Below are 288,358 nucleotides of genomic sequence, written 5' to 3' on the forward strand. Positions count from 1 at the left end.
GGAGCTGATCATTCAATACAATCAGAACATCATATCAAAAGGTCATTGAAAGCCATCAAAAGCCCCCCAAGGACATGTGGGTAGGGACATTGGATGTTTTACTGTAAATAGATGGGGACTCTTGGTTTAAATATTAAATGAGAGGTGACCAATAGGGTTTCATTGAAAACGTGGGCTCCCACCACCTTTACACCATCAAGTCTGCTGACATCTTCATTATACCATTTTCTCCCTTTTCATCACTGGCTTTTCATTGGACATACATATACCACATGATTCTTACTGGATAAAGTGAAATACTTGATATCACAGCAAAGTTAGAACTTTGATGTTCATAGACTCTTAAAATCTTGAAACTAAAAGACCTTCTGGGGATAACCTAGTTCAAGCTATTAACAACTAGGAAACCAGCCAGGAAAATGACTTGTCCGGTTCTCATGCAGGTTCCCAGCAGCACGTGGACTTGAGTTTTCAGCCAAGGGCAACCATTCCCTTCCTCTTCATAGGGTAGCTGTTTCATACCAGAAAAGGAATAAAAATAAGCCTAAGTAGGAAAGATGGCTCACAAAACTAGGGAACTATTACTAGTTGTCTGTACATGTTGAGTTGAGACATTAGTTCATCTATTTCAGTAATGGATAATCTCTTTATTTCAGCTATGCCAATCAACAATATCAATATATCATTATACCACATAACTTTCTAATATATCAGCAGAATAAAATATCAGGTTAAAACTCATTTTTGACATATGAAAGTGAAATAAGTATGAAAACATGCCCATTTGATTATCAGAACTTTGCTCTCCTATGCTTGAGCTGATTTTAGAAAACCCAATACTGTTACAAAAGATAAGATTTTAAATAATGTTTTGTTGTTGTCTAATTATTGAATAAGTGATTAAACTCATTCTCACTGAATTCATGAAATAAAAATCAACTAAACATTTTAATTAACTTAATCTGGAGAACTGAAACCTATGTTTTATTTTAAATGGCTGAATAATAGTCATAGTTCTATAACAATTCAATGTGTTTATAAGTAATAATTTCACTTTTAAGATATACAAAAAGATAGATGAGCTACTGTATAGAAATGGAAGTTAATAGACCATGTCTTAGGAGTATAAGTATTGTTCTTTTATAATAGTTATAGTATAAGCCTAATTAGATTCAAGAGAGAATTTGACTTTGTCAACTACAAGATTTTATCAGAAAAAAAATACAAAGACTATTGTATCTTTGGATATTGGAGGAGGAGTGGAGGTCTGGAGATGAGTTCCTGAGGTGTTGTCACAAGGCACTTGGGGAATGGAACATGAATACATAAAGCAGCTATACGGGAGTATCAGCTAGGGGTACATTTTCAACTCCCCAAGGACGTCAGAATTCAAAAAACATCAAAGATAAAAGAGCTTCTCTGGTCCAAGTAGTTACACAATACCCAGCCTTCTCCTATTTCACCTTTAATTTAAGAATTTTCTATAATTCCAGTTATAGAGTAAAAACACTGCTAGCTTTAAAGAAGCAGCACTTTTCAGAGTTCCATTCACTTTAATTAAGGAGTCTACTTTAAGGCAGATCGTATTATCCTTAAAAGATAGGGATGGAGAGACATGTTTAGAAGTTCTACTTAGAAGCATAGTGGATGAAACACCAACAAGGACTTGAGACCTAGTTTCTTGGTCTGACTCAAACCTCTCCCATGTGACCTGGGACAACTCACTGGGAGTTTCACTGCCATCTGCCGAGTGGGTTTCTTTTTTATCAACTCTAAAGAATAGAACTGATGACTCACATCTGGGGAAATACATATTTCTTAAACAACCCATTGGAAAACGTTAATTCTCTAATTAATGAAAAATACTGTAGCAATTTGAAAACCAAGCTCATAGATACAAAGGACGGATTGATGACTGACAGAGGTTGGGGTGGAGAATGGAGGGTGTGAGAAATGGATAACCTTTTTATTTTAGGTTAAAAGTTCAAATAAAAATTTTTTAAATGCAATTTAAGTCACACTTCAGAGAACATGAATATCTGCTACTGAATTTCTTTAAATAACAGCACTTTTAAGAAGTAACAATAAAATTAGATTCACTCATCCAATGTAATAAGCTGCTTGAAGTTAGCTATTTTCTCTTCCTTATTCACATCTAAATCTTCAATGCCCCATATACAGTAGGAGTTCAGTAAATACTTAACTGACTATCCATTGGTGGTCTTGAAAATTGTTATTTGGGAATCGATGTGGTTATATGTAACAAAAGCCATATTTCTGGAACAGCTCCCATATTAAGCTGAAAGGTGAAGAGTAAGGGGAAATGACATTTGTTCCAATCTGTCCTAACTCATCTCCACAGGCCAAAAAAATTGAGTAATCTTAACCAGGCAGAGGAAAAATAAGAGAGGCCTATTTTTATAGGGGATAGTTGGCCGGAAGGTAGTGGTACCAAACACCACTCTAATTCCCCAATCTGAACTCTAAGGTAAAATACTCTCACTGTCCAGGCGCCCTCCGTTGGGAAATGGGCAAAGGTAGTGGCTCACTTTGGACTGAGGCTTGGTTCTCAACTTCAGTTGGTTATTCAAAAAGGCCAAAGATTCAAATCATTTTAATGCACGGAGTTCCCCACCTTATGATAGGTCCTGTGGTGTGACCATTCCCAATCAGAAGCAGGGCCCGCGCCTCCGGTCCATCATTACACACCTGGTAGCGTGCACACTTCTAATTTACTCCTACAACCACCTCATTTGAGTCACAGACCTAAGTCTTATTGCTTCCATTGCTTTTCTTGCTTGGTGATACAAATTCAGTAACACCAGGAACCGAAGCACTGTGAGTCAGCCTGCATTGACTTACAGAGGCTGTCACTTTTGTTTTCTGTGTCAGAGCTCACCATTCCTAAAGATACCCACGCTTGCTCTCCTTTCCTCACCTCCCCAAGTGGGATGATAGGCACAGGGGGGACTTGGAGGCTGTAAAGGATGTCATGAAGCTCCCCTTACATTTTTACCCAGTAATTCCACTTCCTAACAGTTTTAATGTGAGGAAACCATTCAGAAGACATGAAATGTCTACAACAGTATTGTAGAGGGTGGTGGTTCATGAATGTTGATGGGGATGAAAAGGTGATACCTGAGTTGCTGGTTTGAAAACGAGTGGATGTTGGGACCATGGTCTAGTTAGACTCTAGTACACGTTACCTCCACAGAATGCATGTGTGGGCTGGGAGGAGCAGGGCCAGGGATGTGCTGTGCAGTGGGAGAGAGCCTCTCATATTCCCATAATTCAGGTGAGTTCATACTTTCATAATTATTCAAAGCAAACAAAAATGACACTTTAAAGTTTTGTTTTCTCAACCAGAGCTCTCAACACCTTAATTCTGGTCCTACCTTGCAGGCCAAATCTAGCCCCTGGCCTGTTTTTGTACAGGTTTTTTATATTTGTAAAAAACTATTTAAAAAATAAATATGCAACAGAGACCATATGTGGACTGCAAAGCCTAAAATATCTGCTATCTGGCCCTTTACAGAAAATGTTTGTTGAGCCCTGATTTAATCAGTCATTATCCTTTACTGATGGAACTTCCGGATACTAAGGAATAGAGAGCTATTCGACCTCCCTTCACAGGATTCTTACTGGAAGTAATACATTTCAGTCTGGGTTTTCTGGCTGAATTTTCTGTCTTATTCCACGCTGCCTTCAAAAACTTCCCCAGCCACTGCTCCCAGCAACATGCAGCTCTTTCTACTTCTCTATTTTTTTTATACTTGTCAGCTGTGAACTCAAAAGTTATTCAGCCAAGCTTCTTAAAACTGTGCTCTGGGTGAGGCTATAAACGCTCTGTGCCTCAACATTTTCCCACCTCGGGTTTATCTTTATTTTTTAAGCTAAGTTAAACCCTGACATCTAGATGTTACCTACCAGGTAACTTCAGCAGATACAGTTCATACACATAAACCTAGATTCATTTTTAACTTAGGCTTGCAATTTTTCTCTTTTGCCTACCTATAGGTTTTTAAATATGTTCTTTTTTTTTCCTTTCCCCTCTTAAATAGCTTAGTCCACACTGACCTAATAAAATCTTCTGCTCTTCAGAAAAAATCACTTTCTATCACTCTCAGCTTTTGAGGCTTCTCAACTTCAGAATTTCAGTGGATTGGATTATCATTTAGTTTTGCTGCAATATTTGCTAAAGAACAAAATTAATGTTAGGGTAATAGTATTGTTAAATGGATTGTCTCTCATATCTATTTCTCTCCAATATAAAAATCAGCTTTCTCAGGTTATTTGCTTTAAAATACAGATCAAAAGTTCTGTGAGAAGTCAGAGGTTTCCCTACCAGTGTTGGTAAAAAACAGCTGTGCACAGCGGCACACTGGGAGGCTTAAGGAGATAGGGCTGTTGACCAGGCGAGGAGGTAAAAAGCAGTTTAGGAGAGCGAATGAGCCTTTGGGGCAGGTATTTCTGCCTTGGATCCCTTGTACCCTAAACTCCCTGATATCACCTGATTCTCTCTCTGCCCATGTAGTTTGGGTGTGGCTGATCCTATCAGGGCAGAAAAGTTAAGGTGGCAGGTCTGAGACTGCTGTCCTTAGAAAGGTTTGCGTGCAAGGTTGGCCCTTGGCTGGCACCTGGGAACTTATAGATTTCAGGAAGGTTCCCACCGTGCCCTCACTGAGAATAGGGGGAACCTGTGCCCAAACTGTACAAACAATGTGGCTTACATTAAAGTACCTGCTTTCCTTCTAGGAGTCTAGAATTTTGGTAGATGCTCTGGAGAAGCCTATGTGACCAAGCTCCCAGTTAAAGCCTTGGACGCTGAGTCTTGGTAGACGTGTCATACCTACTGCCACAGTTTGATGCTGGGGAAGTAAGCAGGTCCTCTGTAACTCCATGGGGAGAGAACTCTCAAAGCCTCTACCTGATCTCCTCTGGACTTCCACCCCGTGACGCCTTTTCCCTTTTCTGATTTTAGTTTGTGTTAACTTAATAAATTATAATCTTGAGTATGACTAAATGCTGAGTCCTCTGAGTCCTCCCAGCAAACCACCCAAACTGGGGGAAGTCTTGGGGCTCCCCAACACTTCATCCTTAGCTACATACAATGGTCAATCAGTACATCCAACATCTCTGGCTACAGTGATGGGCTCAGGGGTTGGCTTTTAACCCAGCACAGCCAGTGAAACCAGGTGAGAACTTCACTGGGCTTCTGAGATAACCCAGTGCTGTCCTTCTGCAGGTTGACTTGGGATGGGACTGTGACGCTGTACCTGGTGGCTGCCTTCTTGTAACCACAACAGGAATAACCTGGAGCTTCCAGGAGTACCACGTGGAGCTGGCGGATAGAGCAGGCAGAGATGGCAAAGAATTGCGCCTAGATAACACTGAATTGCTGGGTCAAGCCCCTTCAAAGCCAGCCCTACCCTTCAGTTATGTGCATAAATTCTGTTATGCCTATTTGAACTGGTTTTATTACTTCCAACTGAAAGAATACCAACTGATGCAACCATCAACCATGTTAAGAGGCTGACAGTAAGATGACCATCACAGATTTCTCAGTGGAGAAGCCACATGTTCAGAAGGCCCCTCTGATGGGTGGTGAGGGTAGGCAGTAAAAGACTGGAAAGCTATTAAAATGAGCTGTCACATATAAGGGCACACTTGGGAAGTGGTATCAGAGAATAAAATCCATAAATATTCAGGAAGTAGAAAAGACAAAAGCTGGTGATGGATTAAATATGGGGTATGAGGAAGAGAGAAGTAAAAAATGACTGGTTTCTTCATTTAGGCAAAAGGTGATGCTTTTAACTAAGACAAAAACAGAAAAAGACACAGATTTAGGGGTAAAGAAGAAGATCACATTTACTTTGGACATTTGTCTGCAGTAACTATGACAGCAGTCTAGTAATGATTTGAAACTGTGGATGGAACTGTGGAATTATGGAAAGATCAAAGCTAAAGATACAGATTGGGCGTTATGAGCACTTAGGTAATGGCTGAAGATATGAGTAGATTGAATGATCCAGGAAGAAAATGTCTCCTGAAAAGAGGAGGCTGAAACCTTGATCAAAAATCATGAAAAAATAGGTAGACAGAGAAAATTACAAGAGACAAGAGAGATTAACTCACAAGCTCCTTAAGAAGTTAATATATTTCTCATTAGAAGATAGAAAGTAACAAATTAAGAAGGATGGTGAATTCAATATTAACTATTATAGAAAGGTTAAGGAGTAGGAGGACCAATAACAAAGCTGCTGCTAAATCTAGATACCAGTGTCTCTCTGACCTTTGAAGATTAACAGAGAGGTTAGTACGATAATTAAAACATCGCTTTCTTGCCCTGCCAATGTGCTCAGTGGTTAGACTGTTGACCCACTCACTGAAAGGTTGCAGGTTTGATTCCCAGTCAAGGGCATGTACCTGCTTTGCAGGTTTGATCCTTAGCCCTGGGTTGGGGTGCGTGCGGGAGGCAACCAATCAGTATGTCTCTCTCACATTGATCTCTCTCTCTCTCTCCTCCCCACCACCTTTCTCCCTCCCTTCCACTCTCTTAAAAATCAATGGAAAAATATCCTTATGTGAGGATTAGCAACAACAAAATAAATCACTTTCTTAACATGTCTTAAACACCTAAGGTCTAGATTCAACACATTCATTAATGTGTGGTGGCATCTGACTAATTTTAATATGATTTTTCTATTTAGAAGGACATTAAGCTTTTCCAAGCTCAACGGGGATAATAACTATTATAAAAGACCACCATTAAAATACTGCCATTGTTTTTTTTAAATTTAGTTGGCATAACAATGGATCACTGTGAATTAAAGTTAATTTTAAGACACCATACAAAGTTCAAAAGACCAAAGCATAATTGCCAAATATGTAACTTTTCTTCTATGCCTTCTATATATTGTGCTCATTCATTAAATCAACAATAATACATTGAGGTCCTGTAGTATGTTCTAGCACTGTGCTAAACACTAAAATTCTAAATTTCTGAGACCTTCTCTCTTGATTCCTGAACTCTGATTCCCTCAATCTTATTCCCTGAAGCAAAGTACTGTGCTGAGGGCTCCCAGAAGCCCTATTCAGGACTGAAAACATCCCCTCAGCTGCAGGGAAGATAATCAACTGACTATAAGCACACTCCAGGAACTGCTCTGCTGCTTTGCCCAAGGTCATGGCCCCTCCACAGGGCAGGTTCTAACCAGTAACTTGTTAGCTCAGGACAAGTCTGAAGGCCATCCCAGCTTCTGAGCTCCTTAAAGTATCTGCTGAAGGCATGTGGTACAAGCACCATAGTGTAACTTCTCCCTCTGCCTAGCCCTGCCTCCTTTGTTTACCCCCACCACCTTCTCTATGCGCTGATCCAAAGCACACTTCTAAATAAACTTCCTGCCCCTAAATCTTCGTCTCAGTCCTCTCCCTGGAGAACTCACCCACCCACACATACCCTGCTCAGCTGTGCTCCATGACTGAAACGTACCCTCTCCCTGGCCTGGGCACCCATGCACTTTCTCATTACCTCTGCAGCCACACCATCAGAGAGCATTTTCTCAGCATTCATCATCTGAGCTAAAGGTTGGGGAAATAATGATATGACAGTACTTGCTAGTGAACATCTTACAATTTAAGTTTAACAATTAAGCAAGAAAGCTATATATTTGGTAGACTTACAAGCATTAGATGACAGTAAAGACTTTACAGCTAAAGGGGGAGAGGAAGAAAGAAAACTATTTGAGAACACAAAAGACCTTTCTCTTGCCTTAAAGCAGAATACTATCTACTATAGCAAAGTATGAAAAATGAGTACATGTATGAAAATTCATATTAAAACCAGGGTTTCAATTAATTACAGAAGAGAAAGTAACAAAAAGTGCAAAAGGCATCAATGTGGCCTTTACTCATTTAATTTTCTTTTCAACGTATAAAGCTATTAACAATTCTAAGGATACTAGACTTTAATGAAAAATTTTTATTATGAAGATAAGATCTAGGAAGGATAATTATGTGCTATTTTACAGTCCCTTGTAAAAATAATGATAACATGAAAAATTAGTAGAAAATGAAAATCTGAAAAGTTATCTGAAATCTGAAAATGTTAAGCAATTTCTTCTGCATCTTAGTTTTGATCACTTTTGCTGAATCGGTTTTGTGTATTAGGGTGAAGAGAGTTTTCTTCTACTTTTGTTCACAGTGGAGCATGTCCTTCAGAGCTTGGCATAGTCTTTAAAAATCGTCTGAAGCTTCTGGCTCAGCATGATGTTCCCTCTGGCCTTCAGTTTGCCACTGAAGAATGCCTGGAAAGAAGAGGGAAAAGAGTACCAAACTTTACCACGTTACATTTTATTTGTATTTTTAAAAGATCACTGTTAAAAAAAAAAAAAAAGGTCATTGTTGAGGCTGAATACAATTGAGTTAACTCTTGGCAACAAAGGCAACTTTTATCTAGCAATGATAGTTTAATGATTATAGTTTTAGACAGCTAAGAAAAAAATAGACTCCTGTGTATTTTAGAAAACCACAGACTAATTTATTTGAACTGACAGATCTGGGAGTTCTGCTTCAAACTATGCTTCTAGCTTTAATCTATGCTCTTAAACATGAATTTGAGAATATGTAAATAAAAAAGGCTTTACTGTGTTCCTAACAATTAAAATATTAAATTCAGAACTTTTAAAAGCAGATTAAAAATATACATTACGTCTTCATGAACTAGAAAGCCACATAACGATAAAAGAAGGTAGATAACAAAGTAGTGAGTAGATCCTGGGCTCTAGCATTAGAATGCCTGGGTTAAAATCTAGGCTCTGCCACTTACTAGAAAGCTGAGCTTGGAGAGATTCCATAACCTCTCTGAGCTCCAGCCTCCTCATCTATATGGGCAGGACAGCAGTACCTAAATCATGCAGCCTTGTTGTGTGAGTTAAATGAAATAGTGTGCAAAGTGCCTAGCTGAGAGTTTGACATGTGGTAAGAGCACAGCAAGCCCATTATTATCAAGCGAAAGGCTGTCGTGTTCAAACACTAAGAGCTCCTGTCACCTCTGTATCTGACCTGACAGAGGAAGTTGTGCAAGTGCTTAAGTTTCTCCTCAATGTCAAGTTCCTTATGAGTAAAATAAAAATAATAAATCAGTTTTTATCGCTTATTGAGAAAATAACACAGAATGGGAAATAAAAAGAAGTCCTTAGATTTTTAACTACATTATAAAATACACTTAACATTATGTACACTTAACATTATAAAGCAGCCCTACAAATATAATCTTACTTCAGAAGCACATCCATCAGCTTAAAGTGGGCATAACAGCAATTCTCAGCCCCGGGTGACAGATAAGAAACTGAGGCTCAGACAGCTTAGATAACCTGCTCGAGGCCACAAGCCAACAAGAAGGAAGGCCGACTCTTGAACTCAGGTGTTCTTTGCTCAACAATGTCTCCTGCTTATTAATGTCAGAAGCAAACCCTCATCAGCTGGAGGAAAAGCTAAAACTACTTAAACTTTTTATCCCAGAAAAAATCAGGGAGAACTCGTTCAATCAGGATTAAGTGCTGGATATTCAAACTGGAGACTGGAACTTCTAAACTAAGACTGCTTCACTGTACAGTTACAGGAACGACAGTCTGCGTGCCTGCAGAGGAGGAGTCAGTACTGAGGCCTGTTTACAGGTACTAACATCTGAGAGGACTTACAGCCCAAAATAAGAACACCTAGTTTTTTGAAATAAAAACACCAATATATGGTGGTTCTTACTGAGTGGAAAAAATGTGTACATAAATCTTAGTTCTTATTTATTTTCTTATAATAGATTCCTAGAAGAATTACTAAATCATGATATTTCTTACATAAGGTTCTTAACCACACCTCCATATTGCCATAGTTTCCAAAATATACACTGAGGGACCCCAGAGCATCTCAGCAAACCCACAGGGACACTAAGGAGTATTTAAAAATTGGTCAAATATAAAAAAAACTACAACATGAAAAACTACTCTTGTTTGGACTTAACTTCTTTTTTTTTTAATATATTTTATTGATTTTTCACAGAGAGGAAGAGAGAGGGATAGAGAGTTAGAAACATCGATGAGAGAGAAACATCGATCAGTTGCCTCCTGCACACCTCCTACTGGGGATGTGCCCGCAACCAAGGTACATGCCCTAGACCAGAGTCGAACCTGGGACCCTTGAGTCCGCAGGCCGACGCTCTATCCACTGAGCCAAACCGGTTTCGGCTGGACTTAACTTCTTAATAAACTGAATTATTAGGCATTTCTTTTGGCCTAGGACTGCCATGCAAGAAGCACTAAGACAATGAGTCGCCATAAAGGAAGAACCTCTGAGAAAGACAACACCAAATTAAAACTCTTTCCAGCTACATGGGAATTCTCTTACCCCAACCTTAACAATACTATTTTCTTAATTTTTGAAAATCCAAAGCAAAATGACATACTTTAATTTGTTTTAGATGCTTGGAAAAATCAATAGTTTCTCTTATGTATATTAGTCATTTCTATTTCTTTCATTAATTACTGGTTCACATCTTTTGCCCATTTTTTTCTATTGAGGTCTTACAGCTTTCCAGAATTTTTTATAGGTTATAGATACCACCATACTGTGTATCATCATCTTTATTTTTTCCTAGGTTAAAGGGAATACCTTATGAAGTCTGACATGCAGAAGCTTTTAATTTCTACACAGTCTAAACTACTGCTATTGAATTTTGTTCCTTATTTCTATCTCTGCCTTCACCTACTCAAGTATTAACTGATGACTACAGTATACTAGGCAATATTCTAGGCTTCAACATAGACATATCTCCCTGTTCTTATGGAGCGCATATTATAGTAGGGGAACCAAAAAATAAAATGTAAGCACAGACTTTAAGACTGGGAGCAGTAAGACCAGTTAGGAAGCTCTTTAGTAAGCCAGGTGAGATGATGGATGCTTGGATCCTGGTGATATCCCTTGTGGTGAAGAGAAGATGAATTTAAGGTATATTTTTGAGAGAAAGATCAGGCAGGATTAAGTACAGAAAGGATACAGAGGTATAGAAGGAAGCCAAGACAATTCTTATATTACTGAGCATATAAATTTGGTTAGAGATGATGCTGCCATTTCCTGAAAAGGGAAAGACTATGGAGAAAATTAAATCATTGAGTTCTACACTGGACACAGACATAGTAAGTTTGAGATGCCAGTAGATTTCCTATTCAAGAGGTCAAGTAGGGAGCTGATTCTATCACTATGGAACTCCGAGAAGACAACTGAGTGAGACATTTAAATCTGTGAGCTGTCACCCTAGCTGGTTTGGCTCAATGGATAGAGCATTGGCCTGTGGACTGAAGGGTCCCAGGTTCAATTCTGGTCAAGGGCACATGCCTGTGTGTGGGCTCAATCCCCAGTAGGCAGCCAATCAATGATTCTCTCTTACCATTGATGTTTCTATCTTTCTCTCTCCCTTCCTCTCTGAAATCAATAAAAATAAATAAATAAATCTGTGAGTTGTCAACTTATAAACGGCTTTAAATACTATAGGATGCATAGACTATTTAAGGAGAGTGTTCTTTAGAAAAGAGCTGTGAAATGAACCCTGAAAAACACCAAAATTTAATGGATGGGGTAGAAGGTATCAAAGAAGGTCAGGAATAGCTAAAGATGAAGGAAGCAAAACAGGAGAATATGGTGTCATGAAAGTCAAGGGATGAAATAAATTATTTCAAGCAATTGATGATCAAATGAGTTGAATGTTCCTGGAAAGTTGAGTAAGACATATAGAAATATTCATTGGAATTAGTAAAACAGTGGTCATCAGTGACCTTCACAACAATAGTATCAGATGCAGAAGTCAGATAAGAAAGGGCAGAAGAACAAAGTCAAGACAGAATGTTTAAACCTGTGCTGTACAATAAAGTAGCCACTAGCACATGTGGCTACTGAGCACCTGACATATCGTTAGTCCTGGCTGAGATGTACTATGAGGATAAAATACACACGGGATTTTAAAGAGTTAGTATTTTTAAAAAGGATATAAAATATTTCATCATTATTTTTAATATTGATTCCATGTTGAAATACTTGAATGTACTGAGTTAAATAAAATACATTAGTCCTTGAACAGCATGGGTTTTAACTGTGCAGGTGGACTTATATGCAGGTTTTTTTCAATAAATTTACAGTCAGGCCTCCGCTACCATGGATGTGAAACCTGGGTATAGAGGGCCAACTGTACATTTATAATGATGATAAATAGCATTGAGGTTGGAGAGAAGGCAATAGAACCAAATGAGTTTAGAAAACCCCTGATATTAATTAGCATTTTTCTAAAGATTATCATTAAGAATAAGAAATACCTAGGTTTTCATCAAGTTTTTGCTTCTGCTTTTATTTTTTACACAATTCCATTCAGTATGGTATTGACTTAGATATATGGAATAACATAAAGCACTACCATTTCCTAAGCAGCTGCCCAGTATCATTCACTGAATAATCCATTTTCCCCCAAAGGTCTGTTATTCCTAGCAATTATATAAATGTTTCCTTAATCCTACATTTAATCTTTATATACAGACATCTCAAGTATAATATATCTAAAAAAGAACTCTTAATTACCTATTCTCTCCCCCAAAGGCAATTTCCACTCAGCAGATGCTGTCATTCCACAGCTCAGTGGCTTCCATTCACACATAAGACCTGAACTCCTTACCAAGCTCTATAGAGTCCTGTGTGATCCAGCCTTGGCCTATTCTCCCATCTCACATCCTCCCACTCTCCCCACTGCTCATTTACTATCACTGGCCTCCTCACAGTTACATACACTTATTACGTAATCCTACTCCTGCCTCAAGCCTCTGCACTGGCTGTTTCCTTAACCTTACAGCTCAGCCCTCACTTTGTTCAGGCTGTTTTGGACAACCTTATCTAAAACTAGTAGCCCATTTGCAGGAAGAATCCTGCAAGCGGCCGCTGAGGCCGCGTGTGCTGCCGCTGCTGCTGCTGCCGTTGCGGCCTCCGAGCCTGCATCCGCTCGCCACTGCTGCCCGCCCCGCTTCGCTCCGCCCCGCCCGGACTTTCCCTCTGGCAGCCACCTTGCTTTCCGCTTTTCCTCCCTCTTCCTTCTAAGTTGTCTTCAGTCTTCACTCCTCCCTCCCTCAGAGTATGCAAATTAACCGCCATCTTTGTTGGGTAATTTGCATACTCGCCCTGATTGGCTGGCGGGTGTGGCTTTGGCTGGTGGGCGTGGCTTGGGCATAGCGAAGGTGCAGTCAATTTGCATATTACTATTTTATTAGGTAGGATAGTTCCTCTATCCTGTCACACTGTAATCCAGGGTTGGCAAACTAGAGCCTGTGGGCCAATACTACTCTGCTGTCTGTTGTGTAAGTAAAGTTACACTGGAATACAGCCACATCCATTTGTTCACATATGATCTATGGCTATGTTAATGCTACAACAGCAGAACTGAGTGGGTAAAACAGAGACCATGTGGCCTGCAAAGCCTAAAATATTTACAATGGGACCCTATACAGAAAGTTTGCCAACCATCACCCTAATCCATTACCCAGACTTATTTTTCTTCATACCTGAAATTATATTTCTTTTCCACTCACCTCTAGAACTAAGCTCCGCACAGTTGGGGCACTATCTTATCTTAGCCACCCCTAGAACTTGAATATGAATAGGTACTAAATAAATTCCTGGGAAGGAATAATCTGAGAACTCATTCAGTACCAAGTACTTACTAAGCTCTTCACATATACTATTGGATTTAGTTATCATCACAATGCTTTGGGATTATAATCATTCATTTTACCAATAAGGAAATTGAAGTTTAGAGAGTAAGTGGCAGGGCTAAGATTTAAACTCAGATATATCTGATGACAAAGAACATATACTTTACTGTACTACCTGACAATTCTTTTCAAATTATTTTACAATTCTTTTTAAATTAGTCTTTCTATCCAGAAAAAACGAACATTTTCCATTTATTCAAATTACTCTGTTCCTTGTAAGGTTCTATAGTTTTCTTCAAATAAGCACTGCACTTTCTTATTAGGGTGGTCATTCGTGTTTTTTAGTTTAGGTTGTAATTATAAACTAATTTTTTAAAATTTTATCTTTAGCTGGTTTTGCTGCTATGTGAAAACTATTTTAAATAGTTATTGTGCATTTAACCACTTCTTTGAACTCCTCTATTCTAAGAACCAACTAGTTGACTCTCTTGAGATTTCTAGCTACATAATCATGATTTGAAAATAACAATTTTTTTTATTCTACTCCATTCGAACTGCTACATCAGTTACTTTAATTTTGTGTGTTTGTAGATTGGGCCAAAAGTTTCAAAACAATACTAACTCATCATAGTCAGAAATGGCACTCTTGTCTTAATCATGGTTTTCCACTATAATGTCTGACTCTAACTGTTTCACCTTCAATAAGACACTAGTGCCCGGCCAGTGTGGCTCAGTGGTTGAGCATTGGCCCATGAACCAGGAGGTCATAGTTCAATTCCCAGCCAGGGCACATGCCTGGGTTGCAGGCTTGGTTCCCAGTAGAGGGTGTGCAGGAGGCAGCCAATCAATGATTCAATCTCACAGATGTTTCTATCTCTCTATCTTTTTCCCTTCCTTTCTTTAAAATCAATAAAAATATATATTAAAAAAATAAGACACTAGCTGTTATACTCTATCCTTCTATTTCCAATTTTCAATGATGATTAAGACAAATTCTTAATCATATATCAGGAATAAATGTCTAATTTTATGAAATATCTAATATCATAGGGTTTTTCACCTTTGAATTAATGACCTAATATAATACAAAGTGTAGATGTGGGTTTTATATTATTGATATGCTAAAGAATTCCACCAAAAGTTCAGTTTTAAAATGTGTCAGTTGAAACTCTACCAGAAAAATTCATGATCTGTCAACTCAGATATTGGTATCAACTGTGTCTTCTTCAGAGTTCTATGACTCTGCCTTATAAATCAGAATTTGGAAGTCAGCTAAAAACTGCAATTGTCAAACAGAAAGCAATAATAAAGAGAAAAATGAACATTTTACGAATATTACCTTTTGAGGGTCAAGCTTGCCCAGGACTACACCAATGAAATCATCATCTGAAAGTGTGATTGTTACGTCAGCAGAGCCTTTTGCAGGGCCTTGATATACTTTTCCAGTACCATTTTTTAGGTCAACAGCTACGGAAAATAGTAAAAAAACAATGTGGGTCATATTTTCTTCACAATATAGAGTAAAATAAACCAACTAAAATACAGATATTTTTACAGTTTCCAAGTTAATGTGCTGCCTATTTATTCTAAATTAGATATCACTTGCCATTTGGAAAAAAATGTTTTTAATCCTTTATTTTTTGAGGTGGCCTTTTTATAAAGAATTCTCCAAAAAGTGAAAACAGTATTTTTCCTCAGTGAAGAAGTTTACACAACAGAAACATTTTAATGTGGAATAATATAAGGAAATTAAGTTGGTGAAGTTTATATGGTTACAGCCTTTAGGTTCAAATACTCAACAAAGGAGGAAGCTGAATTTTAAAAGAGTTGAATGTTGGGGAAAGGAATACATACTATAATCTCCTTTCAAATACCTGAATTCATCAAGATAGTCAACATAAATGTTTTAAAAATATTCTAATTAGTTTTGTTTTGATTTTATAAAATATTTATTGCCTTAATTATTGTGAGTAAACATTAAAATTTACTCCTTTTCCATTAAATGTTTTTGACAGAAGAATTAAGTGCCCCAGGCTGGGTAACTAGAAAAACTATTAGACCTTTACCTTCATTGCTCCCTGTATCACATGTATAGAGCTTCATGCCATAGTTCCACTTGAAAAAGTTTTAATTATCATATATATGAGTGATACCAGTGAGCCAGCAACCCGATTCTACTCCAGCTTCAGCCTGCTGAAGGTGATTTATCTTGCTACAGTGAAGGAGCTGCAGTCACATCACTCTCCCTAAGGTGTATAGGGCACTCCCAATTTAGGGTCAAGGAAAAGCTACACATACGTAAGAAAAACCCACAGTGCTTAACTACATTCTGTTTAACCAAGCCTTGCTCCAAAGAGAAAATCAAATCACTCTAACTTTCCACAAAAGAGAACGTTACCAACTAAACTAAAAATATAATTTGATAGTAATGGTTATCTTGGGGAGGGGAAAGGGCTACGGGAAGGGAACCTCTCTGCTTTGTATACTTCATTCACTCACTTCATTGCTTCTACTGTGGGTGTCAGACAATAGGCAAGGTACTACAAGTGAGGCATGAAAAGCATAGACTGTTCTTATTGAAACTTACATGTTATGAATGTATTTTCATGTATATTTGTACTATAGTGAAAAGGAAAGAAAGGGAGGAAAAGAGGGAAGAAGACAGGGAGAATGGGGAATGAAGAAGGGAGAAAGGAAGGACTCTAAAGGGAAGCAAACCCCTAGCATTCAAAAACAACATTCATGGTTTAATTATTCACTAGTATTTCTAAGGCCCACTGTACATACTAGTCTTGCTCAGGAATAAAACTGTACCACACTCATCTCACTACTAAAGAGTGGTAGCAAGCCTCTTAGCTAATGAAGGTTCTTAGCTGTCTGCCTGCCCTCTCACTCACCTGGTTTTACGTGCTACTTCATAGCCATGACCTTTGTAAAGCAATAAAACTGTCTTCGGTGGAAATCTAGAAACTAATATTGATAAAATAAAAGAGCGCTAAGATGGGGAAAGTTCTTAGCAAGATACACAAAGTTGAGGTAAAGGGGTGAAACTTTCAGTTCTGCAGTGGCTCAGGTCACAGTCTACAACTTGCCTCTTGGGGAGAATCATCACCTGCCACCATCACTTTGAGTTTACAGACACCTGTAAGGTAACAGCTAATCTTAAATTAAAATGAAGAAACAGATTGTATATATTTTATCTTAGTTGTACAATTTATTTTAAAAGCTTTATAAAATGATTTTAGCTTTGTATTTATATAGTCATTATGGCTCTAAAGGAGTCCATAAAAAGTTCAGTTATACATTACAGCATTTAACGGGGGAGGGAAAGGTGTTAGATGAGCACACGGCATTTGGAAACTTGGAGATCTTCGAAGGTCTTAGGATATGGACCTTACAAATCACAAAGGGATACCCTGGGAGAAAGAAGTTGTTTTGTGGATACCTTCTCCCCTTAAGATTATAAATTCTTTGCTGAAACAAGAGCATCTAGTCTTTATACCCACTTATGATTCCTTGAATAGAAAGTACTTAGTAACTATCTGTTAAATGGCTGATTAAAAAGCACCTGGAAGAAGCATCTCTATAAAAATAATGACAACAAACAAAAACTTAAGATAAAAGTAAATATTTTTTTTGAATCACACTAAGAAGGACACAACACTTTTTTGCTATTCCTGCCAAAAGTTAATAAATTCTAATAATCATGAAGAAACATCAAATAAATATAAACTGAGGAACATTCTACAACATAAGTGGCCTCTACTCTTCAAATATGTCAATGTCCTAGAAAATAAAAACAGACTGAGGAATTCATCCAGGTTAATGGAGACTATTGTCTCCTAGAAAATAAAAACAGACTGAGGAATTCGTCCACGTTAACGGAGACTAGAGACCTGACAACTAAATGCAATATATGATCCAACATTGGACCCGAGCAGTTCTTACTTTTCCTTTCTTCATTTCTATTTTGTTATTGTTATTACTATTGTTATTCCTTTGCTATAAAGGACATTACTGAGGAAATTTGTGAAATATGAATAAGGTCTGTAGATTAAATAATACTGTATTAATGTTAATTTCCTGATATTGATAATTATTCTATGCATACATATAAGAAAGCATTCTTAGGGGATGCTACCACATTATTTGGGATAAAGAGACATTGTGTCTGCAAGTTACTTTCAAATGCTTCAAAAAAACAATAATATGTACAATAAATAAGAAAATGGAATAAAATGTTAATTTGAAGAAACTGGGTGAAGGACAGATATACATTCTCTATATTATTCCTGCAATTTTTCTGTAAGCCTGAAATTATTTCAAAATAAAAAAAAACTATGAAAAGATATTATTAAAATGAATAACACACACAGAAAAATGAAAATCCATAATAGTTTTAAGTAATCTGTGTGTAAATGCACGTGGCAAACAGTAAGGGGTTGTGATGGTAAGAGAAGAAGCAGCAACTGTTGCTAAGGGAAAGAATAACCTCAAGCAGACGCCTCTCAAACAAGTAGGTCCCCATCCTAGACTGGACAGCATCTTCTTTCCAAAGATCATCTTTCAAATCTTGTCTATAAATACATGAGATGCTCATTTGGATCCCAACCCTAAATATGGAACCAACACCCTTAAGATTTCATTTATATCCACGCTGAGAAACCCTACAGGGGTTTCTGTTTCAACCACTACAACATGAGCAGCAACCCAAGAGCTAACGGTATCCTCAAGCATGAATGTATTCTGATCTTAAATGAATGGCAGGTGCCCAAACTGTACATATTCTACCACATTCTGGCAAATTTCAAAGATCCAAAACAGATGACTTCTAACATGCAAAATAAAACACCTCTAACATCCATTCATTGTTACACAGTGCATAATGGATGCCTGGATTTAGGCCAAATAGGTAGACTTAGCACTACACCATTAGTTACAGTACACATTTTAAAAAAGCCAACTCACTTTATTACTCAGCTAACATTATTTCAGCAATAATGCATAGTATTTCTATAATCTTGCTATATAAATGCAAAATCCAATTATGTTCCTATAATGGAAAAGATTACAAATATGTAAAAGGAAACCAAATTTTCTTTAGGAGAAAAACAACCAAATTGCTCAATGCCAACCAGTTTAAACCTATCATCCTAAGGAACACAAATATATTTTTTACTCCGTAACAGTGTATCATTATTACATGAAAATAAATCTGTCTTTGTCAAAAGTTTCAGTTTTACAACTACTTTACAGCTATTAGATATAATCAAACAATAAACAAATCTTATTTGGGAACACAGGGCAACATTCATGTCTAGAGTTATAACAAATTTTATATTTAAAAATTGTTCGTCAGAGAAACCAAGATGGCGACATAGGTAAACACCTAAACTGCTGCCTCGCACAACAATTTCAAAACTACAACTAAAAGACAAAATGGACATAATCCAGAACCACAGGAAGGTTGGCTGAGTGGAAATTCTACAACTAGATGTAAAGAGAAAAGCACACTGAGACTCACAGGAGCTGCAGGAGGCAGAGGTACTGAGGCGCAAGCTCGGAGAGGGCTGGCAACTGAGTACGCGGCTGGCTTTCTCAAGCGGGAGGGAGAAAAAAGCTCCTGACTGTGCAGAATTCCAGTTCCGGGAAAGAATCTGGGGACCCAGGCTCATTCGGGGAGAAACTGGACTGTCTGGCAGCAGGCAGAACTCGAGGGCGGCTTTCTCTCAGAGGTGCTTACAGTGATTACCACGGGACACTGAGACACAGGGGCCTATTAGGGCAGGGCTGACAGGAAACCAATGCTGTCTGCTCTGACCTGAGACTCCGCCCCATCCAAGCTGAGCACAGAGGCTTTTGCAAGTATTGTCTCATAAGGGTGTCTCCAGCACAGAAGTTCTCCCAGCGAAGACACAGCTGATCCTCACAGCCAATTGGCCTGGAGGTCAATTCCTCCCAGTGATACCAACAACAATCAAGGCTTAACTACAATAAGACTGTGCACATAGCCCACAAAGGGGTGCACCAAGAGTGTCCACCTCAGGTAATTGGGGAGGCTGAGCCACTGGGCCCTATAGGACACCTTGCACACAAAGCCACTCTATCAACACAGGGAAGCAGCCAAAATGCAGAGACAAAGAAACAGGTCACACATGAAAGAAATGGAGGAAAGTAAATTACTGGATATAGAGTTCAAAACCACGGTTATAAGGTTTTCAAAGAATATTCTAGAAACTGCCGATAAATTTAGTGAGACCCTCGAGGATATGAAAAAGGACCAACTAGAAATTAAGCATACACTGACTGAAATAAAGAATAATATACAGAGATCCAACAGCAGACTAGAGGATCGCAAGAATCAAGTCAAAGATTTGAAATACAAAGAAGCAAAAAACACCCAACCAAAGAGCAAAAAGAAAAAAGAATCCAAAAATATGAAGATGGTGTAAGGAGCCTCTGGGACAACTTCAAGCGTACCAACATCTGAATTATGGGGGTGCCAGAAGAAGAGAGAGAGCAAGATACTGAAAACCTATTTGAAGAAATAATGACTGAAAACTTCCCCTACCTGGTGAAAGAAATAGACTTACAAGTCCAGGAAGCGCAGAGAACCCCAAACAAAAAGAATCCAAAGAGGACCACACCAAGACACATCATAATTAAAATGCCAAGAGCAAAAGACAAAGAGAGAATCTTAAAAGCAGCAAGAGAAAAACAGTTAGTTACCTACAAGGGAGCACCCATATGACTGTCAGCTGATTTCTCAACAGAAACTATGCAGGCCAGACACGAGTGGCAAGAAATATTCAAAGTGATGAATAGCAAGAACCTACAACCAAGATTACTCTACCCAGCAAAGCTATCATTCAGAATTGAAGGTCAGATAAAGAGCTTCACAGATAAGAAAAAGCTAAAGGAGTTCATCACCACCAAATCAGTATTATATGAAATGCTGAAAGTATTCTTTAAGAAGAGGAAGAAGAATAAAAAGGTAAAAATAAAAATTATGAACAACAAATACATATCTATCAACAAGTGAATCTAAAAAGCAAGTGAATAAAAAAACCTGATGAACAGAATAAACTGGTGAATATAAAAGAATCATGGGCATAGAAAGGGAGTGGACTGACAATTCTCAGGGGGAAAGGGGTGTAGGGGATGCGGGAAGCGACTGGACAAAAATAGTACACCTATGGATAAGGGCAGTGGGTGGGGGGTAAGAGCAGAGGGTGGGATGGGAACCGGGTGGAGGGGAGCTATGGAGGAAAAGGAGGAACAATTGTAATAATCTGAACAATAAAGATTAAATTAAAAATAAATAAATAAAAATTGTTGGTCAAATTCTAAGATGCTCACTTTATTTAGAGAAAAATGGAAATACTAGAACCATCCTATCTAATAAAAGAGTAATCTAATAAAAGAGTAATATGCAAATTGACAGTCACTCCAACACACAAGATGGCCACCCCCATATGGTCAAAGATGGCCGCCCCCATGTGGACACAAGATGGCCGCCACATGATGGCTGGCACAGGAGGGCAGTTGGGGGTGACCAGGCCTGAAGGGGAGGACAGTTGGGGGGGACCCAGGCCTGCAGGGGAGGGCAGCTGGGGGGGACCAGGCCTGCAAGGGAGGGCAGTTAGGGGTGACCGGGCTGGCAGAGGAGGGCAGTTGGGGGGGACCAGGCCTGCAAGGGAGGGCAGTTGGGGGGGACCAGGCCTGCAGGGGAGGGCAGTTGGGGGGGACCAGGCCTGCCGGGGTAGGCAGCTGGGGGGGACCAGGCCTGCAGGGGAGGGGAGTTGGGGGTGATCAGGCCTGCAGTGGAGGGCAGTTAGGGGTGACCGGGCTGACAGAGGATGGCAGTTTGGGGTGACTGGGCCTGCAGGGGAGGGCAGTTGGGGCGACCAGGCCAGCAGGGGAAGGCAGTTGGGAGCAACCAGGCTGGCAGGGGAGGGCAGTTAGGAGTTACTGGGCCAGCAGGAGAGGGCAGTTGTGGGCAACTAGGCCTGCATGGGGAGGATAGTTAGGGGCGACCAGGATGGCAGGGGAGGGCAGTTAGGTGTAACCAGGCCGGCAGGGGAGGGCAGTTAAGGGCAATCGGGCTGGCAGGGGAGCAGTTAGGCGTCAATCAGGCTGGCAGGGGAGTGATTAGGGGGTGATCAGGCCAGCAGGCAGAAGCAGTTAGGGGCAATCAGGCAGGCAGGCAGGCGAGTGGCTGGGAGCCAGCAGTCCTGGATTGTGAGAGGGATGTCCAACTGCCTGTTTAATAGGCAGTTGGACATCCCTCTAGGGGTCCTAGATTCAAGAGGGTGCAGGCTGGGCTGAGGGACACATTCTCCACCCCCCCCCTGCCCCCATGCACGAATTTCATGCACCAGGCCTCTAGTTATTGTATAAACCATGAACAGCAAATAACCTTGTAGGATCAACAAAGACTTCCTTCTATTCCCTCCTGTGTGCCACAAAGCAGAGTAGCAAAGCTAATGCTCTGAGTTCCAACTAATAGTTCCATGAACATGGTTTCCAGTTCTGTCTCTGGTTGTGAACAGTTCCCACAACCTAGGCCAGATCTTGGGCTGCTACAGTTTGGGTACCACAGCTTTCCATCTTTTCTCATAAACTGCTCTCTCATGTTTCACCTCCTAGTAACACAATCAAAATCCTCAGTCATGCAGCTCAGCACTTCTGCATTAGCTGTCTCTTTCTCATTCCTTTTGTTTTTCTAGCATTATTAGTAGCCCAATCAGTCAATTCTATCTTAGCAATAGATCCACACAGGCCCTTTCCTCTCCATTATTGCCATCGCCTTAATAGAGGTCTTCCTTCCTTTTTATCTGCAGTGTTTCCTTAACTCCAGTATTTTAAACTTTCCTGGTTTCTGTATAGCAAAAAACACATCTGTCTTTTCACATTTGTAATCCACAACCTAGCAGAGAACTTGGCCCATAGTAAATACTCAAATATTTGTTGAATGAACCAATCCTCCCATCTGTGAAAGCCAACAGCACCTTTCCCATGTCTCTGATCACTTCTGCTCTACCAGAATAATTTGTATATATGAATAGGTCCCAATTCCCTATTTAAACTCCTTTGGGCCAGATGTGTTTAAGAATTCAGAATTTTTCAGATTTTAGGAAGAAAATATGGTTCTTAAAACATGTATTACATATTATGTAAGACTTCCAACACTATAAACAAATATGTGGTTTCTATATTTGACTAACCAGATGAGATAAGGACAATCAGCTGCATTGTTAAGTTCTAGTCAGGTGTTGCCACCAATGAGTTATGAGAAAAAAACTCTCCATTTTTAGAGCTTTCAGTTTCTCGAATTGCAGATAAAAAAGTAACTGTGTTCTAATTTTCAGGAGCAGACTATTCTATAGGCCATATAAAGCCTCTGATTCTTTCATCTTCTTTATGCCTTCCTGTCATCTTTCATTTCCTCTGAATTTTTACTGTTGCTTAGGGACCCAAAGTGTTTACAAGGACAACTTTAGGCTGGCTTCAATTAATAGTAATAAAATCATAAAATATACTACTTACTTATAAAATGTTTCAATTATTTCTGAATATTTCCCTCATACTAAACAGAAAATACATATTACTCTCCATACAATAAACTTACTGTTTTAAAAGAAGAAAAGGCACCAATTTCAGCACTTTTTTAAAAAGGCAGGCATCTGATTCCATCCAAAGCTATGCATTTTACATGGCTTTTAGCACTTATTCAACACTTATGGAGTCAGGCTACAATGGGTTATAGATCATATTTGAAGTTAGAAATAAACTGATCCAGAGCTCTTTCTCAGTGTTCAACCCAAGGTCAGGTGGGAGGAGATATAGAATTAGAAATGATCATAACACAGTAAGATAACTGTGGTGAACAACAGGCTCTGTTCAAAGAGAATTCAGAGAATGTTTCTCCACCTGATATCTATTTTTTAAAAATATATATGTATATTTTTATTGATTCAGAGAGGAAGGGAGAGGGAGAGAGAGATTAAAAACATCAATGATGAGAGAGAATCACTGATTGGTTGCCTTCTGCACACCCCACACTGGGGATCGAGCCTGCAAGCCAGACACATGTGCCCTGACTGGGAATTAAACCCTGATCTCCTGGTTCATAGGTTGATGCTCAACCCCTGAGCCACATTGTCTGGGCTGGTATCTATTTTTACCTTTCCAACCTAATCCAAGGATCTCTAGAAAAATAAAATCAAAGGACAGCCTTTATTTAAAAGTGTAAAACACCTGAAGGTATATAGGCTATCTAAAAAAGGTGTTCAGACATGTACAAGCAGTGAATTACATTTTGGAGTAATAAAAAAAAAGAGACAAAAATCACTGTATTCCTGATCCTACCTAATAATAGACAAATATGCAAATTGACCGTACCTTCACTATGCCCGCGATTGGCCAGGAGGTACGGGGGGGCGGGACTCGGGGTGGCCGATTGGGCCAGCGAAACACTGAGCTCGCGTTGCCAGCGGCGGCTCGAGCTCAGCGTCTGCGCCATGGCTGTGCTGCGGCACAGAAGGGGCCTCTGGGGCAGCGAGCTCACGTCCCGCCGCAGACCATCAAAAGCGGGGGAGCTGGGTGCCTGTCCGCTCAGGCACCAGGCCTTTCAGAAGCCTTCGCCATGCCAGAGGCTTCCGAAAGGCCTGGTGCACCAGCGGACAGGCACCCAGCTCCCCCGTGATCGAAAGCGAAAGCGTGTAGGGGACCCTACACGTGCATGATTCAATCATGCACTGGGCCTCTAGTATTATAATAAGTATTAACAGTGAAATAAGTAAGACAGGCTTCTATCTTGATCTTATCTACTTAAAGAAACACTATCTATGGACCATAATGTTTTTAAGACTTCTAAAATAATACTCCATAATCAAACATTGTCTCCAGAGTTAGAAATAAGAAGCTGCAAATGAGTATTGCAAGATACAGCTTCCTTCCCCAAAATACCTCACTGAGGCCATCTGGTTTCTCATGTAGATCAGGGCCTGCATTTCTCCATGACACATACTCTTGGCCCGCAGAAAAAAAAAGGAAGGGCTCTCCAACCTTTCTCAGGTCATCTCAGTGACACAGAGGCCACTGGCTTTCACCCGGCTCCTAGATGACCAGAACGGGCCTCAGGGAGGCCTAACTCCAAAGACACAGCTTATGACTTTTCCTCCTCCACAGCCAAAACCACCCCTAACCCAGTACTGACACAGAACCTTACTAACTCCATATTCAGACTAATTGGGTTTGCAAAGATTCGCCCCCCACATGCATTCAGCCTGGAGATTTGTTGTTGGAGTTGTTTGGATGCTGGGTGAGGGAGTTAACAGGGAAAATGGGCATGATGCAGGATCTTTGGGTTGGAATGTGCCTTTCAGGCCACTGAGCCCAAACCCTTGTTCCTTGACTTGCTCAAGGTCAGTCACTCATGCAGCTCCAGTGACACTTGAGGCCAGCCAAGGTACACTGTAGCCCTGTTCTCTATAACTAGGTTCCAGTCTGCCAACATGTGAAGGCTGGGACAACTAGCAGCAATTTAACATATAAAAATATTTGATAATAAAGTATTTAGTAAAACATTTTAAAAACTGCTTTTTAGGGGGGGGGGGGGAAAGTACCTTAGGTGTTCCCTAAATCAAATCATTCAATCATTTATTTCATGTCATTAGGTGTCAAGATGCAAAACAGAGGTGCCAAATGGAATCACCTTCTAAGAAACCATAAGCCAAAAGACCTAGATAGTTTCTTCTGCTGCCAGCTATTGCTACTTAATTCGGTGACATAAAGACTTTGAGAAAAACAATAAAAAGAACTAAAAATACTTGCACAGCTGAGAATCTAATGAAATAGCAGGAAGGAGATAATCAAAGAAAATGGTGTATCCTTTCAGAGAAAGCTTTAAGATCCAATTTCACTGTTAACTTGAAGAAGAGATGATAAGACCAACATAAGCCACAAGGCATCAATAATAAGTACTTATTAACAAGATTCCAATATTCCCATTTTTTCCAGTGGAAATATAAGGAAAAATCCCTTAGGTTAATTCAAGGTAATTTTTCTATGTAAGCACATTTTCCAATATTGCCTACAAGGAAATTGTCACCAAGATAAGGGGGAAATCTTAGTTGGTAATTGAAACTGTCTGCCAAGAGTGAATCACTTATATACTTTATAAATCCCTTCAGAGTTCTGCCAACAGTGAGACAGACAGTTCCAGCACCTTTTCTCACTCATAGATCTCATTTCTCTTCTTCACCAATATCTTCAAAAGTCCTGTGCTTTACATTACCCAATTTCCAATATACTGTCATCCATTGGGATAAAATTGAATTCCATCATGGATACATAGAAAAAGGGAAGGACAGAAAGACGAAAGAAAGGAAAGTGATGACACCTACATTTACAGTGTTAATCTATGGCGTTATTTAGAAAAATATTAGATACTCTGAAATTTGGGGGACCAAGAACATATTACATTTTTGGCTTCCTTTATACCCTTTCTGGATTAACGGCCTCTAAGTACAAATGTCTTCCAGAAGAACAATCATCAAAATGTTAACTGTGGATAGTAAAAGTACACATCATTTTCTTCTTTAAACCTTTCTATATCAAATATTATACAATGAACATACTCTGCCTAAAAGAAACAGCAACTGTTACATTAAAAAGAAACGTGTTGCCGAAACCGGTTTGGCTCAGTGGCTTGAGCGTCGGCCTGCAGACTGAAAGGTCCCAGGTTCGATTCCGGTCAAGGGCATGTACCTTGGTTGCGGGCACATCCCCGGTAGGGGGTGTGGAGGCAGCTGGTCGATGTTTCTCTCTCATCGATGTTTCTAGCTCTCTATCCCTCTCCCTTTCTCTCTGTAAGAAATCAATAAAATATATATAAAAAAAGAAACGTGTTTATAATGAACCAAAATTAATTGAATAAAAGTTCAAAATGATTTTTAGGAATATGTAATAGATTATTTCAAAAGTTTCAGTTGATTTAGAGATGCACTTTAATTTTTTGGTCTAAATGAGCATTTATAGTGATCTTCAGTTGTAATGAGAAATAATCTGATTTTCAAGGCACTTAAATAGGCACCCTTAAATAAAAATCTGATAATTAGGTAATAATCCAAATTACTAATGCTTTGGGATGAAGAAAACAACTTTAAAATTGTCAAAATATAATGACAAAAATATCTCATTTGACCTGACAAACTTGCTTTATATGTTTAAGAGAAATTTGAAGATTAGTTAGAGAAGCATACTGCTAAGATGACTGTTTAAAAGTAATAATTCATGTGTTACAATAGAATATTTGAAACATATATTTTCGTTTTAATTTATTCCCTACATCTCCAAATAACACATGTCTTTGGATAACATGAAGCCTATTGTTCCCATTAAAAATAACTGACCTAAGAAGGTAGGATTTACCTACTTTCAAAGAGACAGGCTTTAACTATAACAAGGATTTTTATCTCTATTTACTAAGCATTACTTTAAAATATTTTAAAGTCAGGGATATAACTTACTCCACTTAGCTGCAACACTTCCATCTTTAGTGATATGCCACTCAAATATAGCATTTACTTTCTTCACCACCTCGTGCCCAACATCCTTAAGACGACGACCTATTTCCTCAAATACCAAAGCACTCTGAAGCTCCCCACCCTAGGCAAAAGAAAATTTAATTTTAAAAGTTACGTAAAAATGAGTCAAGGAGAAAAAGCATTACAAAATATATGTGCATAAAGGTGATTTTTCTAAAATCTACACCTAAATAAGGCAAACTAGTATGTTTTTTCTTTTTACTCCAGACTTCTTTCACACTTTTCTTAAATTCATTCATTTCAACCAGAAATTCAGCCCTCTTAATAAGAGGTTTTTACTTTTATCAGAATTCAGAAATAATAGTTTAAAAGTAAATTAGGAAATAGACAACCTATATCCTAACTAACTTCAACAGGAAAATACAGGACAAATCAATCAACTTCTGTGGTCTTATTTCTTTATTTGTAAAATGCAATTAAATTATATGAAAACTGAATTTCTAGCTCTAAAACTTCATAAATTTTTTATCTTAGAGACTTCTTGAGAGCTATTAATCGTCAGTTATTTAAGATCATAAGGTAAAGATATGAAAACCTCGACATTGCAAAATTAGTATTTTGGAGACAGAGAATATGAACATTTTTATTAAGTCTCAGCATGCTAACAGAGAATAACAAAAATGTTTTTCCCTGGCTGGTGTGGCTCGGTTGCTTAGAGTGTCATTCTGTACACAGAAAGACTGAAGGTTTGGTTCCAGGCACGAGCCTAGGTTGCAGGTTCAATCCGCAGTCAGGGCACGTATGGTAGGTAACCATTCAATGTTTCTCTCTCACATAAAAAATGTTTTAATAAATAATACTATTGTTTTTATATTTGTATACAAAGCTTTATACAAACATTTAAATCAAGAAAAGTTTTAAGATATTTAATTTTTTCACTTATTTTTCTCCAAAATATTGTTTACTTGACATTTCTCATTAAACAATTGATTTAGGTACTCTAAAACTAGAAAATTAATTATTTTATCTTGAAAGATACCCCAGTATTGCCTCCAAAGAATTTTTTTAAATGTATATGTTGTCAAAATATTCTTTTTATTCTAAGCAGTTTTGAATCGATGTCTTTTAACTCAAGAATTAAGAATCTTTCACAGCTCTTAATTTTCAAAAGTAGGCTGAACATTCTTAAAGTAATTCTAACAGAAATTCATTCAGAAATTAGGAGGTGGATTGAATACCAGTTTTTATAACCTACCTCAGAAGGTGTCTTGGCTAAAACATCAGATGTTGGCACAAGATCCACATATGCATTTGAAATGACGATGTTTCCAGTTTCTTGGGTCTTATAAGGGGTACAAAAAGGAAAAATAAACCAATTTACTCTGATAATTCCAATGCAAACACTTCATGTGAAATAGTATAAAGTTATTTAAAGAAAATTTACTTTTTCCCCCTCATATAAAAAAGAAAATAATCCAAATTAAATAAAAAGTTCATAAATTAAATGTCAAGATGAATAAATATGAAGCCTTACTGATTTAATACTACTGTTATTAACCTAACCGTAAAATCAACTGGAACCCCTTTAAAAATATGTTTGAGTAGGTCCCATCTCCAAAAATTCCAATTTAAATAATCTGAGGTGCAGCCTGGGCACTGGTATTTGGTGGACTTTAAAAAATACACAACTATGTGTCTAATGGGAACCAAAATGAGAATTACTGAATTGTTGAAAGGTAGAAGGCATGGCCCAATATCCACATGAGGTAGTGGTAATCAAAGTTTATTTCTGCTAATACTCATCTTTTTAAAGTATTAATTCTAGTTCTTATTTCAAATAGGCAGTGTACATAGCATAAACTAAATGCTTAAATAGCCCTTTATCAAAATAAAAGTTCATTCATTACAGAAACTCAAATTCTAATTCTTAATAATTTATCTAAAATTATTTCAATGGCTATTCTTTCAAAAAATTATGCTACTGCTACAAATGTACAGGAACGTATCTAAAAATTAAGGAAGCATTTATCAAAACTGATTTTTAACTATCAAGATCATTATCCTTTGACTACTTCATATCATAGTTCAGAAAAAAAGAAATTTCAAATTTGTTCATTTTATTTCAAATTATATCAGTAAAAGGTATGGAAAAAGACAATTTATAAACAAAATACACTTTAATAAATTACTTTCTTGTAACCAAGCCAAGCATATCATTTGGAACATTAGTTTAAGATGTTTCTTAAAATATAATAGGAAGGAAAGAAAAAAGGGAGAGAGGGAGGGAATGAGGGAGGAAGGGAGGGAGAGATGATTCTTATATATAACTAGAGGCCCGATGCATGAAATTTGTGCACGTGGGAGGGGGTGGAGGGGGGGTGTCACTCAGCCCAGCCTGCACCCTCTCCAATTTGGGACCCCTTGAGGGATGTCCGACTGCCCATTTAGGCACGATCCTGGTAGGATAGGGCCTAAATGGGAAGTCGGACATCCCTCTCACAATCCAGGACTGCTGGCTCCCAACTGCTTGCCTACCTGCCTTCCTGATTGCCCCTAACCACTTCTGCATGCCAGCCTGATCACCCCCTAACCACTCCCCTGCCAGTCTGATTGATGTCTAATTGCTCCCCTACCAGCCTGTTTGCCCCTAACTGCTCTCCCCTGCAGGCCTGGGTCCCCCCCAACTGCCCTTCCCTGCAGGCCCGGTCACCCCCACCTTCCCTCCTCTGCTGGCCTGGTCACCCCTAACTGCCCTCCCCTTCAGGTTTGATCGCCCCCAACTGCCCTCCCTTGCAGGCCTGGTCCCTCCCAACTGCCCTCCCCTGCTGGCCTTCTTGTGGTGGCCATCTTGTGTCCACATGGGGGCAGGATCTTTGACCACATGGGGGCAGCCATCTTGTGTGTTGGAGTGATGGTCAATCTGCATATTACTCTTTTATTAGATAGGATAGAGGCCTGGTGCACGGGTGGGGGCCGGCTGGTTTGCCCTGAAGGGTGTGCCGGATCAGGGTGGGGGTTCCCTTGCGGCGTGGGGCAGCCTGGGCGAGGGGCCTGTGTTGGTTTGCACGCTTGCCATGCCCCCTGGTGACCCAAGCGGAGGCCCTGGTATCTGGGATTTATTTATCTTCTACAATTGAAACTTTGTAGCCTGGAGCGGAGCCAAGCCTTCTGCTTGCTTGTGGCTGCCGTCATTTTTGTTGGGATTTATTTATCTTCTATCATTGAAACTTTGTAGCATTGAGTGGAGACCTGAGCCAGCAAGGACAGGCGGAAAGCTTGGCTTCCTCCATTGCCAGGGAAACCCAAGCCTCCATCCTGCTCTTTGTGGCCGCAGCCATCTTGGTTGGGTTTATTTGCATATTTGCTCCTGATTGGCTGGTGGGCATGGCTTGTGGGTGTAGCGGAGGTACAGTCAATTTGCATATTATGCTTTTATTAGATAGGACTAGTAGAAAAAGAGCACATCTAATCACTGCATATTAGAGATAATGGTATAGCCTGCTTATAGGAACTCAATAACTGGAAGTTGTTATTATTATTAGTGGAAGTGTTTAAACTACTCAACACAAACCATCTATGCACTATAGGTACATGATCAGGCCAAACAGTATCAGCCAGTCAACTGTGTTAACAAAAATGACCTTTAAAAAACTTACAAGTAAATGGATGGCTGTATGTCCTTTTAGTATTTTATTGGGGCACTGCTTAACAGCCTCACTCCAATATTACTTAACTCTATAGGGAAATACATTTTGTATGTCTTGTTATTTATAATTAATCTCAAACTTGTGACATAAAATGTTAATTTGTTGATTTTTGTGTGATTAAGATACACGTGTTTTCTGTCCAGTAGAAACCAAAACCATAAAGGATATGGTTTTACTAGAGGCCTGGTGCACGACATCCATGCATTTGGAAGAGGGGATTTCCTCAGCCCAGTCTGCACCCTTTAGCAGTCCAGGAGCCCTTGGGGGATGTCCAACTGATGGCTTAGGCCCTCTCCCCGCGGGGAGCAGGCCTAAGGCATCAGTTGTACATCCTTAGCACTGCAGCCCGGCTTGTAGCTGAGCAGTGCTCTCCCTGTGGGAGCACACTGACCACCAGGGGGCAGCTCCTGCATTGAGCATCTGCCCCTGATGGTCAGTGCACATCATAACAACCAGTTGTTCCACCATTCTGTCAATTTGCATATTACAATTTTATTATATACTAATGGCCCAGTGCATGAAATTCACGCACGGAGGGGAGGGTGTCCCTCAGCCCAGCCTGCACCCTCTCCAATCTGGGACCCCTCAGGGGATGTCCGACTGCCCGTCAGACATCCCTCTCACAATCCGGGACCGCTGGCTCCTAACCACTCACCTGCCTGATCGCCCCTAACCACTCTGCATGCTGGCCTAATCTCCCCCAACTGCCCCACCGCCAGCCTGCTCGCTCCTAACTGCCCCCCCTGCAGGCCTTATGGCCCTCAACTGCCCCCCACTGCCGGCCTGCTCGCTCCCAACTGTCCCCCCACCGGCCTGATCACCCCCAACTGCCTTCCCCTCCGGGCCTGATTGCCCCTAACTGCCTCTGCCTCGGCTCCACCATGGCTTTGTCCGGAAGGGTGTCCAGAAGATATCCCAGAAGGTCTCCTGGTCTAATTAGCATATTACCCTTTTAATAGTATAGACTAGAGACCCGATGCATGAAATTCGTGCAAGAGTAGGCCTTCCTTCTCCCGGCTGCTGGCACCGGCTTCCCTCCAGCACCCAGGACCTGGGCTTCCATCCAGCCGCTGACAGGTACCAAGGACCTGGGCTTCCCACCGGCCACTGGCAGGCACCTGGGACCCGGGCTTCCCTCACAGCCCCGGCTTCTCCCGGAAGGATGTCTCGAAGGATGTCCAGGCTAATTAGCATATTACACTTTTATTATTATAGAGGATTATTCTTTAGTACATTCACTAGTTTTGTCTCTATATCAGTAAAATTATTTTAGAATGCATTTCCTATTGGACAAAACACTTTTGTTCTAATTCTGTTTTGAACCAGTTTTATCATCTTACTTGTTAGTTCCCTCATTAAGTAATTAAATACATTTATGTCATGTTTTCATTTAAATCTCTCTGAGAGCCATGTCTTTAATTTTTTGAAGATTATATTTTGACAACAACCTAACTGCTTGAGCCAAAAAGATAGGGTTGGTTATGTTTTCATAACAGCTCTGTCACTGCTACACATACAGGAACCAGTTATCTATCTACACTAATAAAAGAGAAACATGCAAATTGACCATCACTTCATGACGCCCACCAGCCAATCAGGAGTGAGTATGCAAATTAACCTGACAAAGATGGTGGCAGCCCTGCCCCCCAGCCGCTCAGGGCCTCTGGGCAGCACGCATGCAGGCGCTGAGAGGCCGGACGGGGCAGGATGCCTGCTATGAGGGGGAGGGTGAAGAGCGGAGGGAGCTATAGGAGCGGCGCTCCAGCTAGAGCAAAGACTGAAGGCTCCAGCCGGAGTGAAGACTGAAGGCAGCAGCCAGAGCAAAGGCCTGGATCCCAGATGCCAGAGGAAAACCAGTGCTGGCAGCCAGGGGAAGGAAGGCCTATTGCATGAATCTTCGTGCAACAGGCCTCTAGTATATATATAAAAGCCCAGTGACCGGAAGGGTGGAACAACCAGAACAGGTGGCTATGACACGCACTGTAGCAGCCAACCAGCCTGATCTGGGCCCCGATTGGCCCCCAAAACCCTGACTGGGGGGCGGGGCCAGCAAGCCAACTGCCCGCAGCCCCTCCCCCGCATCAGCCCAGCCCGATGGGCCCCCATTGGGGCTAGCTGGCCAGACCCCACCCATGCACAAATTCATGCACCGGGCCTCTTGTTGAAAATAAAACAAAATAAAAAACAAGGTACATAGGCATTTTATTTCTAAATAAAAGTTACCACTGATTATACAAAGATTATACAGGTTTTTGTGGGGGTTTTTTTGTTTTATAGAACAAAATTATAGGACATAGTGAAGTGGGTAAGAAAACAATATTCATACCTTGGTTTGGAAATGGATTCTATTTCCTTCCTTCCACATCTCAGTTTTTAGAGTTTGTCCTGGATATACTGGTTTTACAAAACGAGCCTTCAAAAAAATGAGTTTTGGGGTTGAAAATGTTTCAAAATGCAACTTTTCTACTTGTGAAAAAAAAATTGTGAGGGAAGTCAAAGAGCATACAAGGAAGAAAAGACAGGTTTAAATATAGTTAAATTTATAAAGCAATAAAAATAATATGATAAAATAAATAGAGAAAGAATATAGTTAATATGAGCCAATTCTTTGTGTTTCAAAGTACAGAGTCAATAAATAGTGTTTAATCCTGGCAAACCAAGAAACAGAAACATAATTATATTAAGTAGTACTACCACCAAAACAGTTAAAATAAAATCAAAATCATGAGAATAACCAGTGCTATCAAAGGCAAGGTATCAAAAAAATGCATTTTCACTGCTACATGGAACACAAACTGATAAAAGCTTTGGGAGCTATTTGATACTGTACTACACTTTTTTAAGATTGTATCTTTTTACTTACGCTTATGCAAAGATATTGTTCAGAGATAGTTTTCTTTGTAATTTATAATGGATGAAAACTTGAAATCACTTAAAAGTAAAAAACTAAATGCTACCATCATGTTGATGTAGGTGTATGTTTTTAGAGTTCAAATGTAGCCATTTAACATTTTCAATTAAATTAATGTCAAATTACAAAACAGTGAAAAAAATTTTAAGGTGAATCTCAAGTTTTTGTTAAAGCATATATTTTATAAAACAATCTAATTAATATGTTAAAATTATAACTGTATATGATACCCTTACATGAAAAATGTGTAATAGAGGTAGTTTTAGCTACAAAAAGAAAACGTGTTAATTGCCAAGTCAATGTAATAAAAATGTTTATTACTTCAGTATAGTACTTACTTTTTAAAAAGTCCCTAAAGCTTGTTTTTTTCTCTAAATGTTCAAATTATGCAATAATATGTGTGTACCTTAATTGCCTTAAATCTTGACACGTCACTGTCTGCAAACTGCTGCAAAACATGCCTGGCAGAAAATCCAAATGTACATAATCCATGTAATATGGGCTTGTTGAAACCTAAAAAGAGAGTTTAGCTAGATATGGACACATTTCATGTTTAAAAACCAAGAATAATTTAAGATTTCAAAAATATAATCTTCAAACTACATTAAAATGAATTATACCTTCTATTTTAAGCAATACGGAAAATATTCTATAAATAATACCTCCTGGATGAAAATTATGAAATAAAGAAGAAAATAAGAAAGGAATGTTAGAGGTATGGGAACACAAAGCATTGCTTTGTTTAGCTTGGTTATAACCACAAAATCATCCAGGATGATTTCAATATCCATGTATATGGATAATCTTCCCTTGACCTTTCCGTTTCTTGCTCTCTCCTCCAATGACCTTGACCTACATGATAACTCAGACACTGACCCACATGATCCTATCCTAGACCTTGCACTAGCAGGAGCTTCCTTCCACCATAATCTCAATTTCAAGTACACCATTTTCGGAACGTTACTTCCTACCTTTCAACATCCTTTGCATAAATGTATTATGAAAGGGCTATTTTTTAAATGTTACTTAAACTACAAGTCATAAGTAGCAATGTCTTTAAGTCTTATTTAGATAACTGAGCTAATATTTTTTCATTGGCATGTAATCTAGCAACTCACCTGCTAAACTAGCAAAGTTAGGATCAATATGTAATGGATTCCAGTCACCACTGAGGCGGTACAGAGCAGCCTGTGCAGAGAAGAATTATAAATGTAACTAGTATCCAGTGCTTTCTTAGAATACATTAAAAGAAAAACAGGAAACAGGGCTGGTTATTGTATCTGAAATGCATTATAATATACCCAATTGCAGCTTTGATTAAAAAATAACTATTTCTAGCCCAAGCTGGTTTGGCTCAGTGGATAGAGCATTGGCCTATTAACTGAAGGGCCCCAGGTTCGATTCCGGTCAAGGACACATGCCCAGGTTGCGGGCTGGATCCCCAGCAGGGGGAGTACAGGAGGCAGCTAATCAATGATTCTCTCTCATCATTGATGTTTCTATCACTCTCACCCTCTCCCTTCCTCTCTGAAATCAATAAAAATATATTTTAAAAAAACAAATAACTATTTCTAACCAAAAAAAAAAAATTAACTGTAAAACAAATTTTTATAACACCTGACATTGAAATCAGTTGAGAAGGATTGTCAAATAATAAGAAGGGGTGTCAAGAACTATATCTATAACACTGGTTACTACTACTTAAGAAGAAATTCACAAAAAGAAATCCATCAACCTACTCCCATTAAAATACAATAGAGATAATGTAAATGTTTACAGCCTTTTCTAACCAAGCAAAATGTATGCAAACTTTCTAAATAGAGTGTTTTAAATCATATACAAAATGGTCAGGAATCTCTGTCAAATGATGAGAGGTCATTATTTATACAAAAAATATTTGTTAACTTAATATTTGTCGTGCAGCAAAATAGACAACGCTGCTAAAAGCTAACAAAAAGTTCTATTCGTCTGAAAAAGTAAAAGAAGAAAAATTCCTCTACTGTGTGTAGAAATTCAAGCTTTGGAAACTATTTAGTTTTTCTTATCTATAGCAGGTACATTTTATTATTTCAGTAACCCACAAATAATAAGAGTATTGGTGTTTTTTTTGCACTGTGAAACCTTAAAACCTTTTCTGTTTAGTGCCCTAAAAAAATTGATTTCACTATGAAGCTTTCATTGAACACACACACACACACACACACACACACACATACACACACACACGTGCATTCTTAAGAAATTGATAAGAAACAGACATTGCAAAAACATTTAAAGGCAAAAACTAATCTGAACAAAAAAATATTGTTCTCTCCATCATCCGATTATATAGTGCAGGAAAAAAAATACACAATATGTACCAACCTTAATTGTTTCTGGCTCATGAAATTACTAGTATATTTATATTTGCCAGAAAACATAAATCCTGCAGAAGTTCTCATATCCAGTATATCAAAATTAGCATAAAAAAGTAGTGAACTTTATAAATAATTTGCTGTCATTACATGCTCGCTCACAGCACAACTTCAGAGCTTTGCCTATTCTATTCTATCTCTGCGTGGTTGTCTCCTGGCCACTTCAGAGAAGAATCTTCAGGTTTCCCAAAAACAAAGTTGTTTTTCTCCTCTTTGTGGCTACTCTTTGTTTCTTAAATAAGTCTTTACATGCTCATAGAATTTGTTACCTGATAGGGCATTTTATATCCTCCATCAGAGAACAAATTATTTATGTCAAACAAAAGAGATTAAATCATCTACCCTTTCTAAGATGCTTTATTTTGCCTGTCTGCTAAAGTTAGCATAATATAATCTGATTCCCACCAATGCAGCTCAGCTTTCCTTCCCAAAAGAGAAAGGGATGACTAAAATTTGCCTTTTTATTCTTTCTATCCTGCCCTCTAAAGCTCTTATGAATTTCTTCACTAGCAAGCATGGCAGTCTCCCTAAGGCAAGCGTTCCATCACCAGCAAAGCACGATGCTCTTTGAAGAGACTATTGAAAAGCCATTTTGTATTATCTTTTGATATCTAGTGAAGAAAAAATTGTTAAGTAAAAATTTAGAAAGAATGAATTCCAATGACACAAGTAATATATATATATATATATATATATTATTATGTTGAAGGACACAAGCACTCCTTTTAGACTTAGAAAATTATAAGGTGTCAAGAGTTATAAATTAAAAAGTGTCAGCAGTCAGGTGGATTTATCACTTTTAAAATATACAATCTGCCCTAACCGGTTTGGCTCAGTGGATAGAGCATCGGCCTGCGGATTGAAGGGTCCCAGGTCCGATTCCGGTCAAGGGCATGTACCTTGGTTGCGGGCACATCCCCAGTAGGGGGTGTGCAAGAGGCAGCTGATCTATGTTTCTCTCTCATTGATGTTTCTAACCCTCTATCCCTCTCTCTTCCACTCTGTAAAAAACGCAATAAAAATTTAAATAATAATAATAAAAAAATAAAATATACAATCTTACCTGATTAAGTGAGGTGGTGTCTGTAAGTACAGCATCAGGATGTCTATTAGGTATGGCTACAGCTTCCTGAAATAAAAAAATATTGTATGTTAAATACCAACAAAGTAACTTTTATTCTCTTTACCCAAACTGGTATTTGATAACCATGTTTTAATATAATAAAATCTGCAAGTTGGATAACAAGTTTTTTTAAATACTTTATGTTCAGGAGATAATGTTGAAAATTTCATAACTGCTAGCTTCCTCTACATTATGATTTCCCTATTTAATGAAAGGAGTTATATAACCAGATCCAGTCTCTAGATCACGGAGAAGAAAAAGGTAAAGATTGTTTTCCAAATGCAAAAGATGAGGACAGATATAAAAATTAAACAATTCACATCTAAATTGATTTAATCTTTAAATGCACTTTACTAAGAGTATAGATCTCTCTGCATTTATAGCCTATTTGGAGTTGGTTGAACTTCTTGAATGTGTAGATTGTTTTTCATCAAAGGCATTATTCCTTCAATTATATTTTTCTACTTCTTTCTCGCCTCTCACTCTGCTCCTCCCGTTACTTGAAGGTATCCCATGTTTCTCTGAGGCTTTTCATTCTTTTTTTTTTTCCTTCACCTTTTTTCTATTCTTCAGACACATACTCATAGATAGGTGGAATAGATATATCTTCAACCTTTTTTATTCTTTCTTTTGCCAGTTCAAATCTACTGTTGAGTTCCTCTAATAAATTCTTCATTGCAATTATTGTACTTTCAGCTGCTAAACTTCTATTTGGTTCTTTTTTATATATTTTCTATTTATTGACTTTTCTCTACTTGATGAGTCATGTCATCATATATTACTTCTATAAGCAGGGTTTACTTTCCTTCTTTAAATAAGTAATAGCTGCTCTGAAGTCTCTATCTGTTATTAGATCCTCTCATAGATGATTTCTGTTGCCAGTTTTATTTTGTTTTGTTTTTCTTATCCATGGGTCACACTCTCCTGTTCCATTCATGTCCTATTTTTCTGCTGATAACTGGACATTTTTAGATAACATATTGTAGTAACTTTGGATACTAATCACCCTTCCCTTCACGGCTTGTTGTTATTAACATGTTAATTTATTTAATGATTTGACTAAACTATTTTAATTAAGTCTATTTCTCCCACAGTGTGCAGCCCTGATGTTGCTTCTCAGAGGGTATAGCTTGCCCTGTGGTTTTATTAGGGCTCTCTATGTTAAACTGTCTGCCTCTTTTGGAATCACACTCAGCTGATGGGCTCCACTAGCTGCCAGATGACTGCTCTATTATTTTCAACAATGCTTTGGGGCATAAATTGCTCCAAGGTCTGATTCAATTAGGGGTAGTTAGTCTTTGGGGCTAGTCTTAGAGATGTGTTATGAACCCATGAGGACTCCACTTAACTGTCTCATTCTGTGGTTCTCTCTAGTACTCTTCCACTTGGGCAGAGGGATCTGGGTTTGGCTGCACCTGCCTGAAGTGAAGCTTCTACCACACTGAACCAGGGAGAGAAAGGAAGGAGAGAATCATGGCTCAAATGCCAGATTCTCACTGTTCTTGCCAAGATATAGATTTTGAATAGATATTTCTTCACTTGCTAATTCCCTTAAAACAATTCCCAGAAACTTTAAACTTTCTTTTTCTCATAATTTTTACCAGTTATGATTGTTTCACTGGGGAAAGGGTCAAAGGAACTCGTACACCATCATTCCGGAAGCAATGTTGCTTTAATAATACTTTATTTACTCCAGAAAAATATTTATTACACTATAACTTTATTACCTCACATAAATTAGAAGTAAAGGCCAGGTTAAATTAGTGTGAAATACAAGTTCTAAAATATTTTTAGAATAAATATGTTTTTACATAGAATTTGAGAACTAAAGAATAACTGGAATTGTCTTACATAACAGAAGTGCTAAAGCCATTTAATGAATGAAGATTTTCATTTCCACAAGAGTCACTTGTATGTGTTAAGCTTTTATAAAGACTTTTGGGTGCTACAAAGTTTGTATAAGAAAGTAAAAGCATACCCATAATTATCTCAGGTACATTATACTTATCTCAGCCAGACTGCTATATGTAACGTATATTATATATTAAACTATACAAACATAAACAGCATTTCAAATCCAAGGAACATATTCTGATTCAAAGAAGTGTGGATTACTGAGCCTTTACTGCATGAAATTACACATGTGGTAAAATAGTAAATTTAAGATACAGATCAGGATCCTTAGCTACATATATACTTTACTTATAAAGCCATAGCCTACCTTGACTTTATCTGAAGTCCGTTTTCCACCAATGCCTCCAGAGCCAATAAGGAATAGGGAGAACTGATTATAACATATAAGTTCCTTCCCAGAATAAGAATAGACTGAAAAGTAAATGAAAAATATGTTTTAAGTTGTCAAAAGACATAACTAATTAACCAATATATGATCAACAATTCCTTTAAAAGTTAAAAAAATAAAATCCAATTACTGAAAGGTTTTATGATTTAAATATGTCTAAGTCTGGTTATGAGCCATTCATTTTAATTCACCAGTTCCTGGAAGGCAGACAGAAGAGGATGTTCACCAACCCTTACTTGACTATGAAATTGCAGGTTCTCTCCCCTCTTTTTAAACCTCCCCAACTTTCATATTTTAATTCTCTCCAAATCAAACATTTCAAGCAATCCCACTATAAAGCACAGGTAACCTCACACGCAAACTTTCAAACATTCCGCTAAAGCACTCAAAAAGAGCCTGGAATATAAAAGAAGAAATAAATGAGAATGCAAGTATAAGCTTCAGGAGGGAGGAATCATGGCTATTTTGCTCATCATCATATTCCCAGCAATTAGAATAGTACCTGGGACCAAAACAGGCACCTGATAATGTTTATTAAATTAATTAACGAATCAATGAATAATGACAAGTTAGCAAGTTAGTAAACAGGTAAGCAAGTAATAAATGAATGTAAGACAGCTGTTCCTTTTTCTACTGACTGATTTCCTATTGAGAGTTTAAGTATTATCTGTGTTTCCAGCTCTAGAAAACTAGGAACATGATTTTGAACTGCATTAGAGAAAAAATCCAATTATAACAAAAAATAAAAAAGGTCATAGTAATTTGTATTTAAAATAAAAATTTTGTATTTATTAAATAAGAAACTGGATATTCTATTTCATTTATACTTTATCTACAAATTCTAATAAATTATTACATATTAGAGGTCCAGTGCATAAAATCGTGCATTGGGGGGGGGGTTGTCCCTCAACCCAGCCTGCACCCTCTCCAACCTGGGACCCCTCAGGGGATGTCTGATTGCCAGCCTAAACCGGCAGTCAGACATCCCTCTCACAACCCGGGACCGCTGGCTCCTAACCACTCGCCTGCCTGCCTGCCTGATTGCCCCTAACCGCTTCTGCCTGCCAGCCTAATAGCCCTCTAACCACTCCCCTGCTGGCCTGATTGACACCTAACTGCTCCCCTGCTAGCCTGATCACCCCAACTGCCCTCCCTTGCTGGCCTGATCACCCACAACTGCCCTCCCCTGCCAGCCTGATTGCCCACAACTGCCCTCCCCTGCCACAACCCGCCTCCTCCACTGGAACCCGCCTCCTCTGTGCGAGGCAGTGGAGATGCTGGGACGGGCCTCGGCACCGCATGGAGCCATGGGACCCCCCCAGGCCTCACCACGCAGAGTGGCCACTGGGCCCCACCTCTGCTGTGCGCATGGCCACCTGTGGTGGCCATCTTGTGGCGGCCATCTTGTGACAACATCATATAGGAGGGCCACCTAGGCTTTTATTAGTATAAATTACCAAGCTATAGTAAAATAAATGGAGTTGATCAAGAGACAATAGTAAAAATTAAAGCTAATTTTTGTGGTATGTTATATTTGGTAGGATGGCGAGAAGACTAAAAGATAACGGGGAGAATTACAGCCAAATACTGGCCAACATCTGGGATGACAATAAAGTATGAAAATCTAAAAAAGAGAAGTAGAGGAAGACAAGAAAGAGAGGGAAGGGGAAAGGAAGAGATAACCAACATATGATGAAATACTGAGTTATCAAAAACAATGTAGTAGAATATTTAAGAGCATCAAAATGTTCTCAATATATTATTAAGTAAAAACAAGGCAAGTCCAAAACAGCAAATACAGTATAAACTCCTATGTGTTTAGAACAAAAATGATAATGCCTATATTCCAAATATCAGATATTATTAAACTTTCCACTGTCTTTTATTTCTAAAATTATTTTATAATAAATATTTATTTCTTTTGTTCTTAAACTTTAAAAATTTTAAGCAGTGTTATCTGTAGCTTCTGTTTAATTACTAGTATTTCAACATTTATTAAACTACTATAATCTTTTTTTCCACTGCAAATAAAATGTGGCTATAATGTTTAAATCACATTATGAGTTCAATAGGCCTGAAGGTGCAAGTTTAGGAACCTAACTACCATTTAGAAGAGTAATTCAGGGGTCAAATATGTTCCAAGTTCCAAAGGGCTAACACAGAAAACAATTTCTACAATACTGCCTAATTACCAACAGAGGGCTGTCTATGTGTTCCTTCCTGTCCAAAACTAACTCAGCAAGTATAATTCTCCTTATGTTCTCCAAACCAGCCACAATTCTTCTGTGCTTTGTTTGTATCGTCTCAAATCCCCTGAAGTGGCCCACTCTCCCTACCCTTATCCTAATCTACTCCTTCTTACCCTCCTTCCTTATTTTCTAAAACAGCTTATAAATATTTAGAGTGCTTATCTTGCTTTCCCACAAACTGGAAAATACAAACTTACTAATCACTTCTATGGTGAAGTACATATAAAACCCATCAATCTAACAATATTATTATAAGAACTAGAGGCCTGGTGCACGAAATTCGTGCATGGAGTGTGGGGGGGGGAGAGACACCTTAGCACTGCCTGCACCCTCTGCAATTCGGCACCCCTACACCTTTTTCTTATCTAGCTAACCTCTTCACATTTAAAAAAATTAACTGAAATATCACCTACTCTATGAAATCCTCTTTGAACAAATGTCTTTTCAATCTGTATTAAGTATTTTCATAGTATACCATTCTTTTTCTTTAACAGCTACTTAGAGTGGATGCAATGTGGTTTTCATTCTTGCATCTGAATTTTTTCTTCTCGCTTATCCAATTTACATTTGCCCTTCAAGGGCTTATATTTGGTTCAGTTTCTAGTTGGCTCCCTGCTTTATTTTTAAGCAATAAATTTGGGTTGTGATAGTAAACCTCACTTGTAATCAAGCTTGTAGGTCTCTCTATCTGAATATTTCTATAATACCTATCACTTTAGCATACCAGAGATTGTCTTCATTTATAGAAAATAACAATAAATGTCACCTGATTATTTGATCTTCTAGTAATATTTTTTAAATATATTTTATTGATTTTTTACAGAGAGGAAGGGAGAGGGATAGAGATTTAGAAACATCGATCAGCTGCCTCCTGCACACCTCCCACTGGGGATGTGCCCACAACCAAGGTACATGCCCTTGACCGAAATCAAACCTGGGACCCTTCAGTCCGCAGACTGACGCTCTATCCACTGAGCCAAACTGGTTTTGGCAATCTTCTAGTAATATTTTATAGCAAGATGTATTATTCTAGTAATTAACTATTACAAAACTGAGGCGTATAGAAATAAATTACATTGAACAATAAAGAATGACTCAAATATCAAAGCATTGTACACTTAGGGCCTTCCTTGTCCTGTGCCTCAGATATCATAGCATAGTTCACAGTTCACATGGAACTCAGCTTCCTTTAAAATAGAAAGGGATGCCATACTCATGAAGCAGCTACTTCCACATATATTTTTTTTAATTTAATTCATAGCACATACTCTTTGTACTAATTATTGGAAAATCATCCTAGCAATTGCCTCTGTTCCTCTCTGAATTGTTGCCTTACATTCTGATGTTATTACTTTGCTTTTATCATCCACTCACTCTAATAAGATAGTGAATTTATTCAAGGGCAGAGATCATGACTTGAGCTTGTGTTTCTCTGTCATGGTGCCTAGATAAATACTCAAATGCCATCCAGTCCAAATGACTTGTGATGAGAGAGGCCCACTGTTGCTGGAGATCTCTGATTTTTATTTAAGGGCCTCACTTGTTCTGTGCCTTTACAGAGGGGTAAGTAGGGGCTGAGAGAATTTGAGGAAACCCAGACAGAATTCTCTTCCTAAAAGGTTTTGCTAAGCTGGCCCCCCCTGGGACCACCGGGCATTTGTCCAATTAAAACCCAAACACACAGCAATAACAAAGGCACTGGTTCGTGGGGATCAAACCTGCAGGAATTCACCCCCGCATTCAGGACCAGGCCGCTGGGTAGACCTGGGCTGGTGCTCCTAACTCTGGGGACAGGGAGAATTCCCTTGGCTGCACCCCGTGATCTTGCGTCAGCTCTGCCTGGTCTGCTCTGCTCCCCCGTGATGTCGATCATGGGTCTTATCTCTGACTGCTCTGCTCACCCCGTGATCTCGATCGTGGGTCTCTTCTCTGCCTGCTCTGCTCGCCCCGTGATGGCGATCGTGGGTCTCATCTCTGCCTGCTCTGTTCACCCCTAATAGGGATTGCGGGTATCGGCTCGGCCTGGCTTGCTCTGCTCGCCCCTGATCGCAATCGTCTTGGCTTGGCCTGGCCTCTTTGCCCTGTGATGGCGGGGCAGGGCAGCTTAGGGCGCTGCCCCCTGCCACCTGCCCAGGTCCCCTTGAATCCAATGGAGGCTTAAGGCGCTGCTCCTACTGCATATACAAATTAACCTCCATCTTTGTTGGGTTAATTTGCATACTCACTCTGACTGGCTGTGGGATAGCAAAGGTACGGTCAATTTACATGTTTCTCTATTATTAGTGTAGATTGGAAATTAGTTACCATCGATAACAATTACTAAACCGGATCCTTTATCTAGGACATCGGCAACAATTGCTTCACTCCTTAATGTTCCTAAAATGAAAAGTAAAATAAATAAATAAATAAATAGACTGTTTTAAAGATCATAAGTAAATAAACAGACTGTGTTAAAAATAGTAAGTTATTATATTAAGACATGAGAGAATTTAACATAATTTCCACTATAAGTTCAGCAAAACTAAAAAGTATGATTTAAATAATTTTCATTATAATGCTAAATAATTCGACATTAGAGGCAGTCAGAACACCTGAGTCACTAAACTTGAATTAGTAATTCTGATAAATTAGGTTTTAAGAAATAATACTTTTCAATCATTCAACAAACATTTGTTAAGGATATGACCAGTGCCATTTACACCATTCCTTCTCAAATCTACTCTACTGGCTTCCATGAGACACTGTTTCTCTCTAATCACTCTGTACTTTTACATACTCTTCCTTCCATCATTTAACTGGTGATGCCTTGATGGATCATCATTGTCTGGGGGTGAACTCATGTTTTTCTCAAACCTGCTTTTCTCTTTTGTTCCCTACGTAAATGAATGGTACTACCCACCGAGCTGCTCAAGCCAGAAACTTGAGCATCACTCGACTCACAGAGTCTAAGTAGTGTCTACACTTGAGTATGCAGAGAATGGTAGAAGATGGATTCTACCAAGGTGTTATACTTCATCCTTAAGTCTGGGGTTTCAATAGGAAAGTGACAAACACATTTGCATTTCAGAAATAACTTTATGGCTGCAATGAGGTGAATAAACCTCAAGGGAACAAGAATGGAGACAGAGAGAATACTTAAGAGAGCAAGAGAAGATGGTAGACTAAACAAAGAAGAAGTGGAGGTGGACAGAAACAGGATTCAGATGTACCAAAGGGAGAGAACCAACGAACTTGGTAAATGTCTGGATGTGAAAGACGGCAAAAGAGACGCCAAGGATGATATCCAGATTTCTCACTTTTCTAAATCTCTCTGATCCACCCACTTGTTTCCATCCTTCTACCACCTTAGTGCAAGCTACCATCATTTCATCTGAAGTACCACTACAGACTTTTAACTAGGTGCCTGCACATCCACTCTGACCAACTTTAGAACATGCTCCATATGTCTGAGGTGATTTTTTCCCAAAGTCAAATCTGACAACGTAATAAAGTGCTTTTCCCAACACCACCACTATCTCTTCCCACCAGTCCCATAAATATAAAATTTGCGATAAATACAAAATTCCCTAACATGATCTATATGATACTATTCCCTGCCACCACTACCAGGCTCTCCAGCCACCCTGGCCTTCCTTTGCTCCTCCTTATCTATGCTTCTCGTATTTCAAGAGCCTTTACACAGGCCCTTGGATGTCTGGAATGCTCTTTCTTTCCTTCTTTGCCTCACTTCATACCTACCTGAAATCTTTCTTTAAAATCTCTCTTCATATCAGTTCTTTAGAGAACACTTTCATTACCAAATCAATAATGTCCAATCCTTCTATTTTAAGTTCTAATGGTATCATGTATGTTTTACCTATAATGTTTATCACAAGTAGTTACAGGTAATGTAATATAATGTAATAACAGGTGATTTTGATATGCAGTCAGATTACAAAATTATCTAAAACCAAATATTGCATCTTACAAGTGGCAGGTATCCAGCAGATATTTGATGAACACAGTCACCACACACTGTGCTTTATAACCAATAAAAAGGACTGTGTGAAACTTAGGCTGTAACACTAACAATGAAACAAAGCTACTCAGCCTTAAGCAATAAGAATCTCACAATTTCTTAGGAAAATAAGAAGATTGAGGAACGAGTTAAAGTAGGTTTCTAGCTACTTGCTGACCTCTACATTATATAATGTGAAATGAACAACTAAGATATTATTGAGAAAAATAGATGATTAAAGATACAAAAAATTCTGTATATTTTAACATGGTTTACTTTATGAAACTCAGCACCAATATAAATACCTGAGAAAAGAATGAAGAACCATGTTAACAGGAATCATAACTGATTGTACACAATCACCAAGTTCAGAACATATGCACAAAAATGCTCCTTTCATTTGTTAATAACACACACATCAATAGAAATAAATTATTAGCATTTTGAAGTAATTTATTAAAGGAAATTATTAAAGGACAAAGTTTAAGATAATCAAAACAGGTACTAGTTAGTAGCAACTTAGTCTCATGGCTGACAAGTGCATAAATAACTTGTGATACGCTTTATTTAGGTCTCTCTATGCCAATTTAACATACTGACACAGTTTGGAAGGTTAGTAAAAAAATAAAATTATGGTGTGGTTACTGGAGTCAGTATATCAAGAACTCACCTGTTCTGGGAAGTGGTTTATACAACTCCAAGTACTGCTCCCCATGAAGCATCTATGTTAGGATAAGTAAAGTTTTATTAGCAGACTTTCTTTTTTCCACGGGTTCTGTCTGTGGATATTACTAATCAAAAGTGACATTTCACTGTCCACATGCTCACATCACTACTTCCCCCAAATTAATTGTCTCAGTTTGGCTTCTACTTCTTAATCACATGATTTAGAAATAATCAGTCCCCCAATCTAAAAACTGTCTTTTGGAACAGAGAAGATATCTTATATTTGTGTTTTCTTGACATTCACAAATCCCTGTTGACTGATGACTATGGATTATTTGCCAATGGAGACACTAAACTAAGCTGTACTTCCAGTGCCTGGAACATAGTGGGTCTCCAACACATATCTATTGAATGAAAATGAATTGGTAACCTCTAGTAATTTCAGGTCACACATACCAAACAAATACAAACAACTCAACCAAAACACACACATAAACCTTCAAAACTATCTATCTATAATAATAAAAGCGTAATATGCTAATTATACTGGACATCCTTCCGGACAACCTTCTGGACGAAGCCGGGGCTGCGAGGGAAGCCCAGGTCCTGGGTGCCAGTGGGAAGCCGGTGCCGGCAGCTGGAAGAAGGAAGGCCTAGTCTTGCACGAATTTTGTGCATCCGGCCTTTAGTGTTCAAAATAAAAGTACTACCAATGCCAATATTTCCTTAGTATAATATCTTATAAATTATCTACAAAGAGTAGACACTGAGGACACTGTGTAACTTCATAGAGACTTAACCTCCATGTATCAAAGCAAGAATACCCAAATATATGTAGGAAAACAATAGGACAGGAAAAACAAAACATGGCCCACATATTCAAAAGACCACACTCCACTGCCATGGGACAGCTTAGTTCCCAGTCTTCCTCAGAACCCAGAAGAGGAAAAGGGTTAGGCGGTTGGCAGTGCTGGGAGGACAAATGAAGGATGCCTCCTGTATCATAAGGCCTAGAAACTCAAGGCTGGGAAGACTGGGATTCAAATGCCAAGACAGCCTAGCTGGTTTGGCTCAGTGGACAGAGCACCGGTGTGCGGACCGAAGGGTCCCAGGTTCAATTCCGGTCAAGGGCATGTATCTCAGTTGCAGGCTTCTCCTCGGCCTGGACCCTGGTCAGGACATGTGGAGGAGAGAAACCAACTGATGTGCTTCTTTCACATCAATGTTTCTCTCTGTCTTTCTCTCTCTCTTCCACTCTCTCTAAAAATCAATGGAAAAATAGCTCTGGGAAGGAATACCAAAAAAATAAAGTTAAAAATAAAATGCCAAGACAGCTATCATTCCGGGCCATAGGTTCTGAACACCATTTCTGATTTCCAATTCCTTTCAACTCTGAGGGACAATTCTGAAACAACTGTTTTGTTTGCTCTTACATTAAGCAAACAGAAGAACTGTTTGTAGCAATTACCACGGGAGAGTGACTAAAACAACAAACTGCTTGGCACAAATTTCTCAACTCCCTCCCAACTTCATGAAATACTCTTAATAAAATACGAGTATTCTCCTAAGTTCAACACAGCAATGGGATAATGGAACCTCCAGTAAATGGGTTCTCCAATCAAGGAGTTGCAGAAATGGTCTCATAGCTCTATGATTCAACAATTATCACTAGGCTCATTCTAAACCTTACTCCAAGAAATAAAATAAACCCCACCTCAAAAGCTTTCTCACAGTTGTTCACTCCTTCCTTCTTGAAACAATTTATTCACTTTGTTTTCCAAATACCATATTCTCTTGATATTCCTCATAACTCATACCTTACCAGCCATTCCTTTGCAGTCTCTCTCACTAATTTCTCATCTTTTCAACCACTAAACACTGCAGGGTCCCTAAACTCAAGATCTTCTCTAAATATACTCACACATGAGGTAATTTCATGTCTTCAAATATCACTTAAATGCTACAAACCCCAATTATACCTTACCCCCAAACTCTAGATTCATATGTTCAACTGTCCACTTTTTAACTCCACCTGTTTGTATGATAGGCATCTCAAATCTGTTGGAAAACAACTAATTATCTCCACCTTAAAGTAACTACATATATCTATTTTATTAGAAACAGTAATGTCATATATTATTAATATACATATTAAATATTCATATATATAAAAGGCTAATATGCAAAGTGTCCCTGCAGGAGTTTGACAGGGAGACCAGGAGTTCAACAGGGAGATCAGTTCTATCGCTCGCTATGACGTGCGCTGACCACCAGAGGGCAGCGTGGAATAAAGGAGGCCCTGGCTGGCAGCTGGCAGCCAGGGAAGGGAAGTCCCAGCCAAAAGCCGAAAGGAAGGTCCCCATTGGCCCTGATTGCCAGTCAGGTCTAGGTACCCTACCCATGCATGAATTTCGTGCACCAGCCTCTAGTGTTGTATATAATTAATTATAAATAATATATTGTTATGTATGCAGGGTGGGGCAAAAGCAGGTGTACAGTTGTAAATGAAATAGTTTATTCTGATATTGTTATTTACTAATTATTGTATTATTTTTCATATGAACAACTGTACACCTACTTTTGCACCACCCTGTATATATCATCCCAGTTGTCCAGACTATAAACCTTTATCCTTGTCTTCTTTTTTCCCCCCTTTTATCCAGCCTTTTGCTTGAATTATTATAGTAGGCTCCTAACTGGTTTCCATGCTTCCATGCTTGGCTCCCATATAACTTACTCTTCACACAGTAGCAAAAATGAGCCTGTGAGTGAACACAGCCAGCTTATATCACCCCTCAGTTCGAAGTGCTACTGATGTCCCTACTCATTACTCAGAGTATAAACTGAAATCCTTACAATGACTACAAGGCTCTCTTCTCCCACCACTGCCCCTTCTCATTCTACAGTGATACTGGCCCCCTTGCTCACTCTAAAACTATACTGACCCTTTTGCTGTTCCAAAAACAAGCCAAGTATGCACCTGCCTCAAGGCCTTTTACATTTGTTTTTTCTGGTTCAAATACTCTTCCACAGGATAATTAATTGCCTGGCTTGCTCCTTCCCCAATATCATCAGGTAATGATGATCATATCCACTTTACAGATAAGAAAACAAGCTTAGAGAAGTAATTTACCCTTGGTCAGACAGCAAGTAAATAGTACAGAGAGAATTAATAACATTATGTCAAGGTTATGGGACTGAACATGATTGCTTCTTCTTTTTGTGTTGCCTTTTCAACTAACCCTTTTCTCTGTTATTCTTAAAAAGGAATATCAAAGGATATGCTAACTTTTTATTCCTGAATCAACCATTATAAACTGTTTTACTAATAAGATGTGATACTTATCAACCATATTTAAAGAAACAGAAAAAAAGCAACATAAAGGTTTCTTATTATGCATACCTTTGCTAAGTCAATTGAAAGCCCAGGAATCTCTAATAATTCTCCACCCATTATAGATTTCTGAGCTATAACAACTCCAAAGGTAGGCAAACAGGAGAAGTCAGAATGTCCTTCATAAATAAACTTCAGATCCTTTGGTTGCTTGACCGATGCTCCCACTCCAAGAGCATACATAATAGTTTCCAGTTCCGTGTAAGCAGCCGAAAATGAAGCAAGTTTGTGGCCAACAGCTTCACCCTAGGGGGCAATAGTAGGAAATGATTTTTGTACTCATTGTTAAAACTCCAATTTTTCAGAACTACTCATTGCTTATGGTACATACCTACTTTTGTTTTTGAAAAGATGTGATTAAAATATTATTTTAGTGAATTTAATGGAGTATTATATGATTTCATTATATTTGATTTTTTAAAATAGAAACCAATTAGATAACGTGTGGAAATGACTGCATTTATAGGTAATTACTTTTTTTATTGCTTGCTAACAGGTAGTATGTCTCATTTTAAACTTTCCTGGGTCTTTGAAGCTGGAAAGCCCTGTTAACTCAGCAACTATTAGCTACCCAAAAATAAAAATTTAAATTAAAAAAACCACATATTTATTGTAAGTAGGAATAGTGAATTGCCCTATAATATTTATTATATAAAAATTCACCATAAACAGATGAGCAAAACACTGCTTAATGCTTGTAAATCAGAATGCCTTACAATGGCTTTACATAAAATGAGATTTTACCTGAAGTTCCTTCCTAGGAATGTACCTTATCTAAATGGATGTTGTATTTTTCTATTTAGTGATGATATGCCTATCTAATATGTAAAGCATATATGAGATTATAAAAGAATGATGCCCAACTTTCAATCACTCATTCTAAAGCAGGAGTCGCCAAACAATGCTAAGAGCTAAAAATGGTTTTTACATTTTTAAGTAGTTAAAAAAAAGAAAATCAAGAAGAAGTGTGTCAGAAATAGTATCTGGTCCAGGAAGTCTAAAATATTTATTATCTTGCCCTTTACCAAAGAAGTTTGCCAACTCCTATCCTGAAGTAAAATCACACTCATTCTCAGGGTTAAAATTAGATGGTTAATTTTATCACTATGTCTGTCCTGAGTCACAAAATACCAAAATCACATGTGTCAAACTATTTACTTCTTACTATTTATGCACAAGTTTTTTTTTTTTAAAGGATAAGTACAAGAGATTATAAATCTGCCAACTTCACAGGCTATAATCACAATTCTATTAGAATTTCTGACATACATTCTATCAATGCTTTCCCTTATAAGAAATGACTCAGAAGAGGCACTATATAAATTAGCCTTTTCTAATAAGTTAGAAAAATAGTGACTAACGTAGGATTATCAATGCTTCTGGGGGGAAAAAAAGACACCTAATTATACTGAAGAAGAGAAAGTATGGGTTACATTTACTATTTTAGCCTTGTGTTCAAATTTTATAAATATTTAGTAAATATTTTATGAAAAGTTTTGTGGTCACTTATCTTTCCTATTAAACAACAGATTAATAGCTTGGAAAATAATGTTTTGTATGAAACAAAAGAAAAAAGGGCAGGAAAAGGTCTCCCAAGAAGGCACAGCTTTCTCCCTACTTACAGATCCTGATGTGGCTTTTGATGATGCCGCATGGCTGGTATGATTTGCTGAAACTCCTCCATCTGAATCTATTTTACTTAGAACTTCGATCATATTGCCAGTTGATTCTAAAAAATAACAACAACAATAATAATGCCTTTGTTAAAGATGTGACTAAAGAAAGCTACAATGTGCTACATCAGCAACTTTCAAACTTTTTCATCTCATGGCACACAAAATCTCATTACTAAAATTCCGCGGCACACCAGAAATATATTTTTTGTCAATCTAACAAAAAATGGGTATAATTTTGATTCATTCACATCGAATGGCTATTGTTGTGCTGGTGGTTGTTATTTTTTTTGAAAGTCTAAGGGAAAAGAGGTCAATGTTTTAAAAATCCTTGAGGAACACCAGTGTGCCTGCTGTGGCACACTGGTTGAAAACCACTGTGCTAGATAATTTTTCTATAGCATTCAGCAAGCCTGCTGCAGACTCTAGATTGGCACTCATGAACTGAATGTGTAATGTCAGGCTATTATGCGAAAAAGTTGTGAAAGACTTTGAAATAGACTACAGGTAACTGGGTGGTTTCAACTGAAAACAAGACACTGTCCAACATGCTCTTCACAGGTTATGAGAGAAACCATCATTCTGATCAGTGACTCCAGACAGGTTTTGGAAACTGCTGTTCTAGGGTCTAAAGGTTAATGAAGAATCATGGAGCAACCACATATGCCATATAATTCCAAAGGCTCTGGGACCTTTCTAACAAACCTTAGAGTTATGGGCCTCCTTCTAAACTCAGAGAAAAACAAAAACCAAACTACACAACGTGAGAGGACCGGGGACATCTGCCCCTCCTGGTGATACTAATGGAGAGGATTTTTCCTACTAGTTCTATCCTTTCCTCCCTAGTCAGACTGCTGCCTAGAGGGGGGCTATTTAACTGAAAGTCACCTTAATGCAGGCTGGAAGTACCACACTCAGAGTAAGACAACCTGAGTTAACTTTTGGCTCAAACACTGAGAAAGCTTGGAATATATATTTAGTTTTTCTGGGATTTAGTTCTTCATCTATAAAATGAGAAGTGGTATAGGTAGGTGCTCTAGATCAGCGGTCGCCAAACATTCAGACCTCATGGGCCATCAGTGGTCCACAGACCACCGGTTGGCAATCACTGTTCTAGACAGTCTCAATTCTATTGAAAATGTGAAATATTTTCTTCTACTTGTACTTCAAATACAAGACATAGTTATATATATATATCTAATATGCAAAGTGCCCTCAGGAGTTCAACCAGGAGACCGGGAAGTTTGATTGCTTGCTATGACGTGTGCTGACCACTATGGGGTGGTGCAGAATGAAGGAAGGCCCCAGCCAGCAGCCAGAAGGCCCCGATTGGCCCTGATCACTGGCCAGGCCTAGGAACCCTACCAATGCACGAATTTCATGCACCAGGCCTCTAGTCTATAATAACATAATTCACTTAGCCTTTTCTTTATATTAGTCCAATACTTTTAAGTCAATAAAGTGGAACTTTGACATCAGAGAAATATATACTTCTTCCTTTTTAATATACTTCTTCCTTTTTCCTTCATTCATTTTCACTGATAGGCAACTGCTATTGATAGACTAAATTTATCTCAAATATCAAAATACAGAATATATCAAATGCTACCATTAATGACATAACAATTATGCGATCATCTGATTGAGGGAAAGCACAATAAAATTTCAGTGTATTTACCTGCAGGCAGCAAAATGTTATTAAGGGGGAAAAAATCAAACTAGTCATTTTTCTGATATATTATTCTATCAAACATTAAATATAAAATTACTAAGAGGGGAAAAAAGCGTTCTTTGTAAAATAACCCTAATTCATGATCTTTCCCAAAATGGTCCTTTAAATTTTATATATTATATGCACATGTGAGTTATAGTAGAAAAAATGTGACTTTTATTGGTTATCTACTTCTGTGGCATATCATAGATGATTCAATAATTCAAGGTAACAAGTATTACTAAACCCTTTCTATGACTTCTGTGCTATGCTAACACCAACTACTAAAGAATTACATACAAGATATAGTCTCTGCTTTTAAAGAAACTTACTATGCAATTAAGAAACCACACTAATTATGAAACAAGAGCAGTGAGAAGCAGTAACAATTAGATGCTCTAGTTGTATAGGTGCACTAGTTAATAATGCAGATTTTTTTCAATAGATGGAGTTACACATATGTTGATTTGATATGATTTGATATGTATGCTGTTTTGTTGTATTGATAGCAAGTTCAAAACTTCATATGTCAAATTTGCTGAAGGTGCCGAAACCGGTTTGGCTCAGTGGATAGAGCGTCGGTCTGCAGACTGAAAGGTCCCAGGTTCGATTCCGGTCAAGGGCATGTACATTGGTTGCGGGCACATCCCCGGTGGGGGGTGTGCAGGAGGCAGCTGGTCGATGTTTCTCTCTCATCGATGTTTCTAACTCTCTATCCCTCTCTCTTCCTCTCTGTAAAAAATCAATAAAATATATTTTAAAAAATTTGCTGAAGGTGTTAACATCATAGATATTTTTACACTTAAAAATGTCGAATTTCGTGTAAAAAAAATAGTATTTGCAGGAACTTTTAATTCATTACTTTATTTTGAAGAAAAGTGCTGCTGAACGTTATTGTATACTTTGGGAAGCTTTTATGGTGAACATGCTCCATCTCAAGATACTTGTGAATGCTGGTTTAAATGCTTTAAAAGTGATGATTTCAATGTGAAAGACAAAGAACGTCCCAGTCAACCGAAAAAGTTTGAAGACCAACAATTACAAGCATTATTGGATGAAGATGTGTGTCAAACTCAAAATCAACTTGCAGAAAGATTAACGTTGCTCAGCAAACAATTTCCGATCATTTACAAGCAATGGAAATGATTTTAAAGGAAGGAAAATGGGTGCCACATCAACTGAACGAAAGACAAACAGAAAACCGCAAAGTCATCAGTAAAATGTTGCTTCAATGGCATGAAAGAAAGTCTTTTTTCATCAAATTATTACTAGTGATGAAAAGTGGGTTGATCCAGGTCAACCATTAACATTGACTGCAAGGCCAAATCGCTTCAGAAAGAAGACAATGCTCTGAGTTTGGTGGTATCAGAAAGGTGTGGTGTATTATGAGCTTCTAAAACCAGGTGAAACCATTAATACCGATCGCTACCAACAACAAATAATCAATTTGAATCATGCTTTGATCGTGAAATGATCAAAATGGGCCAGAAGACATGGCAAAATAATTTTGCTTCATCACACACTTTAAAACCAGTTAAAAACATGTTAAAAGATCTTGCCTGGGAAGTATTAACCCACCGCTGTATTCACCAGACCTTGTTCCTTCAGATTACCATTTGTTCCAATCGATGGCACACTCACTTTCTGAGCAGCACTTCAAAACATACGAAGAAGTGGAAAATGGGGTCTCTGAATGGTTTGCCTCAAAACAAGAAAAGTTCTATTGGGACAGTATCCACAAATTACCTGAAAGATGGGGGAAATGTGTAGCTAGCAATGGACATTATTTTGAATAAAGCACTTTTTATGTTTCTCTTGAAATTATTGTGTTTTCTTTGATTACAAAATCTGCATTATTAATTGGTACACCTTAACAATTCAGCTACAAGAGAGATCAGAGTAGACCAGAATATCTGGGGAGGTTTTGTTGAACATCTAGGGCTTTAGTTTTTCTAAAGAAGTCCTAATAAAAGGAAGAGGCATTTTAGAAAGACAGAGAAACAGTGGCAAAGACAAAGTGCTAGAACAGCAAATCTATGCACCAAACAGAACAGAGCTAACCCTAAATAAAATAGGCTTAAATAAACCTTTTTTATATAATGAAAAATCAGGTCAGGTAAGGAGCAAATGGTTAGATAATGAAGACTGTGAAACTAACCATCAGATGAGTAGATGCATTAAGCACAAATGGATAACTTACCTCATACAAATGGATAACCTTACCTCATACACCAAAAAAAGGGGGGAGACTATAAAAAAAAAACCTGAAAAACTGACAGTGAGAGTGACATACATATCTTAAATTTGAAGAGTTCTAATACATACTAGAGTAAAAAATGTACTCTAAATGATTTATGTGTCTAAGTCATCACAGTTAAAATAGAAAGCAATTCCATAAAAAGAATAAATTGCCTCTGGTTCCCCAGCCAGGACTGGACTGAGTGGGACTCTTTACCTTCAATTCTCTGGGGCTTGATGGCATTTTCAAAGTCACAGATCTTTCTCCAGTTAGCCTTCACTGCCTCAGGAGTCATTGGCTGATTCCTCTGTCTTACAATAGCTCCAAGGCTCCGCTCCCAGCGCACTGTTTATAGAAACAAAAATAAGATACTGAACACATAGTTTAAGTAAAATTCATAAGAGTCCCTTGAATTTTTTTAACTTTAAAAAAAAGGAAATTCAGCCGAAACCGGTTTGGCTCAGTGGATAGAGCGTCAGCCTGCGGACTGAAAGGTCCCGGGTTCGATTCCGGTCAAGGGCATGTACCTTGGTTGCGGGCACATCCCCAGTGGGGGGTGTGCAAGAGGCAGCTGATCGATGTTTCTCTCTCATCGATGTTTCTAACTCTCTATCTCTCTCCCTTTCTCTCTGTAAAAAATCAATAAAATATTTTTAAAAAAAGGAAATTCAGAAAAAGGATTCTAACTTCTAAAGAGTTCTCCTACATGCCTTAAAGTTGATTTTTCTAAAATAACAAATCCATTAAGATAATGTCTATTTTTTAAGAAAATATTTGAAACTGAAGGGAAAAACTTTTCTTCTTACTATACCAAACACTACTAAAAGCAGAATGAAATGCTGAATCAGAAAGAGTTAAATACATATTATCATGCCAAAAAACTCACTTCATGACCACAGATCATTCAGGGAATATTCTTCAAGATAACAGAACTGAGTTTTGTTGGATAGTACACCAAGGACTAGTAGATAAAAAAAGTCCAGACAGCCAAATACTATATCAAAATAATTCTCCCTTTTCCTCCCTTTGTTCTTCCTCCTTTTCCACAGGAAGTCAACTAGCATTCACAGATTCACAAAAATCGTTACTACTGCGTAAGTTCCATGAGAATTAACATTGTTTTCTTTTCAAAAGACAGGGATAAATAACCACTAGTAACTTATTTAAACATAATGGTCAGATTCAGATGAATATTAAACTGAAGATCTATGTGGAGGAACGACAGAAATGACTGCTTCCAGAGCTTTCCTATTAATAAAGTCTCAGATACAGCTCTTATTGCAACAATCGATCTTCCTTTTTAAAATTTATGTCATAAGACACTTAATTGAGTAATATAATTTACTTAAATAACTGGAGAGAAGAGATGGAAATACTGATAATCTACAATGCTCTCCAGTAATGGTAACCTTTTAAATAATTCAATTAATTTTTATACCAATAGCCAACTGAAAACATAAATTGGGATACAGGAATTTTTACAATTTTTTTAAATTGCCTTAGAAAAGCAATAATCCATGCTGGAGCTCACAAGGTTTAAGAGAGGGTTGAAGCCAAATGAATTTATTAGTGGGCTGAAGGGAAATAATTTCCACAGATCAGTTGCAATTTCTGTCCCACAAAACTGTCCATGTGACTGTCTCTTGATGTCTCATGCTCCAAGGAAAAAAAGAACTAAATGAGAGAACTGGAGAACTTGCCTGCTGTGGCTCTTCCCATCTTTTAAAAACCAGCTCCCCCTCCCTCCCACTCTCCTGCTGAAACAGTAAGAACAAGCACTTGGCATGTGAGAGATGTGGGAGGACATCAATATAGAGATTGTGCTGTCTGAAGGAAAAGCCAGTTCTGAATAAGAAGAGGCAAATCCTCAATAAGGACTGCCAACAAGAAGAAAATAAAACAGATTCTTGAAAATGCTACAAGTCCGCAGGACAACTTCCAGATTTTAGAATACCTGGTGGTATAACTATGTTTGAGGTTGAGTGTGTGTGCACTAGATCCAATGGTTAGGCATTTGACAAGATCTTTATCCAGCTCTAATTAGATATGCAGGTTAAAAGATATGGAAATAATGTATAGCAAAAGAGACTTACATTTTCCAATCCATCCTGCTCCAACCTACCAAGAAGAGGGAAAAAAGTTATACCATCTAATGTGCAATCACTAATAATAAAAATTTTAAAATGTAAAAAATAGGCAACTATCTTACTAAGAATATTAGAATACTAGATGACAAAGGATAAAAACAATACAGCTCTACAAATATCACTGGCCCTCGTGACTGCACTGTTCATGTTATCGCAGTAGAAATATAAAGCAGCACAATGCAGTAGAAATCATGTAGTAGAAACAAGACTCTGATGTCAGAAACCAAGGTTTAATACCAGTTCTTCTTACTGACTAGTTATGTGACCCTGGTCAAATTATTTGACTTCCCTAAAGCCAAGTTTCCACTTAGGTAAAATAAGAATAATAATACACTCTTCGTGAGGTTATCATGAAGGTTAAAAATATAAATTATAAAATTGCCTAACACATCACAGACTTGAAATACATGTCCCTCTAGAAAAACTTAGTGGATAAAAATATTAAAAGCAAAGAAAAATAAAACCAGGATCTGAGTTAATGAACTAAGTGTAGTCATTTTAATAAAACATCTTTATGTAAAGGTAAAGTAAATGACCAAATATATTAACTGCCACACATAAGATAAATTTTTTTCTAGAGGACATTCAAAGATATTGTCAAAAGAAAATGTTGGACGTAAAGAAAACCTGTTTGCCATGTCTTCAAATATCACTCAGTGTGCCAGAACTCATCACCAGAATTCCACACACGTGTGGAAAGAAGAAAACTTACCAGAAGACAGTACACATCTTAGTGGCTATAGGCTCAAAGGTGTGACTTTTGTTTTCCATCTTTCTCAAAGGTCTGACTTTTTAATTACCCTTTGCCTTTATATTAACACTAGAGGCCCGATGCACGAAGATTTGTGCAAGAATGGGCCTTCCTTCCCCTGGCTGCCGGCACCGCCTTCACTCCAGCATGGAGCCGCCTTTCTGCCTTCCCACGCTGCCCAGAGGCCCAGAGCAGCTGAATATGCAAATGAACCCACCATCTTTGTTGAGTTAATTTGCATACTCACTCCTGATTGGCTGGTGGGCATCACAAAGGTACAGTCAATTTGCATGTTACTCTTTTATTAGTGTAGATGATCATGCTTTTTATAATAGACCAATCAGTCCTGATGCTGTCAAAGTAGATAAATCAGCAGTGGTTTTGACAATAGTCAAAAGAGATACCATTTTTTATCATATTTTGGAAGTGAAGCAACAAACTACAAGCTCCTCTCAGGTGCTAGAAACAACAGCTTCAACTGAGCTAAAGGAATTGTACCTGCCATCCCAGTTATCTATTAGGACTTTGCAAATAAAGTGGCAATTTACTTTCAAGGTGTAAGCAGGATATCACACACACATATACCTTACTTTATTTTTTTTTTTACCCTTCCTCCCCATACCTTACTTTATTTTATCAATCATACATACCAAATGTTCCTCACTAAAAATGTACACAATATCATAAAAGAAAACACATAAAATTTCATCTACCCAGGATCCTAACTGTGTATATTTATGTGTGTAAAATGCATATCTAAAAAAGACTACTAGTATAAAATGTACATCTAATAAAAGACTGGAAGAGAATACATAAGAATATTAATAGTAGTTATCTCTAAACAGTAGTAATGAGTAATGTGGGTGATTTTTTTCTTCTAAATATTTTCCTGTATATTTGAAGTTGTCTACAAAAAGCACATATTATTTTTGTTCCCAGAAATTAAATAATTGTAAAAGGTAAAAAGATTTTTTTAAATTCCCTAATAAGATAAACAACAAAAAAAAAAACAGGCAGACAAAATTTTGAGCTTGATGTTATTAAATTTTCCTCCTCTGTAAATTTAGCGTGGTAAAGTTCTTTCCCCCTCTAATTGTCCACAATTCACAACCAATGATTGTGATTAAGAAAATAGAGGCACATATCTCCACTTAAACATGTATACACTGCTTTTATTTACTTATCAGCTTTTTATTCAAATGAATCAGGCTAAAATACTGTTCACTTCAAACTGAGTCGTTATTTTGCTACTAAGAAACATTTTTGAATATCATTGTATTCCTCATACAACAGGTTCATTATTACTAGAGAAGGAGGGAGGGTCATAAAATATATCAACAGTTCATGCTAGAAAGGTAAAAAGAGATCAAACTCAAATGAGAAAAAAATGCATAAAGTGGCATAAAGAGATCTAAATGGACTTTGACTATGGGTCTCAATGGATGGTGAAATTATATGTGTGTGTTTTAATTTTACAATAAACATTTAAAGCTTTGCAACAAGGAAACAGGGAAGAGTTTATTTTTAAAGTTAAGATAAATAGTAAGTTGTGTTTAATGATCCATCACACCCAGACTAAATTCCTGCTATACTGATATATTTAAACTAGAGGCCTGGTGCACGAAATTTGGGCACGGGGGTGTGAGTCCCTCAGCCCAGCCTGCACCCTCTCCAATCTGGGACCCCTCGAGGGATGTCCGACTGCCCTTTTAGGCCCGACCTACCGGGATCGGGCCTAAAAAGGCAGTTGGACATCCCTCTCACAATCCAGGACTGCTGACACCCAACTGCTCGCCTGCCTGCCTTCTTGATTGCCCCTAACCGTTTCTGCCTGCCAACCTGATCACTCCCTAACCACTCCCCTGCCAGCCTGATTGATGCCTAACTGCTCCCCTGCAGGCCTGGTCACCCCTAACTGCCCTCCCCTGCAGGCCTGGTCCCCCCCAACTGCTCTCCCCTGCAGGCCTGGGTCCCCCCCAACTGCCCTTCCCTGCAGGCCCGGTCGCCTCCAACTTCCCTCCCTTGCAGTCCTGGTCCCTCCCAACTGCCCTCCCCTGCTGGCCTGATTGCCCACAACTGTCCTCTCTTGCAGGCCCGATCCCTCCCAACTGCCCTCCCCTGCAGACCATCTTGTGGTAGCCATCTTGTGTCCACAGGGGGGCAGCCATCTTTGACCACATGGGGGCAGCCATTTTGTCTGTTGGAGTGATGGTCAATTTGCATATTACTCTTTTATTAGATAGGACAGAGGCCTGGTGCACGGGTGGGGGCCAGCTGGTTTGCCCTGAAGGGTGTCCTGGATCAGGGTGGGGGTTCTCCTGGGGTGTGGGGCAGCCTGGGCGAGGGGCCTGTGGTGGTTTGCAGGCCAGCTATGCCCCCCGGCGACCCAAGTGGAGGCCCTGGTATCTGGGATTTATTTATCTTCTATAATTGAAACTTTGTAGCCTTGAGCGGAGGCCAAGGCAGGCCAGGGCTGTGGAAGCTTGGCTTCCTCCATCGCCAGGGGCAACTCAAGGCTCCTGCTCTCTCCAGCTCCATGGCTGCTGCCATTTTTGTTGGGATTTATTTATCTTCTATCATTGAAACTTTGTAGCCTTAAGTGGAGGCCTGGGCCGGCCAGGGTGTATGGAAAGCTTGGCTTCCTCCATTGCCAGGGAAACCTAAGCCTCCTGCTCCCTCCATGGCCGCAGCCATTTTGGTTGGGTTAATTTGCATACTCGCTCCTGATTGGCTGGTGGGCGTGGCTTGTGGGTATAGCAGAGTGGTGGTTAATTTGCATATTACTCTTTTATTAGATAGGATTGGGGGGTGACTGCTATGTACTATGTACTAGGGTCTATACTAAGAGTTTAAAAGTATGATTTCTGGTTCCACAAAAAAACTAAACTTCAGGGAGGTTAATTTTTACAAAATTCCAGAAAGCTAGCAACTGCCAAAATACAAACTAAAAATCTGACCTGGCTGACTCTAAGCCCTAAGCTCATTCTTCCACTTTACCACTGAACTTCTCAAACTCAATGATACTTTCTATATTTGACTATACACCCCAAACCAGCCCATTTTCATTTAGTAAGAATATCAGAAATGAAGAACAAAGTAAAAAGAGAATTTATGAAGTTCCAGTTACTTTCTCAAAAAGTTCTTTAATTATAAAATGACCATAAGATTTTTTTTAAATCAACTGATGCTGAGTTTTAAAAATGTGAGCAACTGGAAAATACTAATTTTTAAATCATTTTTTATATCTAATTACACAATATTGCTTTGAAAGAAAGCAGGAAGGTACAGAATACCTCAAACAAGCCACCATTTTCCTCACAACTCTCATGGCACAGCCAAAGGACCAGGGGTGCCACGTAATCTGGCTTCAGTGCTTCCACAATATCTGAAATAAATACCCCCCAAAAAAAGTTTATAAACAAGGATATGTACACATTTAAGCAATCATTTTACTTTCTGAAAATTTCTTACTTTTAAAATGATAGGCAATTCAGAGACAATTCAAATAACAAGAACAAATTTAGATGTACATAACTAGACTAACACTCAAGGCTTTTCAAAGAACTTTTTCCATCCCAATGGAGATATTCTTAAAGTTCTCTCAAGCTTTGAATATTAAATACATCAGACATACCTTTTCCAAGATGGATAACACACTATTCAGGAGAAGTCAGTTAGAGCTGCCTAGGCAAACACTGGTGAGCAGAGCTATGTATGACATAAGGAACTTAGCTACCCTTCGTTCCCAAAACTATTTTTCTCTCCCAGCCATTTAACCAGAAGCTAGAAAACTAAAAAAAAAAAACAAAAACAACAACAAAAAAAAAAACAGCCTGCCTTGACAATTGTAATGTCAGTGAGATAATGATGTGAGATGAATCTTGCAACCATGTAAGATAATGATGTGAAATGAACCTTGCAACTGCATAAGATGATGATGTGAAATGAACCTTGCAACCATTACTGATGAGTAACAAAGTGTAAGAAATATTTTCCCATTGCATCCTTTCTGTGAGCAATGTAACCAAGCAGAAAGGTACCACACAAGGAGTACGAAGATCTGGATTTTACTGCTAGCCCTGCCAAGCAGGCAATTTAGGACTGTGAACACATCACTCAACTTCCCTGGACATGTCTTCTCAATAAGATGGTAAGTAAAATGCTTTCCCTGCCTATTCCATCAAGTTGTTCCAAGGCTCAAATGAGATATAATTTGTTAATATACTTTATAGTGTTTCAAGAATAAGCAACACAAACTGATGAACAAAAACAGATCCAGAGATAGAGAAACATCAATCACATTGTCAAATCTCAGAGGGAAGGTAGGGGAGAGTGAGGGTAAGGGGGAGAGATCAACCAAAGGACTTGTATCCATGCATATAGGCCTAACCAATGGACACAGACAACAGGGGAGTGAGGGCATGAGTAGGGGGGATGGGAGGGGCTAATGGGGGCATGAGGACACGTATGTAATAACTTAAACAATAAAGAAATTTTTTAAGAAGAATAAAATAATTGCATATTTTAATTGTGAAATTATGAAATACTAGAGGCCCGGTGCACGAAATTCGTGCACGGAGGGAGGTTGTCCCTCAGCCCAGCCTGTACCCTCTCCAATATGGGACCCCTCAAGGGATGTCCGACTGCCCGTTTAGGCCCGATCCGGGATCGGGCCTAAACGGGCAGTCGGACATCCCTCTCACAATCCAGGACTGCTGGCTCCCAACTGCTTGCCTGCCTGCCTTCCTGATCACCCCGTAACCACTCTGCTGCCAGCCTGTTTGCCCCCACCTTTCCCTCCTCTGCCGGCCTGGTCACCCCTAACTGCCCTCTCCTGCAGAGTTGATCACCTCCAACTGCCCTCCCTTGCAGGCCTGGTCCTTCTCAACTGCCCTCCATTGCAGGCCAGGTGCCTCCCAACTGCCCTCTCCTGCTGGCCATCTTGTGGTGGCCATCCTGTGTCCACATGGGGGCAGGATCTTTGACCACATGGGGGCAGCTATATTGTGTGTTGCAGTGATGAGCAATCTGCATATTACTCTTTTATTAGATAGGATAGAGGCCTGGTGCACGGGTGGGGGCCAGCTGGTTTGCCCTGAAGGGTGTCCTGGATCAGGTGGGGGTTCCCTTGGGGCATGGGGCGGCCTGAGCGAGGGGCCTGTGGTGGTTTGCAGGCTGGCCACGCCCCCTGGTAACCCAAGCGGAGGCCCTGGTATCTGGAATTTATTCTCCTTCTACAACTGAAACTTTGTAGCCTGGAGCGGAGCCCAGCCTGGGGCTCCCTCCAAGGCCGGCAGCCATTTCTGTTGGGGTTATAATTGAAACTTTGTTGCCTTAAGCGGGTGGGCCCGGCCAGGGTGTGCGGAAAGCTTTGCTTCCCCTGTTGCCGGCGGCAACCCTGGCCTGCTCTCTCAAGCTCCATTCTGCCGCCATTTGTTTGAATTTGTTTACCTTCTATAATTGAAACTTTGTAGCTTGAGTGGAGGCTTAGGCCTGGCAAGGGCAGGCGGAAAGCTTGGCTTCCTCTGTTACCTAGGAAACCTTTCTCTCTGTGGCTGTAGCCATCTTGGTTTGGGTTAATTTGCATACTCGCTCTGATTGGATGCTGGGCGTGGCTTGTGGGTGTGTCAGAGGTATGGTCAATTTGCATATTTGTCTATTATTAGGTAGGATAATTTTATATTAATATGCTAAAGTAACAAAGATGACATTTACAGTCCCTATAAATTAAAGAGCAGATCCAAAAACTTTTCATTTCATAGCCTCTAAAAGTTCTCAAGTACATAAAAAATCCAGTTGTACACTGTTCTCCACTCTCTGTTATAAGCACGAGGAGAAAACCAAAGGGAGAATCCAACTTTCTTAAATGACATGACAAAACAAATTCTTAACCTTTTGCACTCAGATGTCGAGTGTGACTCGACACGGTTAGCATTAGAATAAAGGAATCGAGAAAAAAGCAAGTGAGTGCAAAGGGTTAACCTATACAGATGTTTGAGTTGACTAACTTTATAGTATTGAATGCAACAATTAATACATCTATGAAATCCAACTCACCATCTATTATCTTAGGTGATAAAAAAGGAGAAAAGAACATGTCACATAGGAAGAATACTCTGACTTTCATTTTATTTCACATATTGTCACTAATAATGTAAGTAAATATTCTTGCTTTCCAGTACTTAAAATACATTCCAAACTCCAACATTAGCTAGCATCTTAAGCCCAATTTTATGAACAAAAAACAGGATGAAGGAGGTAAGTGAAATTCCTGAGAATATCACAATGAGATACAATTTTATACTCACTAGATTGACACATACAAACAATGCCAAGTTTTGGGAAGGACCAGGCATAGAAAAGGGTTAACTCAGCAGGCCAGGTTGCTTAAACTTTGCACAATCCTAAGAAAGGTCTGTCTTCAGGACTGGAGCTTGGCCAGCTCCTGAGGGGTGAGCTCTGAGCTTTGGAACATGCGGCCTAGTAGGAGTGTTTCTGTATGCCTGAGTCCCTGGGCCATGCTGAACCAGTTTGGTCAGATGGTTTGTGCTAAGGATGTGACTTACAGAGGAGTCTTTTTGCTCTGAGGGGTTGGAGTCTGAGTGGCTGAGGTAAATCACACAGGAGCTGCTTGCTTACATGACTGACTTCCAATAAAAAACCTAGACACCAAGGCTCAGGAGGGCTTCCCTGGCTGGCAACATTTTACAGCATCCATCCTGGTTTCTCATGAATTTCACCCTGTATGCCTTTCCCCCTAGTTCCGTGGTTGGCAAACTGTGGCTCACGAGCCACATGCGGCTCTTTGGCCCCTTGAGTGTGGCTCTTCCACAAAATACCACGGCCTGGGTGAGTCTATTTTGAAGAAGTGGCGTTAGAAGAAGTTTTAAAAATTTGGCTCTCAAAAGAAATTTCAATCATTGTACTGTTGATATTTGGCTCTGTTGACTAATGAGTTTGCCGACCACTGCCCTAGTTGATCTTAACTTATATATTTCACTATAAAAAATCACAACCATGAGCATAACAGCTCTGCTGAGTTCAGTGAATTCTTCTAGAGAATTATGGAGCCTAGGGTGATACTGGAAAACCCCAACCCAACCATAGGTCAGTGAGAACTCTGTAACCACTGATGAATGTTACATTGGCTTAACCCATTTGAAAATTACTTAGCATTATGTAAAGTTTAGCATTAGTATATTCCATAATTCAGCCATTTTACTTCTAAGTACACAACCTAGAAATATCCTTGCTGTGTAACTCTGGATACATGAACAAGAATGGAAACTGGAAACAAACCCAGATGTCTACTAATAAGAATTAGATAAGTTCACATAATGGACTATTACAGAACTATTATAAAAATGAGTGAACTACAGCTATAAATAATATAAATTAATCTTAGAAATATAACATTGTGCAAAAAAACCAGAGCAATCCCCACAAAACACAGTATATTACAATTTTATGAATATCAAAACAAGCAAATAAAATAAAGAGTTTTTAGCCATGTACTTATTATTTTTTAAATTTAATTAATATTTAAATGGTTTAGTATTTTTTAAGGAAAAATGGTACAGAAATGAAAGCCAATCATTTTCTTTCAGTGATTACAACTTGGGGAAGCAAGAGGGTTGGGATGAAAGAATAACAAAGATAGATTTAAGTTATTGGTAATGCCCCGATTTGGAGGTTGCATGACAGCTAGTCTTCAAAATGGCCCCAGTGATTCCCCATCTTCTCTTATTCACCCCTTTTTGTAGTCCCTTCCCACAATGTACCAGGATTGCTCTCTATGACCACTAGAATTTGGACACTTCAGAAATGAAAAGATACTGCAACTTCTGTCTGCTGCCTGTTTCTCTTTTTTAAATTATTAGCTCTGGGGGAAGTCAGCTGCAGTCCTATGGAAAAAAAACAGATTATGAGAAGCGGAGGTCTCCACACACAGCAAGGAGGGAATGGAGGCCTCCTGCTAACTGTCATGTGCATGTATGAGCTTGGAAGTGGATCCTCTGACCCAGACATGATTTCAAATGACCAGAGTCCCAGAAACTATCTTCATTAAATCTCATTACAGAAAACATCTTCATTAAACCCCAAAACTTCCCAGTCAAGCCACTGAAAACTCCTGATCCCAGAAACTGTGTGAGATAATAACTGTTTGTTGTTTTAGTCCACTAAAGTTTAGAATAATTTATCACAGAACAGTAAATAACTAATATAACTTGGGAAGTTGGTTCATGGCTATTCATTCTAGGATTATGTTTTATTTCATGTAAGAAACATATAAGTTACATACATTTCTTTCCATTTATCAAATATATTTTAAATAGAAAAAAGAAACTGCAAATGTCTCCACACATTACTCATAACATCTTGTTTTTTAACAAATAATTCTTATAATAGCCTGTAAGTGGATATTTCAGAGGAAGAGAAGAAATATCTGTGCAAAATTAATTTTCAGCTTTTTCTAAACTATTAAAAAAAGGTAATAAAAACAAAAATAGGGTTGCAAGATAATGACACAGAAAGATCCTAAATCACTTCCTCCCACTAATACACCAAATATACCCTACATACAGAGAAATTTCTCCTGAAGAGAAACTTGAGGCTGACTGAGCAGCTTCTGCAAAACAAATGACATAGGGACCAAGAGAGAGAAGGGTGGGCGATATGGAGATATGGTAATGAGGGGACCCATCTCCAACACAGTGGCCTGCATTTGGAATATCACTGAGGGGCCCGCATGCAGACCACCTGCCCTGGGGCACAGTGAGAAAACAGCAGTCTAAAGGGCACCTAGCCTATATGTGAGGAAATCCATTTACAAACCCTAGAGTGCCTGCCACATGGGTGGAGAACTGCTGGAACTCTCTCCAGGATCAGAGGTAGCAAAAAGCATCATTTTTATGTTACCCCCTCCACCTTAATAGCAGAGGTTGGAGCACAGTGCAGGCACTCTAGCTGGCCTGCCACAGCCATTCCATTTCCCTGAGTCCCTGGCTCACACCAGCACCAACCATCCCCCAAAGGTGGCTCCAGTGAAGAGTGTCCCAGGACCCGCCCCCCCACAACCTGCATGCAATCCAACTGCCCTGCCAGGGTAGATCTGGTGAGTATACCCTAGGTTACCCCCAGCCCATGCCTCCTCCATATCTAGCTGTCCCACCAGACAGCACCAGAAGTACACAACCCAGCTCCAGCCATTCTGCCAAGACAACCAAAACACAGTGCCCCCCAGGACCTCCAGGCCCACACCAACTGCAGCTCCAGCCATCCCACCAAGGCAGCCCCAGCATGGCAGTACCCTAGGACACCCCAACCCACACCTGCTCCAGCTCCAGCCATTCCACCAAAATGGCCTTGACAGAGTGCATCCTGGGACTCCCCAGAACTACGCCCATTCCAGTTCTAGCCAGCCTGCCAAAACCACCTGGCACACACAATCAATACATTCCTATGCAAGACTGCTCCTTCAAGACTGGAAGAAGTAGCGGTGTTGCCTAATTCATAGAAACAAATACAGAAAGTCAAACAAAATGGGGAGATATAGAAATACACTCTAAAACAAAAGAACAAAATAAAACTGAAACACTAATTAAACAAACATACGTAATTTACCTAATAAAAAGTTCAAAGTAATAGTCATAAAGATACTCACTGTACTCAGGAGAAGAATGAAAGAACACAGGGAAAACTTCAACAAAGGAAAAAAACACACACAAGAAAAAAGCAATCAGAGATGAAGAATGTAACTGAAATAAAAAATAAACTAGAGGGAATTAACAGCAGATTGGTTGATACGAAGAACAGATCAGCAATCTGAAAGACATAACAGCGGAAATCATTCCATCAGAGCAGCAAAAAGAAGAAAAAAAGTTAATAAAGATAGTTTAAGGGACCTCCAGAACAACATCAAGCATACTAACACTCACATTATAGGAATCCCAGAAGTGGGCAAGAGAAAGAAAGGGGTAGAAAACTCATTTGAAGAGTCCTTGAAAACTTCCCTAATCTGGAGAAGAAAACAGACATCCAGGTTCAGGAGCACAGAGAGTCCTAAGCAACATGAACCTAATGAAATCTATTCCAAGACATCCTATCTAATAAAAGAGTAATATGCAAATTAACCATCACTCCGCTACACCCACCACCCACACCCACCAGCCAATCAGAGCGAGTATGCAAATTAACCCCAACCAAGAGAGCAGGAGGGAGGCTTGGGTTTCCCTGGCAATGGAGGAAGTCAAGCTTTTCACACACCCTGGCCGGCTGAGGCCTTCACTCAAGGGTACAAAGTTTCAATTATAGAAGGTAAATAAATTCCAACAGAAATGGCGGCAGCCACTGAGCTGGAAGAGCAGGAGGCTAGGGTTGCCCCAGGCGATGGAGGAAGCCAAGCTTCTGCAGCCCTGGCCGGCTCAGGCCTTCACTCCAGGCTACAAAGTTTCAATTATAGAAGATACATAAATTCCAACAGAAATGGCTGCCGCCACGGAGCGAGCAGGAGGCTTGGCTCCGCTCCAGGCTACAAAGTTTCAATTGTAGAAGATAAATAAATTCCAGATACCAGGGCCTCCACTTGGGTCTCCAGGGGGCGTGGCTGGCCTGCAAACCACCACAGGCCCCTCGCCCAGGCCGCCTCACGCTCCAGGGGAACCCCCACCCTGATCCGGGACACCCTTCAGGGCAAACCAGCTGGCCCCCACCCATGCACCAGGCCTCTATCCTATCTAATCCTATCTAATAAAAGAATAATATGCAGATTGACCATCACTCCAACACACAAGATGGCTGCCCCCATATGGTCAAAGATCCTGCCCCCATGTGGACACAAGATGGCCACCACAAGATGGCCAGCAGGGGAGGGCAGTTGGGAGGGACCAGGCCTGCAAGGGAGGGTAGTTGGGGGTGATAAACCCTGCAAGGGAGGGCAGTTAGGGGTGACCAGGCCAGCAGAGGAGGGAAGTTGGGGGCAAACAGGCTGGCAGGGGAGCAGTTAGGCATCAATCAGGCTGGCAGGTGAGTGGTTAGGTGGTGATCAGGCTGGCAGGCAGAAGCAGTTAGGGGCAATCAGGAAGGCAGGCAGGTGAGCAGTTGGGAGTCAGCAGTCCTGGATTGTGAGAGGGATGTCCGACTGCCCGGTGGGATCGGGCCTAAACGGGCAGTCGGACATCCCTCGAGGGGTCCCAGATTGGAGAGGGTGCAGTCTGGGCTGAGGGACACCCCCTCCCCGTGCACAAATTTTGTGCACTGGGCCTCTAGTTTATAATAAAGATGGTAAAAGTTAAAAGAGAGAGAGAGAGAATTTTAGAGGTAGCAAGAGAAAACTGACTTGTCACATTCAAGGGAAACCCCCTAAGACTACCAGATCATTTTTCAGTAGAAACTCTACAGGCCAGAAGGGATATATTTAAAATGATGACAAGGAAAAACTTACATGCCAGAATATGCTATGGGGCAAGGTTACCAATCAGAATTGAAGGAGAGTTTCCCAGAGAAGCTAAAACTACAGAAGTTCATCACCACTAAACCAATAAGGAAGCACTGTCCTTAAACGACATATCAGATGGCCTTAATAGATATTACAGAACCTTTTATCCAAATACTGCAGAATACAGTCTTTTCAAATGCAAATGGAACATTCTCCAGGATACGTCACATTTGGCCACAAAACAAGTCTTAATAGATTAAAGAATATTGAAATCATATCAAGTGCCTTTTCTGACAACAGCATGAAACTAGAACTCAATTACAAGAAAAATCTAGAAAAAATACAAACACATGGAGACTAAACAACATGCTACTAAACAACCAATGGTTCAACAGTCTATTAATTATTTTTTAATTATTATTATAAAACAGTAAGAATGCTATTACCACATTCTTTAAAAAATATATTTATGTATATGTACCTATGCAGAGAAAAAGAATGAAAGTGTATCTCAGTGTGGTAGAATTATGGCTCATTTTTTAATCTTTCCCTTGTGCTTTTCTAAAATTTTTATAATGAACACATATTATACATAATGCTATTTTAAACTGTAGGAAAATAATTTTTTAACTATTCAGAAAATTAAATACTTTTGCAAAGCTCACTTCACACAGATTTGTGGGTAACAGTACTGAAAAATCAAAGCTACTTACCTTCAGGCAAGACAGTCTTGGTCAACCGTGATCCAGCAACAGGGGCAATGGTATTACAATGAATGTTGTTTTTCTGGCCTTCAATTGCAAGAGTATTTGCAAGGCCCAGAAGACCCAGCTTTGCAGCACTATAATTTGCCTGGCCAAAGTTGCCATATATTCCTGAAGCCGATGAAGTCATAATTATCCTAAAAGGAAAATCAGTCCCCCAATATCATATTTGCTATGATTTGATAATGCTGCAACTGTACGTCTTTTGTTCTTTTCAGTACTATTACACCTGTCAAAAACAACTCTGTATATTGCCATTATATTCTTACAGTCATGATTCATATATCTAAAATAATATTAATAATAAAATTAATCTCGGCTCTGAACAGGTTGGTTAGAGCACCATACTAATATGCTAAGGTTGCCCCAGTCAGGGCACATATAAGAAACAACCAATGAATGCATAAATAAGTCAACAGCAAAACAATGTTTCTTTCTCTCTCTCTCTCTCTCTCTCTCTCTCTCTCTCTCTCTCTTCCTCTTACTCTCTCTCTTCTTCCTTCCTTCCCTCTCACTCTCTAAAATCAATAAATAAAAATTAAAAATAAATGATAATAATAATAAACAAGTAATCTCTCAAACTTCAACTATAAGATTTAACTGTTTTAAAAAGGATTCCTGTTTAGAACCAAATAAATTCAAGTATAAGAATGTTCATTCATTATCTATTGAAAACAACAATAAATATTTATAAATATAAAATAAACTGACAATACATATGTTAAATTTTTAGTAAGAAATATTAGATAAAGCAGTTCTAGTTCTTCAATCCTCACCATTTTGACCCTCTCCCTTTCTGGATAACATTAAATACCTCATATAAAACAATGCCATCTTATCATCTCATCCAATCTGACATATTTACTAGCTCTACCACATTCTGAGAACTCACAGAGATGCAACTATGAGAGTTCTATACAGTTCCTAAACAGTTTATAAAGACTATCTCATGTGTCACAAATACCAACTAACAGGAAACAGCCACTCAGCTCTCCTGAATTAGTCACTGGATACACAAAATGACATTTTGGTTAGAGAATAAAGTACAGCTAAGTCCTCCATGTTTACACGGCTAAAATATCAGCACAGGAGAAAAATCATTAATAATGAAAAGTAGGAGGTGAAAAAAATACATAAAGCTGTCCAGCTCAGCTAATCTATAACTAAATGACCAATTTAATGAGAGGTTATGTGCCAAAACTATACCTAAAAAGCCCACACATATATGATGTTTTCCTCAATATCAAAGCAGTTATCATTCCCTCTACACAAGAACCCACACACATTTCTAATCCCCCTGGAAAGCCATATGCAACTCTACCTTCCAAATTTCTGTTTCTTCATGTGATCCCATGCTGCCCGGGTCACTTGGAATGAGCCCCGCAAATGAACTTTATGGATGGTATCTAAAACAAGAAATTATTTTTATTATATGTTTTGTCAAAAATTCCAATAGACATGTCAACATAAGCAATGATTTACTTATAAACAGACGTTCATTATAAACCTAGGATTCAAAATCAACTAAGTAAATATTTTTGCCTTTGTTCCAATTAGGAAAAACCAATCATACCTGTTTTGCCTATCATTTATGATAAAATTATTGAAACCCTGTACATAACTAAATACAATGACATCTTTTTTTCCCAGGGGTAAGCGAGAACACAGTCCTCCACTACCACAAATTATGCAGTCGAATTTCCCACATTTAGGGAAATCGCAGGGGTCAGCATATCCAGAGTGCAATGGATAAGCCTCCCCGGGGGAAAAGCACCTTTGTGATCACGGTATTTCCCATGACAGGTAAGTATGGTATAATGGCATCTTCAATTTATGCCTACTTTATATTAAAAAAATCACTAATTTTACATATATAGTTGGGACTCGACACCAACATTAGTTAAAGCATAATCACAAACCACACAGTTCATCATCAAGAAATGTTTACAAAATGCTCAGTATATCCCTATTTTTCCCAGGGTTTATAAATGAGTTAGAGAGAATTGGGAGTTTGGGGGGTAGAAAATGAGAGAAGCAGGGAGGGTGGAGGAAGTAAGAAAGAATGCTAATCTAATGAATAGACAACCTGGAGAATGATTCAGATAGACAAAAACCTGTAGATTTAATTTTTTAACTCAATTTATTTAGATTTAATTTGATATCTTAATTATTAAGTTTTTAACCATTCTTATTTATTTTTGTTTCAATCTGGGGTCTCATCAAATGTTTTCATGTATATGTTAGAAGAATAATGTAAGAGTGAAAAAAGAAACTTAAAGGGGGTAGGGAGGTACTAGTTAGGGGTGGTGAGCTGAGGATGAAACCAGAGGAGGAAACATCCCAGTCCAACTAGAGCTGAAAAGGAAGTGCCAACATAAACCCCCTTTGCCAACAGATCTTATCTTAGCTCACTTTTTACTCCAATTCCTACAAGGGAAGAGGAAACCAAAAGACCTTCTTAAGTCTAAGTCACAAAGATATTTTGCTTCTTCCAACAGAACTTGTGGCCATATTCCTCAGGAGCACACACTATAAACGATGAGAGAATTCACCTCGGTTATCATGCCTGCCACTGTCCCAGCCACCATTGCTTGTTTTAGTTCTGATGGCCAATGAAAGCAAGGGCAAAGAAGAGCGAACAGAAAAAACACTTTTTCATAACTGTGATCTGTTCATTATCTAAACTCAATCTTTCCAATGTGGCATTCCTAATGGAAAATTGTCCTACTTATTAGAAGCTTCAAAATTACATCTAGGTTTTCCCACCCATTACTAAGATTTCCATCATTTTCAGTGCCCCAGGCTCCCTTCCATATTCTGCTCTTGCTCTTGAAATAAGGATCACACAGCCAGAGAAGCATGCTGCAGGTTGTTAGAAAGAGTTAATACTGCTAGGAAATGCTGACAATCTCCCAAGGGAAAAACAAATCGAAAGGCACAAAATCCTTTGGAATAACTTGACGACTGATTTAAATTTTTTAAATTTTCTCAAATGTTTAAAAAAAATAAGTTATTTCCAAGTGTTCATCATTTTCAGTTATAAAGCTTTTGCATTACTTACATTAGCAGAAGTAGATAAAAGCAAGTTTTTTTCTTAAATATAGAAATTTATCAAATATTAAAAGACTAAATAGACAGGTATATTCCAGAGACATACATTAAAAACAACTTACCCCAGTCTTCATCACTTATTCTACTAAAGGAACGGTCCCTCAGAATTCTAAAAAATTGATATTATATTGGTTAGAGGGGGGAGGGAGTATATAGTTAAAAATAAAAAAACTTTGTATGTACATTACTTTACTAAAAATGAAAAAAAAGAAATACTCACCCAGCATTGTTAACCACAATATCTGCAATATAAAAAGATACAGGTCACAACTATATAAGCAAGCATATTAATTGGTAAAGAGTGCTATCAGAACAAAATTTTATACCTAAAGCAAAAAAAAAAAAAAAATCTATTCACAAAACCACAGCAAGTATCACATTATATCAGGGCTTTGCTCTCAAACTTACATATCTAAATTTTTCCACCTCTACATTCTGCTAAAATTCTATCATCTTGTTTACAGTATATAATTAGCTACTGCACAACTCTTAGGTTCTTAGGATTCAGGGGTAACCACATGCCATTCCTCATTTAACCTCAAAATTCACTTAGTCAAAAACTTAAAAGATTTTTTCCTTGCCACTCAAAAATCAAAACCCCAGAAAGAAAACCAATACTTTAAACAATAAAGAATTTTTTTTAAAAAAGAAACTGATGTCTTAACACATAATTGTATTCCTCTTATGAAAAGAAATTATATATTTTAAGGTGAACCACCATCATGTAACTATTTTCACCTATGACTTCTCACCTTTGTGGTATCGATCCCTCTGTCACTATATGTGAACACATCTCTTATGAGCTCAACCAAATATGACTAGAAAAACAAATATGCTTGACAGTAAAAACGAAGGAATACGTTCAAATTAAAAAAAAAAAAGAATGTTTTCCAGACTGTAAACATACTGGGCTAGTTTGCAATAACGTTTCTCTCTAGAATTTTAAACTCAGAAAAGTTATGGTCTGTTCAGTTGTTGGATGTAGCGGTGCATACTCTCATATACAATAACTGGCCTAGGCTTTCGAACACAAAGCTTTGTTGCAGTCCCAACCTGTCCATTTCTCTGGTGGGTTCGAAAAAAGTATTCCTTGTCTCAAATTAAAAAAAAAAAAAAAGTTGAATTACTTAACATGTATCATAGATTGAGAGCTCTAACTGCGGTTGCCTGCATTTCTAGATAAATGAATCCAGTATAAAGACCATTGTAAACAAAAAAAAATATTCATGAAGCCATCACTGCAGCTACACCAGCAGTCATGAAAACTTTGTGCTTTTTGTGAAATATCTTCTTATCTAGTATTGAAATGCAGCTTTTATGGGGTGCAGGATTGCTGTGAGAAAGACATGGCTACAGATACTAATGTGACTTGAGAAAAAGCAAACTCATTATATGACAACTTAAAGCAAAAGGATGATGAAGGACCTAAATAAAGATCAAGAATTTAGTGGCAAAGGGTGGTCTGAAAAGTTTAGAAAGAGGTTTGGCTTAAAAATGTCAAGATAATATGGAAAGCAGCTTCTGCCGACCAACAGGCAGCAGACAAGTTTCCAGACACAAGTAAGAAAATCGCTGAAAAGAAAGGATATCTGCCTGAACAGGTTTTTAATGCAAATGAAAGTGCTATATTCTGGAAAAAGTAAATGCCACAAATGACATTTATTAGTAAGGAAAAGAGCACCACGATTTGAGGCAGGAAGGGATAGCTAACTCTACTATTTTGTTCAAATGCAGTCAGGCATCAGGACTGCCCTTAACCTATAAAACTGCTAAACCCCATGCATTGTTAGTACCATAAAAGCAAAGAAACATCACCTATTCTTCCAAAAGTATCCAGTGCTGTCTTCACAACCTTCTCTCCTGCTTCCACTGAATCTGAGGAAAGGGAAATTAGTACAAAACTTCAGTAGTATTTCTCAAAATGATTTCTAAATTCTTTTTGTTAATTTTTATTTATTTTAGAGAGAGAAAAGAAAGGGGGAGAGGGGAAAGGAGAGAGGAAAGAGGAAGAAGGAAGGGAGAAAAGAAGGTGCATATTTAAATTGAAAAAGAATGTTCAACACTATATAACTACATATGGAAAATAAACCTGTTTTTGTAATACTAAACACAAGAAATAAAGCTTGGCAAAAATAGTAGTTTCATTGTTTTCTGCTAATCAGCTGAGGGGAAGGGCTCACATCCCCAAGTTGTGTGTCAAATGGTCAGCTGTCAACTCAGCGTCACCACTGCCTCTTTCTACATCCTCTGCAATCACAGGGGCGGACCCAGGAAATAGAGTCCCTTCCCTAGGTCACATATAGTCCTGAGTTAGATATGTCAAAAAGAGATAATCATCTAAAGCATGGAAAAGTAGAAGCCTGCAAATCATGTGAGGAGATGTAAAACCAACAGCACATCTACCTCCTGCTGCAGGCTGAGATGGTCATGGACAGTTTCCCTGACATGCACTTCCTCAACCCTTCCAAAGGCTATGTAAGCCTCTATTTCTCTGTATTGAAACCCCCACACCTGGAAAGCCTAGAGGGGCTTCTGTTTTTCTGACTGAACCCTGATTGACACAGGTTGCATATCAAAACTAGGGCAGGAGTGGGGGAGGGTCTGAAATTTTTATCTTTATAAAAAATAGGTTTTTAAAACACCAAAATTTAAAAAAAAAAAAAAGTGAAGACAGTTTTCTAGATCCTTAATGTGGAAAGAAGATACTAAAATGTCTGTTCCATTATTCCTTTAAACACTCAAAATAAATCATATTTCCTTTCCTCTAAAATTTCCAAATGAAGTCACTGGTAATTAAATTTAATCCTTGGTTCATAAAAGCAATTTAATTTGCAGAAAAATTAGTAAGTGCTAGCTTTTTAAAGTAAATCTATTCAAGAAGGTTCCTTACAAATACTATTAGACTCAATACATCAAATGTAAAGGTTGTATTTGCTGTTTTTCTTGTGGCTTCATTTTAATGCCTAACTTTGACACAAGTATTTATAAAGATAAGAAGTTACATATAGCAAGATTACTTGTGAATAATAAAATATAGAGGTTGAGTACAGAAAGGGGGCATTTCACTTCTTACATGATATTACTGTTTTTAAATTTTTAAACAATTTCAAAAGAAAAATTTAATGATATCTATAGAAATACATGAGACCTTTTAGCTAAACAGGTCTTTTAAGAATAAGAACATATTCATATACACATCTACAATAATTTATTGATTATATCATGTGCTCATTAATAAAAAAAATAACTAAGCAATAGAATAAAAGGTAGACATGAAATAATCTACATCAAAAGGGTTAAAAATTCTCACATATGATAGAAAACATGTAGCCAAATAACTTTGTCTAACTTAGATAAAATCGAATTTCATAATTACACTGGAATGAAGAGATGTTTGCTCAATGATTATCAATGTGTGCAATAGCATTAGCTGAAGGAAACATTGTTAAAATAGCCTAATTCTCTCAAATATCATACCATAGTTGGCCACTGCCTTTCCGCCTTTCCTTCTTATTTCTTCAACAACCTTATCAGCAGCTAAGGATCCTTTACCAGTTCCCTTGAAGTCCACTCCTAAATCATTCACTGCAATGCAAAAATAAACAAACATGCAATCATTTCTAGACCTTCAAAGTATTGAAGTATCAGTATTAAATTATCAGTATATTTCTTTAGTCATCTGCCCAATTACGTCCTTTCTCACCGCCATCTTACTGAACATACTATGAGGTATGTATATTCAAAACATGACTCTCTTTTTGTTTGTAAATACAGACATGAAAAAACAATAAAAATATTTAAACAGGTTTGTCATAAAATTTTAATTGTACAATGCTTTTGTTTTTTAAAAAAGAAAAAGAACATGATTTAATCCACTTTTAGCAAAAAAGAAAGAATAGAAAAAAACTAAAGATCACTTTTAGATTAAACACACGATGACATTTGTTTATTTCTGGGATTTTCCATTTAATAGTTTCGGACGGTGTTTGACAGCATGTAACTGAAACTGTGGGAAGTAAAACCATGAAAAAAGGGGAACCAATGTACACTTAAAATTTTGTTAAGCAGGTATACCTCACATCAAGTGTTCTTACCATAGTTTAAAAAGAAAGGTTAAAAATACATTGTGAAATATCTTCTCTATGTGAAGAAAGCCTTTGTTTACAGGAATGGTGATAAAGAATAAACATGATATTCAACTATTGGAGAGGCAACTTAATAAGTTTTCATATACATACTATGCCATAATCTACAATGAAGCAAATGAAACTATTTAAAAAATCAAAATTACATACAGAACTAATTTATACTATGTTCAGTCACTAATTTATACCATGACTCCATCTTCATATCTTTAACTGACCACACTTACCATATAACATCTGCCTATATCCAATTATATAGATATAAATGTTAATTGAGCATTTATTATTTGCAAGGAAATCTACAGAAGAACAAGAGATGAATAAGAATGGTACATCTTAAAGCGTTTATAATCTATGAATACTATAATGCACAATAAATTTTAGCATAAAGTAAGTAAAGGCCAACATAACTAAATAATAAGGCCAGATAAAGTTAATTTACACAATAATTTAAGATAAACTTTATGAAATAACATGCAAAAACTAACGAAAAGATACACATATCAATGCCAAATATTTTTTAAAAAAGTATTTAAGAAAAATACTTGGGACAAAAAAATTAATGTGCATTGCAAAATGACCTGTAAGATTTCTTAGGAATATAATAAAAAATATTGACCAGTTAACTGCCACAATATTTTGAATTTAATTTTAAAAAGTCTGCCCTTGCCGAAACCGGTTTGGCTCAGTGGATAGAGCGTCGGCCTGCGGACTCAAGGGTCCCAGGTTCGATTCCGGTCAAGGGCATGTACCTTGGTTGCGGGCACATCCCCGGTGGGGGGGTGTATAGGAGGCAGCAGATCGATGTTTCTCTCTCATCGATGTTTCTAGCTCTCTATCCCTCTCTCTTCCTCTCTGTAAAAAATCAATAAAATATATTTTAAAATAAATAAATAAATAAAAAAGTCCGCCGCTTGCATCTATAGACGCTTATGGCGTACAAATGGTTAAATAATAAATGGCATGATGGCATACACTAAATTTTAAAGTATTTTAATATTAGTTGATGATTACCATATCTGGAAAAAAAGAAAATATTTTTTCTTCTGAAGAATGGCTTTGTTTTGTTTGTTTTTTGTAGATTGGAATGAGAGTGGCAAGTAGGATTGGGTAGTAAAGATAATACAGAGAAAAATCAAATGCCTATCCACACTTAAAATTAGATAAATCAATGTGTTTTTAATTAACTTTTTTTTAAGGGAATGTTTTTCAAAATGTGGACTCAGACATATTTTTCCTAACAATATAGACTTATCATTCTTACTGCATGTAAAAAATAATAAAACCACGAACACAAAATAATAAAAAAGAGGCTTACATTATCCCTCAAGAGACTTTTTTAAAAAGCAGTAGTAAGATTTAACACTAAATTCCTATTAATTGTTCATTCCATGCAAATGACAGAAAACAACCAGCAAAAAATATCAATATTTTAAGACATGAAGCTAACAGTCTTTTAAGAGCCTTTTTAACTAAGCAAGGGAAAGTTCAAATGCAAATTGGCAAATGCAATATTTAAATAAAGAATTGTTCAATTGTGCAATGAAACACCACCCCCAAGTGGAAACTGGTCAAAGTGCAACCACACAGGTAAGCACTGAGACCAATAATGTGCAGTGAAACAGTATCAGAACAGATTTATTCAAGATAAGTCTCTATATTTGAGAGCATTAAATTAGCACTGACCTCTTTCAGTCATCCCACTATCACCAGAGCTAAATTACAAGGATTACAACCCTAACTAGAAAAGCTGGTTATATGCTGAAGAGTTTGGATAGAAACAATATTAAGATTTCTTTTGTGCAACTGTACACAAGAGAAATCTATCTATACTGTGTGACACTGTTACCACTTAAATTTATGGCTAAAATTATTATAATAATAATGACTTTTTAAATACCATTACCACCTTATACTGGTATGTGTCTACTTGGCATTTTCAAAGAACCATTATGTACACTGCTGCATTTGATCTCCACACAGCTTTTTAGGAGGTTAGCATGAAGAGTTGTTCCTCCTTTCATGGTGAGGAAAGTTCAGGAAAGGTTAGGCAACTTGACCCAGGCTCCAAGGCTTCATGAAATAGCAATATCCAGACCAGAACTCTGACCTACTATAATGCCACTCTGCTCCTCTAATACTGTAAGCAAGTTTCTTTTATCCTGAAAAGAAGGTAATTATTTCCACTAAAAAAAAAAATCATATTTGTTTGGGGAAGCTATAGAGGAAATGCTAAATCAGCCACCTCACTCAAATAGCTTTAGAATAGGTAGTAAAAATGGTAAGATGATGATAGTTAAGGACAGTCTTTTCAATTGAAACGATCAAAATATCCCAAAATGTGATATATTTATAAATTTTCATTTATATTTCTTACTGTTTTGCTTGTTTAAGTCACATTTTTTGGAGTGTTTATCCTTCTTACAGATTTTTAAGTGTACTTTATAAAATATTTTAATTACATGTCATATGTGTTCCAAATCATAAATTACTTTATTAAAATGTTGAAAAAGAGAGATAATATCTGAACATTAATATTACTTTATGGCTTCACTTTACTGTTTCAATTTATTATAGGTAGCTCCTTCTTTTTGCTGTAGCTCAATGCGGAAAATTGGTCATTAGCAATTTCCAACTTCCCCACTACATTATCGAGAGGAATAATATTATAATGCTTTATATTTGAAAAGTGCTTTATAACTATCTTTACACATATTCACGTTCATATATTTATTTAATTCAAGGGTTTGTCACCAAATGAGTCATATCTATTACCAATGGCATATCTATAAACTATTTTTATTTCCAAAGTAAAATGATGCTTCCAATTCTAGAAATTGGAATAACTTTTATATGTATTGATATGTAAGACAGCCTTTGTACTAGGTAATCCAAGAAGTGTATAAAAAGATAATAAAGGCAATATTATATTATAAATGTGGGTTTTTTTGGAGAAGTTATTTACGTTGTTGTGTTTTTTTTTTTGGCCCACCCCCTCAACCCCCTTCCCCTCTGCCAACTGTTCTCTGTTCTATGAGTATGTTTTGTTTGTTCATTTATTTTCTTTGGATTTCACAGATAAGTGAAACCATATGGTATTTGTCATTTTCAGTCTGATTTCACCTAGCATTAATACCCTCTAGGTCCATCAATGTTGTCAAAAAACGATAAGATTTTGTTCTTTTTATGGCCAACTAATATTCCATTGTATACAGGGGTGAACAAAAGTAGGTTTACAATTGTGAGTATGCAAAGCAGAGGCTATTACTTTGTTTTTTAAAGAAATGCAAACTCAAAAAGTCCCTTTTTACACATCCTCTATCCTCTCCCACAGATAACTGCATTAGGCTGGTCCTTGGATGTCCTTCTAGACCAGTGGTCAGCAAACTGTGGCTCACGAGCCACATGCGGCTCTTTGGCCCCTTGAGTGTGGCTCTTCCACAAAATACCACAGCCTGGGCGTGTCTATTTTGAAGAAGTGGCGTTAGAAGTTTAAAAAAATTGGCTTTCAAAAGAAATTTCAATTGTTGTACTGTTGATATTTGGCTCTGTTGATTAATGAGTTTGCCGACCACTGTTCTAGACATTTCTGTTTGAGGACATTTTCTCACTTTTTAAAGTATGTTTTTATTAATTTTTAGAGAGAGGAAGGGAGGAGGATAAAGAGAAACATCAATGTGAGAGAGAAACATTGATGTGAGAGAGAGGCATCAAACGGCTGCCTCCCACATGCACCCTGACCAGGGACAGAGTTCACAACCTGGGCATGTGCCTTGACTGGGAATCGAACCAGCAACCTTCTGGTGCACAGGACAACACTCCAACCAACTGAGCGACACCAGCCAGGGTGATTTTTCCCCATTTTAATAAAGTTTCCTTTAGCAAACAATAGCATTAACCTTTTGCACTCGGATGTCAAGTGTGACTTGACACGGTTAGCATTAGAATAAAGGAATCGAGAAAAAAGCAAGCGAGTGCAAAGAATTAAGAATAATTTCATAGGTCCTGGTTGTGTAGCTCAGTTGGTTAGAACATCATCCAAAGATACCAAGGTCAAGGGTTCAATTCCTGGTTACGGCACATACAAGAATCAACCAATGAATTCATAAATAAGTGTATTAATAAGTTGATTTTTTTTCTTCTCTCTCTCCATGCCTTCTTCCCTCCCTCTCACTCTAAAATTAATAAAACAAATTTTTTTAAATTTTTTAATTAAAAAGAGAATAATTTAATTGATTTTAAATATATTTTTATTTATTTAAGAGGAAGGGAAAGGGAGATAAAGAAATATCAATAATGAGAATCATTGATTGGCTGCCTCCTGCACGCCCCCCCCTGGGGATCGAGCCTGCAACTTAGGCATGTCCCTGGACAAACCTAAGGGACTGGAATCAAACCTGGGACCCTTCAGTCCACAGGCCGATGCTCTATCCACTGAGCCAAACCGGCTAGGGCTAATTTCATTGATTTTACAACTGCGGGCCCAATGGGGATTTCTTCCTGTATTCTTTTTTGTCCTGTCTGCTACCAAAAGTGACTTAAATATAAAATACATGTGCAAGGACTATTAAAGAACAGAAAAATTAACAAAATGTTATTGCCGGAAGCCAATTCCAGCATGTCATAATTGCAAGAGTTTCATCAAAAGGTTAATTGAAACTTGGGGGCTCAACAAGGGCTGAGTCACATGTGTAATCACCTGTTGGACTGGCTGAAGGGCACTTCCCCCAAACCTGAATAGGATGGCTGTTTGCTGCCAGACAGCTCAGGGCATCTTAATCTACATGTTATTGCCTCCTGTTGTCCAAACACCTGAACAGCTGTAGGCTATTCCCCAATCTGACAATGCTTCTGTGAACCCTACCCTTTGAAGTGTATTATCTCCACCTTGCCTTAGGACAAATTGTGTTAATAAAAAGCAAGGGTCCTGAGACAAGGGAGACTTTTAGCTCCTTTAGCTGAAGCTCCTCTGACCCCCAATGCCTTTCAAAATTATCTTTCATCTCTGGACTCTTACTTAATCTATGCACAGCCTTTCTCCAGATTGCTGAACCCTTCTTAATGCTGGGACAAGAACTCCGGCATGTTATGTCAGGGAAATACAAGCCTACTGAAAGCATAGGCTAATGGAAGCTACTCTAGTTGAAGACAGTGTCAGGTTTACCCTGAAGCTTATTGACAGACAAGGAAAAGGGGGAAACACAGAGTTGCGAAATCTTTTTCACTTTAGGTAGAAAAATACAATCACCCTAGTTCATGAAAAATCCTTTCCAGAATGGCCATAAATATTTGAAGGACTCCAAAATGTGTCAGTAGTTTAGACAGCAGTGTCTTAAATTAGGTCCTTTTCATTGATTTTCTTTTTCTCAATAACAAGAAGGCATCAAAGTTATTCTCAAAGGGAGAAGAAACTGTAAATGAGAGACTGAGTCATCCAGATGAAAGGAGTTTTAGGGGTAAAGTAGAAAGGTTTAGGAAGTTTTAGGAATGAAAATGGTCCATGGGAAGGAATGAGACTTGAAGGCACCAGGATATATATCTTGTACAGAAGATAGAGAAATGCCACAGGCAAATAGAAATACATCCGGCCTAAGCAATGAAGACAGCCATAAACTGAGGACAGACAGGGGTATCTCTGGCCTGAACAATTAAAGTGACCATAAGTAGACCAAAAGTAGACCTGACCTGAGTAGCTGGGGGGCGGGGGGGGAGCTATAAAATAAGGCTTTCTCTGCCTACACAATTGGGAGAGCTATATGTTAAATCAAAAGTGACCCAACCAACAAGACACAGCTGACCAGAAGGTGAAAGGTCACATAAGCATGAAATAATCCTGTTATTGTAAGCCATTTAAATGTGTTTGTTAATCCAGCATAAGCCAGCAAAAGTTGACTTAAAGGATAAACAAGCTACTCTATTTCTTAAGGTCTTGCTTCTTACTGGCCTCAGAGCTAGTCATAGATTTTTCTGAAAACAAGATTCTCTGGTGTCATAATATCCTAGGTTTGCTTATTCCTCTTTAATATATTTTGCTTACTCAGGTTTTAAAAAAATGCTGAGAAGAAAAAAATTTACAGGAGACATGTCCGCACAAGTGATACAATCTAGAAGCAGGGTATCTGTGTTTTAAAAAGCTAAAGTAGAGTGTAGTGTTGGTCAGGAAAGAGCACAACCCATTTGTGCCTAGAGAGTTCACAAGTAAGTCACAGACTTAGAAGTGGAAGAAATCAACAACCAAAAGTTTCACACAGATTGACTTCTCCCCTAAACCAAACTAAATCTGGTTCTCTCAGCCAAGATTGGCAAATATTTTTCCAAGACACACATTTTCTACCTTCTTAGACTTTCACCAGCACCTGCTGCAATACCATCCCTAAGGCAATGACCAAATAAATAGACACACTGTCCCTGTTTACCTTTTAGAACTTAAAAACTCCTAATCAAAATTTAACAAAGGTCATAAATATAGAGAAACTGATCCCCCCAAAAATACACTGCTGTAAACTTTTCATAAAACAAGTTTATAACCTAAAAATGTTATCTCAGTCACAACAAAAAAGAAAATATAAATTTATTCAACCAATCTCAAAGACACACCAGCCCCTGCCCCCCCCCCAAAAAAAAGCCTCTGTCAAACAATAAGAGAACTAATGAAAAAGTACCTTCTTTGCCCAAAGCAATATTCTAGATCCTTTAGAAGATACAGAAGATAAAACGAAGTCCTTGCACTTACAGAATTGAGTGGAACAGGTGAAAATAAAAAGTTATATGGTAAAAATATCAAGAAATAAACTGCAATATAAAAAAAAGAAAAAATGGTAACAATATGTGTCATTATGCCATGACATGAAATATAGTGAGGAAAATCTGGCAAAGAGGACCTAAACTATACACCAACTAGCTAAATAGAGTGTCAAAATGTGTCCTTGCCATAAGAAGCAGATCAGATTAACAGACATTGGCTATGATCTTAAACAAGAAAACCAAAGTGTCTGTGTCCTTTCCATAAACATTGGTTACACATCCCAGTGAGGAAAAATAATATATTTAATGCCCTGCTTAGCTTTTCTTTGTTTAGAAAATCTGGTTGTTGCTTACTCTTTGGTTATGTCACTATAAACAAATGAGGGGAAATTTATCTCCACCTAAGATATAGGAAAACTGGGATTGGGAAGCCAACAATTTTATTCCAGAAAAGATACTATTAAATATTGGGCCATAACATTTGCCCTACCCACCTACACTGCACTGAGCATTTCGTCAGTTATTCCCCACAAAGACTTGGATGTAGACAAATCTGCTCCTGTGTTCACACCATGACCAAGTACATCAGGCCAGTCCAAACCATTTATATTACAAAAACCTCCCACCTTTTGAGATTCTTCAATGCAGCACCTTCCAACTTATCCCTCATAATAAATCTCAAGCTAAATACCCCTTCAATAAAAAATTTAATAACCTGTTGTAAAAAGCTTCCAGGTGAAAATTTTTGATTAAAGATATGTTTAAAAAGAACAACATACTTTGGATTCCCTAATTCTAAACTTCTCATTTTCCAAATGCATTTATTTCTTAGTCTTAGCAATGTATTTACACTTAGAGATTTATCTTGCATGAGCCTTCTATATCAAAAAATGATAGCCCAGCCCTAACCGGTTTGGCTCAGTGGATAGAGCATCGGCCTATGGACTGAAGGGTCCCGGGTTCAATTCTGGTCAAGGGCATGTACCTTGGTTGCAGGCACATCCCCAGTATGTGCAGGAGGCAGCTGATTGATGTTTCTCTCTCATTGATGTTTCTAACTCTCTATCCCTCTCCCTTCCTCTCTGTAAAAATTCAATAAAATATATTTTAAAAAATGATAGCCCACAATATACCAAATGCAATAAATTCCTTTTATACCATGAATGGAATCCCATCCTTATCAATTCTGTTAAGTTGCAAATTCTGTGAAAGTAGTTTACTTTAAAATGTAAGTTATAAAGTCAGCCTCAAGAGGGAGGGGGGGATTTTTGCTGGCAGAAGAAAAAATCAGTAATAAATTTGACCTTGACACATTAATGATAAAAAGACAAACATGGCTGGCTTGTGAAGACTGTCGTACTTTAGCTACCAGCTACTGATTAAAAAGAAAAATAAAAAGTCAACTTACCAACAACTGATGCACCTCTTTCTGCAAAAGCCAGAGCATAGGCTCGGCCCAGTCCTAATGAAAAACAAAATAATCAAAAAGTTGAGCAAATGTTAGGGTAAGTTTTGGTCCACTCAACTCAATCCCTATTTTAAAATAACCAGAGAGCAATTAATTATATTACAATGTCTTCATTAGTACTCTCAACCTGTACTTCACCCTCTTCTACTTGCAGAGGTTAAAAAGCTTAAAACTGTATTTTCTACCTATCATCTCCTACCAGTCTACCTAGCTGCTAGGATGCCAGATGGGAACTGGATGCCACCATTAAATGCATTTGCATGAAATCTGGAAAGTGGAAATGAGGCAGAAGCCACCTTACTGTGACTTCTAGCTGTTGCTGTTGGTTAAGGAGCTGACTTCTTGAAGCTTCCTAGGTATTAAGAAACCATGGATGTAGCGGCAACTTCTTAATCTAGCTCCCTAAATCTGGATGGTAGCTTCCATTGTCTACATCCCTGGTATCCAAGGAGGCTGCAGCAGTTCAAAGGGCAGCCTCTCAGGTTGTGGCTCCTAATGGCCCTGCTCTGTATTGTTCCACAAGTCATTCCAAGAGGAACTGCCTAAAATACAAACGGCTAAGTTAAATCCTTTCCTGCTCCAAATATCTAGCGATTCTTATAGACTGCACTGGACTTTAATTAGACACAATCACCAAACACACAATTAATTCTCAATTAAGTAGTAATTAAATGTTTAATTCCAACTCAAAGATATAAGGTATAAATGTACACATCCAAAAATGAATACAAAACCTGTATAAGTTTTACAGGCATAGAATATCTCGGGAAAAAAGATATAAGAGGCTGACAATGAGTGCTCGCATCCAGAGCTGGACAGAGCCGGACTGCTCAAGATTTCGTCACGCTACTCAGAACAGTGCACAATTTAAAACTCCTGAAGTTTATTTCTAGAACTTTCCACTTAACAATTTTTGGGGTCAACGGTAACTGAAGTCACAGGTTAACTGGGGACGAGTGCAGAGTGCTTGGCTGGATAAGTATGCAAACTTAACGAGAGGACTCTCAGATGCCTCGTTCAAGAAGGCCCTCTGCAGAATAAAAATCAGAGCCGAAAGCCATCGGACAGGGGAAAAGAAACGCTAAATGAGGGACTTTTCAGAGGCAAGGAACTGACAGCTCCTCCCCGGGGAGGCGGCAGCCCCCAGCCGCCTGCCCGCAACTTTAAAAGACGTGAGTGAGGCCTGGAGTCCGAAGGCAGGAGGAGTCGCCCCTGATGCGCAGAGAGGCGCTCAGTGAGGACTTTCACCTCGTCCCGCAGCCCGCAGCCCAGCCCCGCCCCCCGCCCGCGCCACCCTCGGGCCCACGGGCGGCTGCACCGGGAGGGACGGGGAAGAGGGCTGCACCCGACCGTGTGGGTAGGTGTTCGTGGCTCCCCACGCACGGCCGCCAGCCCCACCTCTCCCTCCGCAACAGACTCGGTGTCCCGACAACAGCAGTTCTACGTCCTCACACCCTATCCCACCGCGTCCAGCCCCTCGCTCCCCACGCCGCTTCTTCCCCGACCCCACACCGCCGCCCGCCGCCCGCCGCCCTCAGACTGAGACCCGACCGCAGCCGCTCCCACGCCGCGACCCCCAGGGAGTGCGTGCCCTCCAGCCTTCGCGTGCTCACCTCCCCCTGCGCCGGTGACCAGAACCACCTGCCCGTCGAATCTCAGCGTCGAGGCCATGAGTCCTGCAAGACACACACAGACACTAGCTGAACCTCTGGAGCTCGGACTGCGGGACAGGGAGGAGACCCGGCAAAGAGGGGGCGGGCGCGAGTGACCTGACAGTTTCTGGGAAGGAGACGGACGCCGTAGTTTTCCAAGTGCGCCTGCGCGGAGATCCTGGGCCCTCTGGGAAATGTAGTCCAGCGTGCCTCCAGCAGGGAGGTGGCGGGGAGCCCGCCCAAGAGGCTTAGTTGAAAGCCCATTGCTGTTGCACCAGTTAGTAATAGAAGCTACTGGAACTTTTGTGGTAAAATAGCTGGCGTGGCACCTTGAGTTTATTCTTTCACCCGTTGTTTTGTCGTACACTCAACAAACGTTTTCTGGATTTAGGAGCTAGCCTAGAGATAATAGGACGCGGCCCCTATCCTTAAGTAGCTTTCAAAATAGCCTCTAAGAAGGAATGGCACCCTTACCGATGAGTAAAGATGTCTCAGAATGTAATCTCTGAACCTCCTGCATGAAGTTCATCTGGGAACTGTCAAAAATGCATAGTCGTGGACCCCCACGCTGATCCCCCAAAATAGAATCTCGGGACCAAAAAAAAAAAAAAAGTTAACAAGTGTCCCTAAATGATTTTTGGTTTTGTATGTTGATAACAGTCCTATGATGTAATTCAGTCAACATTCATTAAGCACAAATTTACAGATGAACAGTAAGGTAATCCGGAGTTACCCAATGTCAAATATAAACCTTTAATAACAGTGTAAGACTTGTGGCAAATGTGTACAAGTTAGCTAATGGTGCCAAAATAAACGGACCCTATCCCTGTTGGGGAGAAAGGGGAAAACTTGCCAAAGGAGGTGACTATGCAAAAAAAAAAGAAGAAAAAAAAAAAAACAACAGAGGACATTACAGGCAATGAAAATACTAGCTAGATTGGGGGGAAAGGGAGAGGGTAAGGCCGCAGAAGTAAGCACAGTCTGTCAGATCACATTTAGATGTTTTAATTTAGTGCTAAGAATGACTTTAAGCAGCATTACTCCGGAGAACACATTTATATCATGGAAACATCGCTTTGCACTATTACTGAGGATTGATTGGAGGTTGACAAGGAGAACTGATAGAGATTGGAGGTTGACAAGGAGAACCCACTCGGAAAAATTATGGAGGTCAGAAGTAAGTCAGAAGAAATGTTGAAGAGGGAAAATGTTAAGATATTTTTGGAAATGGAGTGAAGTCTTTGTGATTAATTGGATGTGGATGTGAGGGAGGAACAACTGAAACAACCCCCATATTTCTAGCTTGAGAATCTAAGTTATGGTGGCAGTCATCAGAAAAGGAATAGTGGGAGAAGAACAGCTTTTAGAGGGAACATGCCTGCGACTTGGGACAAACTGCATTTGGGAAGTGAAGGGAAGCTATGGCTGCAGATGCCTAGCAGACATCTGTGGTTTTTAGAGTTCAGAGATTTTGTTGTTGTTGTTTTAATATAATTTTATTGATTTCAGAAAGGAAGGGAGAGGGAGAGATAGAAATATCAATGATGAGAGAGAATCACGGATTGGTGCCTGCATGCCCCCTGACTGGGAATCAAACCATGACCTCCTGGTTCACAGGTCGATGCTCAACCAATGAGCCACATCAGCGGGGCTCTGAGAGTTTGATTTCAGTGTTCAGGCACAGCAAGGGAAGTCTCTCTGTAACTCAAGACTAACTCTCCAAAGAGCAGTCCTTTGGCTGAAAGTTGGCCCTAAAGCAGCAACTTGCTCCCTTAACCATTTGTGCACATCTGCCTTCTGACATTTGACCCCTGAATTCCAGTGCTCATGGAAACCCCAGGAGGCTAACTCTGAGGGCACTGGGCCCAAAGATAAGAAAGCCCTTGTGATATGAAAGAGGTGACTCCTAAAGCTTTGGGCCAAGACCTCGCCCTGTCCCAGTGCCTCCTCCAACCAGTGGGGTGGGTTGCCTGGAGACGGAGCCCTGGAGATGGCGCCCTCCTCTCAGTCCCAGCTGGCACTAGCTCTGCCGCCACCGCACAGGCTGCCCTGTGAAAAGGCCAGTCTACCCTTGGTTCAGACCGGTGACGACCTTCTTTGCAGACTGGCCACGAGGAAGGCCTGGAGATCCAGTCCACGGGCATTACGAATCCAGGCTTGAATCAAGATGCAAAAGTGAGCCTTGGGCACGGCCATGTGGGAATCCGAGGTTCAAGGGTAAGCCTGTGTGACAGCTTGGTAGACTTTGGCCTCCACACCCCTAATTCCTGCAGAGAAAGCTAAAGTAGCCGGGCAGTGCAGCAGAGCCGAATTTCCACAAAGTAGATCCCAGGAGATGCCCTAGTGAACTGTGCACTAGGCCCTCCCTCCAAGCCCCACCTGGTGCAAGTGCCCAGATATCCTTGTCGGGTATCTGTTTTGATTTTGTGTTGTAATGTTTCCTCTTTAACCCAATAATCCTGTTCTTACATTTAAAAAAATTAATTAGAAAACAAAAGGGGGGGATTAGTCTTGGACTGACTTGTTTGGTGTGGGCAACAGGAAATATTTCGCTTTCGGAGAACAACAAAAAACTAGGTTTATTTACGTTACGCTTATTAATTTGTGCAGTTCTTCAGTGTCTGCAGTGTCACCCTTTATACCAGAAAACTGGCGGGCACTATGGGGAAAAAACAAAACAAGAAGAAAGTGGAGGAGGTGCTAGAAGAGGAGGAGAGGAATATGAGGTGGAAAAAGTTCTCGACCGTCGAGTGGTAAAGGGCAAAGTGGAGTACCTCCTCAAGTGGAAGGGGTTTCTCAGATGAGGACAACACGTGGGAGCCAGAAGAGAACTTGGATTGCCCCGACCTCATTGCTGAGTTTTCACACCCACAGAAAACAGCACATGAGACAGATAAGTCAGAAGGAGGCTAGCGCAAAGCTGACTCTGATTCTGAAGATAAGGGAGAGGAGAGCAAACCAGAGAAGAAGAGCCAGAAAAGCCTCGAGGCTTTGCCCGGGGTTTGGAGCCGGAACGCATCATTGGAGCTACAGACTCCAGTAGGGAGCCCATGTTCCTGATGAAATGGAAAGACTCTGATGAGGCTGACCTGGTCCCAGCCAAGGAAGCCAATGTCAAGTGCCCCCAGGTTGTCATATCCTTCTATGAGGAAAGGCTGGCGTGGCATTCCTATCCCTGAGACGATGATCACAAAAAAAGATGACAAGAATTAACTCTCTTGAGTACCAGCCCCTGTCACATCTGACTGTGGATTTCAAGTGGAGAGGGAAAGGAGTTCTACTTGTCTTTTTAAAAAATATATATTTTATTGATTTTTTACAGAGAGGAAGGGAGAGGGATAGAGAGTTAGAAACATCGATGAGAGAGAAACATCGATCAGCTGCCTCCTGCACACCCCCCACTGGGGATGTGCCCGCAACCAAGGTACATGCCCTTGACCGGAATCGAACCCGGAACCCTTCAGTCCGCAGGCCAACGTTCTATCCACCGAGCCAAACCAGTCAGGGGTCTACTTGTCTTGATACCATAGAAGTGGTTTGAGAAATGTCCATTGAAGAGCCAGTATAGTTTCTGTGCCCTACAGCAGCCCAACTGCTTTAAAGGCATTCCATGCTGTATAGTTTGCACATCCATCCATGTGGAGGGGAAGGAGGATAAGTGTTTCAAGGCAATTCATTCTGCACTTTGCTGAGAAAAGTGAAGGACCTTCTTTGAAGGACAAAACTTGCAGAATGGGTATGAGTGAGAGCAAAAAGATACTGTAGATCTTCAAAGAGCATCTCCACAACTCACAGCCTTCTTCCCAGTCGTGTTAACTGCATTTTTACAGCGTAGCATGTGTGTAGTTTTTGGCTATTACTGCTGTATTATTTGGGGGTGGGAGGGATGGGGTAGGAAGGGAGATGAGTAGGATTGTTTTTATTAAAATTTGGGACCTGGTTGGGGAAATGGTGAAACAATGAAAAGAAGAAACTACTAATGATTTGGTTTTGTGTCCAGAATATTTTCTTTTTAAAAAATGTAATTGGCAATCTAATTGAGGACTCTGAGAGACTGTTTAAAAGCTGTGAGTGCCTGAAGTTTACAGGGCAAGGTGTTCCCTGCCTGAGATTAATTCTGTTCCCAACAAAAGACTAAGCCAGTTGATAAGTTACCAAAGCTGCCAAGTGGGGCAGGGATTGGGGGGATGGAAATTAGTTGAGAAGGGAAAGTCTTTTATTGGAGCATATATATAGGCAGATCATTCTGTCTTAGAGGTGCTAACCCTTGAAATTGACAAGACCCTTTCTTTTCTAATTATGAAGCTATAGATATTAGCTTGTCCATCCAAGCTCCTGGCTGAGGTATTTGGGAGGAGGTGAAGAGGATGGTATAGGAGGTGTGAGAGTAAAGAGAGGGGTCCATGTTTTTAGGATGGAAAAACTCTTGGAGCCTCTCTGTTTTTTGAACTTTTAACCCTGAAACCATTGGTGGCAGGGTTCAATCACTGACAGCACAAGTTCATTGAATCACTTCAAGAGTTAGATTATTTCAAAAGCCCTGGTCTCAGGAGAAGATTAATCTTTCACTTTTATACTGGGTCAGTGGTTCACTTTAAGACACAAAACAAACTTTTTTTTTTTTATCCCAAGAATTAACTAATACCCAAAATGCTATCTTGACTCATAAAATCCGTCAGTTCTTGACATCATCCAGACCTACATCTAGAACTTCAATGTAAAATCCTTTTAGGCATGTGTTAGATTTCTGTGAAAACTTTGTTTAAATGTAAACTTCATACAACACTGTCAGTTTTTGTTTTAATAAAACTATAGATTTATATTAAAAAAAGAAAACAAAAGAGGTGGGGAGCAGTGTGTATCCATATTTTCAGGATCAACCCAGTTGTAACCTACAGAGAGGTGTCCCGCCACAGACCTACAAGGGGAGTGAGAATTAAGGCTTCATCAGCCATTGCTGGGAGCCAATACTCCACTTCTCAGACTCACATCGGGGCCCTGGCTAATCCCAGACCAAAGCCAACAAGTGCCTGGTAAGTGCCCAAATAAATATGCCTTAAGTATGAATGAGAGGCAGTACAGATTTAGGTCATGGAAGTACAGTGAGGAATGTAATTTAAAACACTACAGAAAGTGTTCCTATACAGTAGAAGTATAGATTATTTTTTCTAAAGTTCTCACCTTGCTCTCAAGTTCTCGTTCTTGTGGGAGGGGAGGCAGAGAAGGAAACTTAAACTTGTCAGTTAAAAATAATTCGGTCTGTTTGGGGTAAGTGCTATCTTTCAGAATTGCTACTCCTCCCTCTCCTAGCCTATATGTCACCTTAACATAGAGGAAGGGTTTGGCAAAGGTAGGTGTGGTCCATGCTGGCCTCTGCTTCTCCCCCCACCTACTGATAAAGTATGTGGCAGATAAAATGTGTGGTTTATTTTCTCAGCATCATAAAGGGGTCTCAGTGCTCCTCAACCCACCTGTACTGGGGCCCAACTCAAATCTATCTAGCCTCTGAATCATATTTATATCAGTGTGTGGGTTTAGTTATTCCAAGATTCTGCTGTGCATTATATCTTACCCTGTAAACTATTTTAGCAATTTCTATGTAAGTGTAAACATATTTCAAAATAAAAATTTATTCAAATAAAATAAAGAAAAATTATGCCAGCCAGGAGCCAAGGGAGACAGGCATAGGACCTTCAGCTTGCTCATCATATAGACCAGTGGTCGGCAAACTCATTAGTCAACAGAGCCAAATATCAACAGTACAACGATTGAAATTTCTTTTGAGAGCCAAATTTTTTAAACTTAAACTTCTTCTAACGCCACTTCTTCAAAATAGACTCGCCCAGGCCGTGGTATTTTGTGGAAGAGCCACACTCAAGGGGCCAAAGAGCCGCATGTGGCTTGCAAGCCGTAGTTTGCCAACCATGGACATAGACTAACAACAAGGCTATTGCCATTCTGCTATGGTCACCCTATGATGATTCAAGGTCACTTGCTTAGCAGTGTCTTCTGAGTCCAAATCTATCTGGTGCTTCTGTCCTTTTCACTGACCCATCTCTTCAAGCCCAGACCAGGAAGAGGACAAGGTTGTGTTGGGGCCCTAAAGAATGCAGGCCAACCATAGCCCCTATTATCTACCCTCCTAACCCTTTCTATTGCCTTCCCAGTAAGAATTCTGTTCCATCTTTCCTGCTGGTTAGAACTCCTCCTAAGTTTGTCTTCTCTGCTTTGACCTTATGGATGTTTCTTTTCTAAGGGGTCATGCTTCTAAGGGAGAAACCAAGCTTTATGGCTTAGCCCTGATGCTGGAAAAACATGAAGGGATCTTACAGTGAAACAATATTCTTCTCTTTTTTTGCTTCTCAGTCTCTGAACCCAAGGAACACAGCACCTCTATCTTAACCTCAGAGGCTGAAACGCCAGATACCTTTCTGCCTCCCTTGCATCTAGGCATAGCACATGACCTAAGTTCTATCAGTCAGATGCTTCTCCCAAGGCATTGAATTGGGGTGGAATGACCAACTATACCAAATCCACTCTGGTGATAAATGGAAGCAACAATAGCATCAGCTCTAGTGGGAGTGGGCAACATTCAATGGCAGTAGTGTCAGAGGCGCGAATCGCAGCGTCCAGTGTCCAGCTGCAAGGATAATGGTATCCTCATCAGACCGCCTGGGGCATGATTAGGCATGGTTCCTGACCGCAGCGGCTCTGAACCTCACTTCCTGAAAGTTCTGTTCGCTGTCGCTGAGCCGCAGCTGACTGGAGATTGCAGCTGCATCTAGGGCTGATTTAGCACTAGTAAACCACAGAAGCCAAGTTTAATAAAACAAACAAACAAAACAAAACCAAAAAAAGCACAGATTCCTTTGGAAATCAACACAGATCTTCAGGGCCTCATACAGCATGTCAGGATCAGGTCTTGGATGGAGATAGACATTTCTTTCCAGGGGTCACAAAAGCTCTCTAGGGGCCCTATACTGCAAAGGCAGCTTGTACTTAGCATGAACTTCAGACCCATTATTAGCACCTCTAGAATGGAACACTTTCGTCTTGGCTTTTTCTCAAGCTCAGCTTAGTAGGTAGAAAGCTAGTTAATTTTTTACTAAACTTTTCCTCCTTTATCTTGTTTCTTAGCCTTGGATAGATGACCCAGGTTGGACCTTATGCAGAAAAAAAAAAAAGTAATATATACTTTTAATTATATATGTATAATTAACAATTATATATGTGTGTGTGTGTGTGTGTGTAATTAGAGAGAGGAAGGGGGAGAGACAGAGAGAGAGAGAGAGAGACATTGATGTGAGAGAAAAACATTGATCTGTGTTGTGTTCTGACAGGGAATCTAACCAAAACCTTTTATTGTACAGGATGACACTCCAACCGAGACACCCAGCCAGGGATGGGTATATTTCTTAATACCTAACATAAAGGGATTTCCTAATAATCTGTTCTTGATTTTGAGCTTAATGATTTATTATAAGAGAACATATTTTGATTTTAATTATTTTTCAATATATTGAGATTTATAATCAATTTTAGCTAAGAATACAAGTATACTTAAAAAGAATGTGTAATTTGCCCTAACCGGTTTGGCTCAGTGGATAGAGCATTGGCCTGTGGACTGAAAGGTCCCAGGTTCGATTCCGGTCAAGGGCATGTACCTTGGTTGCGGGCACATCCCCAGTAGGAGGTGTGCAGGAGGCAACTGATCGATGTTTCTAACTCTCTATACTTCTCCCTTCCTCTCTGTAAAAAAAATCAATAAAATATATTTAAAAAAAGAAAAAAGAATGTGTAATTTGCATTTTGGGGCTCAGTGTTACATGGCCATTAAGTTAAATTTGCAGATCGTATTATTCAAGTCTTTTACTAGTATATCAGATAAGGGCTTAAGTCAGCAGTAGTTAATTTTAAAGCAGGTCAAACCCAGTTAATATTTCCTAATAATTTTTGGAAGTCATTTAATGTAAGTAAAGTGTCAGTCCGAATTTGAATTTTCTGAGGTTTTATTGTTTTTCCCTCAATAATGCTGCCAAGATAAGAAAAAAGAAATGTCCTTTGAACTTTTTCAGGTGCTATGCATAATCCAGCACAATGCAGAGAATCCTGCATTATAAGAGATATTTAGTTACTTCATTTTTCCCTTCTTAGAGGAAAAAACTTTCATAACATTTAAAATATATTTATTAATTTTTATTTGATAAGGCTTTCCATGCATTTTCAAGTATATTAGATCTGTTAAATTTAAAAGGATTTCCTTTAAGAAAAGAGAATAAATTTCTTGTATTACTCCGGGCGCCCTTGGAGCTTTCCAAGAATCATCTCTGTTAAGACCTTGAAATTTTAACATGGAAAAAAAACCATCAAACAAATATCTATATATGATTTAAATATTATAATACCTTTTATAATTATCTTAAGATATTAATTAGATTTTAAACTAGTTTTTGCATAGAAAAATTTTGGTTGGGATCACAGAATTAATCCTCCTTTTTAATTAGACCAATAATAAGCAACTTATTTTGAATTCCTAATTATTAGAGAAAACACAACATTTTACTTTCTCAAAATAAATTCTTATACTTTAGACATTTACCACAACTATATAATTTCTCCCAATTTAATTTGCACTTTGAACTTTTAAAGCTGGCAAGTCAAATATATTTAGCATTTCCTAGATGAATAACACTTTACATTTTTAAGAAAAATATAAGACATAGATTCAATTCTGTCCTCTAGGTTTTTTATGAGGCAAATTTAAACTTTACTTTTTATTTGCCAGTGGCTCTGGAAAACCAGGTTTGAAGACTAAAATCCAATTCCAATTATTTTAAGGCATTTACTTTGGATAAATTCTATAACAGAGAATTTACTGGTTTTCTTGAAGGCCTTAAAAGTTAACTTTTTAACAAGATTCATTAGCATTTTGAAAATTACTCTTTATTATGGAAATGCGAATACTGTTGCTGGAATTAGTTTGAATTTCTTTGGAGAAGACTTTTTCGCTGTTTTTCTTAGGAAAGAAAAAGAAACAGTTCTGGGTTTTTCATTTTCTATAACTCTTGCAGAGAGATTCCAGCTTAAGACCATCTAAATGTCCAAAATTGGACTATGCGCGCATTCTCTCTTACAGCTAGGTTCTCTCCCCACCAGCACAGAAATTCCAGACACATTTCTAAATTTTTAAGACTTTTTCATGGCAAAAAAGGAAATTTTAAATTAGCATACTGAGTGGGCTTCCATATTGGATAGCCATGTGTTTCCCTTCCCCTACATCCTGCTTACTTTGGGGAAGTTTCAGCAACAGATATATATATATATTTTATTTTTTATTTTATTTTATTTTATTTTATTTTTTCGCTTTCCAAAGTAATAACTAATCACCCAATTTGGCCAAGATTTGCATTTCCCTGCCACATTCCTCCACTCCCCTTCTGGAGTGGGCTCTAGGCAGTCCCGAATCAGGGACCACAGACTGAAAGCAGAGGCAGGCATTTCCTCTGGACCTTCAGCTATATAATGATTGCAAAGTTGTTTTCCTACCTTCTCCTATGCCTCTATATTTAAAACCATGGGCAGGTTTTCCAAAAAATCGAAAAGCTGTTCATACCTCACAGAACAGACCCTTGCTTGGAGCATAGCCTTAAGCATGGATACGCATATATTCTTTCCCTGCGATCCTGAATTTCCCATGTTTTACACCTAGTCTAGTACAGTACCCCTTCCTTACTTACTGCGTGCGCATGCCTTAGGGGCTCCTTTCGAATGACAATTGAAGTTCCCTCACACTCAGGTCCGCATTGAGTGCCACTTGGGCTGAACTCAGCACCGCGTTGGGCGCCACTTGTGCCGCGCCAGCACAGCCAAGGGTTCAGGGATCCTGAGCGGGGGCGATGAAGGATGGAGAAATGATAGACAAAGAGAAAAAGCTGGGTCTAGGTGGATCTTCTGTGCCTGGCTGAGGCCACAGAACAGATCCAGACTGCAAAGCTGGTGCTTTATTTATAATCAGGGACAAACAAGGTAATCTACAATGTTGTTGTAAGTTTCACTTGTTTTGGCAGCACTTGCTGCCCCTCCCACAGCCCACTAGCTACCCAGGAAAGATCTAGGGCAGTGATGGGCAACCTTTTGAGCTTGGTGTGTCAAACTTCGCCAAAAAACTGAGCATAACTCGGGTAGTGTGTCACTTTGAGGAAAAAACTAACTCCAAGACTCTAGTCGCAAATGTTTCATCCTCAGGAGCAGCAAATGTTTCATCCTCGGCATGCGGCCGCATGTCATCAGAAATGGCTATGCATGTCAGTGCTGACACGGGTGTCATAGGTTCGCCATCACTGATCTAGGGAGCAGTTACAAGATCAAGCTTAATTATGCTTAGAGGACTGTGCCCTCCAAGCTGGGACTTGTTTGTGACTTTGCCAGCAGGTCAGTCCGAGGCTTAACCCTATAACCGCTCCCTACATATATCCTTACTGCTATTTTGTCTGTTTGTCTTATCAGCTACTGAGATAAATATATATAAAATATCCCACTTGATTGTGGTCTGTAGAGAAAGGCCTAATTATTCAACACAGATTAGTACCAGGAAAAGTTCTAGAAAGTCATATAAATTACTTCTACCTCTGTCATTAAAGTGACACCACAGTTTTAATCCCTTCTCATTCCCTTTCTATCTATGCAGATTTGCATGAATTATTTAACTACTCTAATCTCCTCTTTAAAAATATCATGTTAAGTGCCTCATAAATAGTAAGTGCTTAGTACATTAATTTTCTTCATTTTATGAGGAGGAATTGATAGTTTACTCTAGAACAGAACAGTGATTATCACTGTATCCTCATAGATGGTTGGATATATTTAAGCTTAACTGTTCATAGAATTTCTAGTATGAACAATAGGTGTAAGCACTTATCATCTAGTTGTTATTATTTTTTTATATTTCTTTATTGATTTCAGAGAGGAAGACAGAAGGAGAAAGAGATAGAAACATCAATGATGAGAGAGAATCATTGATCGGCTGCCTCCTGCACACCCCCTACTGGGGATTAAGCCCACAACCCAGGCATGTGCCCTTGGCTGGAATCGAACCTGAGACCCTTCAGTCTGCAGGCTGTCGCTCTATCCACTGAGCCAAGCCAGCCAGGGCTAGTTGTTATTATTAAAGAATCTGTTTAAAATTTGTATTATGAGAGGTGCTTAACAGGTATCTAAGCTATCTATTGTTACATAACAAATTACTACCAAACTTAGACAGTTTTCAATCACAAACATTTATCACCTCAGTTTCTGTGGGGTGGAAATCTGGGCATGATTTATCTTAGTTCCTTAAGCTCAGAGTCTCTTGAGATGTGTCTTACGAGACTGTGATCAAGGTGTCCATTGTGGCTGCAGGTTCATTTGGGGAGTATCCACTCTGCGCTCACTCCTGTGGCCATTGGAGACCTCTGGTCTTAGCCAGCTGCTGGCTGCAGACATCATGGGTGCCACACGGGCCTCTCCATAAAGCTACTCACAACATGGCAAATGGGAGAGCAAAATAAAGCACCTAAGATAAAAGCCATAGTCTTTTAAAATATATATATATATATATATATATATATATATATATATATATATATTTAAGAGCAGTTTTAGGTTTATAGCAAAATTAAGCAGAAAACAGAGTTCTCATATATATTTTGCCCCCACACATGAACAACCTTCCACATCACTAACATGCCCTCATCCAGAGTGGTCATTTATTACAATTGATAAACCTACATTAACATATCATTATCACTCAAAGGCCATAGTTTACATTAGGATTCACTCTTGGTATTCTACATTCTCTGGTTTTTGACAATGGTATAATAACATCTATCCACTATTGTAGTATCTTCCTATATAATAAAAGTCTAATATGCTAAGTGTCTGGTTGTCAGTTATCCATTCAACCAATCAAAGCGTAATATGCTAAAGATATGCTAAGACCGCTCAACTGCTCACTAAGACGTGTACTGACCACTAGGGGGAAGATGCTCCGACTGGTAGGTTAGCTTGCTGCTGGGGTCTGGTGGATGGGGACTGAGCAAGATGAGCCAGACATGCCCTGGAGCCCTCCCACAGACCCTCCCCGGCTGGCCAACCTCCTGAGTCCTTCCCCAGCCCCAATCGTGCACTGCTGGGGTCCCTCAGCCTGGTTGGTGCCCTCTCACAATCTGGGACCCCTCAGGGGATGTTGGCCCGATCCCGCAGGCTAGGCTGAGGGACCCATATATTCATGTACCAGGTCTCTAGTACTAAATAACTTCACTGCCTTAAAAATCCTCTTCCTCCCATTGATACCTAGCAACCATTAGTCTTTTTACTGTCTCCATAGTTTTGTATTTTCCAGCATGTCATATAGTAGAAATCATCCAGTATGTGACCTTTTACAAATTGGCTTCTTTCACCTAATAGTACACATTTAAGTTTTCTCCATGTCTTTTCATGGCTTGACAGCTCACTTCTTTTTAGCACTAAATAATGTTCCATTGTCTGGATGTAGCAGAGTTTGTGTATCCATTTACTTACTGAAGGACATCTCAGTTGCTTCCAAGTTTTGGCAAGCCATAGTCTTTTTGTAACCTAATCTTGGAAGTAACTTCCCATTCCTCCTGCTGTATTCAGTTCATTGGAAGCAAGTCAAAAAGTCCACCTCACACACAAAGGGGAGAGATTACATAAGGGCATGAATACCCCCTTGGTATTCCCTGGGAATACCCTGGGAGAAGGCTGTCTTAGAAGTTGCCTATCACATCAGGGGAGACAAATGTTTACAGCTACCTTGACCATACCCAAGCAGCCAGCCAGTTAAAGAATGCCCTTTATAAGCCTGTGCCTGAAAAGAATCCACTCTTGTTTAACGTAACATAACTAACCAAAGTTCTAAAAACTGCTGAGCAGAAAAATGGGTGCACTTGACCCTCATGAGAACAATCTTAAGTCGATGCACAGCACTTTAAAATTTGCTGCCAACTCATTTTTCTAGAAAAACAGAATCTATTTCTAGCAGATTGTCTTGGACAGCTGCCCATCCCATTCAGGTTCTTATAAAAGGGACATCCCAGTTATGCTATGTAATTTGTTCCACTCCTCTGCAGAGAGGAGTATATAATAGAGAATAAAATACCCAATAAATAAAATAATTTCAGTGTTATTGCATATGTCATATATAGTAAAATATAACATACAGATGCTACATTTTTTACCTTTTAGAGGAAATTCCCATTATTTTCCCTCAGCTGGAATGGAAAGGTGAAAATCCAGTGCCTTCTTTCCTCCTCAGATCAAAAAATCCCCATACTAGTCCAACATTTGGTGGGGAAAGTGTGAACCCGTCTCTTGGTGAGAACAGTGGATTAATGTGCTTATATACAGCTTTTCTCAGGTGGATTCATTATTAATTCTCCGAAAGATATGTCAAATTTATGCATAGCTCCTCAATGCATCTTTGCCTTATTGGATTGTTATATCCAATCTAAATATGTTCTCGTGTTAAAAAACTTGGTGATTGTGCCTTACGCAGAAACTGAAAGTTGGTACAATAGTTAGAATACAGTGACACCCATCACCACAAGAGGGAGTAGAGAGCCACAGAAGTATTCCATTTAATGTTTTTTAAAGCTACATTCAGCTATTCTGGAGAAAACAAAACTTGTGCTGTTTCTATCTTCCCCATCCCTTTCCCCCTTTGAATAATCTAGAGTGACTCCTCCAAGGAAAACACCCCAGGACTGATTCACAAAGAAGTGGGTTCCTGTCTCATTGCTGAAGGCACCCTGCAGTGCCTGTCTCTGATTTCTGATTTGCCACCAGAGGTCGAGTACAGTTGACCCTTGAGCACCAAGATTTGAACTGCGTAGGTCCACTTATATGTGGATTTTTTTCTATAAATACTGTAAATATATTTTCCTTATGATTTTTTTTTTCAGAGAGAGAGAAACATCAACCTGTTGCTCTATTTGGTTTTTATGCATTCATTGGTTCATTCCTGTATGTGTCCTGACTGGGGGGTTGAACCTGCAACCTCGTTGTATTGGGAGGATGTTCTAACCAACTAAGATACCCAGTCAAGGCTGGTTTTCTTAGCATTTTCTTTTCTCTAGTTTACTTTAAGAATACAGTATATGCCCTAGCCAGTTTTGCTAAGTGGTTAGAGGGTCAGCCCTTGGACTGAAGGGTCTCGGGTTTGATTCAGGTCAAGGACACATAACTCATTTGTAGGCTGGATCCCTGACACTGGTCAAGGCACACGAGGAGGCAACCAATCCATGGATCTCTCTCACATCGATGTTTCTCTCTTTCTCTGTGTCTCTCCCTCTCCCTTCCGCTCTCTCTAAAAATCAACGGAAAAAAATATCCTCAGGTGAGGACTAACAACAAAAAATATAGCACATAATACATATAATATACAAAATGTATCTTTTTAAATATATTTTTATTGATTTCAGAGAGGAAGGGAGAGGGAAAGACGGATTGAAATATCAATGATGAAAAATTTGATAATAAATTACCAAATGTCTGCCACAAGAGCTTATTCTTCTACTAGGGGCCCAGTGCATGAATTCATGCGCCTTGAAAGGAACTGTGGGCCGCGAGGTGCAGTGGACACAGGGACGGGTCTCAGCCCCTCCTGCTGCGACCCCCCAGTGCTGACAGTGCCGGCCCCACTCACACCCGCTGATGGCACAGAATGATTGGGGCCGGCAGCGCCAGCAGCAGGTGCAAGTGGGGGCTGCTGCCCCAATCATTCCTAGGAGCAGGGGGAGGTGGAGAAGCCCTCAGGAACGATTGGGGCCGGCAGCCGCTGCTCGCACCTGCTGACTGTGCTGGGCGATTGGGGCTGGCACCAGGTGCCAGCAGTGGGTGTGAGCAGCGGCTCCGGCGCTGGCAGTGGGTGCGAGTGCCAGGCAGGACCATGGCGTGTGGGGGCAAAGAATTTTCAGTAACCATCAGAGGCTTGCTCAGATGACAGCGACTGGTGCCTCACCTTGGTCTGGCGCCCCTGCTCACCTGCTCCACCATCTGGCCTTGGCCGACGCCTGCCATGTTCTGTGCTCTGCTGCCTGCTGCTGACGCCCACCATGTTCTGTGTGTGTCCCCTGGTGGTCAGTGTATGTTATAGTGACCAATTGTTTGGTTGTTCCACAGTTCAGTCCATTTGCATGTTAGCCTTTTATTGTATAGGATTAGATTTTACAACCTTTCTCCAAAGAGTTCAAAGTGTTGTACTGAATGAAATGCAAATGTCTTTTCAACACTGTCAGAGGCTAGTCATGGCAGTGGGAGAAAAGATGGAAGGGAGGTGGAGAAAACAATAACCAAGATGCCTTAAAGACTGGAGATGACTTCAGATGACTGGAGAAAGAGCGATGGCTCCATCTTTGATTGTGAAAACTCAGATGGCAAAAGGAATGAGCATACAAATAAAGTCCTGCACTACAGCGATCTCGAAAGCTTGGGGAAGCTTATTGCAACTTGGGAGACACATTGTGTCCTAAACCTTGGAATCCTGCAGCAGATTTAGATCCAGAACATCTCATGCTACAATTCCCTGAACTCCTCTCCCTAATGCCCTCCTGCTGTTAACACTGGTCCCTCTTATACAATGCTCATTTATTATGGATAAATATTGGCCTCCAATGCATCACAAACTTGTACTTCTGCCATTGGATCAGCATTCGTTCCTGGCTGTATGTCTGCTCGAGTCAATATGATTTTATTCTCAGGCCCCCAAATCTCAGGAACTTCTCAGAAGCAGGTCAGCCTTGTCCCCAGGCTGAGAAGTCACTACATCAAGGTCTATCTCAGAAGTCTCAGCAAAGAAGCATGGAGTCCAGTGGCTTGTCATTATCCCTTTCTGCAGTCAGGGGTTATGAAGCTGTGGTTGTGCAGACCTGGGTCACATGCCACCTGTAGAGCTGGGGTGAAGTTAGCTCCACCTGCGCTGAGAGAACTAAAAGAGGAGATTCCCAGTGAATGTGGGACTATTAGAAATAGAGTTAAGTGAATTCTGGGCAGCCAAGAAGCAACACATGTCCACCTCAACTACTTTTCAGCCCTTCCCTCTCCATAGTTTCCTAACACAACCTCCTTTGCCTTCCACTGGGATGTCTAAATACAGTGCAAATAAAGCCCTTGGTGTCGTACACTGTGTTGGCCCTGACTATCAGCAACCACACACTGGTCATTGCTGTATGATGAGGATCATTAATATTCATTTCCTTAGTACAGTCATCTGTCGCCTAATGACAGGAATATGGTCTAAGAAATGCAGCATTAGGCGACTTTGTCATTGTGCTAAAACCATAGAGTGCACTTACACAAACTTACGTCACACCTAGTCCACACAGTAGAGCTTACTGCTCCTAGGCTACAAACCGGTATGGCATGCTGCGGTACTGAATGCTGTAGGCAACTATAACACAGTGGGAAGCATTTGTGTATCTGAGCATACCTAAACACAGAAAAGGTACAGTGAAATATGGCATAAGAGATAAAAATGCTACACCAGGAAAGGGCCCTTACCATGAATGGAGCTTGTAGGACTGGAGTGGCTCTGGGTGAGCCAGGGAGTGAGTGGGGAGTGACTGGGAAGGCCCAGGACATGACTGTGCACTACCGTAGACTTTATAGACACTGCGCACTTGGGCTACACTACATGTATTTAACTTTTTTCTTTCTTCAATAATGAATTAAACTTAGCTTACTGTGACATTTTTACTTCACACGCTTTTTAATTTAAAAAAATTTTAGACTTTTAAAATAGCAGATTAAAACACATACATTGCACAGCTACACAAAAATATTTACTTTATTTACCTATTCTATAAGCCTTTTTCTATTAATTTTTTTCTTTTACTTTTTAAAGTGTTTGTTTTTTTTTGTTGTTGTTGTTGTTGTTAAAAACTAAGACACAAACACCAACTTTAGCCTAAGCCTACACAGGATCAGCATCATCGATAGCACCGCCTTCCACCTCCACATCTTGCCCCACTGGCAGGTCTCCAGAGGCAACAATGCATGGAGCTGTCATCTCCTGTGAGGACGATGCCACTAGGTAACGCACCATGAACATTCCTCTCTGTGACATTACAACACCTACGATGTCACTAGGCAATAGGGAATTTTCTGCTCCATTATAACCTTACGGGACCATCATCAAATATGTGGTCCATTCTTTACAGAAACATTATTATGTGGCACATGACTATACTGTTTTAGTCTCTGCTCATATCTTTCATTAATTTCTGTTGCCCCAAGTATTACACACACACACACACACACACACACACACAGGGAGCCAAGCCAAGCTAATGGCAACATCTGACAACAACCACGAAGACCTGAGATAACCATCATGGTGACAGGGAAACGTCAAGGATGGTCAGGGTGGTGGAAGGCATTTATTACCATTTTCAAATTGACCTCAGAACATGGCATGCTATCAATACAAAATTCACATAAAACAAATCATTCTTTCAAGTAAACTTCTCAATCTCTCCCTTTGAGCACGGTATTTCAAAAATAAACAAAAAAGAGTGGACACTTTTTATACACATCTGGTTCCCAGAGTAATCACATGTAATCAAATAAATTATTGAGTGGTTCATTAGGAAGGAGTGATTGCACTTCCACAATGAGACATCTTCTCCAGCTTTTCAGAGCAAGAAACATATATGATGAGAATAGAACAATTTTTCCCGAAAGACAACCTTTTTCCTCAATGTGATTCAGTTCTGCCCACAGTCTGAGCTGGCCACTGGAAAATCCCACTATCAGCCTTTTGGGTGATCCTGGGGGTATTGCCTCGTGGGAACTAGGTCTCCTGGTTCTCTCAGGCCTACAATGAACAATGTGGGCTCAGGAGCTGGAGGGCAAGGACTCCCACCTTGCTAGGCTTGAGAGGACACAGGCAAAAGGGAAGCGCATGGTGACTAAAGGGCGGCTCTGGAGGCCGTCAGCCTGGCTTATCATCCCAGCCACCCCTTACCCCTGTGAGTCCTCCAACAGTCCTCTCCTTCGGGGCCTGTTTTTTTTCTTGTCTATAAAATGGTGATGAGTTCCTAGCTTCCAGAGTTGTGATAGACACAGGTGGTCCACAGAGAGAGTTAGCATAGAGCCAGGCATGTGCTACTAAACAAACATCCGTTTGAATTACGCTTTTTGATTTGTGTTGTACTGTTGTTGCTTTTTATTTTGGTTTATGTTTAAGTGCTCAGGAGGTAAAGCTCAGCATGAACTCTTACTTCCATCAGGAGAAGGGCTGTCATTGACAACTTAAAACAGCCTTGAACTGAGAAAGGCGGCCACCATTGGATAATTTCGTTCTTCCCTGGAAATAGGAAAGCACCAGGTTTAGATTTCCCTTTACCTACCACTTGGAAGGGCTAGCAAACAAATCTTAAGCAGCATACAGAATGTTTAATTACCTAATGTGTGTGTGTTTTCTTGAGTTTGTGCTTCTATTTCAAATTATTTTGACTTTTAACTCTGGCCCAAGGGTATAATATGACTCATCACACAATCCAAAAAAAGAAAAATTCAGAGCATTATTAATAGTGGTAGCTTCTATTTATTGATATCCTGTTCTGAGTGCTCTATGTGCCTTTAATGATTATTTGAGATGGGCACTCTGGATGTGCCCATTTTATAGATGAGGAAACTGAGGCTCAATGAAATGAAATCACTTTCCCAAGCTTCAACTACAAAGCTTGTTTCTTAACCTGCTTTGCAGCCTTCCAAAGTAGTTTAAATAAATGATCACAAATGCTTAAAAATAATAAACCTTAATTTGAACCAATACATTCTCATGATATTTCAGGACAGACTTTAATTCTGAATTCTAGCAGTTTTTTCTCCACTGACCAGGCCAGGTGCTCACTAGTCTGTTTCTTGGCAAAGTTTCCTGGGAATAGAGGTTCCTTGGGTTCCCTCTCCCTTCTCTAAAAGAGCAAGAATTTTTTACAGGAAATGCAAAACCAACCTAGTGATCATCTTCTAGCAATCAGAACTCTCTCCATTATAAGAACAGAAACATGTATTGGCTCTTGACACTGAAGAAGTCCAAGGCAAGGCTGACTGCAGGCGTGGCGGAAAGCACTGCCTCATATGATACACCAGGACTCATTTTCTCTCCACCTCTTGACTCCGCTTTCCAGGTTTGCTTCTTTCTCGGGCTGGCTCTCTCCTCATGGAGGCACATTGGCTGCCAGCAGCTCCAGGCGCACAGCCTCATAGTTTCACATTCAGTGGGAGGAGAGAATGGTTCTTTGCCTGTGTCTCAAGCAGCAGTCATAGGATGATCTATTTAGTTGAGCCTGATTATGTGGCTGCATTCCCTATTCATCCTGGAACCAATCACTGACTCAAAGGGGGTAAAATGCTCTGATTGGCCAGACCCAGGTCATGTGCCCAACTGGCACCAGAAGTGACAGTAGCACCTGGATAGAGAGATGGGGACAGGTGCTAGTCCTAAAGAAAAACCAGAATGTTGTTAACAATTGAAAGAGAATGCGTGTCTAGCTGCAAATGTAAAAGACAAAACATAAGTCATTATAGGCCCTAATTCCCTATGAGCCTAGGTACTCAACTATATATATTACCTCTTTTTTTTTTTTAACCAGGGGCAAAGGTAAATGCAGTCTTCCACTACCACAAATTATGCAGTCGAGTGTCCCGCATTTGGGGAAATCGCAGGGGTCAGCACAGCTGGAATGCAATGCGTGAGACTCACCCTGGGAAAACCACCTTCATGATCTTGATCTCTCTCCTGCCAGGTAAGTAGCGACTATACATGTTCTTAACTAGACTCCAGGCACATGTAATGACAATAAGACATAACATTAGAAATCAGGACAATTCCTAAAATCCAGGCCAGACAACTCCTGACAACACATGGGCAGTATGTTCTGGCAAAGTATAGATTTACTAGTAATCAGTTAATATAAAGCACCTCTTACTCAACAATTAAGTTAGGCCAAAGGCAAAACCTTCAAATCCAGAGCAACATAACAAGTGCCAATCATCCCTTTTCATCCACACTCACTTTGTCATGACCTTGGAAATTCTAGGATTTAAAACAAGGAAGTCCTAATAGAGAATAAAGGAGCCAGAGGCAAGGAGGCTTAGAAGTTTTCAGCTTATCCTTAAGTGCTAACAGAGGAGAAAGGCTCTTCTCAGATGGGGTCCATATGGTTTACATACCATATACATAGCGCTTATGTCAAATCCTCAGCCAGAGACAAGGGTGATGCAGAAGGAACCCACCAATCACTTTTCCCAGAGCTGGAATCCACTGCGAACAGGATCTCAGCCAGGCAGTGGGGAATGAGAGGGGTCATTGTTGGAGGGAGCCACAGATTGGCAAGACGGAATTTGGTTTAGATGGATGAAACTGCTAGCAGAGTTCTGGTGCCTTTGGTTGAATATGTTATTATGTTCCAAACGTAAAAGAAAGGCACCGCATGATAGCTAGTGAGTGCTTTCAAAATGAGGATGAACATTTAACTCTAAATCTGAATCTTCCTCAAATATCAACTGCTAATATAAAATGCCCTAAGGATTAAGCAAGTCTTCTAAATACACTCTCATTTACTTTTTATTGAATTTATCGGGGTGACATTGGTTAATAAAATTACATAGGTTTTAGGGGTACAATTCTATAATACATCATCTGTATATTGTATTGTGTGTTTATCACTCTGAGTCAAGACTTCTTCCATCACCATTTACCCCCCTGTACCCTTCCTTATATTTAACTGCATAACACACCGTGGAGAGTATCCTCATGAGATTCATTGCCTAAAGTTGGCAATCACTTTTAGAGCTGGTTCAAAAGAATATTTGAAGAATCGCATGAGCAAAGAAGCCAGACACAAAAGAGTAAATATTGAATGATTCCACTTAAATGAAGCTCAAAAACAGGCAAAACTGATCTCTAGCACTAGATAGAAGTCAGAACAGTAGATAAATTGGGTGAGGAACTTCTGGGTGATAGAAATACTTTTCTTAATCAGAGTGCTGGTTAACAGGTGTATTCACTTTGTGAGAAATTTCTAGAACTAAAACCTTATGATTTTCTATATGTATGTTATATGTCAATAAGTTTAGTGAGAGGAGGAAGAGGAGGGTAGGGGAAAAACAAAAGAAAGACCGAAAGGAAATTAATTGAAATTTAAAACAAACAAAAAAATAAAATAACAAGAGCCTAAAAAGATGTTTCATTAAGTAAAATCACAAGGAGCTATAATGACACACCAATTAGAACAGCTAAAACTTAACCAATGGTGATACTGACAAATGCTGGTGAGGATTTGGAAAAACTAGTTTGGTGTTCATGTAAAGTGGTATAGCCATTCTGGAACATGTTTTGTGCAGCATTTACCATATGGTTCAACAATCACATGCTAGGGCATTTATTCCAGAAAAATAAAAAATTATTTCACAAAGAATCTATACACAAATATTAATAACAACTTTATTCATAGTAGAAAAATACTGGAAATGACCCAAATATCCTTCAGTGTATAAATGGTTGAACAAACTCTAGTACATCCATATAATGGAATACTACTCAGCAATAAAAAGGGATGAATTACTGATACACACAACAACCTGGATAGACCTCAAGGATGTCATGCTTAGTGAAAAGAGTTAATTGTCAAAGTTTATATACTTTATGATTCCATTTATGTAACATTCTCAAAATGATAGCACTGAAGAGATAGAGAGAAGATGACTGGTTACTAGGGATGGGAGGGGGATGGAGTGGGAGGTGGTGTGAGCACAGAGAGGTAGGTGGCAGGAGAGAAGTCTTCTGTGGTGATGGAACAGTTCTGTATCTTGATTATGGAGGTACAATTGGATACAATGACATGAAACTATGCACACACACAGACATGCACGTTAGAAAAATGAACCCTATATAGTGAAAACTAAATAAGGTCTGTGGTCTAGTAACAACATACCAATATCAATTCTGGATTTTGATATTGTGCCACACCTGTGTAACAGGTCACCTTCAGAGAAAACTGGATGAAGGTTACGCAGGACGCAGGACGCTCTGCTATCTTTATGAGTCTCTAATTGTTTTTTAATGAAAGCTTTTTTAAATAACAGGAGAGTCTTTAACCCTCTCCAGTTTTGATTAGCCCCATACACATTTGCTTCTGCTGCCTCCCCTAGGCAGGGTTGCTACCCCAGTCTTACTGTTAAGCAAGTGCATCTACCGATAATACCCATGGTGAGGGGAAGACCAACAAGCGTCTGAGGCTCACTGGTTCATCTCTCTTGCTCCTTGGGCTCGTGTGATTTGCATAGTGGGTTTCACATCAACTTAGAATTTAAGACTCTTTTCCTAAAAGTGGAATCTTCATGTATATGTAGAAAGATTTTTTTAAATATTATGAGAACTAAATAGAAGAATTAAAGGTAAGCTACGTAGGGAGACCATCTGCATTGAAATTAGCATTGGAAAAGGATGAACAAATTGAGGCTGTTTGGAACAAATTCCAAACTCGAGTTGTGCTGACAGCAGCCAGGAAGTCAGAGACTCTTCCCAAAGTGGCTAAAGGGAGTGGGAGCCAATGTCCTATCGGGGGATTGCTTCTTTAAATGTCTGGGAGAAAGGAGTGTGGCAACGGCCACGTGAACGCAGATTAGAGCAGACATCTTTCTTGGCCTGCTGATAAATGCAAAACTGGTTCAGCACCCAGAGTAGGTTTTCACACAATCAGCCCTGTTATTATTACTGTCCTTGATTGAAATTATGTGGTTCATCAAGAGACAGATAAAACAAACTGAAACTAAAACTTCAAAAGCCCATCTTTTTGTAATCAGGAAAAATAAAAATTCCTGTCATGAGTTAAAGCAGTTATCAGGAACTGCTGTGATGTGTCCAAAAAGAACTTTGCACACCAACTCTCTAGACATAACCCAATGAAAAGGAAAAGATCCCTGTCCTGGCTAGAGCCACAGGGAAAGCCACTGGGGATGAAATACATTAAGGGTCTAAACCTCAGGCTACATTCCTGGGCCTGATTTCCAATCCTTTGCCAGCAAGAGGACATGCTGTTTAACTTTTTTCCCTTTATTTACTTACTAGAGGCCCGGTGCACGAAATTCATGCACGGGAGGGGCGGGGTGTCCCTCAGTTCAGCCTGCACCCTCTCTGATCTGGGACCCCTCGAGGGATGTCCGACTGCCCGTTTACATACCGTATACATAGCATGGGCAGTTGGACATCCCTCTCACAATCCAGGACTGCTGGCTCCCAACTGCTCGCCTGCCTGCCTTCCTGATTGCCCCTTACCGCTTCTGCCTGCCAGCCTGATCACCCCCTAACCCCTCCCCTGCCAGCCTGATTGATGCCTAACTGTTCCCCTGCCAGCCTGTTTGCCCCTAACTGCCCTCCCCTGCAGGCCTGGTCACCCCTAACTGTCCTTCCCTGCAGGCCTAGTCACCCCTAACTGCCCTCCCCTGCAGGCCTGGTCCCCCCAACTGCTCTCCCCTGCAGCCTGGGTACCCCCTAACTTCCCTTCCCTGCAGGTCCGGTCACCCCCAACTTCCCTCCTCTGCCTGCCTGGTCACCCCTAACTGCCCTCCCCTGCAGGCTTGATTGCCCCCAACTGCCCTCCCTTGCAGGCCTGAAAACTCCCAACTGCCCTCCTCTGCTGGCCATCTTGTGTCCACATGGGGGCAGGATCTTTGACCACATGGGGGCAGCCATCTTGTGTGTTGGAGTGATGGTGAATTTGCATATTACTCTTTTATTAGATAGGTTAGAGGCCTGGAGCATCGGTGGGGGCCGGCTGGTTTGCCCTGAAGGGTGTCCCATATCAGGGTGGGGGTTCCCTTGGGGCATGGGGCAGCCTGGGCGAGGGGCCTGTGGTGGTTTGCAGGCTGTCCATGCCCCCCGGTGACCCAAGCGGAGGCCCTGGTATCTGGGATTTATTTATCTTCTACCATTGAAACTTTGTAGCCTGGAGCGAAGCCAAGCCTCCTGCTTGCTCCGTGGCGGCAGCCATTTGTGTTGGAATTTATTTATCTTCTATAATTGAAACTTTGTAGCCTGGAGTGGAGGCCTCGGCCGGCCAGGGTGTGTGGAAAGCTTGGCTTCCTCCATTGCCGGGGAAACCCAAGCCTCCCTCCTGCTTGCTCAGTGGCTGCAGCCATCTTGGTTGGGGTTAATTTGCATACTCACTCCTGATTGGCTGGTGGGCATGGCTTGTGGATGTAGTGGAGTGATAGTTAATTTGCATATTACTCTTTTATTAGATAGGATTTTTAATCTGAGGATATGTTTTTATTGATTTTGAGAGAGAGAGAGAGAGAGAGAGAAACATCAATATGAGAAATATTGATCAGTTGCTTCCTGCATGCGCCCCACCTGGGATCGAAGGTGGAATCTTTGGGTGTACAGGCCCATGTTCCAATCAACTGAGCCACACCAGCCAAGGCTTGTTAATTTTTCTTTTTCACAACGCAGGAAGCTCCAGGCAGTGATAAACATGTGACAAGGGAGCAGAGAGAACCAAACCAGTCAGAGGCATGGCTGGCAAGAAACATGGAAGGGCCAGTTCAATCATGTGCTTCTGAGTCCTGGCCTGGTGGCTCAGGGGACACAGATTTACCTCCCTGAGGACAAGGACTTGAAGCCAGTTTATCCAGCTTCACAAATGGGGCCACAATCTATTTCTTAATTGTTTGCTGTTCCTATTTCTCAAATATCCCCAAGAATTAAAATATTAATTGTTAATTAAAATGTTCCTTCTTTGTTTTCACTCAGATTCTTCTACTCAATACAGTTTGTAATCTATTTCATGCCATAGGCTTATTCACAAACATTTTTATTTTGAATGAAAAAAAAAGGCCTGTAAACATTTTTCTTTTACCTACACTGGCACAACACACACACACACACACACACACACACACACACACATCCTTACCATTGATTTTGAAAAGAAATCTGCCACTACTTTGAGCTCGTTGCTTTTAAAGCATGAGTTGAAAACTCAAAAAACTGTGAAAATGTTAAAGCCAGAAAGTGTATTCGAGACTAACATAGCCTTTCTTGGGACCCTCCTCATCCAGGGAATCCCAATTTAATACTAACTTACCTGTGGCCTAGTCTGTCCCCACGTGTGTAAACTCCTCAAGGACAGGAACGACGTGTTGCTGTGCAGTTCCAAGGCCCAGCCTGGTGTTGGACACATAATAGGTGTTCATTATAAATTGAAAGCAAAAAAACAATTTTTTAAGGAGACTGGGATTTAGTCAAATTCTCTCAGGCTGCGGAAATCTGTTGTTTGTTTTAGACTTACTTTCTTTGCTTAGTAAACAATACCTCACACGGGAATAGCCTTCAGGAGGTTGCAAAGCCCTCCGTGTTTTGCTTAACTTATCCGAAAAATGAGAATTATGAAGTCAATAATTTTATCCTAAGTTTAGAGTTAAGGTGAGAAGGCTCCGAGGCAGACAAGGAGCCAGAAACTGCGGAAAAGACCAGAGCACATGCCGTGTGCACCCCGCTGGTCTCTACCTGGCCACCCTCCAGGGAGTCCCCAGGAGGAAGAGATCACAAACCCCTGCACTTGGTGTTTGAAAATACTATGGAATGTTTCCACTCGTGGGTTTCACTGCATGTTCTCTGGCGACTATTTCAGCAAGCCGAGAATGGGTCTCCTCCGTTATGGGAACACAAAGCCCGTAAGATATGGCAGCACTGCTCAAGCGGTGTGCCCTAAGAACTTTCAAAACATGCAACACTTGACTGTTTACCAGTAGTCAGGGGCACGGATCTCTTTTCCCTTGGATTGTCCACTAAAAAATGACAACAGCCAACACAATAGCTGTCCGGTGTGAATGAATTCAAGTTATACCTATTTTTTTTTGTCAGATTGGCAAAAAAATACATTTTTCGGTGTGCTGGAGAATTTTGGTAATTAGATTCTGTGTGCCATGGGATGAAAAAGGTTGAAAATCGCTGTGACAAGGAAACAGCAATAATGCTGGCACTTTTATCTAATTATCAGCAAGTGCTCTTCCAGGACATTTCATACCTTTTAAAAAATGTATAATGTGCTTGGCAAGTATTTCTCCTTTAGTGAAAACAATTGGTCTTAGCAGCAAAAGATGCTGACAGTCACTGCAGATGGGTGTCTAGTGGCTCCTGCTGGGCTGATAAGAGTCCATTTCCAGGAAAATGTATCCTTGACTTCTTATAAAACACCGATCATCTCAGATAATGGTGACAATCTAGGTACGTATGCTCAGAGTTTTCACTTCCATGCCTTATATTTATCTCTCAGATCAGGCAGTTTTAAACTACTTAATCTATCTGTAAGCTTTTAAATGGAAAAACCGAAGTACAGAGAAGCATGTTGTCTTCGATCCTTCTGCAAACCAAAACACATACTTCTTAAAATAAAATGTTCTTTTCTTGTGCTAAGGACAACCCCCAGGAGGCAGAAATGCAGTCATGCAGCTGCCGGTGGGGAGGGCAGGGAATTTCCTCAACCACCCCTGCAGGAAGAGGAGGGGCCTTATCCACTGGCTGGCTCATCTTAGGAAGATCCACTGGAAATCTGGTGGACACAGGGCACCGTTCTCGGTGCTTGCAGGACGTTTTCCAAAGCACAGATGTTTTTCTCTTAACGGTGAACGCTGGCTGGCTTGTACATATCCTTTTTCAGCGCTCAGCCGACGGGCCGATCCGGAGTGACTTGTCCCCTGTAACTTGGGACCCAGGTTCATTGCTGGATGGAAAACACATCTTTGGCTAGACAGACATAAATCAATACTACGGGAAAATGTTTCCATTTTGGGAAATTCCCCAAAATACAAGTGTCTTTCTGGCTCTGGGCCTATATAACTAGCCATGAGGACACCTCAATAAAAGAGAAAATGGATTTTCAATAGTTTTGCCATACTAGTGATATGTGATTATAAGCTCCTGAAGATTTTTCTGTTCCACTTTAGAAACAAAAAGTTGACTCATTTTCTTCTGGTTAGTGCCTCAGTGTTTTCATTAGGTGTTTCTAAAAGACTTTATCTGAATCACAGTAAGAAAATTATTTCAGAGCTAGGATAAAATTTTACCTGTCATAAACAGCACTGAGTGTTAAAACCTGCTTTGAGCTTAACAAATTACACGGAAGCTTTATGCTCAGGAATACAATATATCAAGTAAAGCAGTAATTTTTCAAACACTGAAAGTTTCAACTAATTTAGATAATACAAGTTTGGAAATGCAAGATTGGCTAAAAATATTATAAATCCTATTAAGTTGCTAAGTTTGTTTTATTAGAATATTTTAATTTCCTAGCAATTAAATAGCACTTAATTTTTTACAACACATATTTCATCATATGGATAGACACATTCATCTTTTATTTATTATCTGTCAAGATTGATATGCTGAGTTATAACTTAGCTTAATGTGCTCTCATCAAGTATCTTGAGGATAAATTTAAATTTTCAGTAAAAATTCAATTGACTTGAAATGTAGACCCAAAAAATGCTTGCGGAGGAAAAAAAATCCATCATTAAGTTTAAGCTTTATGTTTTTGTATTTATTTATATGGTGGGAGAAAAAAACTTTCCAGATAATTATGAATGAGATACTGCCATATAATACATTATTTCTGTGTTAAAGCTCCTGACATTTGCTTTTTTAAAATTAATTTTGAGTTGTATGTGAAAGGTCTACTAATCAGAAAAACACAGGTTATCTTTAAAGTTACTTGTTCAGATATTTCCAAACTGGAAACCTGGAAACTCATGAAGTTGCAAATTGGCATCACACCTTTTCTGGGGACAAAATGGTGAGCTGTTGCTTCCATCCCGGGTGTGTGCACACAGAGCACTGTGTCCACTGAAAACCACCTGGGGCTGGGGTGCACTGTACCTCATGTGTCAACGCTCAAAGTCATCGTTCATTGTGAGCACCTTGAGTTTGAGTTCCAGAAGGGACAGAGATCTGAGCCACGAGATGCCCCCAAGTGAGGAGCCATGTTGAAAACTTCATAAAATGTCTTTGTATAAATTACACCCAGACCTGAGAATAGGGCAGCCCTGTGGAATTTAAATATCAATCTGAAATGTCATTATGTGAAAAACCACCTTAGAAGCACGCTGCCCACTCTTCTCTGAACCAACGGTGTTTCTAGAATTGCCTTTATCCATTCTATCTTTAAAGGAAAATACAGTTTTATTGATATTGTGGTTTTGACACTTAATAGCTATGTGACCTTCGGCAAATTCCTTAACTTCTCTTGCCCTAGGGTCCTCATCTGTAAGGTTGTGGCAGGGATTAAATGAGTTAATGTCATTGTTAAAACTAGTATAATCCCTGACTGGCGTGGCTCAGTAGTTGAACATTGACTTATGAACCAGGAGGTCATGGTTTCATTCCCGGGCAGGGCACATGCCTGGGTGTGGGCTCGATCCCCATTGGGAGGCATGCAAGAGGCAGCCAATAACTGATTCTTTCTCATCATTGATGTTTCTATCTCTCTCTTCCTCTCTGAAATCTATAAAAATATATTTTTAAAAAATATTAATATTATCACTCATCTACTAGATTAACTCATCATTTTGCAGAGAAGCCATTAGCACTAAAATTTAAAAAGCAATTACAACACAATTCATAAGTTTTTTCCAAAATGTAAAAAGACTCAATCTTTAAAAAACTTTCATAAGACCCCCAAAATGACTATTGCTTGGCTCAGAATTATCTATCCTAAGTACATTTGGATTCTTTCTAGCTTTAACCACCCCCACTCCACCCTCCTCCCCACCCCACAACTAAATTCATGCAGAAAAAGAGTCCTGTTGCATCAAAGATGAACTTGCTGATCAAGACTTTGTAACTGATCCTTAGGGCATGCCTCCCAGGCACAGGGTTGGTAAGGAGATGAGTTCCTTCCAGAAGATGAAGCTGAGAGATAACAACAAACAGTTTTCCCTTCTTCAGGATACTCCTCACTACCTTCCTTCTGTGTGAGATTAGGAGTAGCTCTACACTTCCTGCATGTACATTTCATTGCTAGCCTGCAGGCACAACTCTAAGATCGGAAGTATCCAGACTGATCTAAATGTATCCCTAGGTCCTCTCTCTCTGGTGGTCCTGTCCGTCCTCTCTCTCTGGTGGTCCTGGCCGTATCTAGCGATGAGCAAGAAGCACACACCATCTGTCTGGGTGCTCCATTTTCCCACTTGCTGAGGGAGGTCTTAGAGAACAGATGGCACCAATCAGGAGCTCCCACAGATAACACTCAGCTTTCTCATGTGAGCAAAGAAGAGCTGGTCAAAGAAGGCTGCTGAACTAAATTTATGAGCTACTCTACAGAATATGAAGCTAGAGGGGTCATTTCTGCAGTCACTATGCTATTTCTATAACATATAGGGGTCACCTACTAGTACTAGGAAGTAAGGATAGTATTTTAAGTTCAAATCTTTATGCCAGGATTTAGTATCAAACAGGGAGATACTCTTTGCCTCTGCTGCTTGTCTTAGACAAGCACATGAGGGTCCCAGGGAAACTGACTACCTTCTCTAGGTGGTCGTGGTTTAAAGCAGATCCCAATCTCTGGAAGTTTTAGTTGTAGGCCCTTTCCTGGAGAACTATTATTTGAATGTCACTATTCTAGGAGGCAGTCGAATTCAAGGCAGGAGTACACTAAATCACAGACATGATGACAATGCAAATGTTTAGTGCTGGCGGCTGTCTGTTATTTCCCAGGTGATACCATTGGCCCACAGGTTTCCTTTCTTTTTTACAAAATAAGCATATGTTTACTTTATCATTCACCCACATAAAATATATAGAAACAACATACAAACTGCTCAAAATGCAAATACTCTGGTTTACTCATCACAATAGCAAATAAAAAAAATAGCAAAAACCTTTTCAGTTAAATAAAAAAGTGGCATTCTTTATTTACCTACCAAATCTTACTAAGCATTGAAATGCATTCATTTTCATTCTCATGTTCTGTAGTAATATCCTTTCTTCCCTTTTGCCTCTCATTCCCCTAAATTATTTTGATGGGCTCATCTCTAAAAGAAAGATTGTTTTAATTTCCTTAATACCATGTACTTTTTATTGCCCTAATATCAAGAACAATCTAGATTTTTCTTTGTCTCTTACATTTGAAATGAATATTAAAAATAGAGATGCCATCAGCACATTTTCAAGGTAACATGAAAGTTAAGCCCTCAGCAAGCATTTCAAGGCAATGGCATGCCATTTGGTTCTGGGACTTATCATGTTTGGGGAAGTGTCACAGTTGGTACTAAAAAGCAGGACTCACCTACAGAAGCATATCTGATATTAGACATTATTAATAACCTCAAATACAGTTGTTTTCTACAATAGAGAAGCAGTTTTCTATTTCTCTGAGGGTTCCAATTTGACTACCTTGATTCTTTAATGTCTAAATAAAGACAATTCTTGAATGTCAATGACAAAAACATTTAGCAAAAGAATCTTCAACAAAGGTAGAGTTGAAAATGGAATGGTTTCAAATGGAGAAACGACAGCAAGGGAAAGTTCTTGGCTTTTTAAAAGAGGTATATGTACATAGTAAGGAATAAAAGTGAATCAAAACACATAATTCTGTACATGTTAGAAATAGTCAATGTGCTGCCAATACAACAACTGTCCTAAAAAAGATGTCTCGAGGTTTGGAGCCACACATATTTTTCTCTGTATAACTCGATATTTGCATTTGCATAACACATCTTTCCCAGGTTCTGTTAACCCTTAGAAGCATTTAACAACTTTTGGCAATATGCTTTTCTTCAAATAAAACGAGCTTCACAAAACATTATCATCAATGTTTGACACTTGGATTGGGCAAAGTCTTTCTGAAATATGTTTACTCTTCAAAAAACACTTCTTTCCTTCATAAATCAATAGTGCTCCATCTTCAGGTAAATCAGGAGCAGTCACCATCTTAATTCAGATGCTCATATGTTCTCTTCATCCAACATTTTGTTGACGCCATCACAAAGTTTTTTTAAGTGGGGTTTGAAAGTCCCAAAGGGATTATACAAGGCAGCCAGAAAATCACAATCTGAAAAGTGATCAAAGACATTATTAATCCGTCCGTGCGACTTTGCGGTGAGGTGGCGCTGAATGATCTGGTGCAGCAACTCTCTGCATTCGTTCAGCAGCCTGGACAGCACGTTCCGGTCAAAGGTGTAGTCCACCTGATGGAAACTGACCACGGTCATAGCAAGCTGATGAACTTTCTTCTTAAATTTCTCCATCAGCGCGAGCTCATCTTGATTGAACTGATTATTCCTGTACAGAATGGCCAACTTGAGGACTGTTTTGATGAGGTTTTTGATGATCTTCTCGGCCTCCTTCTTGTTCTGGGTGTACTCCCTGGTCACCCGGTACAGCTCATCTAGCACTTCGCTGCTCGTGTCATCGATTAAGGTGGTAGCGATGGATTTGGATACCATTTTACCCAAGATCTTCTTTTGTGCCTGAACGGCCAGGTTTTTGGAATTAAAGACATCTGTGGCCACTAAAAACAAAGAGTGGGGAATAACAGATCAGTATCAGTGACAGAGCAAATGAAAAACAGATACTATGGTGCATTTTCCTTCTCATTTTCCCACTATATGTACGATATGCCTCCCATCTACTAATATTAGTTTCTGTTTAGAAAAGAGCTAAAAAAATTTCCTACATTTCTGGGCATTATGTTCCAATCTGTTGTGCATAATATTTAAAGTCTTTGGCAATTCAAGTATTTTTTTAATATTGATTTTTAGAGGGAGAGGGAGAGAGAGAAACATCAATGTGATAGGGTAACATCGATCAGCTGCTTCCTACAGGCCCCACCTGGGATAGAGCCTGAAACCTGGGCAGGTACCCTAACTGGGAATGGAATCAGCAATCTTATGGTGCATGGGACGACACCCAACCAACTGAGCCACACTGGCCAGGGCGGCAATTCAAGTATTTTATACCTTCTGCTATGTCGTTAATACTTTGCTTAGAAGTTCAACTTTCTTAAAAATAACATTTTCTAATTATAAAAAGAGTATGTCTCAGGAGGGAGTAAGGTTTTGTGCAATTTTTCTCTAGCTTAATTTGATAAGAAAGACATCAAAAATATAAAATAAACTCCACAAGTGTCCTCTGGGAAACAGTTACCAAGGATAATTTAAAGAAACTCATTTAAATGTAAGAGGGACAGATGACAAAGCTATGATATTGAGTAAAATGGCAAAATCATGGAAGCAAATCCAAAGGAGAGCCCAGCTTTACAACCCACTTGTAAAAAGTCAAATTTCCCAAGACACTGGTCAATACCTACCAGTTTGGCCATCCTAACCACCCTGAATTTCAACTCCCAGAAGCTGAGTATTGGAAAAAAATTCATTGGAGAGCTTATTGTCACTTGCTATTTCTGATGAACGGCCACTACTCCCTTTACACCTTTATATGTTTTCAGAAAATAACCATAATGTATGAGCCAATAATATGTGCTACATGAACAATTTACTCTGAAAAAGCTGAGGCTTAGAGTTTACCTCTCAAATTATCTTAACTTAATTTGACTGAGGTTTAAGGTACATATTATAATAGTTGTATGTGTTAAATATTAATGAGACACTAGTGATGTTCCTAGCTTACAGCCAATCAGTGAATGTTTACAGCCAATGCTCAATCAATGTTTATTTCAAACCAAGTTCAGTTTTTCTCCAATTCCCATCCCCCCTCACCTGCCTCTATGCATGCAGCTCCACTACAGCTGTGCTTTCTCCCTCTGCCTTGGTCCTCAGAGCTGTAGAGCTCAGTGTCTCTGCTCCACCTTTGGGTCCAGGAGCAGCTGTTCTCTCTACATATGCCCGTGTACAGGTCTAGGTCTGGGTGTTGGAAAGCACTCATCCAGTAATGAAAGATAAAAGGCTTAAAAAGACACATGATGAAGAATGAGTCAGGGCATCCATGATATACAATTATTTCTAGTTTGGACAGGCCAGCAACATTAGAAAACTGCTGCTTGCGAATCCAGGCTGGGAGCACGTATCAGGAATGACTTCCTCAATGTGGAACTGCCATGTTGGATTTGAAATTTGGGCCTAAGTAGCTCATGGTATATAGTACAGGCAGCTGCAAAGTGGCTCCCTGCGACCAGAACATCATTCCTAAATATGCAGGGCCATACACTGTGAAAGAGCAGCTTGACTGGATTAGAACTAGTACCCTCAAACAAATGTTGATATTTAAACTTCTGAAAACTGAACTGAAACTGCAGAAGAAGAAATGAAATATATTTTGGGAAAGAAAAGGAAAGTGAAAAAGCATGAGAAACAGGCAACTTTGTGAAGGTTTCCAAGCTTTTTAATGCTTTCATCATTTAAGCAAGTAGTCCATTTCTATTCCTATGCTTCAATAGTTTTGCAAAAGAGCATATGGGTTAACTCACACCTAAGAACTGATAGCTAACGAAATGGAAATGGAATCAGCAGTCTTTCAGTGCATGGGATGACACCCAACCAACTGAGCCATGCTGGCCAGGGCGGCAATTCAAGCATTTTATACCTTCAGCTATGTCGTCAATACTTTGCTTAGAAGTTAATATTACCATCTTAAAATCAGGGACTATCTTCCATTACTGAACTTATGATATGAATCTCAACAAGTAAATAAACCTGATTTATACAGAAAGGGATACCCCCAAATTTTCAAATACACAGTAAATAACTTAGGATTTCAGGTATTTATCCTATCTTATAAAATAGTAATATGCAAATTGACCATCACTCCAAGACACAAGACGGCTGCCCCCATGTGGTCAAAGATGGCTGCCCCCATGTGGACACAAGATGGCCACCACAAGATGGCCTGCAGGGGAGGGCAGTTGTGGGCAGTTAGGGGTGACCAGGCCAGCAGAGGAAGGCAGGTGGGGGTGACTAGGCCAGCAGAGGAGGGCAGTTGGGGCAGACCAGGCCAGCAAGGGAGGGCAGTTGGGGGGACCCAGGCCTGCAGGGGAGGGCAGTTGAGGGGGATCAGGCCTGCAGGGGAGGGCAGTTGGGGGGACCAGGCCTGCAGGGGAAGGCAGTTGTGGGCAATCAGGCCAGCAGGGAGGGCAGTTAGGGGTGACCGGGCCAGCAGAGGAGGGCAGTTGGGTGGGACCAGGCTTGCAGTGGAGGACAGTTGGGGGGAACCAAGGCATGCAGGGGAGGGCAGTTGGGGGGTACCAGGCCTGCAGGGTACGGCAGTTGGGGGGGACCAGGCCCGCAGGGGAGGGCAGTTGGGGGCAATCGGGCCAGCAGGGGAGCAGTTAGGTGTCAATCAGGCTGGCAGGGGAATGGTTAGGGGGTCATCAGGCTGGCAGGCAGAAGCAGTTAGGGGAAATCAGGCAGAGGCAGGTGAGCGGTTGGGAGCCAGCAGTCCTGGATTGTGAGAGGGATGTCCAACCGCCCGTTGGTGGGATCGGGCCTAAACGGGCGGTTGGACATCCCTCAAGGAGTCCCAGATTGGAGAGAGTGTAGCCTTGGCTGAGGGACAACCCCCCGCCCCCCATGCACAAATTTCGTGCACCGGGCCTCTAGTTTTATATAAAGTTGAAAGGTTATTCTGCTTTTAACCTCTTCAAACACAGCACAGTCACAAACATCCCATCTGGGATTCATTGTAATGCCTATGAGATGGAGCACTGTCATACACGGTAAAATAACTGAGGCTGGCAGAGTGTGGTCCTGGATTCCTCGGTGCTCCTTTTTCCAAGGCTGGACTGCAAGTTTGCCTCTCGTCTAGGCTACTTTTCTTATCAAATCTAAATATCCCATTTAATTTCAAACACAGAGACCAAACAGAAACTCTGTGGTGCAGCACTTTCACTTCTCACAAGAGAAAGCATAAAAGGCAAGGCTACTGCCAGTTAAGCAAGATGGGTCCTCACTTACTGGTAACCACGTCTGAACCAGGACAGAAAGTTGATCTTTGAGGCTCTCACGCTTATCTCAGGAACTTCAAACCCTGCTCTAGAAACACGGCAGTAGCTTCACATTGGTTTTGTTCTGCAGTCCCCTTTCAAAACGAGAACGAAGCTCTTTCTCCCCCTTTGCAGGGAAGACGCGCCTGCAGCTCATTTATTTTCTCCCGTTAGTGGAGGCTTCTTTGGAGCCAACTGGGGGTTGCGGCTGGGAGTTCTTGGCCAGGATTGTGTGGTCTGTGATCATGAAATGTGATTTTCTTTTCCTAGAAAATTAACCGCCTTTAGCCATTCCTGCTCAGGCTCATTTGTCAGTTCCACATCCTCTACCAGGTCCCGTAAAGGCCTGGTGTATCTCAGGGCTAGTCCTGGACCGTTTTTCTGCTTCGCTCTACCCTCACTCCTGTGTGACCTCATCCACTCCCGTGGCTTCAGATGCTTCCATGTGCCAATGACACCCACAGTCATAACTCAGCCCTGACCTCTTTTCCGAATTCATTTTGCAAATGCATTCAAGGTTTTTCTTTTCCTTGGCTATTTGGCAGGCATCTGAAATGTATCATGTCCCAAACCGAATCCTTGGTTTCCTCCTGCCTCCAAAGTACTCCTCCACTCTATTACCATCCTAATTAATAGCATCCCTTCCATCCATTTGCTCAAGCCAGAGTCCTGGGAGTCACCCACCATACTATCCGTTCCCTTACCCAGTCCATTATCAAGTTCTTTCTATGCTACCTGCCTCGATTCTCTAAATTCTATCCACTTCCCACCATCTCCACACAGATTAGTCTAGTTTATGCTCCCTTCCAATCTCTCCCCACAAAGTAGCCAGGGTTTTTAAAAATGTAAATTAGAAAATGATGCTTCCCTTAAATTATTTGCTAACCATCACACTTTATTGTTCCTGAAATTCTCATTTGCCTAAATTTTTAATGTGTGCCTCTCCTTACCAGAATTTAAGTATTTTTTTTAAAATCCTCACCCAGGGATATTTTTCCGTTGCTTTTTAGAGAGAGTGGAAGGGAGAAACATCAACATGAGAGATACACATCATCGACTGGTTGCCTCTTGCCCGGGGCTGGGGATCGAACCCCCAACTGAGATATGTGCCTTTGACCGGGAAGCCCATGGCTCTTTGGTCTGCGGGCCAACACTCTAACCACTGAGCAAAACTGGCCAGGGCAGAATCTAAGCTTTTTGAGAGCAGAGACTGTGTCTTGCTCACTGTGTCATCCCGGGGCCTAAAAGGGCGCCTGGTACATGGCGCTGCTGAAAGAAGCAGAAGCCATTTCTCCCCTCTTCACTATACTTAAATACTTCTCCATGAAGACATGCTGAGCTGCAGAATTAGAGTTTTAAATATATACGTGGGAGTTTTTGTTTGTTTGCTTTAAAGGGTAATGAAACAGATACTTGTTTTATCTAGCTAACAATGTCGTTTCCTTCCCCTTAAGAGCACTCCAGAGGGTGGTTTCTCTGATAGTCATCAATCAGCTCTCTTCAAGAGGGAAGATTTGTTACGCAGCAGAGGACAACAATTCAATTACTCAGTGGTTCTGACGGAGATACAGTAGAGGAAACTTCTACTTCTGATTGGATCTGTGATTAAGCATGTAACAGAGGGATGGACCAAAGGTATGTCCTGGGGCGCGACCACGATGTGGATAGATGTTCTCAAGGAGAAAGTGCTGGAAGTATTGACTCAATGTTTTACCTATTAGGATGAATTCACTTGTGCTTTAAAATATACATGTACATTGTTGACTAATGAAAAATGAAGCCATATGTTAAAAGTAAACAAAGGATTATTACTATGTTAAAACTACTTAAGAGTATTTTACAGAAACAACTGTAAATGCTATTTTGCACCTACTTATCTCACTGCCCCTCCCCCCATCCTTGGTAGCTCCTTTCTTGGCTTAATCAAATAGTCCATCTTAGCAATGTTTGCTGAAAAGCAAATTGATATTCAGGGAATCCTGGCTTCAACATCAACAGTTATAAATCTGGAGATAAACATTAATGGTAAAAATATACTGACCACTGTATATATTTTACAAAGTACTCAGAAGGTTAAAAAAACACAAAAACACATTTTCACAGCATTAACTAATGAGAAATTAGTTTTATGAAATTAACAAAAATTCCCCATAACCTTACCCCAACTCAGAAATTGCTAATACAGTGAGGCACTCAAGTCACTTCTTTACAACCTCACCAGCAAATACATAATTTCTTCACCCATCAAACTTGTTATACCTGGAGCTTTTAAATAGCGACGACAGATGCACATTTATGCCACTGCTAATTCTTGCCTCGTTAAACTTTGATCAAGTGGGCCCAGCAATTAGAAAGGATGAAGAAGAAAACAAGTTAGAGAGCATGCCTGGCTGTTGTAGTCTGTTAATAAAAGTTCTTTAAACAGATACATAAAATCTTATTTCTCTTGCCTCTGAGTGACTCCAAATCTAAATGGGGCTTAACAAAAAAGACAGTTTGGGGAGCAGCAAGTGGCCATAAGCAACCGTAAACACTGTCACAAGAAGTCAACAGGCTGAGAGTTGACCTGCCTACACTGGGATTTGGAAATGCTCCGGAGAAGTAAGGGATAGTCGGAATGGCTGGAGAGCCTTCACACCAACAAATCCCAAAGTGGAAATTCAACAGGATAGAGAAGAAACAGCAAGCAAAAAGAGAAGCAGAGTGCAGGGGTGGGGGTGGAGGACCACAGTCAGCATAAGCAGCAGAGATTCCAGCCATGAGGAGGCTGCCCCGGGAAGGGTCAGATCTCTGACCAAGGCAGCCAGCTGGAGGCAATCTTAGCCAGAGAGAAAGGACAACTGGCCTTAGGTCACACAGACGAGGCCCTAACACAAAAGAACATAGTCTTGAAATAATTAATACATCTGGGATCCTTAACCTGATATTGAACACACATTTGGGTGTGTATGAATTTTCCTGACCCTAAGTGGTTAAAAACCAATGGTATGCATCATTACAGTGACAAGTTCTGTCATTCACTCTGTGTGTTACCTACCACTTCCAAAAAGTACATGCTCACTTAAAATGGCAACATAATTAAAAAGACAAATATAGTCCGGCTGGTGTAACTCAGTGGTTGAGCGTTGACCTATGAACTAGGAGGTCACGGTTCGATTCCTGGTCAGGGCACATGCTCAGGTTGCAGGCTTGATCCCCAGTGTGGGGCCTGCAGGAGGCAGCCAGTCAATGATTCTCTCTCATCATTGGTGTTTCTATCTCTCTCTCTCTCTCTCTCCCTTCCTCTCTGAAATCAATAAAAAGTTTTTTAAAAAATGACAAATAGAAGGGGAAAGTGGTGACTTTAAAATGGGCCAATAAAGAAAAAAAAATATCACTGGGTGGCTTTTCAATGGGATATTAGAACTTGTAATGCACCCCCTTTCAGAGTCTTTTTATTGTTCTTTATTTTGTTATTTGACAACTTTGAGTTGCAGAAAACTGATAGTATTGCAAATGCCTCTTGTCCATAGAAGAAAAACTTGTTTTCTTCAGCCAGGCTCCTCTGAACCCCAATGCCCTTCAAAATTATCTTTCGTCTCTGGACTCTTACTTAAGTTACACACAGCCTTTCTCCAGATTGCTGAAGCCTTCTTAATGCCGGAACAAGAACCCCAGCAGAGGGGCAACTGATTTCTCCTTTTCTTGTTTGTCTGTGTTGCAATTGGACTTCTCCTTTGAACCTACCATAATAGTTGACTGATTCATCATTAATTAATGAGGCAAGTAATACCCTTGACATGCACATTTTTTATTGTATAAGAGTCATGAGTTTACCTTCTTAAAAACATACCCGTTAACACATATTAACTTTAAAGAAAAATAAGTACAGTATAAGCTTGTCTTCTAGTACACATTTCCTGTGGCAACTAATTCCCCCAGGTCCCTGGAAAAGAAGAGTTTACTTATAAAAGTCCAAATATCCTGTATCTAATGGTTCCTCGTACTGACATACTGCTCAGGGATATCACTGAGATTCTGTTTCCCCATCTCTAACATGAGAATAATGATCTCCACTTCTTGGAATTGTTCCAAAGATAAATAGGCATGGACCATATAGGACATGTCTCACACAATGCCTGGCACAAAATCTTCTCCACAGATCTGTTTAAAGAACTCAACAAATTAGTCCCTGGCCTGGTAGCTCAGTTGGTTAGAGCATTGTCCTGATATGTCAAGGTTGTAGGTTCAATCCCCAGTCAGGGCACATACAAGAAACAACCAATGAATGCATAAATAAGTGAAACAACAAATCAATGTTTCTCTCTCGCTCTCTCCCTTCCTATCAAATCAATCAATAAAAAAATAAATAAATAAAATAACTCAACACAGTCAACTTCAAACATATCCTGATGGTCTTTTGTACTGAATCACATTTGGTCAAAATTATTCAACTCCTTCTGGAAGTAATATGGAGCTGGGAAATGCAAAATGCCAGATGGCTGTGTGAAAAGAGACCTCACACAGTTCAGTTAGTTCAGTTATCAAGGAGCTGTATTTCCTCTTCCATGATGACATTAAAAAAATCTAATACATATTAAAACTATCAGGAAATTTCCCTTTTTTAAAGGTGTTGAATCTCTTGTTAGTAACAGAGTCAGTGGTACAGGGACTGTGATAGGTAGTGTAAGGTTATTTTATCCAGAGAAAATTGGAGAACAGAACTAAAGGCTACTACAAAAAAGACAGGAGGAGAAACAGTGTCAACATCCATGCAAAACTGCACAACAGAAGCAAGATGTAAAGGAAATGAGCCAAAGATAAAGTTGAAGTGAAAATCCACAGCAGCCGACAAGATCACTCCAGTCACATTATCTCACCCAGCGTTTCTGAAGCCTCCCGGGAACCCAAATGCAGGGCAGGAAGCCGAGAGAGAACAGCGAGGGTGGAAATACAAGGCTTAAGGTCAGGAGTCCTGGGTTGCAAACTTGGGTGCAATTTAATTTCTTTGAATCTCAGTTTTCTCATCTGCTAAGTGGAGCATCATTTCAGCTTAAGTGAGATTTAATGAGGTGCAAATCTGAAAGCATCCAGCAATGTGCTAGGCTCATGGCCAATGCACATGGGTTTTGCTCCCTTACTATCACTTGCAATGGAGGAGCAGGGACTCACACCAAATACTTGCACACACTGTGTTCTTTTGACTCATTTCTCCGTTTATTCCCTATTTTTCAAATTTGTGGACAAGAGAAATTATGCCCTAAAGAAAACACTATGAAGCCTCTCCCTGAGTAATCTCAGACTACTTTTGTTGCTTTAATTCTAGAATTTCTCCATGACTTTGTGTCTCTTATTCCGATGGCTTAGTTTTTGAATGATTTGAAATTGAAAAATGTCACTTTCTGAGTCTCAACTCCTTTGACTTCATAATAGACCCCATCTCTTCTCCTTTTCTGTCAGTGCTCTAGAAATCTTATGATGCTTTGATTGCTTTCTGCATGGCATAAGCTCTCACAAGAAACCCCTGCTGCCTCCAGGTTCACTAATAACAGGATTGGAAAAAAATTGGTGATATGAAGTGGTATTGTTGGACCCCAGGGAATGTCAGTCTGGGAAATATTAGGACAGAGGTTACAAGAATAGAAATGAATTCTGTGGCTACCCAAAGTCAGAATGGGAGATTTTCAGTCATGAGAGCCCATGGCTAGATAACATATTTTGAACTTTTACTATATTATCCCCAGAACTGCCCAGAATTTGTAGTTATCTTATTGGAGCTTCATAATCACCCCAACCGAGAAGTTATTATTATCCTCATTTTATATATAAGGTAACTGATGCCCTGAGAAATTAAGTTATTTCTCAAGGCCATAGGTCATTAAGTAGAAGAGATGAACTTGAACTCTGATATGTCCAACTGCAAGCTTTTCTCTTAAGAATTTCATTATATTGCCCTGGATAGGTAGCTCTGTTCGTTAGAGTGTTGTCCTGATACTCCAGGTTGTGGGTTCGATCCCCGGTTAGGGCACATACAAAAAGCAACCAATGGATGCATAACAAAGTGAAACAACCAATCGAAGTTTTTCTCTCATCTCTCTCTAAAACAAATTTTAAAAAAAGAATTTCATTATACTACACAAGCTTAAGAAAGCAGCTTCCTCTTGACGGTATAGGAAGACAATAATATTCAACTAAGTCAAGTGAAATAAAAGAAAAGAAAAGCCAGCCAAAACCGGTTTGGCTCAGTGGATAGAGCGTCAGCCTGCAGACTGAAAGGTCCCAGGTTTGATTCCAGTCAAGGGCATGTACCTTGGTTGTGGGCACGTCCCCAGTAGGGGGTGTGCAGGAGGCAGCTGATCGATGTTTCTAACTCTCTATCTCTCTCCCTTCCTCTCTGTAAAAAAAAGAAAAAAAATCAATAAAATATATTAAAAAAAAAAAAGAAAAGCCAGAGATCACATCTCCCTGAGGAGGAAATGGATTCCATAAGGTAAATCAACCCAGCTGGGCTTGAAATAGTCTGTTTTTCCAGAGCAGTTTTAAAACATTTTAAAATATAATTTAAAGTACAAAAATATGCATATGTTATTCAAAGGGCAGAATGTAAATATATAAAGCGAAAAGTCTCTGTTTCAGCCTTACCACCCACTGTATAGTTCTGACCCCAACCCCTGCTTCCAGGGGGGCAACACTGTTCTTAGAATTTTGGTACCCTTTCAGAGTCTGGTTTTTTTCTGTGCATTGATAAGGGTAACTATGAATAGGTACTGAGCAGTAAGTATTAAAGGCTTGCAGTTCTTAAAAAAATACAACTTTGATTGATGAGAGACTATAAACTGGAAGTGTCCATAATTCCATGCATGATTCCAACATAAAGTGATGATTGCTAGAGGCACCTGGCTATATTATCTTTGTTCCCACCCATGCAATAGCAATGGCAGTCTTTCAACAAGTGATGAGAAGGAAGTGAGTGTGAAACACAGGTCTTTATTTAATGGGGGGGGGGGGGTGGATATAAGTGCTATGATTAGGGCAATCATAGAGCTTATCCTCTAAATGGGGTACCTTTGAAAAGAGCACTATTAGCAATTAGACGGTGACAGCAGATCTGTAACTATCCCAGGTAAATGTCTGTAGTTACTTAAGACTCTACTTAAGTACTTAAGCACTAAAGACACTCAAGCTAAATAAGAAAGGGTCAAAAGTATTACCCAAATTTTTAGGACCTGAGAAATTTCTTGGGAACCCCACAGGAGCACTAGCTAGCATTTCCCCCAACATTAACAACAAAAACTAGTTCTTCAAGAAGTTGAGTTTCTGTTGTTTTTTTTAAAGGAAGTTAAGAGGTTATGGTGGAGGGTGGGGGGGGGGGGATTCTCTCTAGTTACATAAGTTTGGGAAACAGTGTATAAATATACTAAGGTCCCCTTTGAGGTGGACAAAATGCACTAATAATATAAAAGGTCTTAAGCACCAGGCAGTAAAGAAACATTTTAACTTTACTTACCCAAGTTTTCCACCGAGGACCCATGCACCAAATTTCTGGAATAAGGTCAGTAACCAACTGACTTAGGCCCTTGCTATTCCTCTGGAATGGATTCACAACCATCTCATGCACACAGGGGAGGGCAAGACAGGCAGTCGGGCAAAGCTAGGCAAAGGGGCACTGTGAACCCAGGCTATCTAGAGTCACACTGTTAGGGTCAGAAGCTCAGCTCTCCCACTAAGTGCCCGTATCCCTGTGGCAAACTACCTAACTTCTCTGTGCCTCAGTTTCCTCATGTGCAAATGGAGATACCTAAGGTTTTCATGAGAATTAAATTAAAATAATTCATATGCAGTGCTTAGAATAGTGCCAGATTTAAAAATAACTGGGTCGATTTTTAGAAACTATTATTATTGTCATTAATACTGCTATCATCATTAAGGTAGATATTGTAGAAGTTCTGCTGCTTTGGGATGACACAGTCTTGTGGTCATGTCTTGTGGAATAGGAGTGAGGGGATTAGAGAGTACATTAACCCAAAGACATGAATCATTCAACAAAACTTCTGTTGAGTATGTGTCAGGTACTGTAGTTTCAAAGATAAATAACACTATCCCTTATCTCCAGACATCTGTGTAATACAGGGAGGGAGTGGGGGGGGCACATAGCCATGCAGAACGCAAGATGCAATGGTAGCAAAGAGAGGGAACATTAATTTGCTACATGGAGTGATACAGGGAGGCAAGATTTGTCAAAAGGAAATTGACCCAAGAGATCTACCTTGAAGGAAAAAAAGATTCTGCCTTAGAAATAAATGAGATTGCATTTCAGAGCTGACCTATAGAATTCTTCCTGGCTGGTTAGGGACTAAGAATTCTGTTCAGCCGTGTATCTGTGTGGCACGTACCCAAGGATGCATGTGGGTCCTATGGCTTTTAGAAAAACTCATAAATTATGTATAAGGTTGTCAAGGCCCATGAAAATTCATTACAAAGGCACTTGATTTTCCTGAGGGTATTTGTAGGGAGAGGACGGACAGAACAAGTATCTGGAGTGGCATTCTGGTGAGATGGGCCACCTGCATCAGAAGGGCCTGGAGGCCTCCTAGAAATACAGGTTGCCAGACCCACTGAATCAGAATCCCTAAGACTGCAGCTTAAGAAGCTGCATTTGTAAGAAGCGACCTATGTGGTTCAGTTGTATAATGAAGTTGGAGGACCCCAGCTCTGAGGTGTACTTTTAGAAGACTGTACTTTAAATTTTCAAATAGACTATGCTTTTGAGTACACTTTGGTCATGAAGGCATGCTTTGAGTAGACTAGGAACAGATTTGATTCCCTCTCAAAATTTTTTCACTAAAATAATAGATGCGAGCTTCTGCACAGAATCCATAACATAACTTATTATACTAAAGCCTCCAAGAATTTTAATAATGTATCCAAGAGAATAGAAAAGTTAGTCTCTTTTACATGCTACTTTAACAAAGTTTAAACTATTGCTAGGCTTCAAATTAAATAAAAATATCCTATAAGCGGTTATACAAAACTGACTTCAGTAAACTATGCTTTTTCTTTTTTTAATTAAGTGAACCCTTCCTTACTAATTATGCTGTTCCAATATGTTATGATTTCCTTAAAGACTTTTCAACTAAGCTGTGTTTACGCACATATTTTCTCGAGGACATGCAGACTCTTCACTGTTGATAGGATCCAATCTTACCCCAGAATGAAGGTGAAAATCCTCTACACACGCTCCATGATTTCTGTTTCTCCGCTCCTCGGTTCCCCAGGCCTGCCAGAGGCCCTAGCCTCTGATGAATATTTATACCCACGTGGTGTTTAGAAAACCAATAACAGATTTTAAAACCCAGCTGAAGGGCAGTTTGGTTACTGAGCCAGCCCCTAAAAGTGGCCTGGGCGGTCAACATACCCTTTCTGGTCTCATCAGGTGGCTCCCGGCCACAGAACAAGGGCAACCAGACAACAAAATTACAGCTGACATTTGTGTAGAACTCTACAGTTTGCAAAATATTTTCACTTGTGTGAAAGTGTTCATTCTAGTTTGGTCCTCTTATTACCTAACCCTGTGGGAGCCAGGTGAGAGACCTGAGGCTCAGGAATCAAGTGCCTTGTCGAGGGCATGGAATTAGCGGCAGAGCTAAGGCCATTGCTGCCTACATGGCCGCTCAGTAAGGAAAGTGAGATGAAGACAGTGTTCATTGGTCATGAATTTTCTATCCAATGTCACAATGCTGCTCAGCCGGCTGCAGAATCCCACTTCTTAGAGTCTGTCTGCTCCCCAAGATAAAGCAACTCCTTGAACCCAAAAAAGAAGGCTCACAGGTCTCACACATCACAGAACAGACACTAAAGAGAAGCTGTGTACCTACCCTCTCCCTCTTCCTCCATCTGCCTGAGAAAGGCCTGCTCATCCTGTAAGGTTCAGTTTAAATGCCACCTTTTCCAAGATGCTTTTCCAAACCCATGGCTGAATGATTTCTCCAGATCCAAAGAGGAATAAATCTTTCCTTTTAAGATGCCTTTTCTGCCATGTGGGAGAGTTAAATTCCTATTGTATCTTACTTGATTATGATTTTTGACAACTAAGGTACCATGTCCATTCAGCTCTGTATTCTTCAAAGTGTTTAACATGTACTCCACCTAGCCTGGAGTGAATAAATCCCCGTTCTCTAATCTGCCTCCATGAAACCCATCACAATGTATTTTTAACTTTATTTTTATTGTTGACACTATTACAAATGTCCCCATTCCCCACCCCGCCTCTTGCCACCTCCACCCAGGTCCCACACCCCTTCTCACTGGCCACCACCACCCTGTTGTCTGTATCTGTGGGTTGTGCATATATGTTCTCCGCGATATTTTTTTTACAGCAATTCATGAAGATTGTGCCGGGAAGTCAATTCAATTCCATATATCTAGAGCTTAACAAATGAACTTCTACTCCATGAACAAAAGCATAGCCTTACATGTGGGATGTAAAATACTCTTTGTTTTAAAGGAGCGTAAGTTAGATAAAAGACATGCCTTTTCTTTTTTCGTCTACTGCTTCTCCCCTGCCCCTTGGCAAAACATACAGAATAACCAGCCACTTTTGTGTGGAGAATTGACCATATTTAGCTAACTCCATCGCTACTGCAAGTCTTCTGGAATCACCCATGCAAATATCTCAAACCCATCTGTTTGAATATTTTGGGAGCAGTCGCCTCTTGGCCTCAGTTTGGGCATTTCTCAAATATGCATCTTGGCACAGCCTCCCAACATTCTTGTCAAAACCTTTCCCCAACAACTGTATTCACATGTTAAGCTAGTCATGCATTTTAGAGCCATGTCAATGTCCTAGAGACCAGGTCCCCTTAAAGGTAAGGGAATGGTTAATGGGATCTGCTGGGCTTTAAAGTGAACAATCTCATTCCAAGCATCACAATACACAGAATCTCTGAAACTTTAGGCTACATCCTGGAAAACCCCTCGGCGCCACTGGAGCAGTGCCTCTCCCCGCTGGGTACTCCCAACGAGGCACTGCTCTGTGAAGTGGCTTCTGCGCCTTTCTAGCCTTTCCTCCTGGCCCCTAATGCTCAGGTAGCTCTGCTTTGTTAAGATCGGGATACCTTGCAGAGGTTGTGACCAGGACACCGCATTATTTGGCCTGCCCAGCGTTACACTGTTCTTAGAATTAGTGGTTGTTGATAGAAAATTGGGAAATTGAACCTCAACATCTGTGTTTCTGATTTTCTTTGAAACATTCTAATATCTGGCCAAATGGTGTCCTCCATTCCCACACAGCAATGACTGCCTCGAGGTACATGGTGGCTGCCCCCGTTAGAGGGAGCCTACCCTCTGCAGTTCACCACAAGCCCTCCCTGCCATCTTCACACATGGATGTTCCTTTCCTGGCTCTGCAGGCATTGGCGTGGGCAGCTCCTTCCTTACAGAAATTAAGTGGGACTATATTTCAGAGCCGATCTACAGAGCTCCTACTGGCTAGTTAGGAATTAGCAATTCTGCCCATCCGTGTAGCTGTATTTCGGAAAACCAAGGACATGTGTGAGTCCTACAAATTTTAGAAATAATTTAAATTGTTTAGCCAGGGAGATTCTGAGGAGGGTTTTTGTTGGGGGAAGCGGTGGGAAGGTTAAGAGTAATAATGATTTGTTTTTATACCACTTGTTATTAGGCCACAGAGTTCAGGAAGCTACATGTGGGGCACCTTATTTCTACATGTGCCCATTTTATAAAGATGAACTTGGCTTTCCCATACCAGTGGGAGTTCTACCCAGTAAACAGATGTTTAGCAGACACGCCTTCCCCAGTCATTAATTCATTCACTCGACACATTTTTACTGAGCACCTACTGGATGCCAAAGTGCCTGCTCTCAAGAAACCCAGATTCTAGCAGAGGAAGATCTAAAACATAAACAAACATGTAAAAAAAAAAAAAAAAGTCAAGTAGTGGTAGGAGCTAAAAAAAAAAAAAAATTAGGGGTGTGTGTGTGTGTGTGTGTGTGTGTGTGTGTGTAAGAGTAAAAGAGGATGGCAGGGGCGGGGCTTTGCTATTTTATCCAGAGTAGGGGAGGAAGGCCTTTCTGAAAAGAAGACATTTCAGCAGAGATGTTAAGGGGAAAAGGGAGAGCTATGTTGGGTGAAATCCTACCCATTCCCTCATAGTCCTTCAATGAAGCCTTTATTGACTAATCAGTCAGAAATGTTTTGTCCTCTCTCTAACTCTTACTGCAAACTACTTGATATCATATTTATTTGTTTCCATTTTCCCCTAAAGTAAAATCCTTGGGACGGATTACAATTTATTCTTTCTTTCTTTCCATCTTAATCTTTATCCGCTGGTTTAAAAATATTCACAGGTCCTTTTGAGGATGCAGAAAGATAAGGGGGTAGAGGCATGGGGCATGAGTTATAATTTTTATAAAACACAAGCAAAATAAGATACTATAAACTACATTACTATTAATTATCATATCTCAAACACTCTTACCTAAGCTATGAATATTCCAATGTAATCCTTTGGAAAATGTTTATTCTAAATGAGTCAATTCATAACTAAAGATAGGCATCAAAAAAATCTTATCTTGATAACATTTGGAATTGGGAAGAATTACTGTATAACCCATACTCTGAAGAAATAATAAGATAATTTTGTTCCTAAAATAGATGTTGCTTTTTTAAGATTAAAAAGGGCATGTTTATTTTTTTTAATTGGTTTGCGAGAGAGAAGAATGGGGAGAGTGGGAGAGAGGGAGAGAGAGTGAAACATCAATTTGCTGTTTCAGTTATTTATGCATTCACTGGTTGATTCCTGTATGTGCCCACAACAGGGATTAAACCTGCAACCTTGGTGTATCAGGATGATGCTCTCTAACCAACTGACCAGGGCAAAAAAGGGCATATTTTAAAGAATTAATTAATAAAAATTGGAAACTTAAAAAGGCATAAATTCTGCCTTTCTTTGCTAGCTTGTTAAGAAAGAAAAAGTTAAAGATTAAGTTGGGATATAATGTAAAAGTCATTGAAATTGGCTAACAAATTAAATTTAGAATTAAGAAATAAGGAAGTCTCCAAGAACCATAAAGACAAATAGTTTGTTAAAATAACTGTAACCCTTTGGTGTTGATGACACATACATGATATATTAAACTCATTTTTCAGTTAAAGAAAATAACTAAAAAGACCATTATAGTCATTCTCTTGTAAGAACTAAAAAACGTCTCCCTAAATATATTAACTTGCTGTCTTGGAGACGGATTACTTCCCTAATGGTAGATATTTGGGTAAAGTAAACTTTGGCAAATAACATAACGGATCAATTTAACGACTAGTTGCCAAATAGCAACAAAATAAATCACTTCTCTAAACCACTGTGGCAGCCCCCACCTTTTAGTAGCTTTGTATTTCCACCCACTCATTCAGCATTCCAGAATGAATTACAGCCACCATTCCACCTCTCAGCATTTCTATCACCGGTCCTGCTTTTGGAGATGGAAGAAGCCATGCGGACCACAGAGGCCCAAAGGTTAACTCAGGGTCACAATGTGACCCCCATTCACTCCCCCAGGTCCCTGGCTCCCCTGTGAAAGGTGCTTTATGTTGGGATTCTCAAAATTACAAGCAGTACTTCCTCCACCTAAAACAGAGCTGACCAACTTTTGGCTGGTAATGCGTTTTGTTGGGCCTCAGTAACGTTTTTTTCTGTTTTAAATTTAGATAAAATTCATATAACATAGTATTCACCATTGTAACCATTTAAAAAGTGTACACTTCAATAATTTGTATTATATGCACAATGTCATGCATCACCACCATCGAACTTCAGAACATTCTTATCACCTCAAAAAGGGAGCCTCATAATACTTGTGTGTGTGTGTGTGTGTGTGTGTGTGTGTGTGTAAAAGTTGGGAGCTGTGAGATAAAAATTCACATTTCCAGCTTTTCTAGAAAAATGACCTGGCAACACTGGAGGGGATGGCGGGGAGAGAGGGCCCTCCCAATATACCACCTGGCAACATGCCTAAAGCGGCCAGAAAACTACCCAAGGCATATGCGTTAGCCACCCTTGCCTTACGCGATCAGAGATCAGAGGCTCGCACATTCTGGGTCACTTCTCAGAGAGCCTTGGGGGTGACTCCATAGGCTAAGGCCCTCCCTCTGTTCCCCTGGCTGCCGATCAAGGCAAGCCAGACCGCTTCCCACCTCTGACTCTCCAGCAGATCTCTTGGCTTCTGCCAACTTCTACTTCTTCTATTTTTTAAAAATATATTTTTATTAATTTCAGAAAGGAAGGGAAAGGGGAAGAGAGATTGAAACATCAATGATTCGAGAGAATCACTGATCAGCTGCCTCCTGCATGCTCCTCACTGGGGATCAAGCCCGAAACCTGGGAATTGAACTGTGACCTCCTAGTTCATAGGTCGATGCTCAACTACTGAGCCAACTTCTTAATTTACCTTTCCCTCAAAATGCTTTGCATTTTCTACCCCGGGATCTTTGCTGAAATCTCTCTCTACCCAAAAAGCCATCTTCTATCTACCTGAGCAACATCCTAATTCCTTGTCCTTTCTGTACCACTCTCATGACTTACTTGCCTTTGTTGTCTACTCACTACCTATATTTTATTTTCCTATGTTCACTTAATATATTTTTATTAAAAAATAAGTTCATTTTAAAAGGAAACTAGATAATGTATGTGAATGGAAACTGATACTACTCCCCTAACTATATCATAATAAAAATCATTGAATTTTTTTTAAATGATTAAAATCAATTCAATGAGATAAAAAAATCCCCAATACTATTTCTTTCTAGTCAGATATTGTTGCCTGCCAAAGGCCTTGCCCCACGTCTACCTACATGGTACAAAAGGTGAGTCAGTCTGAGTAAGGTGGCGAAAGCCATTCAGCCGCAAACACAGGCATTCTTCGCGAATGATACAAAGCATTCCAAAGGAACCAAACAGGGACTAATCTAGTTATGTGATTTCAGGTGATTTAACATTAGGCCCGGGGCCTCCTAGAATTGTTTACTGTACCACCACCAATGGTACATGCCCCACGTACCGCATGCCCCTGCTTTCCAAAGCTTCCTGCCAGTGCCATCCATCTCAACAGTTTTACCTCCAGTATCTCCGCCACAGCCCTTCCTGAACCCCTCTAAGTGATGCAGCGCTCCCCTTGCATGTCCGTCCTTACTTTCTTGTCTGCTATCTCCTCCAGAATGAGAACTCCGCAAGGGCAGAGCCGGGTCTCCACACTGCACGCCCTTCTAGGTGGAGGCTCCACACTACCTTACACCTGCTCAGATTCCGGGTGCACACCTGTCTTAATTTCCCTGGTGAGGAGTTTTGAAGTGTCTTTTAAAAATTCCAAACCAGTTTCTAAACGAACTGAAACATGTCCTAGTAGTTCTTGAATAGGTGATACAGTGATCAATATGGTAAAAGGCACAGGGATAAGTATCTGAATCTCTTTGCTCTTCCTTAGATTTGGGGGTATTATACAGCAATGGATATCATAGCAACAATAATTACTACTGGGGAGTCATTCTTGGTGTGCTAAGTAAGAGCTACCCTATTTAGGGCAGTTTTTGTTTTAAAGGGAAGTAAGTGTGCCTAGCAGGCTGGGAAGGGGGGGTTGTGTTTCACAGTGTCTGGGTTCTGTTTCTGGGGTGGACAGAGGGGCTGAGTACTTTCTATGATAAATCCAAATGTCATTTATGCCTAGGAAGAATCAGTTCATACTATCAGGGTCAATTTGGTCAAGAGACATAGGACACAGATCTCCGTAAGTGAATAAGAACAGTATTAATTAACATTTTTATAAAACACTAGAGGCCCTATGCATGAAGATTCATGCAAGAATAGGCCTTCCTTCCTCTGGCTGCTGGCACCGGCTTCCCTCCAGCACCCGGGACCCGGGCTGCTTTGCTCCTGCCACTGCCAGGCACCTGGGACCTGGGCTGCTTTGCTCCAGCAGCCGCCAGGCATCTGGGACAGGGGCAGCTTCACTCCAGCCGCTGCCGCCACCCATCGGGGGTGTGCTTTGAGCCGCGCCCACACCCCTGGTGTGTGTCTGCTGGGGCTGGGGGCAGCACGAAGTCCCCTTCCACCCATCTGCGCACGCAGCTCCTCCTGAGCGATCGTGATGCCCAGCTAATTTGCATATTATGTGTTTATATATACAGATTAGGAGGTGATTTATCATGGTCCTTTTAAAGTATCTAGACTCATTTTCTGAAAGACTGGTGGCCTTATAAGATTTAAATACACGGTTCTATGATGCTCATTTCATAAGGCCATGAATATAATTTTACTGAGTCAAATGATTAGTACGATTTATGGACATATCTTTGTTCCTGAGAAATATTACTAATGACCTGTAGTGGACATTTTATATTAAGTTCTTGCTAAATAATAGAACCTCCGATTAAAACAATATTTCTAGGATAAAGACAACCCACTTTATTGAAATTTTCTTCTTCATATGATTTTGAATGTTCTCATTGCTGCAAAAGGCAGAAGATACCTTAGAAAAAGAGTATGGAATTTCTCTCTAAAATGCAAACCAATGCATAAGTAATACATGCTTAAGAAAAATCAAGTTTTTAGAACGTATGATTTGAGTCAGTTTCTAAATCTGAAAATTAAATCTACCCTAAAGGGACAGTCCCCCCCTCCCCTTGAACTAAACTCTTGTTAATGTTCTATTTATGCCATTCAGTCTACTTCTGCTTTGAAAAGGATGGTGAGAGAAGTTAACGGATGTGCCAAAAAGAAGGGTTTACCCTCTTCCATTTTCAGCATGATCCATCGTTAATGCCATTTGCTGATGCTGGAATGAAGGAAACAGATGCTACTGTTGGACATGAAATGTCGTCTCATACAGTATTTTTAAGCTGTCAGCTGTACAGTTAGTCTTTATATAGGCAACGGACAAGTGCTTCTCTGTACCTTCATTTCCCTGAAACATACAAATACACAAATGCCGGAACTCCACCCACATTCCAATGCAGGGCACAGTCTACAGCAAATATCCAGAAAGAATTCTGCCATATTTCCCCTGTTGATGAATAAAAATGAAATCTTTTTTTCACTATATCCTACAGAATTAAATAAAACCATATACCATACTTATACCATACTACCCCAGCCAAAATTTAGAAACTGTGTTGAAATGAATGTTGAGACCCTAGCCAACATCAAAAGGAATTAAATTCTTGAATAGCAAATGTCTCACATCATTTTTCTTCCATTACGTTGGTATTATCACAAAATAGCACAATCTTAGATACAGGCACACAAAACAGGAAACTGAAGAATTCTTGGATTAAGAGACCAGCTTCCAAATGTAGGCCTTAACAATATCCCAGCTCTCCAAGGTTTTAATGGCATCTAATAAAGTATCAAGGGGTCAGGAGTTGGGTCATCTTTTCTTGAGCTGACTTATGGCTCATTGCATTCTGATGGAGGGTGAAGAATCCGAGACATTTTAACATATATATTTTTGAATCGTTAGGGATAGCTGAAAAGATGCCTAGAACTCTGGCTGGAGGCTGGTGTTGGGTCAGCAAAGGTCTTAGTAACAGCTATTCCTTTGTCTCTGGGCTCCATGCAACACGGTGGCCCAAGCCGAGAAAGGCCAACACACTGGGCCCTTCTGGTCTTAGAGGCAAGACTTTCTTTTCACAATTGAGATCATTTTGACCAGGAGCTGACGTTGTCACCTAATATTTGATTGAACTTCAGGGAATGTACGTTCGTGGTTAAAGAGGGTTGAGACCTTTATTTTGCTGTCGAAGTCCGATAAAGACCATTTCTCATCTTCTAGGTATAAACTAACAAATGAATGCTGGGATTTTAGTTGTTAAAAGCATTACATGGGGTGTATAGGCCTCCTTTACTCAGCCTAAAGAGTTTTAGATTTGAATTTATCCACTGTATCTCTGTCTCCAAATCAAGTAACAGCTTTCTTTTCTCTAATCTTACTCCTAAAAATTGCTTTTTATTTTAAACTAGACTTAATGGTAATTAACTTCTTTGGGTTGATCCATGCCCCAATGGCTCGAACCCAGGAAGATGTACAATTCCAATGAATTGAAACAGAGAGATGCTTTTGTGGGAAAACAAACAAAAAAACTAGTAGAGAAAAAAGCAAGTATTTCAAACACAAGGGTCACACCTAAAACACTCCTTTTCCCATTGCTCCATAAGATGTACTAGAAGTGTTTTGATAATAAAGCCAGTCTGACCCAAATTTAAAAGACAACTCTCCATGGACAGACCTGGTCTGGTTAAAACCTTTCCATGGGTCTATGCTGAGCTTAGGCCTAACCACTGTGATTCAAAACACTGGCTAGAAGCCTAGCCAGCGTGGCTCAGTGGTTGAGCATCAACCTATGAACCAGGAGGTCATGGTTCGATCGTCAGGGCACATGCCCACATTGTGGGCTCAATCTCCAATGTAGGGCATGCAGAAGGCAACCAATCAATGATTCTCTCTCATCATGGATGTTTCTATCTCTCTCTTCCTCTCCCTTCCTTTCTGAAATCAATAAAAATATATTAAAAAACAACAACAACACTGGCTAGGAGATTGAATATCACCCAGACGGCCTCCAAAGGAATGAGCAAGAAGGTCCTACTGGGCCTTCTGAAATGCCCCCCATATGCACAGTATATTCTGAATGTCCATCATGATTTTAGTTTTAGCTGACTGCTGGCACCATGGATGGTACAACCACCTAGTGTGTACATTCCCTCCTGTACCTAAAAAACAGACAGCCAGGCCAGATGATGGATCATCATTAATCAATCTTTGGATGATCCACGAATCTCATGAAAACAGCAAAGACTTGAATTCTGCAAAATATTTAACCCTCTAGATCATATGTCTATCCTCACACTTCATTGGCTATGAAGCATTTTCTGTTTCCCTACAATGTGCCCATCATCATAAAACCTACAAGAGTCTTGATCACTGCAAAGGTAGAGGAGATTAACATTTTAGATCAGGGAATCGTTTCATTCACGAAAATCTGGCTTGTTTAAGCAGTTCTCTCTTTCCCATGGCAGCATCCTGCTGGAACAAGCAGAGGGTATTCGGGGCACAGGATTCCTGTATTTTCAAAAGACCAGATTTTTATCAAGCTCTAACCCAATGCACAGCAGAGCCTATTCTATTCTGTTCTGCCTGGGTCTTGAAAACAGGAGGGGACCATGAGCAGCACAGAAGAACAAGCATTTCAGAGCCAAGGTCATGTTCAAACCAAGTATAGCAACCAATCCTGTTCTTTATAAATTTATGATTTATTTCTAAATTTGGCAAAGGAAGTCTAGTTGTTCCAAAAAATCAGTAATAACTTTACCCTAACCCAAACTAAAAATATTTGCATGCATTTTGTATTTTAAATTATCATCCCATGGCACAATTCCACATTTGAAAAAATAAAATAAAAGCTCAGAGACTAACACTTGCACAGAGTTTAAGATTTAGAAAGGGAAACCTTTTTTTACTGTTGTTAGAGATATTCTCATCTAATAAATGCTGTGTCAACTTTAGCACTTCCACAAAATGTGGTGTTAAGACTTCTTAAATCCCTAAGGCCCTTCCCCCCCACCCCACCCCCGCCAAAAAAAGCTGCTTAGAATAAGAAAGACAGGGGAAAAACATTTTTACTAAGGCAGAGAAAGTTACACTTTTTAGGAAGCAGGCAAGAAAATACGAAATTATCTTTATCATCCAGAAACAACAGCTATAGGCAACAAGATACCAAAAACATTTGGTATCTGTCAAAATCATATAATTCTTCCTGGGTTGTTAAAGGGCTACCTGACAAAAAATTATCTAAGAATCACTAGATTGACTGGAAGTAACTTTTGGGGGTGGGTGAGAAATGCTACTTCTAGTGGAGCTTAGATTTAAGAAGACAAGTCACACAGTACATGTTTAAGGTGCTACACAGGCAAGTGAAGATTATTTCCCCTTTATCTACCTCAGGAGGGAGATGATTTAAAAGGAGCAAAAAAAAAAAAAAGAAAGAAATAATAATAAAAACAAATAAATGGAGCTAAGCATAAAAGAGGCAATAAGGAGAGAATACTGACTCTAGCTGACTCTCATGACTATTCAAAATACCCTATTATTCCATTAAAAAAAACCAGCATAAAATAAGTTTCAATTTGTATAACAGAAAATTTCAGGTGAAGTGATGGCCTGGAAAAAATGAGAAACCAAAGTGGTTGGCTTTGAGCTTCACACTTATCAGACATGTTGAAATGAGTGACAAAGACCTATTCTGTCCAGAAATCCCCCACTTACTTTATTTTTAAGCCTGGAAACTGGTTAGTCATATCTATACTGAACACTTCCTGTCCAGAGGCATGATGAAGGCAACAAACTGCCAAGTTTAGTAGCTGCCTACATTTAATCAATTGAGTCATTCATGGACTAAAAAACAGCATCAAACATTAAAAAAAAATCTGGCTAACTGAAGATATACAATGAAAACAGGTTTGACTATTTCATGGACTACAGATAGATAGTGGGGGGGGGCGGTTAGAAAACAACAGACAATGTTACTTTAAGAGACTATTTGCTGGTATTCTCTGTGATATTCTAGACCACCACTACCAAATATAACAGCTCTCTCATTCCCACCCTCCACAATTAAATAGTCCAATTGACATTCCACATCTTCATTTACAAAAGGGCCTGAAGACTGTAGAATGTCAACAAAATCAACTTACTCCTCTTTTCTTTTCACTTGGTCCAATTATATTTTAAAGGAAGGGCCTTCTGAGAGTTTAAAAGAAACAAATATGCAGAGGATTAAAATATACATCAGGAATGTAAACTTTATTACCTGGTCTAATCAACTGGTCTAACACCATAAGAACCCATCTTTGGAAAGAAAGGAACTCAATTAAGGATTTTAAGAATGACCCTTTCCTGAGAAACCCTGAGGGCTGTGTCAGGCTTCAGCTCGGCCGCCTCTCCCAAGAGCATTATAATTTACCTGATTAACCCTTATACGTGTTCAAACAAGCCAGCTGAATTCCACTGCTGAGAGCAACAAGAACACCTCCCCTCCCCATGACTTAACCACATGCACAGAGGGCAACCTCAAAGCATGCTGGGATAGATAGCAACCACCAGTAATTGCTCCCGTTCTCTAAGGTTATCAGCTTGATCATCAAGTCAGAGGTATGGTCGAGTGAGCCAACTAATTTAAAGCAGCCCTCCCCATAAAAGGCCTCAGCCTGCATTTCTTCAGTGAGCCTGCTTACCGTCAGGCTTGTTAATGAGTGAACCCCCGAGAAGTGAGGTTCAGCTTCACAGGAGGGGGTGAGGGCTCTCTACTCCTTCAAAAGCCATTCACTGAAAGTTCCACCGGCCTTCCGGAAAATGGATGGCACGACCCAGCTGAAGGCTTTGAAATGACAGCCGCAGGCTGGCATTACTGCTTTTCTAATTCATCATCGGTTTGCAAGCTATTTGAGGAAATCATTTTTATAACCCAGTAGGACAGTCACTAGAAATCCAAGCCAACACCACACAGCCCTGGCTTCTGACTGGCCCCAACTGAGAGTTGGAAATTCAGCAGCGGCATTCCTGGGTGTCACGTCCTTGTTTATGGGTCTGCATGAACCCGCCTGAGAATTGGAGTGCTCCCCTGCCCTGCACACAGCACTCGTTCACAGCTCCAAGTCTGTGTCCTACTCTGGAAACCACACAGCCCTGCACGACCCTCATATGCCCACAACTCAGGCATATGCCCTTGGCCAGAATCGAACCCAGGACCCTTCAGTCTGCAGGCCGGGGCTCTATCCACTGAGCCATACCAGTCAGGGTGAAATAAGTATCTCTTAATTGGGTAAATATCGTAGGCAGGCCACGGGTGGGTTTGATCTTGGGTGTGATGATAAACCTCCTTCTTTATACAGTGTTGAGTGAAGCTCTCTAATCACTGACACAAGCATTATCTCATTGGTTCTCACAAGGGAGGAGCCACCTAGCATATTTCCATTGGCGTGACAATTGCTTAGCACCTCAGAATGGCTCAACTTAATGGCTCAATTTGGGTGTGGCCCAAGTCCTATTTAACACATAGAAGAGTAAAGCCCTTGCAGTCCACGGTGTGTCAAATCTAGGACATTCCTGGCTGAAGCATCAGCGGTTTTCCTAAACAGGTGTTCCTGTCACAGCTAGGAAAAACATGGGGGAGAGAAAGTGAAGGCGAAAGGGAGGGGAGAAAAATTCTCTATTTCTCAGACGGGCCAAAGCTTCGCAGGATGAAGAGCTGGATTAAATTTTCTCCTACCTCAGCTTGTCACCCTCGGGCACAGAGCTGATTTTGTGTGATGCCACAGGGAGGGGTCGGAGATGACAGGGGAGATCAGAAAGGAATCTGCTGGCAATTGTGACATGAAGGCCAGTGAAGACACGAAGGTCTCCCTCCCTCAGGAGATGGGGCAGGTGCTCACAGCGGGGCAGTCATCTCCAGGGCCCCACAGGCCTCCCTCGTTCCCATTAAACATTGACTGAATACTTGAGATGTGTTCTCAGCTCTTCCAAGACCAGCTCTTCAAACCCAGGCTCTCAGCTTTTACCGAGGCCCTAAGAGAAGCAATCTTCCAGGGTGGTTCTCTTTAGACGTGGCTGACCATGCCTCTCCCAGGCTCTCCTCCTCCTGGCTTCCAAAGCCCCTGTTCCTTCTGGTTTTCCTCCTACCGCTTGAGCTCCCCCATTTCTGTTCCCTATACCTCTTTCCCTTGTAGAAGTGGGTGTTCTCAGAGGCTAACTCCTTCTCTCTCGTCAGTCACTCCCTCGGAGATCACATAAGGAGAATCACCTCCCCCATGATGACTGGATATTCCCACACTTGACTGCCCAGGCTCCTTTGACCCAGGCTCAGTCTTTTCTTCCAGACCAACCAAGGGCCCTTGGGGGCTTGGTATCCCGAAAACACTGCTTTGCATCTGCCCTCTTCCAGCTCAGCACCTGCGTCCCTCCTAGAAGGCATCTCAGGCATGCTGTAGTCTAATATGAAAGCCTGCATTTTTCTAACGAGAAACCTGAAGCTCATAGAGACTAATCAGCCACTGAAGGCTGCACAGACAACCAAGGAGGCCAGCTCGCCTGACCCCCAGTGCCGGTCTCTTACCCGCAGTGTCCCTGTGGGCAGCCGAGTCTGGCCCCATGGACCACTGCAATGTGGCTCACCAGTGCCCTCCATGAACCCCCCACTCCATAATGCTGTAAGCGTCCTTCCTTCACTCTCCCCTTGCCTACAGGGCCAAGCTGAAGCCCGCTAACCCCTCTATACTGCCCATCATGACTTTTGATGAACACTCCCTCCCCTAGATTCTCACAGAGTCTGCTGCCCCATCCTCTGTGCTGTTCTCATCCTGAGCTCCCCATCGTGTATTCTGTCCTATGAGTGCCCATGTGCTGTATGTGATGGCCTGAACCATAAGTTCTTGGAGGGCAGGGTCCTCCATACACACACACACACACACACACACACACACACACACACACACACACCTCTGCTTCCCCAAGCTCAGTCTTTTGTTGCATGAGTATCTGAGGCTCAGGGAAGGTGGCAGTGATTTAGGGCAAGAGGCTGCCCCCTGGAAGTAAACAGTGACCTGTCCACCGCAAGCAGAACAGCCTGCATTTCTGGGGAAGCCTCTGGTCCCCAGCTCAGCCTAGCTGAGTGGGCCATGTGATAACACACACCTGGGCCAGGTGAGCTGGCAGCAAGCACAGATGGCCTGTCAACTTGGAAGGTAAAGTCATGAGTTGTTTATTCTCTTTTGGGGAGTCAACCCTGACTTAGGCAAAAAAAGGCCTTAAGGCTTCAGGAGCCGAAAGCTATTGTGGTCCTTGGGGGCATTGTGTTCCGTGGCCTCTTTGCCTCACCATTTCCTGGGAAGCAACTTTGCTCATCGTTATTTATAAAATTAAATCTTATTTGTCACTAAAAGTGCACTGCAATGTGAGTCCACAGTACCACCACTTACACAAACGCAAATGCCCGTACAACTTTAAAACCATAAATACCACGAGGTACCAGCCTAGGAGCACAGGCTTCGCAGTCGTACCCAGTCCCAGACCAGCACGCCCTCAGCCATTTACTGCCTGCTCAACACTCACTCCAGCTCTAACTTTGCTTTAGGGTTCTTCAGCCTTTTAAACAAGTTTTAAGCAATTGTTTTCACTGTTTCAAATATCTTGGTCTGCGGCTGGGGGCGCAGTGGGCTGCAGCCCCACAGCCATTTCCTGAAAGAGAATGCAATTTGATTCCCAGAACACACCAGGCCTGAGGTGCTGCATGTGTGTGTGTGTGTGTGTGTGTGTGTGTGACACCCATCTGCTCCTGCAACGGCATGTCCGGTGTCTGAATGCTGACTCCCTTCCCACCCACCCACACGCACACCTTCTCACCCAGCAAGACAGCCCCTGCCCAGCCAGCACCCTCAAAGGCTAATTTTCCTGAATGATGCTCCCAAAGGAATGAAAACAAGTGAGCTCACTGTGTGATTGCCTCTCACTCCGTCTACCACTTTCAAAACCAGGGATCTCATAGGCACTATGCGCAGAGCTGAAGTTGATTTCACAATGCTTCATCTCTTCCTCTCCTCGGGTACACGCAGGAGAAGTGAAATGGGAAATCTCCAAGTGTCAACCATTCCATTAAAGTTCCCCCCAAAGGTAGTGAGAGATGCCTATACAAGCAGATCTGTCCTGCTTCAAGATCTCACGCAAAAATCCAGGATGCCAAGACCTACGTTTGCAAAATTTCTTGTTTGCCAAACCGGCACAAGGGGGTTAGAAAGGGCCGAGACACCACTTCTCTGGGCCTCAGCTCCTTTTCTCTGAAGTGAGGAGGTGAGACAGAGGACCTGCAACATGGCTTTGAACTCTAAACATGGTGATTCTACTTGTGTTGTTAGTCATTTTTATTATAAAAGTCTTCTCACTGCAGATCTTCCTTAAATCTTACAGATATATAAACTGATTTGATTTTTTAAAAATAACTCAGTCAATGCTATGTTGTAGGCACACTCCACTAAATGAGGAGAGGTGTACACCATGCCGATCTCACTGTTTCTGACGTGGTTGCCATCTTGTTCGCACAGACAGAAATGTTGACAAACGGGTTGTAGCAAACCCAGCGACCCCGCATTATTCTGAAATGAACTCACTGGGTCCTGAGGTTTTCTGGCCCTCCTGCTTTCTCTTTCCCCTGCCCACTTTTTGGCTACTTCCTGGTAAACAGCCAGGAGCAGGGAATTGAATCATCCACATGATCCTGACTGTTCCCTGGCATCCTAATTAGGGGACAAGAAGGTGTGATGCATAGTCAATCTGATGAAAACTTCAGAAGTGAGGAAGAGAAGGCCCAAATATACATAAGCTTACAGAGCGGGGGTGTCAGGCAGTACCAGGTTACTCGTGACACCCACTGTTGAGGAGACAGCAGGGCACACATCTCTAACTGGATTGTCCACTTTTAGCCCCTGTCAGCACACCTCACTCCAAGCCTAATGTCCACATAAAAGGAAACATAATCACATCGAAGTCCAGTGTTTTGAGCTAGGCTGCACCCTTGATAGCAGGGGTTCTCAAACTTTTTAAACAGGGGGCCAGTTCACTGTCCCTCAGACCGTTGGAGGGCCGGACTATAGTTTAAAAAAAAACTATGAACAAATTCCTATGCACACTGCACATATCTTATTTTGAAGTAAAAAAACAAAACGGCAAAAACACCCACATGTGGCCCGCGGGCCGTAGTTTGAGGACGCCTGCTTTATAGTATCCATGACATCAAGGTCAGCAGCGCCAAGTGCCATGCATTTCATCGGAGCCGAACCACCACATCACCCGCTGTCCTCTCCATTCCCTCTGCCATGCAAGGGCTGGGGAAGGGGAGAAGACGTACAGTGATGCTTAGCAGCGGTGCTATTATAGAAGCTGCCACCCCATGTGAGGTTAAAACAGTGAGGACACCACATGGTGTGGCAGCTTCTATAATACCACTGGGGTGTTTGATGACCGAAGAGGACATTCCTAAGTCACCACCATGGAACAACTGAACTTCTCTATATCCTGCCTTGTATTGGTCCCACTCTTTCTAGTGGAAGTCTCTACTTTCTGTGCCCCTTGGAGAGCCATAAGCCCTAGCAGGTTGGGGGATGCTGAACATGAGGTCCCTGGAAGGTTCTGCAAGCCAGCCTGTTGGCACAATGGGCTTGGGGGGGGGTGGTGTGGGTAACCTTCAGGCATACCTCTTTCCTGGCACTTGACTGACCTTAATCATTTGAATGGCAAGCTGATTGATCAAAACGGGCTTCTGGAAAACCCACGAGGGAATTGGGGACCCAGTTACGGCAGACTCTGGTGAGACGGACTCAAGGTAACCAGGAGCCCAGAGAAACTTCTGCAGAAGCACTGAGAACATAGCAGCCTGCTAAAAGATGGTGAAACTGAGTGGGGCTACAATTGAGAGTGCAAATGCCTGTCCATAGTCCCCACCAATTAATGTATTATTAGGAGATAGGATGAATCAACTGAGTGGAACACAACTGTGCTGAGAATCATTCACTGGTGTATGTATACACCTTCCAGATTCTAAAGAAACTTGAAACTCCGTGCATGCTGCAAAGTCACCCAGTTGTGATAAAGTAACACACACATTAATTGAACCTTGTTTCACGCCAGTGACCAGGGAAGTCTACACTCTCTGTCTCAAGCTGGCCACTGCCCCAGGAAGTGAGGTCCCTCTTGTCCCACAGGTGCTCCGGTCCCTCTCTGCAGCGGGCTCCAGGCACCTCCTAGCCAGTCCTGCTGGGCTCCTTGGTCTGAAGGGTGCACTCCAGACTCCCTGTCTGTGCCCTGAGCAGTAGAGAAAGGGGCAGGGTCCTGGCTATTCTCTTTCCCCTCCAAGATACCTGGTCTCTCCACTCCTGAGTGCCAAGCTACCTGCAGAGGGGAGGGCGGCTTCTGGACATCACAGAAGCACCTCAGGCTTTATGTTCAGTCTGCCTTTGCTCTACTCCTGATTCCACTTTCCCATAGCTTTGTAGTTTTAGGCCCCATTTTTAACCTCTCTGAACCTCAGTTTCCTTAAGTGTTATGTGTAATTAACACAAAGCGTTATTATGTAAGTATTAAATGAGATAATATACACAATCATATCCTTAGCACCATGTCTGGCACATGGAAGAGCTTAATACATTTTAGTTTCACAATTGTTTCTTCAGTCTTCAAGGCAATTGGAGATGCCAGCAAGCCACTCTGGCCCTTGACCCCAGAGATCAAAGGCGCATGCTTGTTTTGTCTCTGCCATTAAATGTATTATAGTGGGGACACCCTAAATGGGTTTGTCCTCTAGGTCTGAAAGGCACTATTCTTATATAGTGAGGTTAGATGACTTCTTACTCTAAACGTTTCATCAGATCATATGATCTTTTAAATAAATAAATTAATTTGATAATGCTTTATTAGGCCCTCCTATACGAGAGGCCCAAGGTCAAGTACCAGAGATTTGGAAAAAATAATATAAATCTTGCTGTCAAAAAGCTCATAATGAAATGGAGGCAAAGGTAAAGAAAACTAATAATCGTAACACACGAAACGTGGTGCAACTGAGGGGAGTACAGGGGGTTAGGGGAACTCTCTGAAAGAGCATCTACTCCAAACGACCCCCCTGAGGAGAGGCAAGAGAGTGATCCCAACAAAGGAAACAGCATTTGTTGAGGGAAAAAGGAAGTAAGTAAAAGGGCAACACTAGGGTTGGACGGAGCAGTCCGGTGGTGTGGTCGATACTGGTTGTTGTTTTGGTGATCCACGTTGGACTCCCTTCCTTTTCTGAGAAACCCTCATTTTGCAAGTGTTGGTAGGAGTTGGCCTCTCTCCCACTACAAAAGCTGGAACCAGAAGTTCCCTCTCCCACGGGCAGCAAGGGGTAGATACACAATCTAGCATTGATGAATCAGATGATTTATGTCTGGGATTTTTGAATGTTCAGGATGACCAAATATTCGGCCACATCAGAAGTCCCAGCAGTGACAGAACTGAAAAATACAGAGGAGGAAAAGGCCATGGTGAGTTCCTTACCAGGCAATTCTAGGGTATGTCCTCACTGCACCTCCTGATGCATTTTCAGAGGAGGTGTGAACGACCTTTCTGTGGAGGTGTGAACTACCCAATACACTCTCAATAAACTTCTCCTGCTTATGATAGCAGGAATCAACTTGTATCCAAGAATCCTGATGACAGAGGTGGTTATTATCACCATTAGGGTACAAATGCTGAGGGCACGAAGCAGAGATGGGGGAGATACATTCAACAAATAATGAGGAGGTTGAAGTGTCAGGTAGAATCTGAGGATAAAGGGCAGTGTCAAGGACAACTTGCAGATTTGTAATCTGGAAGCCAAAGAGAGCAATGATCAGTGAAAATACAAAGGGAGGACCAGATTTATGGAGAGTAGGAAATGATGGGCTCAGTTTACTGAATTTGAGGTTGACTACATGACATTCAAAGCATCGTGTTTACCAGCTGCTGGGTGTACAGGTGGCTCTGGGAAGAGCCCAGGCTGGAGAGCGAGGAGATTAGAAATCAACAGCTGGAAAGGGGAAGGGAAATCGGGTGAGTGTTGTGTCATAGGAACCAAGGAAGGAGTTGAGGGTTGCAGAGACATTGGCCTCCTGGTGTCCAATGCTGCAAAAAAAGATCAAGTAAGACCAGGACAGAAATGTGAATGCTGATCATTGGTGATTTTAGCCCCTGGGAAGTCACTGGTGATTTTGGCAATTTCAGTGAAGTGGTAGAAAAAAGACAGACTTCAATGGGTTGAAGGATGAACAAGAGTGAGAAAGTAGGCAACATGCAAAAGCTTTTTTCTTTTTAAAGGGTTCATTTTAAAGGAGAAAGGAATATCTAAAATTGAACAAAATATTGAGTATTACTTTTTTAAATGGAGATCATTCATTCATTTTATAAAATACTAGTGGCCCAGTGCACAAATTCATGCACATTGAAAGGAAATTAATTAGAAGAAATATTTTAATATCGCTTTTTGCCCTTTCTCTGTAATAGAAGTGTCAACTAAATTCACACTCGACAATGACAGATTGAAACACACACGTGCAATTGGTGCCAGTGAGAGCTTTATATGCATCGCACATGCACGGGTCAACTTAGCCTTGTATAGATATAGAATAGACTTGCTTAATTAGACCTGCTTTCTGATGTAGCTAAACTTTTTCCAGCCCAGTGAAGCACCCCAACTTCTCTTTCAGGTAATTGTCAGCAACACAGCAGTAAATATCAACACGATGCAGATTATTATTGTAGATCATGCAGGGAGAACAAAGGGTAAAATATTTAACTGCAGCAGTGTTTGACTATATTCTGTGCAGTGAGAAAACCTGAAGTCATTTTCAAGGTCCACCATTTCTTACTTCTTTTCATTTGGGTCTAGTTTCTAAGCTTTCTAAATCTCCGTTTTCCAGCTAATTAAAAGAAAATAGGATTCCACCAAGTCTCCTATCTACCTACTCCGGGACTTCTGTGAGGATCAAATGAGATGAGGCACGGGAAAACACTTCACAGACATTTGGTTACAGTGTGAAATGTTTCCACCTGGCTATAAAGCAAGTCATGTTCCTGGGCTGAAGAAACTACAAGGAGGCTAGTCGCTAGGGAAAGGAAGCCAGGCGTTGCTAACGTGATGTCATTACTTGGATGGTCGGACACTTAGCATATTATATATATATATATATATATATATATATATATATATATATATATATATATCACTTCTTACTGGATATGTCTTGGATATACAATGAAGAATAAAACAGACATGGTTTTGCCCATAAGGGCTTATGGTTTAGAGAAGAGATGCTAAACTATGTGGTGAGTGGCATTGAGAAAAAGAATAGGTGCTCTGAGAAAGGACAATAAGGGATCCTAATTTAGGTTGGAGATTCAGGAAAAGCCTCCAACCAGGGAATGATCAGGAAAAGGGGTCAGGTGGGGAGAAGGATATTTCAGGCAAAAAGAACAGCAAGCGCTGACACCCTGAAGTAGGGAGGTTGAGCACATCTACACACAGACATGAAGGAGCGGGGGAAGACATGCAGCAGACTGGTGCGGTGAGGAGCCCGAGGTGGAAGGAGTGGCCTTCTGCAGTGAGAACGACACACACCTGTTCCAGACACCAGGCGGGTGGGTGTGGGTGGAGGTGAGCCTGTGGGTCTGGAAGCAGGAAGTTGAGGGAGTTGTCTAATGGCTACTGTTTTCTTTGTGAAATAGCAGGCCTGGTGAGGCATGCATGACTGCGTGAGGTGGTGGCGGGAAATGCAATTATGGGCAATGGAGGAGGAGCCGAGCTCATTCACAGAGCAACCCTTAGGCTTTTCCAAGTCCTCTCAAGGCAACCCTCCTTAACAATGGCGTCCTCACTTTCTGGTACCAAAGCTTCAAAACCAGGGCGAAGGAGCCCTGGATCCCTGGATGCTTAGCACTAGAAAGACACTCAGAGATCTTAACTGCCATTCATTTTTCCTACTATCTAATTAAGTAATTTACTCAGCAGAAAGCAACTAAATGCCAAAAACGTGGCCATCAACCCCGCTCCTCAGGAGGCCCTCATCTGTTGGATGGATACTGTTTATATCTTTCCTTTTAATGGCTTCCCCTTTTTAATAAAGTGGGGTTTTCCTTCACATCTCTTGCTTTCTTATCATTGTATGCCTGAATATCTTAAATGTATTCAGCTTTTACTAAAGTGAGGCCTGAGTTACTTTCCTCTGTTTAATACTCAAGCACAATTACGTAATTATTTGTAAGCAGGCAAAATTAAATCAATTCTTTAGGAGATTGCTATAGACTCAGGATGAAAGTTCACCATTCCTGGCATGGGATGAAGTACATTCTAAGCTATGATGGCTTAACAATATCTCCAGTCATTGCTACTACATTCACAAATATCTTGGCCTCCAAGGACCTCTGAATCTGACTTGATATTTTTTTCAGATTCATCCCCAAACAAAGTATACTAGTTTTGCCCCTCGGTTCAGAATAATGACTTAAAAGTATCTCCCATTACAGCATGAAGGCATGAAGCATCTGAAGACAATCTTCTTGCAATGAAGACATTGTGAAGAGCTTATGGTGATGTCACACTGCATGGGATACAGAAGTCCACAGGCAGGGGCGGGGGGGGGGGGGGAGGGGAGCGGGAAACTAAGGAGAAGGGAAAGGAGTAATAAAGATAGAGAAGTGAGATGTTATCTACACAGCATAGCTCCTTTCATAGACATCTCAGTGGTGGGTCTAGATTCCAGCCAATAACCAGCCTTGAAAGAGCTGCCCGGGACACATGAAAGCGCACACACACACACACACACACACACTCACACTCACTCACTCTCACACACACACATACACACACACTCACACACACACACACACACACACACACACTCACACTCACTCACCCTTTACCTCCTGGCACAAGCTGCACTAATTCCATCTGTTAATAAAGTATGTGATCAATCTCCCTCAAGAGTTATTCCATATTCTACCCTACTTGCCATCAATTTAAAACTCTAGCACCTCATATTCGTTTACAAGAAACATTCTGGGCTTTCTGTAAGTAGCATGGGAGGCCAGATAATTTGCTGCAGATCTGTGGAATGAAAATGATGACACGTGGAGGTGAGGTGAGGAGGGGGACCATTCCCGGACCTCTTTACACTCATTTTCAGGGTTACAGCCAGAGAGCTGGGCAGGAGGAAAGGATGTGGGCGCTGCCAGAGAAATATACAATGCCCTTCGGGATACTGTCTATCTACTTTCTCCCCTCTCCCTTTGTACCCAAGAGAAAGGAAAAACCTGCCTGGGAGAAATGACCGACTTAAATGCTACTTGTCAGTGAGACAAAAGTTCACCATTGGATCCTCTCATCCCACTTCCTCTTTGCCTTCCTTCAACTGCTTTTGACTTAGAGATTGCTGCTAATGAGACAGAAAAGAGAAGTATCCATCAGCACACAGCTCCGTCAGGACGGAGGTCACAGCCAGGAAACGGTAATCCCCCAAGCTCCACATCAAGCCCAGAAGCAATGCTCCTGGGCTGTCATTTTCATTCGCACCAGCCCCGCGTTTCTATGAAGCGAGCCTCTTTTTGATTGACTGCTTCCGTCCCATGGCATAAGAAGGTAAAACGTCAGCCCGCAGAGACATTACGAAACACGGAGCTTTTACTTTGGCAGAACCAGTAAGAGACAGGAGAGGACAACTTCCAAGGGCTCTCCTCCGGCTTCTGAGGCTCCCGGGGCTGGAGCTGCTGCGATGGACTTAAAATGGACCAGTTGGCCAAGAGGCTACTTGAAAAGAAAAGGGATTTCACAACCTTGAACACTCGGCGCCCTGACTCTGATTTCCACCCCAGCCACCCCCACTCCCACCCCCGCGTACAAGAGGACTTTTGTAGACACAAAGTCTCAGGAAACAAAGCATACAAACACTCACACACAAATAAACCCCCCGAACTAACACGAGCGTATAATTGTGTTTTGGTTGGAGCTTTTCCAGCCTTGTCACCCGTTCTCTGTTAGGAGTACATGAAACCCTTGGCTTCGGCAAAGTTAGAGACAGACAAACTCTCCTCAGTTTCCAGCTGCACAAGGCTCCAGTCATCTCTCTCGGCCCCTCCGGCCCCCAACAGAATGAACTCGCTGCTGAAAAGCCAGCAAGGGGAAAAACACACAAAAAAACCCGATTCCCCGAATAAAGAGCTTTCACTTCTCCCCCTCCCTCGGCTTCCCCTTTTAGCCTCGAACACAGGGCGGTTCTAATCTCTGAAGCCCTTTTCCAGGGACCCCCGACTCTGGGGACTCTTCCCGGGGGTCGGGCTCCGGGCTGTCCCGATGCAGGGGCGCTTTTCCAAGCACAGTTTGCATTCTTGGAGGCAATCCCCGGGCCGGGCCGTTTCCAGAGAAATCTACAGCGCAGCCTTCAGTGGGCTGCCCGGGAGCTGGGTCCAGCTCTTCCCCCCATGGGCTCTGAAGGGCTGCTGGATGGGGAGGGCACCGAGCTAGGCACACGCAGCTCGAACGGGGCTGGGGAGGCGCAGGGACAGGAACAAAGTTCCCACCGCTCCCAGGAACACTCCCATCTGCTCCCCCCTGCGCCCTTCCTCCACATTCCCCCGCCAAACCGGGCCGGGCCCCCCGAGAAATCAAAATCATACCTTCCTTGGGTTCTTCGGCTTCGGAGTGCATGGTGTCGGGGTCACCCGCTGCAGGGCGGCCGCCTCTGGAACGGCACTCGGGCCGGCCACAAGTTCGCTTCGATGCCAAGCCCAAACGCGACGCAAAATAAAAGGAAGGAAAGCCACTAAAATCAAAACCTCCCCCGGGGAGGGAGGGCTGGTGGCGGAGCGGGGATTTTAAGGGGGAAAGTTCGGAACGAGTGACGAATCGCAGCTCAGCTGGGCGGCGGGAGTCCGCCCCCGGGCGCTCGCCCCAGCCCGTCCCGGGGCGGAGGCGACCTGGCGGCCCGCGGGCAGGGGCGCAGGGCTCGGGGCGCCGGCAGGTGGGGAGCAGGCCAGACCCCCGCCCGGCTCTCTGAGAGGCGGGGCAGAGGGGTGCGGCCGGCGAAGGAAACTGAGACAGGCTAGGCCAGCGAAATACATGCTCAGTAAAGTTAAAAAAAAAAAAAAAAAGCGCGCTGCAACGTAGGAAATGCATTAGCAGTGCAGGACAAGTTTCTGAATCTTTGGGTGACATTGTTCCGATGCCCATTTAGCTTTCCTTGTTTTGGGGGGTCTCATACGCCCTCAAATTGGGGATTTTAAAGCTGCTGGGTTTGGCACGTTACTTTTGCAGGAAAGTAACGTGGATACGGGTCCATGTGACTGGAAGGACCTGCTCACAAGCCTAAGAGGAGGGACTTTGGAAGAGAGAGGGGCCGGCCGGCCTCCACCCCTTACCTTGCAGGGGGAAAGCAGACCCAGCAGCTCACTCGGTGTGGCGGGGCGAGCACGGTACTCCCAGCCCAGCCCGGATGCGCCGAGGGCTCTGCAGTCACCAAGGGCCACCCTCAGAGCGCGCCTTTCCCTCCCCAGCTTCTCAGAACAATCCTGGAGAACTTCCTTCAAGATGCCCAAGGCGGGTCGGGGGTCGGGGGTCGGAGGTCGGAGGTCTGGAGTGGGGGGTAGGGGTAGGGGGTGAGGGGTGTATCCAAGCCTTTGAAATGCTGTTAGAATAAAGAGGCTCGAGCCCCCCTCCCCCCCCCCTCCCCGAGAAGAATCGCAATTCTGCCCCCAGGTCTGGTCCACAGGCTCCTACAATTGGCTGAGAGGAAGGCATTTTGGCTTAGTCAAGCCTTGGTTTTTACTTCAGAGAAGTGGGGACAAGGCCTGCCATCCATACACGTGTCTTATGCAAAGATTTACAGAGCGATTAGAAAAATGTGATAGAAGTTATATTCTTTCAATAAATTTATTTCCAGCTGCTTTCCTCCCTCATTTCCCATTTTTATATGGGGGGGGCGGGGGGGGGGTAAGAGGAAAGGCACTATGATAAACTTAATAAAAACAATATACAAAATAGATGGATTTAAAGAGCCTGAATTAAAATTTAGTTCTGCCCGTTATTATTTGTATGACTTTGATCATATTAATGAACCACTCTGAGCCTTTTCTCATCTGGAAAATGAGGATAAAAATAGTATTATTTACTTCACAGATATATGTTTGGTGTTGAATAAGGTAATATAAACAAATGATTTTGAAAACCACAAAGTACCACGCAGATGATTACAAATTATCACACCATGAAAAGTAAATTTTTGTAAAAGATGCTCTTGGGTTTTATTTCAATATTGGGTTTGAACAGAAAAGAAGTATTTACGCTATTCACAAGCAGCAAAGGCTATTATAAATGTTAATATAAGGCCTAGATATGAGATCACTTCCAACTGCTGAGTGATTCTAACATGCCTAAGACCCAAGCAGAATTTTATCTCAGTATCACTGTCAGGGAAGGCTGATGAGAGGAAGACATCGCCAGTCAGAGAGGAGAGAGGAGGAGAAACATCTGGAAAATATCAGTACTGCAGAGCCTCCCGGAAACGGACCTCACCGCCAAAAGGGTAACAAGCTGCACCCCCGGAGAGTCGCAGCGGCGCGGTCCCTCCGCTACATCCTGCGGCAGGAGCGGCTCAGGTGGGTCCTCCACCCAGCAACCTCAGACGTGGAAGAGACAAGAGGATCATTCTGAATCCAAAGAAATGCTCCCTCCCTAGTCAGAAGCGACCTTGCCCGTCCTGAGGAAAGGACATTCTGGGAGCCCACCACCACCATCTGTCTTTGCCCTCCCCCACAGCAGCCCAGATGTCCCCCTCCCACCCCCGCCCCAGCCCTGCAGGGTCTCATCACTGCACAGTGCACAGGAGAGATAGCTCCGGTCATCTATAATTGGAGGAAGGCGCAACACCTTTTCAAGGTGATGATTATGCAAAGTCAGGCAGCCCAAATTCCAGGCCCCATCCACCACAGGCAGTACTCACTTTCAACCTCTTCTTTCAGCGAGTGCCCCCCCCCCCCCCCAGTAAGAACTGTTTGCTAAATGTCATTTTGCAAGTCTAATGATATACTAAGCACTTAAGGTGTGTCAAAATACATGTCCTTAATGTCCTACTTGTTTTTCCATGGGGTTCCCCAAAAGACCTTCAGCCCAGCTCAGGTTAGCCAAGGAGAACAACTGCTGAGTGAACAGTTCAAACGCTGCCACGTCAGCCTTGAAATTCAATTGAGAGTCATTTCAGCAGCTCGGGTGATCTTTGAACATTCACCATGATCCTCAGGAAACCTGGAGAGGAACTTAATGTCCTGATCTAGCTGATGTGCAAGGAATGCTCAGCTTATTTTTTTTTTTTCCACTGGTAAAAGTATGTGAATAAGGATGCTCCTCATTCACCTGTACAACCTCAAAGCCCTCTATGTTCCCTGGACACTACATTGCCCCATGGCCCCACCCTGCAAAATGATGACAAAAGGCCGCTGGTTCTCTGGGACTTCCACATACACACTAGGTCAGTCACTTCCTCTTGATTTTGCTCTGCGTCTTTTTGTTTGTTTGTTTGTTTTGTTGTTGTTATTAATTCTCACCTGAGAATATTTTTCCATTTTTTTTTTTTTTTTTTTTAGAGAGAGTGGAAGGGAGAGGGAGAGACACAGAGAGAGAAACATCGATGTGAGAGATGCACATTGACTGGTTACCTCCCGCATATGTCCCGACCAGGGCCGGGGATCAAACCTGCAACCGAGGTGTGTGCCCTTGGCCAGGAATCAAACCCGGGACCCTTCAATCCACAGGCTGATGCTCTATCCACTGAGCCAAACTGGCTAGGGCTTGCTCTGCATTTATTCCAAAGGGGATCAGCTCCTTTCTAGCCCTAGTGAATAATGCTTTAGAATATCACAATGATTTGTTATCTCCTGTAGGTGGAGCCTGTTCACTCTTGTATGTTTAAGAAATACTCCCACATCACTTTGTGTGGCTTGGAAAGTGCTTGCAAGTCATACAGACATTATAGACAACCTGATTTTAAAAATAACAACCAAGTTAGCAACACTTCTCACTGAATACCAAACTGCATTTAAATACTATGTTGAACTCCTACCCATGTCTAATCATGAATCTCCCACCTTCTGTGTCAAGATGGGAGAGTTAAAATGCTGGCTAAGATTCTGATGGTTTTTTCAGTCAGTCATGATCAAACATTTACATGTGTCACAGGAAAAGGGGCCCCACTGATACGGAGCTTACTGCTATAATTTTGACCACAGAACTAAAGAACTCAATCTTCCATGTCACCTTGGTTCTAAGGAAGGTTTATTCACACCACATTTAAACTGAACTTTAGCACAAAGCAGCAGAAAAATCTCCTCTTAAATTATACCTCAAAGAGCTGTTAAATTTGTTTTTTTAAAAAGTCTGGGCTTTTGGGCCTTTTGCTCATAGCTGCCCAGATATCTATTAAGAACAGGGGATCAGGGTGCTAATGGGAGGCAACTGATCGATGTTTCTTTTTCACATGGATGTCTCTCTCTCTCTTTCTCTCTCTTTCTCTGTCTCTCTCTCTTTCTCTCAAATCAATAAACATATCCTCAGGGGAGGATTTGGAGAAAAAAAAAAAGAATGGGGGAGGTCAGCAAGTTGTTAGACAAATGAGAAAGCCAGCAAGCCTGCGAGGAGAAGGTGCAGTTTAGTTAGGAGGAATCATATACTCTGCTCACATCAAGAATGTTGTATGATCTCTGCAGTGAAAAATACTAAGCAGCTCTGGAAATTAGTTATATACCTACAGCTTCTAAGTCATAAGAATCCCAGGTCACAAAAACAGTCATTTCATCAACGTTTTTATTTCTATCCTGCTGATAGGATTGAATCTGTACGTATAAGATTATAGGTCGGGGGGGGGGAGGGGTGTTTATACTTGGTATCAAAAGTAGCTTTCTTCTATTTGACTTTGAGGCTTCCCTCAACTTATCTTGTATTATGTCTATACCTTTGAACGGCTTTGAAGACTTCCATGACCTATATGTAAAGCTGGTTTTCAGTCTCTCTCTTTACACGTGAAAGATCGGTGTTTTCAGTCTCACATGGTTGGGCGGCAGGGTCTGCATCCTTCTCACCCTCCTCGGACACTCTGTTGCATTTAACTTTCCAAAAGAGAGGAGGGACTCAATGGGTATCTCTCCACAGCCCCTGGGGGCCACCAATGACAGTGGAGGTCACCTAAGCACCTTCTCAGGAGGCCACGCCCTGTGCCTCAAGAGGTTTTACGCTTATGCATTGCTGGGTACTAGGATTAGGTTGGGGTCTTTGGAGGGTCGGGGGAATGGGACAGAACTGCTCCGAATCAAGGAAGAACATGAGAGTGAGTGTGGAGATGGAAGAGGGGAGAAAGCTGCTGCCGGGCCCTGCCTGGGAGTTTGCAGTTTGTTATGGGTAAACCCTCTCCTTAGTGACATCTTCAACATATCCCCCTCACTCCCTAGTGCTCGGAGTGTGAGTAGAGGATTCTGAGGGAACAGAAGAAGTGCTGACACCTAAGGTGAGCACACACACAGGGCAACAATGCCCCTGGGATGCAGTTGTCTCCGAGACTTTCATTGTTTGCTCTTATTTCTCTAAGAAATCTTCCTTGATAAAAAGTTTTTAATAAATTAAGCACACACACTCTCAAAACCTGGTCTGAAATTATTATCTAAAGAACGTATGACTTATGATTTTTCTTTTATAATACTTAGCAATGATGCCTGTATAGGTTTCATTCAGACATTCCCATTAGCTCCCTTGGGTCATCATACCCATTTTGCAGACATGTAATTAAAGAAAGGGAGGTTATAGGATTTGTTCAATGTCACAAGACTAAGTAATAATGTTCTTTAGACTACAGCAAATGCGGTCTCGGCCTCCTGTCTCCGATATCCAGACTTTCTCACTCTATTAAACTAGTCATGTAAAATTCAAGTCCTTTATTGTGCAGAAGAATAACTCAGGGTGCTAGCTACATTGGGAGATTTCCAGAGTTTGAGCTGGCCACAGTTCTAGCATAGGTGGCTCAAATCGCTCTGTTCAAATGCTTAGATCACAGCTTCAAATTAAAGTTATTCCACTGCTGATATTCAATGCTTTAAACTGTAAGTTCAACAGCTTCTATTTATTCAGGTACATGAAACTACAAACCTTTTTTTTTTTTTAATCCTCACCCAAGGATATTTTTTCCATTGATTTTGAGGGAGTGAGGAGAGGGGCAGGGAGAGACAGAGAAATATCGATGTGAGAGAGACACATCAGTTGGTTGCTTCCCGCTTGCGCCCCAACCAGGGCCAGGGACTGAACCCTCCACCAAGGTACATGCCCTTGACCGGGAATCAAACCTTTGGTTCCAGGGCCGATGCTGTAACCACTGAAAAAAACTGGCCAGGAGGGCTACAAACCGTTTCTTTTCTTTCTTTTAATTAAAAGTTTGGTCAGGACTCTAACTAACCCTTCTGATCCAAAGCTGTCAGGAGCCTGCAGAAGAACACTGCTCAGTTTGGCTGACCTGGGCCTGATCGCCATAGCCCAGTAAGTACTAACTCGTTTGCGTTAGGATGTGTTTTCCCCTACTTATTCTTCTCTCATTCTCCTTCTAAAAGCAGGCAAGTCATTTAGCCTTTCTGAGTTTCTGTTTGCACACCTGTAAAATGGGGATAATGCCATCTCATTAAGAGGGTAGTAGCTATAATGGAATGAGTCAAGAATGTGATGAAGCAATGAAAATTATGAAGTCGCCTTTGTCTCTTTTCCAAATACTTTCTGTGAATAAGGCCAGATTGTTTTAGATTGTGCAGCATCTATTTAGAAGTCCTAAATGCTGACTTTACAGATACTATACGAAGTAGGTGTGGCGATTTCATATGTGTGGCCCGAAGTGAAAATTAAAGGACTGAACTTCTTTACTGTCCCCAGGTTCATGAGGTCAACATGGGAGTAACGTGAGAGGGACTACAGAAAGGATTCACCAGTAAGAAGAGAGGCAGGGCTGAGATGGGTCCAGACGGGTCACTTTAAAAAAATTTTTTTTTAAATATATTTTATTGATTTTTTACAGAGGAAGGGAGAGGGAGAGAGAGTTAGAAACATCAATGAGAGAGAAACTTCAATCAGCTGCCTCCTGCACACCCCCTACTGGGGATGTGCCTGAAACAAAGGTACATGCCCTTGACTGGAATCAAACCTGGGACCCTTGAGTCCGCAGGCCTATGCTCTATCCACTGAGCCAAACCAGTTAGGGCCAGACGGGTCACTTTTAAAAATATATATATATTTTTTATTGATTTCAGAGAAGAAGGGAGAGGGAGAGAGAGATAAAAACATCAATGATGAGAGAGAATCATTGATTGGCTGCCTCCTGCATGCCCACATTGGGGATGGAGCCCACAAGTCAAGCATGTGTCCTGACTGGGAATCAAACCGTGACCTCCTGGTTCATAGGTCGACGCTCAACCACTGAACCACACCAGGCAAGCCAGACGGGTCCCTTCTGACCTATATATCCCTGGCTTTCTTTTAGAAAAGCAGCAGGAGGAAAAAGTGATCAACAATCAGTCACAGAAACTCAGGCGTGGAAAGTACCTAAGAGGGCATTTACTCTAATCTTCTCCGCGGCTGGTAAAGCAATCTCCTAAACACATCCCAGGCAATAATCATTCATCCAAATCTCCTCCATTACTTCTATTCACAAAGACTCACTCCTTTCAGAGACAGACCCGTTTCCTTTCTAATCATCGGAATGTTCCTCCTCATAATGAACTGAAATTCAAGTTTAAGGGCGGTGATTATCAAATTATTTCCACTCTAACTACTATCTTTACTCCTTACAGCATTGAAATAATTTTGTGACGAGATAAACATACATTTTTAACTGAATCTTCTTTTTCACTAACCTAGCGGAGACCCCCTCCCATTGGCTAGCGGGTTGCAGTCGAATGCAATGTGAGACAGTTGTGCAACTCTGCAGTGCCAGCCGCACATCTGTCATCGATTATTGCGAAGAATTCAGAAGCGAGCAGCTCCGGGCGAGGCGGCGGCAGTGACAATCGCTTTTCCCTTCCGTGTGCCCACTCTGAGGGGGTAGAAAACGATGCCAAGACAGGTTGGGCAGTGGGCCCTACTTGACTGCATCTGAGCAGTTAAGAGCTTTACTCATGTTTCTGAACGAAATTTGAAATTTTGTTCAAAGAAAACAAAGTGGTGTCCCTTATGTGGAATTTGGACCATAGACTCCTGGTCTGAGATCTGTTTGAAAGTGTAATGCGCTCCAAGTTGTCAAAATCTGATTTTCACATTGAGTTTCTGACTTGGGTAGGCTCTCCAAGAAGTTAACCTTTGTGCCAACTAGTCACTGTTTAGGAGGCAGGAGAGGCTGGGAGGCGAAGGGGCAGGCTGGATAGGCTTGCTGGTGGCAGCAGCCAAGGCTGAAACTCAACAGACAAACTCAGCAGGTGGTGAATCTGTGAACCAAAGCAGAACTTATCCAAATGGGGGTGGGGGTGGGCTGTTCTTCAGGTAACCCAGCAAGGCATAGGTCAGAATTTTCCCATTTGAATAGGTCAGATTATAAAACTTAAATTATTCAGCTTCTCCTTATAGAAGAGCTACAGAAATAGGTAATAATTATGACTCACAAAGTAGACATCTCCAAAATGAATGTATTTTCTGGGAAACTGCTAACATGAATAGTGTGCCTGCCTACTTACCTAAAAAAAAAATGTCTTAGGAAGCCCATTCATTTCCTAGTAGAAACAGAAGATGGCTAAAAACCACTAATTTCTTAATCTAAACTCTATTTCAACAGCAACGTCCCATCACATGCCATATAACTTTCTCAGTTTCAGCTATGTACAATCAGCCCCAAACACAGAGAGAAAAAATAACAATCTAAATGGTGCATCAGCCACCATCCCCTTGTAATGATTTCATGCCCCAGAGTAAGCACGAGACGGAGCTGGGAATTTGCTGGTCCCTCCCTGACTCTCGTCTCGTTGCCTCTCACACTATGAGCATCTCAGGCACTGGTGCTAAATGCTGTGTTTAAGACTATTTTTTTCAAATCACTGTGCCTGCAAAGATAAACCAACTCTTTCATCTGGTCCCAAAGAAACAGCAAGCTGTCCCAATGCTAAAGGAAACATTGATACAGTCAGTCTTCTATACACTGGAAGATGTATGTTATTCTCCAATCTGGTAATTCCCCAAGAGATTTTCAAAAATAATGTTGACCCCACACAATTTTCACTTTACATCTGACTCTTCTGTACTCTTAACCAAGTCAGCATCTTAGATTCTCACATCTTAGAGTGGAGTGGTCAGGATTGCTGAAAGAGATGCATGACTTTAGACCTAAGATCCCCAAATTGTATGCCCTGGTGCCGCAGGGCACTATAGCAAACTCCCAGGGGTTGTAGCAGGATATTTTAAATTTGGAGGGAAACTCAGCCCGTCTCAGACACTGCAGGAACTACTGATCCAAGCTAGCTCACGGTGTAACATTAGAATGTGCTACATTTCTTTGGATGACATCATTTCTTTGCAAAGCTAGGTTGCTGGTGGTTGCTGTGATAAAAAGCAAGTGAAAAGTAATGTGGGAGAGCAAATTAGGGTGGTGGGAGCGGATCTGACTTGAAGGTTTGAGAAGTTGTGAGGTGGTCGGTGATCCATATTCCAAATTCATCCTTCATTACCGGCTGTGAGAAAGTCAAGATAGGACTTGAAATACTTTGTTTCTTTGGCCAGCTGGGACAATTCTAAGCTTTGGCAGTGAAACGAAGTGTAGGGACATTACAGGGAGATCTTTTCCTCACTGGTTCTGGTGTGGTCTTGCTGCAAACTCCTACAGGCACATGTGGCACCCCTGGCACCTGGGCACCTTCTCCAGCAACTGCCTCTCCGGGTGGTCACCCAGCCTCCAGCAGCATCTGACACCCCACCCCCAGGCGGTTTTATGTAGCAGAGTGCCTCCAGTAAGAAAACTCCCTATGAGCAGATGTCCTCAGCGTCCCAGAGGGTGGATTTCCAGCAAGTTCTACCAGCACAGCATCATGTGACCTCTCTGCCATCCAAGGAGCCAGCCCTCCCCTCTCCAACAAGGTCTGGAGTGGAAGTGAGGGAAGCTCATGCTTGACGCTCTATCTCAAACCCGGGAAAATGACTGCTCCTTACATCGGCTACTCCTCTCTTCTTTAGAATCCTCTTTACTTCCTATTAGCCAGTCCTCATCGATTAATATTTTCTTTTTAAAAAATAGTTCGCTTTCTTCATTATAATTTTTAATAGTAAAAAAATCACATACAATTTACCATCGTAATCATTTTCAAGAGTTCAGTAGTAATATGTATATTTACATTGCTGTGCAACTCTCGCCACCATCCATTTCCACAACCCTTTTAATTCTGCAAATCCAAAACTCTGTACCCATTAAATGCCAACTCTCCATTCTCCTCTCCCCTCAGTCCCTGGCGACCACCATTCTACTTTCTGTCTCTGAATTTGAGAACTATAGGTACCTCAGGTAAGTGGAAGTGTAGAGTATTTTTTTTTTTTTTTTGCATGTGTGGCTGATTTATTTCACTTAACACAATGCCCTCAAGGTTGAACCAGGTTGTGGCCTGTGTCAGAATTTCCTGCCTAAATTTGTAAGGCTGAAAGATATTCCACTGTATGTATGTATCACATTTTGCGTGTCCATTCATCTGTCAATGGACACCTGGGTTGCTTCCACCTTTTGGCTATTGTAAATAATGTCAGCTGTGCACCCTAGCCAGTTTGGCTCAGTGGATAGAGCGTCAGCCTGTGGACCGAAGGGCCCAGATTCGATTCCGGTTAAGGACACATACCTCTGTTGCAGGCTCCCCCCACCCCCCCCAGGCCCTGGTCGGGGTGTGTGCAAGAGGCAACCAATCAATGTGTTTCTCTCTCATCGATGTTTCTGTTTTTCCCTCTCTCTTCTACTCTCTCTAAAAGATCAATGGAAAAATATCCTCGTGTGAGGATTAACAAAAAATAAATTAAATAAATACAAAATAAATTAATAAATAAAGCAGCTGTGAACATGGGTGCACAGAAACCTTCCCACATCTCTGCTTTCAGTTACTTTGGGGTATATTCCCAGGAGTGGAACTGCTAGATCATAGAGTGATGCTATTTTTACTTTTTTGAGGAGGCACCACCCTGTTTTGTTAGTAAACCTTTTTTTTTTTTATTAAACGTACCGGGTAGTTTGTCTCCTGATGGGACCCTGACTGAAACGTGCAAGGCCCAACAGGTGCACACATGCCATTGGTAAGTAACTCAGGTGAAGAATGAAGTAAAAGCATTCATTTCTAGCTTTCAATTTGTGTGTATTTTTTCACATGTCTACAAATTTACTAGTGCTAGTACATAATTAGTTACTAAGTTATTTGGACCTAAGCCGTTCATAAGGGAAACTGTCAGGTATTTGTTTTATCCTAGAAATGACACGAAAAAACGACAGAGGCATGAGTGAAGAATGTTTGGGAACCTTTGCCCCAGTATACATATTTCAGCTACCACTAAGAATGCTTGAATGGCTCCTTAGACTCATGCTGTCTAGAAGTATCCTTATCCCTGAAGGAACAGACTGACACATACACACATTCCTTTACATGAGACCATGGGTTGAAATTCAAGTGCCCACCAAAGCTAGAAATATCATCATTCATACCTGCCACCACTGCTGGCTGCCCCAGTCCCTACCCCCATGTAGGCGGCAGAGATCATTGGGCTGTGGGTGAGGCACCCAGATGCCCGCTGAAACACTGACCTTTCTCTCCCCAAAAAGCAACGGCAATGCAAGTGGTGTGAATGACTCAACTAGAGGCAAAATCATGAATGTGCACCCCTGCACGTAGATGTGAATGATTTGAAAGTAGATGATCATTCAGAAACATTGATACTTGTTTTCATTACCTGGAAATTACTTGAAACAAACTTTATGATGAATCAGAACACCTTGAGTAGCCACTCAAGGCAGATTTGTAATTTAAAACACAAGATTATGACTTGTGGGGTTCCCCCTTCTTCTTTTTAGGGTAGAACACATGCTGGACACTTTGAAGGCATGACATAACTAAATAACTAATTATTTAATCGTTTCATAATATTGAATTATGACAACATAAGAACAAGCTTAATATCCCCGTACGCAAAAAGTACAAGGACCTGCATACATAAATATGTTATCTTCAAAGAAAGAAAACAACAAAAGGAAATTTGCATTGCATCCGCAGAACTGAGGCTGATAATCTGCACCAATTCATAAATCTAACAGGTTTACAAAAAAAATCTATCAGAAAAAGAGCCAAGATGAAAATAGTTCTGACAGCTGCAACCCTTCTGTTTTACAACACGCACAGAATGGATGCACTTCCTTTAACATCTTCATAAACAGAGAGTGCTGAGCAAATGCAAACACCCGCAGTCGAAGCCACTCGAGTCCAGGCTTCACCTAATGGATTGTACTGATCTTCATGGAGGCAACCTTACCAGCACTTACCAAACCCACCAGTTGTCCTAGAAACCATTCATAAAACAGATGCAACAAAATTCCATTGTAGTTTTTGGAATTTCCAGCGCCAGCAAGGTACCAGCAGCAGCTGCCCACTTTAAAAGAGCAGCAACCTTCCGTCCTCGGAATGGGAGCTCTGTTTTCTTTATGTTAGGAATGAACATCCGGCACTGGGCCACCTGAATCGATACACTGATAAATCCCAGATGGGAATTCCAGACACCTCCTTGCTCAAGGCATGAACTTCTCTCAGGTGGGAAACATTCTATTAAGCAAGGCTCTCAGGAGCCAGCTTCCCCTCGCAGGCTGTTTGGGTTTACAACGTGCTGTGTTTTAAAGCCACGTTGGGATCCATCATTGCACAATATGTAATTAATGTTGTCATATGTTTTGTTAATGGATGAAAATAACCTGTCAATGTAAAAAGCCAGCACCTTGGTTGTCCCAGATATCCTGTGATCTGGACCCGAGGAAGAAAAAAGTACACAGCGGCAAACTCTGAACCAGCAACCAGCTTAGAACCAAACAATTATGTGTTTAAATTAAGCTATCTCTTAATACTGCCAGCAATAAGTATAACTTATCAAGTACCTACTATGCGCTAGGTATTATGCAAGATACATTACAGAACCTATCTCTACTCTTACTACATCTCAGCAAGATGGTACATTCTAGCTTGATATGTGCTATTGCATATGTGGCTACGAACCCTCATAGCAAACCTGCAAGGAAGGAATCGGGGGTATTATTGGCTCCTTTGCTTCTGGTGAGGGTACAGATCCTCCAAGAAATTAAGGGACTGGCCCAAGGTCACTTAGATCAGACTAAGTGTGAACTGAGACTAGAATGTGGGTCTTTTGACCTCATTTCTTGCTATTTTTTCTCTATACTATGATGTCTCTGATTGAGCAGAGCACAAATAATGCTATTTCAAAGCAAATATGCCATATGCTCTGAGAGGGATACAGAACAGTAAGAGGTCAGGGGCACAATGGCTGCGAACCTGGGTGATTTGGAGAAAGACAGAGCTAGATATTCATAGAAAAGGGAAAGTCCAGAGGAGCAATGGCTGTGGCAGGAGGGAAGGAGAGGAGTTCCACTTCCCACACCTGAGTCTGAGGTCTGAGCAGGACAGCCAGTGTGGGTACATGGCTGAGCCTCTTCTATCAGACTGGTTCCCATATAACCGGGGCTCTTCAAGAAAGTGCTGCACAGTTTCTGATGAAAATATTTCTAAAGTAGATTGCATAGCAATCTTCACTAAACAAAGGCTATGGATCATACTTATTATTTTTTTTACCAACTACTATTGTTAATCACACTATTCTGTAATTTAGATATGAACCTATTTTTTGCTCACTAAACCTTGTCTAATAAAGTTGTTCTTTTTTATTGTTATTACACCCAGTCAACAATGTCTATCCAATTTTAAGAGACAAGAAGATGCATACAATCAGGATTTCACATTCCTCTTAAATGCCCCAGAAAGCCTGTTCCCATACATAGATCTACAGATGTCACACCGTCATATAGCAGAATCATGTTCTCAGAGGTGAGAGGAGGGACATTAGGTTCTAAGATCATTAAAGTGAAACTGCACATCGTTAAAATTACCTTGGAAATTCCTTAAATGGTCCAGAAAGTACAGTAATGTCTACACAGTTTTATAGCTACACAGCACTTATCAGTCCCTCTAACTCTTAGTATATGTTTCCCTACTGTTGCCAATCAGTTATATTCAGATTCTTTCTCCACTATTAGCCTGGTCTCCTGAACGATGTGTTACCCACTCTGTTAGTAGTCAGAATCCTTAAAACTCATCTCTCCTTTGGTTGCATCGACAGGTAGCCATCACTCCCTGGTCATGAAGTGGCTAAATGTGAATGGCCTGGGTTTCCTGAAAGCTTCTTCCTCAGGGGCAGATATTGACAATATCCAACAACACGTCTACATCTTCTAACTAGAGGTCCTAGGAAGAACCAAAGGTTGATGGAGAAAACCAGGGCTTCATTGTCGGCTCTACAGGAAATGTAGACGTCGCTGTTCAGATGCCATCGTCAGTTAGGTAGTTCATTCTGCAAATATTTATTGAGCATCTGTTATGTATAGGCTTAAGGCACATGGTGTAGATAAAACCACCATGGTAACTGTCCTCACAAGAGTCCATTGTACAGTGGAGAAGAAGGGAGGACACTAATTAAAATAGAGCATGATGAAATATAGTATGATAAGTACAACAGCAGAAAAGTATGGAGTGCTATGAAAGCTCATAGGACAAGTTCATAAACCAAACCTGGGGAAGGGAGTCATCATGAAAGGCTTCCTGAAAGAAGTGATGCCCAAGCTAAGACTTGAGGATCAGGAATTAGCCAAGGAAGAGGAGGTGAGGGAGAAAAGAAGAAAGAATGGTTCCAGGTAGAGTTAGCAGCATGCGTAATAGTCCATGGGTGAAAGAATCACCAGTCAGAAAGAAAGGCTAATAAAGGCCAATGGATGTGATGACCAGGTGGTCACTGGGGAGCTTTGAGGAAGACAATTTAGTAACATGACTGGTGGCAGAAGCCAAATTGCAAGGAGTTGCAGAAAGGACTGGAGGACTATTGGCTGATAAAATCTCACTGAAAGAAACAAGTTGAGAGCACTCTGAAGAGAAAGCACTGTCAAAAGAACACAACTTTAGCACAGCTTTGAGTCTCTTTGCTGAAGGAATATTTAAATTCCCAGAACTCTCCCACCAGCCAGCACCAGCCTCAGGGAAGCTGGATGCCATCAGTCCCTTACAGAAACACATTTGCAATAATTTGCATGGACTCTGATGTGAGTTCGAATTATGTAAATAAAACAGAATGAAGCTGAACCCCACTCCATGCTCAGTGGCTCATGCTAGGCCAGCAGGCCTTACCTGAAGCCAGGCAACATAAGGTCTTACCTGGGAGGCTCCCAACCCTCCAATCATCCTCTCGGCACGACAGGAAGTACTCTCGTTGGAGTCGTGGTACTTTGGCCTAAGCCCTATTTTCTGTTCCACCATCAGATTCTTTTAAAAATACAAGCTTCCCTTGGCAGAAAGTCCCAGGGTGACTAACATCTAAGAATAAATGAATTCCCTGGTTTCTTTGTTCACTCATGGCACTCATGGCAGAAGTGTAGGGTGGGTTGGAAGTTTGAGAAAACAAGATTGTCCCACTTCCAATTGCACCCTGATCACTAACCCCACCCTGGCTAACAGTAAGAAAAGGCAAAAAGGAGTGTATATACTCAGCAGGCAACTCCCAGGGCAGAAGTATATGTTTCAAATGGTTGGGATTCCTTATCTTTAGTGATGCAATTTTTTAAATGTTGTAAAACACTCAGAACTGTTTTGATTGAGATTTCGATCTCTGCTTCTCCAAATTGATTCAACCTCCAATGGCCAAGCACCAAAGAAATGATTTTCATGAGGACATTATTTCTTTTGAAGTATTTCCAATCTGTGGGTAAAAATTATTGTTTTTACCACTTACCCCACCCAATAAGAGTCAGTCTTTTAATCTAAGGTAAAAAGCTGAAATGTGTTATAAAAACAAAATTACAAAAGGCTCACATTCATAAAATCTGGCATCTCTGAAGTTGAGCAAACATAACAACGATAGCTGATTAGTCAGATTAGATAGCCCAGGAATCACAAATTGGTAGCCTTAGGTCTGAATCCAGCTCACAGGGTTTTCTTGGGCCAGATACGTTTTGTTTTCCACCTGAACTTCAATGCCTGTAGATGGGACCCATTCCCTGCAAGTTGGCTACAGGCCCCTGATCATACAAAGCACCATTTACACAGTCGTATTTCTTGCCTGGTTCCTGCAGACATTTGAGTTTGGGACCACTGGCTTATATAAACTGATATTAAGAACAAACAAATAACTTCTCTCCTACTCAGGTGGAGCTCCGGTGTTAACCGTTTCAGAGTGGAGCACATGTGGATTATTGAGTAATCGGGTGGCTGAAAAACAATAAACCACAACAGCATGCAACACCACTGGCAATCAGACTCTTAGCAAAAGAGGAAACCAAAAACACCGGTGGGGCTCATCAGTCTCAGAATCAGCCATGTGACCATGGCTTTGAAACCACTTTTTAACAGAAGTATCTGCCAGAGTCTCTCTCTGATCTCGCCTCATGTACACTGATCCCACAAGATCCCTGACATCTGGATGTCACAGAACACGAGCCTGGCAGCCAAAATCCAATCCAAGCCGGGCTTGGCAAAGGAAACAACCCTGCTATTCAGGGAGCTGTGGCTGTACTGAGTGTCTGTAGTGTCTAAAAAATGACACTCAACTTGGGGCCATCAGCCATTCAGCCACTTGGTGGCTATTTAAGACATCTGCAGCATGCAATACACTGTGCCATCATCTGTCTGTCTGTCTGTCCTGGCACAGAGGATTTAAGTCTCTACTTCAACCTCGTCTCAGTTCCTTAGGACACTTCCTATCACGCCCTGCACAGAACCCAATAATCAGAAAGCTAGATACAGACAATAGGGTGGTGAAGGCCCAGGGCAGGGGGCGGGGGCAGGCTGGAGGGGATCAATGGAGGACAAAGAGGGACATATGTAATACTTTCAACAATAAAGATTTATACACACACACACACACACACACACACACACACACACACACACACACACACACATATATATGAGAATCAGAAAGCTAGTGCTCAAAGAAGCTTTTGAGATCCTCTCATTCTATTTCTTTATTCTTCACACTTGTTCATAAATGAGAAATTAGGCTGAGCAAGTTGATAGGACATGCTCAAAGGTTTGTCCCACAAGTGTCTTCACAGGGACTAGAACTAGATGTCCAAGACCTCCGCCGTGGAGGTGTCCTCTCTGCAGCCAGCCGCCCTGGGACACAGCATGCGTTTAGGCACCAATGTCCTTTTGCAGCCCAGCCCAGTATTCCTGGATTTGACTTCTGGCACATGGACAGTCTAGCTCACTCAAGGTCATCGTTAGGATTTCAGTCAAAGCCCATCCATAATGAAGGGCTCCTCTACCCTGGCTGGCCCTCTGTGCATGTATTTCCCGCAGGGGCACAGCAGGGAATATTGCCCGGCTGGAGACAGGCTCTGAGTTTGTAATCCTGTACCCCACGCATGAATTTCATCTGCAAAGATAAACTGCTTGCTTTTCTGCTCCAACTTACTCAGGACAAAAGTGGTGGTTTCCTTTTTATCACCATGCTTCTCCCTCTCCAAGAGCCCTCTGAACTTGTCCCAGTCCTTCCCTGCCCTAGACAGCAGTCTCCTAGGAGTCCCAGCTGGGGTAAATGAAATCAAGCCCTATAGGACTGACTGCCCTGTTTTGTTTATTAGTGTGCAGCTTCAAAATCTTTATATTATGCAGAGCCCGGTAATATCAATTAAAATAGGTAAAATAATCAACTATGGCAATTAGGCTCATATCTATACAAGGTAGGGGTATTCTTTACAGGGACAGATGGCCGTATTACACGGTTTTAAAAGAAAACTGGTATTGGACTTCAGTGTTTTGTGGGGACTTATAATTACCATAGGTTAAAGGTTGCCTGTAATAATTTTATCTAGTTCTTATTCTCATTGTTCAGTGTTTACCAGACCAGGTCTAAGGTACCTTGGGGATGCTTTATCAGCTTTTGAGAATTTCCCTTCCTGATCCGCAGTTCCTGGAGTATGTATCCTTGGTCTCTCTGATAGCATCTGTGTCATTGTCTTGGGGGTGAGGGGTGGAATCCAATATGCAGGGCTCCGCTCACAGTGTTATATCATAGCCAGTCATTAGAAGCAACAGAAAAAACACAGTGAACGGAAGCCTGTGGCAGACACTGTAGCTGACCAGCCATTACTTCCGTCCTCCCTCCTCTGCACTGTGCTGTTTGAGGGGGAAACTATCCCCACCCCTAGCTCTCAGGTTCAGCCCTGACCATTTTATTTTTTAATTTTTTAATGCTTTTATTGATTTCAGAGAGAAGGGAGGGGGAGAGAAGGATAGAAGCATCAATGATGAGAGAGAATCAACCATCAGCTGCCTCCTGCTTACCCCCTACTGGGGATCAAGCTCACAACCCAGGCATGTGCCCTGACTGGGAATTGAACCGAGACCTCCTGGTTCATAGGTCGATACTCAACCACTGAGCCACACCGGCCGGGCAGCCCTGACCATTTTAACTCAGACATAGTATTCCCATCCCCTTAACCATATAGCGATTGGTTTAGGCAATCCAGACTAAGCCAATCAACACAGCACTTTCTATAGTCAGTAAACTGGCTTAAGACTGGGCACATGGCCCAATGTGAGTCAATGAGGCACCGGAAATTTTCTGGGACTTCTAGAAAAGATCACTCACTCCTGTAATAGAGCCACCGGGAGTCCGTTCTCTCTCCCTCTGGACAGAGTGTTGCAGATATGAAGTTAGAATTGCTGCAGACATCTAACCACCATGACAGAAAGCAAGCTGAGGATGAAATTCAACCAGAGGACAGCCTGGAAAGAAAATGGGTTCTTGCCATCACTGAACTGCTAAATCAAAACTCATTCTAGTTATGTAAGCTAATAAACAATTCTCTTTCGTACGAGCCAGTCTACACTGGGTTTCTCTCTCTTGCATAAGAGCCCTAACTGATATAACATCCTGTGCAGCTAATGAGGACTTCTAATATTGCTGCCGGCTTCACCACATGACCAGCCCATTCTTCTCCATTTCCTCAAGCTCGCCGCCTAACAAAGGCCAGAGCACAGTCTGGAGGCCCCTCTCTTGCAAGGCCAAGGCTAGCCTGTCCGATGGCAAAGGTAACTGACAGCCATGCCCCCAGGGGCGGTTTGCTGAGAAATCTCAGCGGCACAGGCAGGGAGGAGAGCCTGAGAGACAGGCCCAGACTCCCTGGGCTTCCTCCTCCACTCCCAGCATGAAACTGCCCACCAGCGCCGATGGGCTTCCTGATGGGCCCTGTGTGAGGACATCTTTGCCACAAAGGGGTGGCCACCTTCCTGACAGGAGGCAGGGCCAAGACTTGTAAGGTAGGCAAAGGTGTGCAAAAGCTCCAGACTAATGAACCAGGAGCCAGGAGCCAGGTCAGGCCTGCCCTGGGATTTGTCCCAGGAACCAAGGGTGTGGTAAGGAGCTCAGGGACACATTTGTGAAGGGAAGGAACTTATTAAGCAGGAACAGGCAGCACTGGGCTATTAGGGTCAGGCCAGCTTTTTGCCTTAGGATATGCTAAAGTCCACCTGCGACTGCTTTGAGGAAGGCACCGAGCGCACAGCTCACTGCATTCCTGCACTTCCACTCAGCAGTCTTATGGCCGAAACATTGAATTCCAACAGAATGACTTTCTGGAAGCTGGAAGCTGGGGGAATCGGTCGGCATTTTAATTAGGCGGTCTTTGCAGGCACCTGTAACTGAACACTCTTGGGATCCACCACCCACATGCAGCAAACACTTGTTCAAAAGCTGGAAATGAAGAAATGCTTGTCAAGTTTTCTTAAGGCCTTCTTGCTGCTGGTAGCAACCCCCAGGTAAATACCTGCATTTCCGCATTTGCTTTGTTGTCTTGAGTTTTGATCACAGATTTTCCCCAGCAAGCACTCCTCCTCAGGCTCTCCCCAAGCCAGCGAGGACAACTCTCCCAAAGACCACAAGCAAAGGACTGTGGGGGTCTTCGCCCTCATGCTCTAGGGGTAGATGAAGAACTGACTACTGGAAGTACTGATACCAAAGGATGCCAATCAGTGTTAACCCCAGGATTCGATAGCTCATTTATAGACAATGTATACAAGTGAACATTAAAAACACACAGAAAAAGTGCTATACAATTCTAAATGCAAATTAAGATGCTAATGTAAATCTACTACTGAACTAACTACTGAAAGTACTGATACCAAAGGATGCCAATCAGTGTTAACCCCAGGATTCGATAGCTCATTTATAGACAATGTATACAAGTGAACATTAAAAACACACAGAAAAAGTGCTATGCAATTCTAAATGCAAATTAAGATGCTAATGTAAATCTCGAGGTATCCATAATGGGAAGAAGGGAAAGAAGAGGCAAGAGAGTCAGGGATGACTTAGCTCTCTCCACAAGATGGGACAACCTTCCACAAATACGTCATGTTACTCTGTCCACAGAATACAGGTCATGGGTGACTAGAGGAGAGCAGATGACACAGGTGACAGCAAAGAGTTATTTTTCTCTATACTTAGCACTGGTCCGACCTTCGACAGAAAGTGAAATTAGAAGATTAGGACTGTGTCCAGAGGACAACAGTCATAAGATCTAAAGGAATGGAAGGAAAAACAAAGGCTTGAACTGACTCATAGTAAGCAAGAAGACAAAGAATGTTGAGCGAAAGTTGTCCAGGTCAAACTGCATTTGATAACAATCAGTCACTCTTATCTTGTGTTAACTGTATCCAAGTAACTTAGCAATGAATGTAGGGAGGCTTTAGGAGATTGTAGATTCTGGTTTATGAGATTATAGTATTTATAAAACCAGAAGGATTTATCTCCAGATCAAAACAAAGAAAGGCAATATTTCGCAAGGGACTCCTTGGGGATGAGAGGTCTGACCCTTGTGTTTGCAGCGGGTCCTCTGTAGGTGGGCAGGACACACTGGGGAATAACCAAAATGAACCGCTGAGACCGCTGCTGGAGGAGTCACTACACTTGGAAATCTGGGCCGGTGTGTGGCCCACATCCCACCAAGCAGCAGGGTGGTGGGAAGAATGCTGGGGTCAGAGGCAGGTACTTATCCCAGCTCTGGCACTAGGACACTGAATAACCATGGACACTTGATTTGACTTCTTCTTTGTCCTAAATTTCATTTATAAAATTAGTAGATTACACTAGACCATCTCCTGCCCAGTAAAAGTCAAATCATTTTAACTGTCCACAAGGTGCCACCTACTCTGGTTTCTCACCACCTGTCTGGCTCATCTCCCCTCCTCGTATCAGCCCCTTGGCCTTTCCTGGAATACCACACCCATTCCCACCTCAGGGCCTTTGCATCTGTTCTCCCTCTGCCCAGAATGTTCTTCCCCAGGATACTCACAAGCCTGGCTTCCTCACATCTTTCAGATGAGTCTAATAGCACATTCTCAGTGAGGACACACAATAGCAAATCCTTCTCCCCCCGCCCCCACACACAAAACAATCCTTATCCCCCTTTCAGCTTATCAGTTAACAGTATCCCACTATATATATATATATATTCATGTATTTTTAAAAATACAGAACGTATCTATAATAATAAAAGTGTAATATGCTAATTAAACCAGACAGCTGAATGACCTTCCAGATGTCCTTCCAGACGAAGCCGTGGCAGTGGGGGCCAAGGCAGAGGTGATTAGGGGCGATCAGGCAGGCAGGCAAGTGGTTAGGAGTGATCAGGCAGAGTGGTTAGGGGTGATCAGGCAGTCAGGCAGAGGGGTTAGGGGCAATCAGGCAGGCAGGCAGGTGAGTAGTTAGGAGCCAGTGGTCCCCGATTGCGAGAGGGATGTTCGACTGCCAGTTTAGGGATGTTCGACTGCCAGTTTAGGGATATTCGACTGCCAGTTTAGGGTCCTGGATTGTGAGAGGGATGTTCCACTGCCTAAACTGGCAGTCGGACATCCCCCGAGGGGTCCCAGATTGTGAGACAGTGCAGGCCTCCCATGAGGGACCCCCCTCCCATGCAAGAACTTCGTGCACCAGGCCTCTAGTAAAAAAAGAAAAATCAAGGATACAGGTGCCAAAGGCCAGAGGTAGCTAGAAAAGTAAGCCATAGTAAAAGCCTTATTACCTTGTTTTAAAAGCTGTAGCTAACATAAATCTTAGCTTAGTTTTCCTTTGATCTAGCTTCCCCTGCTCTACCTCTGAATGGTCTGCTTATTTGTTTGCTTATTATCCAGAAGGTTGTCCCTCCAAAGGCAGGGACTTCTATCTGCTTTGTTCACTGGCATTTCCCCAGTACCTGGAAGAGTGCCTGGTACATAACAGGAATTCAGTAAGTTTTGGTGAATGGACACATGCAAGGATGGGTGGAAGAGAGGGCAGGTACAGCTCTTTTTATCTGTTTGTTTTTTAAAGTTGATTTTTAGAGAGAGAGGAAGGGAGAGCGATAGAGAGATAGAAACATCGATGAGAGAGGAACATCATCGATCGGCTGCCTCTTGCATGTCCCTCACTGGGGATTGAGCCCGCAACCCGGGCATGTGCCCTGACTAGGAATTAAACCCACAACCTCCCAGTTCCTGGGTCGATGCTCAACTGCTGAGCCACACCGGCCAGGCTAAGCACAGCTCGTTACAGTGTCTTCCAGCTCTGGGGGCTGTGGGCTGTGGGATCCATGTCAAGGGCTCTCCTCTTTCACCACTGTACCAGGATGGACTCTACAACCACATGAAATAACAAGCCAACCCAGAGCCAGATGGGCTGTGCCTTCACTCCGCTGCAGAACGTCTCCAATGCTGGGTTCCACACGCTCCATGCGCTGAGCCAAAGGGCCATGTATGTCCCGCACTCTCAGCAATTGTTCTCTATGGGAAATTCTTTATATTTGGTAAATGCATTCTATATATTTAAATATATTTATTGGCATTCAGCTCCATTTTTCCCCCTAAGGCAAAATTAATATAATTTTGGAGAACATGGTTACATCCATCTCCTTTGTCTAATTCTTCGTCTAAAATACCCTGGGAGAAAAGAGCAGTAAGCTTCCCTACCACCAATACCACACTATTAATTTGACCTGAAGTGAGAAGAGGTGGGTGATGCTCCCGTGTGCATCTGGGCCAGTTCCACTAGGTGGCAACACGGCCAGGGTGCTGGCATCCAAGGGTGACATTTACCAGCAACGTAGACTAGAGAAGCTCCCACAGTCCCCCCTGTTCTCTCCCACACTCCTCCCCTTGCCTCTTCACATTCAGCCTGGCTATCTTCAACCAGTAATATATCACTTGCTCTGAAATGGTTCGTGCTTATTCCCGAATGTGTTTGACTTACTCACTCCAGCCTTGGAGGCTTTATGTATGCTTCTTCTTTCTGCCAAAGTATATAACTCCTCCTCCCTTTGGAACTCTACCCCAAGCCCCTTCTTCCATAAAACCTTCCCAGCCAAACCTGGCTCTAATCCCAACTGCCTATGTGCCATGATATACAGTCACAGGCACATAACCATTTTTATAGATCGGATAGAATGTGCCTATATGCATAGAGAAAGAAGGCTGACAGAGAATCATGTGCACAGCTCCAGGCACCTGGTAGGCAAATGAACATTTAACACACAGGATGTGCCGGTGACCACATTCTGTATCACAGAAGAAGTCATGGGTCTAGGAAATAATAGCCTTAGCTGACAAGCATTCAATTAATGAGTCAAGAATCTAGATATATTAACACCCACCTACGTCTTCACACTTTTAGTTCCTTTCTAACATTCAATTTAAGCTCCAGAAAGTTTTTTTTGAGCAGGAAAATTCTAGATAAACTTCAATAAATATTATACGTAAACTTGAAAAAAAATTGTATAAATGCTCTCTTTATTTCAATCCTCAAAAACTTCCAAATTTGCCTTAAAAAATTAAGTACACTCGTAGAAACATTCAATATGGCTGAAAACAAGCCTAAGGTGGATTTTAAAAGTACAAGAAGGGCTTATATATAGGATAAAATTGCTTACTGGCTGTTAGAGGAAATGGTAGCAGGAATCTTCTGACAAACATCTACACAATGGGAGAACAGAAATAAATATCCTTGAGTTTGCAGGCCATCACATGGCGTTACTGCCACTACCAGACCACTGGCAACCGGAGATGCCTTAGAGTTAATAAACTTGTGGAAATTATAAAAAGAAGAAGAAACTTTAAGTGAAAAAGCTATCCAATCTTTTCAGAGCCCCATCTCTGAAACATCTCAAGCCTTCATTTATCTACAAATGAAACTGTCTACATGCAAATTATGGATGCCATTTTTTTCCACCCACTGTAGTCAAACCTCCCTCAGCTTAACACCAGTCCTCCACACCCAGAGTCACAGCAAAAGAAAAGCCGTGATTTGTTGAACACAACCACCTTAAAGCTGCCACCAAAAGTCATTCCCTCGCAGACAACACCAGGTTACTTAGTCATCTGAACTCTCCACCAGGTTCCGTCATGCACATTAAATCCCAGTTAGTGTGAGGGCAGTTTTAACTCACCTAGTTTCAGCATTTTCTTCCTGTCAATCAGGACAGCCTCACAGAGTCTTGGCAGAGTCACACCGACGGGAGGAACGCACAGCCACCCTGTTGTATCCTATGGCATCTGTCTCACCTTCAGGAAGAGTCCGTCCTCCCCGGGAATAATTCAGAAAAATCTATACCGTCCTTTAGAAAAGTCCACCATGAGCTTACCAAGCAAACGCACAGAAGACACTGGTCAACAACAGTCACTTTAAAAGTTGTCCTGCTTGTTATTCTGGGAGCTGGGTTTCGTCACCTGTAGTGGAATGCATTCGGTAGCCTTTAATTGTGACTCCAGATAGATCTCCACATCCCAGTGAGGAGGGACTGGTTGCTGCCTGCACTTGCTACCTGTAAACCACGGCTACACAAGAACACAGAGATTACCTGTGATAGGCGAGCAGGAGGTATTTTCAAAATCCAGCAGAAACAGGAAGTCTAACGTTTCAACATACTTTTTAAAAAAGGGAGTAGCCCCAGTCATAGATGCCTGGACAAAAGAAAATCAAAAAACACCTCATTCCTACCTGGCCAGTATAAACATGAATGTCTATTAATAGGAAGTACTGCTCGGAGGTATTCTCGTTCTCAGGAGAACTAGAGAATGGAGTTTGGGCAATGCTTCTACTTAAAATCTTTGGTCTTTCGTTTTTGAAGAGAATATAAGGTTTTTATTTTTTTAAAAGCCCAGTTGGTGTGGCTCAGTGGTGGAGCACTAACCTATGAACCAGGAGGTCACCGTTCGATTCCCGGTCAGGGCACATGCCCAGGTTGTGGGCTTGATCCCCAGTGTTGGGTGTACAAGAAGCAACCGATCAGTGATTCTCTCTAATCATTGATGTTTCTCTCTCTTTCTCCCTCTCCCTTCCTCTCTAAAATCAATAAAATATATATTTATAAAAATAAAATGTACATATGACTATACCTAGACACACACAATATATACACACAGACACCCAGATATATGCATAGACACTATTGAAGAGAACTTTAGGAGCTTATGTACTTACCGGCGCTTTGATAGTCATCACCACCCACAAATCCTTCCCCTCCCCAACCCCACCACGTAAGACCCTGCCAGTCCTACCTGATGTGCTTCAAGGGCCCCACCTCCCTGAAGCGTTTTTCTGAGTATCCCCTCCAACTATGTAGGATTTCAGGGTCCTCCTTCAACCACATGGCAGCTCCCTGGAGCATTCTGATAACACTTTCTGGGCACCTACTCACCGTTGTCCTTATATTACTACGGTGACTTATCTATCTTACCTCTACTACCTGTCAGTTTCTTGATTTTATTTTTATCCACTGAAGCAATAACACTTTTCCTTGAGCCTACCAGGGACTCAGCAAAAAAGATACCAAGTGAAGAGCAATAGTAAGTGCGCTGGATCTAGTGGGCTCAGTTCATTAACCCTTTGCACTCGCTTGCTTTTTTCTCGATTCCTTTATTCTAATGCTAACCGTGTCGAGTCACACTCGACATCCGAGTGCAAAAGATTAATGTCTACTACTAATTTGGAGAGAAGGCTGAAAAAGATATCAAATCAACATCAATTTACAAACATACTATACCTTTTTTATTTTCTTTAGCCTGCATTATCATGTGACTAACTCATAATGGTTTGAATTTTACACCTTAGAAACCACCCTTTTACATGTCTTTGTGTTATCATCCCAAATTCTGATGGGCTCCTTAATGCTAGGATTTCATCAGGGACTAAGGGTCAAAGAAGATGCCAAGAGAATACTCCCCCTGGAAGTGCAAGTTTCCAAAGCACAAGGACTTCCCAAACCCCGATTCAGTTGCAAGTCCAAGGGTAAGTTACAATGTGCAAAGAGCAGAAATGAACAGATGGACTGGCCTCTCACAGTTCCTTAAAATGTGTCCCCGGAGGTAGCTGCATGGCGAGGTGGCTACCAGGAACCACTCGGTCCACTACTAATGGGAGAGGAAGGAGCAGCAGAGTGCAGCTGTGGGAGGGGCGGCTGGAGGAAGAGTGGTACAGCATCCCATAAAAACAACTACCCATCAGCACATCTGGATGGATGGGCTACAAATCAGGCAGGGGAACATTTCCTTAAGACATCCCTCCCTCTTCTTGTCCTTGAGACCAGAATGCCCGGGTCTTACATGCTCAGATCTATTCCAAGTTTGCTGTTTTAAGCTACCCCAGCAGTTGTAATTATATATTCTGTCTGGTCATCCTACTTTATGTGGGAAGAAAGAAGAATCATAGATCAGGGCTAAAGATCAGGGAGATTTGTGAAACAGTCAAAATTCACAGATTAGCCTTATGTAAAAAATACCTAACTCTCTTCGGTTGCCTTTGTAGCTATGAATACAGCTCTCCTATGCTCCCCTAGGACTTGCAAATTGGAACAGTCTCAGTAGATTCAAGGATCAACAGTTGTGGTGGCCACTGCAGAGGCATCCCCCGCACCTGAGGCCGGGAGGGGAGAGGAGGCAGCAGGGACTGCCGGCCCTAGAAACCCTCCCTGGTGGCCCAGTGACCAGACATCTGCCCAGATCCAGCTCTGTTAGGGGAACTGATGCTCAGGAACACACATGGCTCTCCATCTTTTTCTGAGGAGCAGAGCTCTGTAGCTGGAGCAGGGAGCCCGCAGACCCCACCCCTGGGAGTACAACTGGCATTGCCGGTGACAGAGGCACCCAGAGCCTCACGGTGATACCGTGGGAGCCTTCATTAGGGAAGTCTGGGTCCACTTTATCTGATATCTTTTCCACCTATCTGCAACCACGTGACTGACGGCGGCTAAGAGAAAACCAGATCCTCCTCTTCCGGGGGGCATGCGCTATCTATGCATCATCTAGGCATCTCCTCTGAGCAGGGCACTATCGCTTAAATCAGTGGTCGGCAAACTCATTAGTCAACAGAGCCAAATATCAACAGTACAACGACTGAACTTTCTTTTGAGAGCCAAATTTTTTAAACTTAAACTATATAGGTAGGTACATTGTTATTAACTTAATTAGGGTACTCCTAAGCTGGCCTTTGCTAAAAACTCAAGGGGCCAAAGAGCCGCATGTGGCTCGCGAACCGCAGTTTGCCGACCACTGGCTTAAATCATTTCGCTGTCCCCACACCCAGTGAGAGTTGGTGGCAATTCCAATTTCCAGAGACTGGCAGAGAGAGAGGGAGGTTAAGCAGCATATTCCACAGGGCTCTGCAAGATGAGGAGGGCTGGGAAGAGAAGCCGTGCGAGCTAGGCCCTCCCTTCCCAGAGCAACCTCCACAGCACACTCTCTCTCTCTCTGGCCCAGTTTCATGGACTGCTTATTACATACCCCAAGAAAAATACTTCCTCTATAGCCACCTACATCCTTATCGGCAGCACAGTCAACAAAATCACCACAAGAATAATGAAATGTGCCTGCATGAAAAAGATATCTTGGTTTGTTTATTTCATCCGACTCTATAGCCTCAGAGACAGAACTGGAAACGTCTAAGAAACACCTTGACCTTCCTGCTTTGGCATTCCCAAGGCGCTCCCTAGTCCCTAGTGCAAGGTATGATAAGGGGCTGCCAAGAGTAGTGGTGTTTTCTTTATGTTTGAGCTCCAACCGCTCCCCCATTCCCCATCATTCTCTCTGGACCCTCCTCTTCTGCATTCTCAGTCACCTGCACTCTTTTATGGGCCTCCCTGTAACTGTGGCCCCACCAGAGTCTCCTAGATTCAATTTCTCTTTGTCCCTCTCCTCTTCTTCAAGGAATAAGCAGTCGTTGGTGAAGCAGGAAGGAAGGGGCGGGGGGACCGCCTGAGAGTGGCAAGGTACTCCAGGAGCGTTTTACAGATATTCTCACAGAGATGGCAGAGAGTCAGACACCCTCTCTCACCGAAGGAGGCCTCGCACGGGCAGAAAAGTGCATGGCTCATGCCTCCACGAGGGAAGTCCCATTGGCTGAGCACCCGCTGGGTGCTGGGCAGCGTGCATGACGCTCTCCCTGGGGTCACTCAGTCCTCGTCAGAACCCTGGGAGGTGGGTTCCACTGCCCTCTGGTTACAGGTGAGGAAACTGAGCTCCATAAATTCAATATAGCCCTTCAGGCCCATGCCAGGTGTGTCTTACTCCAAACCTGTTGGCTGTTTTTCTCCTCCTATCATATCCTGACAGTGACCTTGGTTTAACCAGACAGAAAGCACAAATATGGAGCTGTCTGGAAAATGAAAAGGACACCTGGCCACCCACCTTTCGGAGCCAGGCCGCGAATTAAACCGTGTGAACAGAGCTGCAGGGGGCCAGCGCTGGCAGCCAAGACAGGGCTGGGGTGAGACTTCTCAAGCCTGCCATCATTTCAGCTGTCATCCACGGCCTCCCCCAAACGGGCTGCACGGAAAACACGTGTGGGAAGGCAGACCTTGCTACCATACAGAATGTGTTTCTATGTTTTAAGTATAAATTTTATGAAATGTTATCAGAAGCAAACAAAAGTCCTGTCCTTCTCTTTTCTCTCCTAGAATCACCTAACCTCAGTATTGGCAAGACCGCTGATGTCCAACCTCATTTCACTGGCGAGAGAAGGAGGCAGCCCCGAGAGGCTGAAGGCGGGCGCAGAAATCACACCGCTGGCTGCGGGCGTGCGGCTGCGGGGGGAGCCGGTCAGGACTCCAGCGTGAACATGCACGTCTGTCTCCCGCGATGCAGGCTCACATCTCTCTTCACACGTACCCCACCAGTGAAAACACTACATCAGCATACGGAGCAGAGAAACACTGGGCTTCTGCTGCAATAAATACGCTGGCGCTGGACTGTGGCTTATTTTCTCCTGACCTGAGTATAAACAGCGTCTTGACACTTTATAGCATTCTTCCACTGCAAACCTTCATGTGAAATTGAACATGATCCCTAGTAATAAAATATCCAATTAATTAAACTCTCAATTTGCCAAGAAAAACTCTCCAATTCAGAGTAAAGGTCTCTATAAATTTCTAGAATTTCCAGTTAATACGCAGCGTTTGATATTTCCCAGGCCGAATTCCTCTCCCGCCCGCCATCGCCAAACCTGCTCGTTCTTCCCTGTGTTGACCTCTCTGGATCCCATCCCCACCTGCCATCCTGTCATCACGAATCCTCCTCTTGGTCTGGATGGCCACTCATTCCCCAGGCTCTGCTGTCTTGTCTGTGCTCCTCCCGTTCTCACGTCCATTGGATTCTGTCAAGCCCTCGCTTTGCAGGTAGCAGAAGGTGGTTTGTGAAAGACGACTTTCCAGGGAACGCCCGCAAAGCAGGTCTGCGCTCCGTCCCCTCTGCAGGGGGCAGAGAGCTTTGCCCTTGTGTCGTTAGACCCACAAGGTTATTCCCAAACTAGAATCTTAAAAACTAGCTTCCAGAAACTTTTAAATTTCAAGAGCGATAAAAAAGGGACATTGTGTCTTGAGAAAAGGTTCTCTCTGCCCCCCTCCCCCGCCCCCAGGACAAACACACAGCAGTTCTGACCATTTGCAGGGGAAGGACAATGTGCCACCCATCTGCGTCTTCTCCCCTTTGTACCCAGAGCCCCCTCCTCCTGTACCTAACAATCAGCACCCGTCCTCCACCCCACCTCCTCAGCCTGACAACTGCACAACTCCACCCCAAGACAAGCTGACATCAAACAAGCTCCTTCCACATATGACGGGGGAGCAGGCGCTGCCAGCAAACAGCCTCTTGCCTCTGGTCCCTAGAGAGGCGTCAGCGCCCGCCCGCTATTCCCTCCCACTAAGCCGTCCTGCTCCTACAGACGAGGGGCCATGAGAGCCCAGAGTCTCCTGTCTTGGGTATGTTTCCGTCTCCCTCTATCTACTCTTCACCCAAGGCCTTCAGGACAAAGGAGGGCAGGTGGAGGGGGAGTTAGTGGAAAGAGTGAGGTTCATGATGACACTGAGGGGTCAGGTCTGAGACTGATGGAAGGTGAGATGTTGAGCCCAGCGGAGGGGCTGTTTGGGGGCAAGGAAGGGTATGCATTTAGTTTCAGCCTGCCCCTTTGCTGCATTGGTGAGCCTTTTCTAGATTAAACTAGCACACCTGCCCGTTCCATGTTTCCCCACCTCGGCATGCCCTGCCTGCCTTCCCCTTGTCCAGCCCCTCCTCTGGCCTGTCCCTCTGGCTCCTCCCACTTAGGTGTGCTCATGCACATCTTCCCAAAGCACATCACCACCGGCGCCTAGAACTGAGTTTAACACGTGTTTTCCGGCCCTCCCTTCACCGGGTCGCTCTGATGAGGAAGGTGCAATGCTTCCCGACTACTCCTGGTGAGCTGCACTGCCTGCTCGAGGTGAGAATCAACCTGCCCGCCCACTTCCGGGCCTCTGCTCACCCGCTTGCCTGGTCCTCCAAGGTCCTTCCCACCACCACCAGCTACAAAACACCGCCCGTCTCCCAAGGCGCAGCTCACCCGAGGCCTTCCGTGACCCTGTGGCCAGACGTCAGCTCCCACTCCTGGGCTCCCTCTGTCACTTGGAAGCCTTCTTACAGCATCTAGCATGTTTTGCTCCAGGGGACAGCAATCGCTATACACACCTCACTATCCTCATTATACTGCATAGTCCTAGGTGATGGGCGAGTTCTCCCCTCGCTCCACAAAAATCAGCCTACATTTCCCCAGTATCCACCGCATGTGAGCACAGACGCAGGACACGGTGGGAAATAAAACACCTGTCGCACAAAACTGACATTCAGGGCGAAAAAGATGGCAGACAAGCCAACACCAATAAATCCCCGACAGATCGTGAGAGCTGCCAGGATGGGAAGGAGCAGGGGGCTGTGACGGAGAGCACAGGGGCAGAGGTGCATGGAGGTGAGCGCCAGAGCCGGAGGTGTCCAGCCCGAGACAGCACAGGCTTGACACGCTCCGGGGAAAGGAGTGGAAGAAGGCCGTGTGGCTGCAGTGTTGGAAGCACGGGGAAGAAGGGTGTGAGGAGGAGTTGGGAGTTAGGCAAAGACCGGAAGAGGTGAGGGCCATCTAGGACATGGTCAGAACTTTACATTATACGGTGGGAACGTAAAATAGGTAAAAGTGTCTGAAAGGCAAAGTGGCCATAAAGATCAAAACCTTAAAACTCCACATGCTCTTTGAACCACTTCCAGGAATACAGCCAGTGAAACAGAGGCAAGTGTGGACAGCTCTGGTTCAAGGGAGCTGTGTGTTGTTATGCCAGCGGTGGGAACAAGACAACTACCCAGATGCGGGGTTGGCTAAGTGAATTATGGTACATCTATCTAGTGGCATGTAATACAGCCTTTTAAAATGATCTTGTGGGGCAATTAATAACATGAGAACGCTTCACAAAGGCCACAAAGCAATATATAAAAGCAAAGGAATTATACTAAGTAGTATATAATTTTTATAGAGGAAAAACTACAGGCATGCAGCTAAAAGCCTGCTGGGACATATTCACAATGTTTGTTTTTTTTTCTGCATGGTGAAATGAAGGAATACCTTTTTCCCCATTTTTTTTTTTTTTTTTGGTCAAAGTGTAGTTCATAAATATACTATATATATTTCTGTAACAAGAAAAAAAGGTTTTAGAAACTCTTAGAGTCACAAGAATACATGGCAGTGTGTATATCCCATGAGGTCACAAAAATAAATCGAGGCCGCCAATCAGGAGATGGCAGGGCAATCTCCTGTCTTGTTAGGGGATGTTCAAAGCAAAACAGAAAAACAAGCTATAAAAACTCCCTGGAACTCGCGGCAGGAAGTGTGTCATTCCTCGCTTGCTTATCCTCCTGACTCAGCGCTGACTGTTAAGCCCCTCCGATCCCTGTTCTGAGGGAGTTAGAGATAGGAGCGCTGGGAGGAGGGAGACTCTGGACACCTCACCCAGAATCTACCAGCCCCAGGGGAGGGGCGGGGGTTGAAATTCTGACCCGGATCTTCTAAGGGGAAAAAACCTTTCCCTATTCTTCTTTAGACTCTTTACAAGGGAGACCAACAGTCCCACTTCTATTAACTTAAGTTCTTGTCTATTTCTTTTAAATAAGATTTGCTGCTCAAGACCCAAACACGCTTTTGTGTTCAAGCGTTCTTCCCAAACAGGTTTGCGAATTTCATAAACGGTTCAGACGAGTCACAACAGGTCTCAGACATTTGGATCCTGGCTTACACATGCCCACGCTGAAAAAGCTCTCTGCAGGGGCCCATTCAGCCGCCTCGCCGCCCTGCTCCACCGGGTCACCAAGGCGGTTTGGTTCCAAGTCCTGTTTGGCAGCCTACGAAGCTCAGAACTCAAAGGCCCTTCAAAGAGCACAGATTGAAAGTGATTTGCTAGCAGAATCCCACACACTTCTTTTAGTTCTGTTTTTAACACCCCCCTGGAAACTACAGAGCTCAGAAAAACATATACACAGGACTACACAACAAAACAGAAATTTTTTGACTGTGGAAGCCTTTAAGTTTTTAAGACAATTGAAGTCAGAATTTGAGGACACTGGCGATTACAATCCAGGCCCACTGCCTTCCCACACTCCTTCAACACGTATCTACTGAGGCCTTACTATGCCCAACGGTGGTCCCTAGGACTCATAAACCAGGGGGCCTGAGGAGATATGTGATGTATTGGGACAGCAGGGTTGGAGTATGAAATGAGGGAGGCAGACAGTTCCAAGAAACTCCAACAAGTACAGTCAGTTTGAGAACAGGTTATTAAAAACATTACAAGCCCTGTTTAAATGTTAGACCTTATCAGAGCTCCAACAAGGCATCTTAACCAGGGGATGACTGTCAGGTAGAGATAAAGACCAACGGCAGCACAGAGTCAGGCTGCTGCGGGGTGGGAATAGGGGGCATGTGGCATGTGAACTGTCCGTGGAGTCATCTAGGTAAGAGATGACGGTGGTGTCCTGGTCTTAGTTGCTGGCAGTAAACTGTGACAAGCGGAACACCGGTTCTACAGCCATTTCCTGGGCAAACTGATAATACTGGCAATTGATTGGGCACAGGGGAGAGGTCGAGGAAGAAGCCTTCCAGGTTTCATTTACTGAGGGGAAGACAGGAAGAGAAGGTGAGCTCAGCTTCCTGCATATTGAATTTGAGTTGCCTGTGAGATATCCAGGTACCGATGAATACTTTACAGCTGGACATCCAGGGCTGGAACTTAGACACCAGGTCAGACTGGAAACGTAAATGTGGAGCTCATAGCCATGTGACAATGCGAAGCCCTAGGAATGGATAGGATCACCAAGGGAGAGAGAAGAGGGGAGAACCCAGAGTCCTAGGAAATACCAACATTTCAGAGAGGGACAAAGAAGAGGAAAGTGATTGAGAAGGAGCAGAGAGGAGAGGAAGGAGAAAATCGGGAGAGTGGACTATCAAGGAAGCATCTGTACATAGAAATAGGAGCAGTGCAGACTGGCACTGAGCGGGCCAGAGAGGACTGGCAGGTGTCCATCCAGCGATCACTAAAATGCTGGAGGCTGCCCTACTTCTTCCCCATCCTCTACAGAGTCATCTGTGCACAGGCAGGGCCAACCGGAGGCAGCAGAGTAAGAGACTAGGTTCCGAGACCAGCTTAGCAGCAGATCCTGGCTACGGCAGCATGGTCTGCTCGGGGCTGAAAAAGGGACCAAGGGCCACAGAAGTGACACAATGCAGGTTCTGGGATCAGGCCCTCTGTCACTCAGTCAAAAGTATGTATTGGTCATCTGTGATGGATGGCTTGTTTACAGTGCAAGGGACAGAGCAGGGACAAAGTTCTAGTAAAGCAGCCAGGAAAACAGGATGTCCAACAGAGATAAAGGCCATGGGAGAGTGCGAGGGAATCAACCAGAAGAATGGGGATAGGGACAGTGGGAGGGAATACACCAGGAGAAAAAGGAGCATTTTGGAGGGGCCTTCTCCTGGGGTGACATCTGAACAGAGAGCTGAAAAGAGTGAGGGAGACAGCCAAAGAGCATGCTAGGGCAAGGGCCTTCCCGGCAGAGGGAAGGGTGGGTGCGAAGGCTCTGGGTAGGAACAAGGTTGGGAAGTTTCAGGAACAGCTAATCGGTGTGGTTTAATAGGAGTCGGGGAAGCTGGAGGTGTAAGAGATGAAGTTGGAGAGCTGGGCAAGGGGTCCTTAGCTCATGGTAAGAAAGGCAGACTTTATTTATTGTGATGGGAAGGCACGGGAGGGTTTGAAGCAAGGGAATGACATAAGAGGTGATGAGGGACAGAGGCAGGAGCACCGGGGAAGTCGATGGTTGTTGAGAAGAGAAATGGTGGCAGTAGGAGTGGTGAGGTGTGAGGTGCACATATTTGGGAGGACAAGGGAGAAGACTTGCAGTTGGATTAGCTGTGGAGTACCCAGGGAATAGAACTCAAGATGCCGCCTAGGCTTTCAGCCTGAGAGCTGTATGTATAAAGGGTAGGATGAGAAAAGCAGGCCCAGGGAGGAGTAGGCTGGGAGGGCGCGGTGGAAACTGAGGTGCCTATTCCTATAGGAAATGTAAAACAGACAACAGAACAGTCAAGTCAGGAGCCTGGAAAAGATGTGTTACATACTTTTATTTGGGAGTCATTCGCTAGTATTTGGTATTTTTTCCACGGGCCTAGATGAATTCACCTGGATTGTCAGTCCTGGCTGCACATTAGTAGTGTCCCCAGATAACAGAAAACAACCCAAACAACATTTTAAAAATGGATGCCCATGAAACTACAGCGATTCTGAATTAATTAAACTCAAATTAAAACTTAGCCCTTCTTTTAAGAGCCCAAGGCAGGTGAAGATCCACCGCTCAGAGAGTGGAGAAGAAAGGTCAGGAGTGGGCCCTGGGCACCTCAGTAGTAGAGATGAGGGAGTTATGGATGTGGGAAAAGTGGGTATGATGCCTGGAAGCCAAGCCAAGAAAGTGTGTGAGGAGGAGGGCAGGATGGAACCTGCGGAATATTGCTGAGTCTGAGTAAGATGAGGATGGAGGAGACTTCACATTTGTTAAACTGGAGGTCTCTGCAGCTTGAACAGAAACAATTTTGGAGGAGGAGAGGGATGAGCAAGGGCAGCAAGCGGGGAGACCACAGGCAGGGACAACCCGTTTGAGGAGAGAAGCAGGGCCAGAGCTGGATGCCTTATTTGGATTGTAGAATTTTGTTATTCGGTTGCTTTTTAAGATGGGTAATAAAAAGGCATGTTTTGATGCTGAAGAGTACGTTCCTATCTGGAGAAAGACCCAAATGTGGTAATAGAGGGGATATAATTGCAGGCGGACTTGCAGAAGCTGGAAAGGAAAAGCCATTAGGGATATTGAACTGATGAATCTGAAATTCCCCTTCAAATGCCAGGTATCTTCATTTTTCATTTTTCAGGGGATGTAATATGTCCTAATCATCACAGAATGGCTAGACTGGCATGCAACTTAGTCCAATGTCTAATGTCCATATAATCTAGTATTTTCAACCTTTTTCTATCTCATGGCATACATAAGCTAATTACTAAAACTCTGCAGCACACCAAAAAATATCTATAATAATAAAAGCGTAATATGCAAATCAACCAAATGACCGAACAGCGCAACAACTGTCTGGACGACCTTCCGGACGACCACACTATGACACCCACTGGCTCCAGGCCAGCCACGGCGGGAGCGATGAGATTGGTCAGGGGCCCAGCCATTGCTCCATGATCATCCTGCAGAGGGAGGCCCAGGCCACTGCCCAGTGGGGTGATCAATCAGTCAGGGGGCTCCACGATCGCCCCAAAGAGGGAAGCCCAGGCTATCCCATGGTGGCGCTGCAGCGGGTGGGCGGGGCCTACCTCTTTGGGCTGTCAGAGGTAGGGGCTCCCGGACTGTCAGAGGGCACAGGCTGGGCTGAGGGACCCCCTCTAGTATTATATATTTTGCCATCTGACAAAAAATAGGTATAATTTTGATTCGTTCACACCAGACGGCCATTGTGTTGCTGTTATTTTTAAATTTGACAATCTAAGGGGAAAGAGGTCAGTGCCCCTGATTAAATAGTCAGATATTGCATGTTTTAAAAATTCTCGAGTCACGTCAGTTGAAAATCACTAATCTAATCCAATGTCGACTTCCAATCCAGTGTGGGAATCGCATGTCCAATCCCATTTGTGGTCTTACTGACAACCTACATTGGAAAGGAATTCCTACACCTCTTCACTCCCTCCACCTTTCCCCCCACCCTTAGTTCAAGGTGTGTCTCAGTTCAAAGAAACATTCCTTGAACTGAACCAGAACCTGTTTTCCTGTATTTCGCTGGTTCTGTGCCTACAGGATACACAGAATGCATCTAATCCCTCTTTCATGTCTTTCAAACATTTGGAAAACAATTAACTCTTGCCCCACCCTGTTATTCCAGTATTCCCCAAACCAAACAAGTTCTTTTTACATGTATGGACAAACAGGTTCCGATCCTAGGAAATATCTACACAGGGGCTACCAATTCACCCAGCTGTTCTTTAGTATAATGAAGGTGTAGACAAACGTTCTGGAATAAAGTTACACCAATATGTATATTGGTGAACTCCCCATACGCTGCCCTTCCAAGAAACCAGAATGGTTCCTGCTTATTTCTACTTCAAAGTTGAGGCTTGATTTAATTATTTTCTCCTCATCCTGTCCCCCAGTCCCAACAGAGAACAACCCCCCCAACACACAGACACAAACACAGACACACACACACACACACACCATATGTTCACACTCAGACTGCAAGGAGAATATTTGACCATTTATTATTAAGCACACCTTGTAATGGTTCTCATGACAATTAAATTTTTAGGAAAGAGCCTCTACACCATAAACTTGGATTACTTTTCTGCAAACTTCAGGCAACAAAACTCCAAAGTTGGAAGCAAAACCTGACTGTTTCCCCATTGGAAGAAAATTATTTTGAATGTAATTATAAATTAAATTAAAAGCACAGCTACAAAATCCAGGCTTAGATGAAAATTAAATTATCCCTTGGATTATGGAGTCATTACTAAAATTCAATGAAGAAATAGGATATGTTATTCCAACACAGAAGTTTGGAGTATTCATGCCAAATATTACATGAGCTGTTATTCGTCTAGTCTTAATTTAAAACATTCCAACCACTAGGTGTAAAAAGGCACCCAGCATGCAAGAGTATTGGCTTAGTGCCTCAAACCACACTAAAACAGGCTAAAATAGTTTTTAAAACTATTATAGCAATTAATGCAAAATGCGCATAGTAGGCCCTGAAATATATACTGAATAAATAAACTCCATTACATTGGAGTCAAAGAACTCATGTAATAGGGGGCGGGGGGGGATTGTTATAGGTATAACCCCAGATTCATATACACGAATTTAATTATAGTACAAAGTTTGATGTGCAGCATTAAAAGTACCACTTGAAATCTATTTCAATTCCTTTAAAGAGACAAATTCTTTTAAAAACAGAATTGGCAATCAACCACCTGCATAAGATCAATGAATCAGAGCAACTTCAAAATCTATAACTACCCACTTTCATCAGTTTTTGGAAACGAAAACATTTTGTAGTATATCTAATATGTTACATTATATTATTTAATATTACAATTTGCCACCTTGATTAAAAACCTTAAATTTGACAGTGTACCTGGGAAAAAGACAAGTTATTTATGGCAAAGATCTTTTATGTGTGTCACACTAGAAAACTGGGTGGGGGGAGATAAAGTTCATAACATAAATTATACAATATAATAAATATAGATTCCAGTTTACCTGCCATAAAAGTATTTCTGAATGTCTCAAAATTAAACTGTGCCACGCAAAATTAAAAATGTCTTTCCTCGTCTCCTCTTATCTAGTCAAAAGGAAAGAAGAGAAAGAACTCTCTACAGCACACAAAATCAGATTTCTTATAGCACATGTAAAACACTTTTAAATGTACTCCCTAATTTTAGGAAACTTTATATAAGAAAATAAGCAACTCGAAAGCCTGATTTTAAATTATTTAACTTGGCTAATTTCGATGGGTTTAATTTTCCGAACTTTAGTCGTCTTCCAAGCCATTCGAGTGCAGTAAACTTGTGGACCCACAGGAAGAGATCCTGCCCCCAAGAATCAGAGCCAGGAGGTGCACCAGCTACAAGACAGACCAGGACCACCGTGAGGGCAGGAGAGAGAAGACTCCAAGGGTAGAGGCATTTGCTGAGCCACTTCCCTCTCATCTTGCTGGGAGGCCAAAAATGTAAACCTCTGCATGCTATGCTTTCCTCACAGTGGGCATACCTTTCCGCTCTGGCATACCTCATTTCTTAAGCCTGATTATTCTAGAGCATTGTTTCTCAACCTAGAACTGTTGACCTTTTGAGCCCCATAATTATGTATGTTACGGTGAAGCTGGCCTGTGCACAGACGGTTGTTCAACATCTCTGGCTTCTACCCACTAGATGCCAGTAGCACACCACTCACCTAGTTGTGACGACCAAAGATGTCTCCAGATATTGCCAAATGTCCCCGGGACCAAACTGCCACAGGTTGAAAGCTACTGTTCAAGAACACTGGTGCCCCGAGGAGTTTTTTTAAAATATTGATTCCGAGTCTCACCCCCAGAGATTTTGATTTAATTCTTTTGGGCTAGGTTTTTTAAGCCAGAAGATTCTAATGTGCAGCAAGTGTGAGAGCCTCTCCCCTAGAGTATATCGGTGATATCAAATGAGTCATTGAATCAAGAGAACACAACACAAACATGCTGCATTCCCCCAAAGTAGAATATTCCTTATCTTAGCTCTGGAATCTACATGATTACCGTGAACAGGAAAAAAGCAGAGGCCGCAGATAAAGGTGAACTGCAGCTCTGACCTGCAAACTTCTTTTCCCCCTTTTGGCTGCACAGGAAAGATTTACTTGAATCTTACCGCTGTGTGGTTTGGGATATTTAGAAACCAAGCTTCCCAGAGAGGAAACACAGAACTCTTCCCTCACAGGGTGAGAATGCCAGCTCTACCATGAAGACAACTTTGGAGCCGCTGTTTCTACTGAGCGCCACGAAACTGGCCTTGGACAAATGCTGAGCTCATTACAAACTACAAACCAACAATCTGTGGGCAGGGAGGACACCCAGAGACCCCACGTGGGAACAAAAATCAAGCCCTTCTTGGGGGGTGCATCCTCGCTGTAGATGACATCACCAGGGACCTACCTGGAGTTGACAGCAAAGCTTGATACCTGTACCCAAGCTCATGGCCATGAGCAGCTGATACGCTTCCTTCCAGCCCTTTACATCTCAGTGTCCCCTTCCAGCTTCCTCAGTCTGTTCAGCAACACAGGGCCTGCCTACTTCCAACTTTTGCAGAGAATGACCTGGCACTGTCCCCAAGGGCACTGCCTCCCCTAAGTGCTAGTCACTGGCTATGGCTTCCCCGTCAACCACATGCCAGCCTACTGGTTATGCTAACAGATTGATGGCTGTTTCTTTAATTAGGATAAAAGCAAGTAGACACACATGCATTCACACAGGAGGTGCTTCTGCTAGTTCAGGAACAATTACAATCAGCAACTTGTACTGAGTTGTACGATGCAGTGTTTTGCTAAGCGCCATGCATGCATTCTTTCGCTGGCTCCTGGCAGCACAGCACAGGAGATGCATTACTGTCTCCATTGGAAAGACAAGGTTACTGAGGCTTAGGCACTTTAAGAATCCTATCCAAGGCAAAACCAGAACTTGGACCCATTTCTCTCTGGCACCAAAGTCCATGCTCTTAACCATCATGCAATGTGGCCTCCCTGGTTCTGCAAGAATCCGGATCAGTGACTTGGACTCCACCAACTGTGAATGTTTCAAATTCTCACTGATTTGGGTTCGGTATGCTAGGTTGGGAGGAAATTTCCCAGACACAGAGAGAATGTAGTATATGCAAATTTTGTCCAGACGCCACCATGAAGACCACAGAGCACTCAGAACCTGCCTTATTTTAATCCTAGAGTTCAGATTTGACTCCTCATACTCACTAAGCTTTACTGTCTCTTCTTTCAAGTCTCCTCCTCGTGCCCTTTTCCTTGCTTGAACTCTCACTTCTCACTCTTGGATTTCTAAGTACCTCTGAGCAGGCTCAGTCCAGCTCGCTTAACTGTAACCTATCTTGCACACAGATGTCAAATCTTTCAATGCCATTTTCAAGTTGTGCCTCCTTTGCTAAAAAAAAAAATGTGCAAGTTCCCTATTTCCGATGGCCCAAAATCTTCTGCACATTCTGAAGACTCCTTTTACTCAGATCCTATACTAACCATGTAGTGCTCTCCTTACTATTTTCCACTATAAATGCTCAAAATTTTAGTCTCACCAATTTTCCACTATCTTCCACAAACACTCTGCTCACACCAACCTCTGTGACCAGGCTCTGAGACCTCCATGTCTGAACCAAGACCCACTTCACTTTGAATCCTTTATTGCAGCATTCAATCTATATATATAAAAGGCTAAGTGACTGACTGTATGTCCGTCCAACCGTCCAACTGACTGACCGGCCGGTACATATGATGAGCACTGGCAATTTAAAAATAAACGTTGACTCATACATATTCATTTCAAATGAGTTTGGTAAGTGCTACGTGCCATACCCAGCACCCCTCTTGAATCAAAATGAGAAGTCCTACAGTACACAGTGCCGCTGTACTTGACAACCTAGCATTTGTCAAAGTAACTTGTTTGTACTTATGAGGGAGACACAGAAACATCCTATAGATGATGGGAAAAGTTGATTTTACCAGTGGTTTGAAAATTCCCAGAGCACATGGCTATTTTTATAAGCATTTATTCAGTCCACAGCTATTGCTAAATGGTTCTGTCAGACAGACCCTGTCCCACTGGCTGGAGATTCATGGTGAACAAAACAGATCCAGGATTCTTAATCACTATGCTACCTTGTCTCTATACCAGTATATTGTATGTTAACTGCATATGAAGAAATTACTCTGTCTACAGTGAGGAAAAACAAGCTTAATTTTGTTCTCGAATTTAATCCCAGATGTCACACATAAATGCTTAGCACATAGTAAGCACTCAAATATTTGTTGAATAAATCAGTCAATGGCATACAATTTAGCACTAGGTTTGCTTAAGTTTGATGATCATTTAGGCTGTTTCCAGTTTTTTTTTATCACATATAATATTGCAATGCTTATCCTAAGAATACATCTGAGCATATACATTCTTGCATGTGTCCAATTATTACCTAAGAATAAATTCCTAGAAGTGGAATGTCTGGGTCAAAAAATACACAGGTTTTATGTTTTGATACATAAGTTGCCAGTTTGCAATCTAATCAGTAGTGTTTGAGACCGAGAATGCCTCTGTTTGCCCATTTCCCTCCAACCCTGGGCCTTATCAAACTCTGCCTATCAGATAATAGGCATGAAAAATGATATCCCCTCATAGCACACAGACCTGGTACAGCCCTGTAGTTACCTAATATTTTCCCTCTACTAAACGTAATGCCTGGGTTCCCACAAAAAATGTTCTAGATACGAATTCCATGTACACTGATTCTGAGTTATAATTACGGGTACAAGGTTATTAGCTAGTGCTATGTTCAATAGTCCATACCATGACACTAATCTATTTTGCACAACACCAAGAACCCAGAAAAAAAGGTGAAATAGAAAGGATGCAGAAGAGAGAGAATTCAAAGAGGGGAGGGGTGGTTCTTGAGGGGGATAGTGGAAACCGATGGAGAAACACTTTGGCTTGAAGAAGCCAGTTCCGGACTTTGCAATAACCTGGAGAAACAACAGCAGTAACATCTTGCTGAACCCAGGAGGACCACTGAGGTCTGTGGAGATTCCATTCCTCTGCTTCACACCCAAACCCCACACACCGAGCTCTGCTCCTCCTTCCTGAGGGAACACCCACAGGGGCTCTTTATCAGCACTTCATACTAATTTTAATCCACTTTGCTAATCAGCTGATTTCCCCATGCCATTAATGTACTAGTAAAAGGATTCATTCATCAGGTTCCTTATTTTCATTTTACCTTTCAAAATTCATGTTGCCATTTCCCCCTTCTGTCCCCTTTAAAATGAACACCAAATAAAGCTTTTGGAATATCATGTTTGTTTAAAAAAAAAAAAATCTCTTACATGCCCTGGTTGGTGTGGTTCAGTGGTTAGAGTGTTGGCCCTCGAACCGAACGGTCGTGGGTTCAATTCTGGTCAAGGGCATGTACCTGGGTTGCAGGTTCCCTGCCCCATTTCGGGTGTGTGTGAGAGGCAACCAATTGATGTGGCTCTCTCACAGTGATGTTTCTCTCTCCTCTCTTTCCTTCTCCTCCTCCCTTTCACGCTCTTAAAAACAAAAAAATCAATGGAAAAAATATCCTCCAGTGAGGATTAATAACAACAAAAACTCTTACGTGGATTTTGGAGAACAGAGAAGGGGAGAAAAAGGAGAAGGAAGGGAAGGGGGAACTCCCGTTTTCAAAGCGTTTTCATCCGCCTGAAAGACTAGGCAGGGCCCTGACCAGGTTTGCTCTCTCCCCTCTCCAAGCTTTCTGAGACCTGCCCTCCCTGCACTGGAGAGAGCAGTCCTCAGGTAATCCTCTAGGGGGCGACTAAGTGCTGGGCCTACAGCCTTGGGCAGTGTCCCTGCTGGAGGGACTGTCCTGGGGGGAGGTTCCTCACCTCTGGGCCCTTCCAGGATGGCTCCACAGACGTCCCCGTGTCCCTACAGTGCCCACCAGAGACAGTGCCAGTCCCGCTGCCCCCCAGCGGCGTCTTATGTGTGGGCGGCACTGGAAGGAACACCTATTTCCTACCTCTGCAAAGGCATCTGAGTTCTGAGAGATACAGTCTCCCTCAGGGCAGTTAGTGATTTCTGTTGCTCTAAACTTCATCTTCTTAGGAAAGAAAACCTCTCCCACAGAAGAAATCACGGGCTCACAGAGGAAAAGGACAGCCGCTAACTGAAACCCCACTCTGTGCCAGGTGTTTCATTCAGGACATCCCACGGAGGCCGCCCACAGTCCTGGGTGCCTGCTTCTAGTCCTTCCCACTGTCCCTGGGAAAACGCAGAAATTACTTAAGCTTAAAAGAAACGCAGTCACTTGACTGGCCGAGGCCTCGCACTCGGGAAGCATTAGAGCTGAAATCCATGCAACGTGTGCCCTGGGCTCCTTGGGCCCGCACACAGCTCCCGTCACGCTGAGGACAGAACTTTCCTCAGTGAGGCCCACACCCCCAGCAGCCCCGGGAGGGCTTCGGGCTGTGAGCATGTGCTGAGACTGGGTGTGGTGCCCCCTGCACCCCCACTGTGCTTCTCCCGGCCTGACAGCCTGACACCGATGCCGCAGGTTCCTGTGGAGCCAGCTCTTACCTACTTCCTGTTATCTTTTCGTTAGTCTTATGTATGTATGTATTTATTTATTTATCTTTATTGATTGAGGTATTACATATGTATCCTTATCCCCCCCCATTGCCCTCGCCACCTCCCCACTCAGGCCCTCACCCCCCTAGTGTCTGTGTCCATCGGTTAGGCTTATACGCATGCATACAAGTGCTTTGGTTGATCTCCCCCCCTTCCCCCCACCCTCCCTGCCTTTTCATTAGACTTAGAACCATCTTGTTAACATATCGTTTAAACAACTGCTGAAGGGAACCGTTTTCTGAGCCCGTGTTGGAGTGAACCACAGCTGTCCCTGGTTACCAAGTCTCACCACCCCCTCCACCCCGTCCCTGTCCCCGAGCTTGCATCAGATTCTCACAACGGTCCAAAACCTAAAGAAGTTGAGAACTACTGAGGACTCTTCCACAAAGTATTTTTTCATTTAAGAAATAAAAACAAAATATGCTTCTAAATATAGCCCTCTGAGTGTCTTGCATGGGTGTCCGTTCAGAGACTCAGAGGCACCCGCACAAGAAGTGGGTGCATTTCATGTTGGGCCAATGAGATGACTACTTGCCACCCAGGGCGAGGAAGTCGAACACCAATGCATGTTGCAGAGGCTTTTCATGCAGAGGAAGGAAGCTGTGGTTTGAGCAGGGGAGGAAAGTGCAGAAAAGGGCTTTGATCTTTGTATTTCACAAAAAAGCAACTGAAAATGTAAAATAACTGTCTCCGTCGATACCAGTTGACAGTTAACAAGAACAGTTGAACAATTTTATCACCCACGTGCACGCTGCTTTTGCTTTTCTGCACACGGGATTGGGACATGATAGATGATAACGGAAGAGAAAAGGAGTCGACTTCCCTGGGGCGCGGAGGGGCACCCTGGCTCAGACACCCCGCCAGCGCGCTATTAGAACCTTCTGGAGAAAGACCAAGAACGCTAAGACAGCCAAGACTATTTATTAAGTGCCGCCTGCTTCAGACCTACTCCCAAGGCCGTGCCTGATGTAATGGAAGCCTGTTGGTGCCAAGAGGCAGGAGAGCACAGCCTGCGCGAAGCACTGCACACCAGCTGGGACACTGAAAAGGAAAAGTGGGGGAAGAGCGGCGGTTTAATTTCCAACCTAATTAAACAGGAGGAGCAGATGTGAGGCCGCAGACCTGCCGACACCAGCCCCCCGGGAACTGACGCAGACGGCCCTCCGCGGTCACAGGGGAAGACCGGGGACGTCAGTGGGACGGGGAGGCGCCCTCGGCAGCAAGCCTGTCCCTTCCTGACCCCCGTGTGCCTCCAGCTGTGCAATATTCACTTCATAATGCTCTTTTACATCCATTCTCAGTTGGGCAAGTAGCACAGAATCCCATGTGTTGAGCCATAAGAAGTTTCCTTCTCTGTAAGTGAAGGGGGGTGGAACCAGCTTCTAACTTCTGCCATTCTAAGGGACAAGGCTTTAGTATTTCTCAGGCTGCTGCTTGGGACTTGGTTTTTCCGTGCAACGGGGCTCTTGAGTAAATGGAGGTTTGCTTTCAAATGACACGTGCAGACTCTAAGGCAGAGTAGTAGCTGCTGATAAACTCGGTCTGCAAAACCCTGGCTGGTTTCCAAGACTGCTTTGATGGGAAAAGAACTAGAACTATATTTTCATCATTAAATTAGATAAGGATGCTTTCCAGATAAGCCTTGGAAAGACTTATACACACACTTGCTAAAATACACTGTATTTTGTATTTCCTCAATTCCAAAATGCCATCGATCATAAGATACACAATTTTATAGCAAGGGTTTCAGGGGAGGGCTATGACATTATCTGAATACATCCCCAAGTGAGAATTCTTTAAAAAAATGAAAACTATGCATCTTAGAATCAACAGACTGTGGTATGAATGGGTAAGTATAGAGGCTTAACTAGATATATCTGTCTACCTTCCCAGAAACTTCCTCTGCTAGGGATCCTGGAAGAAGCCACTCATCTGTGTGCTTGGTTCCTTCCTAACACTGAAAACACAGAAGCTAGTAAGAGGCTTATAGAACGTGCACTCAAAAAACGTACTGTGTGCCTTGGCTGGTGTTGCTCAGTGGTTAGAGTCTCTGGTGCGATTCCCGGTCAAAGGCAGGTACCTGGGGTGCAGGTTTGATCCTCCGCTCCGCTGGGGGTGTGTGCAAGAGGCAACCAATCAATGTGGGTTTCTCACATCAATGTTTCTCTCTCTCTTCCCCCTCCCTTCCACTCTCTAAAAATCAATGGAAAATAAATCCTCAGATGAGGATTAACAACAACAACAAAGTACTGTGTGCACAATTTGTGACCCAGCAATTCCAATTCTAGAAACCTGCCTTATACATATAATTGCTTATATACAGTGACATGCAAAAAAGAACGTTTACTGCAGCATTATTTGAAATATAAAAACCTGTAAACATCATGAATGTTCAACAATTAAGGGAAGTCTTAAATCATGATACACTCATGAATTTGGAATATGAACATGTATCTGAAAACAGATTTAGAATATGGAATACAATGAAGTGAAAAGAATAAAGTAGATCTCTCTCTCTCTCTCTCTCTGATAATATGGACTGATGCTCAAAATAATGAATGTGTGTGTGTGTGTGTGGGGAAAGTGAGCTCTAAAAGAGTAACATTTTATATTTTATCAACTACGAATTTACATTTCATAACTTCACATGTGAAATTGGTGTGTATCAATTTTAGAGTCCAAGAAATACAGTAATATGATCCTATTTGTGTGTATACATGCCATATTATATATGTGTGTGTGTGTGTGTGTGTATATATATATATATGTATATATATATATATATCTCACATATTCAATAGGCATAGAAAATTTCTGGAAAGCTACTTCTAACTGTAAAGTAGGGAAAGAAAAGTGTTTTAATTGTTTTAGTTTACTTAACCCCATGTTCTTTCTTAAGTTTGGAGGTGTTTCATTGAACACGTATTACTTGCATTAAAAAACAACAACAGACCGTGTAAGTAATTCCAGGTTCCTAAAGGCAGTGGCTTGGACAATATTGGGACAGGCTACCTGTTTTGGGAAACCCACCCCTATGGTATGTTTTATTTTATAAAAAAAGAAAAGCAAGGGCCAAAGAAAGGGCACGTTCCCTACGAGATCCTGAGCACCTAGCCGAGTTTTGCTTCCTGCTTGTTTCCTGATCATTCAGGCCAGTCCGGCCAAAGGCTACAGCCTGTCTCCATGCCGGGGAGGAAGAGAGTCGGGAATTCAGCAGAAGCCCCGTCCTCTGGGAGGATGGAGCCACAAAGCACAGCCAGTGTCCTCTTTCTCCGAGGGACAAAGTGGGAGGAAGGAGACAGTGGGAGGCCAAGGCCAGCCCTGCCCACAACCGGACGGCAGCCAGAGGACAAGCCAGGTCCTGAGGGCAGGTCAGCGGGCCCTGAGGAACCCTCCGAAGGTGGAGAGTCAGCGCAGTGTTTCTCACTTTGTGGTCCTCCATCATCAGAAGCCACAGGCGAGCTTGTTAAAATGCAGATTTCTCTGCCCACCCAGGTCTGAGGCAAAGTCATTTCCACAAACAGTCCAAACCTGAGCTATGGTGATTTGGATATTTGTATTTGTTACATAAAGTGGGCAACCTTTATAAAATGTAAAAAGTAGATTTAAAAGTTTAATACATTTTGTTCCAAACGACTTAAAATTAGAATTGATACTACCATTCAAACAGGAAGGACCTAGATCTTCTGAGATTAAAACCTTTATATTTTATTAGTCTTTATAAACTGAAACAAAAACTTAGAAATTTCATCTCCTTCTTGACAACTAGACAGTATCCCTCTCGCCCCACAGATTTAATAAAATGGTCACTTTAACAAATCTGTTCACTGAGTATCTAATCTATCTAACAAAAACTTTATTTTATTGTTCTCTTTGCTCTATTTAGAGAAGCAACTTCGAAAATTTTGTAATGGTCTATTCTCTTTCAGAGTATATGAGCCTAATAAACTTGACAGTTCTGAGTGAAAAAAAGAAAAGAAAAATCAGTTCATTTCTTAGGGGAGGAACCTCTAAAACTATCAAGAAGGTGTTTTTAAATAACCTGCATTTTCTCAGACCTCGATTTTCTTTTGCACGTCAGCTTCTTTATTTGAATTCTGCTCATTGGGTGAGGCTGTGCCTGGGAGCTCACAGCACTGAAACTTGCTCTTCTGTTGTTTGGAGTTTAAAGATTTAAGCTCATTTCACTCCTCTCTCTAAGCGCTGTGATATTATTTTTCTCTTTACATCATGATAGAGACGTATTATACTGACTTACTTATACATGACTTAATTATATGCCCTCTCAAAGAGAATTTCCACCTCGCATTCCCGAAGGACTTTTCTATTCTGGTGCAGTGCAGCTCCAAACACAGGGTTAGAATTTAGCAAAATCTACCACTTAAATCAATTTGTATTAAACAGATGTTTCCATTTGCTTCCTGATGCATCCAAAAGGAAAACTTGTGTAGAAGATTTACATAGATCATTTAAAATAATTCCTGAAAGGACAGTATCAGTTTATTAAAAGGAAATTATGCTCTGGGGAGGTGTGTGGCGGGGGAACAGGGATAGTTATGGTACTTTCATCTGATAGAAGTGAGTTCATGTAATCACGGTCTTGGATTGCACATTCCTAACAAGACAGTAACAAGATCTGCAATATGTAACTGAAGTGCAGGCTTTCAGGACTGTGCCTAGGATTGCACCATGAGCCACCGCAGGGAAAGAGGTCAGGTTTCCCTGTGGGTCACTGAGGACCGGAAGTTTCCAGAAGGTCATCACTGTCTTCTGCAGTAAACACTCTGCTCCCACCCCCACAAGCTCTTTTCCCTAAGCAGGTCACTCTGTGTTTAAACAAGAAGACGCTCAGGATTTTTCTTACTGATCGAGGTAAGATTAGTAGGGAGCACATAAAAAACTGACAACCAGCTAGGAGGAAGTGGTCTTTTAAATGCCAGTCTGGTACATCCCTTGTTTCAGACCCGCTGGCCTCAGGAAGCTCCTGGTGCCTCCCTGTATTCGTGCATTCACATGTCCCCTTAAACCCAGCGTCCCCACTGTGTGCCCTCACGTGGTCCAGTCCCTGACGACAGTAACGAATCATTCAGGTTGTGGAGCCAACACGCCTGGGATCAAATCCTACTTCTACCAATTAGGAGCAGCAAAACCCTCGGTGAGTTGTACAATGTCCCATGATTCAGTTTACTCATCCACACTTAAAAATGGAGCTAATAATATCATCTATTGTAAAGTGTGGCTGTGATTAAATGAGTTCATATAAATAGTACCCTTAGTAAAGGGGCTAGTATTTGGTAAGTGCTCGATAAGTGCTAGCTATTATGATTATTGTTAGAGGGGGAGGCAGACCACTAGCCCTGCAGTTACAGTACAGTATAGTAAGTCCTGGAGCGATGCCCTGGAGGAACCCATAGAGCAGCATCTGATATGCACCAGGGGCTACAGGGGATGAGGGCACCCTTGGGAGCGTCTCAAAGCGAGAGTCCAGAGGAATCAGCCAGATGAAGAAGGTTAGGCGCTCCAAGCAGAAGGAGCAATATGGGTACAAGTTTAGATTGAACTAACTACAAGTAGTTCAGAACAGCTGAAGCCGGAGGCCTCCGGGAGAGGGGAAGGAAATTAGGCTGGAATGTTGGGCTGGAACCAGATAAGGAGGCCTTTAATATGTTAGGTCAGTGGTCGGCAAACTCATTAGTCAACAGAGCCAAATACCAACAGTACAACGATTGAAATTTCTTTTGAGAGCCAATTTTTTTAAACTTAAACTTCTTCTAACGCCACTTCTTCAAAACAGACTCGCCCAGGCTGTGGTATTTTGTGGAATAGCCACACTCAAGGGGCCAAAGAGCCGCATGTGGCTCGCGAGCCGCAGTTTGCCGACCACTGTGTTAGGTGAAGGAGTTAGAGTGAACTTGATCCTGAAAGCCGGGGGAGCCCCTTAGAGAATTCCAAGCTGAGGGATGACAGGGATCTCTGTCTCTTGGAAGGATCACTCGAGCCCTTGGGAGGAAGACCCAGAAGAGAAGCAGTCTTACCACTTATACTCAGAAGATAGAAAGGAAGGGGGTAGGAAAACTTCCATTCAAACTGGTTGAAATGTTGACCTTTGGAAACCACGTACCTGGTACATTTAGGGGAAACAGTTCACCCCTAGCAATGGTGGGAAACTACTGCACAAGGTGCCAGAGCTTAGTGAGGTTGTTCTGTGTTTACTCTCACTACAGGGTTCACTTAAGGTGATGGGCGAGAACTTGCGCAAAGGGTGACCGTCTTATGAATGTGCGCGCCACGGGCTCACCCTTCGTCCTCCCCATCGGTTTCTGTTGCTGCCTGATTACTCTTATTCCTCAGCACACACTGCATGAAACTTGTGCTTGAACTCAACTTGTTTTCCCTTTCTGTCTTATTTGTCTGATACGAGCCTTCCATCCTTCTGGTGTCTAGGCCATCACACAACACTTTACATTTTTTTCTATGTTTTTATTGGTTTTTAGAGAGAGAGAGGAAGGGGGAGGGATAGAAAGATAAAAACATTGGTGAGAAAGGAACATCATGGATAGGCTGCCTCCTGCATGCCCCACACTGGGGATCGAGCCTGCAACCAGGGCATGTGCCCTGACCAGGAATCGAACGGTGACCTCTTGGTTCCTGGGTCAACACTACCTCAGTGTTGAGCCACACTGGCCGGGCATAACACTTTAGTGTTACTTCACCCTATGGCACCCTGTGATGGCAGAAGGGGAAAGCCTGTCTCCAATGTTTGAGGGCTCTGAGACTCAAGTCAAGAAGCCTAGTTGTAGTGACCCACAAGAGGCGCAAGTTAGCCCAGCTGGGAGCACACCGCAGAGCCCTCACTATGGCAGGGAGAGCTGAGCGGGGAGGAAGGAGGCAGTGTTTTCTGCCTAACTCATCGTCAGCAGCAAAACACTAACTGGGACCCAAGCAATCCTCTAGCTTCCAAACTCTGCGCGTTTTCTACCAGACAACACACACTTTGAACAGCCCGGCCGGCGTGGCTTAGTGGTTGAGTGTCAACCTATGAACCAGCAGGTCAGGGTTTGATTCCAGGAGGCAGCCAATCAATGACTCTCTCTCATCGTTGGTGTTTCTATCTCTCGCTCCCTCTCCCTTCCTTTCTGAAATCAATAAATTTAAACAAAACACAATACTCATTAAAGTGAGTGTATTCTTAATGATCTCACTGGTGTGGGTAATGGAAAACCAAGCAGTTATCTCTAACCGAATTGGAATGTTTATTCTGGCTACAGAGCTGTTCCCCTGAAGGAATCCGCTGGGAAACCAGGCCCCAGCTCCCCAGTTTCCTCGTTTGTGGTTTCTGCTCTGTGGGCTCTGGGGCCCAGGAACAGTTGGTCTTTCTCAGAAGAGAGAAGCAGAGGAGAGAAGAGCAGGCGTGACAGGTGGGTCTTTCCAGGTAAAGTTCTAAAACAATTTACAAAGTCTAACAATTTACAATACCAAATCTCCACCCAGAAGTGGGAAATCCCAATTAGGAGGGATCTCTCCTTCAACGCTGAGGCAAAATTAGGGCAGGAAGGAACTCAAGGGGTATTTTCACTTTTCCCCCTTTTCTCCTCTGCATTTGACAGGAGAGTTGCTTTGTTCTGCTGTTTTGAGTTTTTGTTTCTGTAGGTGAACCCTCTTAGATCATATGCTTTCAGTGTTAAGAATGGGATTCCATGCATTGATTCAGCTCACCCTGATGTGACGATGGTCAGCTGAGCAACACCCCCGAGATGAGCTCATAAAACGCCCATTAAAAGACTAGCGGGAAGGAGGGGAGGCGATGGGAAAGCAGCAGCTGTCCCACCTGATACAGGTGAAGAATGCGACAGTTCTGCAGACCCAGTTCCCCACAGAAACAGAAGTCCTTTTCAGCCCGTCCTTCCCCAAGGAAGGTGAATTTCTGTATTTTTAGCATTCGCCCAGTGACCAGCAGGAAACATACTAGAAGTAGAAGAGGAAATAACTATTCAGTGTACTCTAGAAATTATTTTCTCTAATAAAAGAATGACAGTATTTCTGGAATATCTCCCTTGGAATGCAAGACTTTTGAGTTTGTCTCCGAGAGTACAAGGGTCTTCGAGTCCACAAAATACCAGTAAACATTTACAGAAAAGCTATACATTAGAACGAAATGACCCGATCATACAACAGGTGGATCAAAGCTCCAGTTCAATGCACTGGCCAGTCTGACCCCAAATAGGTCCTGTGATTTTGGTCCTATATCTAGTAAGTGAATAACCAATCCTTCCTTTCTCTTACTTGCTAAAAAGGGGACTGAAACACCAAAAGTATTTCAGAGCTGGATGGGACCTTAAACATTATGTAATCTAAGTGGTGTCTTCTTTCCTAAAGATCAACTGGAAAATTCCTAGGAATAGCTACCTCAGACCTCCCCAGTTCCTGGACTCTCGTTTCCCTATACCATCCCCAACACAAAACAATTAGATGAGCTTTTGTGACCATAAGACATTAGACTATATTTCTGGTTCATTATGAATATACTAGAGACCCAGGGCATGACATTCGTGCACTCGGGGTGGGAGGGGTCCCCTCAGCCCAGCCTGTGCCCTTTAGCAGTCCGGGAGCCCTCGGGGGATGTCTGACTGATGGCTTAGGCCCACTCCCAGGGCTTAAGCCATCAGTTGGACACCCTTAGTGCTGTTGGACATCCTTAGCACTGCCACTGCCGCTGCGCAGTGCTCCCCCCCCCCCCCTCCGCTCTGCAGGAGCACACTGACCACCAGGGGACAGCTCCTACATTGAGCTTCTGCCCCCTGGTGGTCAATGTGAGTCATAGCAACCGGTTGTTCCACTGTTTGGTCAATTTGCATATTACCCTTTTATTATATAGGATGCCTTAATACTTCCAGGTCAGTTCCCATTTCTTCTCTCTCTTTCTTTCTCTTTTTCTTTCTCTTTCTCTTTCTTTCTTTCTTTCTTTCTTTCTTTCTTTCTTTCTTTCTTTCTTTCTTCCTTCCTTTCCTTTCCTTCCTTCCTTCCTTCCTTCCTTCCTTCCTTCCCTCCCTCCCTCCCTCCCTCCCTCCCTCCCTCTCTCTCTCTCTCTCTCTCTCTCTCTCTCTCTCTCCTTCTTTCTTTTTTTTGTTTTGTTAATCTTCACCCAAGGATGTTTTCTCCATTAATTTTTAGAGAGAGTGGAAGGGAGGGAGAGAGACAGAGAGAGAGAAACATCAATGTGAAAGAGACACATCAATTGGTTGCCTCCCACACAAACTTCAACAGGGGCTGAGGATATAGTCTGCATTCCTGGTTTTTGCTTTTTTTTCAGTTGTTTGAGGGGAATTTGCAGAAACTACCTTTGCTAGTTTAAAACAAGAAGTCTCCAACTTTCATAAGATTATGATGGAATGAACATTATGTTAAGTGAAATAAGCCAGTCAATGAAAGAAAAATACCACATGATCTCACTCATTTATGGATAATAAAGAACATTATAAACTTGAACAAAAAGATAGATACAGAGGCAGTAAAGCATAAAACAGTCTGTCAAATTACAGCAGGAAGGTTAGGGAGAGGTGGGGAAGATAAGAGATCAATAAAAGGACTTGTATGCATGCATATAAGCATAACCAATGGACACAAAACTCGGGGGGGGGGTGAGGGCATATATGGGAGTGGGGTGGGGGGGGCAATGGTAAGATATGTACACATACAATACCTTAATAAAAAAAATAAAATAAAATAAAAATACATGGACAATGATCATTTCAAACTAAGAAACCCTGCCCCAAACCCTAAACACGAATTTTATTCCATAAATGTCTTATATGTGCATGGAAGAGGCTGCCTCTCACTATTCAGAGAGGCAAGTAGCCCTTACTTCACTATATTTGATTATTACTCTATTTGCTTAATTTATACAAAATAAGAACTCTCTTTGAAACTGAAAATAATGCATGGGTTTTTAAAAAATAAAATTATTATTCCAAGTTTCCTATAAATATTTTGGCAAATGCCTAGCACACAAAACTGATTCTGAACAACTCCTGCTCCCCCACCCCCCATTACATAAATCACATCAATTGTAATTGCTCTCTCTTTTGAAAAATGTTCAACTGTAAATTATGTACTGTGGCCCGGAAACAGTGGCTAAGCACACATATAATAATTGGCTGCTATTATCCAATCAGCAAATATTTATTGAACACCCTGTGAGCCAGGTACAGCAGGGGAAATAGAAATGGATAAAGATATGGCCCTTATGGCCCTTGTAATCTACTTGTGATAAGACAAAAACATGAAAAGTTAAACAGTATAAAGTAGTATGTGGTCAAGGGGCATGGCCGGAAGTGTTATAAAATTTTAGAAATTAAGAGTTGACAACCCGGATAACACTGAGGAAAAAAGGGGGGAGGAAGGGTTTAAGGCCACCGAAACCCTAAAGCTCACACACAGACCAAAGCTAAAATAGGCCAAGGATTATGTCACTGTCCTGCTCAATTATCTTCAATGCCTCATCATGAACAATCGAAGGAAGTCCAAACTCCCCAGCTTGACCTCCAAGACCTCACAGCCCTTGCCCCAATCACCTTGCCAGGTTTTGATCCACCCAGACATACCTTGTCACTGTCAACCCTCTTTGCTCCTGATGCCCTATCCTTCTCAACACTCTTTTCCACAACACCCTTCTTGGAAGCATCCCAACACTGTTTTTTTCTTTTTTTTCTTTTTTTAATATATTTTTTATTGATTTTTTACAGAGAGGAAGGAAGAGGTATAGAGAGCTAGAAACATTGATGAGAGAGAAACATCGACCAGCTGCCTCCTGCACAACCCCCACCGGGGATGTGCCCGCAACCAATGTACATGCCCTTGACCGGAATCGAACCCGGGACCTTTCAATCCGCAGACCGACGCTCCATCCACTGAGCCAAACCGGTTTTGGCTGTTTTTTCTTTTTCATTACTACACAAGATCTTTGCCTCTTGAGATACCCAGTCTTCAAGATGCTCTCCAATGATTCTCACTTCCTGGCATTCACTCCCTTGTGTAGTCTCCTCCCACATGGAATAGGGACAACCTGTGTCACCAATGGGATACTGTGGATGTGATGGATCAGTTACTCTATGGAAAGCCACCCACCATGTCATGAGGACACTCCAGTAAACCTGTGGAGAAATCTACATGGTGAGAAACTGAGGCTTCCTTCTCTGAACCAGCACAGACTTGCCAACTCTGTCAGTGAACCAGCTTGGAATTGGATCCTCAGGGAAGAAACAGAAAAAGCTCCAGAAAAACCTTCAGACGTTTGTGGAGCTGGCCAACTCCCTGACTCTAACATCACGAGAGAACCCAAGTTAGAATCACCCAGCTAAACTGCTCCCAAATTCCTGACCCACAGAAATTGTGTGTAATAGATGCTCATTCTTGTTTCCAGCTACTAAGTTTTAGGGCACTTGATTATGCAGCAATAGAAACAAATACCCACCTGATTATCTGCATCCTAACTTTTTAAAAAATAAGTTTTTATTGATTTCAGAGGAAGGAAGGGAGAGTAAGAGTGAGATAGAAATATCAAGGATGAGAGAATCATCTATTGGTGCCTCCTGCACACCCCCTACTGGGGAACGAGCCCACAACCAGGGCATGTGCCCTGACTGGGAATCGAACCAGTGACCTCCTGGTTCATGGTTCGATGCTCAACCACTGAGCAACACCGGCTAGGCTGCATCCTAACTTTTTTCTTAGAACTAGATCTACATTTCCCAGGGGACAGGGACCTTCTTTGCCATTTTTCAATTCTCTGCATACTGTAGTAAGACACTTAGTAACCACTGGTTGATTGACTGAATGATAAAAGAAAAGAAAAACTAAATGAAACTATCGGTGAAGTTGTGCCTTGGGCAGAGTTCTTATACGTTTTGGATGATTCTGTCATTTAATTAATTTTTTTTTAACTTTTTGTTTTTTTGACTTCAAGGACTGGGTAGTGTAGTAATAGGAGGAGCAGCTGGTAGTTTGGATTCTGATCCCATCCCTGGCTTTTAGGAAATACTGCAAGGAATACAGAGAGACCTGTCTGACCGCTGCCTCAGGACCTGCCTCCCACCCTGACATTCCTAACTTACCTCACTTAGCAGTGTCACAGGTGGTAAATAGGCAGTGGGACGGGGCAGGAGTCAGGGATGATAATGAGGGAAGATACTGGCAGTAAGAAACAGCAAGGGCTTGCTGTCCATCAACCATGTCTAAGCAGCCTACACCTGGCAGAATCCCTACTCTAGGAGCTCTGGCCCCAGCCCCAGGAACGGAAGGCATTTCAGAGGTTTCTAATCAACCTTTCTTCTGAATCCTCCAATATTTTAAAGAAAATTAAAGCCCAATGCAGCTCCCCTCTTGAACTCAGGAATGTTATGGTTACACACAAAAGATGGGGATTCTATGGAAAATAACCTTACAGAGTGATCTGATCATAAATTCCTACCTGGGCAGGTCATGGTGGGTAGTCACGCCCCAGGCATATATCTTTTTAGTAAAAGGTTTATTTTTGCCTTGAGCAAGCCCTGTGCATTGCTTCTCTGCATCTAGGGTAACACACCTTTGAAATAAGCCAAAACCACCCTCAAGAGAGCACATGCTTTCTCCCACCTCCATGTAATCTTCTTTCTGTTGCTTCAATTTCAAACGCATCAGTAAAAGAACCTGCAAAACTGTTATTCTTGGCAGCATCTGAGATCTTGCTCCCTGGCATGTCATCAATTTGGATGTTTCATCAAAATTTTGTACAGGTTTGGATGTTTCTTATGTAGACATGGTCTTGACAGAATCCTTCTCATAGGTCTTCTTGGAACTCACTGTAGCTGGGCTGGACAAACAATAAAACTGAATACCTCTCTTTAGGCCACAGATAAAAACAGAACAAAACAAGACCCATCTTTCAAGGGTCTTTTTATAGGTACCACACAAAGATGCAGTCACCACTTTGGGAAATTCAGAGAAATCTGATCATCATCCCTATGTTGAATTATATGAGATTATACACATTAAGCAGAGCAGAGCAAGATAATTATAACATATACTCATTTCTAACAGGTAACCTAGCCCAGAAGGTAAATTTACCTTGACTCAACATTTGTATTAATGAGTCTGACTGATGATAGAAGTAGTAAAATAATCAAGAACCTCTATAGAGGAAAGCTACAAAACATGTTAGTAGACAGTTGGTTCTCATTGTAAAAAGGAGTGAATGTGGCTTTAAATCAATAAAGGGAGTACAAATCTAGTCAATTTAGCCTAGGGCCAAAGCAAGAAGACTGAGTTCCAAGAATGGGCATATAGTGCTTGTTAGAATTCTGTGACATTTCGTTTTAAATGCCCCCCCCCCCACCCCCTGCACAGCCCACCTCTCTTTGTAGACTATATCCAAAGAGATTCTGGTTTTGAGCCTAATGATTTCCATATGTTAAACACACCTCATTGCTATAGGCACGGGTCAGATTCGTTTCTTCTGAAAAAGGAGACTAGAGATTGATTCTTCTATGTAAAATTATTCCATCCCATTAGTGCTGGAGACCTGAAGTCGTTAGCAAACAACGTGGGGCTAGTTATACAAGCCTGCTGATAGGGAAAGCTGCCGTCCAGCTGTTCCCTGCAAGCCTCTGTAAATAAAGAGCCATTGCCTGGGCAAACACTGTCCAGTCTCTTAAAGACGCATATTTCATTCAAGAAAACATTTTAAAGTGGCTCATGATCTTAATCTCATTTATTGTGCTGCAAAATTCAATCAGGTTAATATTTTGCTCCAGTACATCTCAGCAACATCCAAATAAGATCATGTCTTTTAAAAATATACAAGGCTGACACTCCCTCAGGCTACATCTTTGCTTGGTTATTTTCATTACTTGCTCAAGAAAGGCAACATTCAACTGAACCCCAAACAATTCAGTGAGAAACAGAATCAAATGCTCATAAAACATGGGGAAATATGTAGAAAATAATGTTAAGAAAAAAGCAGAACACTAAACTGTGTATATATATTATGGTCACAGATATATTATCTTCTATATATATAAAAGGCTAATATGCTAAGTGTCCGACCGTCCAACTGGTTGCTATGATGTGCATTGACCACCAGGGGGCAAACACTCAACACAGGAGCTGCCGTGATGCGCACTGCGTTATTTACAGAGAAACGGCACTACAGATCTGGCGCCCACAAAGTAACACTCAGCTTCCCCCAAGTGAGACACAGGCCCTACCACCCTGGAGCGACACACCACCAAATCGCAGCCAATGCTGCCAAGACCCCATAGTGCAAAATGTGGCCCAGAACTCAGCCCAGCCAGGAAACAGTCGCTGTGGGCACAGGATAATGAAGTCATGTAGTAACGACTAGCTTCCTTTCCCTAGCAACTAGCCTTCTTGGAGTTTCTTCAGCCCAGGAACACAACTTGCTTTATAGCCAGGTGCAAACATTTTACACTTTAACCAAATGTCTGTGAAGTGTTTTCCCATGCCTCATCTCATTTGATCCTCACAGAGGTCCTGGAGTAGGTAGATAGGAGACTTGGTGGAATCCTATTTTCTTCTCATTAGCCAGAAAACGGAGATTTAGAAAGCTTAGAAACTTGACTCGACTAAAAAGAAGAAATGGTGGACCTTGAAAATGACTTAAGGTTTTCTCACTGCGCAGAATATAGTCAAACACTGCTGCAGTTAAATATTTTACCCTTTGTTTTCCCTGCGTGATCTACAATAATAATCTGCTTCACATTGATATTTACTGCTGTGGTGCTGACAATTACCTGAAAGAAAAGTTGGGGTGCTTCACTGGGCTGGAAAAAGTTTAGCTAAATCAGAAAGCAGGTCTAATTAAGCAAGTTTATCTATATATATAAAGCTCTTGCTGGCGCCAATCGCACATGTGTGTTTCGATCTGTCATCATCGATCATGAATTTGGTTGACACTTCTGTTATAGAGAAAGGGCAATTAGCGATATTAAAATATTTCTTCTAATTAATTTCCATTCAATGTGCACAAATTTGTGCACTGGGCCACTAGTAATATATAACTACAGATAAGGATGGAAAGTAATATGAAAAATGAAGTTGTTTTCTCACACATATCTATAACTTTATGTTTAGTCTTTCTAAATTTCATTTACTTCTCCTGTGGTTACCTTAATTTACTTACTTCTAGTGTAGTTTGTTTGCCTTTTTTTTTTTTTTTTTATCCTCACCCAAGGATATTTTTCCCATTGCTTTCTAGAGAGAGTGAAGGGAGGGACAGAGGACAGTGAGAAAGAAACATCACATGAGAGAGACACATTGATTGGTTGCCCCCCACATGTGCGCCCCACTCCCCCCCTTCCTGGGGCCAGGGAACTTGCCAAGGAACCAAGGTAGGCCCTTGTTGGGGAACCAAACCCGGGACCCTCCATAGGCCAGCACTCCAACCACTGAGCAAAACCGGCCAAGGCTATTTTAAATTATTAGGATAAGATCTCACTTCATCAGACAAAAACTTATGAGCCAGTTCCTCATATAAAGGGCGGTGACCACCCTAGATAGATGCCTGTATGTCTCTTCCTAAAAGTTCCTTAAGGATAGCAATTCCACAATTTCCAAGTTTCTTTCCCCTGGAAGAAACTCTGCTTAACCTGCCAATGACAGTGGATTTTTTAAAAAATCTTCATTTTTAAAAAAAATTTGCTTCAAACTAAAATAATCCTATTAATAAAAGTTAAAAGGATATTTGGGCAAATCATGAAAATGGAGTATTCATTCATACATATTTCTGATAACCTGGGTAAAGAGATGAGTTCTAGAGATGAATAAAACATAGGTACTGCCCTCGGGAAGATACTCTAGTCGGGCCAAGGGCACAGAGAGCTGCAAACTAAGGTAAAAATGCCATAAGTGGTCAATTCAACATAAAAACAGGGAGACCAGAGGAGCTATTCAGATTCTAAAGAGGAAGAGATTACTTCTGGTCATTTTTTTTTCCTGGTAAAGACGAGTGTCAGGAAAGGTTGCATGGTGGAGGCACATCTGAACTGGATCCTGAAGGAAAGAGAAATGATGGGCATGGCAGGATAGGGGCTTTACCCAGCAAGGGGGAAATCAGGGAGGAGTGGATTGTGTCCTAGAACAATGTACAGTGTAGGAATGAGAACCCAGAGGAAACATGCGGAAGAGTAATGGGGATCAGGCCTTGCCTTGACCTCGTAGAAAAGGGTGGGGCAAGTGAGCAAATATTATCCTTTGGGGCCTGGGCAAGGAGCCTTGCATTTGCTGTTGTATTTCGTCTGAAAACTTGTTTTACAAGTGAGACGTCAGAGTCTCTGAGAAGCATGCCACTCACCTACACATCCCCAAGGTAGCACTGTGCCTGGTGCTCAACAGGTCTGCAAAGTAATGTCTGAATGCATGGGTGACAAACCAACAGGCCACGCTCTGCTGCCCCACCATATTGCTCTGTTGGACTTGTTTTTGATAGATATTGGGAGCCACTGACAACTGAGCAGCTGTGGGTTAAGAAGAATACAGTAGCCCTGGCCGAGTATCTCAGTTGGTTAGAGCATCACCCCAGTACCAAGGTTGCAGGTTTGATACCCAGTCAGGGCACATATAAGAATCAACCAATGAATCCATAATAAGCGGAACAACAAATTGGTGTTTCCCTCTTTCCCTCCCTTCCCCCCCCCCCTCTCTCTCTCATCAATCAATAAAAATTTTTTAAAAAGAAGTATAGTAAAGGCTGGGAGATGGAATGGGGAGTTACCTAATGTTTACAGACAACATCTTGCTTTGCTTAGCATGCTTTGTTCATACAGATTTTTCTAAGGAAGTATTAGAATGCCTCAAAAACTCAACTGAAATTTAAATTTCTCCTTTACCAAATGTACTTTGATTTTGAAATTCCACCACTATAGAAGGTATAAAATGAAAAGTTAACTTTTTTCCCCCTCTTCCAACCAATAATTCCATTATTAATAGTATATTGTTCAGACTTCTAAAAAATGCTTATGCACTCATAAGTATATAATATGCCTATTCTTAAACATAATGAGATCATTATTTTGCTTTTTTATTCAATCTCTCTTGGAGATCTTTCCATATCAGTGCACAGAGAGCCACCTTGTTCTAAAGCTGCACAATGTTTCACCTCCAGGAAGTACCATAAAGTCTGTAAGGTGCCCGTGCCTATTTCAGTTGTCTTAGAGTTTTTGTTTTGTTCATTCTTAAAAACAGCGCTGTAAGGAACTCTTTTTATCCCAAATTGAATTCACTTGTGATCATTTGTATCCACCTCTTAGAGAGTCACAGATGGGCTCTCTGGTGTAATAAGAGAGCAAATTTCCTCACGTTACTATAGTTAACAACACTTATCTTAGCAATGAAGGGGAACACAAAGATAGTCTAAAAATAAATTTACTCATGGAGTTTTATCTCCTGATATAGCCTGGGGCCTCCTGGAAAGACTCAGGGCCTGAGTTCTGGCTTCCCACCCTGAGCCGCTGGTGCAAATTCCCCGTCCCACCGCAGCCGACAGCATGCCTTCCGAGGCCGCAGGCATTCCCTCCCGTATTTGCTGTCAGGGGCTTGGCCTCCCCTAGTTTCCGCTCAAAATGACAATGAAACGTGCAGGTGATAACGGTCAGAAATGCAGAATTTCAGAGCTGGGAGAGATGAGAGATCTAGCCTACACCTTACATTTCTTAGATTTGGCAATTATGACCTAGAGGGTTGAATATCTCAGGGAGATCACATAGCCAGTCACCGCAGCCCACCTTTCTCATGCCCGCCAGAGCTTTTCCAGTTCCATATCACCAGATAACAGCAGCATCCTTTGCTTAATTACTTCAAAAAGACCGTGTAAGCAAAATCTGTCTCTAATATTCCACTGAGTAGAAATAATGATGCTTAACACAAAATAAAAAGACCATCTGAGGACATATGTACAGACAGACAGCATAGACAGTAGGACATTCAAAAACCTTATTTTAAATATTTTTAACTTCTTTCTCCATGAAATTCACTACTAGAGTTTCTAACAAATTTCAAAACTGACACATATAAGTTCACCTCCCTTCTTACGTTCTTGTTGAGGTGTTAGCTACTACTGCTGACCTATCATCAGCAAGGCTTGTAGCTGTCCAGTTGTCTGCAGCCCCGACGGGGATTTCCAATCCTGGGACTCTCTCTCTGGGCCACATTTGCATGACCCTCCCCTCCCCCTCCCACTCATGCTACAGAGGCCAAATCAGGGATCTTGAATAGCACCTGAGACAAGTCTGTTTAAGATCTAAACATCAGAGAGTAGCCAGCTCCACCCTGGAGCCCTGCTCAGTTGCTGATGTAGAAAAACCCCTGCAAGCTGGCTTGGTGAAGTCTGCATTTCTGCATGAGGAAGTAAGTATACAGCAATATGGTCAAGAATCAATGGATGTGACTATCAGCTATGCTTTTGACCTTGAGTAAGGACTTAAAACTTTCATGGTCTGTTTCGTCGTCTTTGAAATGGGGATAATAATGACTGAACCTAGGATTGGCAATGTATATACACATCTTAGTACAATACCTGGCACATAGTTAAGTGCTCAAAAAATGGTGAGCCTCACCCTGGACCTCACATCGGGGCCAATGAGAAGCAAAAGGCAGCTGGAATAAGGAAAAGAAGGCAAAGTCTTTAGCATGATCTCTGTTGAGTTAATAAAAGCAGGATAGAAAATAGTTATATTTTATACAAGTCCATATTTTCTGTGGAGATTCCTAGGAACAAAGAGTCATCCCCAGGACTGTTTTAACTGAAATGTGAAGTGCTAGATCTGGGGGAAATGCACCAGGGTGGGTCAGGCTGATGATCGGCTGCCCCTGGGCCCAGCCACAGGGGTGGGGAGCCTGACTCCACAGCCTCACCTCAGGGGCACTGACAAGAACAGAACAGTGGATCAGCATCATGTCAGGGTGGCTTTTCCCCATCACCAACTGTTACCTGTGAGATTTCCCTGTGTGGTCAAGGCTATGATGTTTCACTACTTCTTCACACCTGAAATAAGAGATCACCTCAGCATTCAACCTCCTGGGGAAGAGCCACCATCCCATTACCTCTGGATTATTCTCACCATTGCTTTTGTACGGTGAATGTTTTTTAAAATCATGTCTCATGATGTTGTTTTTGTTTTTTCCTTTCTATTTTTCTGCTAATTACATGGCACTGAGATAGTCAAGAGGACGGGAACAGACTGTCTACATGGCCCACAGACCAGGACTGAACAAGGAGAAGCAGGGCAGGACACCGCTGGACTAGCGTGGGCCAGGCATAAGGCCGGGCAGCCCAAGGTCTTGCTCATGTAACAGATGTGCTGAGAAATGTGTTTGTGTCAGATGTTGCTACAAACCCCACTGCCTATAGGAGGCAGGCAGATAAATGCCTGAGGTAATGCAAGGGCGAGCAGCAGAGGCTTGGGCCAAACCGGCAGGTAGACACCACTAGCCGGCATTTAAAATTTAAAAATGAAACACAATGTGTATGTTAAACAGAATGCATCAGGGATCACATCTGGGCCTAGGGCTCCCACTCCTGGGTTCTGGCAGACAAGAAGTGAAAAGTGAAAAGGTCAGCCAAGAAAGGAAAGAGTGGGTGGTGCCCCATCCCATCCCCCCGTTCCCCCCCCCTGCCCCCCCCCCCAGGCCTGGGCCTTAAAACCCACAATGAGCGGTCACTGTTCCCATGAGCCCTACCTAAAACCCACCACAGGGAGGGCAGCGGGCACGGAGGTCACGGTGGCATTCGGTGTAGAGCCAGATACTCTGTGAGCCGGGGTTTCCCAGATGCTGGTCCTGGAAACCCAGTAACGTGAGAACATGGTCTGAGTCTGACACTGTGCACACAGGAACAACCTGAGACAATGGGTGCAGCGCGCACACACACACACACACACACACACACACACACACACACACACACACCCCGGCTCAGGGGAGAGCCTGCCTCAGTGGGCACAGCTGTGTCTGAGGCAAAGTCGCCTGACTGGAGGGAAAGAGTCAACGGGGCAGGACGGTTCCCGACAGGCTAAAACGGGAAGGACAAAACCCACATCCTTTCACATCATTTACTTCATAAACAAGTATATTTTTAGTGCTAATGCTGTTCACTGTACAAGGTACAGCTGAGGCTACAGAGATTAAAAGCTATAGGTACTGAGAGTAAATGTCTTATTCTGAGTTCACAGGAGCGAGAGCTTATTTGGCACCGCGGTTGGCCAAGCCATAAGCTTGCATTTGGTAACATAATAGCTCACTAATCACAGTATGGACTGCTAGGTAGATAGCAGATGGAAGGAAACAGATACATAATTAGGATCTCAAAATGCTTAGAAGAGTAGGTCATATAGAGGGAAAGAAAATCAGATTATCATAATCAGACTTTTTGACAACACTTTGTCAGAAGAAAATGGAGTAACATATTTAAGATTCTCAAGGAAAGAAAATGTGTGCCAAGGATGTTATATCCAACAAAACTCACCTTTAATAAAGGGTCACAAAGTGTTATCAAAAAAATGGGGGAATATTGTTCCAATGAGCCCCACCTAGGAATCTGCTGCAGAAAGAGCTTCAATCAACCCAGAGACACATGAAAACATGCTCAGAGTCACTAATCATCCGAGAGATGCAAATCAAAACGACAATTCGGTACCATCTCACACCTGTCAGATGGCTATCATCAACAAATCAACAAACAAGTGCTGGCGAGGATGCAGAGAAAAAGGAACCCTCCTGCACTGCTGGTGGGAATGCAGACTGGTGCAGCCGCTGTGGAGAACAGTATGGAGTTTCCTCAAAAAATAAAAAATGGAATTCCCATTTGACCCAGTAATATAGGAATATATCCCAAGAAACCAGAAACACCAATCAGAAAGGATATATGCACCCCTATGTTCATAGCAGCACAATTTACCATAGCTAAGATTTGGAAACAGCCTAAGTGCCCACCAGCAGTTGAGTGGATTAAAAAACTGTGGTACATCTACACAATGGAATACTACGCCTCTATAAAAAAGAAAGAACTTTTACCATTTGCAACAGCATGGATGGAACTGGAGAGCATCATGCTAAGCGAAATAAGCCAGTCAGAGAAAGATAAATGTCACATGATCTCACTCATATGTGGGATATACTGATCAACATAAACTGATGAACAAAAATAGGTCCAGAGACAAATGGCAGGGGAGGTGGAGGGGTTAGAGATCAACCCAAGGACTTGTATGCATGCATATTAGCATAACCAATGGACACAGACACTGGGGTGGTGGGGGCTTGCCCTCGGGGGTGGAAATGACTGGGGGGGGGGTGTCAATCAGGGAAAAAGGAGACATGTAAAACTTTAGATAATAAAAAAAGAGAAAGAGCTTCAATCACAATGTCTCAAGACACTGATATGAGAACTGATGGGCAGCACAGAGTTTCCTATAGAAGTAAGGAGGCTTCGGTGTACGTACACAGGAAGAATTCAGCCCTCTTGCATCGCGGTGGGGCCATGTGGCTGGTGGCTTGTTGAGCGTGTGTGCACCCTCCCATGGTTCACCTTCCTACTCCTGACAATAACAAGATGTGAAAAATAAAATTGGGACACAAACTACGAAGAAGACCCTGACTGCTGGAGAGGTAACAGCCTTTGGGAGTTCACAGAAAATGAGGGAGTTTGTAGCATTTTATTGAGGGTCAAACTCCGCAGCAGTTCAGAGCACAAGTATGGGAGGTGAGACGCCTGAGCTGCCGGGTATGCATCCCAGCTCGGCCAGGCACCTGCGGCCGGTTATTTGACCTCCCCAAACCACAATCCCTCCTCTGTAAACTCGGATTAACCACAATACCTTTCTCACAGATCCCTTATGAAGATGAAATGAGATAATGTGTATAGAGCACTTGCCCATTTTAAGTACTCAATAAATGTCTGTCATGATGACTGTCATTGGGATTGTGAATATTTCCAGAAACATAAAGAGCACTCTATTTGATGGACATCTTCCGGGTCCGAAGGCAGGATGAAGACATCCAAAGGAAGTTGTGCTATTTTTATAAACCCAGATCCTGGTCATTAGAAAGTCACTGCTTGTAATTAAGTGTATGTACTATTCAACACCTTTCACATCTTTGTTTTGTTTTTCTACCAACTACTCATCATGGGTAGTCAGTTTTCATTCCAATAACACCTGGGGTTATTATATCAGTAATAATGATGGCCCTCGATAGGCAGCTTCCAGGGCACAGGAGCCGGGTCTAGTGCAGATGTTATTGGTCTGCCCAATAACCATGCCCCTCTCCCTTCTTCCTACTGGCACCCCTCTTCCTGTGGAGGCCCCCTCAGCGCCCACTGTGCACTTGCAGCTGTGACTCAGCTCCTGCCAATGAGGCCTGAGGGAGCTTCAGGAAGGATTCTATCCCCTGATGAAAAGAGGCAGACACTACAGGAGAACAGATTGCTTGCTGCCCTCTCTGTGCCCTTTCCCCCCCAAACCCCCACCCCCGTCCACACACACTTCCTGCCTTCGCATGAGGTTGGCGAGTGTAAGATATCCATTGCTGAGGAAAACATTTTCTGCCCACGAGATGGCTAGTCTGTAGGAAGAAGTTGACATGCTAAGGATGGGAGAAGAGAAGGACAAAAAGAACCTGGTCCCTGATGACAGTGTCTGAGTCACTGATTCAACTTTGAATGGGACCAACGCCGACTAACCTTCATGGAAGATAATTTAATGCCTTTAACTATTCAAACCACTTTGGTATTTCTCAGGATGGGTACACTGGTGTTCGTTTCAATCTGCTTTCAACTTTAAAGCTATAGTTTGTATTTTCAAGAGATTTGTCCTTTCCACTGCAAAACAAAACAAAACACAAAAAACAAACAAACAAACAAACAAAAAACCTATAGATATCTGCTCCTGAATAATCGTCTCTGTACGAGACATTAACACTAGTCTCCCAGGCTGGGGGTGTTCAATTCCCTGCACATCAGTCACCTGGGGGCCTTGCAGAAATACCGATGCCCAGGCCCCTCCTTTGGGATGCTGCAGGAGGCGGGACCCGGGAATCTGCACCTTTTGTACCAAGCTTCCCAGCTGATTCTGTCATGCGGTCAAGTTGGGAGCGATGGCCCCAGATGAGCCCTAAGATACAGCAGCCTATTGGGCAAGTTCAAAGTTTCCTTTGTCATATCACCTCTTGGCCGTCCAGATAAAAACGTTCTCAAACCGCCCCCTCCGGGGCACACAGGGCAGGGACTCGCTGCTTCCTGGGGAGGGGCCCTGTTGACACGTGGCCTCTCGCCCTGGCAAGTACCAGTAGCCGTTCCTTCAGGCACTGCCACTCCAGGCCATAAAAGCAAGGGCACGAAATGGTTCAGTGTGGGCACCCCAGAGGCCAGCACTGCATGTTCCGAGGTCTGAGCTCACTCACCTCTCCACGATCACTCCAGGGCCACTGGGGACTGTGTCTCCATCGAGGCAGAAGGAAGCCCATTGCTAAGTCAAGACCGCTTTGTCCCGCTAGGGCAGTGAGAGTATTTAAGCAAACACCAGCCATTTCCCAGAAAACAACCTCTTTTTAAAGGGGAAGAAGGAAAAAGAAGAGTTGCTTCCTGATCACAGAGCTGTGCGATCAAGTACTGGACTTACTTCTTAAAGGTCTGAGTCATCGAAGTTTGTTTTGAACTTTGCCATCTGTTGCCCACACTGTGCCTGCAGTTCTTCTCGGAAGACCACCGTGCACTTCCGCGGAATTCGGGGACAGGCAGGTCTCCACAAGCACACGCCATAAACTCCGCCTCTGCCACTTTGGTTGACAGTCATGTAAGAAACTCATTTTTTTTAAAATAAATAATAGCCAGGAGTGGAGAAGGCCTGCACTAAACAAATGTGGTTTGAAGGAATATGAGCTAGGCTTAGAGAAGGTATTGGCCGAGAGGGTTATTTCTTACTTTTTGGCTCCTTGCAAACATTCATGTGCACCATGTGCCCTTGAGAGTGGCGTGTCCCCAGAAAAACTTGCCCCAGCGGGTAACCCTAGGTGCGTCCCTGCCCTCTGCCTCCCGGAACTCTCACAACACTCCCCCCCTCCCCACCCCCACCCCCAGGATGTGCTGGCCCAAGCGCCTTTGCGACACCCAGAGTGGCTGAGACAAGTCTTCCTGTCTTGGATAACCTGGTTTCACCCGTTACCTGTTTGAAACAAGGACCTCTAGTGGTGAAAGGCCAACCCACTGCTCACAACACAACTGTCATGGGTCTTTTGCAAGCTTTGCTCATACACAGGGAGGCTTACTGGATGCCAAGCTCTTCTTCAGGCCCACACACCTAAAGCCCAGGTGCCCTGCTCTGGCTCACTTCTCTTTAGCAGCAGCAGCAGGATTTCCCTCTAATCATGTGAGTGCAGCTGGGAATCACTGAAACTGTGCTACATTCACCCAGCTGTTCATGGCTCAGCCACCATTCTTTGGGCTCCTCTGGCATCCTTGGAAGGAAAAAAGGAAGTGCATGCTAAGAGCACATACGAAGCAAGATACCGCTCTCCCTCTCTACGCCAGCAGGGCTGCTGACAAACACCAACCCGACAAAGCCTACCATTTGCTGGGCGCCTTCTGCACCCTGGACAGCAGGAGGGGCACATGCTGGTTTAATCCACACAACCATCCTCCGATGTAAACACTCCCCCCGGTTTCCAGGGGAAGAAGCACGCTCAGAGAACTCAAGTGGATTGTCCAAAGCCGCACAGCCAGTGGTGGCTGAGCCACGAACAGCTGATTGCAGCAGACTCATGTGAACCAACCACGACCTGACTAAACTAAAAGTCATCTTTATTCCCAACGTTCAAGGAAACCACCACAAGTGGAATTTCAGACTTAATCCCGTTGTCTGTAAGCAACTAAACCCTCAGCATGGGGCGCCCCCTGGAGGCCCATTCCTGTGACCTCTCACCCTTCTCTTTCTTCCTCGTGAGGCAGAGTGCTGTATGCCCAGCCCTCAGTCACCTGGAGAGAGAGTCATGTCGGTCTGCGATCCCTCTGTTCGACACTGAAAAGCACAACCCTGGGAAAACAAACTTGGTAACACTGGTTCTGAACCATAAATACTTGCAGCTGGTTCTGAACCATAAATACCTGCTTTTAGAGAAAAAGCAACCGCTCTCCAAAAGGGTGGGTGGGTGTTATCTGATTATTGTGGAGCTGTGACATTTTCACACACGTTTCTCAGGTAACTTCTATGCTTGACATAAAAAAAACAAGAAAGCAAAATCCTGTGGAATTTGGTTTATTGCTGTTATACACTGGTTATTTGAAACAGACATCGGAAGAAACGTGCTGGCCCTGGCTGGGTAGCTCAGTTGGTTGAAGCATCGTCCAGATAAGCCAAGTTGTGGGTTCGATCCCTGGTCAGGGCACAACAAGAATCAGCCAATGAATGCATAACTAAGTGGAACCACAAATCAATGTTTGTCTCTCTCTCTCTTCCTCTCTCTCTATAATCAATCAATAAAAGCATTTTAGAAAGAAATGTGCTCCCTTCAATCTCTTATGATTGTGAAATAAAATATTTTAAAATTGGTTCTTCTACTGTCCTAAGGAAGCAAGCACCTTTACTTTCTGCGGTGAAACACAGAAGAATTCTGAACCCTTTTTGCCATTATCAGTTTACTTGCAGGGACCCATTCTTACAAACAAACATCTTTCTGCAAGGCACCAGTCCTCTGGGACCCCATGCCTTCCTGTGACCATAAGAGGGTTGTGCCGTACCACACACATCGTAGTCCAATAAATGCCTGCTGCATGAATGAATGGCACTCACCTCCTGCAAACTAGATGGAGGGGACACACCTCCCAACTTGTAAATGGCAAACGTTATGGTCTGAGACTCACAGGCCAGGTGGTTTCTAAAGTGCCTCTCGCCTCTCACATTCCAGAATTATCTGCCCTCTACTTGTAGCTCATTTCCTCTTCACCACCAAGATGTAGACTGCAAACTAACCTCCACTGGATACTGTTTGACCTCATTTACATTTTGCAACAAGGTTCACTGATTTTTTTATTTTTTTTTAAACTCTGAATGAATCATTCATTTTCAGCTACTGGGAGACACCACCGACAGACAAAGGTCTAGAACCTGTGGTTAGCGCAGACCCCAGGGCCAAAGTCATAAAAAACAGAGAAGGGGACATAAAGGTTGGGGTGTAAACCTCTCCTTTCAGTGTTTGTTGAGTTCTTACAGTGTGTGTTTGGTATTAAATGCAGGATGTGGGCAGGGTGAGGAGGGGTGAGGCGATAAAAGTTAATCTGGCACCACACAGTGCCTTCCCTTAACTTCTGTGTCAGAGCTGATTCTCTCTGTGAATGCCAAAATGGGGCGAACTGGGTGCTTTTTATCCAGGTTGGCCCCGGTGCATAACCACCTGGCACTAGGGTTGCATTAACGTTCCTTCTCCCTCTGAGAGAAAACAGGGGGGCCTTATTGTTACCACTGACCTTCCCCTGCCTCCTGGGGTTACCCCCTGCTCAATCCTTTCAATCTGTACCTGACAAGAACGGAGGGAGTGGGGAAATGACCTATCCTGCATGGTGTGGAAGCAAAGCTCAGTTCTGATGGAGTACAAATGACATGTCCAAGAAGGAAACGTGTTACCCCAAGGGGCTGTCCCAAGCAGAACAGGATAAACGGGATTCATTAACTGTGAGACCTCTGTAGTGCCCAGCACTGTGGCCGACTCAACTGCAAGGATCAGCAACTTGAAGTTCCCCAAGGCATAAACGACCTAGAAATCTGCTCCTCCCCCCACATGGCATTTCCTAATGAGTACTGTTTGGATGCAATCATTTTTCTCCACAAACCCTTTCCTCCAATTTCAAAAGAATGAAGAATTACCGAGAACAGGCCTCGTAAAATACTCTGTTCCTGGCCCTGGCAGTGTGCGTGTTCACTCTCAGTTTCTGCGACTCTGTTGGGATCCCAGAACAGCCTGTCCTCACCACACCTCACTACACAAATGAAGAGTACAGCTAGCAATATAGTCAGAAACAGAAAATCAAGAGACAACAAAGATGAGAAGGTTTTCCAGCTCACACCACCCCTTTTCTAATTTAAACACTGGAACATCAATTAGCACAATAGAAGTCTCCCTTAAAGAAAAAAATGTAAAGGCCCATTTGTGGAGGATCACTAATTTTTTTTTGGGGGGGGGGATCTTCTTACATTAACAATTTATTAATGATTCTTAAATTATCACATAATCTAGATTAAACATAATGGCTTATAATGCAAAAGCTTAATACAAAACATCCAATATCTAAGATATTCTTCTTTTACAGGGAGGTAAGTGGTAACCCGCTTGCCTAAATTTTACTTATTTGAATTACTGGTAAACCTCAAAAGGTGGGCAAGGGGTGGAGGAGGCATTAACATGTATGGACAGGAACAGGCATCCAGAAAATCTACAAAAAAGGTAACTGTGTTACCAGCTACAGTATTAACAACAGCTTGCTGACTTAACTTCCCATGACGGATCTAATTAGAAGGTGGCAATAAATGTTTCCAGGTGTTTAATTAAGTGTGATAATTATTTCTTTCCTTAAAGAGATGGAGTCATATGTTTACATTTCAAAGCATAATGTTTCCTTACTTAAACTCAGTGGAAACACTTTTGGGTAACACAGGATTCAAACCAGGATAAAAATACCTGGTGCGATAAGCAGCACTTGAAGTGCTCTAACAACCCTAGCCCCCATGTGCCTACACACAGTGGCAACTAAAGGCTGTTCTGTTCTGGTCCTTTTCTTTAGCCACAGAGTTTTTGTTATCCTCACACCGCAATGAATAATTTCTATTCAACAGGTCATTTCTTGAATGATTTCTTATCAAGGAAGTGGGGAGATTTTCTGGGTATCTCCACTTTCACCGAAGGAACATAGTAAGTAAAAATAAATTGAGAGCTAGGAGAATTAAACGTCTATTAGAATTGGATGGGACCTCAGCAACCAAGGAATCATTTCAGAGACGGATTCAAGAACAGCACTGCTCTCAATTAAAGCTATTGATTAACTGTTTTAAAATGCAGAAATATGCCCTACAGTTGAGTTCATCTTGACCCCCATAGAATAATTCATGGAGGGATGGAATTATCAGCCTTAAGTGCCCCAAGGACTTTGCTGTTTCAACCCTGGGCACTCACCCAGTCTCCTAGGCTTCCCTGATTCCCTCAGCGGAGGGGCAGCTCTTTCTACACAGCCGTGTGTTTCAGCACATCAGATGGCTTTAGAGAGACGGTGTCACTGAACCAATAAACACCCTTCAGGTGCCCAAATCTGGCTGGCCAGCCTGGTCTTCGGCCTGCCAACCGCCCGCGTCCCAGGGCTCTCATCAGGTGTTCTGGCTTCAGGTGCTGAGCGCGGAGCGCCACACGTGCGTGCGCACTCAACTTTCTTCTGCAATGGAAGTCTCCACCGTTTGATCTCAAGGCAGCACTCGCGTCCCCGGGGCCAGTTTTACAATGCAGGGTTGGGTTACAATCTCGGGCCAGCATCTCGGTCTGCAATCTGGGGCACCCTGATAACCCGGGCAGCCCCTTTCCACAGCAAGAGTTGTTACCAGGAGGGCGTGACACCTAGCGGGGGCTGCGTCCTCAGAAGGAAGGAAGGAATTGCGAGTGGGCTCGGGACAGGGGGGGGGGGGGGGGGGCAGTTAAGGGTCGGCCCGAGTCCGGAGGGGCTCCTACCCGAGTCTCTCAGACTGTCCCTGCGACGCAGGACCTGGCTCAAACTCCGGGTAGTTTCCAGGCTGTGCGCGCCTGCACACACAGCTACACACACTCGCTCACCCGTACCCACTCACACCCACTCACACTCACTCCCCAAACTCTCGGTGGGCGGAAAGCGCGCTCCCCGTAGCAGCCCGCAGCCCGGCGGCCGGGAAAGCCTCATGAGGGTGCGTGCGGGGTCCGCGCGCCTGGGAGCCACTTACTCGGAAGAGGGGGCGCGGCGGCGCCGGGACCGAGAGGAGCTGGGCGAGCTGACGGCGCGGACGGAGTTCCTAGTCGCTCGAATGCTCGTGGGCTCCCGCGGACCGATCAACCAGCGCACGCCAGGGCTGGCGGGAGAAAAGAAGTCCGGGGCCGGGATGGGGCGGGCGGGGTGGGGGTTGGGGAGGGGGGAGCTGAGCGGCGGGGGTGAGGCGGGTTGGGAGGAGGGGCTAGGAGGCCGGGAGGAGGGGCGGAGGGGCTAAGAAGCCGGGAGGAGGGGCTAGGAGGTTGGGAGGAGGGGCCAGGAGGCACTGGCTTCTGTGGTTTTTTAAAAATATATTTTAAAAAAAATTGATTTCAGAGAGAGGGAGAGAGAGGGAGAGAGAGAGAGAGAGAGAGAGAGAGAGAGAGAGAGAGAGAGAGAGAGAGAGAGAGAGAGAGAGAGAGAGGCATCAATGATGAGAGAGAATCATTGATTGGCTGCCTCCTGTACACCCCACACTGGGGATTGAGCCTGCCAGGGAGGCATGTGCCCTGACCAGAAATGGAACCATGCCCTCCTGGTTCATAAGCTGATGTTCAATCACTGAGTCATGCCGGCTGGGCATCAGTTTCTTCAGTTGTAAAAATGAAATGCCAACCTCCTAGTGTGTTGAGATGTTTAAATGAGCTCATGTGTTTTTTGCACCGTGCCTGGCACATAAAAGCAAGTGTGAATGTGAGCATCTGTTGCCATTATTATCCTTATGAACCCCGAAATCCCACGTGTGTGTTTGTTTTGGCTTCAAGTCTATCCAGTGATGTCTGATGCGCTTGTGATTCCACTCGCGGAGGCTGCAGGGCTTCCTCTCTTAGTTAAAAGCTCATGGGCTTATGGGAAGCCAGTCTGGCCTCAGCTACCCGTGGACTTCATTGTGACTAGCTCCCCACCCGGATGGGGCAGAATCTAGACCTTCCTCCTGCTGAGGACCCTAACCCAGGGTAACTATTCTCAAGGGCAAGGGTGCTGGACCTTCCTGGAAATAGAATGCTATAGCAAAGGGTGACTTTTTGCTCAAACTTAGCCATTTCCATCAGCCACCCTCCCCAGGAAACAATTCTCTGCATGTTTCTAGATGTTCACCCCTTCAGCCCTTCTTTACAGAAATTGGGAATGCTTTTGTTATCTTATTTTTGTGATTGCGCCACTGGAGTCTTTGTCTATGTGGGTTCTTCCTTACCTGAACTTTTTTTTTTAACTGTCTCAAATCTCACTTGAGCTTTATCCCAAATACTACAAAGACTAGTTTTGTTCTGTCTTTGGCTGCACAATTCTACTGTGAAAGTCTTTTTCTATGAAGTATATATGGCCTACATTCTTAGTTCTATTGATAGATGTCTCTTGTATATTTACACCCATGAAACACTAGTCCAAGTTGGCAACACTTTACTTGACTTTAAATATATTTTATTTATTTCAGAGAGGAAGAGGGAGAAACATCAATGATGAGAATCATTGACTGGCTGCCTCCTGCACACCCCACAGTGGGTATTGAGTCCACAACCAATCCAACCGCGACCTCCTGATTCATACACAGGTTGACACTCAACCACTGAGCCACGCAGGCCAGGCGCTTGACTTGATTTTTAATGAGGCTCCCACCTTAGTCGTGAAACACTGGGAGCACATCACTCTCACCTACTGGGTTCTGAGTCTCATGTTCTCCTTCAACAGCCTCACTTCTTTCCCTCTAATTACCAATACTCACAGTAAAGAGTTGGTGTGTGCCCTAACTGGTTTGGCTCAGTGGATAGAGCGTTGGCCTGCGGACTCAAGGGTCCCAGGTTCGATTCCGTTCAAGGGCATGTACCTTGGTTTCGGGCACATACCCAGTGGGGAGTATGCAGGAGGCAGCTGATTGATGTTTCTCTTTCTATCCCTCTCCCTTCCTCTCTGTAAAAAAATCAGTAAAATATATTTAAAAAGAGAAAAAGAAGAGTTGGTGTGCTACTTCTATGTATAGTTTTCTGTGTGCACACATAGGTCTGTCTCTCTACCTAACAATGGCCTCATGAATTTTTTAAAAATTTATTCAATACTGTGGCTTAACCATGGTCTCAGAGTCAAGACACAGGCAAGATTGTGGTTGTAAATCCTTTTGTTAAGATCTCAGATTTAAGGATGTGACCTGGAGACAGACCCCTTTTGTGAGAAAGTAAAAATGTTAAAAATCTGTACACCACAGCAACTTCATAGGTGGCCCAAGGTAGAGAAGAGCCTGTCTCAGGAAAAAAAAATATGGGTGTAGGCTTGTCTAATGAGTGGATTAAAATTTAATGTATATGAAACCCCCAGTTTTTAAAAGCAATTTTTCTAGATTGAACCATAAGGGGTAGGGATAGCACAAAACGTAGAGGCCTTTGAATCCTCAAACTTCTCTGGTGAGGAAATGGGCTGAGAACAGTACTCAGTTAAATACATGGAAAAGGAAGGATGACTCAGAGGTAGGAAAAAACAACCCAGTGGATAGAGCTACCCCTTGTGTAGAATTACTTCCAGGGAAATGGATTACTCAAGGAACTGCTGACATGTGCCCAGCTAAATGTCAGAATCTCTGTAGACCAGGGACTACTATGTGACTCTTCCTTTCCCTCTTTAGGAATGGGAGCTACCTTATCTCTGCCTCATCACTGTATGCTTGGCGTGTGGAAGGCACCTAACTTCCCACTAGTTTAGAGGACTTTAGACTATACTTAAGGAATCTCATTCAAGGTACCACATACACACCTGAACCTGACTTAGATGAGGGAAACCTGGGGCTCAAATCTGACCTTGATGGACTAGAATGAAAATATTGGAGTTTGGGGGAGTGTTTTGCATGTGGGGGGAATATAGTTTTAAAAGCTTATTTAACACATATCCCAGGTCGATGCATGCACTGCTTGAATTCTATTACCTAGGTCATACCTGTACCAACACTGAGTAGAGAATCAGCTGTATATGAGTAAAGCATTTCCACTGGGGAAAGAAAAAGGTTGTCACACCAGTTGTTTGTACCACCCATCTGTATTTGCAGTGGAAGAACAAAAGAAATTTTTCTTCCAAGAAGCCTTGTGAAACAATGTGACACTCTAACTACATTAGCTCCCTGAATGTCAGGCCATATACATACAGAAAAATACTAAGCAAGCAAAAGGGGAGATAAATCATGAAAAACTCAAGAACAGATTTAACTTTGAAAGTTACTGTAGCAAAACTACACACACTTCTAAAAGACTGACAGGTACATTTAAGTAACCTATGTTAAACTTCTTCTAAACTATATTCCCCTCCAAATGGTATCCTTTTCTTACATAAGTAACATCAAGCATCAAAAATATCCCAGCAATTCACAAAAAGGATTCCTGACTACTCATCAGAGCAGCTCCCAGTTTAGTCCTATTAAAATTACAGCTTTTTTTTTTTTTTTCCTTTTACCAACACAACAATCTTTGGTATCATGTTACCGAGTAGGGTTTAAAGGAGTTTGGAAAAATATTACCTCCTTCTTCCCTACTCCTATGTTAAAAGTTTTGTTTTGTGCATATTCTTTCATACATAGTTCTGTCTTTAAACCTATACAGGACTAAACTGCCCCAAATATGGGATATTACACCTTTGACTTTGCAATCTTTCTCACCAACCTCTTTTCAGATTAGCAGATACAAATCTGACATTCTTTTAGTGTTGAGAAAATATTCCATTGTATGAATGTGCCACAATTTATTCAAGCACTTACTTACTAATTAACATTTAGATTTCTAATTTTTTTTCTCCAACAGATATTTCAATACACACTGTGTACAAAAATTTTTTGCAAGGGAGCTTTTATCTTTATAGGATAACTAGAGGCCCGGTACACGAAATGAAATTTGTGCACGGGAGGTGGGGGGGAGGTGTGTCCCTCAGCCCAGCCTGCACCCTCTCCAATCTGAGATCCCTCTCACAATCCAGGACTGCTGGCTCCCAACCGCTTGCCTGCCTGCCTGCCTGATCACCCCCTGACCACTCCCCTGCCAGCTTGATCAACGCCTAACTGCTCCCCTGCCAACCTGATTGCCCCTAACTGCCCTCCCCTGCAGGCCTGGTCCCTCCCAACTGCCCTCCCCTGCCGGCCTTGTCCCTCCCAACTGCCCTCCCCTGCTGGCCTGGTCACCCTCAACTGCCCTCCCCTGTTGGCCTGATCGCCCACAACTGCTCTCCCTGGCTGGCCATCTTGTGTCCACATGGGGGTGGCCATCTTTGACCACATGGGGGCATCCATCTTGTGTGTTGGAGTGATAGTCAATTTGCATATTACCTCTTTATTAGATAGGATATTATATAAGATTTCTCAAAAATAGGATTGCTCAATATGTATAGGTAACTTTGTAGCAGTTTAATTCTGCCAGCAATGTATTAGTGTGCCCATCTCCTTACATCTTCACCAATATTGACATCACTGTTTTGACTTTAAACCAATCTGATAGAAACATTTTTTTAACCATACTTCATGATTGCTTTTTCAATGTCCTATTCTCTAAGTTATTTGCCAATTTCTCCAATAATCTATCATTTTAAAGTTCTCTTTATATACAGATACATTAATATTTTTTCAGTTACTACACAAATATTTCTTCTAGTCACCTGTTCTTTTAACTTTGGCTGTGGCTCTCTGCCATATGAGATTTAAGTTTTGTTTAGTAAGATCAGACCTCTAAGGTTGTATAAGGATTTTAAATGGGTATCTTTGTATTGTGTTCTGATTGTTGAGACTAGTGTGAGAAATTTCCATAATTTTATTTTTTTAAGTAATTATAAAAAAAAAGAAGAAATGAATTTGGGCAAGACAGAGAGCAAGAAAGGAGGATGGCATTGACTGTCCCATGATTCTACATAAGAAAATACCAACATTTCAGAAAATGAGGCTTGAAATGTTGTGAATTATCCCATCATTATAAAGCCACATTCTCAGAAAATGCACAATTAAAAAAATGTATTTTGATGTATTCACTTCATTAATGTGAATGAAATTTTACATATATGTACATCACTTTATACTTAATATGCATTCCTACTATTTTTATTCTCATCTTTTTTGAATAATGCTTACCTATTAAGTTAAAAGGATGTACAAAAGGAAGAACAGGAGTACTGGGGAAAGTATTCAATCCTTCCTACATTAACCAAATTCAAATACAGAAATTCTCCATTTAAAATGTGACATATACTTTAAGTCAACTAAAGTCTCATAAATATTACTTACAACAATAGCATGCTAAAAAAAAAAGTCACTGCATGATTGTTTATTTAAAATATTATGACTCTGGATGTAATTACATATGGGCTTACATAATTTATTATTCATATAAACCCTCCATTAAAATGCATAATAGTTCACCCACAATGCCTTTTTTCTAAGCATAATAATAAATTTTCTCTTATTAAAAGTGTTTAAAGCCTTTTGAATCTTGATTTGTGAAGAAATTACTAAAAAATAATTTAAGCTTAACTACATCAAACAATGGTATTGTTTGCAATGCTGTCACAGATTCCTCCATGGCAACAGTCACGTGTTGTTACTGCACAATTTATGGTACAGGTTATTATGTGCACATAAACTCTCTACATAATGACAGTATTTTCACTGCAACTTGCTCAACACATTTAAAATTATGAATACAATTTACAAAATCTTTAACAATATACTTTTAAGATAAAAGTATCCTGAGGATATTACAAAATTCATTTTACCAGCCCTTCATTTCTTTGTTTTATTTCACTCTTTAATTTCCAAGATAATAGCTGTTCATACTTTGTTACATAAAAATGTTCTTATAGTCCCTATTAACAAAATATATTTAAGCTCAATAGCATATAATTGTCCCTCAAACACTTAGATCCAACTGCCTCTCTCCTTGGTTAAAATCAAGTATTTATCAAGTTTTCTATAATTTTGAATCAGAAAAGGTATAGCAAAACAGAGAGAAATAGGGTTAGCACATCTAAGTTAAAAGCACTGCATTTTTAATATTTTGGTCATATTTTATAATAAAATAATATATTTTGGCAAAAATAATAAAATATAAGGTTCAGTTTATTTTCTATTAATGGTAGATCTGGCAGGTATTTTACACTTGTAAATACTATCTATTTAATTTGACTGTTTTCACATTTGTTTTTAAAAACACTGCTATAAGGTTTTCAGAAATTTTGAGACTAAAAGCACCTAAAAAATAAAATTTAACTAAAATGTTTGATGCTCAAAAAATCCTTTCATAAATTTATAAACTTACTTTTAAGTGTCTCATACATATGAACACAGAATTATTATTGCCTGCTAAGACATATTTGACTTAATGTAATCTTTAAAATAATAATCCTGGAAGTCTTCCTGAAATTTATGTGAAAATCCGATGGGAATTCAAAAAATTTTAAAAAAAGAACATGAAAACAAATAGCTGCAAAAAAAGTTGTTATTCTGGTGGTAGTAGTTATTATGGCGCAAAAACACATGAAAAGACTTATAATTTTCTCATATATACACAAAGTAAGTTCAAATAAGATGTGCAAGGTATATTACATATATATACACAACCACACACGCACACACGCACACACACGCACACTCACACACATACATACATACCCACACTTGGGCTCCAGTAGGGAAACTTGAAAATTTACATAATGAGCCACTTGGCTCATTTATCACTTAAGTCCCAATAATAGTTTTAATGGAGATGTACATTATTTTTTTGATTCTTACTCAAATATCAATCTATCATTAGTTAAGAGAAGAAAAGTTTGAGATGTGTAAGTCTGAAAAAGGAACTAAGAGTATGGTGAATTAAGTGATGATGGATGTGCAACTGCCTTTATATAAAAGGTATTTTACTGTGGAAGAAATTCATGCAGAGGTGTCTGCAGAAGACTTTGTCAACCATAAGAAAACACAACTCATTTGACACTGTGACATCCTCACTATAACACACTATAAATATGTAATATTACAGCATTACTTACAGCATTCTAGTTTGGGCAACAGAGTCTAATTCTGAATGACCTTGTTAATTTTTAAGGCATCAGTGCATCAAGGGCAAAGCTCCATAAAATAAATATGAAAATAAGAAAGCATTAGCTTATTTGTGGCATTGAGAGTAATCAATGTACATTACATGTGTTGGCCACTTCTATGGAATAGGTAATAAATTATAGATCTTATTGTCAAAATGTTACAACATAAATTTCACATCATGTTTCAATACTTCATTTAATGGGCTAAACTGATCCGGCAGTATCCTCATTTTCATTGTTCCATCAGCTCCACATGAAAAAATGTGATTTGCTGGCCCTGTCTCAATTTGCATCACTCCCGTTCCGATATTTCTGAAAATGGATTGCCGAGCATGTTCACTGATAAAAGTGTGAAGAAGACTAAAGGTAGAGAGATTCCAAATCTGAAAGATATTAAGAACAAAATAAAACTTGGGGTTGATGATTACCTAAAAAGTATAAATATAATATTTAGCCTGTCTTCCTGTGCAAATAAGGAATTTCTAAAACAAAGATGGAGAAAAGCCTGTGTAGGCCTAAGTTCTGAATAGGAAGTAACTCACTTTGATATTATTACATTCTTCAAAATCCATCCAGTAAGAGAGGAAGGTATTTTTAACCTTGCATTGGAGATGAGAAAACTTAGGTACAAGGATGTTAAGTGTACAATTCTACAAAAACTTGGAATATTATAAGGACTACCATCAAAATTTCCTATCTCTCAGCAAAGCTTTTGCTGTGTAGTTCTATAGTGAAGTAATCTTGTCTCTATAATGTAAAATACCCCCAGGGGATCAGAACCACTGAAAAGCAATAGATACCTAGAGGCCCTCACATAAGGCAAATCTATGTTCCAACTGCAAGATAAGGTTAATTAATATAACTTCAGAATAATTAATTTACTAAATAGAAACTTTCTATTTTTTATCCCTTTCCAAATAAATGTGTCTGTCCCTAAAGTAATTTATAAGCATCTTCACTAATGTGGAACCTAAATACTTTCAGGACATTGTTTTAAATTTAGGGAACCAATTTATTTATTTATTTATTTTTAGATCTCATTAATAAAAATCTTACTTTTCTTTAAGAAATAAATTAATTTCTACCATTCTAGACATACTTGTTAAACTGAATATACTACATTGTTTATTTTCAAATCTATTTTTTTACTCAATTAAATAATAAAACTGAGTACAAACAAAAGAACTAATCTAAAATACAGTATAAACTGCCTAAGCTGAGGGCAGTTCAAATATAACTAATTTTTTCTTGCTAAATATTTTTAAAATAATATGCCAGTTCTAACAAAGTAGTCCAATTTATTTGCACTAAATAAATTCTCTAGCATTTAAATTAATGGATTCTAAGAAATCAAACTCTCCCAGTAGATTGCTGACCATTAGAATAATTTAGGGACTAGTCTAAACTAACTTATTTCTGCAGATGTTTCCAAGTGTGGCCAGAGGACTCTCCATCAAAATCACTAGGTATGTGTTATAAAAATTCACATTCCTGAACCTTGGACTTACTAAATATTTTTGGGGTGGGACCTAACAATAGAATTTTTGGAGTGGGGTACATTTTTAATAAGCTGCTTAACATTTTAAAAAACTTCTAGGTTTTAAACACAGTGGGGTTTGAGAAGGACTGTTATAGGCAGGACTTATCCAGGTACATTCAGAATTACTGAATCAGGCACTGAGTAGTTGCATGCTAAAGCTATAAATAAATAAATAAAAATGGCATAAGGAAATGTCAGTATACTTCGCGGTACCTGAAATAGAATTCAGTAATGCTTAACATGCAGTCAAGACTAATTTTAACATCTGAAATGTATTTATATCCATGGAAAAATCTAGTTCTTTTATATGCATTAATTAAGCATATCTTAAAAATAGACAATTTTCAAGTTAATCATTACTTCATTTGTTAAAAGATTTATTAAATAGCAGTTAATGTGGTTGACTACGAAGGAATTGTTAATATACACGTATATTATTTAAAGAGACTAACATCATCAATTACGATTAAACACCTAAGGTTTCTGAAGATTTCTTTTTGTAGATATGTGGCATTATTATGTTTACCTTTATGCTGCCTTCAGCAGATCCTGTAACAAAGTACTCTTCAGTTGGATCAATAGCAACAGCTTTAACAGGAGAATCATGGCTCTGGAAAAGCTGCCTTTGTTGTCGTTGCTGAAGGTCAAAGACACATGTAAATCCTTTTCTGCCACATGATATTAGTAGCTGATGTTTTGGAGCATATGCTAAAACAGTGGCTCCACTATCATGGCAAATAAAAGCTGAAAGAAAAAAAAAGTAAAAATCACTTAATAGTATAAGAAACAGACTTATGGCTTTTGGCCAAGGTGAAATGTTAGAACATGTGTTTTTGTGGACATGTGTTTTCATTTCTCTTGGATACACACACACACACACACACACACACACACACACACACACACACACGAGACCCATTGCATGAAGATTCATGCAAGAATATGCCTTCCTTCCCCTGGCTTTGCTCCCAGCCACCCGGGAGCCTGAAAGTCCTTGCTCCCGGCCAGAATGCAGCTCCTGTAGCTCCCTCCGCCCCCCGCCCACCCCCTCATAGCAGGCATCCCACCCTGCCCGGCTGCTCTGCATCTGTGTATGCAAATTAACCCTCCAGCTTTGTTGGGTTAATTTGCATACTTACTCCTGATTGGCTGATGGGCATCATGGAGGTACAGTCTATTTGCATATTTCTCTTTTATTAGTGAAGACTATATATATATATATATATATATATATATATATATATATACATACATACATACATACTGCTGGGTCATATTAAGTGTATGTTTAACTTTATTAGAAACTACCAAACAGTTTTCCAAAGTGGTTGTGCCATTTCATACCTCTATCAACAAAATCATGAGTGTTCTGGTATTTCCATATCCTCACCAACACTTGGTATCCTAGAATCTTTAATTTTGGCCATTTCAGTGTATAGAGTAGTATCTTATGTGAATTTAATTTGCATTTCCCTGATAACTATTGATGCTGAACACCATTTTGTATACTTATTTGCTATTCAAATGTTGATAAGTGAATAATTTAAAAAATCTTTAATATATTATTTCTTTCATGGGTTAGACTTTTGGTTTTGTATCTAAAAAGTCATCACCAAACCCAAGAACACCTAGATTTTCTCCTACATTTTGTTCTAGGAATTTTTTAGCTTGTATTTTATGTATAACTCTATGATCCATTTTGAGTTAATTTTCATGAAAAGGGTGAGGTTAATTTTTCTGCATATCAGCATCCAATTATTATAGCACTATTTGTTGGAAAACTATCTGTCTCCATTTAATTGTCTATGTGTCTTTATTAACAATCAATGCACTATTTACGTGTGAGTCTATTACTGGGCTACTTACAAGCATACCTTGCTTTATTGTTTCACTTTCTTGTACTTCACAGACACTGTATTACTTGTGGCAACCCTGTATACAGCATGTCTGTTAGCGCCGTTTTTCTAACAGCATTTGCTCACTTTGCGTCTCTGTCACATTTTAATAATTCTCTCAATATTTCAAACTTTTTCATTATTATTATGTTTGTTAGGATGATCTGTGGTCAGTGATTTTTGATGTTACTATTATAATTTTTTTGGGGTGCTGTGAACCATGCCCATAAGATGGCACACTTAATAAATGTTGAGTGTGTTCTGACTGGCTGTTCCCCCGTCTGTTTCCCTCTCCTCAGGTCTCCCTATTCCCTGAGACACAGCAATATTGAAATAAGATCAATCAATAACCCTACAATGGCCTCTAAGTGTTCAAGTGAAAGGAAGAGTGTCACATATCTCACTTTAAATCAACAGTTAGAAATGATTAAACTTAGTGAGAAAGGCATGTCAAAAGCCGAGATAGGCAGAAAGCTAGACTCCTTGCACTAGTGAGCCAAGATATGAATGCAAAGGAAAAGTTCTTGAAGAAAATTAAAAGTGCTACTCCAGTGAACACATGAATGATAGGAAAGCAAAACAGCTTTATTACTGATATGGAGAAAGTTTCAGTGGTCCAGATAGGTCAAACCAGTTACAATATTTCCTTAGGTCAAAGACTAAGCCAGAGCAAGGCTCTACCTCTCTTCAATTCTACAGACAGAGAGGTGAGGAAGCTACAGAAGACAAGTTGGAAGTTAGCAGAGTTTGGTTCATGAGGTTTAAAGAAAGAATCTGTCTCCAAAACTTAAAATGTGCAAGGTGAAACAGCAAGTGCTGATGAAGAAGCTACAGCAAGTTATCCAGAAGATCCAGCTAAGATAATGAAATGAGAGTTTCAGTGTAGATGAAACAGCCTTATATTGGAAGAAGATACCATCTAGGACTTTCATAGCTAGAAAGAAGTCAAGCTTGACTTCAAAGTGTTAAAGGATGGGCTGACTTTCTTTATTGGGGGCTAATGCAGCTGGGAACTTTTAAGTCGAAGCTAATGCTTACTTACACTCCAAAAATCCTAGAGCCCTTAAGTATTATGCTAAATCAACTCTGCCTGTGCTCTATAAAAAAAACCAACATGCCCTAGCTAGTTTGGCTCAATGGATAGAATGTTCCCAAGTTCGATTTCAATCAAGGGCATGTACCTTGGCTTGATCCCTGGCCCTGGTCAGGGCGCATGCAGGAGGCAACCAGTTGATGGGTCTCTCTCACATCGATGTTTCTCTCTCTCATTCTGTATCTCCCCCTTCCTTTCACTCTCTAAAAATCAATGGAAAAATATCCTCAGGCGAGGATTAACAACAACAAAAAAGAACCAACAAAGCCCGGATGACAGCATATCTGTTTATAATGTGCTTTACTGACTATTTTAAGCACACTGTTGAGACCTACTGCACAGAAAAAAAAATATTTTAAAATTATTACTGCTCATTAACAATGCATGTGGTCACCCAAGAGCTCTGATGGAGATGTACAAGATTAATATTTTCATGCCTGCTAACAAAACATGGGTCAGTAAGTAATTTCAATTTTTACTGTTTAAGAAATACATTTTGCCCGGCCAGTGTGGTTCAGCAGTTGAGCATCAACCCAGAAACCAAGAGGTCATGGGTTTGATTCCCGATCAGGGAACATGCTCAGCTTGCAGGGTTGATCCCCATTAGGGGGCGTATAGGAGGCAGTCAATTGACGATGTTCCATTCTCTCTATGCCTCTCCTTTCCTCTCAAAAACACATTAAAAAAAAAAAGAAAAGAAATATGTTTCCTAAGGCTATAGATGCCATAAGGATCTGGGCAAAGTAAATTGAAAACCTTTTGGAAGGGATTCACCATTCTAGATGCCATTAAGAACATTTGTAATTTATGGGAAGAGGTCAAAATATCAACATTAACAGGAGTTTAGAAGATGTTGATTCCAACTCTTCTGGATGACTTTGAGGGGTTCAAGAGTTCAGTGAAGAAAGTAACTGCAGAAGTGACGGAAATAACAAGAGAACCAGAATTAGAAGTGGAGTTTGGAGATGTGACCAAATTGCTAAAACTTGGTAAATGATGAGTTGCTTCTTATGGATAAGCAAAGAAAGATGGAATCTACTCGTGGTGAAAATGCTGTGAAGATTGTTGAAATGACAACAAAGGATTTAGAATATTACATAAACTTAGTTGACTAAGCAGAAGCAGGTTCAACTGTGGGTAAAATGCTATCAAACAGCATCACATGCCAGAGCAATTGTTACTAAAAGACTACAGTATGTATAGTGTAATCATAACTTTTATAGGCAATGGGAAACCAAAAAACTTGTATGACTCGCTTTACCGGCATACCTCAGAGATACTGCCGTTGAGTTCCAGACCACTGCAATAAAAAGAATATAGCAATAAAGTAGTAATCTTTGTGCTAGTGGAAGATCTTGCCTTCAATTTGTAAAAAAATGCAACATCTGTGAAGTGCAAAAAAGGGAAGTGCAATAAAATGATGTATGCCTATATTGCAATATTCACTTTATTGTGGGGGTCCAAAACTGAACCTGTAACATCTCTGAGGTATGTCTGTACCCTGTTCTATGATAAGTGTCTATTCTTAAGCCAATATCACAATATCTTAATTACTGTAGCTTTATAGTAAGATCTAAAATCAGGTAATGTGAGTCCTCCAAGTTTGTTTTTCTTCAGTATTTAGTATTCTAGATCTGTTGCCTCTCTCTACAAACTTTAGAACCAGTTTGTTGATATGTGCAAAATGGCTTGCTGGGATTTTGATTAGATAGGATTGAATCTATGACGTTGGAACTGACAACTTAATATCGAGTATTCCAATCTGTGGATATGGAATATCTATTTACTTAGAGCTTTGATTTCTCTTATCTTTTATGTATTTTTCTCCAATAGATGCTATACATATTTTGTTAGATTTATGCCTCAATATTTCATTATTTTGGATTATATTATAAATTGTAGTATTTTTAAAATTTCAAATGCCAATTGTTGGTATATAGGAAAGCAACTGACTTTAGTATTGATCATGTATTCTGTACTCTGCTATACTCACACATTAGTTCCTGGAAGTAATTTTTGTAGATTCTTAGGGATTTTCTACAGAGATAATTGTTCCATCTGTGAATAAAAGCATTTTTTTCTACTCTTCCAATCTGTACACCTTTTATTTGCTTTTCTCTTACTGCATTAGTTAGGACTTCCAGTACAATGTTAGTTAAATAGGAATGGTGAGTGGAAACAAAATGTTATGCAGTAATTGATGTTCACCATGATGACTTATAACCATGAGATCCAAAGTAAAGACAAATGATTTTTATATTATCTGTCTACTGTCCCTCATCAAGGTATAGTGAAGGTTTAATTATGCATACTGCATTATTTCTGCTTTTAAACTGTGTCACCAAGGGCAAAATAAACCTCATGGGCTAATAAATATGCTATTTAAAAAACCGTATTCATTTAAAAATAATTTTTAGTTTATGAATTTCTTGACGTTCAATATTTATAAAATACTTTCAAAACTTACCATGAACTAAACTATTGGCAGATGCTACAAGAGTATCCCACAAACATATGTTTCTGGAAAAAAAAAATTAACTCTTGAGTGACAAAGTTGACAGAATAAAAAGTATGTCTCATATAGTAACATAACATTTAAACCTTGCTCTCTCAGAAAGTTCTTAAATTTATAAACACACCAAATACAAGTAACCAATATATTTATGTATGATTAATTTTAAACAAAATTTAAAAACTACTAACTCATAAAATTGAGTAATTTCATATTAACATGTATTTACAAATACTACTATATGAAGCCTGAATAGGGAAGTTACTTTTTATATTCACTGATTCTCTAACAGACTGCCATTCACAAATAGGATACACTGAATTTTCTGAAGTACAAAGAAAACTTATTTCTACTATGAATGGGAGCAGCTTTTACGCCTTTCCATGAGTTGCAATGGAGGCACCAATATATGTAAGAATTTTTATGGAAGATGGGTTAAAAACTCCATATTCCTACAGTCCCATTTCTAGGGCAAAATGAGGCCATACCCCTAAATATAAAAGTTCAGCAGCCTCAGTTGGCCTTGATCTCATAACTCAGCTGTATGAAGGAAGTCAAAAGTGGGGGTGTGGAGATGGAGGCAGGGTAAGACATATTTAAAGATTTTTGAGGGGATGGAGACAGGCTATCACTTATTAGCTAATGTACAATTAACAAGTCTTAAGTTTCTTTTTGTGAAACAGTCAGTGATTTCAACTGGTCAGTTGGAAGAATTTTTAAAACATGAAATACCCAACTATTTATTCAGGGATACTGACCTCTAATGCCTTAGATTGTCAAATTAAAAAAATGACAACAGCCAACACAACAATAGCCATCTGGTGTGAATGGCCTGTCTTGAACCATAAATAGATAGGTCATATAATAGAGCTGAATCTCATTGGTCATGTTGCATAAAAAGGTTGCATCTGATTGATTAATTCTTGGTATCAGAAATCCTTACATACAAGTGTAGACACCTGATTTTTTTAAAAAGTCACTTTGGAGAAAATATGGAGATAATAATAATTTTTATGTCAATCAAAATTATACCTATTTTTTGTCAGCTGGGCAAAAATTAATATATTTTAGGTGTGCTGCCGAATTTTAATACTTAGTTAATGTATGCCATGAGATGAAAAAGGTTGAAAATCGCTGATCTATCTAATAGAGCCACAGTGAGCATTAACTAAAGAGCATGGCCAATAACTAAATGTGTTTTTGGGTTTTTTGCCTCAAGCTTTCTTAACACAGGGAATCATATGGAAAAAAAATTAATTCCACCAACAACCAAACCTTGTTACACTCAAATCTTAACATTAGAATATTAACAATACAAAAGGAATAATTTTTTTCAAAAAATTTTTGAATTTTATTATATTGAAGCAACATTGCTTATTAAAATTATATAGGTTTCAAGTGTACAATTTTATGATTTGTGTATTCACCACCCAAAATGAAGTCTCCTTTCATCACCATGTATTCGACTCCCTTTACCCTATTTGTTTTTAATGGCAACAGAATACCCTTAAATTTACAACTAGAATACTAAAATGCCCCAAATAAGAATTTTTATAATAAATATATTTAAAGGCATGATTATAAAAACATTCTTGAGATGTAAAGACATAAAGCAATTAGAAATAAAGTTCAGCTATTTCCTATGCACTTCAATTTCTGTTATAATCTCTTACCTATTGTCAGTTGAAAGACCAGCTGTAGCTATTAGAGAGGAGGAACTAATGAAGACAAAATCATTGGCTGTTTTGTTATGACACTGCCAAGTCTGTAATAGTTATAAACAGCAAATGTTAATATTATTAACAGTTTCATAACCTGGTAGATGCATTAATCAAAAACTGATCATGTAATTTGTGGCTTACTTAAACTCTGCATTCCCTCCTCTCCCGCCCTCTGAGCTTTAGAAAAGTTTCAGGGGTAAAACACAGAATCCTCATACACACTTTACCCAGATTCACCAATTTTTAACATTTGCCACATTTGCTTTCCCTCTCCTTCTTTCATATACTTACACCCATGCACACATACACACACCTATTCCTGAACCATTTAAATAAGCTGGATATGTCATGACCCTTTATGAGGCCCTTTGCTTTTGTTCAACCAATAGTTCAAAGGGAAACAAAAGGAGTTTAAACTCTAAATATTTCCCTTGGAATATTTGTAAAAAATTTTTGTCTTAGAAGACAGAAACTAGGATACTAGATTCTCAGGCAAAATTATTTATTTTCAGAAATATTTAAAGCTTTAAATAATTTTTCATGTATATGAATAAAAACATATTACTAATATTAACAAAATTTAAAAATTTATAGTGTCTTTCAATATTCCTTCAAATAATAACTTAAAATATTATGAGAGTTTTAGTTAATTATAAAGACTTCCAGGTTATGTTTGTTCAGATGTTTCTCTTCAATAAAAAAAATGACTTTAAAAAATATTTTTATTGATTTCAGAGAGGAAGGGAAAGGGAGAGAAATAGAAACATCAATGATGAGAGAAAATCATTGATCAGCTGCCTCCTGCATGCCCCACACTGGAAATAAAGCCCACAACCTGGGCATGTGCCCTGACCAGGAATCAAACTGTGACCTCCTGGTTCATAGGTTGACAATCACTCAGCTATGCAGTCAGGGCTAAAAAATGATTTTTTAAAGTATGTCAAAATCATCAAATGAAGATTTTTTTTTCCTCTGAGTCACTTCCCCATTCCCCCCTGATCACTATTGGAGCTGGGCTAGAGGATATGTCCTTAAAATGAACAAATCTATTTTATTCCCCCAAAGTCAATAATGAACATTTTAATCCAATTTATCTCTTTAGAAATTAAAAAATCACACAAAAACAGTTCCTTAAGGAACATAAACTTGTATATTTGAATCTGTTGGCTTAATAAAAATATGAGGAAAAATAAAGGTATCTCATCAACTCTCCTTTGTTTGCTTTCATTTAGATTAGTACTATATTCGAGCATTTAACCTTAGGTGAATTATCAGAATCTTAACCCATATTCTTAATATTTTCTTGATAGATATTGCTTAGTCCTATAAAGGGCTTCACCAAAGAATATGTTATATATAAATTCAGTGCTTGTGAAGATGTAGAAAATTCATTAAGCCTGTGTGATCCTGAATTGAAATGTATCAATTTTTTTTAAAGAGATGAGCAAGAAAATAATAGTACCAGCTATATAATACACTTTCTACTTTGTTCATGAGGAATAATGCAGAAAGGCAACCAGTTGCACTGGGCTTTTGATCATTCTTTTTAGGTGTAATACCCACTGTAGCATAAGTGAGGCTAGAAAAGGGTTTGAGTAACTCACAGTTTGCATTGGTCTCTGGAGGTGCCATGTTGGTTATAAACAGGTTAATTTTACAAGTTACCAGAGCTTTTTATGCCTGATAGAGTAATTTTCACATAATACAAGGACAGGAGCTTATAGTAAACTGTTGAATACATAGGACTAGACAGATTTTATTTTTTGGCTTTAATATTTCTTGCCTCAAATATATATTCTTGGTGTCTTTAAAAGAAAAATTCATAAAATTTTCAAGTTGGGAATTTTTGGCTTACCAGGTATGGCTTAGGCATGCTTCCAGTGACTGGACAACATTTCCAGTTTGTTTGATACAAACTTAAATATCCATCAGCATCAACTATTCCAAACTTAGAGAAAAAATATTTAAGTGTTTAATACAAATACAGAAGCACACATTTACCCTTACCCTTACTTTGAATCCCATATTTTGACTCTTAAACATTTGATTAAAAATTGTTTAACTTTTCACTTCACCTATGCATCCAGAAAAACATTTAGGTACTGTTTTAAAAATTTCAAGGTTAGACATTAAAAAAATAAATATCAGACACCCATTTTATTATGCTAACCAACAGCATAGTCTATATATTCTTTATAAGTACTCCAAAAACAGGATGCTGGATTTATACATTAAACTATGTGATAAAGTTTTAGCATGTATAAGGTAGAAAACTTCATTTTGAAAAAGACAAAATGATAACTTCCAGAAATATACAATAAGGAAAACATGTAAATAACAGTAGAAAATACAATGAAAAAAAGATTATCATAGTAAAAGAATTCCACTATGGGAACTCAGGCAATTTGACTGGGAAGATGTCAAATAATCCAGAAAGGGATTATATGATACAGATCTTGAAGGATGAGTAAGGCTGCTGGCAATTTTTCCTTTATATTATAAAAATAATGCATATTTATAAAAAGTATATAAAATAAAACAAATGTCTACTTTGGATTACTGCCCTCTCCCATTTCCAGGCCTAACAATTAACAACAATTTTATGGGTTCCCTTCGAGATTTCTTCTATAAATATTCAAATATTCACACATACATAATTTTTTTAAGTTAGGATCATAATAAATACACAATTCCACAATTATGTTTTTAACTTATAACCATCTTTCCACATTGGTATATATAAATCAACCTTATTCTTGTGCTATGTAGCATTATACTATATAGTTATAAGTTTTTAAAACTTTTCCCTATGGACAGTTTCCAATTTTGCCCACATAAAAAGTGTTACTTTGAACATTCTTGTACATATGCCTTTGAGTATTTATGTAGGATAGATATTTAGAAACAGAAAAGCTTTGACAAAGGACATTATCTAAAATTCGTAAGTAAAGACAAAATTAAGTCCTAAGAGGTAATACCAATTTACACTCCCACTTTTCTTACACATTAGTCAACACTGCATTACTTCAATTATTAATAAGGGTTATTGGCCATGCATAATTTAATAAATTGATTGTACATATTCTTTGTCTACCTCTCTATTAAGTTATCTTCTAAAAATTTGATAGGGCTAATATTAGATATAAACCAACTCTTACTATATTTGTTATAGATATTTTTCTAGGGGCTATCCTTTTTGTTATTTCTCTTAAGTTTTTTGGAGTAGATTTAGGTACGTTTTTCAGAAAGGGTATATAGAAAGTAACAAGTCTCTGCATACTTAAAAATGTGTTTATTTTGCTGTCCAATCTGAATTAATAGTTTGGATAGACATTAAACTCATAGTTCTCATTACTTGTCCATCAGAATTCTGTGAGTATTGTTCTACTGTCTATTTGTAACCTCTATTTTGAAGGGGACCAATGCCATTAATTTTGGAGGGGGTGGTGGAGAGGCTCCAAGTAACTATTGTTACCTCTTTTCCTTCCTAGAAGCTCTCTTTATCCTTAACTTAATAATAAAACAAAAATTAAATAATCAGGATGTGTCTAGGAACGTGTTGTTTCTCAATATTTCTAGTACTTGGTAGGCCCTTCCTTCCTCCTGGTTCATGATCTTTAGAGAGAGAGGAAGGGAGAAGGATAGAGAGATAAAAACATCAATGAGAGGCATCGATCAGCTGCCTCCTGCACACCCTCTACTGGGGATCGAGCCTGCAACCCGGATATGTACCCTGACTGGGAATCAAACCATGACCTCCTGGTTCATGGGTTGACTCTCAACCACTGGGCAAGACTGACTGGGTAACAAACTTTTCTTTAAAGACCATACAGTAATTATTTTCGGCTTGCCAGCTATAAAGTCTTTGTTCTCTTGAACTCTGCTGTTAGAGTGGAAAAGTAATCATAGAAAACAAATAATGAATGGAGTATCTGTGTTCCAATAAAACTTTATTTACAAAACAGGTGGCTGGACTATAGTTTGTCGATATCCTGTTCTAGAGCAGTGCTTCTCAAAACTTCAATGTGTGTACATATCATCAGAGTATGTGGTTAAAATGCAGATGGTGATTCAGTAGGTCTGAAGTAGAGTCAATAATTTGCACTCTAAGATGTTCCCAGATGTTACTTGCTACCTGGTACTTGACCATACTTTAAGTAGGTTCCAGAGGATAAACAAAAATATATAATCAAATGTTTAATCAAAAATGTGTAACAGAAGGTGGTCCTAGTATCATTTGGTCCTTGAGCATCATTTAAGTGAATTTTAATAGACATATATACAATGTCTTTCCAAGAAGAACCAAATATAAGCATTCTTGGAGAGATTTTTTTTAAAAAAAAATGCATATAGGTTAATGCTTTACTATTAGCTCACTGAGCTATACTCTTCAGAAACCCAAACTAGGAATATTTATAAACCTCCAACATAATCAAGCCATTTTTCCATTTGTATTTTTATATACTACCTTATTTCCCTGGTAGTTAAATCTCATTCTTGTAACTCTTGAATTGCCGCCAGATCGAAAGCAGGTTATCTGTTGAGAATGGCCCCATTCAAACATTCTGACACTTCCATCCTGAGCTCCTGTCAGATCTGCATTATAAAAGAGCACAAATTGCAAATTTATTTCAGGAATCTTTGGAAAAATTTATTTTTTAATCCAATGTGAAAATATTTATGGAAGAAACACCTAAGAAATGAAGCATAGCCAATTTATATGAATTTACCTTTGTATGAAATTTCACTTGAATACTTCATCTTAAAAACAGATAGTAATAAGATGTACTTTTGACTGAGAACATATGCTCATACAAAACAACAGAAGCAATTAAAGAACTCTAAAATTTTATTTCCTTTTGAAATGATCTCAATGATGTTTTAATACCTTTAATAAATAGCTTTTATAACCACTTAAATTCTTGGGATTACTAAAGAGCCAATTCTTAACAGTAACACTACTAATGTTTAAGTTTATACATTTTTGCCCTAGCCGGTTTGCCTCAGTGGATAGAGCATCGGCCTGTGGACTGAATGGTTCCAGGTTCGATTCCGGTCAAGGGCACATGCCCAGGTTGTGGGCTTGACCCGTAGTAGGGGGCATGTAGGAGGCAGTCAATCAATGATTTTCCCTCATCATCGATGTTTCTATCTCTCGCTCCCACTCCCTTCTTCTCTGAAATCAATAAAAATATATATATTTTTAAGAAGTTTATACAATTTCCTCTGGGGGGAAAAAAAAGATTGTAGAAGGCCCTGAATGTCATGATAAAAAACATTTCTAGTAGTTATTCCAATTACTTGATATCTCAAAATGTTGTTTCATTGAGAAATATGAATAAGTTAAATAATTTCTAATTCTTCACTTCATCACTTACTAATTTTGTGAGACTAAGAAATTTATTTTAATCTCCCTGAGCCTATTTCCTTCCCATAAAAGGAGAATAATGATACATATAGGTGTCAATTTATATTAAGTATAATTATCAGTGTTAATGAGGTAATAAAAGTCATGAGAAATTTTATTAATGTAAATAAAGACCTACCACATTGCTAGTCATATATTAGTCAAGATTCCTTATTCCTTACCAGTATTTAGAGTAAATGGACGTAAATTGTTTTGAAATGTTTAACACTGGGCTGGGGTGGAAGGGTGGGGAGAATTCTTGAGATTGGGATAAAAGTTATTTTCCCTCTACCCCAACAGTCTTGCTTAAGCTTATTCAGAAAAATAAATTGGGCTACTTGCGTTTAAAAACCACTCAAAATTTTCTATTATTATTTCTGGTTTTATTTACTTGAGAAAAATCCTTCATTATTAGTATCTGACATATAAAATGAAATAGTCTCTTAAAGTCTTTGTAGCCTAAGATTTTAAAGGGCAAGATTAAAGGTTCCTATAACCAAGTTGTCTGAGTAAATATCCCTCATTAGCAATTGAATAGTATTATATCAAACAGGTAAGAAATGGGTTAACTACAGTGGTAAAAACCTCAATAAGTTCATAATTTTAAAAAGAAAGTTCTCTTAAGACTTTCATTTCTATTTTATTCAAATTTGTTAGCCTAACTTCTAAAAAATTTCTCTAGGGTAGAAGTAAAAAAAATATTGGTTTCTAGTGACTAAAATTTTTTCAAGATCTACTCCAAGGCAAGAAGCTATTATGAGGTATCTGAAATTTGGAGTAAAATTTTGAAAAATCCTATCTCATAACATTTCACTACATAAATAGTGTTTATTGCTGAACTAAATTACTACCTGTGCACTTGATCATGACATGAAAAGATATACTGAAAAAAATCCAGTGATTAATTTAATGAGCTTTAAAATCTTCAAGTCTTTTATCTGCCAGTTATGGTACTTCTCTGAAGAAAGTTAGTTCTTATTCCAAGACAGAAGTGATCTAATGTTACCTAATGACTTTGAAAATAAGTCCATTAACTGCCTTTGAAACTAGGGATCTCTTTATTTAAATTTATGGGATTGAGGTAAAGAATATTTCCTATAAACTAGTCATCTGTTGGGACAGAGATGACTATGGAGATGAGAAGAAATGAAGTCCTTTCAATATTTCAGGACACTTCCAAACCCTACCGTACAGAATCAAGATAGATTTTTTAAGCAATCCCAAATGTTTCTTGCTGTGGGAGTAATATTATTTAGGCTTTGTTTATAAAGCACATTTGACTAGTTGCTCTCTATGCTTCATTACAAATTATTAGTTTTCACTTCACATTAGACTTGTGGATGGAAAACATACTTCTAGTGTTGAATAAATTCAAGGTAGTAAAAACAGACTAATTTTTTATCTATACTAACAAAAGGGTAATATGCTAATTAGACTGGGTTGACTGGCTATCTTCCAGACATCTGACTTCCTTCCGGACAAAACCATAGTGGTGGGGGCCGAGGCAGAGGCAGTTAGGGGCAATCAGGCCAGCAGGGGAGAGCAGTTAGGGGCGAGATCAGGCTGGCAGGGAAGGGCAGCTGGGGCCAACCAGGCCAGTAGGGGAGGGCAGTTGGGGCGAGCTGGCCTGCAGGGGAGGGCAGTTGGGGGCGACCAGGCTGGCAGGGGAGGGCAGTTGGGGGCGACCAGGCTGGCGGGGGAGGGCCGTTGAGGGCAACCAGGCTGGCAGGGGAGGGCAGTTGGGGACATTAGGCAGGCAGGCAGGTGAGTGATTAGGAGCCAGTGGTCCTGGATTGCAAGAGGGATATCTATGGGATCGGGCCTAAACCAACAGTCGGACATCCCTGAGGGGTCCTGGATTGGAGAGAGTGCAGGGCGGGCTGAGGGACACCCTCCCCCCGTGCACAAATTTCATGCACTGGGCCTCTAGTATTATTATATTCCTCTAGCATAAGTAACAGAAAGTACTCTCTTCATTTTAAATATATGGTTCTCTTGAATCCTTTTATTGGACTCTGGTGTACAATTTTGATAAGAGATGCTTACGATAATTAAGTTGAAAAGAACACTGGCTTTATCAATTGTATTTTATCAGAATAAATCTCAAAAAAGAAGGTAGAATTTTTATAGGTTATTAAATTGGAGGGACATGAACACCTCTTAATAACATGCTCTATTTTTGTTACTGTGTGGTAGGATAACTTAAAAATTGTATTTAAAAAATTTGGAATACTCACATGTCAATATGAATGTTGATTCCTACCCACCAATTAATTTAAAAATTATCTCTATTATTTTTCTCTGCTACAATACTTCTAATAAATTCCCCATTAATAAAATTCTTCATTAAAGAAAAACTTTTGAGATTCATAGAGATTAACTCAAAATAAACATACCCTGCCTTAGAAGAATATTATAATAACCATTTCCTATACTTACTATTAGTGTGTCCAATAAAAGACAAACTGACCAAATAGTAATAAAATACAAACTGATTATGATGAGCAATAAATGACCACGATATGCTTCTGGTTTATGTAAGAAAAGATGGAAGTAATCCTATTGTTTAAACAATAATTATCAACTACAACTTAACATTGTGTAAAGAGTCCAAAAATATTAAAAAATAAAACATGCTAACTTAAAAATATGTAGTCAAAATGCTAAAAATTTACTATATTAAGTTAGGCTTCCCTATTAATTAAAAAATTTGTTTTCTGTTTTTATCCAATTTTGAAATGAAGATCTTATTTGCTAGCAAACATTCTCTACAAAAAAAGTAAAATAAATGTTGACTATCTTTTGACTTAAACTTTAATTCCTTAGAATAATCACTAATTATTATCAACTTACAGTAAGGAAGAGTAGGGTGAGAAGTCATTCTTCTGACATTATTAATGGCTTTCTTAATCATCTGTTAATAAAGAAAAATTTTTCTTTTAGTTACAATAGCATTAAAAATTTTACTTGTGACAGGACATTCAAATAAAATTTATTTATGTATTATTTATTTATTTATATGTGATTCCTTAATTGCTATGATTAGCGGTAAAAACACTAAATATGGTAACAAATTGAGTTTAATAGCTCAGCCCTCTTACATTTCAGTGTACATACATTTTCTGCATCATTGACTAGGTTCTAGGAACAAAGTCACCTTGAGTATTTAGTCTTACCTCCTTTCTTGTCAATTCTTTTCTGATCCCATTAAACTTATTGGAATAATCCTGAATAGTTATAAGGTTAAAAAGACAGGCAGAAGCATGTGAAAAAAAAAAAGGTAAACAGAAAATCATATAAATTTTTAATTGATAATTTGGAACTGTTTACTAACCCATTTGTAAATCATGTTTTGAATGATTTACAAAGCCTGTCAAATAAAAATAAGATATATATGTAAAATTAGAGATAATTTTAATTTATAGAACATTTCCTATTTACACAGCACCATAACTACAGTTACATATTACCCTAATTTGTATATCACTATCATGTAGCCTTTTTGTTGTTCTGAATTTTAAATTGTTCAATTAGCCTAAAGTAGTGAGGGATATGGGGATCTGATAGGGAGGGAAGAGATTATCCAGAAGAACTGGTGAGGGATAGAAACACTAACAGGTATATATAGATACAGATGATAATTCAATAAAGCAGAAGTTGGTTAAAACAAATGTTCTTTTTCATTAGTATTCATAATTCAATAAAATAATGGGCTTAAGAAAATATTTTATCAATTCCCCACAAAAAATGAAAACCCAATAAATGTTAAACTTTTGTTTAGTAAACTTCATGTTTAAATCTCATGTTCCCCTTAATTAAAGAAATGCCTAAAGATTTCTGTTCTTCATTTACCTTTTTTTCTAACTACATGATATTTTCTGACTAAAATATCAAAGGAAAATTATAAGTATAAAAAATATACAAACACAGATTTAAGTTTCTGAAAGCATATGTAAAACATTATAAGGGAAAAAAACGTCATTAATTATTTTAGAAGATCCATATAAAAAATAACATTATATAAGTGTCTTTTTCTTTAGGATGGAGTGGAACAATCGTATTTATGTTTACAAATCACAATGACCCCAACTAAAAATATATCCTTCTTTAGATAGGAAGAAAATTAAGTTCTATAAGGAATTACAATGGTAAATTATGTATTATAATGCTTTGGAGTATAAAATATTTTCTGAGCACCTACTATATATTAAATGCCATTTTAGTTAGAGATCATCAATGTATAAGGCAGGGATAAAGTAACCTCTCAAAGAGATTAGAGGGTATAAAAAAAACATCCAAATAACAGATAAGTTCAAAACTGATAAAAGCTACAAGGATGATAAAATGAAATAATATGACATAAAGCGACTGGGGGTAAAGTAGGGAGGGGCAGATGCCTTCAAGAGGTAAGCAAGGGAAATCTATGGGAATTTGGGTTAAGATCTGAAAGAGCATTTCAAGCAGAATGCAAGGCACAGACTCTGAAATGGTAATGAGCTTAATGTGTTCCAGTGACAGAAAAAAGGCCACTCTAACTGGAGCAAAGATAATCAGGTGTGTAATGAAGGGTGATGAGGCTGCCAGAGGCCAGCAGGGGTTAAATCACATAGGGCCTTAGAGGCCATGTTAATAAGGACATGTTTTTTGTGGGGTTTTTTTTTTGTTTTGCTTTTTCAAGTTTTACTGGAAAATCTGAAAGTATTAAGCAGGGAAGTGACAACCTGAATGATGCTTTAGAAAACAGCAACTCTGGTTGCTGTGTACAGAACAGAGGGAGCAATGTGGAAGCAAAGGGATCAGCACAGAAAGCTGTTACAGGAAGAACTGTATTGCATATTCTCTGAAACTGGAGTTGGAAAAAAGTGCCTATTACTTCTTTTCATATATTTTGTATATTACCTTTATGGTCTCCTATAAGAGATGATAATATCAGATTTAATAAATGAATTTTAATATATCCGTCAATTGGGGAAAAAATAACTATTAATGACCAAGTCATGCATTTCAATAATTACTATAATGCTTTTCAAATTCTTCAACTTAATTTTTTTTTTATTGATTAAGATATTACATATGTGTCCTTATCCTCCCATTGCCCCCGCCTGCCCCCATTCATGCTCTCACCCCTCTGGTGTCTGTGTCCATTGCTTAGGCTTATATACATACACACAAGTCCTTTGGTTGATCTCTCCCCTTACCCCCACCCTCCCCTACCTTCCTTCTGAGGTTTGAGCATCTGATCAATGCTTCTCTGTCACTGGATCTGTTTTTGTTCATCAGTTTATGTTGTTCATTATAATCCACAAATGAGTGAGATTATGTGATATAATTCTCTGACTGACTGACTGACTTACTTCGCTTAGCATAATGCTCTCCAGCTCCATCCATGCTGTTGCAAATGGCAGGAGTTCCTTCCTTTTTACAGCAGCGTAGTATTCCACAGTGTAGATGTACCAAGGTTTTTTAATGCACTCAACTGCTGATGGGCGCTTAGGCTATTATAAATTGTGCTGCTATGAACATAGGGGTGCATATATGCTTTCTGATTGGTGTATCTACTTTCTTGGGACATATTCCTAGAAGTGGGATCACTGAGTCAAATGGGAGTTCCATTTTTAGTTTTTTTGATGAAACTCCATACTGTTCTCCACAGTGGCTGCACCAGTCTGCATTCCCACCAGTAGCGCACGAGGGTTCACATAATAAAAGCTTTATATGACAAACCTACAGCCAACATCATACTCAATGGGCAAAAACTAAAACCATTTCCCCTAAGAACAGGAACAAGACAGGGATGCCCGCTTTCACCACTTCTGTTCGATATAGTACTGGGAGTGCTAGCCACAGCGATCAGACAAGAAGAAATAAAAGGCATCCAAATTGGAAAAGAAGAAGTAAAACTGTTATTATTCGCAGATGACATGATACTGTACATAGAAAGCCAAAAAGACTCCATAAAAATCATTAGATTTAATAAATGAATTCGGCAATGTAGCAGGATACAAAATTAATGCCAAGAAATCTACGGCATTTTTATACACCAGTAGTGAACTTACAGAAAGAGAGATTAAAAAAAACACAACAATCCCATTTACCATTGCACCAAAATAATTAAGATACCTAGGCATAAACTTAACTAAGGAGGTAAAAGACCTGTACTCAGAAAACTACAGGACACTGAAAAAAGACGTAGAGGAAGACATAAACAAATGGAAGAACATACTGTGTTCATGGATTGGTAGAATCAACATCATTAAAATGTCCATACTACCCAAAGCAATCTATAGATTTAATGCACTCCCCATTAAAATATCAACGGCATATTTAACAGACCTAGAACAAACTCTCCAAAAATTCATCTGGAATAAAAAAAGACCCAGAATAGCTGCAGCAATCCTGAGAAAGAAGAACAAAGTAGGAGGGATCTCAATACCAGATATCAAGCTGTATTACAAAGCCACTGTTCTCAAAACTGCCTGGCACAAGAACAGATATAGACCAATGGAACAGAATAGAGAACCCAGAAATCGACCCCAAATACTATGCTCAGTTAATATTTGACAAAGAAGGCAAGAGCATACAATGGAGTCATGACAGTCTCTTCAATAAATGGTGTTGGGAAAATTGGACAGATACATGCTAAAAATGAAACTAGACCACCAACTTACACCATACACAAAAATAAACTCAAAATGGATAAAGGACTTAAATGTAAGATGGGAAACCATAAAAATCTTAGAGGAATCCAAAGGCAGCAAAATCTCAGACATATGTCGAAGCAGTATCTTCACCGATACAGCTCCTAGGGCAATGGAAACTAAAGAGAAAATAAACAAATGGGACTACATCAAAATTAAAAGCTTCTGCACAGCAAAGAAACCATCAGCAAAACAACAAGAAAGCTGCTACATGGGAGAGCATATTTGCCAATGTTATCTCTGATAAGGGTTTAATCTCCAGCATTTACAGGGAACTCATACAACTTACTTAACAAAAGGAAGATAAACAACCCAATCAAAAAATGGGCAATGGACCTAAATAGAAAGAGGACATAAGGAAGGCCAAGAGACATATGAAAACATGCTCAAGGTCACAAATCATCCCAGAGATGCAAATTAAAATGACAATGAGCTACCATCTCACACCTGTCAGAATGGCAATCATCAACAAATCAACAAATGACAAGTGCTGGTCAGGCTGAGGATGCTGAGAAAAGGGAACCCTTCAACTTAATATTAAAATGCTCCCACCTGAAATCAATAAGCTAAGGGGAACGGAGGGCTCTCATACAAGCTCTACCACAGATTTGAGATAGTGAGACCTGGCCGGTATAGTTCAGTGATTAGAGCATCGGCCCATGCACCAAAGGCTTACAGGTTCAATTCTTGGTGAAGGGCACGTACTTGGGTTTCAGGTTCAATCCCCAGGGCAAGTCGGGGCTCATACAGGAGGCAACCAATTGATGTATCTCTCTCACATAGATGTTCCTCTCTTTCTCTTCCCCCCACGCTCTAAAATATCCTCAGGTGAGGATTAACAAAACAAAATTTGACACAGTGACCTGAATTAAATCATTTGACCTTTGTGGATATCAAGCATCATCTGAAGAATGATATGTAGGCGTAATTGTAACAGCTACAACAGACATCTCAAAGAATAAGATGATATGAGCAATAAAGAAACTGCATTAAACATAAAATATTTTCAGGTATTATTAAAGATGGTTAAGCCTTTATTTAAATAATTACCCTTTACCAATTAGTGAAAACAATTTTTTTAAAATATATTTTATTGAATTTTTACAGAGAGGAAGGGAGAGGGATAGAGAGCTAGAAACATCGATGAGAGAGAAACATCGACCAGCTGCCTCCTGCACACCCCCTACTGGGGATGTGCCCGAAACCAATGTACATGCTCTTGACCAGAATCGAACCTGGGACCCTTCAGTCCGAAGACTGATGCTCTATCCACTGAGCCAAACCGGTTTCGGCAAAACAATTTTTTTTGACCAAAGAACTTTACAGGACATAGGAAACTGAAAAACTCTGCCACCTTGAAAGCCACTGAGAGAACTAAGGGGCTGGTTTTCTTCAAGTCTGTGTATCAATTTCTATACCCTAACTATCAATAAAGGAATCTCATGGAGGTTTAAACACAGACCACATCTTTGGTAATCAGGGCTCAAGCAGATCTTCCATTACTACAGAAAAATTGTTTCAGTTCATCTGCATTTTATACCTTGCTTAAATTTAAAACAATTATATTGTTATCATTTGTTCAAAAAAAGAATATATATTTGTTTCAGCATTAAAAAAATGTCATACTTAATACGGGCATAGCTGTTAGTCTGTCATCTATCAAAAGATGTTGTCTAAACTAGGGTTTAGCAAACTTTTTTCTAAAGGAACAGATAATAAATGTTTTGGGTTTTATGGGCATATGGTTTCTGTCTCAGATACTCAATTCTGCCATTACAGCATGAAAGCATTCACAGGCAAAATATGAACAAATGACTATGGCTATATTCCAATAAAACTTTATTTATAGATACTGAAATTTGAATTTCATATAATTTTATGTGTCATGAAATACCATTTTTCTTTTGATTTTTTTCAACCATTGAAAAATGTAAACACCACTCTCAGTGTACAAAACCAGGTGGTGGGTAGAAAAGACCACACCTTGCTGATTTGGACCAATAAGTTCCAAATAATTATTACTTAAAATACAGCTCTTTGCCTGGCTGGCATGGCTCAGTGGTTGAGCATCTACCTATGAACCAGGAGGTCATGGTTCAATTCCCGGTCAGGGCACATGCCTGGGTTGCAGGCTCGATCCCCATTGTGGGGCGTGCAGTGGGCAGCCCATCAATGATTCTTTCTCATCATTGATGATTCTATCTCTCTCTCCCTCCCCCTTCCTCTCTGAAATCAATAAAAATATATTTTAAAGTAATAATAATAAAATAAAATACAGCTCTTTGGCCCTGGTCGGTGTGGCTCAGTTGGCTGGGCATCAATTCCTGATCAGGACATATGCCCAGGTTGTGGCCTGATCTCCAGTAGGGGTCACACAGGAAGTAGCCAATCAATGTTTCACTTTCATATATATGATTCTTTCTCTCTCTCTCTCTCCCCCTCACTCTCCCTTTCCCTTCTTCTCTAAAATAAATAAAAACATATTTTTTAAAAAGTCTTTGTATTTTAAATTATTTATTTAAAATATATTTTATCTTTTAGTATGAAACATATTCTTCATAACCAAAATTTACAATTTGCAGCAAATATGACTTACTAAAAAGTTGACAATTTTTAGATTATATTGGTTAAATGATCTTGTATCTATCAAACTAGAGAAAAAAAATAGGATATTTATATACAAATATTTTTAACTCTACATACCACGGATGCTCCTCTGCCAGTCTGTGTACTACCGAGCCATGGCATGTTGATTGGAGTGCCAGGATTGCTATGTGTATATGGGGTTGTACCTTGCACAGTTGTCAAATCATCATGCGCACGTATAACCAAGAAATCTTCTGACCTACAAAGAAATGTCAACCAGGATGAAAGCAACCATTTTTTTATTCTATTATACCTGAAAGCTCTAACAGACAACTTTGTTTCCCTTTAAAATAAATTGTCTTCAACTTTTAACTCCTTACTAATAGGCAATAACTTCATATGTAAATAATTTCAAATCCCTTCACTTATTCTCTTTTAACCCTCAATTACCTTCTTTTAAGCTCCTAACACATGGTCTTTACTCTTTAGCAGCTTCCACTTATAATCTAGGAATATTCCTTTAAGAAATCTTTTGAAAATTATAGTTCTGTGGAATCATCATTCAAATTGCAATGTTACTGAATAAAAACAAAGTATAAGGGTACCCTTTGGTTTCCATTTCTATATCATCATCCACCCAAGTATAGATCTGTGTAGCCAGAATTCCAGAAACATCCAGTTCTTGAACATCATGGCTTGAAGCAATTGCTACGCAGTTTCTATTTGCCTGAAAAATAAATCATATGGTAATTTTTCAATAATAAAGTACAACATGTATATGGGCTACTTTTGAACATGAAACCTACAAAATAGCCTCAAGAAATGATAACTTTAAGACATAGAATATACTGAATTCTCACAAATGACTATTTTAAATTAATTTTAATAATTAAATTTTGAGTGTAATAATCATCAGCTTGAGTTTTGAGATATGTTCATGTTCTAAGAATTCAAGAGCATCCAAGAGAAAGCCAGCTATAAGTGGTAATGGATGTTTTCTACTTTACTTCTTCTACTAGCACTATCTTGCCAGTTTATAACAATGATACAATCTCCCTAAGGTTTGCATAGTTTAGAAACTGGGAGGGAGATGATGAAGAAGATAGAAGCCCTGTAAGGTAGAGAAAGATAAGGAACACCAAAGTAAAGAAAGAGTGGTGAATTATTCAAGTAAGATAATACCACTTTTACCTAAAGCCTTTCAATCGTAGGGGGAAAAAAATGGAATTTGGAAAAGGATCATAAAGAAAAAGTGTAAGGGTAGAGAAAGGCTGGGGGAAGTATGGCAAAAAAAAAAAAAAAAAAAAAGATCATAAAGAAAAGTGGATCAGATTAAATGATACACAATTTTAAACATCTATGATTTAAAAATGTACGCCTACAAAGCAGAAAATGGAAAGATATTGATGACAAAATGAAAGAAGGATTAATATTTCCATCATTATGTAAAATGCAAATACAAACCAATTAGAAAAAAGCTGAGACCCCAGAGATAAATGGTAAAAGGATATAACTAGATGGCTGGGAAACCATTCTTCCTGAGTTTCTTCTGTATATCTTGTGAGTCACTGCCCTTGGTTCCACAGTATTATCTCTGGGATCTCTATATAGCTATAATCTCTCCTGCCAGATCAAAGGGCAGGTATACTTCCTAATATTAGAAAAGATTTGGGGGTCCTTAAACTCAGTGTTCCTCTCCTGCAATGCAAAGCACTTTGTGTGCAGGTATCATCTGGCCCTCACCCTGTTGCTTTGCAATTATAGCTCAGGAACCAGTATAAAGATAGTGGTACTCTGGCTACTGCTTTTGCTACGAGAAATAAACCATCGTTTGTCTCTGGTCCAGGAGTCATGTCTTCTAACAGAATCCATTAAATTGTGAAAGCTAACTTTTAGCTTAAATGCAGAAGAATATCTCATCTTTCAGTTTTTGACACAGATAATTCACAACTAAACAAATGGCAAAAGTTCAATCTCGTCAGCATTTTCATTTTATTTTTTTATTAATTTTTAAAGAGAGGAAAATATCGATGTGTGAGAGAAATATCAATTGCTTGCCTTCTGTACAAGCCTGACTGGGGATTGAACCCGCAAACTGGGTATGTGCCCTAACCAGCAATCCAACCTCCCACTTTTTGTTGTATGGGATGAAACTCCAACCAACTGAGCCATACCAGCCAGGGCTCACTGGCATTTTTAAATAATGCAATGTAAAGCAAAAGGTATTATTTCTCAGTAACTAATTTAACAAATCTGGAGAAATAAATGTTAAACAAGTACACTCTTACCTAGTAAATGGCAGACTTTGTATATGTGGATGATTGCTCATTACTAGTTGCTTATATAAATCTCTCCCCCAAAAGCACAAATGCTACTTGGTTTTATAGCACAGAACATTTAAAGTCATTATTTTCTTCAGGGGAAGGAAGGTACTAGTACTTATTGGGTATAGACAATAATCATGAGAACTGCCTGGGTAAGTAAGGGCTACTTCCAAACCTGCCTGTCTTGACAGAACTAGTCATTGTTCAGAGAAAGATATCTATGAGGGAAATGAGACAAAGGGACAGGAAGAGATGAGGACAGAATGACAAAAGAACTATCCAGGAGAAATCAAAGAAGAGAGAGACATAGCAAAGGAAGATGGAAAACTTTTTGGTGAAATGATTACTGAATGAATGCCATAGGATATACATTTGAATAATATTTAAAATTTGTTTTTAAATTAGAAATACATGAAAAAAATATCCTTTAAGTTAATGAAAATAAAAGGAAACAAAAGTATCTAGAAGTCACCATAAACTCTGCAGTAAAGCAATTAGGGAAGACAGAAGGGGAAAATAATTAAGACAAATTTCAACTTTGAACACTGTACATAAAAGAAGATGTTGAGTAGAAGGCAGAGGAATACAAAGAAAACACACTAGTTGGGCAGCTATTACAGCTGTAAGTCAAAGAGGGTAAATTTCTATGAGTTACATAAGTTTAACTTTGATATAATACTAAGAACCACATTCAACATATTCATATAAGGACCTTTTATTTGGATTAACCCTTATAATGTGTTGTATAAATTCTAAAGGTTATCACATACATAAATACTTGATACTTCCCTCTGCATAGTAATAAAATATTATTTTATCTGCTACATATTCATAATAAAAAAGTAAATTATCAAACAATATAATCATTTTATAAAATAAAAAAATTTACTGAGATTGCAATTTTAGGAGTGGGAAGTAACTTTGGGAAAAAGAAATACTGATACTGAATAAATGATCAGAACAGGAAACATTCTCCAACTATGAGTAGTTAGTACCTGAAGAAAGAAAAATATCTGTGTACTTACTTTATTAACAGCAAAGGCAGTAATGATATCAGATTCCTTATGAATAATTCTTGCTTTACCTCCAGGATATCCCAAATCTGCTTCTATCTAAATGGAGAAAAAGAAAATATAAAAATACAGTAAGTTTAGTAATAGAAAGAATATATGCCAATATGTCATTTAATATTTGCATAAATTATTTTCAGAAACTCTTTACATATTTCAAATACAAAGGTACTATTTTCCATGCTCATTATCTCTAAAACAAAATTTATTTGACAAGGGGAATTTAAATTATTTCAAATTTGCTTTTTCACATATAAGATAGTTGATATAACATACAACTTCGTTAACTGCTTATGCTCCCAACCTATAATGAATTCACTTTAAAGGATCAAGACATTTTAATTATTAAAGTAGATTTATTTACCACATTTCTTAGTATTATAATCCTTTGATAATATTTTAAATATTAAAAAGTCAGATGGTAAATAGTTTTGGTTTTGTGGACCATAGAGTGTCACTTCTGCATATTCTTCTTTTATTTTTTTAAATATTTTTACTGATTTTTTACTTTTATTTTTTTAGTGAGAGAGGATGGCAAAGGGAGAGAGTGAGAGTGAAACATTGATTGGCTACCTCTTGAACAATCCCTACAGGGGATCAAGCAGGAAATTCGAAATCTGGGCACCTGTCCTGATTTGGGAATGGAACCAGCAACCCTTCAGTGCATGGGACAACCCTCCAACCAACTGAGCCTCACTGATCAGGGCATGCATATTCTTTTTTAAACAATCTTTATGACAATATAAAGGCCATTCTTAGAAGATCCAGTTGGATATGGCCTGCTGAATATAGTTTACTGACTGCTGGTCTAAAATAACATTTAATTTATAGAAGAAAAACATGAAACCCTGAAAGGCACAGTTAATTTGCCCAAGTCAATAATCATTTTAGTAGCTGAGTAAACCGTAATTCAATGTACTTTAGATGAGAGACATATATTTGACCTAATACTTACCTCAGAGGTATATACAACACCTTTGAACTTGGAAGAGAGTACTGAATAAAATTAACAGTTACAGTCCTGTGGAGTTGGGTGGATGCAGCTGGGGCTAATTTGTAGTGGGTTGGGGTTCTGGTCCCACCTTATCTGCGGGGGCCAGAGCTGGTCCTAGACCAACCTTGGCCATATAAAGTTTGTCTTCAATGGCTGTGGGGGTGCAGCAGCCTAACTTCTGGCCTGATTTCTAAGTGTGGGCCTGTATCTCCCAGGAGGCCTCAGAGGCAATGCACCTGGTGGACAGCTTCAGACCACACCAAAACATCACCCAACCACCTCCACAGCAACACACTCAAGGTGCAGACTACATGGGTACAACAGCCTTGCTGAAATAAGTCCTGCTCTGTGGGGAGAGCCCCTGCACAGCTGATCATCCACAGTGGTCAGTGATGGCAGCTAGTCCTTGCAGCAGATTGGCCTAAGGAGTAAATCCCTCCCATTGAGGTGCTAACAACAATCAATGCTCAATTAGAAGAGAAGGGTCTACACAGCCCATAGAAGGAGGGTTTGTACAACTGGAGTGCACAGCTTGGGTGATCTGGGAGGCTGTGCCACTGGATCCTACAGGACACCCACTACAATAGGCCACTCTACCAAGCCTGGGAGACATAGCAGCTCTACCTAATACAAAGAAACAAACACAAAGGAGGCTGCCAAAATGTGGAGACAAAGAAACACATCCGAAATGAAAGAACAGAACAAAACTCCAGGAAAAGAACTAATAACCAAAATGGAGATAAGCAATCTGTCAGATGCAGAGTTCAAAACACTACTTATAAGGATGTTCAAGGAACTTAGTAAGGACCTCAACATCATAAAAAAGGACTAGCTAGAAATGAAGGATTCACTAACGGAAATCAAGAATAATTTATAGGAAATCAACAGTAGATAGGTAAGGCCAAGAATAAAATCAGCGATTTGCAATATAAGGAAGTAAAAATCACTATCAGAACAGCAAAAAGAAAAAAGAATTTTAAAAAAATGAGGATAATGGGGCAACATCAGGCAAACCAACGTTTGCATCATGGGGGTGCCAGAAGGAGAAGAAAGCAAGAAATTGAAAACTTACTTGAAAACTAATGACAGAAAACTTCCCTAACTTGGGGAAGGAACTAGACATATAAGATCAGTAAGCAAGGAGAATCCCAAGCAAAATGAACCCAAAGACGCCCACACCAAAGACACATTATAATTAAAATGCAAAAGGTTAAAAACAAACAGAGAATCTTAAAAGCAGCAAGAGAAAAGCAGTTAGTTACCTACAAGGGAGTTCCTATATGACTCTCAGCTGATTTCTCAGCAGAAACTTTGCAGGCCAGAAGGGAGTGGCAACAAATATTCAAAGTGATGAAAAGCAAAGACCTACAACCAAGATTACTCTACCCAGCAAAGCTATTACTTAGAATGGAAGGACAAAAAGAGCTTCCCAAAGGAAATCTGAAGTTCATCATCAAACCAGTATTATATGAAATGTTAAAGGGTCTTCTTTAAGAAGAAAAAAAAAAGATTAAAAAGTGAGCAATAAAATGGCAATAAATACATATTTATCTGACGGTTGCCAGATGGGAGAGGGTTTAGGAGGATGAGTGGAAAAGGTGAAGGGATTAATAAGCACAAATTGGTTGTTATGGAATAGTCCTGGGGATCTATAAAGTACAGCATAGGGAATATAGTCAATAATATTGTAATAACTATGATGCTAGATGGGTAGAGACTAGATTTATCAGGATGATCACTTAGTAAGCTATATAATGTCTAATCACGCAGGTATGCACCTGAAACTAATATGATATTGTAGGGTAACTGTTAATTTAAAAATTTTAAATGATTTAAATTGAAAACAAAATAAATTTAGTCATTTAATAAAATAAAATCAACATATTCTAAAATATTTACATAAATATATCTTAATACCTCTGGGTAAAAAGGAGGAAATTATTAAGAGTTGGGAATGTTGCATAATGTAGGATAATTTTATTTTATTTTAACCTCCCTAACCTTCAATCTTTAAAATGAATTACTATAAAATGTTACACAACTTACTGTGAAGCACAGAAGTTATTAATTTGAAATTATAATGCAACAAATTTACTTCCTGCAAAATTTAGTTAAGACATCTCCAATACCCAACCATTGTCCATAGAACTGAGTAGTTAGCAGTATTTTTTAAAATGGCTACTGAGGTGACTATATAATTCCAAAGTTGAAAGAGAATTATAAATAACCAAATCAAAATAGCCCTATGCAAACAACTCATGTCACTGAATGTAAAGATGTGAAATATATTCTAATCTAAAATGCAATTTGATTACAAACATAAAACAATTTCTGTTTGCTAAACATTTTGGTTTCTTTGAAGGCTAACTTCTTTTCTAAGAAAACACTTAGCTTTGCTATAAGAAGCCCAGCAACCAATAAGAATGTCAAGAATAAGGTGTTTTTTTTGTTTGTTTTATGATAAAATGCCAACATAGCCACCACTCTGCCTGATATCTAAAACACACTAAGTGTCTGCTATTGGGTTTTGAAGAAATTAAAAATAGAGAAAATTATATTTCCATTAAATAGAGGGATATACTATTTGCTAATAATGGTTAGGTAGTTGGGATGGACATAACAGTTTCACCTGCAGAGCTTCTTCAAATTTTACAGATATGGGGATGAAAGATCTTGCAGGCATGAAATTCAAAAAAGCTCCTTCAATGTAGGAATACACTCCTGTCCTCTTATTATCTAGATTTACTAAAACATTGTTTCTTAATAGTCTGGACGCAAGATGACCTGAATGAGAGTCAACTGGTGGGGGGCGGGGGAGCAGTGTAAGAATGATGTTTAGCATCTCAAGAGCTTATGCATATTTAATTTTGAGAACACTTATAAATGTCAGGAGATGAGACTGGAGAAGTAGGCAGGGTTCAGTTTGGACAGGGCCTCAGAATCCATAATAAGAGATTCAGATTTTATTTTAAGACTAGAAAGCCATAGTTCTGGGTGTTGTGAGACAAAACATAAAGTTGTGTGAACGGTTCCCAGGAAACCACTTATGAGCCTGCTACAGTAACTAAATAAGAAGTAATGGTGGACCAACAGACACAAACAGTTAGGGGGGTGAGGGCATGTGCTGGGGGGTGGGAGTGGCCAGGGAGAGGTCAAGGGGGGGAAATGGAGACTTATGTAATACTTTAAACAATAAAGAATTTAATTTTTTTTAAAATATATTTTATTGATTTTTTACAGAGAGGAAGAGAGAGGGATAGAGAGTTAGAAACATCGATGAGAGAGAAACATCGATCAGCTGCCTCTTGCACACCCCCTACTGGGGGTGTGCCCGCAACCAAGGTACATGCCCTTGACCGGAATCGAACCCGGGACCCTTGAGTCCACAGGCCGACGCTCTCTCCACTGAGCCAAACCGGCTTCGGCAAGAATTTAATTTTTTTAAAAAAAAGAGGTAATGGTGGATCTGATTAGGGTAATAGGAATGGTGTTATTATAAGTGGTCTGAATTGGGATAAATGTTAATATATTGAGAGTGAAATACGAGTAAAAATGATGAAGCAAGGATGACTCCTTGTTTTCAGACTGGATAACAGGGTGAGTGAAGGTACCATTTACTGAGACAAAAGTGAAGGAAAGAGTTGGTTTGGGTTGGGATTAGGGGCAGACATAAAATTCTGTTTTGACATTCGGGGAGAGATAGCTATTAGATTATGTATGCTAGTCTGGAGTTTAGGAAATAAATGGGGCTACTGAGATTTAAGACATCAAAACTATGGATGATATTTAAGCTATTAGATAACCCAAAGAGAAAATAAAGATAGGGGACAGAGAAGGTTAAAAAATAAGTTCTGGGGTGCCCAACACTTCAAGGATGGGGGAAAAATAGGACAATTCAGGTGTGGGAAGTAGCAGAGGAATAAGAAGTGACTTTACCATAGATTCTACTGTATATTAAAGGATAATAAAATATTATTAATAACTTTATACCAATATATTTGACAAGTGATATGACAAATTTCTTAAAGTACATATACTACCAAAGTACACTAAAAAAATAAATAATCTGCCCTGACCAGTTTGGCTCAGTGGATAGAGCATCGGCCTGTGGACTGGAGGGTCCCAGGTTCAGTTCCGGTCAAGGGCATGTACCTTGGTTGCGGGCACATCCCTGGTGGGGTTGTGAGGGAGGCGGGTGATTGATGTTTCTCTCTCATCGATGTTTCTGACTCTCTAACCCTCTCCCTTCCTCTCTGTAAAAAATCAATAAAATATATTTTAAAAAATAAATAAAAATAATCTGAACTGCCCTATATCTGTTAAAGAAATTGAATTTGAAGCTAAAAAAACTCCAGGCCCAGATGATTTCTCTGGTGAATTCTACCAAACACATAAGAAACAAATAACACTAGCTCTTCCAAAAAATTAAAGAGGAGAGACTTCTCAACTCTATGAAGCTAGGATTAGTTTAAAACCAACCAACAAAACCAAAGAACACCCCCCGCCAAAAAAAAAATGTAAGAAAATTACAAAGCAATATCCCTCATGAACACAGATGCAAAAATTCTGAACAAAATTTTTAACAAATCAAATCTAACAATATGTAAAAAAGAACTCCTAATGACCATAAATAGGGGCTTACACGAGGAATGCAAGGTTGGTTTAAAATCAAATAAATCCACCAATCTATTTAGCCATATTAATAGACTAAAAAAAGAAAAGAAAGTCATTTTATTATCTCAACAAAATTATGCACCACATAACAATGTTTGGTCAAGGACAGAGCATATACAACTGTGATCCAATATGATTATAATAGAGCTGAAAAATTCCTATCACCTACAACTTTGTAGCCCTTGTAACACTGCCAATCCTATCTAATAAAAGAGTAATATGCAAATTGACTGTACCTCCACCACACCCACAAGCCACGCCCACCAGCCAATCAGGAGCGAGTATGCAAATTAACCCCAACCAAGATGGCTGCGGCCACAGAGCGAGCAGGAGGCTTGGGTTTCCCTGGCAATGGAGAAAGCCAAGCTTTCCGCAAACCCTGGCAGGCCCAGGACTCCACTCAAGACTATGAAGTTTCAATTATGGAAGATAAAATAAATCCCAACAAAAATGGTGACAGCCACCTAGCTGGAGAGAGCAGGAGGCTTGAGTTGCCCCCGGCAATGGAGGAAGCCAAGCTTTCCTCACACCCTGGCGGGGCCCAGGCCTCCACTCAAGGCTACAAAGTTTCAATTATAGAAGATAAATAAATGCCAACAAAAATGGTGGCAGCCACGGAGCTGGAGAGAGCAGGAGGCTTGAGTTGACCCCGGCGATGGAAGAAGCCAAGCTTCTGCAGCCCTGGCCTGCCTTGGCCTCCACTCAAGGCTACAAAGTTTCAATTATAGAAGATAAATAAATCCCAACACAAATGGCTACGGCCATGGAGCAAGCAGGAGGCTTGGCTCCACTCCAGGCTACAAAGTTTCAATTATAGAAGATAAATAAATCCCAGATACCAGGGCCTCCGCTTGAGTCGCCAGGGGGCATGGCCGGCCTGCAAACCACCACAGGCTCCTCGCCCAGGCTGCCCCACGCCCCAAGGGAACCCCCACCCTGATCCGGGACACCCTTCAGGGCAAACCATCTGGCCCCCACCCGTGCACCACACCTCTATCCTCATATCTAATAAAAGAGTAATATGCAAATTGACTGTCACTCCAACACACAATTGGCTGCCCCTATGTGGTCAAAGATCCTGCCTCCATGTGGACACAAAATGGCCGCCACAAGATGGCCAGCAGGGGAGGGCAGTTGGGAGGGACCAGGCCTGCAAGGGAGGGCAGTTGTGGGCAATCAGGCCAGCAGGGGAGGGCAACTGGGAGAGACCAGGCCTGCAAAGGAGGGCAGTTGGGGGCGATCAAGCCTGCAGGGGAGGGCAGTTAGGGGTGACCAGGCTGGCAGAGGAGAGCAGTTGGGGGGGGACCAGGCCTGCAGGGGAGAGCAGTTGGGGGGGACCAGGCCTGCAGGGAAGGGCAGTTAGGGGCAAACAGGCTGGAAGGGGAGCAGTTAGGCATCAATCAGGCTGGAGGGGAGTGGTTAGGGGGTGATCAGGCTGGCAGGCAGAAGCGGTTAGGGGCAATCAGGAAGGCAGGCAGGTGAGCAGTTGGGAGCCAGCAGTCCTGGATTGTGAGAGGGATGTCCGACTGCCTGTTTAGGCCAGTAGGATCGGGCCTAAGCGGGCAGTCGGACATCCCTCTAGGGGTCCCAGATTGGAGGGTGCAGGCTGGGCTGAGGGACACCCCCCCATGCATGAATTTCATGCACCAGGCCTCTAGTACATTATAATTGTCTACAGTCTGCAGTATAGTAATGTGCTACACAGGCTGGTTGCCTAAAAACTATAGGGGAATAGAACTTGCCATCCCAAAATATGTCTCTCTGGCATAAAAATTATTTTAGGCTGATTAAGAAACAGATGACTTCAGAGAAGCTCTGAAAACAAGTAGAAATTATCCTTTATAAAAGACATTTATATTTGTAAGGGAAATCTGCATAGCAAGGCTTTCTCCCTAGCTGTTCCAGAAAGACGTTAATGACCTTGTCTCTAGAAACTCTTATCAATGCAGAAGACAAAAACTTAAATCTGTATAATATCCTTATCCTTATTTTACTGTGTTTTTCCTAGTAACCTCCCATAACTGACTCACTCCACCTTTAACATGTTCAACCAAAAAGTTATACAAGTGGAAATCAAGCACATTATTAGATTCTTAATGCAAATCTATATATAGAAAAACCTAAGCGACCGTTTGCTATGATGCGCACTGACCACCAGGGGACAGATGCTCAATGCAGGAGCTAACCCCTGGTGGTCAGTGAGCTCCCACAGTGGGAGCGCCACTCAGCTGACTGACAGGCGCCAGACACCAGGCTCACAGCTGGCGAGCACAGCTGCTGCAGCACAAGCCTCTCCCGTAGATACTCCCCCTGCAGGCCTCTCCCCCACTGGGACCAGCATCGGTACTAGCATAGGACTGACTGGGCGTGAGCCTGTGGCCACTTCTCGGTCATGGGCAAGCTGGTATCGCCTTAGCATGGATGTGCAGAGACCAGAGTGGAGCGGCAGCGAGCCAACCACAGCGGAGCAGCAGCGAGCCTACCGAGCAGCAGCAGCAAGTGCAGCAGAGCTGGGATGAGGGGGAGCGGGACAGTGCCTGGCCCAGGCTCAGGCTCCTCCCCAGCCGCCTGCCACTTTGCTCAGTACTACATCCCTTGGGGGATGTTGGACTGCCCGTTTTGGCCTGATCTCCACAGGCCACGCCAAGGGACCCCACTGGTGCACAAATCCATGCAACAGGCCTCTAGTTAAAACTATAATGAACTACCACTACACACCTACTACAATGGCTAAAATAAAGGCTGACCATACCAAGTGTTGATAAGAATGTGAAGCAACTGGGATTTCATGCATTGCTGCTAGAAATGTAAAATGTTTCTACCACCTTGGAAAATACTTGAGCAGTTGCTCAAAAAGTTAATCACATGCCCACAATATAGTCTAGCTACCCCACTCTTAGGCATTTACACAAGAGAAATGAAAGAATATTTCCAACCAAAGAGACTTGTGTTTGAATATTCTAAGCAGTCTTATTTGAAATAGCTCAAAAATGGAAAAGGCTTAAGTGTTCATCAACAAGTCAATGGAGAAACAAATTTTGGGATAGCCATACAATGAATGCACCAGCAATAAAAAGAAACAAAATACTGAAATACACAATATGAAGGAATCTCAAAATAAATATGCTGAGCAAGCACATAGAAAAAAAAAGATTTATTGTACAATCACATTTACAAAAATTGCAGAAAATGCAAACTAATCTATATATATAAAAGTCTAAGCGACCATCTGACTGGTGGCTATGATGTGCAATGACCACCAGGGGGCAGACTATCTGACCAATAGCTATGAAATGCACTGATCACCAGGGGCAGACACTCAATGCAGGAGCTGCTGAGCTGCGGTGACTTGGCAGCTGCGGTCCTCAGGTGACGCACCCGGAACTGGAGAGGAGGGAGCCCGATTCTGGGGTGCATCACCCAAGAACCACCCTCTTGCAATTCGGGACCCCTTGGGGGATGTTGGAGAGCCAGTTTCGGCCTGATCCACAGGCCAAGCTGAGGGACCCCCCTCCCCCCGGTGCACAAATCCATGCACCAGGCTTCTAGTCTATACTAATAATAGAGGAATATGCAAATTGGACAGGACGCTGTCACATAATCAGAATGGTGGCGGGGCCACGGCAGAGAGCTCTCAGCACGCCTGTGCCAGGGGTCCGAAGGGCATGGAGAGGAAGGGAGAGCAGATAGGCAGTTAGGGGTCTCAGGCCGGCAGCGGATAGCAGATAGGCAGTTAGGGAGATCAGGCCAGCAGGGGAGAGCAGTTAGGCAGTTAGGGTGATCAGGCCAGCAGGGGAGCAGTTAAGGGCATCAGGCAGGCAGGCAGGTGAGCAGTTAGGAGCCAGTGGTTCCAGATTGTGAGAGGGATCCCGGATTGGAGAGGGTGCAGGCCAGGCTGAGGACCGCCCCCCCCCGCCCCGTCCCCGTGCACAAATTTCGTGCACTGAGGCTCTAGTCTATAATATCAGGAAGAAAATTAGTAGTTACCTGGGGAGGAAAAGGGCAGAGAGGGGAGGGAAAAGCAAGGGAGGGATTAGTTTGGGGGGTAATGGATATATTTATTATCTTGATTGTGCTAATGGCTTCACCCATGTAAACTTATGTAAAAATTCATCACATTCTAATAAATATGTGTAGTTACTGTAAATCAGGTATAGCTAATAAAGCTGTTAAAACTGTCCCATGTGGCTTGAAAAACTGGCCAAAAAATTATGATGTTAAACAAACACAATGACTGACTTTTGATGTAGTGTAACAACTATAGTAACATAACATTCTGATTAACATTTTATAAACAGTGTCAAAAAAATCTTTGGCTAAGGATTCATGACATAGCCTGTTTGAGAGCATCAGTCTGCAGAGCAAAGGGTCCCGGGTTTGATTCCGGGTAAGGGCACATACCACAATTGCAGGCTCCTCCCTGGCCCAGGCCCGGGTAGGGACGCGTACAGAAGGCAACCAATCAATGTGTTTCTCTCACATCGATATTTCTGTCTTTCCCTCTAACTTCTGTTCTCTCTAAAAATCAATCGAAAAATATCCTTGGGTGAGGATTAAAAAAAAAAAAGGATTCATGATAATGTATAGACTGTAGTAATTAATGATTACTGCAAGGCAAGGAATATTGTTAACTGATTAAAAGTTTGAATAATTATCTCTCAAAACACCAAAAGACCATTAGAAATTCTCAAAGTTAAGTGTGTACTGCATATGTTTATTTTGCCAAGGTTGTAGTTATAATATACACTGCACATCAAATCAGTCTTTCTTATTAACTGTATAGAATTATTTCTATTTTACAAAAAGATTCCTTTGAGAAAGAATTCACAGCCTTAAAAAAATCTTTTGAAAAATGTTTTCCCTAAAAATTACTCTGATGACATGGTGTTAAAATAAAAATATGAAACACATGAATATCATATATCAACCTAATATAAGTCCTATTTGAATGTGTGATCACAGAACATTTGGGAGTTATTTTATGGTTGTACACATTCTCAGCATTTGTGCCGTGTTCTCAAGTATTATTGAGTTCTTATTATACATAAGATATGCTGTATCCTATTATTACCAGTAAAATAAATGATATAGTGTATAATAGTATCCGATATATTTTAAGAAATTAATATAAGAAGAAAGAATTTTAACTTAAAAAAGTGATACTTGCAAAAATAGAACAATGCTACTATACTTCTATAATGGCTATTTTAATTACAATTTATTAAGAACTTTCATTGTATTTACTATGAAAAAATCTGTAGCCAAAACAGGATACATTCAACTCCCTTTAAAATTGCATTCTCTTATTAATAAACAGAAACAATGTTATGATTGCAATATTTAAGTTGTTAAAATAAAAGAATAAATGGAGGGAACAGTAATTTAACTACATTGGAAACAAAGTCCAGTCCAAAGTTAAATGGAAACATTTTGTTTTTCTTGTTAAAGAATGCAATTTCTAATTTCAGTTGAATGATGCTTTGTACCTTATTGATGTTTGGCTCCTCCATCATAGAATTTTTGATGGTTTCACAGTTGTCCTCTAATGACTTCATCAAGAAAGAATAATCACATGACAAAGAGTAAGATGCAATGTAACATGCAAAATACTAGGGATTTTTTTTTAATTATATTTTTTGCCAAATTTAGTAATATTGGACTGAGTTATTATTTTTAAAATTTCAATTTATCTTAAAAGAAGCATGTGTGTGGGTGCAGAATTAGGGGTTAGGGAAAACTTTATCCCTCAAAATTCATTAACAACCACTATAAATTTTATTCAACCTCCTGAGAAATTTTTACTCACTTAACTTTGAAATGTTGATATTAAAGCAAGATTATAGCCCAAGCACTTTATATTACAAATTTCAGAGCTAATGGCGCCAGAGTACTATCAACTGAAAATTAAAGTCAAATTGTTCTCTTATACAGTACTATTTCTTGTCTCCTCACTCTTCATGAAAACATCACGATTAAAAAAATTTTATTTCTAGATCTCTAATTCTCACTTTGTCTTGATGGAGGCAGAAATACTCAACAAACTGCTTGGAGGCATACATGATTTTTTTTGTGTGAAATAATAAAAGTATACTTACTTTTTATTAATTTAGTATATGTGTATCCAACAACATACTAATACTATCCTAATAATGTTATTTAAAGGTGTAGAGTCTCTTTTTCTCTCTCATTTTTTTTAATTGAATTTATTGGGGTGACAGTGGTTAATAAAATCATATAGGTTTTAGGCACACATGCTCCTTAAAAGGGGATATTAACACTAGTTAAAGAAAGAGCTGTTCAAGACCTTTAGTTTTTCTCAGAAAACGAAAGTAAACAGAAAAAGGAATCAGGGTGCCAAGAATTTTTTTTATTTGGTCAGGAATGATTTAGATGTAGTCTATTTGTAGCTATCTGCACTCAATTTCCAAATAAATACAAATAGGGAAGACCTTCTGTTTTAAAAATGCATGTAGCACTAAAAACTACATTATATAGGAAAGGAAAGATCTGAGGATACAACAGAATTTTATCATCAGGTAAAGAAAATTTCATTTTCAAAGACATAAAGGAATAAAGAACAGTAGCACTTTCAAAATATTCTCCATTATCTGCCATCTAATAACTACCATTAATCATGCCAAGTTTTTAAATAAGTTAAATATACTGGTTAAAGCACAGCAAAGTGAAAGGTATTATACTCATTTTGCAGTTTAAAAAAACAACACACACATTAAAATACATAGAAAATATTTAGCTTACTGATAGAGATAAAGCTTTTATTCCAGCATTCATATTACTGCTTTTGATTAAAATGGTTATAATAAAAAAATAACTTTATTTATTTATCTGCTATCTTCCCTTACTCACTCTGGCTTCCTTATGTTAGTCTATCTCCTTAATGGTTCTATCCCCTAATTCTATTGGACAATCTAGTGGTACAATAGTCATTTGTTTTGTTTGTTTTGAGAACTATTTTATTTCACAAATACACTAAATGTATCAGAGGTAGAGAAATGTTTTTATTTTTACAGTTATAGTAATCAAACATGACAATGTTTTTTAAAAAACTATTTTGTACTTGAAGTTATTTTGCCCATTTGCATATTCATATAACAAGGTACATCAGAGAAACTGAAGAAGTAACAAGCACATTAAACATGCTTTTTATTCAGAGCAATCAACAGTGCTTTATACACTATTATTAGAATACTTTAAGTTGTAATAAATTATTTTAGGCAAACATAAATTTAAAATAAGAAACATTACCTCATCTGTAAATATATGCTAATTAGTCTGACACTCTTATCTAGTAAATCTACTTTTAATTTTATTCATCCAAAAATTTGCTTAAACTGTTTTAATAGTACTTCATATGCTAAATATTTAAGATATAGCTTACTTAAGGTTATATAGAAATACTTACATTTGTATTGTATCTATTGGATTTATTATTTGCTCAGATTTCAATATTATACTAAGGTCAAGTCTTCTAAATTAGCAAAAACACTAAATATTGTTTCTTGGCCTAGCTAATTTAGATATATTTACATAAACAGGCAAATACTAATTAACAGCATGTACAATTGCCTCTAATAAATTAGTGCTTAGACTGAGAGACAATGAATTATATGTAATTTTCCTTTTTTCAATGAGGTTAGATGTCATCTTGCTTTTTGCTTCTTGTCTATTAAGAAGCCATTCTATTTCCTAATTTATCCAACTGAAATATCATCCTTTTTTCCTTCCACTTCAAAAACTTGCTTTGACTAGTTCAGTGGATCACAGACCAGTTGCCAGTCTTGAACACTTTACCGGTCCATAAGAAGATAAGGAATTAACTAAATCACTAAATCCACTGTTTAGTTTACCCTACATTTTTTAATAGCAAAATTGTCTCAATGAAGGAAACAAAATTTTAATTTACATTCAGGGACAAGTTTCCCATAACAACAAATTGAAAGTTTTTAGCAGCACTGAACTGAGAAGAATCGTTATAATGATAACATCGAGGTATAATCAACCTATAAATTAGAGTTTGCAAAATTTCATTAAGAAGCGTAATCAACAGAGTAAAAAAAACACATATTTGAACGTACATATTTGAAATGTTTTCAGTATATAAACCTAATTTCAATTAAATTTCTAAGATAAACTTCTTTTAATTGTCACATGAAAATCATGGGAACTTTCTACTTTGTCTCTTAATGGTGATCATGACAGCTCAAAACAGGAAACAAAGATACAGAATCTTAACCAATATCTTTTGGGGAGAAAAGTCCCAAATACATCTGAATTAGTTACTTTAAATAAAACAGATGTAAGAAAATACTGACCCTCTCTCTTTCCTATTCAATTACTTTTCTATACATTAACTGCATAGGATATCTTTATGATATAAAAATCAGTTTTATTTTATTATTTAATATATTTTATTGATTTCAGAGAGTAAGGGAAAGGGAGAGAGATAGAAACATCAATGATGAGAGAGAACCATTGATCCGCTGCCTCCTGCACGCCCCCTACTGGGGACTGTGCCCACAATCCAGGCATGTGCCCTTGACCAGAATCGAACCTGGGACCTTTCAGTCTGCAGGCCAACACTCTATCCACTGAGCCAAACTGGCTAGGGCAAAGTTAGTTTTATTTTTTTATTTATTGATTTGAGATAGAGGGGGAAGGAGAGAAAGAGAGAAACATCAACTTGTTGTTCCACTTATTTATGCATTTATTGGTTGATTCTTGTATGTGCCCTGACCAGGGATCGAACCCCTAACTTTGGTGTGTTGGGATGATGCTCCAACCAATTGAGCTAACCAGCCAGGGTTAAAATGAGTTAAACAGTCTATAAAAGGCAACTTATTCTTTATGGTTACATAATACAAAAGATTTCAATAATAAAACAGTAAGCAGGTTTTACCTAATACGAACCTCATTTAAGCACCTTTTCTTTGTAAATATATTTCTGATAAAGGTTTCCTGAATTTCTTCTTGCTTCACCAAGTACTGCCAAAGTCTTTTCACAGACAGTGCCAGGTGGTGTTTGGATCTACAGAGAAACAATGTATTTAATTATACACTTAAAATTATGATTAACTTGACTATATCTACTTAGTGTTATATAAGTGTTTATAATAATAATTAACTAGAATCAGACCAAATCATCTTGGGCTGCAATCAGTACTAGTAGTCTTTTGTTTTTTTTCTTTGTTTTTTTTAAATATTTTATTGATTTTTTACAGAGAGGAAGGGAGAGGGACATAGAGCCAGAAACATCGATGAGAGAGAAACATCGACCAGCTGCCTCCCGCACACCCCCCACCGGGGATGTGCCCTCAACCAAGGCACATGCCCCCGACCGGAATCGAACCCGGGATCCCTCAGTCCGCAGGCCGACGCTCCATCCACTGAGCCAAACCGGTTTCGGCAGTAGTCTTTTCTTAAAGGACTGGATGGTAAATATTTTAGACTCTGTAGGCCACATGGTCTTTCATACTATTACTCAGCTCTGCCAATGAAGTGGGAAAGGGGCAGAGATGATATTAAAATGAAAGGGTGTGGCTGTGGTGCAATAAAACTTTATTTACAATATAGGAGGAAGGATGAATTTGGCCCATAGGCTGCAGACTGCTGACCCCTCACCTAGAAGAGATCTACAAGCAGAGCTACTAAAAGTGTTGTCTGTGAACACATACCAGTCCACGAAGTCTGTTACTGATGTGCAATGAGGTAAGAGCTTAAGAAAAAAATGTAAATGAACTATCATTAAGTCACTATAGCAAGACTTTGATGAAGCAAGCAGTGCACTGATTTACCTTTTACACCTCACAAACAGCATTCGAGAGTGGGTGCCAGTAAACTACAAGCCTGCCTTCCATTTTCAAAAATAAAGTTTATTATGTAACAGCCATGCCCATTCACTTACTACTTACAGTTCATAGTTGCTTTCACTATACAATGGCAAGACTGAATATTTGCCACAAGAACTGTAAGGTCCCCAAAGCCTAAAATGTTTACTTATTTGGACCTTTGCAGGAAATGTTTGCTAACCTCAGGACTATAACATGCATCACACAGAGACACAGAGATGAGCCTAGAAGAGCATATTATACATAAAAGGACTTAAATATTTTTTCTTCAAATACTACCTGAAACCACTCTTGATTTAGTAAAACTCATACTTAAAAACAATATCCATTTGAAAACCCACTTGAAAGGAGTGTTTGTAGGTTCCAGCAAAGCTTTGTGGCGGAGAATTGCAGGACCTGCAGACAAACTCTCTTCAGAAGTATAACTTGCAATATAGTTTTGAGGGGGCCCACCATGGACTTCAAGTCGTCGGAGAAGAACTTGCTCCCAACATTGAAGAGTTTTTAGAACTGCGTGACAAAGTGGTGAACTAACAGGAAGCTCTAAAATGAGAAAATAAAATTGACCCGCATTTATCTTCTGTAGTAAAATGCTATATTCAACTGTAAGAATGACTGAGATATTAACACCCATTTTGTCAGAGGTGATGTGAAAGAGGAGGGCATAGAATTCTAGAGTATAAATAAAAGGGTACCACTCGGCTGGTGTAGCTAAATGGTTGAGCATCAACCTCTGAACTGGAAGGCCAGCGTTCGATTCCTGGTCAGCGCACATGCCCAGGTTACAGGCTTGATCCCTATTAGGGAGCATGCAAGAGGCAACTGATCAATGATTTTCATCATTGATGTTTCTATCTCTCTCTCCCTCTCCCTTCCTCTCTAAAAGCAATAAAAAAAAAAGTATTTTAAAAAAGGATATCATAAATCTGTGTAACATTTCAACATAATTAGGTGGCCAAGGACAATAAAAAATGGGCAATCTAAGTAAAAATTACATCAAAGATTTACAACTACTACTTGGAATAATATTTATGATGTGATTTAAATGACTGCTATGTCAATTACTGCTTTTGACTTTAATTTCACATAAAAAAATTTACCTGAATATTATAAAACTACTAGAGGCCCAGTGCATGAATTTGTGCACAGATGGGGTCCAGCCAACCCAGCTCCAATTGGGGCAGATCAGGGCTGGGCCTGTAGGGAGGAGGAGACAGCAGGAGGTTGGCCCACCGGCCCACCCTTCGATTGGGGTTGGGGGGCTGATTGGGGTGGGGCCAGGCCATAGGGAGGGGCTGTGGGCAGTGGGCTGGCTGGCCCTGCCCCCAAATGGGGTTGGGGGTGCTGATCAGGGGCCAGCAGCCTGGGGGAGGGGCCATGGGTAGTTAGCCGGTTGGCCCTGCCCCTGATGGGGTGGGGGGGCCGATCTGGGGTGGGGCCAGGTGAGGGGAGGGGCTGCAGGAGGTTGGCAAGCCGGCCCTGCCCCCTATTGGGGAGGGGGGGTGATCAGGGGCAGGGCAGGCTGGGGGAGGGGCTGAAGGCCAATCAGGGTGGTGGGGGCCCATCAGGTGTGTGGCCAGCCAGGGGGAGGGGCTGTAGGAGGTTGGCCAGCCAGCCCTACTCCCTATTGGGGTGGGGGATTCGATCAGGGGCGGGCCGGCCTGGGGGGAGGGGCTGCAGGCCTATTGTGGTGGGGAGGGCTGATCGGGGACAGGGTTGGCTGGGGGTAAGGGAGAGGGCATTTGGCCAGAGGCCCGCTCTTGATCGGGGTGGGAGAGTCTGATCAGGGGCAGGCCGGCAGCGGGGAGGGGCCATGAGGTTGGCCAGCCGGCCAGCCCCACCCCCTGATCGGGCCTGTTTGCTGGCCACAGTGGGCATCATAGCGACCAGTTGTTATGGTTGTTAAGGCTGTTACGGTCACTGGCTTTTTATATATATAAATGTCTGGAAGAAAATTAATTGCTTTAACCTTTGTATCAGCCCAATTTCTGTATAGCATATAACTACAATTTGCTTAGAAAATTAAATAATTCACAAAAGTAAAAAAAAGTGTTATGTAATACTATGAAATGCAGCACTTTCCAGTTCTACACTTCTATACTCTTAAATCCTAATCCTACTCTCAACTTTTAGCTCTTTACCTATAAAAATCTAAACATGCTCATACTGTGAATTCTTAATCTTTCAATTTTAAAAATGATCTTCTGATATACTGCTATAGAATATGAGAATACACTTCTCTCTCCATCATTCCAATATAAACACATAATAATTTTTTATTAAATTGGCATTTTAGTTTTCATATATATATATTAGAGGCCCGGTGCATGAAATTCATGCACGGAGGGGGGTGTCCCTCAGCCCAGCCTGCAGCCTCTCCAATCTGGGATCCCGGTAGGATCGGGCCTAAACGGGCAGTCGGACATCCCTCTCAAAATCCAGGACTGCTGGCTCCAAACTACTCACCTGCCTGCCTTCCTGATTGCCCCATCCCTCACAATCCAGGATGTCCGACTGCCCATTTAGGCCCAGTAGGACCGGGCCTAAACGCGCAGTCGGACATCCCTCTCACAATCCAGGACTGCTGGCTGCCAACTGCTTGCCTGCCTGCCTTCCTGATTGCCCCTAACCACTTCTGCCTGCCAGCCTGATCACCCCCTAACCACTTCCCTCCAGCCTGATTGATGCCTAACTGCTCCCCTGCCAGCCTGTTTGCCCCTAACTGCCCTCCCCTGCAGGCCTGGTCACCCCTAACTGCCCTCCCCTACAGGCCTGGTCACCCCTAACTGCCCTCCCCTGCAGGCCTGGTCACCCCTAACTGCCCTCCCTTGCAGGCCTGGTCCCCCCCAACTGCTCTCCACTGCAGGCCTGGGTCCCCCCCAACTGCCCTTCCCTGCAGGCCCGGTCACCCCCAACTTCCCCCCTCAGCTGGCCTGGTCACCCCTAACTGCCTTCCCCTGCAGGCTTGATCGCCCCAAACTGCCCTCTGTTGCAGGCCTGGTCCCTCCCAACTGCCCTCCCCTGCTGTCCATCTTGCAGTGGCCATCTTGTGTCCACGTAGGGGCAGGATCTTTGATCACATGGGGGCAGCCATATTGTGTGTTGGAGTGATGGTCAATCTGCATATTACTCTTTTATTACATAGGATAGAGGCCTGGTGCATGGGTGGGGGCCGGCTGGTTTGCCCTGAAGGGTGTCCCAGATCAGGGTGGGGGTTCCATTGGGGCGTGGGTCGGCCTGGGCAAGGGGCCTGTGGTGGTTTGCAGGCCGGCCATGCTCCCCGGCGACCCAAGTGGAGGCCCTGGTACCTGGGATTTATTTATCTTCTACAATTGAAACTTTGTAGCCTGGAGTGGAGCCAAGCCTTCTACTTGCTCCATGGCGGCAGCCATTTCTGTTGGGATTTATGTATCTTCTATAATTGAAACTTTGTAGCCTGGAGCGGAGGCCAAGGCAGGCCAGGGCTTCAGAAGCTTGGCTTCCTCCATCGCTGGGGGCAACCCTAGCCTCCTACTCTTTCCAGCTCCGTGGCTGCCGCCATTTCTGTTTGGATTTATTTATCTTTTATCATTGAAACGTTGTAGCCTTGAGTGGAGGCCTAGGGTTGCCCCCAGCGATGGAGGCCTAGGCCGGCAAGGGCAGGCGGAAAGCTTGGCTTCCCCCATTGCCGGGGAAACCCAAGCCTCCCTCCTACTCTCTGTGGCCGCAGCCATCTTGGTTGGGTTTATTTGCATATTCACTCCTGATTGGTTGGGGCGTGGCTTGTGGGTATAGTGGAGGTACGGTCAATTTACATATTACTCTTTTAGTAGATAGGATTAAATACAGATCACAGATGAACCACTTGGTATCCTAACATGCCTCTTTCTTTCCTATACTACGGTTCCTCCCTTGGAGTTAATCACTAACTTTTCGCATTTACTTAGTTTTCTATGTGTCTACCACTATTAAATCTCCCAATATCTCAGCTATGGCTATAAATACAGTCTCAATAAAGTCAATCACATCAGGTTCAAATTCTCTGCTTTCCTGAACTCCTAAGAGCACTAACAAGGTGACAGACATATCTATATATGGTTGGTTTAGTTAACAGAAACCTATCTTCTACAATAGGAAGTTATTTAACTTTTTCTCCATTATTTGAAAAAATACAAAACAGTAAATCAAAAGCAATGGCAATATTAATTCATGTTAAAATATTTTTTAGCCCAGCTGGTGTGGCTCAGTGGTTGAGCGTCAGACCATGCACCAAGAGGTTACCAGTTTGATTTCCAGTGAGGGCACATGCTTAGGTTGCAGGCTTGATCCCCAGAAGGGGGCATGCAGGAGGCAGCCAATCGATGTTGATCTCTCATCAATGTTTCTCTCTCTCTCTCTTCCTCTCTCTAAAAAAAAGAATAAAAACATATTTTCAAAAACAAATAAATAAAATAAAATATTTTTTACCTGCAAGATCATGACCTGCAAAGGGATAGAAAGTCTTCAAGTTGTTGAGTACCAATTGCACCATTGCCAAGCGCATCAATGACCAACTAAAAATAAAGCAACAGTAGATCTGTTAATTTTCACTCAGGGATTTAGAAGAGTACACTACTCTCTGACCCAACAATTCCACTACTAGTAATTTATCCTGATTATATACTTCCACAAAAACAAAAACAAAACACATATGCATGTAGTACTCAAGTCTGCATTATCTACAATAGCAAAAGACTAGAAACAATCAAATTATCCATCAAGAGAGTACTGTTTAAATATCTAAAGTTTTGAAAAACAGAATATTAGGGTAGCCATTTTGAATACATTAAGTGCCCAGCCTGTTTTGTCTTCCAGAGGGAAAGTATAGTGTCAGTCACCGGTACCTGACAGGGCCTTAATGTATTTAAGAATGAAGAAGGATCTCTAAGTGTTAATATGGTGTGAACTCCAGTATATATTGACAAATAAAAAGTTATAGAACACTACATATAGTATGCTACCTAAAGGGGAAATACAAGATTTCACATGTACACACACATGCTAAATTCTGCAAACAGAAAAATAAGCCAGAAACTGGAGGTTGTAGAAGAGAAATTAGCTGGAAGAGAGAAATGGTGAGACTTCTGATTTCACATTTTTATAGTTTTATGTTTTTATTTAAAAATATTTCAGCTTCTCTTTTATTTCAAGTGACATATTTATTTCTTAGAGTAATAGCTTTTTATTTCTTTAAGCTGTGGTAAAATAAATCATAAAATTTATCATCTTAACTATTATCAAGCATACAGTTCAGTCGCATTAAATACTTATTTATATTGTTGTGCAACCATCTATTTCCAGAATCCTTCTCATCTTGTAAAACTGAAACTCTATATCCACTGAGCAACAATTCTCCATTTCCAACTTCTCCTAGCTCCTGGAACCACCATTCTATTTTCTGTCTATGAATTTGATTACCCATGTTAATATTTCATATGAGATAAGTGGAATTATACAGTATTTTTCTTTTTGTGGTTTAATTTGCTTAGCATAATGTTGTTGAGATACATCCATGTCATAGTAACATGTATCAGAATTTCTATACTTTTAAAGGTTGAATAATATTTAATTGTACATCTATATCACATTTTGTTTATGCATTCACCTGTTGATAGATAATGAGGTTGCTTCTACCCCAATGGCTATTATGAATAATGTTGTTATGAACACGGGTGTACAAATACCTGTTTAATAACCTGCTTTGTATTCTTTTGGGTATATACCCAGGAGTCAAATTGATGGATCATATGATAATTCTATTTTTAATTTTTGAGGAACTGTCATACTGTTTTCCATGATGGTTGCACCATTTTACTTTCCCACCAACATTGCATAAGGGTTCCAGTTTCTATGTACTCTTGCAAACACTTTTATTTTCTGGATGTGTTTTTTTTCTATAGTAGCCATCTCAATGGGTGTGAGATCATCTTTCATAGTGATTTTGACTTGCATTTCCCTACTGATTAGCTATAGTGAGCATTTTTTTCATGTGCTTTTCAATAAAGGAGTACTTCATTGGTCATTTGTATAACTTTTTTGGGAAAATGTCTATTCTAATCATTTGCTGATTTTTAATTGGGTTGAGCTTTTGTTGCTGAGTTACACAATTTGATTTTTGAGCCATGTTAATATTTCATATATTAAAAAATTAGATAAACAGGAAATAATCAACATATTAATAAAAGCAAGATAACAAATATACCAGCACTCCTACATATAAGAATAATACTTATTGAGGGTGAATGTTTTGAACATTTATGATTCTTATCATATATGGAAATCATTTTTAAAACAATGATCACTGACATGTTAGCATACTAGTGTTCACTAAAAGACATTAGATTTTCTAGGATAAAACAGTGGGATTTATTTATATTAGGGAACAAAGGACAAAGAATAATCTGATAGCAACATTTCTGAGGACTAATAAAAAGTATAGGTCATCTATGGAATTATTAAGAAAAGGAATTTACCAATTTCAATTAAAGAAATCTAAATTAAATGTGTTATACTAGGTGTACCAGTTAATAATGTAGATTTTTTTTTCAATAGATGGAGTTACACATGTTGATAAATATGCGATTTGATACGTATGTTATTTTGTTGTATTGACAACAAGCTTCAAAACTTATGTCAATTTTCTGAAGGTGTTAACATCATAGTTATTTTTACACTTAAAAATGTTGAATTTCGTGCCAAAAAACAGCATTTGCGGGAAGTTTTAATTCATTACTTTATTTTGAAGAAAAAGTTATCATATACTTCGGGAAGCTTATGGTGAATATGCTCCATCTCAAGATAGTTGTGAACGCTGGTTTAAACACTTTAAAAGTGATGATTTCGATGTGAAAGACAAAGAACATCCAGGTCAACTGAAAAAGTTTGAAGACCAACAATTACAAGCATTATTGGATGAAGATGTGTGCCAAACTCAAAAACAACTTGCAGAAAGATTAAATGTTGCTCAGTAAACAATTTCCAATCATTTACAAGCAATGGGAAAGATTTTAAAGGAAGGAAAATGGGTGCCACATCAACTGAACGAAAGACAAATGGAAAACCGAAAAGTCATCAGTAAAATATTGCTTCAATGACATGAAAGAAAGTCTTTTTCGCATCAAATTGTGACTGGCAATGAAAAGTGGATTTATTTTGAGAATCCCAAACGCACAAAATCATGGGTTGATCCAGGTCAACCATCAACATCGACTGCAAGGCCAAATCGCTTCTGAAAGAAGACAATGCTCTGCGTTTTGTGGGATCAGGAAGGGGTGGTGTATTATGAGCTTCTAAAACCAGGTGAAACCGTTAATACCGATCACTACCGACAACAAATAATCAATTTGAACCACACTTTGATCATGAAACGACCAGAATGTTCCAGAAGACACGGCAAAGTAATTTTTCACCATCACACACTTCAAAACCAGTTAAAGACACATTAAAAGATCTTGCCTGAGAAATATTAATCCATCTGCCGTATTCACCAGACCTTGCTCCTTTGATTACCACTTGTTCTGATCGATGGCATATGCACTGTCTGAGCAGCACTTCAAAACATACGAAGAAGTGGAAAATTGGGTCTCTGAATGGTTTGCCTCAAAACAAGAAAAGTTCTATTGGGACAGTATCCACAAATTACCTGAAAGATGGGGGAAATGTGTAGCTAGCGATGGACATTACTTTGAATAAAGCACTTTTGATGTTTCTCTTGAAATTATCATGTTTTCTTTGATTATAAAATCCGCATTATTAACTGGTACATCTAGTAAGTCCTAAGCCACTAGTTTCACATGTACTATTTTCAAAAATATCATATATGACATCATTTTTTAAAAAAAGCTTAACATTAAGTATCCCATACCTGTATGAATTTGAATTAGAATGCTCTTGGAGATGAAAATCTGAAGCTGAAACATCATTATCATCATCATAATCATCATCATCATCACTGTCCACACTCTCTTCTGAATCATATTCTCTACTTAGGGAAGGGGGTAAAAAAGGCTAAAATAAAAAAGTTACAGAATTGACCATGAACTATCTGATTTAATACTTTGAATTACATAGTCCAATATTAGCAATTTATCCCATTTTCAGATATTTTGTTATAAGAAGTAAAACCAGCATTTGATGTTTTCCATTGATTTCTAGAGACTGGAAGGGAGGAAGAAGGGGGAGAGAGAGAGAGGGAGAGAGAGAGAGAGAGAGAGAGAGAGAGAGAGAGAGAGAGAGAGAAATCAATGTGAGAGAGATACATTGATTGGTTGTCTCCTGAATGTGCCTCTACCAGGGCTGGGGAATTTGCAACTGAGGTACTTGCCCTTGACTGTGAATCGAACCCATGACCCTTTGGTCCATGGCCAATGCTCTAACCACTGAGAAAAACTGGCCAGAGCTGCTTCTTTTTGCTTGATATTCTATGCCTTTGACATCACTTTACACAATTTCCTTACTTATTCATCCATTCAACAAAATTTTATCAGGTATCTTACTGTGTTAAAAAAAAAAAGCATCCTATACAATAAAAGGCTAATATGCAAATCGACCGAACAGCAGAACGACCAGTCGCTAAGATGTGCACTGACCACCAGGGGGCAGACACTCAACGCAGAAGCTAACCCCTGGTGGTCAGTGCACTCCCACAGGGGGAGCACCACTCAGCCAGAAGCTGGGCTCAAGGCTGGCGAGCACAGTGGTGGTGGTGAGAGCCTCTCCTGCCTCCACTGCAGCGCTAAGGACCCCTCGGAGGACATCCCCCAAGGGGTCCCAGACTGTGAGAGGGAGCAGGCCGGGCTGAGGGATACCGCCACACCCAATGCACGAATGTTGTGCACCAGGCCTCTAGTACTTGATATAAAAATGTTTAAGATATATACACAATCATTGCTGTCACAGAGCTTATAATTTAATGGAAAAAAATAGGTAAATAGTAGAAAGTTAAGTACAACTTGCATTTATAGAGTGTAATGGAGTGTCACCAATGAGTTTTAAGTAGAGGACAGGTAATAAGATTTATGTCTTAATAACATTACCAACACCACCCACTTATGAAAGAAAAGTCAAATGGCAAGAGTAGAAATGGACACATCAGTAACTTAGGCAAGACTGGCAGTCTGCACACAAGTGTTAGTGATGGAGATGAAGAGAAATAACAGATTTATAGTGTATTTGGGGGAAAGCATTGACAGATTTGCTAATAAATCTGGAGAGCAAGAGAAACAGAGGAAAAATAGGATTTCTGGCTTGAGCAACTATAAGGATAAAACAAGAGGACTTGATTGTTAAGAGAGGTGGTATTGGAGAAAATAACAAAACCCAAATCTTGAAGATCAAGATTCACAGGTCAGGTAGAAAAAGGACAAGAAAAGATACTATGAAGGAATTATTAGTAAGGTTAGGGGGGAAAAATAGGAGAAAGCAGCATCAGAGAACAAGAGTGAAGTATTTCAAAAAGAAGGAAATGGTCAGATGTGCTGAATATTGCTATGAGGTAAAATAAGATGATGATCAAGAAGTTTCAGTTATATTTGACAACATGTGTGCCACCTGAATCTCAAGAACAGCAGTTTCAGCAGGGTAGTTGTGTCAGATGTCATACAATAGGTAAATATGAAAGGGATCTAAGATAATAAAAAGAAAATGTAGCCTCCTCCTTTCAAGTAGTTTCACTTCCTGTGGTTTCAATTACCTGTGATCAACTTCAGTTTGAAAATATGAAATAGAAAATTTAAAAAATAAAGAATTCCTAAGTTTTAAAATGCGTGCTGTTCTGACTAGCATGATGAAATCTTGCATTACCCTGCTCTGTATCACCCAAGATGTGTATCAACCCTTTGTTCAGTGTGTCCATGCTATAAATGCTACCTGCCCAATATCACTAAGTAGCCATTTTGGTTTTCAGATAGACATTGTGGTATGGCAGTGCGTATGTTCAAATAACCTTATAGTAGCCTAATACTATGTCACAATGCCTACAATTCATCTCACATTATCTCATCAAGTAAGCATTGTATCATCTCACATCATCACAAGAAGGGTGAGTACAGTACAATTAGATATTTTGAGAGAGGTACCACAGTTACATTCCTATTAGAGTTTATTGTAATTATAATTGTTCTATTTTATTATTAGTTATTGTTGTTAATCTCTTACAATGCCTAATTTATAAATTAATCTTTATCCTAGGTATGTATGTGTAGGAAAAAACAAAATATATACAATTGCGCCTCGAACAACATGGGTTTGACTTGTGTGGATTTGCTTACACGCAGATTTTTACTAGATTCACATAGTTCAAGCCTGTGTTGTTCAAGGGTCAACTATTTTTG

At 40.9% G+C, this 288,358-nt stretch overlaps 3 protein-coding genes and 1 pseudogene across 9 annotated transcripts in view; 1 reads left to right on the top strand and 3 right to left on the bottom strand.

The window, feature by feature from the left end:
* Window positions 1-7,833: 7,833 nt before the first annotated feature.
* HSD17B4 (hydroxysteroid 17-beta dehydrogenase 4) lies at window positions 7,834-87,961 on the bottom strand. The gene is made up of 24 exons (XM_079760069.1): window positions 87,859-87,961; window positions 86,186-86,239; window positions 77,366-77,473; window positions 75,704-75,763; window positions 74,109-74,130; window positions 73,951-73,997; window positions 72,099-72,183; window positions 70,727-70,914; window positions 61,870-61,961; window positions 57,772-57,796; window positions 55,895-56,023; window positions 51,678-51,784; window positions 50,065-50,301; window positions 46,666-46,717; window positions 44,303-44,374; window positions 39,669-39,772; window positions 37,388-37,453; window positions 35,029-35,098; window positions 34,317-34,423; window positions 33,326-33,412; window positions 28,548-28,634; window positions 27,275-27,413; window positions 15,079-15,206; window positions 7,834-8,306 (listed from the first exon to the last, which is right to left on the bottom strand). The coding sequence occupies exons 1-24, from the start codon at window positions 87,914-87,916 to the stop codon at window positions 8,217-8,219; spliced, it is 2,214 nt and encodes a 737-aa protein (XP_079616195.1). The 5' UTR covers window positions 87,917-87,961; the 3' UTR covers window positions 7,834-8,216.
* A 2,567-nt stretch (window positions 87,962-90,528) lies between these two features.
* On the top strand, window positions 90,529-91,076 carry LOC307110713 (chromobox protein homolog 1-like; annotated as a pseudogene). Its single transcript has one exon. The product of its transcript is annotated as a chromobox protein homolog 1-like (transcript).
* Window positions 91,077-116,747: 25,671 nt separating this feature from the next.
* Window positions 116,748-228,699, bottom strand: TNFAIP8 (TNF alpha induced protein 8). 4 transcript variants are annotated; one of them, XM_079793288.1, is made up of 2 exons: window positions 228,557-228,699; window positions 116,748-119,465 (listed from the first exon to the last, which is right to left on the bottom strand). In XM_079793288.1, coding segments are annotated over exons 1-2 (567 nt in total). In that variant the 5' UTR covers window positions 228,558-228,699; the 3' UTR covers window positions 116,748-118,899. The 4 variants fall into 4 exon arrangements, with proteins under 4 accessions (XP_079649414.1, XP_079649413.1, XP_079649415.1 ...); XM_079793287.1 differs by lacking the exon at window positions 228,557-228,699 and adding an exon at window positions 180,238-180,594; XM_079793289.1 differs by lacking the exon at window positions 228,557-228,699 and adding an exon at window positions 156,893-156,965.
* A 5,144-nt stretch (window positions 228,700-233,843) lies between these two features.
* DMXL1 (Dmx like 1) overlaps window positions 233,844-288,358 on the bottom strand; it is a 158,974-nt gene continuing 104,459 nt past the window's right edge. For 2 of the 3 annotated variants that reach the window (XM_079760045.1, XM_079760044.1), the window contains 14 exons: window positions 285,892-286,034; window positions 282,456-282,541; window positions 278,351-278,552; window positions 277,072-277,189; window positions 262,431-262,517; window positions 259,687-259,808; window positions 259,199-259,340; window positions 252,651-252,711; window positions 248,859-248,986; window positions 246,246-246,338; window positions 244,343-244,434; window positions 242,625-242,677; window positions 237,696-237,913; window positions 233,844-236,012 (listed from right to left, as the gene is read on the bottom strand). In XM_079760045.1, coding sequence (XP_079616171.1) covers window positions 235,788-236,012; window positions 237,696-237,913; window positions 242,625-242,677; window positions 244,343-244,434; window positions 246,246-246,338; window positions 248,859-248,986; window positions 252,651-252,711; window positions 259,199-259,340; window positions 259,687-259,808; window positions 262,431-262,517; window positions 277,072-277,189; window positions 278,351-278,552; window positions 282,456-282,541; window positions 285,892-286,034 — 1,770 coding nt within the window. In that variant the 3' untranslated portion in view covers window positions 233,844-235,787. Of the gene's footprint in view, window positions 236,013-237,695; window positions 237,914-242,624; window positions 242,678-244,342; window positions 244,435-246,245; window positions 246,339-248,858; window positions 248,987-252,650; window positions 252,712-259,198; window positions 259,341-259,686; window positions 259,809-262,430; window positions 262,518-277,071; window positions 277,190-278,350; window positions 278,553-282,455; window positions 282,542-285,891; window positions 286,035-288,358 lie in introns of those variants that run through there. The other variant, XR_013812874.1, reaches the window with a different exon arrangement.

The sequence above is a fragment of the Cnephaeus nilssonii genome (genome assembly GCF_951640355.1).
Source record: "Cnephaeus nilssonii genome assembly, chromosome: 2".
Classification (NCBI taxonomy): domain Eukaryota; kingdom Metazoa; phylum Chordata; class Mammalia; order Chiroptera; family Vespertilionidae; genus Cnephaeus; species Cnephaeus nilssonii.

What these genes read in the sequence shown, in the direction of transcription:
- TNFAIP8 (XM_079793290.1), bottom strand. Translation starts at nt 156,182, where the DNA reads ATGCACTCCGAAGCCGAAGAACCCAAGGAAG. An exon ending in AGCCGAAGAACCCAAGGAAG is followed by an intron (nt 119,466 to 156,151) that starts GTATGATTTTGA and finishes CTTTGTTTTTAG; the next exon opens with TGGCCACAGATGTCTTTAAT.
- HSD17B4 (XM_079760069.1), bottom strand. Translation starts at nt 87,916, where the DNA reads ATGGCCTCGACGCTGAGATTCGACGGGCAGGTGGTTCTGGTCACCGGC. An exon ending in AAGAGGTGCATCAGTTGTTG is followed by an intron (nt 77,474 to 86,185) that starts GTAAGTTGACTT and finishes TTTGCATTGCAG; the next exon opens with TGAATGATTTAGGAGTGGAC. An exon ending in AAAATGGTGGCTTGTTTGAG is followed by an intron (nt 57,797 to 61,869) that starts GTATTCTGTACC and finishes TCTTCTTGGTAG; the next exon opens with GTTGGAGCAGGATGGATTGG.